Source organism: Lampetra fluviatilis, chromosome 31, assembly GCF_964198595.1.
Source record: "Lampetra fluviatilis chromosome 31, kcLamFluv1.1, whole genome shotgun sequence".
Taxonomy (NCBI): Eukaryota; Metazoa; Chordata; class Hyperoartia; order Petromyzontiformes; family Petromyzontidae; genus Lampetra; species Lampetra fluviatilis.
The window spans coordinates 2,663,819-2,889,674 of record NC_136305.1 but is presented as its reverse complement, the minus strand read 5'-3'; the positions used below and the strand labels follow the sequence as shown (position 1 = coordinate 2,889,674).

Genomic DNA, 225,856 nt, shown 5'->3' with positions numbered 1-225,856 from the left:
GTTAGTCGCCAAGTAGCTAAGAGGATGTTGGTCATCCGAGTAGCTCAGTGGGCGTTAGTCGCCAAGTAGCTAAGTGGGTGTTTGTCACCCGAGTACTAAGTGGATGTTGGTCATCCGAGTAACTCAGTGGGCGTTAGTCGCCAAGTAGCTAAGTGGGTGTTTGTCACCCGAGTACTAAGTGGATGTTGGTCATCCGAGTAACTCAGTGGGCGTTAGTCGCCAAGTAGCGAAGTGGGTGTTTGTCACCCGAGATACAAAGTAGGTGTTAGTCACCTGTAACCAAGTTTGATAAAATAAAGAGTGTGTTACCCGTGAAGTCGTCTCCCGTGGAGTTACTACATTACATATGTATCACATTGTTACGTGTCACTAGTCCAGTCCATACATAACGATGTAATGCACACATTACTGAGTGTATGTATCACTCAGTAATGTGTTCATTACGTGTGTAGTGACTGACCCAGAGACACTAAGAGTAGGAGGCACTCTGTTTACACTGGGTAGCTACGATTCCCAGTCAGGGCAGCTGGCAGACTGCCTGACTGGCGACGCCGAGATGATGAAGACGAAGACTCCAGCAGCACGACGGGACCCCACTTCTGACACCAAATGTCGTGACTGACTTGGAAACGCAAGTTCTTGGAGGCAGTTACCAGAGGTGTGGACTCGAGTCATGTGACTTGGACTCGAGTCAGACTCGAGTCATGAATTTGATGACTTGCGACTCGACTTGGACTTGCATAACAATGACTTTGTCCCACCTATGAGATGTGGACTCGAGTCATGTGACTTGGACTCGAGTCAGACTCGAGTCATGAATTTGATGACTTGCGACTCGACTTGGACTTGCATAACAATGACTTTGTCCCACCTCTGGCAGTTACATTATTAAATCGAGCACCCTTTGCACAATACACACCTCACGCTGGTATACAGTCTTCTCTCTCTCGTTTATACACGACTCTACGTAAGTTGCTAGCCTATTCACAACACTAGCTGTCGGACACTGACGGCGCTGAACCAAGACAGCCAACTACCCCTAGCTGCGCAATATCAGGTGAAGACAACAGCGACGAAGGCGACGAAACGACAGCGACGATGGCGACGATCTTCAACAGCAACAAAGGGGATCCCACTCCAAACGACAGCCCCGAGGTCCCCTCCCAGGGCCCCTCTTATACTGTCACGTGGCCTGGCTCCGCCCCGACCACGCCCCCCTTCTGGAACCTACCAGCGGGTTCTCGATGTGCCCCTTCCATAACCTTACCCCGAGATCCCTCTCTGGTCTATCACGTGACCTGCTGTCAGCCAGGGCTGCTGCAAGCTGCAGATCCCCTTCCCTGCCAGCAGCCAGCGCTATGCTGCTACGTGACCGATTCTATGTCACTACACGTGCATTCACTCATAACGTATTTATAATCTTCTTCTGTCAGCAATAGCCTTCACATGGCTTCGAACACCACAGTGGTTTCACAGTATTCCACAACACAGACAACACGAGGTGTCTACACGTAAGGGGATGCGTTCTTGATTTTTAAATTCGTGGGGGAAGAGCCAGTTCCAACTGTTAAGATTTCGAATTATTGCAATTTTTGGGAAGTATTCATCCGAAAGCGTTACGTCACAGGGAATTACGTGACCACGTGGCATCGGCGACGTCACTTTGATTATGACAAAGACGTGTTACAACAGTGCATCGTGTCAATGAACCAAAGTTCTGAAGAAGAAAAACAACCCATCTGCTATTTTCCTTAAACATCCGAAAATGTCGAATCAAAAACGTTATCCCTACCGCAGTCCACTGCTGGATGAGGGAAACCCCCTACGCCGTTACGGCCGTGGCGGTATTATATTTGACCATACTTCACCACGCTTGGTCAGTGCGGGTTGAAGGCGATTAGCATAGACAGTACAGTACAACCATATGCTGCACTGCCCTCTGCTGCTCACGGCGCGTCACAGCTCGAAGCCTCCAACGCCAACCTCTGTGCATTGTGGCCACCCCATCCAAGCCCTGTCCAGGCCTCCCTCCTGCTTAGCTTCACGAGATCCGGACGAGATAGGAAACGCGCATTCCGGATGAACTGATCACCTGCACAAGATGTTCACATAAACAATGAACACGCAAGAGCTGTCTTCTTGGTTTTTTCGGTAAAGTCACGTAGAAGGGAAATAATAAAACAATTAAAATAAAACATAATAAAATAATTCTCACGACGTTTCGGCCACAACGCAAGCAGCCGTCCTCAGGTGAAGAACAGGTCTGTCGATAAGACAGAGTCTGAATGACACACTGCAGGCTTGGAGCGTCTATTTAAGCTTAAATAGACGCTCCAAACCAAGAAGATGAATGCCTGCAGTCACGAAAGCTTTAAATCGAAACGCAAGAGCTGGTCTATGTATACACAACAGACCGATAGACGGAGTTGTATTGTTATACAATACACAAATATACCATTGTTGTCATGTCTATTCAGGAGAGGAGCGGTGGTGCATTGGTTAGCGCACGGTCCGATGAATCCGGTTACCCAAAGTATTATCCCGTCCGTGGCGAGTGATGTCTGCACTGGTCCTGCACCCGCCACGTCACCCGCCCGCACTGACCAGCGTGGTGAAGTATGGTCCCTTGACCGACACGCACTTGGGGGAGAGGACTTCATTTAGCGGTGGATTGACAATGAGCTGTAAATTATGATAATATTGTACATACCATATGCCATAGCAACAGGACAATATAACAACGGTAATATAATACACAGGTAATTATTTACGTCATATTTTTATAGATGTTACTTTTCGTGATTAAGTTCATATAGTTCCAAAAGCACTCCAACTTTGCATTTTTTGGGCCTTCTTTATTGAATAATTTTTAAATCCTGGTCCGCCTTTAATTATTGTCCTTTTAGTTTGACACGTTTCTCGTCCACGTGTTTTCGAGTTGGGTGATTCCGATGGGGACATCTTTCAATTGTTTACCGAACCTGTCGCGTGCGACTTTCATTCCCCCCCCCACCCTCGAATTGAAAACGGCGGCTCAGAAACGTGGCCATTGACAAAAGTCGAACGATACAAATGCTGAATGTCGCAGATCTAGCAGTGGAGAGAGGTCAGGTGTGAGTGGGTGGGGTGGGCTACGACCACGCTGGCAAATTACAAAGTTCAAAGCACATTGAGAGACAGAAAAAGGAACGCATAGAGATTAGACGTTTGACTGTAAACCCACGTTTATTGCTGCCAGCAGCCAAAGCGCTGGAGCCTACCTCGATACAAAGTCGCATCGAATACAGCAGCAGCACGCCACAAAACAACAACTACCCGCGGGCACACATGGGGGGGGGGGGCTACACGCGCAAACGCAGCGTCGCTCCACGAAATACGCTCGTCCGGAGAGTGCAGAATGCCGTTCGCGCTAATGCAGGGGGCTTGACGCATCCCTCGACTCATCATCATCCCCACACCACCACCACCAGCAGCGCCACGCTCGCCTCCTTGCCGGCATCGGAGTGTTCCACGTGCTCCAGGAGGGGGGGGGGTGGAGCCGTGCCTGGAGCAGGCCCCGGAACGCGCAGAGCGCGGACGGCGTGCGCCAACTGGAGACGTTCTTCGTGTTGACCGTCGGGGGGGGAGGGAAGCGAGGCTTTGCGAGGACGCCTCGCGGTATAAATGACGCACGGAACTGCGGTCGAGCCCAACGAAAGAGCGGGGATCACCGCGGAGATTTGCGTCTGCACGTTGAACTTCTTTCGCACCGCACGTAGCCAACCCGGCTCGCTATTGGGAGGTTCGGAGATGGAGCGGAAGGTGCCATTGTGGGGGTCGTCGTCGTCGTCGCATCGCGAGACCGCGAGGGGTGACGGCGGCTTGAGCGGGGGAACAAAAAGGCATTCATCCAGCAGTGGATTGTTCATGGTTGATGACCATCCTCACTTTACATGCACGTGGATGAATGCACACCATGATGTGCAGCAGAATGTGTGCGCGTGTGTGTGTGTGGTGTATGTTGTGTGTGGTGTGTGTGTGGTGTGTTGTGTGTGTGGTGTGTGTGGTGTGTGTGTGTGGTGTGTGTGTGTGGTGTGTGTGTGTGGTGTGTGTTGTGTGTGGTGTGTGTGTGTGGTGTGTGTGTGTGGTGTGTGTGTGTTGTGTGTGGTGTGTGTGTGTGGTGTGTGTGGTGTGTGGGGTGTGGTGTGTGTGTGGTGTGTGTGTGGTGTGTGGTGTGTGTGTGTGTGGTGGGTGTGTGTGGTGTGTGTGTGGTGTGTGTTGTGTGTGGTGTGTGTTGTGTATGTTGTGTGTGTGTTGTGTGGTGTGTGTTGTGTGTGGTGTGTGTTGTGTGTGTGGTGTGTGTGGTGTGTGTGTGGTGTGTGTTGTGTGTGTGTGTTGTGTGTGGTGTGTGTTGTGTGTGTGGTGTGTGTGTGTTGTGTGTTAGTGTGTGTTGTGTGGTGTGTGTGTGTTGTGTGTGGTGTGTGTTGTGTGTGGTGTGTGTTGTGTGTGTTGTCTGTGTGTTGTGTGTGGTGTGTGTTGTGTGTGTGTGGTGTGTGTTGTGTGTGTGGTGTGTGTGGTGTGTGTTGTGTGTGTGGTGTGTGTGTGTGTGGTGTGTGTGTGGTGTGTGTTGTGTGTTGTGTGTGTTGTGTGTGGTGTGTGTTGTGTGTGGTGTGTGTTGTGTGTGTGGTGTGTGGTGTGTGTTGTGTATGGTGTGTGTGGTGTGTGTGGTGTGTGTGGTGTGTGTGTGTGGTGTGTGTGTTGTGTGTGGTGTGTGTGTTGTGTGTGGTGTGTGTTGTGTGTGTTGTGTGTGTGGTGTGTGTTGTGTGTGTGGTGTGTTGTATGTGAGATGTTCAGGGTGAGAGTTGGTGCGCTGCGCTACGAACCACGCGACCCGAGTTCGATTCCCACTCATGGCCAATACCAGTGACTCTCTCCCCCCCCCCCTAGGTCGACTCAGCCTCAAATAAGTACGTGGTGAGTACGTGGTGTGAACATCACCACTGGGGAGACAAAGGCGGCCGGGCGTGGTGTTGGCCACCCCACCCTCTCGTGTGCCGTGCCGCCTTCATAGGTGCTCGCTAACAGTACTTGCCCCAGCAGTCTGTTCGGGCTATACGGGGATCTTTGTCTTCGATGTTCATGGTGAGATGTGTGACACCACACGCCCTACGCGAATGCACATGCACACACAATCACGACATGTAGGCCTCGGAATATAATGAATAGTTCCACGTCCGCTCCATGCGCCACAGAAGAATAGTGGTGGTGGTGGTGTAGTCCATGGGCCTATTGATCTTCCGTATTCATTGTCACCAAGGAACGTCTGTTTCTGTGCCGGGTTCACCCTTCTGGGTTCATCGGCAGGACCAGGAGGCCGTGATAAGCACATCCTCGTTGGTTGACGGGACGCTGTTGTTGGTCAGAGCACTTCCTCTACACTACACTATTTTTTTTATTTTACCAGGTAAGGCCACACTGAGCTATATAGCTCTTTTTCAGAAGCGACCTGCCCACAAATGAAGAAGTGGCGATCCACGTGGAATTTGATAGGTAGTCGCCGAATACTCTGAAAGCATTTTTCTAAATGTGGAGGGGAAAAACCAGAGGACCCAGAGAAAAATCCACGCGACCACGGGGAGAGAAACGTTCAGACTCCAAATATACAGCAGCAGGAGTCAGAGTCGGGATCCAACCCACAACCTCCTCCATACCAGGAGAGGTAGTTAACATCTCGCCACCGCAACAAAAAAAAACAATGTGCTGTACACCAACCCCTAAAATATAAGGAAGCATCAGTTCATAGCATCACATTTAACATTTCATTCAGATTCAAGAGGCATGGGGGTGTTGCATTTAAAGCAATATATGACTACTATTATGTAATGTGGGAGGGGGAGTTGAGTGGGGTCCTGTTTATGCGGCTCATTGTGTGAGATTTTACATCTTGGAGTAGAGTGGGGGAGGAGGATTGGGGGCTCGTGGTCCACACACGGCCCACGACTTCCATTTCATCCACCCCGTGGTCACCACTGAGAACCCTGCCACTGACAAGGGGCCCACGAACGAGGTTGTATATCCCTCGCTACAATAATATCGGATCTTAGCCGCACTAATCGGCAACGAGCAGAGGGGAATCGTTTCTAGCCCGGCAATAACTACTGTGCAAATCATGTGAGTCCTAATTGTGTATTTTCGTTAGTATTACATAACGATCAGATATTCGCTCGTGTATATCCCACACGCACACACACACAAAAGGGGGTGATCCTAAATAAGGGAAAGGATTTTCTGGAGTTTAAGATTTGGATAGCAACTTTTGTCCAGCTACATAACGGTGGTCATTGTGCGTGCATGTGGCTACAAAGGCGCAGCTCTGCAATGTCTTGTTTCACTGCTAGCGGAAGGGGGTCTCCACTTTACAGAGGCTACAGCTAATGAATGTACACACACACAGGCTAAAAAACATCCCGGCGTCTGTAAATAAACACTGCCCTACATCGCAACGCATATCACGCTGACGTTTCGGACAACGTACCTCCTTCAGAGCAAGGGCATCAATTCCACTCCAACATCAACCGTGATTATTAACACTGCTGTAACTGAACCGCAGACGGATCAATTGTCCTAAATCAACGTGGTTGGTGCAATGGTTGATTTCGGAACGATGGCTCTTCTCGTTTGTTCTGAACAAAGGCCAATTCCCGAAACGTTATTTAAATAGCGCCTACACGTGTACTTCGTAAGGAAGTGTGGGAGTAAGGATCACGGTGGTGCTGTGGTGTCTTCTGGCAGCAACGTGGACCCCCGGTACGAATTAATTCCCGCGGTATGCACGTGTGTACGTATGTTGTTACATGAGTGCGAGTTGATGTGTGCGTATATTCGTGTGTCCATGCGTGTATGCATGCATGCACGTGTTGGGTTTGTGACTATGTTTGCGTATGTCCGTGTGTACGTATGTGTGCAGTATGCGTGTGTGTACACACGTACGTGTGTATGTATGTGTCTTTGTTTGCGTGTTTGCCTTTGGTATGTGTGTGATATGTTGTGTGTATGTGTGTAACATGTATATGTGACTACGAGTGTCCATGTGTGTACGAATGTGTGTGAGCCGTACGTGTGTATGCTTGGGGGTATGCATGCATCAGTGTGCTTTGTATTTACTGGATGTGTATATATATGTATGTTTAATTATCTATCTATCTATAAACTACTAAATACGATAGTGAGTATGCTGTAGGTTTGTGTGTGTGTGTGCTTACGTGTACTGTATGTGTATATAGGTGCTCGCGAACAGCACTTGCCCCAACAGTCTGTTAGAGGCTATAAGGGGGATCTTTGTATTGTGTATATATGTGAGCGGGTGTGTGTTTGTATGTGTATTGATATGCATGTATATGGATGTGCATTAGTATGTGTATGCGTGTACATCTGTGTATACAAATGCTGAAATGTTTGTACATGTGTGTATATGATGTGTAAGTGCGTGTATACACGTGGTACTGTATTAATGATCGTGTGAATACATCCTGTGGTTGAGTACATGTAAGTACTGTATACATGTTTACTTGCACAAATGTGTATGTAAACATGTGCCTATTTTGTGCATATGCATGTATATATGAGCGTGTAAAGTGTGTGTCCGTGTGTTTGTAAAGAACATGCATGTGTACGTTGACACGTGCATATGAATACGATTCTACACGTGTGTTCGTATATGCGTCAGCGTAAATTGCAATATGCATGTGTATAAGTATAACAGTCCACGTATGTTCATTAATCTGTATTCGTGTAAATGTTCGAACACGTGTAGAATACGCAGACGTGTACGCGTACATGTAAGGTGTACACGTGTAAGCACACGCGCATGTAAATGTGTGTACGTACACGTGCGCGCACACACCATGCGTGCAAACGTGTGTGTGAGGTCGTCTATTCGTACATGTGAGGTGTAAACATACAATGCTGCACACGTGTGTGTGTAGATGTGTGTGAGCACACGTGACCGAGTAGAAACGTGCACGTCAATACGTGTCTGCATATGTAAGTCTGAGTATATATACATGCAAGCACATTGTGCATGTACACGTGTACGTGTAATACGTGGACATACACTGGTAGGTAGGTGTACATGCTAGCCACCCAACCCCTCGTGTGCCTTGCCGGCCTTCATAGGTGCTCGCTAACAGCACTTGCCCCCCACAGTCTGTTAAGGCTACACGGGGGGTCGTTGTCTTTGTAACACGTGCACGCACAGGTAGGTACAGGTAGGCGTTCGCATCGTAAACCTTGCAGTGCAGAATTCGCGTTTTCCCCTCTGCTTCGCCGAATTTTCCTGGGAATGATTTCATTTGTAGGCGGCGCTACCTCTGAAAAAGCTTCCACGGCCACCTCCCCAATCTCTCCCCTCTCCTCTCTCTCTCCTCGTGCGAGCATGGACGGCTACACAGACCACCACCACCACCACTACTGAACATCCCTCCCCTGTCCAAGTCTCAACAACCCAGCCAGGGGCAGTGGGGAAGAAGGGCAGCTGCGGGTGATAGAGCAAAAGAGATGGAGAGGAGAGGTGAGGCAGTAGCTCCACTGACAGAGAGTGGGAGAGAAGGGGTCTGTGTGTGTGTGGGGGTACAGCGAGATGAACAACTTGTGGGAAACTGCAGCCTTAGCGTGTATGTGTGTGAGTGTGTGCATGTATGTGTAAGTGTGTGTAAGTGTGTGTATGTGTGTAAGCGTGTATGTGTGTGTGTAAATGTGTACGTATGTGTACGTGTGTGTGTAAGTGTGTAAGTATGTGTGTGTGTAAGTATGTGTGTGTGTACGTGTGTGTAAGTGGGTATGTAAGTGTGTGTATGTGTGTAAGTGTGTATGTGTGTGAATGTGTGTGTGTAAGTGTGTATGTGTGTATGTGTGTAAGTGTGTAAGTGTGTGTGTATGTAAGTGTGTGTGTATGTGGGTGTGTAAGTGTATGTGTGTGTATATGAGTGTGTATGTGTGTAAGTGTGTGTATGTAAGTGTGTAAGTGTGTATGTGTGTAAGTGTGTATGTGTGTGTGTATGTAAGTGTGTGTGTATGTAAGTGTGTATGTGTGTGTGTAAGTGTATGTAAGTGTGTATGTATGTAAGTGTGTATGTGTGTAAGTGTGTATGTGTGTGTGTGTAAGTGTGTGTATGTTAGTGTGTAAGTGTGTATGTGTGTAAGTGTGTATGTGTGTGTGTGATTTGCTCGCAAAAGCGCGCCCACCAACCCCTCCCTCCCACCCCCCCAAACCTCCCCCCCGGTCATTCTGTACATCCCCGCCTCCCGTTCCCACCACGTACAAAGAGACCACCGGGCAAATAATCATAATCAATAATCGTGGTAGAAATCAAAACACGAATATCACAGCGAGAGAGCGAGCGAGAGAGAGAGGGTCGGAGAGGCGACATCAGAGCGCGCAGTGAAACCAGAGAGAGTGGTGGTGGTGGAGAGTGGTGGTGGTGGTGGAGAGTGGTGGTGGTGGAGAGTGGTGGTGGTGGTGGAGAGTGGTGGTGGTGGAGAGTGGTGGTGGTGGTGGAGAGTGGTGGTGGTGGAGAGTGGTGGTGGTGGTGGAGAGTGGTGGTGGTGGAGAGTGGTGGTGGTGGTGGAGAGTGGTGGTGGTGGAGAGTGGTGGTGGTGGAGAGTGGTGGTGGTGGTGGAGAGTGGTGGTGGTGGAGAGTGGTGGTGGTGGTGGAGAGTGGTGGTGGTGGAGAGTGGTGGTGGTGGAGAGTGGTGGTGGTGGAGAGTGGTGGTGGTGGTGGAGAGTGGTGGTGGTGGTGGAGAGTGGTGGTGGTGGAGAGTGGTGGTGGTGGAGAGTGGTGGTGGTGGAGAGTGGTGGTGGTAGAGAGAGAGAGTGGTGGTGGTGGTGGAGAGTGGTGGTGGTGCAGAGTGGTGGTGGTGGTGGTAGTAGAGAGAGAGTGGTGGTGGTGGTGGAGAGTGGTGGTGGTGGAGAGTGGTGGTGGTAGAGAGAGAGAGTGGTGGTGGTGGTGGAGAGTGGTGGTGGTGCAGAGTGGTGGTGGTGGTGGTAGTAGAGAGAGAGTGGTGGTGGTGGTGGAGAGTGGTGGTGGTGGAGAGTGGTGGTGGTAGAGAGAGAGAGTGGTGGTGGTGGTGGAGAGTGGTGGTGGTGGTGGTGGAGAGTGGTGGTGGTGGAGAGTGGTGGTGGTGGTGGAGAGTGGTGGTGGTGGAGAGTGGTGGTGGTGGAGAGTGGTGGTGGTGGAGAGTGGTGGTGGTGGTAGAGAGTGGTGGTGGTGGTGGTGGAGAGTGGTGGTGGAGAGTGGTGGTGGTGGAGAGTGGTGGTGGTGGAGAGTGGTGGTGGTGGAGAGTGGTGGTGGTGGTGGAGAGTGGTGGTGGTGGTGGTGGAGAGTGGTGGTGGTGGAGAGTGGTGGTGGTGGTAGAGAGTGGTGGTGGTGGTGGAGAGTGGTGGTGGTGGAGAGTGGTGGTGGTGGAGAGAGAGAGTGGTGGTGGTGGTGGAGAGAGAGAGTGTGAGGGTGGTGGTAGAGAGAGAGTGGTGGTGGTGGGTGGAGTGAGTGAGAGAGCGAGAGTGGTGGTGGTGGAGAGAGAGTGGTGGTGGTGGTGGGTGGAGAGAGTGAGAGAGAGAGTGGTGGTAGTGGTAGAGAGAGACTGGTGGTGGTGGAGAGTGGTGGTGGTGGAGAGAGAGTGGTGGTGGTGGTGGGTGGAGAGAGTGAGAGAGAGAGTGGTGGTGGTAGAGAGTGGTGGTAGTGGTAGAGGGAGAGTGGTGGTAGTGGTAGAGAGAGAATGGTGGTAGTAGTGGTGGTGGGGGTGCAGTGAGAGAGCGAGAGAGAGGAGAGAGAGAGAGCGGGAAGTGGGGAGAGTGTGAGAAGAGAGGAGAGAGAGAGAGGTGGGGGAGGAGGAGGAGGACAGAGAGAGCACACACACACACTCTCTCTCGACTGCTTGACTCGGACCATCACCAGCACCAGGAGGACAAGCCTGCAAGCCACAATGAACAAGCTTTACATCGGCAACCTCAGCGAGAACGTCTCGCCGGCGGAACTGGAGTCGCTGTTCAGCGAGAAGAAGATTCCGGTGTCGGGGCAGTTTCTGGTGAAGGGTGGCTACGCGTTTGTGGATTGTACGGACGAACAGTGGGCAATGAAAGCTATTGACGCCCTGTCTGGTAGGTGCCGTGTCTTCTTCACGTGTTTGAATGTCATCCCACCCCTTGGCTTGACTTCATCAATTGTTGTAATAGCTGTTTTGTATTTGGAGCCAGTCACTCCGGGGCATATGCACTGAATGTTATAGAAACGCGTAATTTTCCCCCCTCCTCCCCCACAACGTAAACGTGTCTGTGTGTAATACGCACGTTTGTATGTATACCTGGCCTTAACAGATGCTTATTCATGTTCGACGTAAGAATATGTCGCTGTATGTGTATCTAACGAAATAATGGCAACTCGTCACTTACGTAAAACACAGGGTTATTCATAATGCCATCTGGGGGGGTGTGTGGTGTGGTGGTGATGGGGGGCACTAAAGGAACGAGTGGTGGGAAACGCGAAGAGGACTTTGTTTAGTGGCATCACAACGGAGGGGTGAATGATGAATGGGGAGAAACAGCGACCGAGATGACAGTTCGTAGAGAAAATTGATTTAACAAAATTGTATCTTCTTCTGTCGCTATCCGCGCTACCAAACGCACGTGGTGGTCCGTGTAACCCTCCCCAACTTTAACGTGGCAATGTCCACACTCTTAAACACACCGAGGTCACAGAGTATTATAATAAGTACCTAAACAAATAAGAGAGGTTCCCCACGTTTATCCTTTTAAAATATAATGTTGGGGGACAAGTGATGTTTGCGAGCACCTATGAAGGCCGACACCGTTGCACGAAGGGGGGCTGGGCCAACACATCTCCCGGCCGCCTTTATCTCCCTAGAAGCCGACGTTAACACACCGACGATAGTGGACCTTGCCCACAACCAAGTTCGTATATTGAACATTGGTCGCAAGCGGGAATCGAACTCAGGTGGCTGGGTTCGAAGCTCCGTGCGCTAAACAGTACACTCCCGGTCCTAAATGTACGTAGGTCGATGCACACACACACACACGCACGTACGCACACGTGTGTCGGTCCTGTACACACGTGTGCATCGTGGACATATGACAGCTGTAGATTGTTACGCTATATGATGGTGGTATAGCAGCTCGCTCTCGGTAGGTTTTTCGGGGTCGTACCGCGACGCGCGTGTTGTGCGATCTGCGTGTCCGACGTTTCGCACCACGCGCTGGGAGCTTCTCAAGTAGGGGGGGGGGTTGGTGGCGGGGAGAGGGGAACTTTAAGTTGTATTAAAAACGTCGAAACAAGCCGAATAACCACCCGGCATCGGTAGTGCTTCTGTAGAATAACATTGGTGCACTCTCCCGTGCAAATGTCGTGTGCACGTAATAGCGACGTGCACGACGGAGGTCCCCGAATCTTCATCGTTCAAGGTGGTTTCACTTGCCTTGGTGTCCCCGTCACGATGTCGGGAGTCTTTCGTAAAGTTTATTTGGAAGATGGAATGAAAATGCCGTCTCTGGGCCAAAACTTGTCGAGGAGGGGGGGGGGCAGAGCGTGGCGTAACGATCAGCGAAGCGAGAGATCGCGTTCTGTTCAAGGCCCTATATACTAAGCCGATAATGATTCATATCGACGATGACGGCGGTAGAACAGCAACGATAAACTAACACACACACACGTGTGTTTTCATCATTATAACATTCTTATTTACGTCGAAGAGTGTTAGCCAAAGGAGAGGGTTCGTGCTGCTATTACAGTGCACGGTGACGGTCGTCTAAGACGCCTTAGACGACCGTGAGATTCGCTGTTTCACGCCTAAGACAACGCGAACCAAAGCCACACGTCCTACGAATCGAGAAATTTGGCCAAACAAGTCAGGCAAGAAACAACATCTTCAACAACATCAACAACATCAACATTAACAAAATAGGATAGGTCTCGAGGCTTGTGTTGAATTGCCTCCGCCGCAATGGTGAACGACACAATGATAATTCGTGTTAGCGGTATTTAAATGCACAATTTTACAAAACGCTTCTGCAAACTCTTACACACAAGCACACACGATTGGTACACGCATATACGTGTGAACGTGAGCCACCAAACGCTGTATGTACCCAGCAATATTTTTGTTAATTGCTGGAAGGAACTAATAACATTTTATATATATAGGGGCCATTATGTAATTGCGCGCGTTATACATTTTGTCAACAATTTGATTTATCCATCAAAATTATTCACGCGGTAAAAGTCAACAAAACCCACACCATACCCACGCCATAGTATTAAATCCCACACCATAGTTTTACCATGCGTAGACCCCAATAGTGTAGTAGTTTACACGCTAAAGTTACGTCATCCCCCACCCCTTCCAACCTCTATAATGTTTAAAAGCACCTTGCCACAACTGTGTCAAAAACATGCAAACGCAACACTGCGATGTTTAGTTCACGGCCGTATTCGCATTGTTACATATGGTGTATGTAAACATTGTGCCTTGTATATTCATTAAAGTAATATGTTCATGGTAGTCAAACGCCTGCTCATATTCAAAGCCTTTTGTCGATTCACTCCTGAATGAAGAAGGCCTTCCCCACGCCTTGTCGGTCATACGTGTTGTTTGACCATACTTCACCACGCTGGTCAGTGAAGTCGTTGGTGGTGGTGGTGATGATGATTTGAAACAGCACCACGATTCAGACAAATGCACACGTGTACATGTACATCGGCTCTTTTGTTTGTGAACCGCTGGACTTTATGAATGAGGGCCTCGCTGTGGCGTACGGGCAACGTAGTGTGTGTGACCACTCTGGTCAATGTGTTGCGTCGGGGTTACTGAAGTCTTGTTCAGAGGTGCAACGTTTACGGAACTAGTGGACGTGGTCCCTGTCCTGCCAAGCACCCACTCAATGCCAATTCCATTGTGCATAATTCAACGCGTCCATTCAATAACCGCAGTACAATCACTGGTCTTGTTGGTGATCGTTAACGTTCAAGTGCGCTGCACGTGCGTTTCAAACTCGTCCTAACGTTGTCTCTCTCGGTGAATTGTAGGCTCTCGTACCTGTGTTTCTAATTCCCTCCCCTCTCCCCACCCTTTCCCTTCTCGTAGGAAAAGTCGAAATCCACGGGAAATTAATCGAAGTTGAGCACTCGGTTCCTAAAACGCAAAGGTATGGAGCGCGTGATTTGTTTAGTTCACTCGTGTCCCAATGCATATTTGATACATGAAAGCATGGGTTTAATGGCTCAATCGATATTTCCTGGGTCGCTGATTGGGCTGGAAAGTAGGTGGTACGTGACTAGTAGCCGCAGCGAGATGGATACTGGATGCGGTGTGCCGGATGCAGAAATATTTTCACTGACCCGGATGGAAATAAACTCTGCAGAACAAGACAATGTTCTATTGGCTCTCTGTCCCAATGAGCATTACGGGTATGGCCTGTAACCTATTGAAACGTCCACATTCTCACGGCGAGGGTCAGACTATCCATAAGTCCACCGCTGTTGACTTTTCCAAAAAGCGGTTGTTTTATCGACCCCGGAGATATGATTGGCTCAGAACTCGCAATCTTAAGATTGAGTCCAGCGCTCTAGCCACTGCAACAAGATTGATTGATAGTGGACATTGAGAAAAGTATTATGAACAATGCTTTCATAATCTACTGCTGGGTGGAGTTCTAAAAATACAAACTTTAAAAATTGTGTTAGGAAGAAGATAGCTGTCAAATCAAAATACACGCAACTGATGTGCACACTTTACTCGGCCGTGCCAAAATTGTCTAGGTGATGCGTCAGAGGCACCCGACCTAAACTACAGGCCTCGCTATTCGCCACGGGCACTCACTTAATGTTCACCGCACTCACACTTTCAAATAAAAATATAAACGCGCAACACGCTGCACGCACCTGATGATTACGCAACGCACGTGCGCGTGTGACGGACAGGGCGCGGATTCAAATTAAAGTAAGACATTAGGACCAGTATCTTAAAGAGAGGGTCCTTTGCCTGTTATTACATCTAGCAGTTCGATCATTGATTAAAGAAAGTCTGACTGCTGATGCGACCCCGCATGCCGAAACCGGTCCAGTTTTGTTATTGAAGCAATGCTGCTGAGATGAAGCACTCCCAGAAGGCCTTGTTGTTGACGGGAAGTATAAAATAAATGCTTATATTTGTTTTATATGGAGGGACATATATGTTAAGGAGATACATACCCATCTTCTTGTTTGTTAAATTAAGGTGTAAGTTGATTGTACATATGTGTGTTTGTGTTACACGTTGACGGAGAGTTACGGTTCGTATCGGAGGTGTTGTGCATGTGGATATTCCACGTGAGCAAGAGAGGGCTGATTTAAATTAAGTTAGAGGGATTGTGCGCGTATGTAAGGTAGATATTCAGATTGTGAAATAGATCTTGTGTGTACCCCCAAGTGACGTTAGAAATCGCTGATTCAAATTAAATTGCAGCTCTCAAATCTCTGCGTCATTTGGAACGCGTTTACCAATCATCAGGCGCGAGTAGCGACAACTCTTTGTATTCGAATGGAAAAAATTGGAACACGTGGAAGGGCATAAGGGGCTCGGGTGTGTCGTGAGGACCGGAGGTTCAAAAACCTTCTTCTCGCAGTGCAATTATTACAATTAAGCAACATGGCTAATTACAGCGGTTAGGCAGGGTGTAGGTGTTGTTTGGTGATGGTTCGACCTCTTGCGTACCGCGGTCACCGCCACCACGGTTCCAACCCCGGCCACGACCCACATCAAGTCACCGCCGGCTTGACATGAACCCGGCTCGACTCACGCCTATGTCGGCTCGGCCCTAAAACGTGCACCAACCCACGCGGTGGCGTGGGTATTGCATGGGGCTTGAGAGACAAAGGCATCTTCATCACGCGTGCGTGTGGTTGGTGGTGGTGTTGGCTATCCTCTATGCCATTTGTTCCTCGTATGTTACCCTACCGGCCTTAATAGGTGCTCGCTAACAACGCTTGACTCGTATACAAACCTGTTGAGGACAACCGTGGTGTCTTTGGTTTGTTACACGTGTGTGTGTGTGAGTCTAAAGTCCTAAAATTATTTTATTTTCAACAGCTTCTTGGCTTACACCACCGCGGGACAGTTAAATGAGTGATTGTGTGACAGTCACCGGCGTACCGGGTTTAGATGCACACATCTAAATTCTATACTAGTTTACAAACAACTAACGTGCTAAATATACAAAGGGTTTGTAATACGCATATGTATATATATGCATAGCGCCGTGCGTGTGTGTATATATATATCTCAAAACCATAGCCCAAGAGCACACGTGGAGGAGGCCTTGCGAGGCATCTCGTGGTCGAGAATGAGACACTATTTGTGCACGTGTGGTGTTGTGTGTCTATGAACAATGTTCAATGCCTATGAACAATGTTCATAGACACACAACAATGTTCATAGACACACAATAGACATAGACATCACCGTCGTCGTGTTTTTGTTTTTGCGTGCGGCGTGAGATTTGAGAGGAGCGGTGGCGTTTGTGGTTGGCGCACTCGAGCTGACGAACCCCCCCCCCCCCCGGGGTCAGAAAAGCTGAGTTCGATTCCCACGGCAAATCGATCCCGCGGCGATTGCTTTATCACATCCCTCCCCCCTCTAGGTCAGCTCGGCCTTAAATAAATTAATGCCCGGTGTGATGTGTAATATATTTTGTTTATAATCAGCATTTGGGATAGGAAGGCAGTCGTGGGTGCTCCGCTAATATAATTTCTCCACCCCCCCCCCCCTATACGCCGATATAATAGGGGATTCTTTTGTGCCGTGTACTCAATATGGATAGTACACAATGGCACAGACCTTGAGCTTACGTGCATAATATTAAATAGCGTATTATGACGAACGCAGTATGTACACACTATATGGATAGTGTGTGTACATGAGATTCACATCACGTTTGGTATTGTGGGGTCAACAATATGTGAGCGGTACGTGGTGAATGTGTGTACTCTATAGGATTAACAGACTGTTGGGGCAAGTGCTGTTAAGTAGAACCTATTAAGGCCGGCAAGGGCACACGACGAGTTTGGGTGCCGAGCAACCCTCCCGACCGCCTTTATCTCCCCTAGTGGCCTACGTTCACGCACACACACCGTACCCAGGTAGTCATTTGAGGCTGAGTCGACCTACGGGAGGCTCCAACACCGGTTGAGATCTGTCACCGGCGTTGGCCGTGAGCGAGAATCCAACCCGGGTAACCGGCTTCGTAACGCGAGTGCGCTAACCACTATGCCATCGCTCCCCAACCCCAAATGTCATCCTAAAGAGATCCCCCATATAGTCTGAGCAGACTGTTGGGGCAACAGATTTGTACGTAACATGTGGACACACACAAACATCCCCCTCGACGTACGGACACACGCACGCTCAAATGTCAAATGTATACATTCAATATAGTGATGGGAGATCTCGCTGATTTAGCATTTCGTACATTATACGGTAGTCGTATATATTTATGTAGAACATACACACGCACGTGTGTGTATGTGCATACACGTGCGTCTACATACATACAACACAGTGCCTGCATATACAACACAGAGATGCGTACACGCACGCCACACACGCTTTTGATGGACGGAAGAGAAAATGCTAATAACTTGAATGAGAAAGAGGAGCAATAGGGGTGTAGGGGTGCGCATTTGGATGGGTTAATGTATCTCATGTGCGTGTTTGGATGCACGATTCACGTTTTTACGTTTGGTAGGAAAATATTCGCGAATGTTCGACGGTTGGTGGTGGTGACCGCGGCCGTCACGTTTAGTGATGGTGATGCTGATGGTGATGCCGATGGTGATTGTGTTTGGGTTGTTGATCGCGGTGGTGATGGTGGAGGTTACGGTGGTGATGGTGTGGATATAATGGGTGGTGTTGGGTGATGGTGGTTACGGTGATTTTGGTTGTTGGTGGTGTCGTGATTGTGATGGTCGTGGTGGTAGTGATTGTTGTCTTCTCGGTGTTGGTGTGTTGGTTGTGCTGGTTGTAAGTGATGGTGTTGTGTCAGTGTTGTTAGGTGGTGATTGTGTGGATTTAATGTGTGGTGTTAGTCGTGGTGATTGCGATGTAGGATGATGGTGGTTACGGTGATTTTGGTTTTTGGTGTGGTGATTGTGATGGTCGTGGTGGTAGTGATTGTTGTCTTCTCGGTGTTGGTGTGTTGGTTGTGCTGGTTGTGCTGGTTGTGAGTGATGGTGTAGCTGTTGATATGATGCATATCAAGGTGGTTGTTGTTGATCGTACGTATTACTACCAATAATGGTAATCGTTCCAGCGATGGTGTGGTGCGTTTGTTGTAGACGATGACGTTGATAGTAATGATGATGGTCATCTTGGTGATTTTAACTGTGCTGGTAATTGGTGATGATGGTGGTGCTGTGGATGGTAATGATGGCGATGGTGGGTGTTGATGGTAATCATGACGATGGTGATGATGCCAGTAGTAGGGATGATTACGAAGAAGATGATGATTATGGTAATTACCAAGACAGCGATGGTGGTGCTGTTGGAAGTGGTGATGGTGGCAATGACGATAATGGTGGTGGTAATGCAGATGATGGTGGTTATGCTGGTGGTGGTAACGACAACGACTGTGGTGGTGGTGCTGATAGTAGTTGGTTGGTGATTATGGTGGTCGTGGTAATTATGACGATGGTGGTGGTACTCGTGATAATGCCGATGATACACAAGATGATTGTTTAGTTGGTGGTAATGACGGTGGCGGTGGTAATGATGATGGTGTTGTTGGTGGTGGTTGCTGTTTCCTATGCTAGCTATTCAAGCCACTATCTGACCCATCCATCCACCTTATTTTTTACTAAACAACGGGGCTGCGTGATGATGCACATTTGATGATCCACCTTACGTGTCTTTAGTTCCATAGCCCTATGTGAAGGACATGCAACACCACCAATGTGACGTTCACATTTCTATCATACTCGTACCAAACCACAACCACAGATTGAAAACTAATTTCTTTAGAATTGCTTTTTTGTGTCTTAGTCTGTTGTCCACCCTCGCAACCCCGATCAGCAGAGTTGGCTACGTACGGTGCGAAATAAGTTCAACAGGATGTAGTGGTGGGGAGAGTTTTGGTTTTTAAAACATTACACTTTAGCTATCAAACAAAACAAATGAAACAAACAACGTTAGAGCTAGCAGCTGTGAATGCATGCGTGCATGTGTGCATTCGAATTTACAATGCGTAAACACACACACATGCGATGCATTAACAACCCAGCAAAAAATAACCCAGCACTTGAAGTTTGTCGGCTTCTTAAATTGTAATCTCCGGGCTGGGAAGAGCTCATTGTGTGTGCATTTTAATAACTTGTGTTTGGCGTTTGTATACGAAGATGCTTTGATGCAACGTTATTGACAACATGCTATGGCAAAGCTTAGCCTGTCGGAAAAAACATGCACGCAGAAATGGTCACGAAGGCCATGGCCAGATTTAACTTGACACAAACAACAATAATGATTCCCCGTATTATTGCATTGCTTTGAAAGACATTTGGGGAGAGATGCGGTTCGCAATGACAGATGGATGGCTGGCACGGCACACGAAGGCTGGTGGCGGAGTGGCCAACATCACGCGTGGCCACCTTCGTCTCCACAGTGGTGATGTTTTACACACAACGCCACCAGCTTACTCATTTGAGGCTGAGTCGACCTAGGCGAGGCGCAGCATCCTTTTCAGATAGTCGTCAACGGTGTTGGATTGTGCGGGAATCGAACTCGGGTCGCCGGGTGCGTGGGGCATCACTTTAACAGCGGCACTCTCTGGTCCCCCCCATAAAGGCAGGCAACGTTATGTTTATTCCATCATAGACACAGAACTTCACGTTTTTATTAAAATACTCGATTGTAAAGTTAGTGGTAAATAACATGACGCGGCGCTGCGTTTCAGACCGCGTTCTTCAATGTTAATCAATGCTGGTATTCAGTGTTATTATTCAATGTTATTCAGTTCAAACCAAAAAGCAAAACTGCATGTACACACACCACAGGGCGTATTGGTGGTGCCACGTGAAGTGTCTTGGAATAAGCTGTACGCGTCCCATGTGTTGTTTCATGTTGATATTTCTCCTGTAAGTCCGGGCTCACTTGAAAAAAAGACCATTGGTGTCACACGCGTGTGTCACAGTGCAGTCCCCAATACTTGCATCGTGAAGGTATCAGGCATCATGGTTTGGAAAGAAAATGTTTTCCCGCAAGAGAGTTAAAACTTAACGCGCAATCTTCCACCCCTAGCTCCATTGTGCTGGTGTTTACCTTTGTGGCGTATCCACGGCATTACATAACGATTACAGTAATAATGCACGTGCACAGTGCCCTGTCAATCCACTTCTGGGTGAAGACCGTGGCAGTCATGGAGGTTGAGTTGTTTGACCATACTTCGCCACTCCCTTCAATGAGGTTAAAGTCAAAGATGGATTTAGGGGAACTGAGCGTGGATGGCCCGGAGGGTGATGGGGGCCACCCCCTCCAGAAATGGTTCAGATCTCACTTCACCACTGATCTTAGCCGTCGCTGGGAATCGAACTCAGGTTGCCTCGGGTTCGTAGCCCGGTGAAAACAACTATAGCGCCATCTCTTTCTCTCTCTCACCCAATCTAATATTTATTGTGAGCTTACACCGCATTGCTTTATATACAGCATAAGCAATGTCCACAGCAACGGTTGTTCCACGTTGAAATGCACATTCGTCAATATGCAGCAGAACTGTATTATGGAATAAAAACATTGCCCTGTTCAAGCCACTGCTGGATGAATGCTTAGCCAAATGGTTACACGTTTACACCCCGCTGTACGTATGAAGCGATCTGTTGTGTCTCAACGGGCAGAACACAAACTCACTGGAACATAACCAGGATAATAAGGGGGAGGGTGTTTGGCTTATAGAGAACATAGTCGATGTTCCAGGTGATTTGCCTGATTAAGGGATACAAACGTTTGTGTGTGCTGGGATGAGTGCATTGAAGCCACCCCACAGCCTGTGTTTACCGTGTGAATCTCGAGTGTGTGCTCCAGGTACACGATGCTCATGTTGCATGTTGGTGGCGTTTATGTCTCGTAGTTTTTCAAGACATCCGATCATTGTTATTGCTAATTAAAGAGTGTGAGCTAAACACTTTTGCTCATATTTTCCCCGTTGGCAATGAAAATTACATCCACAATGTGAAAACAAAATACGTATCTGTGCGCAGTCTACAGTTATCGAAAGCTTCTGTGTAACTGAATCAAATTGTCACTGAGTAGTAATGTTAACGTTTCAGGGAATGACCCTCGAGAATGGAGGCTCATGGTCGTCACATGTAGTTGGAGAGATAATTTATAGACTGATTTCAGTCACAATCATGCTCCTGTCCTGTCACTTTCTCTGCACTGTAGAAGGCCCATTGCCCGAATCGTCATTTAGTTGTTATTTCAGTGCTGTGCACACAGTATTTCTTACTTAAAGGCAGTACTGCTGCTCATGGCAATGGTGGCAAAATGTTTCAGCCAATGCCTATGGCTCCACTGCCAAACGATATTGCCTGAAGTTTTACTTGCAAGATGAACACCCACAGTTCATAATTAGAATCCTTGTTTGGTTCTTTCGGTTAAGTCACGTCTAAAGATAAAATAATAAATTAAAATAATAGCGACGTTTCGATTGCAACACAAGCAATCATCATCAGGCATAAGAGAAATAGCAACAAAAATCTAACTAGAAAACTATAGACAGACATACAAGCAGACAGACATCACAAGGACACACAGAGAGAGGACACATATCGGCACAGAGAGAGGGGTCGTTTCTGTGACGGTCCCTTAAATATAGGGAGGGGGGGGGACGGAGGGGGCAGAGAAAAATTAAGATTAGAATCCTTGTTTTTTTCCTCAAGGAATGTGATGAGCTATAAAGCTCTTTTTCACAGAGGTGCAGTTGGAGGTGTGTCAGCCAGCTACATCAACAAACAGTGAAATAAATGAAACAAGAATGAAACAGAGAACAGATAAGTGACTAGTAAATATGTAAAGCATGAAAGCACAAATTGCACTGGTACATCAATTCATGCAGATTTTGCAAACACCAAATGCAAGCTTGGGCAAGGCAGCAAAACAACAACACCATTCCAAGACAACTCCAAGAGAATAAAGTCCCTCAGTTACATTGCAATTTAAAATTGAACTAAGGGCACAGAGTGGTAGCTCGGTTGGAATGGGTGCAATACATGAATCGGATCTCTTCCCCAACCAATGTCCACTTCGTAGGCCGGAGCCTGGGCAGCTCCGGCCTGTGTGGGCCCCAGTGCAGTCGCAAGGCCTGCTACGTCACTTGCGGTGGCCGTTCCCAGAATAAAACATGAGGGAGGTTTTTTTTTCGCGTCTGGAGGTGGAGCTGAGTTTGTTGTGAAGCTCTACAATGTGGATGTATGTAGCCTGTAGCCCATAGGTTCTGGTTAGAGCTAGTGCAGTGTGTGATGGATGGTCGCTCAAGAACACAGGGGATTTTGGGGGATGGGCACAGAGCTCGCCGTGCACTTTGACCTGACCAATCCTTGTGTTTGTGCCTTGCCACTGTTTGCCGGTTGGAACTTCTGAAAACGATCTCCCACAATTTGTGATGGGAGAAAGTGTTTCCTCACATCTCTCTGGCAGAAGCAGAATCCGCATCCATCTGCCTATGCAGGTGAAATTGTAATGTTAAAGTGGAAATGAAATTAAAGTAAATTTACGCCGATGCATGTTAAAGTGAAATAGAGTTTGATGGCACAGCAGTTCAATTGTGCCTTTGTTATAAGGTTTTACTTTGGGTATAACAAAGGCGTTTGAGTGTACACAACATTAGTTAATAGTTAAATGCACGTTTGTGTGTACGTCTGTATTATGTTTTAATGTTCTGTAAGTGATGCCTGGGGTGTTGTGATTACTTCTTTTAAGCATAAAAACAGACGTTTAAGCAGATAAGTGACCACGTTGGAGGATTGGTGTGTCACTCCTCTGCCTGTCATTTCCCCGTCTGTTAACATAACTTTCTTAGTATATACCATACTAGTTCATGGATGTGTGTGTGCTCATATTGTGTCCTTATCTTTGGAAGGTCTGAACATTTCATCCACTAGAAGTCACACGTGTAATTCTTCTGGTTTGTGATCTTCAAAAGTTCAGTTTAGAAATTTGTAACGTCCAAAGATGATAAAAATATGCATTTAGCGCTCCGATGTGTTTACAGGTTGTGCTGCGTGTTGTTTGCCATGATGTCTGACGTTTCGCTCCCACGTGCTGGGAGAAACCTGTAAGCACGTGGCACAACCCAGAAACACGTGGGAGAGTTGTACAGCACAACCGTTGGAAACTTTGCAATACTGCAGTAAAATATGCAATTAGAATATAAATATTGCAGTTTGCAACGTTCAGTATATAGCCAACCACTAACCTGAAGAATATAGTACTGACACCCTGCACAAGTATAGGCATGAGATGAGGGGCACCACGGCGACGAGATGATAAATACCTCGCCTGGTATACGGGAGGTCGTGGTTTTCGATTCAGACCCTGATGCCTGTGTATTTTCGAGTGTTCATGTTATCTTTCAGTGGATTTTTTTCTGGGTTTTCCAGGTTTTCCCTCCACATTTAGAATCAACGTGGCTTTAGTGTATTTGTCTGATAAACACTTCTACATGATAAGCCACTTTGTTGAGCTATCATCTGTGGCCAGATCGCTTGGGGGGGAAAATAGCTATATGGCTAAGTGGGCCTTACCTGGTATAAATTAAAAACATGTTTCAGTTTAGTTTGTGTCAGAGGTGTGCTCACACACACACGTGTGTTGTGTACTTGTGTATGTCTGTCTGCTCAGCGATGTACATTACTGTACCGGATCACACCAAACTCTCGCGCCGTTCATTTGGAGCTGTTGGTGTGGAATGGGTCTCTTCGAGTCCAGGATGCTTCAGATATTCATAAAAAAATGCCACTTCAGAGGAGTCTCGGCAACGGAGTGCATTTGTTGTTTGAAAAACGCGTAATTGTAGACTTGTGAAATGAGCAACGAGGGATTCCAGGTGTGGTGAGATGCTCTTGATGTGAGAGGTAGTATGCAGTGTGTGTGGGTCTCAATCAGTGATGGGATCTGTACATTTTGTTGACATGCATACTATGCACAGACACGTGTAATATCACGGCAGCACTGTTGTTTACACCGCATAGAACAGGACACATGAGTAACGTTGTACTGTTTACAGCATTTATACAGTTATACAGTATCATGTGCGTATTCCCTACACATTCCTTAGACGCATACTACTGTATGAAGAACTTCGTAGGTTCACATTTGCAGTCCACATTTACAATATCGTGTTTTCATTCTAATTGAACACATTCTGTATCACGTGCCACAAATCCATGAGCACGTGGATAACTTCAATCAGAAATCTATCTAAATCAGATGAGAGCCGCATTGAGACTAAACGTATATTGTCCTCGAAGATCCCGAGTCGCCAACAACAATTGTAGGAAGACACCGATGTATATGTTGTGTTGTTTTTTTAACACAAACGCAGCGGTACATACAATATATTCGTGACTCGTTCCAACTTATGTCCCATGCAGTACAGCAAAATGGCATTTACAAACATGGGTATTGCACCTTTAAGATACACAACTGCCCGCTACATATGATTGTGTTTCTATGGGAAACGCTATAAAAAAAAAACTATTTCTTAAACTCTGCTATTTCCTAAACTCTGCAACTGTGAACGATGATTCATTCACGTTTAGAATTTTTTTTGGTGGGGTGGGGGGGATTTACTCTTTGCACGAGAACCAAAGTTTAGGTTTCAGTGTAACAAAAAAAGAATGACTCATCAATAAGTATGTGGATTATAAGCCCAGTTGACTCATCGGCATGCCATCATAGCCTGCTGTCACTACAAAGGCACAAAAACACCCATGGCTTGTAATTGAAAACAACGTTCGCAAAAAACCAATAAAAGACACACACACAAGTCCCGGCGAGCCAGTTGCCAACCTCTGTTTATCACGCTTTGGTTACCGAATCGGCTTGTATAAGGAATACGGGGTTGGGACAGAGAAAAAGGGGAAAAGTGAAAAAAAACTCCATTCCAACTGAAAAAAAATTGTAAGGTGAAAACCAGCTTTTTCCCTCCCCTCCTCTCTCTCTCCCTCTCGCACTCTCTGTAATGGCTCGATTCCAAACTCGGACGGGAGGCTGTGTGTGGCTGCGTTGGCGTGGGGTTTGTGAGCTTCTTCAACACCGCCACTTTTGCCGGCCACCATCTCCTCCTCGTGTCTCTGCCGTGTGGCTACGCCGTGGAAGTTTTGGGGGGGTGGGGGGTCACGCACAAAGACAAAGATCCCCCGTATAGCCTTAACATTCCTTTTTGCGTGCAAGCGCTGTGTTAGTAGGCACGTTGAGGTTAGGTACTGGCACACAAGGGGAGGGGGGCAGCGGTTCTCCCGGCCGCCTTTGTCTCCCCGGTGGCGATGTTTACACAACGCACCAGGTGGTAATTTGAGGCCGAGTCGAGCTAGGGGAGGACCAGTTCAGATAATCGCCACAGCTTTTGAGTCGTGAGCGTCAATCGAACTCGTCGGGTTCGTAGCGCAAGCTGCCCCCCACACGGGGTTAGCGGGGGTCACCCACCACACAAAGATGCCCCGTGTAGCCTTTAACAGACTGCTGGGGCAAGTGCTGTTAGCGAGCAGCACCTATGAAGGCCGACGATGTTTATACTCATCGCGCCAAGTACCCATTTTGAGGCTGAGTCGACCTAGGGGAGGATGTCCATAATCGGTGCAGATAATCGTCACTGGTGTTGGGCCGTGAGCGGGAATCGACCCCAAGGTTCGCCGGGATTCGTAATGCAGCGCGCTAACCGCTCCACCACCGCTCCCCACACCCCACGCACGTGGCGACTCGGGGGGGGGGCTCTCTCGTAGAGGAGCCAGGGCGACCAGGCGGGCGAGTACGGAGGGGCGAGTGGGGGGGGGGCGAATGGGGGGGGGGGGCGAGTGGGGGGGGGCGAGTGGGGGGGGGCGAGTAGAGGGGGGGCGAGTAGGGGGGGGCGAATAAGGGGGGGGGCGAGTAGAGGGGGGGCGAGTGGGGGGGGGCGAGTGGGGGGGGGCGAGTAGGGGGGGGGGCGAGTAGGGGGGGGGGCGAGTGGGGGGGGGCGAGTAGGGGGGGGGGGCGAGTAGAGGGGGGGCGAGTAGGGGGGGGCGAATAAGGGGGGGGGCGAGTAGAGGGGGGGCGAGTGGGGGGGGGGCGAGTGGGGGGGGGGAGCGAGTAGGGGGGGGGGGCGAGTAGAGGGGGGGGCGAGTAGAGGGGGGGCGAGTAGGGGGGGGCGAATAAGGGGGGGGGCGAGTAGAGGGGGGGCGAGTGGGGGGGGGCGAGTGGGGTGGGGGAGCGAGTAGGGGGGGGGGGCGAGTAGAGGGGGGGGCGAGTAGAGGGGGGGCGAGTAGGGGGGGGCGAGTAGGGGGGGCGAGTAGGGGGAGGGCGAGTAGGGGGGTGGTAGAGGGGGGGGGACTAGGGTGGGGGGGGGGCGACCAGGGTGGGTGACCAGCGTGGGGGGGGGGGCCTGGGGGGGGGCAAATGTAGCCCCCCCCCAGGTCCACCCCCCCACCCAAATGTAGCCCCCTCCCCATAGAGCACGTGGTGGTGGCATCGCTTGGCAAAGCGAAATGTCTCCACAGCGCACTCCACGCATGTGGTCGCGGTCTCTTTTCTCGACCCTTCGTCGTCGTCGTAATGGTGGTTGGTTTGTTGTCGCGTTTGTTTTAAACTTGCAAGACTGCCGTCCGCTTTGTACGCGACGTTGCAAATGTTGAGAGCATCTGTGTGTATTTGATGTCGATGTTTGTTTTGTTATTGGTGTGTGCGTGTGAATCATACAGTGCGTTCGGTACTTAAGCTTGGAAACTCCACAATTGTTTGTGTAGTCTCGACGGGTTTTTTTCTCTCTCTCGGGTTTGCTTTTTTTCGCCCCATTTTCTTAGACATTGCTGCAAGCAAACATCGTTATCATTTTAAAGCTCCGGTTGTTTAAACGCGGCCCTATTTTTTCACTAAGTCTTGGGTTTTTGTTGTTGTTGGGTGGGCGGGGAATGGAGGAGTATGAATTATCCCGGTGCTGGTAGTTGACCATTCGTCGATTTCTTTCGGTGCTCACAGAAGGACCCAAGAGGCTGTTAACAGGGCCCTCCAAACCAACTCGCGAGCTCCGATTAAGAGACAACTATTTCACTTAACTATTCCCTGGTCATTCGCTGGGGGAAGCCACGACATTTTATATTAACAGCCAGATAAGCACACGGTGGGTGGCGTGAACAGTTCTGAAGGTGGGTTGGAAGTCCCTCTTCAATGTTCCTGTTATGGGGGTGGTGGTGGACACCCTTCCAATGTTCCGTGGTCAGAGAAGAAGCCACAAATGTGGAGTTGCGTCCAAGGTAGTTTCTGCCCAAGGTTTGCTTGTTGGTGGGGTCTTCCAGTCGGCATCTTTTGGTCTGCAAGCCATTGCTACAGTTTTTGAGTCCGTCGTGTTGACTGAATGATTAAGAGTTGTGTGTGTGTGTGGTGAGCCTAGCAATGTGTGCTAGGTGCGAGTTTTGAGGGTTGTTGATTAATAATAATCCGTGCCACGGTTCGTAAGCGGACATCTCGCTTAAATTGTTAAACCCATAACTTGCACTTTAGTATTAATATCCAATTAAATGGACGTGTAATTCTTCTCAAACGTTCCAACCATATTTAGGGAATATTTTCCCGTCCTTCGTTGCGCTACAGCTTGAACGTACACATTTTTTGACATTTTTCTTTAAACAAAACCAATGCCCCCCCATGCAATTATTAGCGGCATCTTTTGACCAATTTTTTGTTATTTTTCTCAACAATATCCGTGGCCCGCCACAACGTTTGCGAATCTCGCCACGGAAGGCGAGCGAAGAAATGTGTCACGGCGACACACGCACAGACTATAAGTCTACAAAATAACATTAGACTGTGTGCAATATTTAACGTTATTAACTATTGTGGCTTTCCCGCACCGCGCCCTCCTATCTCGCCTATGGGACTCCACAAAATGGCGGGCCGGTGGAAGTGGCTCTGTGGTTTTTTTTGTGTTGCTGGGTGTGGGGGTTGGGGGATTTGTACTTTGGTGGTGAGGAGGAGGAGGAGGGAGGACGTTTCAGTTTTGGGTTTGTGAAAGCACAAAGAGGTCACCACCTCTAACCCCACTTCCCTCTGTAAGGCAGCTAAAGAATTCCTAAAGAGGGTTAGCAAGGCGTGTTTGCCGCTTTTCACATCGCCACCGTTATCATCACCATCAACACCGTCATCGTCAACATCATCAACAACACCATCATCATAATCAACACCATCATCAACACCACCATCATCAACACCATCATCAACACCACCATCATCATCAACAACATCATCATCAACAACACCATCATCATAATCAACACCGTCATCATCAACATCATCAACACCATCAACACCATCATCAACACCACCATCATCATCATCAACATCATCATCAACAACATCAACAACACCATCATAATCAACACCGTCATCAACATCATCAACACCACCATCATCAACATCAACACCATCATCAACACCACCATCATCATCAACACCATCATCAACATCATCACCATCAACATCATCAACACCATCATCAACACCATCATCATCACCACCATCATCATCATCAACACCATCAACAATAGGAGCGTAAAGTAAATTGATGAAACGGTGTTTGTGGGAAACATTGAGTTTAGTTTTTGCGACCGTAACTGGTGGCGCATAACAAAAAAAAATGCGCATCTAAAGTTAACGTCGTCGCTGTTTATTGTTTGTGGCGGTGCTTGTAATTGTCCCAGTTGGTTTAAAAACATATACTAATTGAGCTCGTAAATTATCAGAAATTTTCGAGTGCAAACATTTCCCAATTACGCTAAACGTTGAGTGACGTACTGTATGTACAGTTTGCGCCATTCATACCCTGAATGGACAATTGACGCGCGCATTTATTTACTTTCACATTCGAACGTATTCCTAATCTTAATTCTAGATTTGAAGCTTAATCTTACTCGTATACAGCATTGTACCGCGTGCTTTCGTCAATTTCAAAACCGAACGTTAATTCCAAAAAACACGGAATGTGCAGCGTCGTGCACATACACGATCAAAAATAAAATTAACCAATTTGTCTTCTTGGTTCTTTCGGTAAAGTCACGTAAAGGAAACAAAATCAATAAAATTAAAATTAGATAAAAGATTTAATAAAAAATAAAAATTTTATCTTTATTTTGTTTTATTTTTATTATTTCCCTTTTTCGTGACTTTACCGAAAGAACCAAGAAGATGAATCCCTGCAGTTACGAAAGCTTTAAATCAAAATCAAATTGTCTTTGTCAACGCACACACACACACACGTGCCATTTCACACTTGCTTTCGCAAGTACCACCCCGCCAAGCCCGCTACTTTCGCTAGGCAGCACGCGTTTCATTTACCCAAATATAACAACAAAGCTTTAGCCATGCACAAGCGTGTGTTTGTTGTGGTTGTTGTTGGTGGTTGATGGTGATGGGGAGGGGAAAGGATGAGGTTCCAATGACTGAGCCCGCTCCATTTTGTCTCGTTGCCACTTTCACCTCTGACCCCCTCCTCACGGGTTGGCCCTCAAAATGGCCGCCTCCGCCATGTGCCCCACTTCTGCATTCCCCCATCTTGAGTTGGGGAGAGGACTTTTTTGTGGCTGGCTTTGGTGGGGCAGTGGGATTGCCACCACCACCATCTCACCCCCACCGCCCATTCGTTGCTCATTGTTTTTATTTATAATTCCATACATTTCACCGCTCCCCGCCTCTTGTTTTGTCCGTTCAGAATTGCGTTCTCCCGTAGACAACTAGCGAAACGAAGAGGCCACTTTTTCACGGAAAATTCAATTTATTTCGCTCATTTTTTAATCCACGAGTTAATAAACGTTGCTGCGCGCGGGGCGGTTATGTTCGCGCTTATAAATTGGCTTTACACTCGTGTCCAGTGTAGATATTTCTGTATGAAAGGGTGCATCTGTAAAATAGTAAACACGTTAGTCCGTACAGCAAAGACTCAAGGAATTTTAAGACCAAGTCTGCATTTGTGATTTTTGACCAGTTCTTGACGATACAATTGTTCTATATGTACATGTTGGCTGCAATAGCTGAATATAAAAGGCACAATTGTAAAAAAGGTAATCTTTCATAGGCCAGTTCCAACAGCTTTAGGAGAATGAGGCGCGCAGTTGACAAAAGAGGCGGATGATAATTCTGTTTTGAAAATTTGTTGATCAGTCGCTTCAATTTGTGTCCATTTCTTGCATTGAAGGCAGTAATACAGTTGCTACGTGTGATGTATTTGAATCACAGATGGGCATTTGCCATTCCTCTCACAAATAACATCCTAATTTTGTCTTAAAGCTTTCGTGACTCCAGGAATTTATATTCTTTGGGTCTTTCGGTCAAGTCACGTAGATAGATTAAAAGAAAATAACAAAAAACTACGACGTTTCATCAGGTGACGACCACTTGTGTTGATGACCGCTTGTGTTTGCAATCGAAACGTCGTAGTTTTTTGTTATTTTCTTTTAACCTATCTACGTGGCTTTACCGAAAGACCCAAAGAATATGAACATCCTATTTTTTTTATTAAACTACTTGTCACGCCAATTGTGTTTACGTCTAACATTTTGCTTTGTAAGTTACTAAAAGCTAGGTGAAACCTAAAAACATATCCATATTTGTATTAATTTGTTATTTTAAAGTTCATAAAAATACACATTTCAATCGAACGAGCATTTATCATTGTCTATTCAAGATATCGGGACGCTGCTGTAGCATAATTGTGAATGCATTGGACTTGCAATCCAGAGGCGGCACCTGTTCGATCTCTCCGTGCGGCAGTTTAAACAATGGGGCGATTTTATGAAATCCTCCACACCGCCTCTTGTTCATCCAGCAGTAGAGATGGGTGCGCTGCAGTTAGTCGATTGGTGGGTCTCGTGTGTAGGGGGTAAAGTGTGGTTAGCTCTCACCTCTTCCAAGACGTCTGGTCAGCGTGGAAGAGTAGGCCAAATACCATCTAGAGGAGGATCTCTAGAGGGCCCTCTCGTGGAGGCTCTTCTGCCAGCAGTGCTGTAAGCAGGCAATTACAATGCTGCACCTTTATATTTATGCAAGATGCGGTATGTGGTTTTGTCAACTTGTTTACATTGCCATTGGTGGCTGCAGTCTATAGCGGTATAGATTCTGTGCACAGTCGAATTGGGGATTATTACACTGATAGGGCGTATAGGCAAATGTTGTTCCTTAACATCCTGCAAGGTGAGCTCAATGTGTTGACAAGTCCATTGGATTGTTGGTAAATGCAGTGTCAAACAATTAGTGGTGTGTGCGCATTTCTAGAGTCTGCGTTCATATTTGTGTTAATGGCCGGGACTTAATTTCCCACTGATATTTTTCTGGGTCGCTGGTAGACTGAAATATGTGGCTGGTGACGAGTAGCCACAGCCAGAAGTATACTGGATGTGGTGTTCCGGGTACAGACATATGTTCCCAGGTTGTTGACCTGGCTGAAATGAAGCCCAGGGTGTACATGGCCATTAAGGCAGGGGAATGGACACTGGGGCGCTAGGAATAAACACAACACATGAACAATATGTGCATTGCTCTTGACTGTATACTGAAATGTACACAGCTACAATGAATAGCACGTAATGTAAAACAAAACCACGACTCGTGTCCTCAAGGCAGTCTTGGTTTAAATCACATTTGTGTGTGACGACGGCGTGGGTTTTGCGGTTGTGCTGCAAAGCTCTCTCCGATGTGTTTTTGTGGGTTGTTACTGCGTATTGTTCGGAGACGACGGCCGACGTTTCATTCCCAGCGCTGAATTAATTTCCTGGTGAAGCTCTATCAGTGCATCGAATGAAACATTGGACGTTGTGCTGAACAACGCCGCGGTACAACGTCGAAGAGATATTTTTGTGCTCTTGTAAGAAGGCCAGTCGGCCAAATGATCAAGGTAACATTTTCTGATGTACTGTAGTATACCAATGCAAAGAGTAAGACAAATGTCCTCCCCGCGTCGCCATTTAGACTGATGTGGAAAGTGCTGTTGGAGTGTGCACCCATGCACTCACTGTATTGAGTCCAGAATGGTGTAGGCAGGGCAGCACCACGCACGACCACATTCGTCTGCCCAATGCTGCCGTTGACATACCACACCAGGTTATTAAGGCTGAGTCGACCTAGAGGAGGCCCAGGATCTCTTTCTGATATCGCTCGCCGCTGATATTAGCCATAGTCGGGAATCTAATTCAGGTCGTCTGGTTTATAATGCAAAGTGCTAGCCACTGCACATCCATTCCCTGCACACACACACATTGATTTACACAATTGATGCATGTACGGAATGTTACACTGCCTGTTGTGCAGTGACATATTTTGATCATTATAGAATAACAATAATTTTGGGATGACTGCAGTGCTGAATTGAAAGACACGACTACTTTGTATTTAATTAAACACTGAAAACTGAGGCTTCTACATTTATAGAATGCAATAGAATACCAGTGGTCGAGCAGTGGTTGTACAGTGGTTATGTGCTGTGCTTTGCAACCCTGAGTTTGATTTCCTGCCATGGCTAGCATCAGTGGCAAGTGCCATCAAACTGGCTCTGCCCTCCCACTTCACCAATCTGCAGTGACCAGCGTGGCGAAGTACGGTGAAAGAACCAACATGCATGGGGAGGCCTTTCACATGGCTGAGAGAGTATTGTACATGCAATATGGTGGTCACATGACATGCATGGAAAGGCATATGGTTGGGAGTCTGCCATCCTGCTACTGGTGAGCAGCACACATTTGCATGTTATTTCCAGGCCTTAGTTCATTTGTGGATTGAGAATGGCTGGACTTGATTTATAAACCGATTGTGTGTTCCAGTGTACAAGTGATGGCTGTTTAAAAGGGAACAGAGATTTTGCATCGCACCGCCTCACTGGAGGGCCCAGCCTGCACCTGTGACATTAGAGTTGTCACCGCACAATCAAGGGGCCGTGTCAGCCATGCTGTGCCTGCAGAGGTTGCTTTTGAGGTCAGGGGGTCAGCGATGAAAGTCGCAATCTCACGCAGACCTGCCTGCGGTCCTGGTGCTTGTACGTTGCTAAGCAGGCGGCGAGTTGGAATATTTTTGTTACCAATTTGAGCCAAATTCTCAAGGTCTGTCTGGTGAACCCCCCCCTCCTCCTACCAAAAAAAATGACGGTGACGCCGTGGTTTTTTGAGAAAAGGTCAAAAGTTAAGAACGTAATGAAGAACCATCTGAGAGATGGACTGCTGCCGTGGTGTTGTGCGTGCCTGACGGAGCCTCTTAAAATAAACAGCGGGCGTAATAAAACAATGGTGCCAGTTTTCAATAATGACTTAATTGAAATACAATGGAAATGACTAATTTGCATAATTGGCTTAATTGAAAAACAATAGAAATCATGTCTAAGAAAAAACCTCCGTTCGGTTCGAGGAAACGACGAAGTGCCTTGCCCAAGGAAGCAGATTTAACGATTGTGCAAACCGCACATTCATTGTCGGAAGACGGCAGAACGCACGTCCTGATATACAATTTCCAAAATTGTGCTGCATTTTTGCAACAGACATCTGCCACGATTTGAATGCAATCGTTGTCAAATGACGGCACCGTAATTCTATATGACACGATATGAGCTCCAGATACATACACTGAAAATGGTGCCTGCGAAATACGTATATATACTGTATACACAGTGCAAGATATTAATACACTGAATTTATATCTATGCTTGGATATAATTGGAGGCCCTTCATCCAGCAGTGGATTGAAAAAAGGCTGCACATGTGCATGATATTAATCGTGTATATTTGTGAGTGCCAGTTACAAAAATGTGTATGCTGTGCCATTGCAAAGTATGGAGAGAAACCGCGAACGTTTGATGGATTTACACCTCGCGTTAATACACTTGTTTTTAATGCCACATACGATACAGATGGGGCCTCAGAATGGGGGAAACGTTGCAATGCTGGGGCAGCAATTCAGAGTAAGAAAGCTTTAGGCCACCCTCCGCCGTGCACGCGTATACAAAAGCGTCAGCAAACGCGTAAATGCGCATACATTTAAATGTGTTCTACGCAACACGCAAGATTCTGTAATGCTTAAAACGACGTGCGTCAGTGTAGCTGCGTGCATTATGTAAAACTGCGTAATGACTGAACACGTGCGTTGCATTGGCAGTAGGACCACGTGCGTGTAACTGCGATTTTTGCGAAAAGCTCTGGAATTGTGATTTTTAATTTTTTTAAAACCACTGGTACCTTTGAGATGTAGGTATCTAACCAAGATCCTGTGCATGGTGGTGGCAGAGATGGGGGGGGGGGCAGCGGTCATGTGAAATTTTGGTTTTAATCGTCACATCAGAGCCCACTGTCCTTGTGCGCCTGGTGGGACATTAACATGCGCGTGTGCATCGATTAATGTTAATGAACCCCAGCTCAATTCTACGGGGGCATGTGCATACGCCCGTAAATAAAATATAATCTCAAACCCTCTTGTACATTCTGCTGCACGATGGTTTGTCCACAATAGTTTGTCCACCATTGGGATTGTCAGAACTATATTCAATGGCGAAATAATTTGACAGATTAATGAACGCATCATGTGACACGAATGCAGCATCGCATGCGCACGCACGTATGTACGTCCCGATGTTTTTACACCACTGTATATTTTTCTCATGGCCGGGTGGCTCAGCGGCTCTCAGTTGGGAATGTTGCAGGTTCAAATCCTGGTTGGGGGTTGACTCGTCCTATCATCCTTCTGTGGTCGATAAAACAAAGTACCACTTTGGTGGGGAATTCAAAAGGGGTTGACCTATGGATAGACTAACCCCCTAATGGGAATGTGGAATTTCCACCATGAGCTCAGGGCTGTAAACAGGAGATGATCACCACCGCCTCAGTGCTCATTTGTCCAGGCAATGACTTGACTAAGATGTGTGATGTGTGGAGTGATCTCATAGTGTTTCCCACTCTGTGCTGTGATGGTGGTGACGTGCCTTGGATTCCTGGCCACAATGCACTTCAACAATGTGGGCCACTGTTGTCTCGACTTGGCCTGAAAATGATTGCTTGGTGCTGTGTGGGAGCGGAATTGTAGTGGTTGGTGTGCTGCGCTATGAACCTGGTGACCCAGGTTCGATTCCCGCTCACGGCCGACACCAGTGACGAATATCTGAACCGGTCCTTGGCCTCCCCTAGTTCGACTCAGCCTCAAATGAGTATCTGGTACGGTGTGTAAACATTTCCACTAGGCCAGGGGTCGGCAACCAAAATAACAAGAAGAGCCATTTCTTTCCAATTCGGTACAAAATTCAGTATTTCAAGAGCCGCAATGCATCTGAGTACATACTGTACATACGTACATATCGTCAAGAAGCAAACCCGTAAAGAGCCGCATGCGGCTCCGGAGCCGTAGGTTGCCGACCCCTGCACTAGGCAGACAAAGGCCCGTGGTGTTGGCCACCCATCCCCTCGTGCCGTGCCGGCCTTAATAGGTGCTCGCTAGCAGCACTTGCCCCTAGGGTCTGTTAAGTCTATACGGAGGATCTTTGTCTTTTTAATATGTACCATTATTGTCGGGAGACACAAAGGTTGCTGGGTTTTTCTTAACATTTACTGGCCATCGTCATCAGCAGCAGCCGTGGTCTGTACACTACTGGATGAAGTCCTCCCCATTCGATCATCTGCCCTCACGCTTTCACGATGCTGCGATCCATCTCACTGCTGCATGTGAGCTTACCTCATCGCTCCATCTCCACGGTGGCCAGCCCCACCGCCACTTGATTAGAATGGATGATGCTGTACGTGTCTTGCAAGCAACATAGTGCAGCAACACCAGCGACACCACTGCAGTGTGGTACGCCTTGCATTCTGATATTGGGATGGTCTGCATCGCGACTGCCATGGATACAGTTCCGTGAACGTCACTCATTGATTCCTTCGCCCATGTTGAGGACTCTGTCTACCAAACACTGACTGTTTCTTCTCATCCGTACTGTGTTCAAGCACCTTACAACTGCAGGTCACAACACTTGTCTTTCTGCTTCTTCCCACGCACTGCTCTATGTTGGAATGCCCTCCAATCATCTCTTTTCCCATTTTTTTTTTACTCTTGCAACCCAAGTTCTATCCCAGCAACAGCTAACATCAGTGGCAAATTATGTCAGAGCTGGTCCAGCCTTCGCTGCTCTTCCATCTCGCATTGACCAGCGTGGTGAGGTATGGTAAAACAAAAACCCCAAACCTGATAAATATGACATGGGGAGGCCTTCATCCATGAATGGGTTGAGTGACTGGAATCTATTTATGTGCTATGCCCTTCAATGGTGCTGTTAGGCATTTTGGGGCCTGCACTCAGCAGCGATGATTAATAAAAAACACAAGGGGAGGGGTGAATGCCTAGTTTAGTTCTTTTTCAGCGGAGTTTGCGTTATGTCATGCTGATGGGATCACAGCAGTGATGGCGGCGTCGGGCAAGCGGGCTCGGTTGACATTCAAATAAGCTCGGGGACCACACGCCTTTTTAGATGAATGAACGCGCTTGGTTTTTTTTTTACGATGATGCCGAGATGGGAATGCAGAGAAGAGGAAGCGCCGTTATTAAGTGGCGGGTTTATTACTCCAGCGCATCTCGTTTTTTCTTAAATGCTTAGTGGATTTATCGTCTGTCGTTTCCGTACTGCCATCTTCGCTTGGGATCAATCTCGTTTCGTGTTGGTGCTGTTTGTTTACGGTGGCCGTCCAGGCATTTAAACAATGCAAAAATAAAAACCTTGTTAGTAGAGTAATTACTTCAAAATGTGATATTGGTTTTAGAATCACTGTGCCATCATGAATTGTTGGGTATAGAGGATGTGTATAGAGATGGCCCGGTGGCTAACAGGGCTTCAATGGTTGTGTCGGAGCGGCGAGCCAACGCTGCCGAGTTCCTGGGTTTGAATCTGGGCAGCCAACCGTGATGAAACTGGGTTCTCGTACACAGAGAGTTGACGGTGTCAGTCCGGTCATCAGGCTTAGACGAATAAAGTTTCAGACGATTCACATGCGGCTGGACACTCACTATTCGACCTCTGTCCGTGCTGGCTCGGAGAGGCTGAGCAAAAATGCTCGTGATCTCCTGTTGCTGAGTAATCTTCCGGGGCCATTGATTGACATGTGACTGCCGACTAAGGGAATCCCACATGGACTTTTTTTTGTTGTTGGTGTGACTGATAGCACGATTGAAATTCGTGACGAAAATATATTTACTTTGAATATATTGAAGCTTCATGGATGCGTTTGCTTGCAGGTACATGGGGATGCAAGCGTGCATTCTCAATAACGGACAAGGTCAACAATATCCGCAATAACGCCTAAACAATAACGAGGCTACACGTTCAGCTCCCGCTGAGTTGGTGGCTTATACTAAGGCTGAGGATTGTACACGCGATGTTGTTGGTCACGTGATGTGCATGCAAGACATCATGGGAGCTGTGTGCCTTCCTGCTGTTTGTGAGCAGCACACACTTTTTGTGTCTTGTTACTTCCAAGTGACAACACCGTCGGCCAAGACCGCAGTCCTTCCCTTTGCTCGTTTTGTTTCTGACGCAGTAGTTTGACGGCGGTCACGGCGCTGGCACGACGACGACTCGCGGTGTCGAGTGTTGCACTTAAACGATGATCTTGATTTCATTGTCCATGCGCCCGTCTGTGCCTTGCAGCAGTTTTGTCAAGAGCCACCTTTTCTCATTTCGTTATATAACGAGGGTTTTCTTTTCAAAAACACAAGGGAGCAGGAAAGAAAGGGCACTTTGGCAAATGCGGCTACCGTCATGTTTTTGTCAAGACTGTGAAGTGTTTTGCGCACTGTGTTGTGAATCCGAAAACATGGGTTTGAATCCCTGCCACGGCTAACATCAGCGGACGAGTGATATCTCGAATGGTTTTGATTGCCACCCGATCGCCAACCTGTGCTGACTGATGTGGTGAAGTATGGTCAAACGAGCATGACTGACACGGTGGGGGCAAGTCTGTCATCCAGCATGGGATTGACAAAGGGCTGACATTTTCTATACTGTTACTGATAATACTGTAATAACAATAATGCCAATTATTTACCCAGCAAAGCTTCAGAGACTCAAGATTATATATTTTTTTCAGTTTTCAGTTTCATTTATTTGGTATAGCCCTGTGAGCCATTCGGCTCTTGAATCGGGTGCAACCGCAACAAACAAAAACATGAACAAGAAACATCCTAAAATGACTACGTGCAAACATCTCAGGAGGGGTCCTACTATGGTTTTGAATGTTTGGCCAAATCCATTCATGAGTGTTGGTCTTCATGTGGGAGAAAATGGGAGTGTCTAGAGAAAACCCTTGCATATGAGGGGATAGCGCCCAACACTGCCATCTCCTGTTGGTGCTCAAGTTTGCCTCAATTCTACCTGCTGTGGGTGATAGCGTTTAACAAAAACAATGTAGAGTTCGGTGTTAGTCTTTTAAGTCACCTACTTAATCTTTTATTGAGATCATAATGGGAATTGATCAATAATATATGATTTAAAAGCTGCTGTTTAACTTGTGTGTGTTTTTTACTGGAAATGTATTTTGGGGTACAGTTCACCGTCGCATATCCAACCACCGTGACCAGTTAACCGCTCGCACCCAGTGCAGTATCTTGCGCACAGTGTAACCGTGATTTTTATACAGACATTTATAAATCCGACCTTTTCGCACGCAGTAATGCATTCACAATTTCGTTTACATCTGCTTACTTGGAAAGCACAGTCAGTGTTCAAAGCAGTTCAACATGTCTTATTGGCCTGAGAAACAATGCATTTTCAATGCGAAAAAATGCATTTGGTCTTAAGTATGAAAATATAAATTGTATGATTATTTAAGCGAAATAAGTCAACAATATCCTGGCATAACACGTTTGTGACATCATCATCGTTGTCTGTCCCTTCATTCAGGTCATGGCGCCCTATGAATTTCCACTCCGGTTATTTCTCCAGCCAGTATCACCGCTGCACTCAATCTCTTAATCACGAATCGTGTAGGACTTTCACCACTGCGCCTATCCCACCTGGATTTCTGTCTTCCCCTGCTCCCGTGTCCTTTGGACAGCAGTCTTTCCGCATATTTCAATCTCTATTTTTTACTCAGATTATTTTTTTCCGGCTGCATTCTGCATGTGAATGAATACAAGGTTGTTTGAAATATCCCATTCATGCACTCTAACGGTGTGTGTTGTGTTATTTTAAAGGTACGTTCTGATATTGATCTGATGCTCAAAAAGAATCAGAATTTGGCAATTGTACAGCTAAATATTGGTATAAACTGCCTTTCAATTTACACATGAATTTGGCACTCAGATCCATAATATTTTTTTCTTATTTCAGTGTAAAAATAATTGATAATCCTCTGCAGTAATCGTTATGCTTATTGTCAGTCCACAATTGTGTAGGCCCTCCCCACGCTGTTGATTATGGGGTTTGTGTAACCATACTTCACCACGCTGGTCCACGTTGGTTGGTGAAGGAAAAGTGGTGGTGGATGGAGGTGCAAGAACCTCTTCAGCAATCAATCTTGGGTCGTCAGATTAAACGCATTACGCGAACGACTCTGCCAGTTTCAATGTAATTTGATTTCTGAAAGAAAACAATCTCATTTAGGTTTTTGTTTAAAAAAAAGGATAAAAATTACATTGCCCTGCCAAAGAAGCTTGAGGTGCCGAATGTTTAATAGAAGATATTCAACAATAGGAATGACATTTATTTTTTTACCGAGGAAAACCTCACCGGGTCTCAACCCTTCCAGAAGGGTCTTTTCGTGAACTGGAGTGCCAGTTTGGTCATTTACATTATTGTTCGTTTGCCTTGTGGGAGGAATCTGGAGCTGCAGGAGAAACGCATATGAGAGGGGATGTTTTGTGAATTTCACTAAAAAGAAATAAATGCAACGGCAGTAAAAACTATTTTTTTAGTAAAATCAAGCGAAAACCACCACCAGCAGCACCACCACGACTGCAGCGGCCACCATGAAACACCGAAGCCAAGGGGGTCGTGTGTGATGCCATCAGATCGGTGCTCCATCGCGCTGCCGATGGAGTGCTGATCTGGGGAGCATATACGTTTAATGTTGAACTTCTTTCGCACCGTACGTAGCCAACCATGATAATCGGAGGTCCTCGAACCACCTCGCATACCCCCCCCCCCACCACCCACACAATCACTCAACCACCTACCGTACAAAGACAAAGGTCCCCCCCGTATAGCCTGAACACACTTAAGCGAGCACCTATGAAGGCCGGAATGACACACGAGGGGGTGGGTGGCCAATACCATGTCCGGCCTAGTGGTGATGTTTACACCACACCAGGCACTCATTTGAGGCGGAGTCGACCTAGGGCAGGCCCACGACCGAGTCACCGGTGTTGGCCGTGAGCGGGAATCGAACTCGAGTCGCCGGGTTTGTAGCGCAGCGCGAACTGCTACACTACCGCTCCCCACAGTACCCCCCCCCTCTACACACAACATACACATACCCCTCCCCATCTACCCAATCACTCACCCCACCCTCTCCACACAATCACCCACACAAGCACCCCCCCTACACACACAATCAACACACAACCACCTACTACCCTCCCTCTGCACACAATCACCAACGCACCCCTCCACACACACACCCCCAACATCCACCCATCTCCCACCCACCCACACATCCCCCCCACCCACACATCCCCCCCCTCATACATCCCCCCCACACACACATCCCCCCCCACACACATCCCCCCCACACACATCCCCCCCCCACACATCCCCCCCCACACACATCCCCCCCCCCACACATCCCCCCCCCCACACATCCCCCCCACACAATGCCCCCCCCCCCCACACATCCCCCCCACACATCCCCCCCCCCCGCAATCCCCATTCCTTCTCTGATGCAGCTTTCTATCCAGTTCCAGCCGGTTTTGGCAGCTGGAACTGGAGGCTGTCCTGGCCCGGGTGACGCCCCCTTTCTCCCCCTCTACTCAATGGAGGTTGGTGGTGGTGGTGGGGGAGACAGGGAGAGTTGGGAATGGGAAGAGGAAGGCGGGGGAGAGATTTTGGTGGGAGGGTGATGAGAGGTAGTAGCAATTAGGGGGTGGGGGGGGAAGTGGTGGAGATTCTGGGTGGGTTTGGGGAGGTAGGATGTGTGCGTGGGTGGTTAGGGGTGGAGTGGGTGGTTAGGGGTGGCCTGTGAGGATTGTGGTGGTGTGAGCGGTGCTGTTGAATGAGACGGGATGCCTTCTTGCTAGGTGCTCGCAACACTGTACACTGGGATCTCCCTCTTGGTGGGAACACATAACGTTCTCGAGAGAAACGCAGCGTTCTTGGCGTTGGTGCCCCCCCCCCATTTTTTAAATTGAGTCGCAGTAAGAGAAGGGGCCCTAGCGTTGGCCAGTGATCAATGGTGGAGCCGTGTTGGTGTTTGGCAGCGGGGGTTTAATGCGCACCCTCACGAGCGTTCTGGCGGAAATCTGGCATGCATCGTGCTCGCTCCAAGCTGGTGGATTTTTTTGATATTTTGTTCAATGTCCAAAAAGCTCGGCGATAATTATAATGAATTTGGAGTCATTTGTCAAGCCACTACTGGATGAAGGGACTACTCATGCCCTGTCGGTAATTGGGATTGTTTAGAGCAGCGGTCCCCAACCTTTTTGGCACCAGGGACCGGTTTCGTGGAGGACAATTTTTTCACGGACCGGGGTGGGCGGGGGTTCATCACTGGGTCTTTCTCCCTTTTCAAAGAAGCTCTCCAGCGACGTTTGTTTTTTACTCATGGTGGCTAGGGGTTAGCAGCTTGTGGGCTTACCAAAACTGTGACCGAGACAAGTGCTCAGGGCGGGAAAGAAGCACGGACGGAAGTGATAAATAAAACAATGGGGGCGGGCCACGAGCAGACTCGCCACTCACCTGCTGCTGTGCGGCCAGGTTCCGAACAGGCCACGGACCGGTACCGGTCCGTGACCTGTTGGTTGGGGACCCCTGGTTTAGAGCATCCTTCGCCTTGTCAATGCGGGTTTTGGTGAACGGACGGAGAGGACCATCAAACCGGTTCAGATATCATTCACCAATGATATTAGCCGTGGTTGGGAATCAAACTAGGGACGCTGGCTTTATTGATAGAGCTTTCGGCAAAACGACTGCATCACCGTTATAGCCTTTATCTTAACACAGCAAGAGCGTTCCCATGCTCACATGCGTGGAAGGAAATACTCATGTTTTACTTGCAGTAGTGGGAATTCTATGTTCTCTTGGATGGGACAAGTCTTACCACAAGACTATCACTTAATTAAAAAATCAACGGATTACTTGTACCCACCATTGCTATACGATGATGTTATTGGTGAGTATCATTTTGATGAAGTTGATGATCATCATTCAGTTCGGCTGACCATGTCTGAGATTTTAACCCCATAACCTCATGGCATCCCTATCACCTGAGCGATTCACAGTTTATGCGAAAGGAAATTATAAGCTCACATTTATTATGTCCTTTTTTTCCATTCAATTAAAACTTTTGTTGTAGCCAAGGGATTTTTGCCTTAGTTTCCTTATTTAAAATACAGCTACTCTCTCGTTTGCGTCTTTATAATTGCTGCAGTGGTTGCGGTTTGGTTTAGAAATCCTCCGTTTAATGCTTGTTGGCACATATATTTAAAGTCATTATTATGACATGAAGATCTATTAAATATATTTTTTAATTCAATCATTGAAACATGTTATGAAACATGTTAAAATATATAATTTCACTTGATTTAATAATATCGACGATTTATAATTAAGTCAATTATTTACGCGCTGAGTTTCGACACCCATTTTCAGGTGGGATCCACTGGGATGTTTGGCCAGAGTCTTGAAAATACAGAATGAGAATAATGCAAAAAAAAATGTTAGTTACTAAATTTCACGAAGTTTTTTTAAGGAACTTTCTGCTATGTTTTGTGGCATTTGGGCCACACTTGGCCGCCCTCCTTGATGCTGAGAGACGGAGTTACGTGTACATTGACAGATTTTGTTCGCAGACGCAGTCACCCAGCTTATAATTCATGTCGGACCTTTTGTATAAACTTGGCCATGTGTTCGTTGGCGTTGGTACAGTCCCCTAAGTTGGCTGCACTTCCGCTGCATGGGATTTAAATGTTGGTGCTTTGGTCAACGATGATGATGCCCCATTGTCACTGGTGGTAAAGAATAACCCACTTGGACTTGTTGACATAATGGAGCTCTCGGAAATAATGTCCACACTGCTTTTCTGCCACGCGCTGCGATCGCATTCCGTCTCTGATCACTGCGAGGAGTATCGCTCTCGATGCCCGTGAGCGATGGGGACCTGGTGGGTTGTGACGTGAATTTGCGTTGGAGAGAAGAAAACAAAAACGAACAACAGCTAGCTGTATTATGTAAAAAAAAAGGAAATGGAGAGAATTCATCAATCGCAAGCGAGCTTTTGTGATCACGTGGACGTTTTCATTGGTTCTCATGAATCATGTGCTCTTGTAGGCTGATATGTGATTGGTCAAGAATGTATCTGGAGAGGCTTCATTTAGGTGCGTGCAACTATTTTTCAAAGCCCTGTGAATTTGTACCATATTTCATGAAACCACATGTCAAGTGTCAGCTATAGTTCAGTGGGCAAAATCAACAGGGGGCTCCCATTTGTAAGGACATGAGTTCGAATCTCAGCCAGGGTTGACTCGGACCACCATCATCGGTCGCTGATCATCGTCGATCGTCACCAACATCTACATCATGACCATAACCAATGTAATCAACAATAATGTTGATATATTGGGCACCACTTGGTACAGTGGCGCTCTAGTCCCTGGCATAGGAATGTGACATTTCCACCACTGACTCTGGAAGAGTCAAATGACCAAAGCACATAAAAAACATGAGCTTTCGGCTGAAAGGAAGTTGCACAAATACACAACCTCACAGTAAAAAAAATGGAATCCTAATAATACACGTTCACATGTCATTGGTGCCGTTTGAAGGCTATTATATATACCGTATAGGTTTAGAATGTACCGTATTGCTTATTTATGGTATAATTGAACAGTTTTGAAACTACACAAAACTGAATGCAGCGTCACCGTCCTGGTGTGGTCAAAACCCCAGTGCATCCGAGTACGTCTGACACCAGCGCGTTATCTTCTGAGCGTTTTTCCCTTTCCGATAAGCGTGGAAAAAATTATTTCAATTTGATTCGCTGCCACAATTGGTTGTAAAACGCTGTGGAAAACTCTCTTCCCCAGAACATTCGGTCGAGTCTTTTACTTTTCACATACCTTGATTTTAATGTATAATTTTTTAAATCTCTTAATCGGTTAATTCGTGAAGGTTTAAAAAAAAATTCATGGTTTTTTCTTTCAGTTTTTGTCATTAACGATGTGTTATTAAGCTTTTGGTGATTTTATGTGAAGCGATGTGAAGCCTTGTTTGAATGGCTCTGTACGAAATCAAATTTCAGCTAGTTAGTAAAAAGAGGTACTGTGTGATTACTCTAACGATAACTCACATTTTAGTGTATGAAACGTGCGTCCGAAATTACGGAACCGCCCTGAATTTGAATGTGACCCCGTGGAGCCCGTGGAGCTTGATTTATTGTTCCTGTGATCACCGAGGAGAGCCTCGCTGAGTCTCCAGTCACTTTTTCAGGTGGCCCTTGCCAAGTTTTCCCAGTAGGGCGGTGATGTTGCCCCATGCAATCCCAATTGAGGTACAGTAAAACCTTGGATTGCGAGCATAATTTGTTCCGGAAACGTGTTTGTAATTCAAAGCACTCGCATATCTAAGCACTCGTATATCACAGCACTCGCATATCAAAGCACTCGTATATCAGTTGTGATCACGTGACGCTCGGCAGACACAGCGTATACACGTACTACTCGTATTGCAAGACCTCGCTCGTTTATCAAATTAATATTTATTTAAAATGTTTGCTCGTCTTGCAAAACACTCACAGACCAAGTTACTTGCAATCCAAGGTTTTACTGTAATTGTGAACATATTTTTCAGCATGGGGAGGTTTGGCCAATGCCCGTCACGTAACGTTCATCTAATTACGGGAGGAAACCAGAGAACCCGGAGGAAACCCCCGTGCAGAACAGGCAGACAGCATACAAACTCCACGCAGAAATTACGCCCGAATCAGTAATGAAACCCAGCTACCTCTTCCTGCGAGGCACATGTGTTACCGCTGCGCCAACCTGCCGCTCGATTGTGAATTTTCTCGGTGCCATGCATCGGTCTGTGTGATCGTTACTAGTTGATACTCGACCTCAATGTTTTGTGTTTGGCACAGCCTATTTGGCTGGCTTTCCAGGCCGATCAGACGCTGGTGTTTCTGAGCCTTGTTAGGTGAACCGTCGCCGGTCCAGTGCACCGCTCGCTCGTCACGGGAAACCCACGGTCCCTCCGTGTGGATTGCGCTTTAGGGTCTGGGTTGGGAGGGGTAGCGGGGGGGTTAGATGAGGTCACCTTCGCTCCAACATTACCTCCAACGTCAGCGATGCAATTCCCAACGCGAAAGCTCCCGCGCAAATGCCACGAGCAGCGTGTGAGTGCACGTTTGTGCGTGTGTGTGTCTTTGAACTGGGTGAAGCTGTAGCGCAGTGGTTAGCGCACTGCCTTACGACACCGGTGATCCCAGTTACATTCCTGATCATGGCCAACGTCGGTGGCGATTGTCCGAATTGGTGCCGGGCCTCTCCCCTAGGTCGGCTCCAAGGTCAGCCGGCTTTCATAGGTGTTCGCTAACAGCACTCGCCCCAACAGTGCATATGGCTATCTTTGTGTTGTCTTTCACTGGACGGCCGGGCAGAGGCAGCTATCCTCGTGTGAGCAAGCCTCTGCATCCGTGTGCAATGCCCTGCTAGCGCCATTTACTTTTAGGCATTCCCCCCATTGTTACCGCACACAGCCACCAGACGAGACTCAGCGGAGATGTCTGTTGAGCAAATCAGCACTGTTGAGTCATTATGCCTCGGCGGCCGGATTCATAGTAAACATCTCCGATTTTGAAGCAGATGATGATGAGCGTAATGTATTGGAGGGGAGCGCTTGGCCATGAACTCGCATGCACATTTATTTGCTTGCGTGTTGCGTTTCGGATTGGGGGGGGGGAGAGATGCGTTCGCGGGGAGGGGGGCGCAGGGGCTTGCGGATGGTGGAGATGATGTTGGGGGGGGTGGCGGCTGTGGGAGAGCATGAGGGGGGCGGCCCCTTGCTGCGGCTCGTGGGTTGTGGAGGAGGCTGGAGGCTCGGAAGGGGGGGGGCGTGGAGAGAGGTGGTGGGCTGTGCTATAAGAGCTGGCACTCGGCCAAAAAGCCCAGCGTGTGCGACCGTTGCTGAGCCCAAGCGAGAGAGAGGGGGCGGGAGAGAGAGACGCGGAGAGGTGGAGTGAGGACACGGGGGGAGAGAGAGAGACCGAGGTAGAGAGAGAAGAGGGAGAGAGCAAGAGACGGAGAGGGAGATGAGCTGAAGCAAGCGCCCCGGCTTTGGAATAACGTTGGTGCCAAATAAAAGTGACAACGGCTCGAATCTTGAGAAAAGAACGAATAACGGCGTACCGTTGCGTCGAGCCGACCGGACAGAGCGAAACGGACCCCGTACCAACACGACTGCCACCGCTGCGCTTTCGATAAAAACCGCGTGTCGCGCACGCAGCGAGGCAAGTTGAGCGAGCGGCTGGTGGGACGCACCTCCGGCGCGATGGAGCTCAGACCGACGGAGCGCGCGAGCATCGTGCGCCGGGACGGGATAATTGGAACCTGGGCTGCGGCGGTGGTGGCAGCAGCGGCGGCAGCAGCGGCGGCAGCAGCGGCAGCCACAGCCCTGCCGTCCTCGGCGGGCGTCTCCTGCGCTCCGAGGGTCGTGGCGACGCGAGAGCGCCAGCGCACGCAGGGGGAACGTGCGCCCGGATCTGCCGCCTGCACCGGTGCCGCTGCCACCACCATCGTCGGGAGCTTGGCCGAGGACGAGCTGCTTCTCGGAGCGACGCCGATTTCCATGTCGATTTTCAGCATCGCGGCCGCCACCGTCGTCTTCGCCGTCCCGTTTGTCGTTCGCTTGCCGCGCTGCCATGAGGACAGCTCGATTTGCGGCTGCGGCGAGGGCGCTCGCTCGCGGACGGCCACTAGCACCGGGCTGCGCAGCCATCGTGGCTGCGGGGCTGCGTGGCGACAGGCACGCGGACTGCATGGCGATGGTGAGAGACTGCGTAGTTGAACTCGGACTGCAGAGCGACAGCCGCGCGGACTGCAGAGCACGCGATGACGTAGATTTGGACCGCGTGGCGACACCGACCACGACATACGGACTGCGTGGGGACATAGAGCCGGACTGCGTAGCGATGGAGCCACAAGCCTGCAATCAGTGAAATGCGGACTGCGCAACGACTCGTGGACCGCGTAGCGGTGGACAGAATGCGCAGCAACACAGGGACTACGTAGCGATGGAGGCAGAACCGCGTAGCGACGGGGCGCGGAAGCCTCCGCGCTCGCGTAAACGCACCGACGCTCGGCTGGCCGAGGTGCTAACGGACGGTGGCGTTGCGACCGCGGCAACTGCAGGTGAATTAACGAGCGCCGCCGAAGTCGGTGTGAGCGGCGTTAATCGACGGCCTCGTTGACACCGCCCGGTAGGGTCGGCCCACTGCTGCTCCCCGCACGAGCGTCGGCGAAGTGTCGCGATCTCTCGAGTGAGATTGCGCGCGCCGCCGCCTTGGAGGAGATGGCTCGAGGTTGGGAACGACGGCGGCGGAGGCGCTCGTGACCGACCGACCGATATCGCTGACTGAGCGCCACGAAGAAACCTCGGCCGTGAAGTCCACACAAACGATCCGACTGCCGCGATGAAATTGCCAGGGTGGCCCAGGTTGGAGAGGTGAGTCCCGTTTGTTGGTCGACGGACCTGAGAATGATGCCACCTTCGGATGCAACGTGCGGCCGCTGGGAGGGTCGTGCTCGGGGAGCACCTTGAGCGATTTGACGGCGTCGGTGGACCATTCACAGCGTAATTTTTGTTGTTGTTGCAAAAAGCACCTACTCGGCAATTGTAAGAAACACATGCGCGTGTTGTACGTTGTTTGTATATGTCATACGGGGAATGGGGACAGCAGTGGCAGTGCATGCAGTCGCTGTGCTGCGCTTTGAACCCGGTCGTGACCTTGGTTTGATTCATGGCCAGGGCTAACATCTGTGGCGGCAAGTGATGTCTGGACCATCCCTGGCCCCCTCCCCCACCTCCACAAATGGCACCGACCGGGCATCGTGAAGTATGTTCCAACGAACCTCGTGACTGACACACGGCGTACAGAGGCCTCGATTCAGCGATGAACTGACAAAAGGGCTGGAATGTATTCTTGTTTATTCATGGCAAGATGCACCAAGTGAACTTTACGCTGTAATAGTTTTACGACCTACTGGGGGCACCCACGTATGCATGCGCCGGTGTTTTTCACTGGTTTGCCTCTCGGCCTTGGTTGTTGGCTGTTTGAGACACACATCGGCTGGAACTGGAACATTTATTCCATGAATCGGACGTACGTGCTGTTGGCGAGGAAGTGGTTATGGCGCAGACTTCCTAAACGCCGGCAAATGCCGCGTGCGCGTGTGCGGAGTTCACTTCCCGCTCACGGCCAACACCAGAGACGATTATCTAAAGCAGTGCTGGGTCTCTCTTATTTTGTCTCGGACTCAAATGAGAACCTGGTGTGGCGTGTAAACATCAGCACTGGGGAGACAAAGGCGGCCGGGCGTGGTTCAGTCCACGTGTGTTATTGCGAGGGGCCAGCACCGTCCGTGAAGGCTATACGGGGCTCATCAGGGATTTCTTATTTTGTCTGGAGCTCTCTTCTCTCATCTCAGCACCTCTGTTGTCCAAATCTATATTTTCTCAAAACTTCTCTATCTCAAGCTCTACGTCTTCCGTCTTCTCACGAGGAGTTTATACATCGAATGGGGGGGGGGGGGGGCACCATTATAATTTATGATTTGTGACTCTAATGGGGCCAGCACCAACACTGATTCTGCACTTCCAACCCCCGTGACCCCCTGTTCTGTCTCTTCCTCCTTACTCGCATTCTTTGATGTTGCTTGCCCAGCTGATGTCCATTCTGCCACGTCCTCTCGAGCTTTATGCTGGAGTGTCAGCGCTCTTGTCTGATGGTGAAACATCCCCGTTAAATCAAGGGCCACTGTGCTTGTTCAATGCCTTTAGCGAACAACCCCTTGGAAGCCATGTCCAGTGGTACCTGCCTCGGATCCTGTTAGGTCATGTAAACCTCGGCCATATTTCGTTGCACCCATTTATCAAAATAAATGTGGACACCGAAGTTAAACCGGTTGGTGGTGGGGTTAACCGTGGGTGCTTTCTCTCTTCCGAGCCATTGGGGCAGTGTAGAGGAGGAATTTTAAATGTTATTTTAACTTTACCAGGTAATGCCCACTGAGCTATGTCGCTTGCTTTGCAGAAGAGACCTGGTAAAAAATGATAGTTCAATGAAGTGGCTTATCATCGGGAAATTTATACCAGCCAAATTTTTTAAATGCGTGATTCTAAATGTGGAGGTAAAAAAACGGAAGACGCGGAGAAAAATCCACATGACCACGGGGGAAGAGACATGCAAACTCCAAATATACAGGTGTCAGGGTCGGGATCAAACCCACGACCTCCTGTATACCAGGCGAGGTAGTTCACGTCTTGCCACCACAGCACCCTTAAGAGTTAGAGGGGCGGAGGAAAGTGTTCTGCCTGTAGTGACGAACGTTCTCAGCGTAGGAATATCCTTCAACTATAAAGCAGAATGCTTCGTACTCGCGTGTTGGATATAAATGATATACATTGTCGACTGCCAACAGGTGCCAGCTGTCATACATATATCTGTTCTTGACCGAGAGAGTGACTGATGTGAATTGACATTCTACAAGGGATAGAAAGCTGAAACTTGGCACAGATGTAGTCGAGTCTATGCTTATAACCAGAAAACAATAACAACCCAAACAGTGTGTTTGTGCCACCAAAAATAGGTTGATTTGTTTCAATCCGAATATTTGTACTGGAGGAATCCGATGAGCTATAAACCTCTTTTTCACAGATGTCCACTCATAGGGGACAATCAACCTGGAATTGTACATTGCTTTATGTCTCGCACTAAATACAAATATACAACTTCAACAATCATGAACCAAGTAATTCACCTGTCGTGGAGTGTGATGCTAAAGCCAATGCAAAGTTGAGCGAAGCCCGGTTACTAGATTGGTAAATTTCAGCTTTTCGGTTTGAGCCGTTGTTAGGTTGGTCATGGAGCCCATTGGGGGGATGGTCTTTGTTTCTGTGTTTCATGCCCTGGCTTGCAATCGAAAACATAACACCTGGTGCAGGCCCTTGGCCCCGTGACCCCTTGTGTCAGTAAGCCTTCGGCACTCTGCATGGCATCGTAGTACATCAAACCGCAGTGATGTCAGTGATTTTAACACGTAAGCTTTCACGACCAATATCATCCATAGAGGTTTTTGGGTTAGATCGCGTGAAAAAAAATGTGTCGTTAAAACCCGCCGCCACCTGACACAGCCAACTGTTAAGGGTTGTCACGTAAACGGAACATGCCAATTCGTCACTAGCACAGCACGCCGGTGTGTTGGAGAGCCAAGCCACAACATTTCCAATCGGAGTACTATGTCAGATTGTAAATGTTGTGGCTTGGCTCTGAGTACGACGTCAGAATGTAAATGTTGTGGCTTGGCTCTCCAACACACCGGTGTGCTCTACTAGTGACGAATTTGCACGTTCTGTTTACGTGACAACCCTTACTAGTTAGCTGTGTCGGGTGGTGGCGGGTTTTAACGACATATTTATATATTTACGCGATCTAACCCAAAACCTCTATTATTGATGTCAGTTATGTTACTGCCACATAGTGGTAGCGATTGGCTGTTTATTGCTGCTGCTGCTATTTCCGCCACCCGTCACTGTTGCTATTGTTGCTGCTGCTATTGTCGCTGCTGCTATTGTCGCTGCTGCTGTGTACAGATGAATAAACGCCCCTGAGCCGGAGGTGGCCGCATGGCTGAAGAGGCTAATATCGTGTCAGATCAGATCATATATCACTCGCTTGGCACATGGTGAGTGTCTCAGGTTTGAATTTGGGTTTCAGCCACCGTGATTTCAACTGAGTTGTCAAATATTAGCAAGTTGATGGTCTGATACCGGTCACCAATGGCCACACAAAAAAACAACACACCATTTAAAATGTTCTTTTCGCCTCATTTTGCACATTCTCACAATGGGAACTATAAAAAAATATTTCTTTGAGTGCCGTGTGCCGAACACCAGCTCGTAGCGGGGCATGTGAGAAGCTGCACCACCAAGTGTCGGTAAGAGGCACTTGTAAGAAACCTCACAAGTAGTTCTGTGACATCTGCAGACTCCGCCCTTCTGCGCGTACCTCGATCCCGGCTGCGTTCCCGGAGTGAGCGGGCATCTGCTGTGGCTGCACCATGGTTATGTAATTCCCTACCTTTGGAAATTCGTTTATCCGATTATGTGGATACATTTAAGTCTCGTCTTAAAACATCTTCTTAATTCTCCGTGTCATTTGGCCTTTCCTTTTTCTTACAAGGTGCCTTGAAACATTCGTGGAAAGCGCCTTACAATTAAATGTAAGTTATTATTTTTATCAGCTTCCAGAAACTGTTCTCTGACTCTCTTCTGTTTTCCGTGAATGTTGGAAATGCAAGTGATGCTGATGGCACAGTTGTATAATTTTTCAGATGCGCTTCTGCGGTCATCTGGAATGCTCTTCCGATATTAGGAAGCCACTGGAGCTATGCACTTCAAAATCAGCTGGATTGAAAACTAATTTGTTTAGAACCGCTTTTTGTGTTTAGTTTGTTGTCCTTCCCCCGCACCTCCGATTAGCACGGTTGGCTATGTACCGTGCAGAAAAGTACATATATAACGTGACGAAAAAACACTTGGTCTCTCGGACTCGTTGTGTTGGGTTGTAAGTGTCTGTGTGGCCGGGCTTGGCTATACGTTGTACTCATTGTGGGCTACGTGGTCTTGCAGTGTCTGGAAAGATTGGGAATATCGTCTTATTGTAGGCCTGGGCTGCGAGGTTGCCAGGAGATACCTGCGAAAACAGTGGATTCTTTTGAATCTATCTGCGTGGTGCTTTGGGAGTTACCGCCTCGCGATTGCGTGATGGGTTTTTTTCCCGAGTTTCTTCTGGAAAAAACATGGCAATGGAGTGGGACCTTCCAAAAAAATGTCTTGAGATTCGGTGAGGCCTTTCCTGAGGGTTGATATAATTCTTGTCATTATTATTACACCACATGTTAGTAGACTGTCACCCATGCCGTGGCCCTCGGTGGTATTTCTACACTTCCACACTTTTCGCCCTTTTGCTTTTCACTGATTTTTCCATCCGCAACTTCCCCTCTGTATCCCAACCCCAATATCCCGACCACCACCCCCCCCCACCATCGCCACCACTCCACCCGCACCCCACCACCACCCCACCACCACCCCACCACCAACCAAACACCACCCCACCACCAACCAAACACCACCCCACCACTACCCCACCATCACCACCACCCCACCACCAACCAAACACCACCCCACCACCACCCCAACTAACCCCTTGCTTGTACTTGCCTTCACATTCCTGACATGCCATGTGGCATTCACATGCACAGGGGTAGATGTGGCTGGTGGGTGGGGGGGTGGTTGCGAGGTGGCTGTGGTGGGGATGGGGTTTGGTTGCAGTGCTTTTCTGCTGGGGCGGGAGTGGTGGTGGTTGGTGAGGGGGGGGTGCCACTGCGGCTCTGCTGGGTGAATGGCTATGCGGTTAAGCTATCCGCTGTGTGTGCACGCGCATGCATGCGTGCTCGTGTGTACACGCGTGTGTCATTTGGCTTCCTTCCATTTCGCATTTTAGCTTTCCCTCCACCCTGCCCGCCTTCCCCCTCTCCCCTCATGCTGTTCAAGCGCTGCCGCGTTTTTCTCTTTGAAGCAAGCGGTGATCGGAACCCATTGATTGCTGCTTTCAGAGCCGTTCTCCCTACATCAAACATTTGATATTTTTCAGCATAAACCCCACCACTGCCCAGTTTGTGCAGGATTCCTCCACGTTTAACTTCGACGATTGCCTCACCCAGTTCTCTCGACCCCGTTTACAGGACGGGGGTCCTGCGTCGTGCCCTTTGACCAATTTTCCCCTTTAATGTGCGAACTTATTCACAACCATTGCGCTCACCTGAGTCTCTCGACCCCGTTTACAGGAGGGGAGGCAGGGGGGCAGGGGCAGAGGGTCCTGCTTTTTTCACCGTTTGGCAAATTCCTCCTTGCGTCCGTGACTTTAATAATGTCGTCGTTCGTCGGAAAGGATCGGCCACCACGCGGTTGATCCATCTCTGATGCTGCGTCTCAAAGTTCTCCCCGCTCGCGATGCTGCCCTCTGGCCGTGTTTTATTGCCCGACGATCCCCTCTTTGGAATGCTGGCTCCATCCTCCCTTTTATTACTTTCTGAGAGACTCAATCCTCGTGTAAGCTGACTCCTGATTCTTCTAGTGTGTTTTTTCTTCTGGGGGCTGAGGGGGTTGGGGGACAGCAACGTAAGCGATTAAAAATAGGTGTCGGCTGGTCAGTGTGTCCACGTGTGTCCACGCGTGTCCACGCGCATGTTCGCGAGCGTCGGGCTGCGTGACTTGTATCGCTGCTGCTCGTTGGTGACACGCCGGCGTTTGTGTGTAGCCCGCCGCCGCCAGAGTCGTGGTGCACCGCTCGCACAGTTTGCATCCCCTGGATGAAGCCGAGAGCCGCTGTGCACGCAGTGAACACCTTTGTGTTGCGCGTGCGTGTGTGTCTATATGTGTGGGGAGCGGTCGTGTAATGGTTAGCGCGCTGCGCATCGAACCCGGCGACCCGAGTTCGATTACCGCTCACGTCCAACACTCGTGACAGTTATCTGAACCGATCCTGTGCCTTCCCTAGGTCGACTCAGCCTCAATTGAGTACCTGGTCAGGATGCCTAAATATTGCCACTGGGGAGAGAAAAGAGGCCGGGTCGTGGTGCTGGCCACCCACTCCCTCGTGTGCCGTGCCGGCCTTCATAAATGCTCGCTAACAGCACTTGCCCCAACAGTCTGGTGAAGGCTGTACGGTGGATCTTTGTTAAATCTGGCTCTTTCCAGCCTGCACACATTTTTCCCTTGCAACGTGCTTTCTCTTAACTTACAGTATTGAATGATTGTTGTCTTTAGGGAACTGCCAAGGGGGTCTCCCCAAAGTGTAAAGGTCACAGCCCTTTACGTATACGGGGCTCCCAGAGGCATATGGCAGCAGCGAACATTGACGACTCTACTCTACTGATGAGTCCTAATGATCCATAATACAGGTTTTTTTGGGTTAGATCATGTAAATATATAACTGTGTCGTTAAACGCGCCACCACCCAACACAGCCAATTAGTAAGGTTTGTCACGTTAACAGAACATGCCAATTCATTACTAGTACAGCACACCGGTGTGTTGGAGTGCAAAGCCACAACATTTACAATATGAGTACAACGTTTCGCCAGTAATTACAACTAGCTTCATCCAGCAGTAATTACTAAGTGGCTGTGTTGGCTGATGGCGGGTTTCACGACACATATTTACGCGATCTAACCCAAAAAACCTGTTATGGATGATATTGGTCGCGAAAGCCTACGCGTTAAATTGAGTCCTAATGAGTCTGAAACCGGTCTTCAGTTGTGCCTTGTGTTGTTTCACTGCATCCTCTTGGCGATCATAATCACAAAATGGCCACACGCGTTCAGAGCTCTTTTGAGCTGGTGGTCTGCTGTGCCGAGCTCTTCCAATTGGAGCCGTGAATTTTACAATTACATAGTCACTCTTGCACATTGGATATTGGCAATACATTGATTCCCATCGATTGAGGAATTCTATGCATGTTTGGAGCGGCCGCTGGTTTAAATGTGTGCAGCCAAATTGTTTGAAGGTCTGCACGTGTTTGTGTTGTGTGTGTGTGAATGTTCTGTAACTGTAGGAAATAATTAACGTAATACTTTTCAGTCTTGTGTCAGTCCGCTGCTTTTGATGGAGGCCTTGTCATGCCTCGTCAACCGTGGGGGTCGTTTGACCACATGTCACCGTGTGGATCAGTGCAGCACCGGTGTCCAGGAATCGCTCGTCACTGATGTTAGCCTTGGCCTGCAACAAGACTCAGGCCCACGCACGGGTTCTCCGTGCGGTGCGCTCACCATAGCGCCACCGCTTCACCATTATCAGCTGTGTGAACGATCGGCACCAATCTTGGTGAGGCTCAACTTGGCCCCATCAAAACCTTGCCCATGTGGTGGGGTTAAATGAGGCACTGTACTGTCGCCTGAATTCACAAGTAACATTACATTTATGAACAGAGACATTTCAAGTTTTATTTAGCTGAACCAGGTGGGAACTTGAGAGACCAGAGGGATGAGTCTCGTTTGCAAGAGTGATCATCGGTGTCATCACAATTACAAAAGCAAAGCAAATAAAATAAAGTTACAGCAATGAAGTGAATATCAGTGTAACAAAAATGTGTTCCTGGGTAATGTAGTAAGTGTTATTTACAGAAAATGGCTATTATTCCCCACAAATGTTGCCTTTGTGACCAAGACAGGGATATTTTGATATTTGCCTATTTTCAATGAGAAAATAGGCGAATTTGTGTAAATTCGTTCACGTAAAGTCAGAAAAAAACAACATATTAATAAAAATTAACATGTATTTATACTGAAGTAATACAAAAATGACTACATAGTGATATAAATCAGAGCAAAAACAACTGCGTGGCGCATGAGAACTCGAATATATTGCACGTGCGTGAATCGGTGTTAAATTATAAATTCCCTCTCGCGGAAGCTGGCTCGGGCAGATTATAAAAAAGTTAAAGTGGCTTCCGGAGAGAGAGGGGTAGAGAACCATTGCTTACAGCCAGTGTCAGAGTCCAATTGGGGTTACAAGTCTGTTTCTAGGGAGAGCTGATTTACAAAGGCAGATACAAGAGTCGAAAAAGCGAATTTGCAAGAAAACAAAGCGTTAAATGTTTCAATAAAATTCAATTGAAAGAAATAAAAAAAACAATTAACACGGAGGCAAAAATAACACAAATCAGATAAATTGGAAGTGCGCAACTTAACGAGGTAGAACAGCGATAAAGAAGCGATTGCACTCGGCTTCAAAGTAATTAATCCGATTGATCGTAGAAGATCGTGTAAAACATTAATGTGGGGGCAGTGCTCTTCCACTTATGATGTGAAACTGAATTTCTTTCTCTTTGTTGATCCCTCTAGCCGTGTGCACTGCGGTCCCCTACCGCACTGCTCGGTTGTCATTTGTTGAGCCAGGCATCCCTTGCAAAAGAGACTCGGTGGCAAGCGGAGGTGCCAGCGGTCAGCACACGGTGCTGCTATACACACCTAGCGACCCGAGTACGATTCCCGGCCAAGGCTAACGACTGTAAAATTGAGCGATATCTGAACCGATCCTGGTGAAGTGTAGATCAAACAATCCCCACGACCAACACGGTGTGTGTATGTGTCGTGGATTTTATCCAGCAGCGGATTGACAAATGGTGTTAAATCGACTTCGTTGTTATTTTTAAATCTCTCTGTTTAAAGTGCTGAGACAGTGGCTGGATTTTCCACATTTTTCCGACGGTGTTGGGCGGAGGGGGGGGAAATCGTGTTTTGTGCAGATAATTCGCCTGGTGCAATCAGGCACTCGAGGGTGGCACGATGCAGAGCATTCTTGAGAATTAAATTGACAGTGTCTTCCTCCCACCCCAGGCATGATCATCGTGTTGCTTTGCAGTCGTAGCGTTTGTTCTGTATTTTAATAACAATCGATCAGATATATATAGCGGTAGAGGAAAAACGTGGGGCATTATTGTGACCCGACACCTGCGCTGTGTATTATTCTTTCCCTCCTTTCCTCTCTCTTTCTTAACGTCAGCAGCCGTTTCGTGTGAGACCGTTCAGAGGATCTTATAAATGGGCAATTACTTAATGAAATGCTTTAGGAGTCAAATTAGTTTTAATAATGGGCAATAAAAAACACGTACGAGTGACCCGAAGCAGGTGTAGCAGCGAGGTGCTGGGTGTACCGATGCTGGGTGTACCGATGCTGGGTGTACCGATGCTGGGTGTACCGATCGGTGCTTGCGGTCGACCGCTCGCGTACGATCGTGGAAATAGCGCCGACCACTCTGTGACTATTCAATGAAGCAACAACGGTGGTCTTAATTGTGTGATTCCAGTATAATTGGTGTCTTAGCATTTCTTTCTGCATTAACGTTAATTCATAACAATAATGGCAAATATGTATTTATTAAAGCGTCGGTGAGGGCACTTTTTTTATCTGGAATGCTCTGCCACATTGGGGATGTTTGAGTGAGTCATAATTGGATTTTTGGGTTGGAAATTTTTTTTATCTGAATGAGAGTTTGGTTTAATTTGGGAGGACAGCGGAGAGCCCGACGAATGCTCCACCCACCCACACATGAAGGGGGTGACACTCAGACCTGCCACACACCTCTCACAGCCATAGACCCACAATATCTGGCTAACCGTCGTGGTGGTTGGTGGTGGTGGTGGCCACCCATCCACGTACTAAGCAGGGCTCAATACTGCTCGGCTCCCAAGATCTGATTATTGCCAATCACAAATGGACACATTTGGCAATATTTAAGAATCCAGAATGTAGATTTTTTTTTTATTTGGCTGGTTTTGATAGCGATGCCTTTGAGGTGAGGTTGGTGGGTCACACAGAAATGGAACTGTTGGTTGTGCGTGCGACTTCCACTTGCGAGACAACGGGGTGGTGCGTGTGTAGGGGCAGTACAGTAAGGAGGTTGCAGGCAGGCTATGTTTGTGGATTTTGAGTGTTTCTCCTCGTGTGTGTGTGTGGATTTTCTTCACAATAATATTGACCGGATATCCCAGTTCAGCAGCCCGAGACTCGGACTTTGATGTAAACAATAAGATTTTATTTTTTGATTATATGTCCGTGGAAAGATGTGTGGGTTGTGTCATTCCTTGTAAATTAGATTGATCCACTCTTACGAACGTGGCAACGATGATAGTCGTGCATATTTGATCGCCTTGGTTTCATAAAATATATTCACAAGCAAAGTAAATAACCAGCCGAACGTTAAATTCCTTACCGTAGCTTTAGTCACATCCAACATTTTCTCGTTGTCTCTTCTGCAATGTTACTCCGATTGTGCTCTTGACTTTAAGAAAATTTCCATTCATAACTCTCGCAGGGCAGTGCTTCACTCCTTGATAGAGATTGCTCTGCGGAAGGAGATGGCGCACGAACTCCATCGGAGAACCTTTGAACTGACGTCTTATCCACGTTGGCAGAGCAGCACGTTCCACGTGGCCTGCTAAAGAGATGTTCTTTGTGTGGCGATCAATCCAAAAAATGTGGCAAATTTAGCCTACGTGAATTCAGAAACTAGTGCAACATTTTTTTTTTGTCCTGACCATCAACTCCATGGCACCTGAAATCTCGGTTTAACCGCAGTCAGCTGAGACCTGGATGAGAACCCATGCCCTCGGGATTGCTGGCTCAGTGCTCGGACCTCTGAACCACGCGGCCATCTCTAGCTACATCGGGCGTAAACGTTCACAATCTCGTGTTGTGACTGAGTCGAGGGAGGGATTACAAAAAAAGGAAGGAAATGTGCTTTAGGGGAGGCAGCGAGTCAACACGGCTTTCTTTTTATTGATCCCGGCGAAGGCTGTTCCGAGTGTTGCCACGCGTGCGTTTGGTCTGCGGTGGCAACAACTTAGCAGCTCTGGCCGACCGTCAGCTTTCAAGGCGATGCTAATGCTCGTGGCGCAAGCGAAAAAACGCAACTTGGATCTGCGGCGAAACGGAATTCCGCGCGCGCGCTCACGGCCCCTAGCGACGCCGAGGGAGACAGAGGTGGCTTTGACGGTAGCGGCAGAGGTCGCAAACGGGTTTTGATTCCTTACCCGTACCCGTACCCGGCCGCACCAGGGCCGCAAACGGGTACCCGTAACCGGCCGTACCCGTACCCTACCCGTACCCGGCCGGGTACGGGTAGGGTACGGGTATCGGGTACCTGATTGCGACCTCTGGGATGAAGCCATGTTGCAGGCGCGGGTGGGTTGATTCTAGGAACTTGAATTGTGAGAAGAGACAAGACGTTGGGAAATGAGTGACAAACAGTTACTCACCATTGACTCACGGTCTACCCGTACCCGGCCGCACCAGGGTCGCAAACGGGTAGCCGGGTATCGGGTAGGGTACGGGTATCGGGTACCCGGTTGCGACCTCTGGGTAGCGGCGCCGCAGTTCGGCTCCGTCGTTGACGACGCGCCGGCGGTGGGCAAGCAATGGCTCGGGGTACGCGTGGCAGCGGTTGTCGCACGACTCGCGCGATGGACTTGGCGATCTGGCGCTTGCGTGTTGCGGGCGACGAGGGGATCTCTCTGTTGACGGGCGATTATCGACTTAGCGGATGCGTCGGAGGTAAGAGGGTGTCGCCGAGCGCCTCCGCTGCTCATCAGGAGCGTGTCGGTGGAGAGCTGCCGCTTACCCTTTTAAAGAAAGTGAGTCTCGCCTAAGGGAAATGTAATTATTGCAGCGTGTGTTGTTCAATTGGTGACGTCGCTCTAATGGTTTGTGCCTGTGTGTGTGTCTGTGTGTTGTGTGCGTGCACCTTTGTGTTCTTCCCGTGGCCGGTAGGAGTCGCAAGATCCAAGTTCGGAACATCCCTCCCCAAATGCAATGGGAGGTCAGTGAAGTATGCGATAGTTTTTACTCACTGAGCGCTCTACATGTGTGTGTGTTGGTGATAAATAAAATACATGAATCTTCTTGTGTTCCATATCTCCCGATGATGAAAACGCATTGTGTGTTCTGTCGGCCAATCAGATGCCTCCAGCTTTAGCCATTAATAATCACCGGTGAGCACCGAAAGGGAGAAACCAGCCCAGTAGTTTGTGTATTTAAACAAATGCTGATAGTTTATATACTTCTAAAATACAAATACAACGTATTTAATTTTGATGTGCAGATATGGAGCTCAAGTTAATTTGTGGATTTTATTTACGAGAAAAAGTGTAATTTTTTGCAAACCTATTCATGTTAACCATTCTCTTACGTGGTAACATTTTCTGAACATTTACATTTGATATTCTTGAACAAAAATCTTCATATGACCGATAACGAAATACTGTCTTGTTGTTTGTAAATTAACGTGCACACTACAAACAACACGTACATCCGTACATAATGCACACTATTGCACACGCATACATGCGATTGTACATACAGTTATATGTTAAAACACACACAGAAACATACTTGCATATGGACACATATGTCTGTGTCATGCTAGCACATAGTTTTATTATAATTTTCATGATCGTAAATGCATTTACGTCAAACAAAGTCGGTCACCGCATCGCGCGCTTTCAGATGCGCTTCTGCGGCCATCTGGAACGCTCTTCCTTCCGATATTAGGAAGCTACTGGAGCTGTGGCACTTTTACACCGTCTAGATGGACAAAATAATTTCTTTAGAGCTGCTCTTTGTGTTTAGTTTGTTGTCCTTCCCCCGCATCTCTGATGAGCACGGTTGGCTACGTACAGTGCGAAAGAAGTTCAACATACATACATAAAACGTACGCATGTGCATACTATTCAATCGTACACATTCTACTAGCAATATTGCTCTTGATTTGCCTCATGTCTAAGCAGCGAAATGTTTCTTAAACTCTCCCCCACCCACCCCCAACCCCCACCTCTTTCCCACAGCCAGCAGGATTAATTGGTACACCGCAGTTAGTTCGATCGGTTGGCCGCACGCCCGACTGGTGGGGTACAGTGCGGGTACTCGCACCTCTTCCCGAGATGTCTGACCAGCGTGGAAGAGTAGGCCAAACATCGTCCTCTAAAGAGGGGTTCTCTGAGCTCTCTCTCTCTACTGCAGGCCCCGTATGGCCAGCAGTGGCATGCGCGAGCTCTAGCAGGGCGGGGGGGGGTGCATCTTTCAACTTTTGCTCGAGCGGCAGATCGACGCGCGTTGTGGAACGAGGCAGAAATGCGCTCCGTAGCTCCAAGACCAAACGTGTTTTGTTTTTGTCATCTCGGGTTTGTTCAGTTTAATTAATCGGGGGGTTCTTGTTTGTAGGTTTTAGATGGCCTGCTAGCTCAGTACGGGACCGTGGACAACTGTGAACAAGGTGAGACTCTTGCTGAATCCTTCAGATCTGAAGCTCGCTCGGTAAAATCAAATCGCGCGGCAGGTTGATTTTGTCTCTCGGCGACTGCAACAAGAAACCCGTGTCACGCTACATTTGTTTTTGCGCTTAATTTTGGCAAATTTCAGCTCTTGATAATTAAAACTTTGATTGGCATTTGGCACAAAATCCTTGCAGGGCATGAAGAGGTGCGCCTGTAGTTTGGGATGAAGAGGTCACTCGAAGTGACCTCAGAAGTAGTTCTGTGATGTCATCTTCTGGGGCCATTCTCTGATACAGGGCTAAATGGAAACGTCTTCATTTTGTGACTTGATGTTGAAAGCATAATCGGCATCTCCTGCAATAGGTGTAGGGGAAATTCCGTGGCTCTTTAATTCATCACACCGGCATCTTGTTGGAAATTACAGAAATATCCTGCTCGGATAACATTTTGGACAATGGCTCTTCCTCCTGGGAAAGAGTGATTTGTGTTTACAACACATTTGCCTCGATCACAGACTGCAAGCAAATCAGCCTGAATGTGCCGGTCACATCTCGGAAGCTAAGCAGGCTTTGAGCCTGGATGGTGCTTAGATGGGTGGCCACCATGCACCACAGGGGCTACGTGGTGACCGAGCATAATCCATCGTTGCACTCTCCTTGTACGCTGCCACATCTATGCTCCCCAACCTTCGCCAAAACGAATGCACCGACTAACTCCAACGACCCACGTGGCGTGGGGAAGGCCTTCGTCCAGCAGTGGATAGATAAAGGACCGCGTTGTCGACTTTAGAACTGTTTCTCGGTGCATTGCCTGACGTGTGTCCGTGCGCGCGGGCGTGCTTCTTGCAGTGAACACGGAGAGCGACACGGCAGTAGTGAACGTGACCTTTGGCAGCAGGGAGCAGGCCCGGCAGTGAGTGTCACCTCCACCCACTCCCCCTACCCCCCCCCACCACCACTACTACCACGCATGAAATGATTAGTACACAGAACTTGCAATCCGGAGATTACTGGTGTGGCATTTCAAACAGTGGGGCGTGTTTCTTGAATCCCACTTGTACTGTTCACCCAGAGATGTAAATGGGTACACCACAGATATTCGATAGGCAGGTCGTGAGTTGTGCGGTAACGTGTGGGTACTTTTCACATTTTCTCTGATATCTGGCCATCGTGGAAGAGTAGACCAAATACGCTTTCTGCGGCGGTGTGAGTAGGCAATTGAGGGCTGCACCTTTATTTTTACAAATATTCCTCCCAGCTGCGTAGAGCGAGCGGCTCACAGGCTGAAGGTTGCGAGTCCAAATCCTAGCTGGGGGTTGACTCACCCCATCACCCCCCCAGGTTTGAGAAAGGGAGTACCACCTTGTACTAAAGTCAACATTGGTTGCCCCTACGGACAGACTCGCACCCATCATAGGAATGTGCAATTTCCACCACTGGCTGGTGGGCTGAAAACGAGAGATGAGCCACCACCTCAAAATCAATTAAAACACGTGGTCTGTTTGTAAGTCGATTTGTTCGTAAGTCTAACTTTACTCCTGTCGATTCCATACATGTAGTATGGCGTGCACACGAAACACGGGGAATGGCTTTAAAAGTTGTATAATCTCCTGTAAATGTAGATGCCACTGCTTCTTCATGTTCTGCAGATGTAGATGCCACCACCGCCATCTATTACGCGGCGGTTGAACTTACGACTCTCGATCCGAACAGGCAACTGGACATACGGACAGGTTTGTTCGTGTCTCTGAAAGTTCGTCGGTCAAATGTTCGTAGGTAGAGGAGTCCCCGTGCGTACGTGCGTCTACCTCCTCCAGAGCCATCGACAAGCTCAATGGCCACCAGCTGGAGGGCTACTCGCTCAAGGTGGTCTACATCCCCGACGAGAGCGCCGGGCCTCCCCCCGGTCGCCGGGGGTTCCCGGGCGGCCGTTTCGGGGGCCGCCAGCCCGGGGGGGCCGGTGGGCAGGCGGCAGGAGGAGGCGGCGGCGGCGGCCTGGGCGCCGGCGGTGCGTCGGGGGGGCCCGGGGGACCGCACGGCGGGGGCCAGTCCGGCGGCGGGGGCCGGCAGCAGGGCGAGGTGCCGCTGAGGATGCTGGTGCCGAGCCAGTACGTGGGCGCCATCATCGGCAAGGAGGGGGCCACCATCAAGAACATCACGCAGCAGACGCAGTCCAAGTGAGAGGCCAAGCCGCGACGTGCACGCATACGCGCGTCAACAAAGACCCCGCCCCCCCCCAGTGTAGCCTTTAAATAGACTGTAGGGGTATGAGTGCTGTTTGCAAGCACCTATGAAGGTCAGAAAGACAGACGAGGGGATGGGTGGCCAGCGCCACGGCCGGCCGCGTTTGTCTCCCCTGTGGCGATATTTACACACCTTGCAAGGTACTCATTTGAGGCTGAGTCTACCTACGGGAGACCCAGGAACCGGTTCAGATATTCGTCACTGGTGTCGGCCGTGAACGGGAATGGCACTTGGGTTTCTGGGTTCATTGCGCAGCACGCTAACTGCTCCAATACCACTCCCCACTCTCGCAAAAATACAAAGATCCCCCCCACCAGCAAAAATCTGTTGGGACAAGTTCTGTGAGTGAGCATCGACTGAGGCCAGCACAACAAACACATGGACACCATCGCCTCCCCCAGTGCTGGTGTTCACTACACACCGTAACCAGGTACTCATTTAAGGCCGGGTCGACTTACGGGAGTGCCGGGTTTAGGTTCAGATAGCACTTGGCACTGATGTCAGCTGTGACCCACGGAATCAAGCGTTGAAAATACACAAACAAAAGCCACAAGCACCTCCGCGTCTCCGAGCTGCGCGTGAACGTTGAGCGCAATGTCGTCATCGTCATCCTGACTTTTACCATCTCGTCCAGGGTGGACATCCACCGCAAGGAGAACGTGGGCTCGGCAGAGAAGCCGATCACGATCCAGTCGACGGCAGAGGGCAGCTCGGCGGCGTGCCGCCTCATCCTGGAGGTCATGCAGAAGGAAGCGCTGGACACGAAAACGTGAGTGAGAGAGACGCAGAGGTCGCAACCGGGTACCCGATTCCCGTACCCTACCCGATACCCGACTACCCGTACCCGGCCAGGTACGGGTACGGGTAGCCGTTTGCGACCCTGGTACGGCCGGGTACAGGTAAGGAATCAAAACCCGTTTGCGACCTCCGGAGAGACGGCTCGCCCCGTCATCCGCGCGCTGTCACCGCCGCTCCCTGCTTTGCGGTCGCGTATGGGCGGTGCTCGATTTTTTATTTGTTTGGACGCGAGCTCATGTCCACTATTGATTGAGAAAGTGTTAATGTGCCCTGCTTTAACATCACCTGTCTAAACACATGACTCTTGCTGTTTAAATGTTGATGATATGATAAGTATCTTGCCCCGTGTTATTATATACCTCCGAAAGTACCTTATCTACAGCACGTAATTACCTGTCGTATCCACCCACCTACCTACCCACCCACCCTACCGAATAGGACCCATTCAGCAACCTCACCAACAGCCAATCTCATGTATTGTGTTCATGGTGATGGTACTTGTACTGTCGATGCCCATGTGAACCCTGTATTGACGTGATCACTCTTTGTTGATCCCGTGTCATGGTTGTGCAATGATTCGCTTCAGCGTCTCAATACTAGTCTCCTCGGAATATAGCGGCCCCAAGTGGCTGCACAGGTCACATTAACACGTGACATACAACACGTACAAATCCCAACACCTTGATTCTTACTCAGGCGCCTATCCCGAGCTTCGACGAACAGTATGAATCAAAGAGTCCACAAGTGGTTGCAATGCTATTACCCACGCTAACCCCATGTGAACCTCGTGTTTTATTACATATCAGTGCCGTTTACGATTTGTTTAAATATAAGATCATGTTTTACGTTAACTAAGCGAGTGTTTATCTTCACTGTTCAAAGGCCTTTAACTAGATATGGGCGCCACTATGGAAAGATGTTAACTACCTCGCCCAGTATACACGAGGTCGTGGGTTCGATCCCGACCCTGACGCTGGATATTTGGAGTCAGGATGTTCTCCCCGTCACGTGGATTTTTCTCCGGGTCCTCCTGGTTTTCCCCTCCACGTAGTATTTGGCTGCTATAAATGTCCACGTGATAAGCCCCTTCGTTGAGCTATCTTTTGCGGCCAGGTCGCTTCTGAAAAATAGCCTATACAGCTCAGTGGGCCTTACCTGGTAAAATAAAAAATAGTTTTTAAATAGATAATTTCACCCTGGACGTGCGATCGCAGTGCCGAGGAGGTCCCGCTGAAGATCCTCGCTCACAACAACTTTGTGGGTCGTCTCATTGGCAAGGAGGGGCGCAACTTGAAGAAGATCGAGCAGGATACCAACACCAAGATTACCATCTCGCCGTACGGAGTCCGCACACACCACCGCATTCGTCTTGCTTTCAAAACCACATCCGCAAGCTTTATGTATATTAAAATTATATCGCGCCGTATGTAGCCAACCGTGCTAATCGGAGGCGTTGATATTGAGTGTACAGGCACCGGAGCTCACAGGTCGGCGGTGCCCAGGTGCTGGGTATTATGTAAAGGGGAGAGGCACTGTTTCAAATTAATCGCAAGTATCACTCGTATGTTGTAGATAGATGGATAGTTTTTATTTATTTAAGCAGGAAGGAACCCAGTGAGCCGTTCGGCTCTTTCATGGGTATCCTGCGACGGTACAGATGTTATACACCGTGTGTCACGGCCAAGTAAAAATTTTAGTTTCTTGGCTACATTTAAAAAAAGTAATCGTTGAAGTCTCTCAACGACGTAACACGGTGCAATCTTTGCCGGGTGACTTGCGCTCCGTCACCAGGCTGCAGGAGTTGACCCTGTACAACCCGGAGCGGACCATCACCGTGAAGGGCTCCATTGAAGCCTGCTCGCAGGCCGAGGTGGAGATCATGAAGAAGCTTCGCGAGGCCTACGAGAATGACCTGGCAGCCATGACGGTACCACCCCTCCTGTCGCCACCTCTTCTGAGGAAAACCTCATTCTTCTAAACTAAATAATTTGTATTTTACCAGGTAAGGCCCACTGGGCTATATAGCTCTTTTTCAGAGGCGACCTGGCCACAAATGATAGCTCAATGGGATCGAACCCACGACCTCCTGCATACCTGGCACGGGGTAGTTAAATAGCTACATAGCTCAGTGGGCTTTACCTGGTTAAAGTAAAATATCTATTTTTAGTTTAGTTTTAATGATTACCCATGTATTTAAAGTGTCTAAAAATATAAGTTTCGAAATCGTGGAAGGTTCCTCTCGTGAATCGCGGCATCAAAGTGGCATTCAGTGCCACTGGGCGAGAAGAGGTCTTAATGTCTGTATCTCATGAGCGGTGTCGCCTCCCATCTTGTTCTTAAATTTTTGCAGCAACAAGCGAATCTGATCCCAGGCCTGAACCTCGGAGCCGTGGGCCTCTTCCAGCCATCGATGCCGATGGTGCCACCGCCGGTGGGTTCCGGAGGCCCCTCCTCCTCCTACATGGGCCTCATGGTACGCAGCCTCCTGACAAGCGGTAGAAGCTCTGGGCTTCAGAATCAGAGGAAATTGTTTTGTTTACCATTGTAATTGTGTTGTTGTTGTTCCCATCAACATCGCTGTTGGGATTTTTTCAAGAGTCATTGATCAAATTTGGCAAATGTGGACTGTGACTTCGGGACACACATGGCCTACGCTTGTTTTGAATGACGACATGGAAACTTTTAACATCCTCTTTGAGCCAGACGGCACCTCTGATTAGCACGGATGGCTACGTACGGTGCGAAAGAAGGTCAACATACATACGTAGTCATTTCACGATTAATATACATGCAGGATTAACCAGGGCAACCGCTTGGCTCAAACCGCGAACCTCTGCAACGAGCAGTAAACACGCTACCGCTCGACCAGGTCACTTGCCCTAGAAGTATCAGGATCGTCATTGTCATGATCATTGCACAGAATCTCTTAACTATGAGTCTCCATCGCCAGTTTCGCCAGCAACATTTTAACCAGACATGATTATCATCGCTGGCATCGTTATAATCATCAGAAGCAGCAGCAGCAAATTCATCGGTAGAATTATTGAACATCCGGTATTCATCATTATAATTGTCATCTAACCACCGTTACCTATGATTCACCGTTATCTTTGTGGGATATTTTCATTGGTGAGATGAAGGCAGCCGGGTACACCTGCCGCTGACCACGCCACCACGTGGTCACAAGTGTTCTAAAGCTGCAACAACCTCTTAATAGCCACTTGTGGACAGCATTTATCCTGAAGGCCTCCGTCTATTGAGCGGAGGAAGAGTATGCGTGTGTGTGCGTGTACATGTCTGTGTGCGCACATGTGCGTGTGTTTGTAGGAGCGGGTGTGCACGCACGCGTGCGATTGTGTGTGCGTGTCCACACACCCACGTGTGTTTGTGTGAGCGTGTGTTGTGCGCACCGGTGTGGATGGGTTTGTATACGTTTGCACACATCCCTGTGTGTGTCTGCATGCGTGTGCGTGCGTTCGCGCGTGTCCGTTTACACGTGCGTGCTTGCCCGCGCGTGTGCGTACGTGTGTGTGCGTGCGCGTGCCATCCGGTGTAGGCTTGGCACGCCGCCGCGGCCCCGGGTTCCGCCCCGGGTGTTCCGTCGTGCCCCGTAAGTGCGCTGGCACGCACAAGCGCCAAGCCTATTAACGAACACTTGCTTCCTTTTTTTTTCTCTCGCGTTCAATAAGTTCCGCCGCAGGCTTGGCCAGTGACCACCACCGCCACCAACCCTCCTTCGCTGCACTCTCCGCCTCTGTCACGCGCGCACCGAAAAACTAAAGTGGAAATAGCCGTTTCAAAATAACGTGTTTTAACAGTGCTTGGGCAGGATTCCATTTCACCGAACGATGTCATTCTTTTCGTTTTTTGCCTCTCAACAAACATTATGAATATAACCGTCTGTTCTCCACGAGTCCTCATAACATTGCACATCGGGCAATCTCTTCTGCTGTGTAAATCCTTTGTGCATCTCTTCAACACCTCTGAAGCTCGTGGAAGCCACTGCTTGGCCCGGCTTTGCTGCCTGCTCCTGTTCACCTGTGGGCGTGTTTTCTGTACCGTAAAAGTTACACGCAGCAAGCGTTTTAGAGAGGGCGAGGGGGGACAACTAATTTGCCTTTCTTTTTCAAGCACTGGGCATTTTGTCTGCCATGGCATTGCGTGAGACATTGCTTCTTAAAAAGATTAAACAAATTTCACGGACCTTAATCCCTAAGACCTCACGCTTCCCCTGCAGGGGGAACCTAAGGTCTGGATTTCATTAATTATGATACATTTTTAATGGTTTTCAATTCAGGTTGAAATTGTTTACAAATTAGTGCTCTGTCCTGTCCATAGTGAAGGTGGGAGCACTGTCACTCTTGTCAAGAGGATCCCATGTAAATTAATCTGGAGTATTACATTCTGTTGCTGTTAAGCACTTGCCCTAATAAAACCGGCCCCAATGATAAAGGGGGTGAGGCACAAACCAGAGCAAAAAGGATAATTTCGGAATATTCAAACGTGTTTTGCCCTGACAGCTGCCCTTGGTCTTCCGAATGGTTATGAAGACAAACTCACATTGGAAAGCGTTACAGAATCCATGTTGCGTGCATGATTTTTTTCCCAACTTGTAAATAACGATGCCTCCTTCATCGGTCATATGATGCATCGCGATGGGTCACATGACCTTGCACGCACTAAGATATACAGCACATGCAGAGTTTCAGGTTTATTATATTTAAAGAGGTGAGAACTCAGATACCAGGATAAATTCTCATTTGTAACAGTGACGTGTAGCACCAAAACGATGAAAGCAAAACAAAATAAAGTACAGCAATGAAGCGAATAGAAATCAAAACAAATTTGGATGGGTAGACGAACAGGATGATCCACTCTGATTCACGTACAGATTTCACTTTTGCGTGTCAGGGCATGTGTCACGAAATCATGAAGGATTTGTCGATATGGCATGTGCACAAGTGTGATGCACAGTGTGTGCTTACCGTGCACGTGTGTGTGTTCCTGTGTGCACGCGTGCTTCCTCAGCCGTCGGAACAAGAGACGGTCTTCCTCTTCATCCCGGCGCAAGCGGTGGGCGCCCTCATCGGCAAGAAGGGGCAGCACATCAAGCAGCTGTCTCGCTTTGCTGGCGCCTCCATCAAGGTGTCTTTATCGTCGCACTGGCTCCCCGCGGCGCCACCACATCCAGCACCGTCGCCACTGCCGTCACGGTCATCGCATCGCTGCGATCCCCATCTTTGCCGCCAACCTCACCATCGCTATCTTCCTCGACACCGCCACCATCGTCATCACCACCATCTTTTGCACCATATATAGCCAACTGTGCTAATCTGAGGTGCATGGGAAGAACAACAAACTAAAACACAAAAAGCGGTTATCACCATGGCTTTTGTTTTCACCTTTGCAATCATCACCATCATCACCACCATCCTCAACATCACTAATATCCTTGATTGTCGCTGCCACCATCCTCATCATCGGCATTATCATTGACACTAAACTCACTATCATCACTTGCTCTCAAGCACTGCCACAACAAGATTGACACAGTCTTCACTAAATAGGCATTTATGTTGGACACCATCCGTTCTATCTCCATCACCACCGTTGTGATCGTTATCACCATTATTGCCATCCTCGCCATTATCACCACCAGCATGGCAATATGCATCATCAACTATCACCTATGACACTATCCCCATCATCGTCATCGCCACCGATATCATCGGCATCACCGCTGCCACCATCGTCGCCAGCGCCATTACTGTTATCGCCATGCTACTATCCTCACCATCACCCCCACCATCACCATTATCACCACCACCATCCCCGCCATCCCCGTCGCTACTTCCACAACCTATGCGAGCCGCCGTTTGTCGTGTATACCATCTTACAGATTGCACCAGCAGATACGCCGGACTCCAAGGAGAGGATGGTGATCATCACGGGCCCTCCTGAGGCTCAGTTCAAGGTAATCTCCTTCAGCCGTGCTCTCTTGCCCAGGACCTAATACACTCTTGAGTGCCACCGATCTCGTCAGCTCACACGCACCAAGCAGGGTTCTTGAGCCTGTCTCTGGACTTGAATATGAGATTACAAGGATGGGAATACCAGGTGTTGCCATGGTGGCGAGATGTCGACCACCACGCTTGGTATACAGGAGGTCATGGGTTCGATGCCGACCCTGACACCTGTATATTTGGAGTTTGCATCTTCTCCCCGTGGTCGCTAAGACTTTTCTCCGGGGCCTCCGGTTTTTCCCTTCACATTTAGAAACATGCGTTTAAGAGTATTTGGCTGCTATAAATTTCCACATGATAAGCCACTTCATTGACCTGGCCAGGTCGTTTCTGAAAAAGAGCTTTATAGCTCAGTGGGGCTTATCTGGTAAAATAAAAAATGGTTTAGTTTGGAGGCTGGGGCAATTAAGATTGGCCAGAAGGTGGGTCTCAAAAGTGTCTCTCCCCCTTTCCCCGGGGCCGGTGGATGCAGTCTCAGGGCCGCATCTACGGGAAACTCAAGGAGGAGAATTTCTTCAACCCCAAGGAGGAGGTGAAGCTGGAGGCGCACATCAAGGTGCCCTCGTCGGCAGCCGGCCGGGTCATCGGCAAGGGCGGCAAGACGGTGAGCATGGCCCGCAGCGACACCGCACGGCTCCCGTTATGCTATTCATAATGATTGTTTTATATTTATTGATTCATTATTAACTTGTCCTTTGTCAGTTCGCTGCTGGATGAAGGCCTCCCCATGCTGTGCAGGTTATGGAGGCTATTTATCTATACTTCACCATGCTGGTCAGTGTGTGTTTGTGAAGATGGGGAGCGTATATGTGGGAGCATAAAGGTAGATGACAACGGCGGGGTTTGTTAGATTGTCGTTAACTGGCCACTGCGGGGGAGGGGACTTCACAAATAATCGATCAGATGTCGCTTGCTGCTGCTGCTGCTGAAATTAGCCGTGACTGGGAATAGAACTCGGGTCACCGGAATTATTATCCTGCGTTGTAATACAGTACGAGTGGTATGGAGCTCTCCGTTGTTAGTCTGCATGACCCAGAAAGGATTGAGTGGCATTGACATGTTTTGGTGGTCCAGAGACAGCGGTGGACATGTTGTGGTACTTATGCCAGGAACCAGGAACACATGGATCCGAGAGTATATGTAAGTTAGAGACGTAGTTACTGCTCAGGAATTGAAAATGGCTTGGGTAGGATACTTCGTTAGAAAGGTGATGGCTGGTGGTGGATCGCTAACAACAAAGTGGCACCCAGAGGAGGGAACTTGCCCGCGAGGATGTCCGCCATGGAGATGGAGCAATGATTAAATCAGCTAATGTGCAGGCACTCAATGGTGGTGACGACCTGGGGGAGACCTTCGTCCATTTGTGAATAAATCATGGCCGCTGCCGACGATGACGTGATGACGACGATGATGATGATGATTGCGTGTCCCCCTCCCATGTGTCCGTGCCGTGTCAGGTGAACGAGCTGCAGAACCTGACGAGTGCCGAGGTGGTGGTGCCACGGGATCAGACGCCGGACGAGAACGATCAGGTCGTCGTCAAAATCATCGGCCACTTCTTCGCCAGCCAGGTGAGCCTTAGTGTGCTTAATTTAGCGCAAATATAAACGGAACCGCGTTGTGTCTCTCCGGACGTAAATTTAAAAAAAGCCGTTTTATTTCACCAGCCTCTTGGCTTTCCACATCAATATTATCAAGCAGTATTTTTGTTTAAAATAGGCAAATTCGACTGATTTAGACAATCTAAATGTCATCAGCAAGAATAAGACTTGATGTTGTTATTGGCAAGAGCACTCCGTGTAAAATATAGGACACTGTTCGAAATGCAACGTTTTGTAGTGCTTCTTGCACTCTTGCTCTGTAACACATCCTCTAGTGGAGGCGGCAACGTCAGCAGTGGCGTCAGTAAGAAATTGGGGGGTAACTCACCTTACCTTCACCTGTTAATGTCATTAAGTTGAAGCTGAATGTTGCCCACTTTCCCTGCGGTTGTTTGGAATGTGTGTAATTTAGTTATAGTTTTTTTTTCTCTCACTTCGATTAACCTTGTTGACTTTCAAACATTTTTTCTTTTATTAGACGGCGCAGAGAAAGATCCGCGAGATTCTCCACCAGTTTAAGCAGCAGCAGTCCCGACCGGAGCAGTCGCAACCCCGCAGGAAATGATGTCATCGCAGAGGCCCAAGAGGACAACGGGGGGGGGGGGAAACAGCAAAACGCCAGTGATGATGTCTTCCCTATATTGAGAAGCCAGTATTGATTATTGCCAATGTTGTCTTGTGTTCCATGGAATGTAACTATTGGACAAATTAAATTGTTAATGCACAGGGACGTCGATCGCGGGCGTGGAGTTGAAAGAGCGGGGAGCAGTAAACACAGGTAGCTTAGGGTACAGGGGCACGCACATCAGGTGTCCCGTTGTCGATGGAAGGCGACGGGGGACACGGGACTATTAATTATTACTATTTTAATTTTTTTTAACGACAGCTTTTGGGGAAAACCGAAGCGGGCTATTAAACTGTGCTCTTGAGAGTGCCTGCTTTTTTGTCGTGCGGCCGCGGCCGATAGTAATCGTTGCCGAAGCCCCTCGGCGCAAGAGAGCGTTTTAGCGGTAGAGGCGTTTGTCGAAGACACTGCCCGAGCTTTGCGTCGTTCGCGACCGGCGCCCGCGTGGGCTTGCGGAGCGGCGAGCGTCGTTCTCCCTCGAGCGGCGTGGCGCGATGCGGCGCGACGGGTGGAGGCGACGTTTTGCGCGCCGCAGTTTGCCGTGCCTCGTGCACGGAGAACGTCGCGACGTCACGCCGCAACCCAAGCGGCTGAGATCAGAGAAAAAAATCTATAATACTCTAAGGCACATGATGATTGTATAGGATTTTATATATATACACAAAGCTCCGCTAAATGCCTTGCAAGTATTGGCACAAGAGATTTTGTTTTTCTGTTGCTCGTGCTCTTCGCCTCTTCCCTTTCACATTCCATGGAATCGTTTTTATCGCGCAGTTTCCCCCGTCGAATATTTCGAGGGGACGAAATTGCACGCGGCTTGATATTTCTTCGTAAAACATATCATTGGGCGCGTTTCCGAAATTGTGCTTGCGCTGGCTTCTTTGGTAAGCCAGCAAAGTTGTAAAGCTTTTTCTTTTTATTAGATCTGAAAAGGGTCTGAATTGATCCCTTAAATGCGTTATTTTGCATTTTTATGAACACAAATGCAAAACAGGGCTTTCTTGTAACCGTTAGGGTTAAGTTAGTTGTAACGTGGCAAAGAAAACTTATTCAATTTAACAGAACTGAACGCGATGAACCTTTTAAAGAGTTGATCGAAACACTGCGCAATATTCGTGTCATGCTGGTTTTGTATAGTTGTCCTAACCGCAAGGGGTTACATTAAACTGCTCTTTTTGGATACAGCTGCTGCAAAAAAATTCAAGAATTTTAAAACGCCGTATACTTTTAGCTGGCCGCCAATATGTTAAAACAAAACACAAGCTATAATGTAATGATGAGGAAATAATAATGATAATACATTTTTTTAGCATAATCTACCTCAGGCATATTTAGTACCTCAATGTATTTCATTTTTTTAGTTATTTTGTATGCTTTATATGAAAAATAAAAAAAATTAATAGACTTTATAATGTTTTATTTTTTTAATAAAATGAGAAGTTTGCGTTCATTGATGAGGAAGCTGTTGGTGGCATTTTGAAGGCGGTTTGCCTTCAGGACTTCCTGTCAATGGATCCACGTTTGGGACGTTTACTCATTCAACTCAAATTTATCAAGGAAATTGTGTGGCAGAGATCAGTAATGATCAACGGACATTTTGTTTTGCCTTTATTATTTTTCTCATCCACCGTTAAAAAATGTAGGTTTAGCTTTTAACTTTTTTTCAACCTCAATTCTTCTGAGGTGTGTGTGTGCGCTGATGCTAGTTTTGTCGAGATGTGGGGAAGTTTAAAGATGGGGAGGGAAACTAAAAGAGATATGATATATATTAAACTACAAGAAATAACGCGAATCGATTTGGATTTGCGTTGTTGCTGATGGTGCCAGGTTAGGTTTTAAAAATAAATTAGCGCATGAGAGGGAATGAATACGCACACATAATTGTTGGTAAAAATGTCGTGAGATGATGCTACGGATTTTTTTTTTATGTGTAGTCGTATTTGTGATACTTGGATTGCGGTGGGAAACTAAAAAAAAATATTGTTTCCTTGCCCAATCTTAAAAAAAAAGACAAAAATGACAAAAAAATATCCCAGAAAACTTAACAAAAACAACTTGTGTCGTTACATGATGTTCACCTTATTTTTGTCCGGAGATTCCATGTGCATCAAGGGTGCTGTATGTGCTGTGGTAAGAACAGGTGGTTTTAACTTTACGTTTCCACAATACAGGTTTCAGGCTTGCGAACTTAACTGTGACAGTACTGTGCCAGAACCTATCACGGATGATCATCCTCAAAAACTTAGTGAATTCATCCCATCCCATCTCCCTCACCTGCTTCCCACCCCCTGCGGCCTAGTGACCGACCCAGGGAACGTGCACCTTATCTGGGCAGCGTTCTAGGCAAGGTCAGTGGGGATCCTTGTCTGGAAAAAATGTTTGAATACATGTTAATGGTAATTTAGGTCGTGATAGAAGAAAAATATATATTTGGCATTTAGCCCTGCATCACTTAAAAACAAGCTTTAGTGACTGAGGTGGCTGGCCTGTGGTTTCCTCTGGCGATTTAACGGCCGTTGCGAGGGGTGGTCATGGAAGTCTTGGCTCTGTTTTAGAAAAGAGAGCCAGATTGCTCCATGGCTGGAACGTTTGTAACATTATTGGTCCGCTTACAATATCTAGAAAACCCACATAGCCCTTTTCCACTGGCTCATGTTAGCTGATCCACTCCCGGTCTGGGTGAGTTTCCACTGGATATTTTCTGAGCCGAGCTAAAATGAATCTGCGAAACTGGCCACACATCTGAAATCTGGCTCGGGGGGGGGGGGGGGGGGGTGGACCAGGGCCAGGGGTCGGGTTGATAATTTTCATCGCACTCGTCTATTGCACGATGACGTGAATGCCACGACTTGGGTTCTCCCATCAGAAATGCAACAATGACGCCCGCCGCCTAGGCTGTACCGGGCTCGATCGGTGTAGCCCCGAATGCAACTCTGTGGGAAAAAAATGAGAGAGATATTGGAGGAGGCCCTGGTATTGTGGTTCGTGTAGAGTTCAGTTGCAGGCCACTTGCAGCTGGTTCTGAGAACGTAGCATCAGTTTCCGGGAAAGCCTCGTTGGGATCACAAACCTACCGTTGTGGCTTTGAAAATGGCCGTCGTTCCGGAATCACGGGCCTGCACGTAGCTACGTTGAAAACAAAACTGGTGCGGAAATGTGGCCCGGATTTTTAGTTTTTACATTTTTATAGGATCAAAATGAAATACATCACAAAACGAGATGAGATCAGCAAAATCGACGGTAGCTGGAAAGGTGTTTAGTGTTCGATAATTTTCCCCAAGTCCTTTTCCCATCGTCAAACATAATTTTGCATTGAAAGTTCTAATTAGCATCGAGTAAAGCTAGATAATGACCATTTACTTATCATACCTATGTACTGGCAGATTGTTAAATGGACCTCTAACATCCATTTTTAGAGTACATCTTTGCTCCCCCACCTCGTTAATTAGTTTCAGTAACGACTGCTAAAATAATGAACGTAATCTTTCTCGTGTATATTTGATGCTTCTGATGAATCGTAGATCGGTAGCCCGTATCTTATGGGGAAATCGTGTTTGGTTCAAGATGGGGTGGGGGGGTGTTTCCTTTATTTCACTCATAAGTTGTGGATACTCCAGATTTCCTGCAAGTCAAGTAGCCTGCTTTGATCAAATTCAGGAAACAGCAAAAAAAGATGCATAGTTTGGGGGGAGGGGGGGGGGAAACTAAAAAATCACAAAAAATAAAAAAAACCCTACCTCTTCATTCTGCCGAATGATAGCTTTTGAGTTTGATATTATTTTGCTGTTTTTATCTATTTCCTCTGTCTCAAGATTAATCAGGTTTTATAGTACCCATGGCAGTGAATATTTTGTACACTGACAAAACGGTAACATTTTAAAAAGCTTTAATCTCCGCTTGTAGATCACGTAAAATCATGTATACATTATCGCAGTATAACCTTCCTATGCTTTTTGATTGATCAGACAGTGAAGTTTTTTGAGGAGATAATACTAAGAATTTAATGTCGACATTCTCTAGAAATTGCATTGCTCTCGATTACTAACATTTGATAAACAGTGAAGTTTTTCGTTTTTTAAAAATATTCTCTATACCAATCTAGCAGCTCAGCTTAAATGTATGTGTTCATGGTGTTTGCAGACTTGGTCGCAGACCTATTTGAGAATTTAACAAACAAAAAGCCGAAACATTTATTTACCAACAGCTACACATCACAACTTCTACGAGTATCACATGTATCACATGACACAATGATTGAACGTTTGCTCAATAACCCACTCTCTTTATTTGCCAACGTTTGCTTTTATTTTCTTCGTTAATGCCCTTCACATTTGTTGTGTCACGTTAAACGTTTGCCCAGTGCCACTTTCGATTGGCGAATACAACCCTTTCTGCCACTGTTCCACACTACGTGGAACCACGATTGGCTCTGAGAATCAAAGCTTATCGGTTCGACGTCGTGCAAAGAACAGGGGCAGAGAGTGGGGAAGAGTGCTGCTCCCCCACCTACTGTGGTGGAAGGGATCTTGGATGTAGCTCTCATCGGATTCCGTGGTGCTGTTCTGTTATTCGAAGGGTTACACACAACACGGTGCGAGGGATTCAAAGGGGAAACTTCATCGAGTGACATTAACACGAATAGAGTTGCTTTCGGCACTGGACGAAATGTAATTGTAGAAAGTGCCGCTATGAAGCCTATTAATCATGCACCCCATGCTCATCGATGTTTCCCCCCTCTACCGAAACAGCGTTCTGAACACTGCCAGAAAAAAACCATTCGGTGTTCTGAGAAGCGCACCGTTGTTTAAAGTCACATTTCCACCACTGGACAATCGAAATAAAATTGGGCGAATTGACGGCAGCAGTCGTGACAACAACAAAACTTGGCCAGCGTGAACGCAGGGGCTGGAAGGTTTAACGCTTGTGGGGCACTGGGCAAAAAGAGGATAATAGTGGACTGCTATGACACCCCTAAGGGGAAAGAACTCCTCTGCAAATGTCTTGCTGAGTGTGTACAAATTGGCGTTCAATCGCAAGTTAGTGTGTAATCTTAACAGCTCATGTGACACGCACTGGGCAGGAATATTGAGGTTAGTCGGTTTAACGCTTAAGACTTTCGCTACCAATATCCATAATAGAGGTTGTTTTTGGGTTAGATTGCGTGAATATGAATGTCGTTAAACCCGCCACCACCCGACAGCTAATTACGCGACAAACCTTACTAATCGTCTTGTCGGGTGGTGGCGGGTTTAACGACACATTTATATTTACACTATCTAACCCAAAGAAAAAAACTATTATGCAAGAATATTGATCCTACCTCATCAGTGTTACTCTCTTTCAAGTGTTTGAAGGGTGTTGTGTTATTTTTGTTTAATGTCCACACTTTGTTTTTTGGAGTTGTATTTTTTTAGGAGTTAAATGTATTTAACTGAATGTTACTAACTGATCACACTGACTTCAGTAGCTGAGCGAGAAACGTAACATTGACGAAAACTCATTCGGCATTGACTGGTGGATTTATAGCAGGAGTGGTAACGACTTCTACAGGTCTTTCACTTGAATAGTTTCTTAATCGGTAGATACACACAGTTGCGTGTGTACCCATGTATACCTTAGATCGCGCATACATTTCCATTGATTTATGATGCAAAAACTTGTTCAAAGCGCCGATGAAACCTATAACATGTTGATATCCAATTACAAACTAATTTTCTCAAACGGACTGCCTAAAACAAAGTTTCCCAAACTTAATTCCTTACGATCCTCCCTCCCCCCACTCCACCACCAGGCTACGTTATTGCGCGTTCACCAATTTACTGCACATTCCAATGCACAAAATAACGCGCTCCACGCCGCCGATGATTGTTCAACACGTCCGACGTGATGCGCTAAGCAATTCACGCTGTCTGCGTCACGTAGAACACGTGTACACACACGACGAGATCTCAATCTTCATTTGGATCGGCTCGATGAACGCGTAACGTGGGACGCGTTTAACAAACATCGGGCGCGTGCATACGGAGAACGATTTAATGTTGGCTTTGAATGGGAGGAGTAAATTGGCAAACGGGGAAATACGTAACGTGGTGGTGGTGGGGGGGGGGAAGGATCGTGAGGACTGGAGTTGGGAAATAGGCCTAGAACATTACTACCACCCAAGAGCAAACACGCATTTACAGCTGAAAGATTGAGGATTTGGAGCTAGATATGTGGTTATTTTCAAATAGAGCATTACAATAACTGAAGGTTGTGTTTTTTCCTTCTCTTTACCTATTCCGTATAAATAGTAGTAATAACGCTTTACATTGTTAACAGTGATGAAGATCGGGTCTCTAATGACTCTTAAAGTTTATCTGGCGTCTGTAAGGTTTTCGTTCCCTCTCGACGGCGTTGTCTCGTGGTTCACATGCGGGGTGGGAGGGCCGGGGTAGTGGTGGGGGGGCATGATATCGATCATGCGTGTGATTAATCGACACCTTGTTTATTTCCAAACGTGTTCCCGTTACAATTGTGGAGGAAAAAAAATCCTTGGGGGGTGGGTGGGGGGATAGCCGCGCTCGCTCAGCACCCAACGATCGATTGGTTCATCGATGCACCTCCCATTCTTTATATTCACGGTGCATACATTGAATCACGCTCGAGAGAGAGACTTGATAACGATTTGGAGCAAATTATATGCAAGAGATGGTGCTCGTGTTACAGGTGTGGGCTCACGGAGGGAGTGGGGTGCGCTGTATAAGATAACTAAAGATGTGTTGTGCGTTGTTGCCCCGTGTTGATTGACGTGCACTCAAGAAGCACCGGGGTGCGAAACGTCGGAAACTGCCGAACAACGCGTGGTGCACGAAGGCACGACCTGATAACTCGTCGCGGAAGCTGTACAGCACAGCCGCGGAAACCCTACGAGAGAGAACAAAAAAAAAATCAACAATTGATTTTGTGACCCTCAATCTTGACGATGAATCCACTCGTGCACCCTTATTGCATTGTGCCAACGTAATTTAGTTATATACGGAAGGGTTCCGGTTTTTAGCTCACGCGGTAAAGAATCTTGGATTTTATCGAACCACAACTTCCTCCCGCAGAAGGAAAAAAAATACTCCAAATGAAGTTGACCTAATATCCCAAGCGGTGTCGAAAAATGCATCTTAAAAAGAAAAAAATCTACAAGATTCAGTGAGGCTTTGCGGCAGGGATACATATTCTAAAGTACAATTAATTCAAGTCTGTTTTATTCAATACTTGTTACGTCAATGAAATGTGACCGTATACATTGTAAAGAACTGATTTTGTTATTGGCTTAAGTGGCACCGCTTCCCTTACCCCCCCCGTCCCCCCATGATATTAACCAGGGAGCAGCGGAGAGGCTGTGGTAGTCGCTCTTGGTGTTGATTCATTGTTGGTTCTGACTGTTTCGGCTCGGTCTCGATCCATGGTTGAAATAACTTCGGCGGAAAAAAAGAAACCAGGTTCTCTTAATTGAATGCTTATAAAAATGCAGATGAGCACAAACAATAAAAACAACAATCTCCAAGGAGTTGTAAGTCAAAGTGTTGCTCGACGGCATAAAATAATCATACTCGCATACAATGTTCAAAGGCAGCTGAGACGGCTATGGTAGCCGTGTGACTCCTTGATGTGGTTAGATTTTCGCGACTACACTGTTACATTTTTAAAGAGGACAAGCTGGGCTGGCGCATGCCAGTTTCCGAGTCGATCCACCTCTTTCGAGTTTTTCGAAAGTACAAACAACACGATGCGATTGTTATTCTGGTCCTTCATTGACTTGTCAGAGTACATGCAACTCAAGCATCGGGCCGTCGGAATGGAAATGCTTATCATTTATATCGGGTCGCGTTCGCACACCGCCGAATACCTTCTGGGTCGTTGGTGAACTGGACGAGGCAACGTGGCCAAGTAACCGAGGACATGGTGGTGTGTCGGGTACGAATATATATGTTGGGATCGCCGACCCCGGAGAGATACAAATGGAAAAACACCCACCGATTCTGCCCATCACATGACTCGATTCCTTGAGAATAAACCGGGCAACAATGCCAGGTGAATTTTACGACATGTGACAGGGCGTTGCGAATGGCTTTCCAGCTGTGCAATGTTTCCACATCCGGCTCACCATACCCATTATACCTCGCGTTATGTCCGTATGCATGTTTAACTTCTCTAGCGCACCGTACGTGACCAACCGTGATAATGATCGGACTCGCTGCCTCCGAGCCACGTGCCACTTACCGACTGAAGCTGAAGTGATGCACTCTGCATTGTTCCCATTCTCAGTAGAGATTCCAAGATGCGGTCACTTTTTGATTGAATCAGGTCTCTTTTTTTAAGAGAAGTTTCACTCATCTGAACTTTCAAGAGCAGTTCCACTCATGCTGTGAAGCAGTGGAAAACACGAGATCAACTTTGGACGAGTCGTATATATGCGTTGTGCAAACAGCTTCGGACTTTTTTTCCTTCTTAAAATTAACTTTTAAGAATAACGTGAATGCTTTTAAAGTTATAAACAGTGAGTCGTGGACCTGAATATTTGCGTCATAAAACCGAATTATACAATTTTGCATTTATGAAGCGTCAAAATGCAACATCTCAAAATTGTAGCACGCTTAATAAAAAAAGCGTAATTTGAGAGCACATTTAGTAAAAAGTTAAAATAAAACCATCCACCTGCACGAGCTGCAACAACATTAATTAGTGATTTTTTTTTACAATTCCTGGTTGACATATCTTCCCGTTTCCAGTCCAGTTTACCATGTCTACCAGAGGTGTAACGATACGTCTATTAATCGACCTCTATCTATTCTCGTGCTCAGGATACACGCATCGAATCTCGTGCGCAAGAGTCACGATGTGTGTCATGGTGATGGCTCCGTTTACCACAATCGTAAACAAAATTGTGACAATTCATCGAACCGCGCCCGGAGGGAGGGCTATGCAGGTCTTTACGCCTCTCATGTCTGCATTATGTACTGTTATTGTGCCTGATAAACCTATGACTGAATGCCAGTTTGCATGTGGGACGATGCTTGTTTGGCATCATAAGCTCTTGCGCTGACAGCGACTCCAGAGGACCTTTGTTTGAAAAAGCAGGGGGGTGGGATCACCGGCAAGTTTTCCGTTATCGTCAGCAGAAATGCAAAAAAACAACCCACACACATAGGAGGATTTAAAAAAAAATGTAATGGGAGTCATCAGAAACGCGCCGTGGTCTGTTGTATCGCGTCGATTACAAGCAAAGTCCGTTTATGTATTTCCCGTCGGCTCGCACAACGATTCGCCAGCGAGTGAATGCGGCGGTAGTGTTGTGAGGCAGCGAATTACGTTCTCTAACCGAGGCACAACTACACAGACAGTAATAATATAAAGGGGCAATTGCAGGAATGTGATTTGTAAACGGGCGATGTTTTGTCCCAAGTGTTCTTTTTATATAGGCATCACGAACAATTTATAGGTGAGCGTTAACTGAAAACAAATTAATTATCAAAGTTTTTTACTGACACATCACAATGGGAAGATTAATATGCAGTTCACCGTCTTTGCAAATTGTGCTTTTGATATTTGAACGCAGTCTAAAACATTGTTTATTTAAAAAAAAAACTGATCACGTATGGGGAGTAGAAAATATCCATACATTATTTTGAAGCTACCTGGAGAATACATTCAAATAGGTCGCTGTTTGGAATGGCAAACCATTACTGTTACAATTGAGGAAAATTAGTGAAACTATATTCAAAACAAATCCTCAAAGCAACCTTTCTAAATATTGCTGTGAATGAAATAATAAGTTACAGCCCTTTACCAATCCGCTGATGGATGAAGGCATTCCCATCCAGTGTTGGTGATGAGGCTTGTTTGACCATACTTCACCACTTTGGTCAGTGCTGGTTAGTCATAGCACATTGTGTCAGTCACTGTGCCATTGGCTTCCTCATAACTCTATTCCGCTGTCTGAATGCCCCTCGAAACGGCTCGTACTCACCACCGTCAACAAGATGTTGTTATTATTGTTTAGAACTTTTCCTCCGTGGATTTAGATCGCACCGGTGTCCAGCAAAATTGTAACTTTGGTCGTCACTCTTTTAGGAAACATTTTAACGCTTTAGATTAAGGACCGTGAAGAAGTTTTAATTTGAATTTCTGGCTTGTGTATTTTGTTGTTGTTGTCGTCGTTGCTTGGATCCTACGCTGCTCATAAGGAATTAAACGACCGAGGTTGGGTTTTTTTTTCTTTCATGTCTCTGTAAAAAAAACAGACGATGCTGGGAATCCTGATGCAAGATACGGAATTGTTATTTTGTAATTTTCTCTTTCATTAGTTCTTTGATCAACAGACTTTGCTTGAACGGGATCCATCGCCCAGTTGCGGGGTGTGGGGATGCCTTTTTGTGTCTCCCAACATTTCAATAAAAGCAAGATGCTGTCCCAAAAATAACCCACCGTCTTCTGCTTGGTGATTTTGTTGTTGTCTGTTTTAAATTTCGATGTAAAGCTTTCGTGACTGCAGGGATTCATCTTCTTGGTTCTTTCGGTAAAGTCACGGAGAAGGGAAGTAATACAATAATAAAAATAAAACAATAAAATAATTCTCACGACGTTTCGGCTACAGCGCAAGACGGCTGCTTGCATTGTAGCCGAAACGTCGTGAGAATTATTTTTATTATGTTTTATTTTTATTACTTTATTACTTCCCTTCTACGTGACTTTACCGAAAGAACCAAGAAGATATCTGTTTTAACTTCCACAGATTTCTGGAGTAACACCTTTAAACTACAGGATGTTGCCGCCCCTGCGGTGTAAATGTTTCGTCACACACTGGGAATTTGCAGACCTCCGAGGGTCACGGGATTCGACGCTTTATCTTCCGGCGTGGCAGTTAGAATTCATGGTATCAAGTTTCGTAAATTTTCGCCTCTGTTCATGGGTCCACAACATGTCGTGGACCCATGAACAGAGGCTTGGTGACCCCCCCACCCCCACGTTGTTGTTGATGTGCACAATAAACGACGTTTTAGACAACGATCGTACGAGTGAAATGAATGCACGCACACCTTTGCCCACAAGGGAAGCGAGCCAATGATCTAACACACGCGCACGTGTTCACGGCTGCGTTGCACTGCACTCTCTCTGCAGTTCGTGAAGGAGCTCTCAGCACGTGGATGCGTCGTGTTGGCTCGTCGAGCCGAACTAAAGGGCGGTAGAACCCGAAAACGAAACGATTTTTATTTTATTTTACCAGGTAAGGCCCACAGCTATATGCCTCTTTTTTCAGAAGCGACCTGGCCACAAATTGTAGCTCAACGAAGTGGCTTATCGTGTGGAAATTGAGAGCATCCAAACACTCGAAACGCGTGATGTTGATTCGAAATGTGGAGGGGAAAACCGGAGGAGCCGGATAATTTATTTTATCCGCTCCGCGACCGCGGAGACAGAGAAAGAGAGACACGCAAACTCCACATATACAGCAGCAGGCGCCAGGGTCGGGGTCGAACTCACGAACCTCCTGCACACCAGGCGAGGGAGTAAACATCTCGCCGCCGAGGCGCTTGGGAGAGATTCGCAGCCAGCGTGGGACTCGCGCAATCGGCTGCCCATTGTGAGAGGTGGCACCACCACGAAGGGCTGCCCATTGTGAGACAGAGGAATGGCCACCGTTGTGTCCCTGGTGCTCTTCACGCGCCATGCCCCACGACGACGAGAACAGCAACAGCCGCCGACGTTCACCACGAAGTTGCGGCGACGTCATCGCGGCGCTTGTGCCAGGCTAGGTGTACCTTGAGGTCACGTGAAGTGTTAAACCACACACACACGCGCGTGCAGCTGAAAGATCAAGGGACAATAGCCATGCAACACATTGTTCATTTCAAGCATCAATAAAACCTCGGAGCCTTCGGAGGTGGTGCCCAATCAGGCCACATGGCGCGGCACTTTGCGTTGTCTGCGGCGTAAATGCTCCACAAACACGCGAACAATAAACCCTGCAGGGTGAAGAAGTGTGGATTTAAACCAAGAGCACCCCCCTCCTGCCCCACATTCCATGGCATTTGCGCCGTGAAGTTTGAGAAGTGCTTCTGCTAAGTCCCACAGACCTGCAGCCAAATTGATCACGGTCTCTTATTAAATGGAAGTACATGTTAGAATGTAGTAAAGATGAGCTGAGCCCAGGCCTTTAATTTGAAACAAAGCTGAACACATACCTGAGAATATTTTTGTTTAGTTCGATATGCTCTTAAGAATGTCTACATGTCTCAAATTTAAATAGAATTCATGCTGTGGTGTTCCCCCTTTTCGGTTTAAAGACCATTTGCATTCATCCCCTTTTCATGTCCTGCAACTGGGTACTTGCAGTGGGTTTATACTCCGTGCCAGCCCATCCATCAAGCCCTTCCCCGTCCGAGGCAACAACAGATCTTCAAACGGCGTCGGGTCAATAGGGTGAGGCTGCAATGTGCCACTTCACCCACCCACCACACCATCATCGCTACTCCCCCCCACACACACACAACTCCTCCTCCACCAACCTACCCCAACCCCCTCTCGCGAGAACGCCCCTCACCCCCATTATCACCTCTGACCTTTATCCACCAAACCCCACCAAGTGTTCTGTGGATAAAGTACAGTACCAGATTGTTCTGTGTTTCTGGACGGAGCTATAGAGAGAAACGACACCACGTTGTCATTTACCAACTGACTTATAGGGGCGAATGCTTCGTAGGGCAACGAGCCGTCCTTCAGAGACATCTGGTAAATAAATTGGGGATTGCAAAGTGGTCAACTGAATACAACTGTTGGAGGTCTAATTTTCGATTTAAAGCTTTCGTGACTGCAGGGATTCATCTTCTTGGTTCTTTCGGTAAAGTCCCGACAGACCTGTTCTTCACCTGAGGACGGCTGCTTGCGTTGTGGCCGAAACGTCGTGAGAATTGTATTTTATTATGTTTTATTTTTATTATTCTATTATTTCCCTTCTGCGTGACTTTACCGAAAGAACCAAGAAGATGTTGGAGGTCTGTGCAGTTGTGCTCGACCAGGATACGTCTCGGATGGACTTTTGTCGAGAGTTTCGATTTGGTTTCCTGAAGAAAACTCTGAGCACGAGGAGTGAAACGTTGGATATCACTCATGCCAAACAACACGGCGGCACAGTCCGAAGACCGATCCGAGAGCTCGCGACTTGCGTCTGCGTCTGTTTTCAGGAGATTCGCGTGGTATCGATAGATGGGCGAAACAAAACATCATTATTACGATGATTGTTGCAACTGCTGATTGGTTTTTTTAGGCTTCTATCAAATGGCAGGTCATCGGCACGGCCTCCTCCTATCTCCTTTCGATCTTTGAGCTCGATTCTTCATTTCAATGAGAACAAAGAAAATGCTTTACCCCTTTCTGGCAATAATGCATAATGTGTAAAGATGCCATCAAGGCATATTTGTTGTGCAGATTTTACCACAAGTATGCGTGTGTTCAATGCAGACTTGATGCCTTGTACGAGGTGTATATTTGTTCTCTTTGTTTTTTTTCGGTAAAGTCACGTAGTTAAGAAAATGAAAACAACTAAATTAAATCACAACATTTCGGGCGCAACACAAGCGTCCTTCTTCAGGTGGGGACAACGTAGCGAATCCTTGCAGTCACGAAAGCTTCAAATCTAGAATGTATATTTGTTGTTTTAATATCTTTACACCTCCTGTATTATCGCCAGAAAGGATGCAGCCTTTCCATTTTATTATCTTAATAGGGTGCCGGCAAAAACGAGTCCCGCAAATAAAACAGATTTTTCTTTTAACTGCATTTTGCTTTTCCCCTTCCTTCTAATTTCCCATCGTTCATGATCCGCCTCATGGCCTTTTCTCCAACAACTTGTCGAGCTGTCACAAATGCATTCGTTTCTGGATTGCTTTCAAGTGCCACGTGATATAATTGTTTTTTAATAGTATAACATGGTAAAAAAAACTAAAAGAACCTGCTTTTCAACATTCAGTTTTTAAAAAAATAAATAAACAAATCAATTGGCACGTTTGCCCCACGTGATTGGCTCTGTCGGGTGGCGGAGGTTATCGCTGTCGTTATATCTACACGATCTCATCCAAAAACAAATAATTATTAATCATAGCATTTGTCCTGAAAGCCTAGGAACGTAATTAATTTACAGCCGTTTGTCCTTCCACTGATGCATGAAGGCCTCCCCATGCGGTACCGTTCATAGGAATTGCTCGACCATACTTCACCATTCTGGTCAATGTGTGGGGGTATGCGATGAGGATGGCTTCAGATGTAACTCGCCACTGATGTTAGCCGTAACCCGGAAAACGAACTCGGCGTCGTCGAGTTTAAAGTGCAGTGTGCTAATTACTGCACCACCGCTCCTCCGGTTTACAGAACTATAACCATCGGGGAAGTTTGACTTCTATATTCGGGGGGGGGAGGGGTTCGCTTTGGACCTCACATTAGGAATCGCGTGTGCATATAATGTTTAATTTGAATAGTAAACTACTGAAAATAAATTAATAAAGGTGTCCAGTTTGGGCGGGGCGCTGCACTCCCCGTGCCCCCCCCCCCGTGCCCCCCTCCCCCGTGCCCTCCCCCGTGGCCCCCTCCCCCGTGCCCCCCTCCCCCGTGCCCCCCCCCCGTGCCCCCCTCCCCCGTGCCCCCCTCCCCCTGCCCCCCTCCCACACAAACTCTGACTTTAACTTGACAATAATCATATTATTGCTATTTCTGTTTTTTGTATTTTCATCATCATCTTATAATCAGCCGACTTCTCCCAACACCACAATTTGTCGCAACCGTGTTTCTGGCTCTTTCCTCCTCCACCCCCTCCACCTTTGTGGTTTAGTGGGGGAGACGGAGCCCACTCCGTGCATCATTAGCATGAGAATTAAGCAGGGGGATTGATAATCCGGGAGAAACCCATTACACCTCACAGCAGGTGCCATCCACAGTGCCAATTATCCTTTAACTGTGGGTCACTCTTGAGATTCTTTTACCGTTGTACTCATTGATTTGCTTTGTTCCGTTAACAGTGATTTTTTTTCTTTTTGCATTATTTGTTGGTGTTCTCTAAATTGTACAGTTGAATTCATACTAACCGCGACCCGATTACCCGGGGCTCCCATTATCCTCTGGTTTTCACAGCTAATTTGATCGGTTCAGATATCAAGTACCAACTGACGATATATCTTTGGGGACCATTTTTTTGCCAGTATCAAAATGATGATGAAAAAAGAAAGATACCAGCAAAATGGGCCCCACAGATATAACTGCTCAAACTGAGCTACCCATGCTTTTATATTTGCATTGCCTTTGTTATGTTCGCCTTTTGGCATTGTCCTCTGCTCCAACACTGGCAGTGAGACAAGGCCATAAAGAAGACTGTCTCTGGTGTCGGCCAATCAGTATCAAAGACAATGCATACATGAATAATTATCAGAGCATATTGTTTTGCATGTTTAACCACAAGCATGTGTGGTTAATGCAGACTCGATGCCTTGCCATAGGTGTGTGTATTTAGTGTTTGAACATCTTAACATCCGCTTGTTCTTTTTTAAAATGACAAACCGATCTTATCCGTGGACAATAATCGAGCTCAAGGCAACGGGTTCTCGAGCACGGTATGCCAAACACTGCGCCACCGCTCCACCCCACCGCACCTCTCTACGTATGAATTAACAATACAGACCGACACAAAATATTTTAAGTTAAGCAGCTATAACTTGACACATTCAGTAATAAACAGCAGTTTTAACGAGCAGCTCCACTTCCCTGACTCTCCAAAGGATTTATTTCAAATAATAACTTTCGAACATCGTACATCTTTGTATGATTACATGCCGGGATTGCGAGAGGTGTTGGCAGATTGGGGAATCCTTCATCCAGCAGTGGATTGGCCAAAGCAGACGATGACGGTGAAGATGAAGACCTTTGTATGAATAACAGCTGTCTTCTGCTCCTCATTTGTTCTCTAGTTTCTCCCAAGCAGGTGCTGTGTTGGTTGCAAGAAGCATTAGTTATTGATCGTGGATGATTAAATGGGCCATCTTTGCCGGCACCCGTTAAGTGGTCCACTCTTGTTGGGCAATTCATATCTTCGGAGAAGACAAGCTTGCAAAGCACACTGGGGTTCCCGTTATGCTTTGCTTTTCGAGACATTGTGGATAAATGATCAATTTGTCTTTGGGCCCAGTACATATTTTAATGATTTTTTTTTTTACCGCGCTTCCGTCTTCAATGAGAGAAAGCGTTTGAATTTGGTTCTTGATCCTCCCCTTTAAGCTGCTTAGAATTTGTCCCCGCAGTGTATGGGAATTCCACCTCTGGGTTACGTAAAAAAAGACCCCATTACATAATCGGAAGAATATCTCAATTCGGGAAGAGATATTTTCAATTGGTGGCTATGACAACGCATCTACATTACATTTCACTTAACTGTAAGTTACTATACTATTTGCCAATTATTAATTCAAATGACTGGGAGAACAGAAACATGCACACGAACGCGTTGTATTTTTTCCAATTAATATTATTTCACTAAAGTTTAGGGTATCGTTCTCAGCTTCATGAATGTTCATTTTCACCACTGTGTTAGATTAAAATATATTTATCTTTTTGACAATTGAATTTTAGTTCCAGAATGAGCTCACAGCACATGGAGTGAAACGTGCCAAACAAGCACGCGACACAACCGGAATTTTTTTTTTGCAAAACAATGCGACATACATTAAATTGCAAATGATACTCTTGATGTTTAACGTCAATATTTTGTTTTAGTTTATAATAATACATTCTACATTTGGTTTAACACGTAGGCTTCCGCGACTAATATTATCCATAATATAGTTTTTTCTAAGTAAGATCACGTAAATCTAAATGTATCGTTAAACCCGCCACCACCCGACACAGCCAATTAGTAAAGTTTTTCACGTAAACAGAACATGCCAATTCGTCACTCGTACATCACACCGGTGTGTTAGAGAGCAAATCCACAACATTTACAATCAGAGTACGACGTTTCGCCACTAATTACAACTAGCTTCATCAGGCGACAGCCAGATTTGTGGATAAATCCTCCTGTTTAGTTCCTTAAATAGCGGGATAAATGTGATGACGGCGAGTTTAACGACACATTTATATTTACGCGAGAAACCCAAAAAACTCCTATATTATGGGCATTCTACATATGTAAATTTTGACTTCAAAAAATAAATGTCCTAACTCTATAAGCTCTTTCCAGCTTATATATAAAGGTCGTCAAATCTCTCTCTGACCAAATAAACTCAACACATTCGTGAATAACAATGTGGCCTTTAAAGGAAACCTATTTAATAGGCTAAGTTTTGGGAAATTGTCCATCTTTCAAGGAAATCATGCAGAAGGAACGTTTCCTAAAACGTCACCGATTAAATATTTGATATCCCTTTTAAGACCGCAGTATTATTTCCGAATGTGTTAAGTTGTTGTTGATGTTGTTAATTGTGCTTGTGCACTATTGCCAACGCAACAGCAGCAGCAGCAACAGCATCACCAAATAATTTCCATATCTCAAAGTGGTTGGCATCCATCGACATTACTTGTTTTTCACTCTATTTGTCATTTAGATTCCTCGTTACTTCATGGAGAGGGTTACTCCCCTTAGGATGAAACGTCTTCAAACCACGTGCTGGGTCGCCCAGAGTTGGCGGTGGTCAGGGTGGGGGATGGGTTGAGGAGACATTTCTATGAGGCCTCCCAGCAAGGTGTTTTGCCTGCTGGGAGAGAAGGGGGTTTCGGTTGGGGGTGAGGGAAGCATTGATGAGGAATGAGGATGAGGATAGGGATAAAGGGTGAGGTGGGGGTGGGGTGCAGAGTGAGTGGCACACGGGGGTGTGGCTGGGTGGGTGGGGGTGAGAAAGCCACATGGTCCAGTTTGGATTTTCTTTGTTTGGCTAGGCCAGGGTTCGGCAACCAAAATAACAAGAATAATTTTGTAAACCCACCACCCCCAAAATTTCAAGAGTCCGCAATACATGTGACTACGATACGCTGGTCCTTCATAAATAACATCACGAAAACAGTCCTTCACGAGCCACGTGCAGCTACGCAGTCAAAGGTTGCCGACCCCTGCCCATGGCAAACTGGATTCCCATGGTAAACTGGATTCCCATGGTAAACTGGACATATGACAATGACTTGGTGAGGCCTTCATCCAGCATTCGTTGAGTGATTTGATGATGTCTACGTGATAGAATATATAACATAGCTTGAGTGTTTTGACAGTGCTCGAGAAGGGCTAGAACTTTGGCCACATTTTTCACATTTTTTTCTCCGAATAATTATGACCCAATAGGCGGGTTTAGCCTAAAGTTATAAATAGCTTTAAGTTTAATGCTTAACACAATAAAATATACAATGCATCTCCACGAAGTAAGTCACCTCCATACAGTATTGTACCAGCGTGGTCCAGATGACCTCCAATTCATTCTTCAAAAATGAATATGTTTTAAGTAAGGTTTGTTTAAAACAGAAATGAATATGCAAAGGAAAAAACACTACCTCGCATGGTATACAGGAGGTTGTGGGCTCGATCTTAACCCTGACGTCTGTATATTTGTAGTTTGCATGTTCTCCCTGTGGTCGTGTGGATTTTTCTCCGGGTTCTCCGCTTTTTCCCTCCACGTTAAGAAACATGCGTTCCGAGTATTTGGCTGGGATAAATTTCCACATAAGCCATTTCATTGGGCTATCATTTGTGGCCAGGTGGCTTCTGAAAAAGAACGATATAGCTCATGGAGCTAAAAAAAAGAGTGTTTTTTTATCAGTTCCATGGACTCCCACGGTGAAGTGGGTATGCAGCGTGCGTGATGCAGGCTCGGTGCACTATTGGAAGTGGTATTTGTATACAGTACTTTTTATCACAGCCTCTTGGGTACAGTTTGTGAGTTTCAGTGTTACCGAAGTGTTCATGTCTTTGTTGTGGATACGACGAAACAGTCATACGTACAAGCAATACACTTCCTTTGTGTGTTGCTACATCTGGATGCTAAAATCTGAGTGACATCATCTGTCTTAACCGCAGAGTCAGGCAAACACTGCAAATGCGATCGTGGGATTACACGCAATTCAATTGTGAAATTATGAAAAAGGGGCATGGCTATCTCACCGTGGAACACGCGTATCTTGTAAGATAACAGTGTGCTTGTATTTGTGGACATTTGCAAAAAATAAAAAGTGACCACGAACCTTGCGCACAATCAGCAAAACATTTAAAAAATACGTTAATAAGAATTACTATTGGCCGCACTTAAAAGGTACCCAGCATGATGTTTAATTCGGGTTATCACAGGCTAATGGTGCGCTACACCACATTCAGTTACACTACATGCAAACGTTGGCAAAGAAGGCAGTAAACCGCTTTTTTATTGTGTTTTTTTTCTGTTTAATGATCTGAGAATATGACTTCTTAAGTGGCGGTGCCTTAGAGGAAGCAATCCGCAGTGTAAATAAGATGTTAGCGAATAGCTGAGACAAAGGGTCACACATAAGATGGCAGAGGCCAAAGGTCAAAGGACTAAAGATCACCGCGCTGAGAGGGATAAATTGTCCGAGTGTGTGGCCCCACTAATTAATTTCCGAGGTGGACAAACAAGAGTTGAGCAATCCCAAGAATGTTCCATCCAGGCTCATTTGCCCACTATTTTTGCCTCTCTATTCAAATTCCAACTCCCCTACCCACCAACCAAATGCCACAAACCCTGTCCACCCATCTTAGCATCTGTGCTGTCCTGAAACAAACACGCACACAAACAAAACACAAAACCATTCTTAGAAGCTGCGCCCTGCCACCACACACACTGTGCCATCTCGTATCCACCCCCTCCCCCAAGGGGAATCTCTTAAAGTGGTCGTTGTGGATTTGAGGTGGCAGCTGATGAAATGTACACATTTTAACGATTTTTATTTTCAACTTGTAAGACTATGTGCTGGAATGCCCCTTTGTGTGTTTTTATACTGCGATTATAATAGTGAGTGAAGTTTATAGGTTTACATTCAAGGTGGTTCCAGGGGTGGGGGTCGATTGCTCCACCCCCCGTGAAACCCAAACATTTAATTGACATTTACTATATTTTTTTTCAAAACCAAAAAGGGGCCCTATTTCAAAAAAGTTTGCAATGTCCAGAAGCACCCCTCACGTTTGGAAATGTCTAGATCCCCTCTGGTTTACTTGTGGCTTTGATGGGAGATAATTCCTTTGGGCAGAGGAGGCAAGAGAAGGAAGATTAGTTTGTATGTGTCAGTGCTTAAACACGGAGATAAGCTGGAAGAATGCCACACATTCTTGAGAGGTGCAATACTTAATTATTCTAAGGGAGTCGGGAGGGGGGTCCTGAAAAAAGCCTGATAAGGCAACACCACAGCTTTCCTGTTTTGAAGGGGGGTGGGGGGGAAATACCGGGAAGATCCACAAACACCATGGAACTAAAACAAAGAGCCCCCGTATAGCCTTTAATAGACTTGGGGAAAGGGCCGTTTGCGAGCACCTATGAAGGCCAGCGTGGCACACGAGGAAGTGGGTGGCCAACACCAGTGGTTATTTTAACACGTAGGCTTTCGCAACCAATATTATGCATACGTTTTTTTGGGTTAGATCGCCACCACCAGACACAGCCAATTAGTAAGGTTTGTCACGTAAACAGAACATGCCAATTCATTACTAGTGTAGTGTACTAATTCAGAGACACTAGTATGAGGCACTCTCTCTCTCTCTTGTTTATTCCGACCTTCACAGCCATAGGGGATAACTACACACCGGGTCAGGACAGCCAACATGCTTCCAGACCCACAGCTCGAAGAGGCGAAGACCACGACGACAGCAGCACGACGAGTTCCACTCCAGATGGCAGCAGCCCTGACTGCGAGTCGGAGCGCACCTTTTATCCTCCCCAGCGTGGCCAGCTTCCGCCCTCGGCCACGCTCCTTCTGGATCATCCAGAAGGCTCCGGGCTTTGCCCACGTGTCCCACTAGTTAAACCGGGCTGCTCCCCATAATCTACCAGTCCCCAGCGATACGCGCTCTAGTGACTCATGTCATGGCACTACACTAGTACAGCACACCGGTGTGCTGTGGATGTTGTGGATTTGCTCTCCGCATTTATATTCACGCGATGAAACCCACAACAACCTATATTATGGACCAGTGGTTATGTTTTCACACCACAGCAGGTACTTTACTAATCAAGGCTGAGTCGACATAGGGGAGGTCCAGGACCGGGACACCATGAAACACACACAGATGTGCACGCATGTACATACACATGGACACGCTTACACTCGGCTCTGATGATCCTCGCGTGAAGACACCGAGATCCAGAGAATTGACACACAACATTTCACTTACATCGAAAATGTCTGATCTTAAGTGGTTATAAATGCCAATTGCAAACACATTATACTTCAAGTTTTATGAGGCATTTAAAATGATCATCTAATCATATAGATATATACATTTATAAACATGTATACTCAATTATTAATGATATATACCAACCAAAAAAGGACCTGTCATTTTAGTTGTAGGCATTCTGATTTGTGGGGCCCTATACGTTTCTAGTATAAATTGTGGATATTAGTGTGGGAATTGATACTAAAGTACTGTCCTGCTTAACAATCACACACAATCATTGTGTGCCGTGGTGTCCTTAATAGGCGCTCACTAATTGCATTTTCTATGTTTGTATTGCTAATTAGTGATTTTTATTTGAACACACAAGAGTTGTTATAACTGCGGGTCACTGAAAGTTGTACAACGGAGTTTAATTCGCTCGGTTTACCCTCTAGCGCTCCCTGGTGGAAAATGTTGAAATGTGGCAACGTTGGCGTTTATTAGAAGGGAGTTAAATTGTTATGGAAAGGGTTAATTTAGCTGGTTATTTATATTTGCCATAGAGTACTTTACATGGTAATTTTCCCACCAGACAACAGCATTTTCCAATTAAGCTGACTAATATCAGGATTTAAATACACTACTTACACCAAAATGTAATTATCCACGCCTTCAGTAATGATTAACAAACAGAAGGCAGAATACACTTTTTGCCACCACAGTTAGTATTGTGCTTCACTGCTCTAAGATGTTTTCTCACGAACCTCTCTTGTATATTTATCTTTCAAAATATATCACGCGATGGCCCATCTTTCGGAGGCGAATGTACGCACAGCTTGGTGATACATTTTGTCTAATTGTATTTTTCTGCAGTAAATTTTGCACGGTGGTGAAGATCACAGTCTCAGCATTAACGTTGAACTGTAGCGTGCCTTTAGTTTTCTCAAATCTGGTTCTGTTCGTTCTATAGTGATATCAGAAATACATAGACACACATGACGTTACTTACAAAAGGAAAACAATAAGTCAAAACATAAAAAAAAACGTTCGACTACTTTATGATTTGAGTCCTCGTCTGTACAGTACTAGATTTTGATCTGAATTGCATTCATATTTGTGTATGTGCTATGAAGACGGGCCTGTGCCCGAAACGTTGTCTATTATGTTTTAATTTTAAGGCCTTTGAGGTATTGACGATTGTGATTGTGGGCCCACTTGCCAACTCAGCACCACTGACAATTTTGCATGGCTCTGTTTTACGTTGCATGAACCACATACGTCCACTAGATGGAAACCCTGGACTGGGTTTCAGATTCAAGTGCCCCGTGTGTGTATCATCGCTGCAATTTGCTTGCCAGGTGAAGGATTATGCGTTAAGGGACCAAATGGTGTCTTGCCAAGCTTATGATGGTGAACTTTTCATTCGGATATTTCTCTCGGATTTGTCTGTTGTTGTTTTTGTTGTTGTGTATGCATTGGAATGTAGCAACACCACCAAAGTAGCCTGTCCGAAATGAAGATAGGAGGCATCCTCATCAAAATCAGGCCGTGATCAATCCACTGTTGGATGAAGGCCTCCCCAAGCCGTCGACATATCTCACGACCCTGCGATACAATAATCCACCTAGCATCAGCTGCACACGAGCTGATTCCATAATTATTAATGAGTCAACGGGTACAGAATTTATAATGCAGGGTGTTTTGGGTTAAATCGTGTAAATATATGTGTCGTTAAACCCGACACAGCCAATAAGTAATGTTTGTCACGTAAACATAACGTGGCCAATTCGTCACTAGTACAGCATTAGTGTGTAGTGTATAGTGTAGTGTATAGTGTAGTGTACTAGTACAGCACACCGGTGTGTTGGAGAGCCAAGCCACAACATTTTCAAACTGAGTACGACGTTTCGCCAATAATTATAACTAGCTTCATCAGGCGACAGCCAGATTTGTGGATAAATCCCCCTGTTTCTTTCCTTAAATATCGGGATATCACGGATAATATTGGTCGCGAAAGCCAACCACGTGTTAAACTGGGTACAGAATTGATCACCTGTGAGTTTAAGCAAAGGACACCGGGAGTGAACAAAGAACCAGACAATTCGCAACGGACGTGTTGTTCAGCCCTTGTGTGCAAGCCCGCTGCTGGAAGAGGGCATTCCCTCTCCCACGCTGGTCTGTACAGGTTGGTGAAAGCGTGGAGCATAGGAACACGGTACAACAATGGATTTTGACCCCACGGATTTTTCCTACAAACACGTAAGCACGTCCGCCTATTCCTGCATCCTGTCTGGAGGGCGAATGTAAGTCATCTCAGCCATTCAAGCACCGTCCAGGCTCAACTCTGTTTGAACTTTCACGAGACGGGACACATTCCTGCCGAATTGGTCATAGGCATTCGAAATGCGTTTTCATCTTGAATGCGGGTATTGTGTTGTTAACGAATATTTGACAAAACGAGCGATGTAGCAACGCGATTCCATCAACATGAGTCACGATCATGTATACACGTGAATTCAGGTCGGCTCGAGTCATCATTATCTTCATCATCATCTTGTGGTCTTGCGTAACGTGTCTGATCAAGGCTAACACGAAGCAGTCATTGCACGTGATTGATTTACGTGTTCACGTCATTCATTCACGGCTGGTTGTCAGACAGGAAGTTCAGTTTGACACCTTCACTTGAGTCAGACAAAAGAGAAACGTTCCTAAGCATACATTGCGTTTTAAAGAACGTTTTGACCACCCTATAGGTACGCTGGTATGCACAATGCAGCAGTGCTAAAGAGGAAGTAACTTTAAGGCTACGTTCACAGTAGTCTATGAATAGTGTTTACCGAGCTCCATTGATAAAAGTGAACCGGGATACACATTATACAGAAGAATGTGTTGGAGTGCTTTGGGATATTATTTTAACTGATTCATAAATGACATAATTTTTGGTCATATCGTGTAAATGTAATGGCAATGTTGATGACAGAGCCAGTCAAATCAAGATGCCACGTGGCTAAATATGCCAATTAATTTATCAGCAAAACCGGAGGAACATTTTTACTATGTCAACGGTATTACAGTACTGCGTCCATCAGGGATGGAGTTGGGGTTGTCAACCCTCTCGAATTTGCCAGGAGCCTCGACTGGAATTGTCATCGAGCTCCCGGTGATTATTATTGAAAGCTATCCAGGAGATTTCAACACAGCAATACCCCGGTTTACGTCGGAGATGCGTTCCTGAAAGGTGCGACGGCGGATATCGAAACGACGTTGCTGAACGACGTTTCGTAGGGGATTTCATTCGGCATCATCAGGCGTTATCAGAGGCTCGGCTCCTTCCCCCACGTGGAAACTTGAACGTGGGGTTCGATATACGGAATTTCGCTTTACGTACAACTTTCCAGGAGCGTATCTGTTCAGTACAACGAAGGATGCCCGTACTGTATTAACTACTGTGGCAGGACACATAGCTAGAAAGGATGATATGTGTATGTATGTTGCACTTCTTTTGCACCGTACATAGCCAACCGTGCTCGTCGGAGATGCGGGGGAAGGACAACAAACTAAACACAAAAAGCAGTTCTAAATAAATGAGTTACCGATCTAGGCTTCCTAATATCGGATTGAAGAGCGTTCCAGACGGCCGCAGAAACGCCTCTTTGTTCAATGGCCAGCCAGAATCCGCTGCTGTGAGGATGACTGGAGTTTGCGTGATGGTTAATGCATCTTGACGAGATCAGCGAAGGTATTGTGGTCAATTTGTGGCAATCACTTTGTGTGTGTTGAGTCGAGGCTAACGACGGAATGGCAGCAAAGGAGTGAACACACCAGAGCGGGCGAACGGGTGAGATTAGATCATGGACAGGTGTCACTTTTGATTTAAAGCTTTCGTGACTGCAGGGATTCATATTCTTGGTTCTTTCGGTAAAGTCACCTAGGTAGAAAAGTAAACAAATGTTATTTTAATATATTTTTAAATATTTTTTTAATTTATTATTTTTATTTTCTATCTACGTAACTTTACCGAAAGAACCAAGACTGTGATTTCCTGCAGTCACGAAAGTTTTCAGTCAAAATTTGGCTGCTGTAAGTTGCAGATGACGAAGACGTTTCCCAGCAATGTATTAATTGTGTGAACAAGTGCCAAAGTTTCGTCTTTCCTTCTCCACACAAAGCTCCTCTGGATACTCTGTTGGAAACCCCCGCCTTCTCGTAGGGCTGGTGGTGGTGGTTACAACACTTAAGGGAAGGCAAAGGTACTTTCCTGAGCCGGTTAGTTGTGGTTGTGTACTTCCCCACCTCTCTCTCTCTCGTTATATCGCTCTTGCTCCACCACTGGCCATGTTCACATCCCCCACGAGCATTTCCTGTTGATTAATTGCTTCACTTTTTCTCTCAACAATGTTGGCTGCGTAACGGTGCGAAAGTCGTCCAAATCACTGGGATTTTTCACCATTAATTCTAGATTTGAAGCTTTCGTGACTGCAAGGATTCATATTCTTAGGTTTTTTCGGTAAAGTCACGTAAGTAATTTTTTTTTACTTTTATTAATTTTAATTTTTTACCTACGTGACTTTATCGAAAAAAACCTAAGAATATGAATATTTTTCACCATGTTGGGTGGACCCAACCGCTCACTCAACCTCGTGGCCACAACCTCTGGGCCCTGTGGCACCGTCGTTCAAAAATAAAACACCTGGCGTGGTCACTTTCATTTGATGAGACCCAAAGACTTATGGGGAAAACTTTCTTCAATTTTTCTTGTTCTTCTACTTCTGGTTGTTTTTGGGTCAGCTTTGAATTTTCACTGTTTAAACGCTTGCATAATTTTTATTATTCCCTTTACTGTAAGTTAATATTATGGTTTGCTAATTAACTGGGCAGACCATCGTGCGTGCCAGGTTGTTCGAGGCGTGTGAGGCGATGTGGAAAGGAGCAAAGAGAAGTTGACCATTCGAGTTTCAAGTGAATTTGTTTGGCCAGGTGCCAACTCAAGGGACCGGGATGAGCCTCATCTGTAAGATCGACCTGGGGTCGGCAAAATAATAATAAGAAACTAATAAAACACTTAGCGAAGTACGGTCAAATAGCTCCCAGAACCAACACATTGGACATTATCCAGCAGTGGATCGACAAACCACTAACCCTGAACGCATAGCGCGTTTCACTTTGTTTACTGGTAACGTGGTGATAATCTTCAATTGATCAATTCGCGTCATTACTATTCACTACTACTTAATATTCACGATCAACGAGACACGCCCCTCATTAATATTCATGAGCAACGAGACACGCCCCTCATTAATATTCGTACGAATACGTGCGGGATGTTTAGGGCGTGGCCTGACCATATATGGTATACAGGGCGGCCATGTTAGGTAGAGGAAAAACACTTTTAATAGTCGAGTCTTGATGACATCACTAAATTATTTATACGTTTTACTAAATTAAAATAAACACCCAATTGTTTACATTAGCAACGGGCGCGCAGTAAATAACAAAAACAAATATTAACACATCAGTGGCTTCATTACAAAAATAAAACAGATATACGATTAATACCTTTTGTTGTTGTTGTTAACCCTCACTCAAGATGGCCGAATGGGCGTCCGGGGAGGGGGCGTGGAAAGACGCCCACGTGGTAAAGTCCCCGCCCCCTCCACCCCCGCCCCGCCCCCCTCCACCCCGCCCCGCCCCCCTCCACCCCCACCCCCCACCCCCCACCTCATCCGCGTTTCCCGCCCACGGCTCCCGCAGAACAGCAGCGGCAGTAGTAGCAGCAGCAGCAGCGGCAGTAATAATATTAATAAATTACATTTAAAATAGGCGAAGAATCAGAGGGAGGAAAGTCCCCTCCTCCTCCTGCTTACTCGTCCTCAAGCCCGGTGGCGTTTTTATTTATTACAGACGAGCGCGGTGGCACGGAATGGATTTGCTGCGACTGCTGTGTTGAGTTTCGAGTGAGTTACACGTGGGTCGCGAATACGTTTATTCAACTCCCAACACATTTATTCAACAACTCCACCACATTTAACTCTACCACATTGATTCAACTCCACCACATTGATTCAACTCTACCACATTGATTCAACTCTACCACATTCAAATCTACCACATTTATTCAACAACTCCACCACATTTAACTCTACCACATTCATTTAACTCTACCACAATCAACTCCACTACATTTAACTCCGCTGTCGAAAACTTCTCGCTTAATAAACCCTCTTCTTTAATAGCACTGCGTGCTTCATTTTAACAAGTGTGAGATTTACTTTGATTTAATCTAACAGTGTCCTCTAAACGTTACACACGCTGCTAACTTGTCTATTGACTTACAACTAACTTGGGCCTCTGTGAATTTTATTAACGTGATGGTATAAAATTACGCGTGGGTTATATTTTTGTTACAGACTTTATCTCTCCATTGAATGTGATGTGCAAGTTGTGTGTTAGGATGCTGCTGGAGAACAAACCCGCGTGTGTTAATATACATAACGTATTCTATATTGTGTTTGATTAATGCCTATTACTTATGACAAGTTTATATTTAAGCTCTTTTACAACGCTGTCTTATTATATTCGAATTGATTCTGCAATGTACAAGCCCTTGGTCTATCCACCGCTAGATGAAGACATCAATGCACGCCGTCTCGGCCACGGGGCTTGTTTGACCATACTTCACCACGCTGGTCAATGCGTATTTGTGAAGTTGATGCTCCTGGCACCGCTTCACAGACATCTCTCGCCACTGATTCATCGCCGAGTGCGCTAACCGTTGCGCCACCGCTCCTCTCGCACGTGTTATCTTAAATAACGTTAATCGCTGAACATAATCGTTCAGGAGTACAGTACTGTACTTTAAATGTAATCGATAACACATCGAACAATGTCCGTTATCTGTGGGTGTGGGGGGGGGTGTCGCAGCTGTTGGCGTTCTGCATCCAAAGTTCGATTCCCTGCCACGGCTGACATCAGCGACGAATCCTCTATGAACCGGTCCTTGTGTGTGTGACCTCCTACCTCGCAAAACTCCCCACCACTCGACCAGCGAAGTATGGTGAAATATAACCGACCTGGTTAAGCCAGCAGTGGATCGGTGAAGCATTGTGAACTACTTAGATGCTGTACTTACTAATTGCCACGTGCTGTGTGCGGTTTTTGTGTGTGTGTCGCAGCTTTCCACATCGCGTTCGCCATGGGGCTGAGTAACAGCTCGCAGGGCCGGGTGGGCCACGACCTCCGGTCCCATGCCATGCCCATCGCCCTGCCCATGCCCGAGCCCGGCGAGTTAGAAGACAAATTCTCGCAAGTCCTGGTGAGAAGCTGTATGTGGTGTGTGTGTGTGAGACAGCATCGTGGTTTCTTTGCGACTCAACATGCATTATATTTACACGTTCTAACCTGAAAAAAACCCTCTATTATGGATAATATTGGTCACGAAAGCCTACGTGCTAAACCTTTCTTGTGGTGAATGTCAGGATTTCGTGGTGACAGCTCATAAGGTGTGTGTGTGACATCCTCTTTGGCTTGTGTGTTGTGAAGGCCTTAAACATTGTGAAATCCTCAAGATAGTGTGTGTGTGACACCTTTAAGAGATGTGTGAGAGACCATTACGGTGTGTATGAAAGCATCTTGTATATGTGAGAGTCTCATGGTGTTATACCTTTTTAAGGTTTACGTGTAAAATCCTTATGGTGCATGCTAGGACCCTGTGGTGTTCGTGATAACTTTTTAAGGTGTGTATTCAAAGGTGTATTTCAGGGTGTTCTGGTGTGCGAGCTACTTGTGTTTTGTGTGAGTCCCGTATGGGCTGTGTGAGTGTTAGACCCTCTACGTTCGTGAGACCCTAAGTGTGTTTGTGACTGCCATGGTGTGCGAGGTCCATGTAGTTTATGGAGGACCTTTACGGTGTGTATTGCACTTCCATTGTGGTGTTCTCTTAAGGTGTTGTGTGTATCTGTAGTGTCTGGAAGGCCAATGTTATTAGAGTTCTTCTGGTCAGTGCTTTTGAGATTGAGATGCAAATTCTTAAAGGCTCATCCACGTGCAGACTTCTATCAGAACTCAACAACTAGGTGAAAAAACCTACTTCATTTCTCATGGAGACCTAGGGCCCAATAGCAAGGTTACTCCCTCAAGCAGTGACTAAATCCATTGTCCAGCTAAGTGGAACCTTTAAAATCCGCTTGCAGGGATGTGCAATTTGCATGTGTATGAAAGCTTAGGTGTGCACGTCCTGGTTTTGTGTGCCCGTTCATGCCATTATACATTGTCATACGTGTAAATAACGTTACACGTCCTGCGTGCATATCAAGTACAAGGTACTTTTTGGATCCACGTGTGTGCTGTGTGAGCTTGCATCTGATAACACACTAACGGAACTGACCCCCAACAGTCTATATGGTGGTGTCTTTGTCTATGCACGCATATGTAGGGAGTGGTGACATTGATCACTTGGCACACTGCGCTTTGAGCCTAGCGACCTGCGTTCAATTCCTGGCCCATGGCTAACTGCAGTGGCGTTTCTGGGCCCTCTCCTCGGTTGACTCAGCCTTAAATGTGTAGATGACCATCTGGGAGTGGTGCTGCCCACAGCATATTCTCATTCACTGAGCAGTCCTTCACAGGTGTTCCAGTGAACAGTACCAGAACTTGCCCTAACAGTCTGATAATGTGTACACAGCGGATCGTTGTCTTGGACCACGATGTATTCTCGAGTGTCACATGCAATAGCAGTGCTTGTGATGCTAACGCTTGCCGAATCCTCACCTCGCGCGAACCCCAAGCATTGTAGAAGGAGCTGGGCGGGGGATCTCCGCTTTTCGCAAGGCTGCCAAGCGCAGCCTCTGGAGATTCTTAAGCTTCCCCTGAAATTACAAAGTCAGAAAATTTGCCACAGGATAAATAAATGCGATGCATTGTTATGACTGATAAAAATTCACCTTGTGGCGGTAAGAGTTGGCCCTGATAATACCACTGCGCGTAACGACTGGCATTTTGAAGCCGGTTGAATTTGCCGTTAGAAAGTGCAGTGCGGGTTTTTAAAAAATATAAATGTGTGGTTGTGTGTGTAAGCGCTGAGCAGTTGGGTGGCCTGGCAAGTGAGGTTGTGCTTGTCACAGGGTCGTTTTGTTTGGAGTTGGCAGTTCAATTCCCGCAGCTACCCGGTAATGTCTGCAGGGGGAATTAACAAAGTAAGCCGTGTCCCGCAAAGTGGATGTTGAGAATCACATGATATCACTCGCTAGAGTTAGCTCCCTGTGTGCGAGAGCCATGACCTGAATTATCGTGATCGTTTTGCCAGACTTGTTCAAATCCCCCTCTGGAGAATGGAGCACGGCTGAGCCTTTGTTGAGACGGAAGAATATTCTTGCCTTCGTGTCGATGTGTATTGCATCTTTACAGCAGCACAATTTTTTTTAATATAATGCCTTAAGTCTTGAGTGAGTCAGAACATTTACATCATTAACATCTCATTGTCCCTTGGAACCAAATGTGACTAAGGATTTCCTGTATTGCTCAATTGTCGTCGTTTGTCTGTGATGGAAACACAACTCCTCCCACACTGCGGTTTGGGAATTATTGGACTCTCCCGTGATTGTCTGAGGATGTGTGGAGGGGGGGGGGAACAATGCAATGGCTGTCTTACAATGCGATTCCCATTATTAGATGGGTGGCGGCTCTCTTGGTGTGGAATGTGAGCTGGTTGATGGGACCCTAAAGGTTTTGGGGTAACTGTATGCTGATGGATGCACATGATGGCTATTCAAGGCATCTGAGTGAAGCCAAGCGGTGTCTTCACTTAATTGAAAGACCCGATACATTTTGTCTGAAAAAGGACCCCATCTTGTTTGACTTATAGGAATCGGTCTGTCTGTCTGTCTCGGTCCTCATTCTCTGGATGCTTTGTGTGCGAGTTGTGTATTCAGACCAGTCTGTTTTGTCTTGCAGATTTCATGCAAAATGGTTGTGCTGGTCTGCGGATTTAGATTAGTTAATTACAGAGGTGTACTGAAAGACCCATAATTATACATTTATATTTCCAGACAGCCTTAGAGTTCACCCTAAGGCCTGACCACAGGCGGTTTGATGGAAGCAAATCCATTTACGCATCCATTCCTAACCGAACTGGACAAATTAATAGTTGTGAATTAGTTTCAGGTTTTTATTTTATGGCAGGTGAGGCAACATGCCTTGTAACCAAGTACTTTATAATAATAATGATGCCAATTATTGAACCAGGAAATCGTCAGTGGGTCTTAAGACTCTTTCCATGTTTTTTATTTACATGTCTCATGTAACGGGGTCACGTGATCCTTGAAGCCAATAGTGGCCTGCCTCTGCATTCACTACAGCATTAAAACACAGATTTTTCTTGATTTGATTCACAATCACGAATCGCGACAATTTCATGAATTGCCGGTGGCAGTGGAGAACAAATACTTTCACCTTTTGACATTCAGTATGGAGTTGGTCAGTTGCCTAGAGCAGGAACCTCCTGAAAAGCATTGTCTTATCATCGTCACGCGATTTATCTTCGGCAACTGTTGGTGTGACTTACGTACGATTACTTGTGTGGCATCACAGGAAAATAACAATAACCACTGTGCAATAAACGTGACAGTATGTCAGAGTGGGCAAGTGAAAACGGCTTGCCAAGGTCTGGTATCTCTGTTTGAAGAAAAGCCATAAGTTCACCAGATTCTAAAGGGCTTTGGGTTTAATACTCTGTAAATTTACAGTGCACTGCATGTGTGGAAGTTGTGGCTTTAATTTCTCTGAAGCGGTTCCATTTCGCTGTGCATCAGAGTTTGCATTTCCCTGATGCAATCACATTTTCTCTGTGTATCATCACTCGATTTTGTTTGTGTATATTTTTCTGATTATTCGGACTAAGTGTGCACTTGGCAAACTGTTCAGGCATGAAAACACATAAAGGCTGCTGCTGTGAAGAGGGCTTTGCTGTTTTGGGGAATATAAAAATAATACATTTCTATCATCAGCCATGTTCAGTCTACTGCTGAATGAAGGCTGGCCCAAGCTGTTGCCATCTCTCACGGCCCCGCAGTGTAACTAATTGAACAATAGCGGGGGTAAATTTGTATGCCTGTACAATCCATCGCTCTTTTGCTCCAAACTTGTAAGCCATTTGTGTTCGTAGCCGGTGGATGGGGAACTCCGCTGCTTGATGTTCGCAGAGCTTGGGCGCTATTGTTGGTGGGTTGTGGGAGGATGGCAGTGGCCTACTGAACCCACTTGCCCACTTTGTGAGCATAGTGAGAGGTGATACTGGCTGTTGAGGCTTCCAGATGTGTGTGATGATTAACTCGCAGCCCCGCTGTTGATGGGAACCGTTATTCGTTCACTCCACTCATGTTACTGTCATGTAACGAATATTCTTATTGGCAGTGCAGGTGGTAAAGTGCTTCCCCTACCTTTCGGAATATAGGTCACTTGAAAGGATCTCAGAAGTAGCTCTGTAATATCCACTTATATTTAGATTGGTGGGATACATGTAGAAGCTTTGAGTATATAAGTGGATCACCTTCTGCTTTGCCATCCTCCCAATTCTCTCATTGAAAACAAGGGCCATCGTCCAAGATCTTAGCATGGTATGATGTTCACTTACAAGGCAGTGCTTGTTAGTGACGCTAGTTAGACGAGGTTTGATTTTTACGAACCGTAATAATACATCACTTTGTGCTGCGAGCGTTATGCATTCTTCAATTAGCAAACGGCACAAGCGGACTTTGAGTTCCTTTAATGCCAAGCTCACAAAAAAAATAAATGTGCGTCAAAATAGCCTTTGGTCCTACGATCACTTACAAAATAATGGCCTTGCTTGTTATGGTTTTGCATGGGAGGAAAGTGGATTTTCGAGTGGGTGTTCCATACATAGGAGACTATTGAAGTCGGCTTGTGTGTGTGCGTGCGTGTCAGTGCGTGTGACTATGGGTTGTGTCTGCCTGCATGTTACAGCGCAGATGAAGATTCTTAAGACGTCAGAAAGTCAGCCACTGATCCATTTTGCGCAGAGTTCGATACCTATCGCAGCCGCTCACCAACATATATAAGCATTCACCGATGCTTCGGCTCACATCTCCTCTTAAGCTTATGATACATGCATTTAATTGTGCACGTAAGAATGAATTTGTTTTCAATTTGTGTGTTAGGAATGGCAACAAAAGGGGAAAAAGCACCTGAGATAAGACCATCGTGTAGATGGAGCCATGAGATAGGTTAATATGCAGGAGTGGGATGGATAGTGGTGTCGCAGAACCATGAGACATGGTGATGGCTTGGGGGAGGCCTTTATGCACATCTTGACGACTATAATTTGAATCATTGGGAATGGTAGGGGGATTAATGAGAAATCTTTACATCTGCAGGCCTTTTTCAATCAACTGCCGGATGCTGTATTGGCATTGGGGTTTGTTTGACTATACTTCACTGCACTGGACAGGACTGGTCAGTACGGATTGGTGGAGGGAATGAGCCAGAATCAATTGGCGCGTCACTCCCCGCTTATGTTAGCCATGGGAGGGAATCGAACTTCCCTCATCGGATTAATGGCACAGTGCTCTAACCGCTGTGCCACTGCTCCCTCCCCAAATATTTACATGCCTAGTAGCAAATGTAACGTGACATCACTGACACCTCGATTAACCTTCGTCTCACACAGTTTAAGATTATTATATATAGAACTGTGTATTTCTCACTGAAACGGTATGTAGAGTATTTATGATTGGGTTTGGATACTATATCAGGTAGTGAGGATTGTAAACGTTATCCTGTTTTGCCAGTCCCGCACCAAACTTATTTTGAAATAAAAGGGCCATGTACATGTGTTAAGCAATTGTTGTTTGCAATTACCTATGAAGGCCTAGCACGGTTGAGGATTGGGTGATGTGTTAAGTCGTCTCATTCATGGCACTTTTATTTGGTCTTTTTTTGAAGTTTTGAAGGTCGAGGCTTTGGTCATACAGTATTCCAATTAGACTCCAGTGTCGTGTATGTTCCAGAGTTGAACCCAAGGTCATTGAGGTTGTAGGGCATTGCTCCAACGACCACTACAGTAAATCTCTCCGTATAGACAAAGATATTCCATGTAGCCTCCATAAATGGTTGAGGCAACTGCTGTTAGCAGTCACCAATTAAGGCTGGCATGGCACACGAGGATGTGGCAGGCCAGCAGCACTCCCGGCTGCCTTTGTCTTCCTTGTGCTGACGCTTAGATACTGCACCGGGTATTCATTTAAGGCTGAGTCGACTTAGAGGATGGACAGGACGAGTTCAGATACCGCTCGCCACTGATAGCCATTGTCGAGTTTCAAATTTAGTTCGCCGGCTTCATAGCACAGAGTGGTATACACTGCGCCACCGTTCCCTTCATGAACATACTTGCTCAAACTGACTACGTGAATACATTCAGGTGTGCATACCTTCACAAAGGCACATGCATTAGCATGCACTCACACACACACACTGATGTGTTTGCAGGTGCACGCAGACCGCAGAGCCGTCAGAAAAGGAATTACTCTCGAGAAGGTCTTTCTTTTAGCAAACTTGTGCAGTACCCTTAAACAAATTATGCCCATGGCTAACCTAATAAAAACACACCGATTCATAATGAAATACAAACGATTATTTTTAGCCTTTCTTAACCTGCTTTTGGATAAAGTCACGGGAGTTGGTGAAGGTTGGAACCTGGACCGCTTCAGATATCACTTGCCACTGATATTAGCCATCGTCAGGAATAAAACTCGGGTTGCTGGGTTCATAGCGCACTGCGCTATACACACTGCCACACTCCTCAGGCTTATCATCATAATAATGTCATTTATTCATGCAGGATAGCTTGTGTTACTGAGTCCCCAAGATTCTTTCACGAGAGTCCTGTATTGCAAAAGTTTTGACCAGTTCAGTTTAGGAGGCTATTGAGTGAGGGGGAGTATTAATCAAAAAAATAATACCTGCATAAAATCCGTAACGTACAAGGTGATAACACTCAAATAACCACTCAGATGGGGTCACAATCCCTCCGTTGTACTGCCACGGTGCTCGGCCAACGCGCAGCCCAGTTCGTCTGGCAGTTCCGCAAACTTATGCCATCAATCATCCACTGTCTCAAATGTCCCTAATTGCAGGCGTGTGCCGCACGCCCAGCTCCTGGCAGGCATGCCGAGCTTCACTTACGCGAAGCAAAAGTTGTTTTGTTTTCACCCGCTAAGTTGCACATCTGCCTCTTTATTATCCAGGTGACTTATTTATTTAAAACTCGGGTCTTGGCAGAATGTGTATTGGGTGACTGTATTGGGCGGTGGCCCTGACTACGGAAGTGGTTCTCGGTGCCCTGAACCCAGCCTCGCTGGCCCACGTTTCCTCACCTGCAGGTGTTTTGCGCAGATTACATCTCGTGGCCCGATCCTGCAAGGCCTGGCATGCCATGTCGACGCACAGCCTTTGAAATCATGCCCATGCACCCACCACGTGGAATGTTTTGCCTCCAAGCTTGCGCAAAGCAAAAGTATATATACGTGTTCTGGTACCTTTGCAAAAACAAAAAGACTGCGAGTAGTTTTTTTTCCTTTATTCATTTGTCGTGTTTTGGTTCCACCGGCTGGTGAAGATGAGAGAGCCCTTTGAGACTGCGGCGGTGGCACTGTGTGTCTGTTGTTGTAAGCGAGCGCCGGGGACGGATTGGAATGTAAATTCGGGACTTCTCTTCAAAAGGAAAAACACTCGCCCACCAAAGCACATTCTTTTTGACTGATATATTAGGCAAGGTCATATAAGAGGGTTGGTTTCACAGGACCCCCACTATCTATCCATCCATTTATTAATTAATTCGTTCTTTCCTAGTCATCAGCCATGGTTAATTAATCCACAGTTGGATTAGTGCCTCCCAAAATGTCGCAATCTTTATAATCCTCTAATGTAATAATCTGCCGAGCACATGCACAAAAGCTGATTTGATCACTCCGCCTCCTTGCTTGACGTCCTGTCAGATGTGTTCCATTTCTTTGGCTGCCATTCCGTGTTCTTGACCATCATTCATCACTTAATTTTTTCTTCTTTCAAGCAGGTAAGAACCCATTGAGACTACACAACCCTTTTTTAATGGTGGCCTGGGGTACAAAGGCAAATACGAGCATAAGAATGCTATTGCACAACTTTAAATTAAACACAAAGCATCGTAAGCAAAACTCAAGAAAAACTAAACAAAGCGAAATACAATATACCGAAATTAATGATAAGCCGCTTTGTTGAGCTGTCATTTGTGGCGAAGTTGCTTTGGAAAAGTAAGTTAATACCTCATTGGACTTTGTCTGGTAGGATATGGATGGTTGAGTTTTATTTGTATGCGTTTGGGTGCTTTGTTTACCTTTCTTCGACTGGGCACTCCTATCGTGTTTTTGTGTTGTTTGTTGTTGTAACGTTCTTACCCGCCCCTACTGGATATCTGTGAAAAAGAGCTTCATAGCTCATCGGATTCCTCCAATAAAAATAATTATTCTATTTCTGATCATGAAAACAAAGATCAAAAGTTCTTACACTCGGAAAATTCCAAGCTCTGTGGGGTGGGGTGGGGGGGGTGGCGGCGCCAGGTTTTATTGCATGGCTATTAGCCTGTAATCTGGGTGAATTGCAGTGGCAGGTGGTAATGAAAAGTCCAGAGAAGAGGATGGGGAAAGCCGCTGCCATTGTGAGGGGGCGAGGGGGGGTAAGTGAAGAGGGGTGGTCTGCCAGGGTGTGGCCGCGTGGAGGAGGATGGGGAATCAAAAACAAACACGCTCCAAACACCACGGGTCGGCCTTCTCAATAAAATTCGCATTCCCAAGGGAAAGAATTCTTTGTTTTCACAAGGCACTTTTGCACCTCCAAACCAGTCTCTTGACCCCTCTTTTTCCGTTTCATTGGCACATCTACCTTTGGTGGGGATTTGTATCAGCTGAGATCATACAGGCTCTGGTTTTGCATTTGAATTCATCAAAGGAAATCTGCATACCATTCTAATTACATTATATTCGTCAGTTTTCTTTTGGCCAATGAAGTTACTCGGCTCCCTTGCCGAGCAGTTCACTCATTCGCTTGATGAGTTGCCCAAAGGGATCCTTCCGGGCAGCAAACTTACCTGAGATCGGTGGCATTGAGCCACACGGATGCCGTCCCTGATGTTTTGTTGTTTGTGTTCATTACAGAGCTCGATGAACTTGCCGCCTGACAAAGCGCGACTCCTGCGTCAGTACGATGACGAGAAGAAGTGGGAGCTGATCCGCGACAAGGTGAGTGGGAAGGCTTTCGGTAAAGTCACATAGGTAGAAAAATAATAGATCACGACGTTTTCGATGGCAACACAAGCAATCGTGATCAGGTGGGACAACCTTTTTTCTACCTACGTGACTTGACCGAAAGAAAATTTCGATTTAAAGCTTTCGTGACTGCAGGGATTCATCTTCTTGGTTCTTTCGGTAAAGTCACGTAGAAGGGAAATAATAAAATAATAAAAATGAAACATTATAAAATACAATTCTCATGACGTTTCGGCCACAACGCAAGCAGCCGTCCTCAGGTGAAGAACCTTTACTTAAAGAACCAAAGAGTATGGATTCCTGCAGTCACGAAAGCTTCAAATCAAGATTGATCCACGTAGCGTCTGTTGCATAAGCCATTCGATCGCTCCATCTATTGTGGGTAGACTTTTTGCCATTCCGTCGTTTGTCTCGTCCACCGGCTGTCATCCCTTTTATCAAGGTGTTCTCATACCTGTCAACCCCTTATCAGTGCCTACCTTATTACAGACCAGTTCAGACCTTATCGGTCACCCCGTGCCCTTATAAATCTCATCGTTCATTCTGCAAAGTTCCATCGCAAGGGAGAAATGCAAACAAATAGACAAAAAAATAATGTTGCCCATATTAAAACGGCTGTATGCCGTATAGACCTGAAAATGTAAATTTACCTGTACAAGGTTATGGGTAAACCCATATGGGTTGACGGTATATGTTCTGCCCAAGCACACTTACTATTCTTCACACTTGACATGCGCTTTTGTTATGGCACCTCTAGCTTGAATGTTTTCTAATCCCATGTGTTCCTGTCCACGTTTTTTGCAATTTTTTTGTAAAAAGATTGGCAATGTTTCTGATGTGTATGTCTATGCAGACATATGCACCATCTCAGAATTGCTGATGCCCAGTGGTGTTAGAATACAACAAACATTCGGTCTCGTGGCATCTCAGCATTCATCACTCATTTATCTCCGGATGTTGAATATTTTGCGCTTTGAAACCAGCGGTGCTGGGAGAAAAACCTTACTCGCAATGTGAGGGGCAACCACCCCAAATTACATACATGGGGGTCAGACACCAACTTGCTGTACTGCCCCCCACAAGGGACCTCCTGCACCTGGACGTGTGTGTCTCACACTGTGGTTCCACCTATGCGTTGTGCACCAATTCTAGCCTCCCAAGTCCTCGAGTTGCCGGCATGTACCACCACAACCCGTGTGCACAAACCAAGGTCTGCCTTGTCTCTGGTTAGGTTGTGTCATTGCCAAGCACCGCCTTGGAGCATTTGTAGGGCAGTGTAAAGAAAAACGTTTCCTTTTGTTGATGATTACGCAACCTTGAAGACAATTCCATTTACTGTATATTCGAGACAAATGGGGCTTCTGGAATGTGCGTGGGAGTTTTCATGCCCCACGCACCATAGTTGATGCTTATGAGTTATTTATTTTTTCAAAGCTGGAATGGAGCCGTGTATAGAGCCATCTTCCCAGTCTGTACTGGCTCGTTTAATTTGGGGTAAAAGTTGGAATGCAGCCAGTGGTTCTGTTGGCCGAGTAGGGTGCTGACCAAAGTGTAGCCCGCAGCATAGCTCAACAAAGTGTTTGTTGGCATCCTGACTTCGACTCGGCGTTGGAGGTCGCGCTGGCAATTTAGCCACATGTAATCCTACGGCACTCAAGAACCCATGGCTTGTATTGTAAGTGGGTCATGCATGACACAGATCGGTGCTCGTGAGAACAAACTGTAATTCAGACAACAAGCGGATGCCAACTGGTACACACGTGTAAACGCTGCCCAAGAAATCAAGTGTAACATCACCCGCGGCAGCACTGTATTGCATCACGGGTTGTGCTGTGCTGTGTATTCAGCCATTCTAAATATCCATGGCCGGCACAATTGTCGCTTGAGCGCGGCGAACATTTAACTTTTTTGCTGCGGCGTAAAATGATCCAATTTAAGTGGGATTGAAAACAATGCATTCTGCACAAAAACGTGTTGGCTAACCTGAGGGCTCTTACTCTGAATGGTCGAAGGCGTGCCACAATTGAAGGACGCCCCCCCCCCCCCCGGGCTGGGCTTAGTTGTGAGATTGTGTGTCGAGGACTGAAATGTGCAGAGTGAAATGTGCGGGCACTTTGGCCAGCTCACGGTGGCTGCTCAAACAAGTGACTGCAGTGCGTCGTTTTTTTTGGGAGGGTGGGGGGGAAAGGGCGCGAGGTGCTTCAAAGGGGACTCGTGCAGCAAAAAACCCCACCCCCTTGGGCAAAGTCCCAACGAGAAACACGCTCGGCCAGTTTTATTCAACGCTACAAAAAAGTGCGCATTTCCTTTGGCATATATTGCGGTTTAAAATCTGGTAAAGGTACAGCCCTGACATTGCTTTATTATGCCATTGCTGGTGGAAGTGCCTTGATTAGAGGGAGCTCTAGAGACTTCATCTCGAGGGTAATTGTTCTACTCTTCTTGATATAATGTAAGTGGTGGGCAGTACCCACAGTTAATACCGCACCAGATACAACTTGTGTATTGATTAACTGTGGTGTAGCCATTTATGCTGCTGGGTTGGACATAGGCAGCGAGGGCATTTAAGAAACCTGGACATTGTTTCAACTGCCATGCCAAGTGATTAAATCGAGCCAGCCACAACCAATTAACCACGGCAACATCCCATATTGCGGTTTACGGAGTTAACAGTTATAATTATGACAAAAATATTTTTTACAGAAATTGCAAAACAAATTCCGTTGCTTCACAAAAACATTTGGGTATTGACAAACTGCGAACAAAGGTTGCTCCTATCATTCGGCATACCCGCTGCTTTTTTACGGTTCCTAAATCGGAACGGGTTATCGCCGGTGCGTGTGTAGGAGGGGCAGTATGCATCGATGCAGCCCCCCTTATGGGTTAATTTTCCAGGTCACTGACCGCCAAGCATCTTCAAATGCTCGCTCATGATGGGGGCCACCTCCTTCTGGACGCTAAAAGCCTTTCTCTCCGGCTTGAATGGGCGCTTGACTTGAAAGGCAACTCGCTGCGTTCCAAACCCTTACCTGCCGCCGGATGTCCGGTCAAGTGGCCCCAATCATTCCTCCCGGGCCTAATGCGCTGCTTTGCACCACCTTTTTTTGACCCACGTCACGGGTACCTGCGGCTAGCCACTTGACTGATTCCAATGATAAGGTAGGAAAAATGATGCCTACGCATGGATTATGGTGAAGGTTTCGAACATGCAGTACGGAAGCCGATGGTTAGCTGTTAGGGAAAACGTGTGTTAACATGTTTACAAATAGTCCTGTTTGCCATAGTTTTGGCCGATTTTCGAAAGGGTAAGTCCTTAGTAGCAACGGAGCAAGATAATAAAATTAGATTCATTTGGGATAATCTTATAATGTCCTTCCCCCCCATACAGACAGCCGGATAGAGCTAATGCATAATTTATTTCAACCTTGTTGGAAAGTGTTAAAAATGACTAATCATCACAACAGTGTCTTGTTTATTTATAGCCCATTGGGGTTCGTGACATTTATATGGGCATAGAACAAAGTAAATGTGACTCATGCTTGGAAAAGAAAAGGAAACATTTGTACTTGGCTTTACTGATAACACGGAAAGTACAATAGTGAGTCACCCCTTTCCCCTCTCGTGTATGTGGGAATGTCACACGTACGATGTCACCCATTGATGAAAGCGCAAAATGCTTTGATGCGGACATCCCCTTAAGCATGTGGTTAACGAGTTGTGTACTGTCCCAGTGCCCAATGAAGGATTTTGAAATTAGAGTCATCATGGTCATTAAAGGTTCCACTTTGTAACTGTCTGATAATGTCTCCCAAGTCAGACAGGGCAATAAGCCAATAGACTGAATGAGGTCCATATTTTATGAGAATAATGTCCTCTATTTAATCAGGAAATCCTCAATAAGATGCGAGACTTTTTTTCTGAATGGTCCTGCAATGAGGTGGTTGGCCAATTCCATTGACAAGAGCATTGTGGGAAGAAACCAGAGTGCCTTCCAATTATCCGCACAGATGTATTCAAGAGCCCACTTGCTGTACAGCCGTCTCCTGCCCACTTCTTCAGGTTTGATAGTTTCCAAAGTTCACATGATCCACCAACCCTTACCTCCAAGGTGCACCTCCGATGAGCACGGTTTTCTACGTGCAGTGCGAAAGAAGTTCAATGTACACACATATGCTGCCACCACACGCAGCTCACAACATGCACTGGCCCGTGTGTGTATCGATGGCACTCGCTGCCAGAATTTCAGCTCGGGCTTTTTAACAGCCAATTAGCAGAACAGTTTACGAGCTGTAAAAGTCGCAGGTCAAATTTCAGCCGCAGCTCGCGGGGGGGGCCAGGGACGACGACGTGAGACGGCGCGAATGGTTTAATTGCTCGGCGGCGCGCTTGCGAAACGCAGATTGTGCGACGCCCGCAGCATCTCGGCTTGTCACGCGAGTCTTCAGCGAATCACGCTCCGGCCGCCACTGGCCGCACGGTGCTCGTAGCGGCTGCCCATGCGCCCCGCGACGGCTTATCGACGGAAACATTCGACGTGTCTGAGCAACCGAGATAGCAGCTCTCTCCCTTTGGCTGCAAACGCCGAGCGAGTTATAAAATAATTACCACGGTTATTTCTTTATTTGTTGTTTCCCCTGGCCCGCGCTCTCTCTCTCTCGCTCTCTCTGCCGGTTTTTCCCGTCGCACATCAGTGGGGGTCATTGTTTCCGTGCATGAGGGGGACTTTCTGTTCAGGATGTGGCCGATTGCTGTGGGGGGTCATGGCTATGCGCAGCAGTAAGAGGGGTGTGGTGGCCCATGCAGCATATCGCTTTTCTCCACTCACTGGCCCTGCAGAGACTTCCACAATGAAGGGCTGTTGCCACATCGGAGCTCTAATCGCTATGGGCCACTTCCTTCTGCTGCCAATCTCGCCCGGCTCTATAACCTTGCTTGATTAGACTCGGGGACAGTACTTCACGCAGTTTCCTCATACAGTCGGTTTAACGCAGTCACATTGAGATTTGTTGTCACCTCAATGAGATCCTTTGGAGGGCCTTAAATAGTCAACTGATTGTATTATTAATTGATTACTAACATAGTGTGAGGATACGTGTATCCATTGGTAATTGGGAATCAGTGAGATCCTTTGGAGGGCCTTAAATAGCCAACCGATTGTATTATTAATTGATTACTAACATAGTGTGAGGATACGTGTATCCATTGGTAATTGGGAATCGATGTATTTGACTTTGTTTTAATTACTGTGTGGCGCTGCTGTGACATCTTGAAAACATTTTCGTGTTGTCATCTCTGAATTCTATTCTCAGTTTGTTTCTAATTGCGTTACACAGTTGTGTTTGTTCAGTCTTTTGGTTCTCGCCTGGATTGTTGCCTCTTGGGACCGTGGCAGATTGCAACGGCTTCGGGAAGACTTTATCCAGCAGTGGATGGATCATGGTTGATGATTATGTGTGGTACTGATTTTTGGCATTTCACACCCTCAACTATTGTTTCAATTATCATAGTTTGGGATCACAATTCTACTCCATGATATATTCTTTCTCCATTGAGGAGGGTGTGGAATCGATCATACTTTCAGCAGTCATTTGAACTGATTAGATTAATAATAATCTATTCACACACAACATTTTTAGCATTTATTGTGAATAAATGAACGAACGAATGTATGTGTGTTGAACTTCTTTTGCACCGTACGTAGCAAACTGTGCTAATCGGAGGTGCGAATGAATATTAATATGATTCTCTACACGGCGATTGTAAGTTGAATCGCGGTGATATATTGTCCCTCTGCCTTATATCCCCCTGGGATCAATTAAATGAGTACCACTTTTCCAGGCAGTCTCCCATCCCATCTACGACACAGGTTCAACACCACTTAGCTTTCAATGTCTGACAATATGTGGCACATTCGTTTATGCTCTGCATGTGTATATTTATATATATAATTTATTTAAACGTGACCTATATTACAATTTTAGACAACTTAACGGACAGAAAAGGAAACCATTTCATCTGTTGAAACAATTAAATCCAAAATGCTCTTTCCAGTTTCCTTCAGTCCGCTGGGAGATGGCCAGCACTGTCCACCTCCTGAACATCTTAACGCTCTGCGGCTTAAAAGATAAAAGGTCTGTGTTGAATTCCTTGCCCTGATAATTGGGCAGCTAGATTTCACGCCACGGGTGGCAAGCCCATACGAGTAAAGGAATCGCGGTCTGTGATCCTGACAAAACTGAATCGCAGTGAGCAGTCATGTTGGACGGTTGAATGGTTTGGAAATCATTGCGCTTACCCCACTGAGCCTTTTTGCATGGAGCCTGAGATTAAATTCCCACAGCTGCCTGGATTTTTAAAGTCCCTGTGGGATAATAACGCTGGCTAAGAAGAAGGCCAGCTTTTTCTGGTATTATAAAATATCAATCTGCTGCTGGATGAAGTATTCCCTTAGCCGTTGCCATTTATCTTAGTCCTGCTTTGTAAAGGTCCAACCATGCAAATGCACAGTGGATTTCATTGCTCCATCCTTGTGGTTGACGTCCTCTCGGGCAGGTTTCCTCCCTTGTCTCGACCACCGACAATCATGTTGGTATAATATAATCTATTGCTTGTGTAAATGTCCATAAATCACACATTTGAAAAGTTATACGAGCATCACGTAACAAATTTAATACGTAGGCTTTTGCGACCATTATTACTCATTCAAGGTTTTTGGGTTAGATTGCGTAAATATTAATGTGTCGTTAATGACACATTTATATTTACACAATACTTTATTATGAGTCATATTTAAATATAAATTATGATCTCCACATATGAGCTAATGTTTGACACGTGCAAAAAGAGTGATGAATCTTATTGAGCTTTTATTAATGTATGAATGCGGTAACAAGAATGGTCATGAAAAACATCCTTAAAGGATATTGCACTCGAACCAAACTTGAGCTCGTCGGTTACAAATCTTTTCTCAGGGGGTGGTGGAAAAAGATTGGTTCGATCCCAAGTTACTGCGCAGCATTGCCGTGTCCTCCGCGTGCCTTGGCTTGTGATGTGACGAGCGTTTTTGCTGCGTTGTTTATTTGCAGGAGAAAGTCCAAGTGAAAAACCCTCCGCACATCTACATCGAGAAATTGCGCAGCTACTACAGCGACCCGGAGATCGACAACAAAGTGCGTGTGGCCGGTGCAGGCGGGGGAGGGGGCTTGGGGTTACACGCGCGAGCAGTTCCACGATGATTTTGGACGTGCGTTTTCATACGCCCGTTAGGATGTGGGTAATCATTCATGAAATTGCGAAGTGACTTTTTTACTTGCGGATAGTATGTAAAGCGCGCCACTGATTAGCACGGTTAGCTACGTGCGGTGCGACGGAAGTTCTACATACATGCATACAACCAATTAGGGCTGTGATTCGGTAAAATTATACTTTTTGACAAGGGAGAAATTATAAAATATTGCAGTGGTGTCAGGCCGAACATGGACATTCTGAGTTGGAATGGTGATGGAGCATTCAGTTGTGTTTATTGTCAAGCTATTAATATATTCCATTAATAAGCCATAGTGTTAGATTATTTCATAAATTAGTCCGAAAGCTATTGGTGATTTCTTTAATCACAATGCCCGATATGCATTATTATTATTGTTCAGATGATTTTGACCAAGGTTGCCTCATTAGTTGTGCTGCCCCTTTTGTGTCCACCGGGAGTGGAATGATTCACCTCCACCCCCTTCACCTCTGCATTCAACCTAAAATCTGCGTCAATGCCGCCATCCAAAGGACTCTGTTGTATTCATTACAAAGAGCCCATAATGCCACAGGGCCACGTAATGTGCGCAGGGGAGGCTTTTGAGGTGGGCACTAAGTACCTGCCCAACGCAACCTAACTTACCCTGCCCTCCACAAAGAATTCCTCACTTGCTTCTTACAAAAGATACATGACTGAATTGCATGAACTCATACACATCACGATCAGACACGTGCATTGCGAGCTCAAGAGACAAATGAATCGTTCCGCCTCGAGCGTCAGTCGTCGGATTTTAGCGCTCATATTTTACGTGTAGATGTTTTGCGTCGTGGCAACGATTGACGTAAATCTGTGCGCGGTGAGTATGTTGTACAAGTTTTTGCGACGAGAGCTGTTCCCACGTTATTCATCCGCGACGTGTGGATGTGTGTCAAACTCTTCGTATTCCGTGCACGGCCGACAACTCAAGCCGACACTTGTAGAACTCGCAGGAATTCGGCGGCAGAAACCCACAAGCAGATTAAACAACCAAAGTGTGTGACCCCCGCTTGCCGTGTCGCCGACAGACGGGAGTTTATTTATCCCACCCAACAGTTAAAGAAAATGTTTAGAATATCCGCAGACAGTACGCCAAGCCATGTCTATTTAGCACATTGGTGTCATTAATGTGTTAGCCCTGGGGTTTGTTTAGACTGAGAGGGGCGGTAGTGGTTGCTCGATGATTTTGAAACGGTGCAAGTGGTGCTTGTTTGTGCATTCCTATTGGCTCAAACTGATGCGAAATTACTTGACATGGTTTACGAATTTACCCAATCAGTGTTCGCTGTGGGCACAAAAAAAATACAAAGGCTTGCTGTGTAATTTCAACAAGCTCGTAACGTCAAAAGCTTCATTTGTTTTGTTTACCATGTATTAAATATACGCAACCATGAATTCTCAGCCTTGGACATGTCTTTTTAACTTATTAATTTAATTTCTGCGGTCAGTTGTTTGATGGTGTGACCCCGGCGTTCTGTGGGTGAATGCGTTTTTCCCCCCTGTATCAGAAATTCAGGCGGAGGGTGAACGAGTCCACGCAGGTTTTACGCGAGCTCGAGATATCGCTCAGAACCAACTACATTGGGTGAGCACAAGTCGTACTGCACTTCCAATAAACTTCCCAGCTTATTGCTTGAATTTTTTTTATAACTCGACATGGATTTCACAGACGCCTCACATTGTCAGTGGCACAGCTATGGAGTGTACAGGCGGTGCGACTGCACGGGGGTTGACGGGCCGGGTGGGCCTAGGCTCAGGGCTACGGAGAAGAGTGAAATTGGTCAAGTCGTCCTGTTTTATTTTTTGCATCAGTGGCCTGTGCTGTTCCAGCCTCGCTACGGCACCGCCTGTCTTGCCCCCCCCCAACACACATGGTGTTGACCTCTTTGCGGGCGATACGCGTGCGCTGCCTTCAGATGGGTGCGAGAGTTCCTGAACGAAGAGAACAATGGGCTGGAGGTGCTGATGGAGTACCTGGCGTTTGCGCAGTACGCCGTCACGTGAGTACGCGCGGCTCGAGTCGGACACATTCTGTTCACCTTGCAAGACGTCAACGTGATCGTCGCCTGTGTGCTATGAGAATCGCACGAGTGATGCGTAATGTACACTTGTGTGTGGACTCCCGCATCACATATGCACATTTATGGGGAGCCCACTTCCTTACTGAGGGCTAAATAGGACTTAAAAAACATTTGTCCATCAAGCACACGTTAGTTGACACTAAACCCTTGATAGTGCTTGGACTGTTTGGATTGTGCTCACAACTACATGAAAGACGAGTGCCTTGTTGCCAGGTTGAAGGTATTCCCTTCTCGTACCCGACTTGAGATGTGTGATTTAATACATCTTATTTGTGCGTCGTTTCGAAGCGATAGGCCTCAGGTGGCTGCGGGCTGTGGGTAGTGAAGCCATGGGCTGTTACCTGGTCTGTACACCTACAGGTTATTCTTCTTCGATCGTAGCTCCTGCCAAGCGCAACAAACTCCATGCGCCTTCAACCAAACTAAGTGCAACTCTGCCCATACCCGAACATTGACCATGCTTGTGTCCTCCTCGCAGGTGCGACGTCGAGGGGGATGAGAATGTGGCTCCGCTCTCGAGGAACGGGCAGGCGTCGCCAAAGGAGCTCCGCCGGTCGCTTAAGCAGAGGGGCTCCCTGCCCGGCAGGCAGCGATCTTCCTCCGGCGCGTCCAGCACATTGGCGGCAGCGCGGTCATCACGAGCCGCGAGCCTTAGGTCGGTTGTGCACCTCCGCGAAACTCATACGCTCTCTGGTCGGTCAAGTTCAAATACCTCGTCACAGTGAGTGCTGTTGATGCTACCCGCGGTGTGTTGGTTGGTGAAGTAATGAGCAGTGGCTGCTGTTGGTTATGGCCGCCAACTCTGTCCATGACAGCGTTCTTAAGCTGTATTTTCATAATCAAATTGGCAGATCGCATGAATATTATAAACTATGATATCACACGGCTGCGTCATGACGTCTGTTCTTACGGCCAATAATCTGTATATATGTCTCCAGGTTTCCCATCTTTTGTTTATCTTACCTTTAGCTCACTAATCCTCATCTCTTGTCTGCAGCTTTCCTATTTGTCTTGTTTTTTTATTTTCTCTTTCATCTGACTAGTCTGCGTCTCTCTGTATCTCTTAGTGGGCCACAGCTCGGTAAGCCACTCCGAGGGCCCGTTGCACTGGTCTATGGTAATGTTGTGATTACCCAGAATGTAGTCATTTAACACCTTTACCTTTACATCTATCAGGGGAGAGCTTATTTTGGCAGAGGTCTATTTCACAAGACACAAAATATCAACTTGTGTCCACGTTCAACCAGTAATTGGCTTTACTCACTCACTTTGTAGATCCTTCGCCAGCGGTGGAAATTCCACGTTCCTATAACAGGGACCAGTTACTATATGGCAACTACTGTTTAATTCTTCAAAGTGGTACAGTCTTTGAGCCCAGCAAGACGATGGGCTGAGTTTCCTGGGGAATGTGGTACTGACACGGATAATTTATATACTGTTAGTGACAAGTAGGGTTTTTGGGTAACTCTTCCATAATTATTTTGTTATTTCAATAATGTATTACATATGTCTTGTTTGTAGACATGATTAAGAGGTTTTGTTCTCTGTGTGGCTGATGTTGATGTACAGCAACAGCTTATGTACGTTGAGGCGGTTGACCCAGATAATTGCGTCAGGAGTTGTGGACTACGTAATGTCGCACCACCACTAATCGGTTGAACAATAAAATGAGACCTTTGTAACCCAGCTTCGGTTGCCTTATCCATGGAAACGTTTTCCAATGGGCCATTTGTGTATGACGCAATCTACATTTAACTTTTGTCATCAAGTGTATTGAGTTGATGATGTCAGCCCTATCACCAATGGCTACACAATAAGCCAGCGCATTTAATCTGGTTCTCCAGTTAATTGTGGCACGGAGCACTGAGAATTAATAGTATAATTTTGACCATCATGGGACGAACGGTACTCTTTGTGGTACTACAAGTGCTGCCCTACTGTGGGCCGGAGGCCAAAGGTCACCTTTCGTTTGTAAGGTAGCTCTGTGACATCCACTTTGTGGGCCATTCTCTGATTCTAATAGATAACTTTGTCTTATGGCTTGACACCAGGAGTCCGATTGAACAAAAATTGGGGAAACTGACGAAATTATAGATAGATATTTTCTAAACGTGCTTGTCTTTGCCGCACAACAGCAACATTCGCTACAAGACTCTGCGAAACTCGTGGCTCGTGAGCCAAAAGGACGACGTCCACCTGTGCATCATGTGTCTCCGCGCCATCATGAACTATCAGGTGTGTCCTCTCACCTGTCAACCGCTAGCGAGCACTCGCGATGAACTTGGCTCCTGCTCCAGGTGCGACCGACACGGGGAGTTTCACCCCTAACAGACACAACCCAAGAAACAAGTGATGCTGTCCCACGCGAGATTGAAGTTCTCTTAATGAGAAACAAGGCTTTGGTTTCCCTGTCACATGCATCTTGTGCCATGAATACCCCCCCACCACCTTCCCACAGCCTCCCCCCCTTCCTATTCACGATTAATTCACTTATCACGATTCAAGATCATGATTCATGGTGATGAATGTTGCAGCCTCTAGTGGCCTTGAGGATTCAAGCATGTGAACTCATTGCTGCATACATCATCATCACCATGATTCGCCATGATCAGTCCACGGCTGGATGAAGGCCTCCGTATGCCATCGCCATCTCTCATGGTTACGGTCTTACGATGTAAAAATCTGTATGTAACATCTATGGTTCCGAAAAAACGTGTATTTTTGCTCAGCAATTCGATGCATATATTGGTGAGCGTCATCATCGTTGTCAAATGATGCATCGTGAAACTTGTTTCCCTCTAGCAATGTCACCATGATGCCACTTCCATACATTTACATTAATGGTGGATACAGTGATGTGACCTGAGCCTGCTATGTAGGCCACACCTGAAAGAAGATGTTTCTTTGGAGCTTCATTAACGAATCTACAAGCTCTTGTCGGACAGTCTCGGTACTTCTCTGCAAGATATGATATTTTTTTTTAGGTTGACGAAATTGTCTTCGCGAACCAAAAACAGACTGTCAAAATGTCAGATGTACCGTAGGCACGATGGTTTATTGTTGACCACACATGTGAGGTGACCCATGTGACCTCCGTCTTGTGTGTTTGCCACTGCAGTACGGTTTCGAGAAGGTGCTGTCACACCCGCAGTGTGTCAACGAGATTGCACTCAGCTTAAACAACAAAAATCAAAGGTGAGCACTTTCATCATAATATCTCGCCTCATTGCGTATTTTATGCCGTTATGGTTATGGTGCCTATGAACAAATCACTTGGAATGTGCCACATCCTGTCAGACCTTTCAAGCTCAGTAGGTTTCAGCTTGCACGGTGCTGGGATGGGTACGCACCATGCGCATAACACAGGTGTAGTAGGCATTGTAAATAGTAGAAGACAGTGCAGAAAAATTAATTGCCCTGTATACACTGCCCCCCCCCACCCCCCATCTTCACCAATTCACACTGACCAGTGTAGTGAAGTGTGGGCAGATAACCCTGAATGCCTGCATGGCCTGGCGGGACCCTCATTCAGCAGTGGATGAGAAAACGGCTGTACATTGACATGTTGACGTTATTATTGTGTTTTTGGGTGAGCGGCGGCGCAGCCTTTAACACAGTCCAACAAATCTAGCGGATTTGGATTCTCAGCCACGGCAACAGAACCAGTCCTGGGCTCCTCCCCTAGGTCGACTCTGTGATAAATGAGCACCAACTGTGTTGTACCGTGAGCGTTAGCCGTGGGGCGAGACATCGTCATCCGGACGTGGTGCAGCTGTCCACCCGCCTTCCGCGTGCGCCGCGCCGGCCTTCCAATAGGTGCTGACTAACAACAGCACCTTTCCCCCCCCCCACAGTGTGTTAATGCTCCGCGTGTGTGCGGGTTGTGGCTGCAGGACGAGGACGCTGGTGCTGGAGCTGCTTGCCGCCGTGTGCCTGGTGAGGGGCGAGGGCCACGAGACCACTCTTGCCGCCTTCGACAACTTCAAGGAGGTGCGGCGGTTTGTGCGAGACGGTGGAGGGGGCCCCGTAAAGCCGCAGAGCGCCCTCGAAGTTGCGCGAGCGGATCAGAATCAGAATCTATATTTATACTGGAGGAGGAATCCAAAGGGCCTATGAAGCTCTTTTTTACAGATGTCCAGTAGGGCCATGGGGTCAGAATAAACCCTGGCGGGAAAAAATAAAGATAGTTCCCCATGTTTACTTTCGGATTTGCGCCATGTATCTCTGCGATCCGTTGTCAGGTCGTACTGCATTGATTGGCATGGTGTACACAGTGTAAAGCTAAATTCTGCCTTGCTATTAGCTGCCTCTCCACTTTGTGATTTCGTGTGCACTCTCCAGCAAGCACTGGAGCATTGCATCCTGCGTTCCAGACTTGCTGGTGATTTTGAGTGGTCTCAGTGGCATTTTAACCCTCATTTTAAATAACTTTTTTATTTTATGATAATACAAAATCGATGTAGATAACATTTCAAGCTCCAAATGGGCTTAATGTGGTCTTATTGTCAATTTCTGGCTTTTTCTTGAAAAATATGATATACCGAGGTGTGCCCGTCTCCTGAATTACACCAGTATTTTGAGGACACTCTGTACATTACATATTCCTACTTTGTGCTCTGTTCCCACTTCTCGAGTGATGCGAATTCACCCCTGTTGTGCTATCGTGTGGTGCTGTGAAGCATCGCCGTGAATTGGCAGAAAATCGAACCGGACAAGTTTCACAGCCGTAGCTTAACAAAGTGGGCATTTGTCCAAAGCAGTAAAGTAGGCAAGTACAATACGCCATGTATATAAACCATGACCCTGCAGTATGTAAACTAGCGTTTGGAGTTGTGTCAAATCTCATTGCATTATTGCCCAGCTTCATGGATGCTTTGATGTAGTTTCTTTTGCCGCTACGGCAGCATGCGGAGGTTTTTTTTATGCTTAGTCACTGAAGACGTATTCCCGAGTCTCGCTCATGCTCATTATGTTTTAACCCTCGGAGGGTTCTCGGTGGCTTTGTCCAATCACTGAGAAATGCTTTTCCAGGCATTTTTCACCTCTCACGTGGGGCCTGCATGTCTAGTCCTGTTACTATACCTGTTCCTGTGCTATGCCATCTCCACATCCACTCAATTGGTACTTCACTTCCCGGTTCATTCGATTCATCTCTCGCTTGGCCTGCCTTTTAGTCTCCTCCACCCCCAATGTCTTAGTTCGTCATCACATTTCTTCTTCCGCTGTGGTTTTTCCTTTCTTTATATTACGTTTCCTCGGCATCCGAGTAGACTTTTCTCAGCTTGTCCGAGTATGGCTACCATTCTAGAATTCTTAATTGTCTCTTCATTTCTGGCCCAATCTAGTCTTGTGATCGCTGAGGTTCTGCCTCGCCGTCGTAATTTTTGGGGTGCACGACATCCGTTCCTCCCCGGATATTAGAATTTAACATTCACACCTGTATGGCAGCCCCTGTGCTATTGCTGTCTTATAAACGTTTCCTTTCAAATAAGTCAGAATATCTCTGAGCTAGCACTTGTTGAGATCCTGTTGAGATACTGGTTTCAGATACGGGCAGCTACCTGTGATTAAACCACATGCACTCTCGTTTAGCAGGTTCGATGGTATCAGCTTGGTTTACAGGGAATTCACAAAAACAACTGTTAAGTGTTTGGTTTCCTACTTGATTTAATCTAGTTCTACTCTAAGGGTTCAAATTAATGAAATTGACGATTGACAAGCTGCAAACGACTCGTTTAAAGTATCAACGAGCAGTGTCGTTTTTAACGTCATGGAAATTATTTACTACTTTTGGACATCAGCGTCAACTCATCATCAGCCATGATCTATCCAGTGTTGGATGAGAAGGCTTCTCCAAACCGTCACCATCTCTTATGGTCTTGTGGTACAACGATTTATCTGGCTTTTTGCACATAAGCCGATTACATCGCTCCATCTCCTGTGGCGGTCGTGGCCTCCGCTGCGATCTCTCCTTTGCCTGCCACTGTCGTTCTACTCGACCACCAGCCCCCATCTCTGCAAACGACGCGTTTGCTGCCCCAGCAGTCAACACGATGCTCTTAATTTGCATACGTTCTCCAATTGATGTGTGCCTCTTTCTGTCACGTGGTCTATTTTAACGACAGAATGCCAGGTTGGGATCCCAGATTGCGTGACTTAAAATATATATATGTTACAGAACTCTTGCGTAGTGGTATTTCCTCAAGTCTGGAAAATAAACTCCACTCTTGAGTTGTAAAAAAAAAATATTTATACAGTAGCTCCTTTCAGCTGGGAAGCTTGTTTTTGTGAAAGCAGGTTATTGTTTCCATTGGAAAAAGGAAAAAAAGGAAACTGAAAATCGCAGCAGCCTTTGTGACGGCTACGGTGTGATCGTCATATTCCGTGCAGTTGTGCTGCAGTTGAATTGAAAAAATGCCATAACCTGTTCGTTTGCCAAGACCCTCCCGGGGTCTTCTCTGTGTCCTGGTTATCCGTTCACATGGGAAATTACAAAAAAAACAATCAAAACAATACTAAAAATGACCTTTCCCTGCTGAAATCTGGCTTTAAAATGCAATAACGTATTTGACGGCATGGTAAGTTTGGGTTTAAGTGACATTGTGGATTATTGTTTTGGCTAAGTGTCTTCCGAAAGAGAGCTTTTAACTCTGCGTGTGGCTTGTTTTGTTTTGTCCGAGACTTAAATAGCTGATGCCATTTTCAGTTGCATAAGTATGTCGTAGATTCGGTGACTGTCACTTAAATCGGTAGCATTACACATTTCCTACAGAAGGGGCATTCAAAGTTCGTTTTGTTGCTGTTATGGCTGTTGTGTTTGTTTTGCACGCAGGTCTGCAAGGAACGGCATCGGTTTGAGCGACTGTTGACTTATTTCAAAGATGACGAATCCAGCATGGACTTTATGGTAGGGGCACACAGCAAAAGTACATTTACTATAGACAGCACCTATTCAACAACAGCAACACCAACAGTGCTTTGAATAGCGTCAAATTGCCACCACATCTCAAAGTGCTTTTCATAAATATAATATAAACTACATTGGGGTAGAGGGATGGTGGGGGTGGAACGATGGTGCTGCAGTTAGCGCACTGTTTTGTGGAATCAGAATTTGTTTTTGGCTGTCAGCCTTCAAGTCTTGACATTAAACAAGCAGCTAATGTCAAAATCAGAATATTTATTTGGACTGGAAGAATCTGATGAGCTTTGAAGCTCTTTTTCACAGATGCCCAGTTTGGGCGGGTCAGCAAGTTACAACAGAAAACATTACGAAAACACGATAGGATTATAAAATAGAGAAAAAGGTAAGAAAGTCACTCAATATAAATAAATAACATGCGTCCGATTTATCAAGCTTGGACAAGGTAGCAGAAACAATAACAAAACAGTCCCAGATCACACCAAGATAATACACAGTTCACTATGAGATCTCTTTTACCAATGGCAAAATATAGTAGTAGGTTTTTACCCTTTTAAACTGGTACAAAACTGACACCTTTATATATAATAAAGGTGTCATATAATAAAGGTGTCAGTTTTGTACCAGTTTAAAAGGGTAAAAACCTACTACAATACACAGTTCCTTAATAAAAAGGCACATTAACATTGAACTATCGATACACAGCAAAGGATCAAAGTTATAAATCACATTGACAAATGTGTTGTCTAAACATCAGCACTGGGGAAACAAAAGCCTATTGGCATGGTTTCCGGGCACGCGACTCTTTCCTCCTATGCCATAGTGGCCTTATTTTAGGTACTTACTCGCATTACTTGCTCGCTCTGCACCATAAAACACGAAGGGGGAGCTCGTTTTCCTTGTGTTAGCTCCACAGTGTTCCATTGAGTATCTCTGTCTCTCACAGGTGGCCTGTATGCAGTTCATCAACATTGTGGTGCACTCGGTAGAACACATGAACTACAGGGTTCACCTGCAGTACGAGTTCACGAAACTGGGCATGGACGAATACCTGGAGGTACCGGCACAAGTTGTACAAACTCGCTCTGATCGCCCCTCCACTTCTCACCGGGGCATTTTCTGTTTTACTATTCTACTCAGTCTCATCATTATTAACAAGCAACCATGACCTAACCACTGCTGGATGAAAGTAAGCTAAAAGAAAGGATTGAATAACAACACAAAAGGCTCAAGATAAGAATGAGAAAAACAAGTTGCGTGATACCTCGAATGAGTACATTGGTGTGGTGTGCTAACATCGCCAGTACGGTGACAAAGTTGGCCCGGAGTGATGCATGCCACTCATCCCCTCGTTTGCCAAAACCGGCCGTCAAAGGTGCTCGCTAACAGCACTTACCCCAAACGTCTGTTGAGGCTACACGGGGGATCTTTGTATTGTCTTTCGTATGTCATTGTGGTGGTGATTGTGGTGGTGTTTGTGGCGGTCGTCGCTATAGAAATTGAAGAAGACCGAGAGCGAGAAGCTGCAGGTGCAGATCCAGGCGTACCTGGACAATGTGTTCGACGTGGCCGTGCTCGTGGACGACGCCGAGACGAAGAATGCGGCGGTGGAGCGTGTGCAGCAGCTCAACGAGCAAGTGTCGCACGTGAGTGCTCGGGCAAACAAGGCAAAGATCCCCCGTGTAGCCCTAACAGACCCGGTGGTGTAAGTGCTATTGTTAGCGAGTAGTGCCAATGGAGGCCGGCACGGCACACGACGGGGTGAGTGGCCAGCACCACGCTTGGCCGGCATTGTCTCCGCAGTGGCGATGTTTACACATCACACCAGGTACTCCTTTGAGGCTGAGTCGACCTTGGGGAGGCCCGGGACTGGTTCAGAAAATTGGCACTGGTGGTGGCCGTGAGCGGGAATCGAACCCCGATCGCTGGGTTTTTGTAGCGCAGTGTGTTGACCACCACTACCACTCCTGCAAACACACTTCCGCACGCACTACACATGCACTGCGCACACACGCGTTGCCTATAACAGAGTTGGGTGATCCTCGTCATCACGATATCCGAGGGACTCTAGCGATCGGAAACCCAATTGTAAGACCGCGGGACCGATCTTCTTTTAGATCGTGACCGCGAGGTCTCCCACGGTCTTTTTGGAGAGCCCCCCCCGTGACAGACGTCGCAGTCACGGCCAGCGAACTAGCCGACGAGAGCTCTGGCTTGGAGTACAGCGCCGTCTACCCCACAGGTCCCAGGCCACGGTCCCACCAGCTTGAAGGGTTTTCTCTCCCATGAGCCTGGGGCTACCGTGCGGTGCCGTGAGCTGTTGTCCCATGCTGATGAACTAACTTGCCATTCGGAACTTGACCATGTGCGGTTGTTATTTCCGTATCGTATTGTTCATGTTTTTCTTATTCTTCCTGTAACCAGGTTATTATGGTCTAACCAGGTCCCTGTAGAAAATGAGCATTTATTGCCCGATGGGTCTTAACCTGGGTCAAAATAAAATCTAAACCTAATAAATGATTGGTGGGACCATGGAGATTATTAACCGTGGAGAGTGAGCTCGCGGTCCCACGATCCACGTGGGGCTCGGAATCACGTGGCTCTTAATGCACGAGCACCACGCGCACACTCGCGCGCTGTACACATGCGCCACAGAATGCACCCCATACTTTGACGCACTCGCAGGCATTACACATATGCACACACTCGCTGCTGCAAGGACACATGCGCGCACTGCACACATGCTTCCGAACGCAGTGTTATATTGATCGCACATCACATATCGCACGTTGTGACCTGTAACAGATGCCTGTAAACATTGTGAAAGTCGACCGATATAAATCAGAGACAAAATTGTCTCACTGTTCAAACAAGCGTGGGATGGCATTCATCCGCCGTGGTGGCCTTGATTCAAGGGTGGACATTGCACATTCATATGATTTTTTTTTAACAGAAATCACTTTGAATTCATCGCAAAGTGGTACTCATATTGTCATACCGTACGCACACTATTCTATTATTTGTAAACTATTTTAAGGCCACTCCCCATGTACAGTGCACTGTTGCATATTCCATCCTTTTGGAACTAAGGTATGTGAAAAGGTCAGATGTGAACGTTTATGGAAAATGGCAATTACATTGCCAATAAATAGATTATTATGAAAACATAACACACAATATGCTTTAAACATAGGGATGTTCGTTATTGTACTTCAGAAGTAAGTGTATGTAGACGGGAATACGTTGCTGCGTGTGAAACGACGGGATGAGTGAACGTCTGTAGAAACTGGCAAGTTACACCATCATGCACCGCGGCTGCACTGGGTGTGGGTGGTTAATTGGTATGTGATGGTCGGATATGCGGCGTTGTGCTTTATTTTGTTTATCCAGAATTAGATAAACGACGGTCTTGTTATTTGACTTGCCTCACTGCAGAAGGAGGCAAGCATGCATGCATGTGAAGGCCATTTGCCGTTTTCTTGCAGCTTCAAGAGAACTTGCAGGAACAGGAGGATGCGGCAGTCTCTCGGATTGTCGAGCTGGAGAAGAAACTGCTGAATTACTGCAAGGAAGTTGAAAAGCTCCAGGTGCGGTCATTTGCTCACTTTCGCATTCACATTTGTTTTGTATGTGTGTATGCATGCATGTGTGTGTTTTAATAGGATTTAAAGGATCAATCCTTTAGAGGGACTCTCTTAAGCTCCCCCTAGCGGAGGCCCTTCTGCCACCAGTGGCGTGCACGAGCAATTGCAGCGCTGCACCCTTTACTGTATTATAGGACAAATATGAATCGTTATCAGATTTCATAAAGCTAAGCAGGTATTAGCCTGGATAGTGCTTGAATGGGCCACTACCATGCACAAACAGGTTGTTATAGGCGGCTGCAGGGATACGTGTTTGGCAGCAGATGGAAGTGTGGACTGGCCGTCATCCAGCAGTGGATTTACAAAAAGGGCTGTGCATGTCAAATGTAAAAATCGTAAGCCTTACCAAAATGGTCAGCCTTAGACGTGTCATCCTGCTGCCCCTTGTCCCCGATTGTCCCAGGTTTCCTTGAAGGAGGAGCGGGGTCAGGTGTCCACCTTGCGCCACTCTGTCAAAGAGAAGGACCTGGCCCTGCGCCGGCAGTCGGAGCTGGAGAAGAGGCTGGAGGAGATGGAGGCTCATCGCTCCAGCATGGTGCTGTCCCAGGATGGGCTGCCATCCTCCCTGCTCGCTCCCCCCAGCGCTGACACTGCCTCAACCCCTGCCTCCGATCGAGCATCGGGTGAGTTCATCTGACCAAACAACACCAGAAGGAAAGGGCTCGCTGGGAAAGCATGTGGTTTTTGTCTGTAATTTTCCACCGATCTCATCCATTGGCATCACATTGCAAGATGAAAAATCTATTCAGAACTCTTGCAGAGCAATGCAACCCTTCGTGTTAGATCAGGGGTCGGCAAACTGCGGCTCTGGAGCTGCATGCGGCTCTTTAAGGACTGCTGCTTCGTGACATTATTTATTAAGGAAACACCGTCTCGTATTGACATGCATTTATACTCTTAGGTTTTTTCGGTAAAGTCACGTAGGTAAAACATAAAATTAATAGAAAGAAAATAAAATTATTTTATTTTATTTTGTTTCTATTAATCTTAATTTTTTTTTATTTTGTTTCTATTAATTAAATTTTTTACCTACGTGACTTTACCGAAAAAACCTAAGAGTATGAATCCTTGCAGTCACGAAAGCTTCAAATCTAGAATTGACATGCATTGCTGCTCTTTAAATATTCAGGGTTTTTACCGAATTCGAAAAAAATGGCTCTTCATGTTATTTTGGTTGCCAACTCCTGTGTTAGATGAAGGCCCACAGAAGCGGATGTCACAGAGATAATTTTTAGATCCCTTCAAGTTACTTCTGCACACAATTGACAGCAGCACTTTCCCACCAGCTCTGCATATGACAGTAACGTTCATCGCGTGCCAGGCAAATGGATATTTGAATTCTGATAGCTGAAATGTCGTCAAGGACTGGGGACGAGAGAAGAAGCTGCAGGAGATAGAGCATGTGTCCTAGCGTTCGAGAAGCATTTGGTAGTGACGTTGTAGGGAACTGTGGGCGAAGAGAGAGGGCTGGCATGCGTGACGCATCTCACATCGCGTAACAGAGAACCTCTTTGATTCCGCATAGGGGCTTGTAAATCAGGGCACGTGAGACACTGTCCACGGAAGGATGGGTCTCTTCAAAAGACTGTTGTTGTCGTTTCTGGTAATGCAGTAAAGTCATTCATTGTTGGGATTTTTTTGACATCCGTAAGTCATGTATTTCGTTTCTGCATTTTCATAAACATGCTGTGTATATTTTCATCGTTGTTTTTTCTTTGTAGGGAGCACAGAAAGTAAAGAATTAGACTTTACTTGAATCGGTCATTAATTGTTGACATTGGGGTTTATGCATTCGTTTATTTTGGTGTTTCATTAAACAGGGCGCTCCGCTCTGATTAAGAAGTTGGTTGACTTGATGAATGCTGTTACGCAAGAGATAAAAACTATTTAAATCCGTACTTCACAGGGGTTTACATATATTAAGAGATGTTGCATGGATATTTATTCAGTTTAATGCTTTTTTACCGGAACAATTCAATGGGTGAGAGAAAGCTCTGTTGGGAAATGAAGGAGACAGGAAGTCGCAAGATACGTTAAAACAACGACAATGGTTTTCACAGTAAGACTTGTTACTTCCTGTAGTGGGGTCATTCCAAGTAATGCATAAAATCAATCAGCTTTCAGTACTTCCACTTAAAATGTACTTCTATATTTAATCGTCTTATTGGCCATATGGGCTTGTATTATTCATAATCAACGTTTTTGGGTTTAGATCGCGTTATTTATAAATGTGTCGTAACCCTCCACCACCCGACACGGCCAATCAGTAAAAAAGTGTCACGTTGACAAAAGACAAATTAGTTCACTGCTTTAGCCCACCGGTGTGTTGAAGCGAAAGCCTACGTGTTAAAATGGGCTTGTATTAACTAGCACCATTTGTGTAAGAAAACTCTGGACCAGTTTAGACCTCGTCTCATCATCACCGTCACGTTCTGCTGAGACGCTTAGTATCGTACCGCCTGACATAGGTCGAGAAAGCCAATAGGCCGATAGTCTAAACATTATACTCTCTATGAGAAGTTGCATAAATGCGACTACAGCGTGCTTAACAGCAGTGGAGTGCCATCCCAGATCTTTGTCATACACAAAACGTTGGTTATTAACAGCACAGCTGGCACTGCTGTTAGCACCCTGTCGTTTTGAAATGAGGAATTTAAACATATTTGATTTATGGCATCACGTGAGCGAAATACTTCCCCTGATGTTGAGCTGCAAGATGGGCAAGTCATATCAAGAGAGGTGTGGGGCTGAGAAGTGATGGTATGAACCGATTGACTATGCAAAGCAGGGTGTTACTAACGTGCGTAGTAACACAGTGAGCACAATAACATTGTTAGTTATGGATAGGTGAGCCTCCATTAAATAAATAATATTACTTACTTAATTGCGAGGCATGTAACGATTTTCTGCCTCATCCCACCTTGTGGTTTGTTGAATTATCATTCTTCAGGATTGTGATAATATTCAAGCATCAATTATGTTCTGCCGATGTGGGTGCGTGTAGAGTCTCCACTTGCTGCAGGGTTGACTCGAACCAATCATATACAGCAATATACAAATTAAAAAAAGTATTCAATTTGACACATGATTCGATACCATGTGTCATGAACATCAGAATAAATTTCAATCGATGCATCCTTACGTGCCTGCCATTTTACCCATGAGAGTTTCGATCGAGTCTGACTGAAGCGTGTCCCGTGCCATCTTTCCCACCTCCTCACCTGCTGTAGAAGCGCCTACACCACTGCTGGTCTCAGGCCCACCTGCTCCCCCACCACCGCCGCCGCCACCGCCACCACCACCTCCCCCGGGGGTCTCCCAGGATCTCCCGCCGCCCCCTCCTCCTCCGCCACCCGGCATGGGAAAGGCTTTTCAACTGTCCAAGGGGGCGCCTCGCCACGGAGCGTTCAACAGTCCGACTGTGCCAGGAGGTAGGCAGTTGCTTGTCCATCTGTCTGAAAGTCTGTGTTTTTGTCTGTGCCTGCTGTTGGAAATATCCGTTATTTACTTCTCTGGAAATTGTCGCCGAATCTCAAGACTCTTATTTTCAGAAGGGTCCTGCTACATTGAGATGTTTGGACAATTCTGTTCATGAGTGCTTGGCATATGGAGGTCGGTGTTGTTACAGGCCTTTGCTGGATGTGAGGGTATTTGACCGTACTTCACGCCGGTTACTACGGATTGGTCAAAGCAGGGAGCATAGACACAGGGACGTAGAAGCACAGCACAACAATGGATTTAATTCACTGCCGCTGTGCTGTCCACAGCGTAGCTCCAACAGGAACTTCACTTGTTCCCGTCATCCAAAGCAGTTTACTAAAAATAAGTGAATAAGCACTCTCATAACTGGTAACCCACAGCTGGGGTTAACCCTAAAACTCGAGAGTAATTTTAACATTCACCTGACATACACAGGAGGCTGTGGGGTGCAAGATCACACGGACGTGCTGAGAATTAGCGTGGCTCTCAGATATTTTGTTGTTTGCTGGCACTCACCTCAACGAATTCTGCCTCATGACTGTTGCTGGCTTAAATTATGGACTGGCTTCTGTGTGCATGTGTGTGAGCGTGCTTTGTTGCCTTTAAACCTCACAAATTATCCTTGTTTTGTTTACCCATTGCAAAAAACAAGAACAAGCCAGCACTTGTGAAATCATGAAATCGGAGACAATGCTGGGTCACTAAAGCAAAGCTTTAGCCTCAGAAAATGCCTGCTGTGTGTATACACACACAGGATTCAACCAGTTCAGATACAATCTTTAGTTTTCAGAGGATCTAATCCAACATTTATCTTCTCGATGATTAATGTGAACTGCTGTAAATCAGTGGTGCCGACTCCCAAGAGCAAATCCTGTCTAGATGTCTGCCAGCAAGACGGAGCCTGTATTGTGCGTTATCACATCACGTAACACAAATCGATTAATTTTACAATGATTGATAGGCCCTGGAAAAGCCATGCCGGAGAGCCAAGCTTCTTGTATTTAATCGATAAAGGCCTGGAGGTACTTGATCATTTGTTTCTGCAAAGAGTACTTTGGGTGGTGATTGGTTTATTTACCATGCGGGTGGCGTTTTGCAGGCTTAAATATAAAGCAGTGCACAATCGTGAGCAGTTTGGTGTGGGTATGGCTTTACCCTGCATTGGAGGAAGTAGATGACCAAAGTCCACGCTAGCATTCATTATTACCAATGCTGGCCAAGTGAGCCAAATATTTAAACAGCTGTCAGGCTGGCCCAGTGGCTTTGGTTTATTGTATTTCAGAGTGGTTAACTTTTAGGTGAACAGACTTATTATACGTGATGGTGTTTGCTTATTGAATTAAGAACGCCAAGCACCTAATCCTGATTGCTCACGGTCCATCGAGCAGATAGAAAGTAAACAACCTATTGAAACTAAATATATATGGGATTTTAATACTTTCCGACGCAGGTTGAAAGCGTTTATACATTGGCAACGCCTCTTTGTCAGTTTGCAATGGGGTGGGGGGGCACGATAACGCTCGTGAAGACGTCCAATTTCAACCAAACCGACACATTAATATTAGAGACTTGTCCAATTGAAAACTGGCCTAATTGCTCTTAAGGGTAGCTCAAAATATGGAATCACAAACCAGAGCAAAAACAGGATTATTTGCAAATATGCAAACATGTTTCACCTTGACAAGCTCGGCTTCCGTGCAGCAAATAAATACCCTCCTTCCCCCGCCCCCCCGCGAGGGCATGCGCGTTAGAAAAAGTCACGAAATTAGTGTGCTCGTGTGCACGATAGTTCCCAACTTTGTTTAATTAAAATGATTATCGCTCCGAAGCCTAGTGAAGTGTGTGCACAGGACGCAACCATTTCGCACCGCCTCTCTAACTGCCCACGGTTTGTTGTTAGGAATACTTCAAGCTCGTTTGGCGTGTCAACGTAGGGCGCGGGGCCGTAATGCGAGCGCGGTGTGTCGAGATTCCGCGGGGAGATGCGAGATGCCGAGATCAGCCTCTAATGCTGTGTTTTATTTTATTATTTGGGAAAAAAGAAAAATGCTGCCCCGCCAGTACCGAGAGGAAAAAGGACACAAAAAATATATTTAGTGAATAATTCGTGTTGCATTGGTTCGCACGGCAATTGCCACTATTCATCATGTCGTACTCTTAGTTCTTTCGGTAAGGTCACGTAGGTAAAAAATGAAATAAAAAATAATAAAATAAAACAATGAAAATCACGACGGTTCGGAGGCAACACAAGTCTCCGTCATCAGGTGGGACCGTCACAGCCAGATTAGCTGCATCAAGTGAGTTTTATTTTATTAATTTTTATTTCATTTTTTACCTACGTGACCTTACCGAAAGAACTAAGAGTATGAATCCTTGCAGTCACGAAAGCTTCAAATCTAGAATCATCATGTCGTCTTCGCCGCGTTGCGCGATCACGCGCGGTGAGCTGGAACACTTTGTGTGTGCATTACTCGTCGTTGTAAACATTATTTAGTAAATCTTGACTTAAAGCTTTCGTGACTGCAGGAATTCATATTCTTTGGGTCTTTTGGTAAAGTCGCGTAGATAGAAAAAATAATAACTTTATTTGTGTTGCGATCGAAATGTCGTGATTTGTTTTATTTTATTTACATCTATGTGACTTTACCGAAAGACCCAAAGAATATTATTTAGTAAGCTTCCTATTTGCCTAAGGACATATTTTCCACGTTCTAGTAAGGTGCAACTACAATGACCAGCCTGTGTTCAATGCCTCATTTTTGTTGGACCCCATGTGTATGTGTGCATATTCATTCGGGTGTGTAGTTATGCTTCAGTTAATGCTGTATACTGAAGTAAATTGCATTTGCAAATGCATATACATGGCAAATACTCAAAAACAGCTGTTGTGCCAAGCTCGGTGCACTTTCAGGCTCTGTGCAGTATCTGCTGGAAGGAGGTCACAGAGCAGACCCTGGTGCTATGATATATTTAATACAGTTTTAACCTCAAAGATCTCATGTTTATCCTCCTGGACTGGTTTGTTCCTATATACAGCACATACTCAACTGAATTGATTCAGTTCCTGAAGAAGCTCCTAGCACATAGATTGAAACGCCACAAAGCAAAACGTCGAACATCACGCCAAACAACACGCGGTACATTCCACTGCGAAGCCCAACACAGTCGTAAAACACTCATTTATGGAATTGCCCCCAATATCCTGATGCAGGATCCTCCTTAAAAGGAGTCTTTAAGACTCGGTGAGGCTTTCCTCTGAATGGCATCATCATTATCACGATTGTTACCGAGGTACGTTATTGAAGCCGTGCGTCCCCCCGCGCTGTGTTCCCTGCGCTTGCGCCATCGGCCACTCTAGGCATGCGCATCAAGAAAGCCATCCCCACCAAGTACCGTCTGCCTGTGTTCAACTGGACGGCGCTAAAGCCCTCCCAGGTTAACGGCACCGTCTTCACAGACATGGATGACGAGGAGCTGCTGCAGGTGAGTCTGCTGCACCTGCGTTCCCAGCTCCGGTGGAGCCTTTGTAATTGTTCCGTGTGTGCATGTGGGTGTGTCTTTGTGTTTGTTCATCAAGCGGGTTTGCACGCTGCGCTGTGACCCCGGCGACCCGAGTTTGATTCCCGCTCACGCCCAACACCAATGACGATAATCGGAATTAGTCCTGGGTCTCCCCGATGTCGACTCGGCCTCAAATGAGTACTTGGTGTGATCTGTAAACGTTGCCACTGGGGAGACAAAGGTGGCCCGGCGTGGTGCTGGCCACCCACCCCCTTGTGTGCCGTGATGGCCTTCATTGGGGTTCGCTAATAGCACTTGCTCCAACGGTCTGTTAAGAGGGTCTTTGTCCATCAAGATGCACCTGGGTACAAGCGCCGTGATAACATCACCACGACTTAGCGGCGAACGGCGGTTGTTGTAAGACAAAGATACCTATGGAGCCTACACAGCACTGCACTACGAACCCGGCGACCAGACTTCGATTGCTGTGATGAATATCTTAAACTGGTCTTGGGCCTGACTCTAGGTTTTCTCAGCCTTAAATTAGTACCTGGTGCGGTGTGTAATTGTCAGCGCTGTGTAGACAAAGGCTGCCGGGCGTAGTCCTCACCACACCATTGGTATGTGTGCCGTGCTGGTCTGAATTATCCTTCTGCTCCTTCGGTACTTGATAAAGAATAAATAGCCAATGATGATAATGATATACCATAGGTATGTGTTAAGAAGTGAATTGGCACTGTAGTGATAGCACTCGGCTCACAATCAGAACTACGCGAGTGACGCCACTAAGCACGCGTTCAGCGTCCGTGTTCACGCCGTGACGTCATTGCTACTTCCGAGCTCAGCCTGGCTGAAAACGTCAAGCGCAGTAAAAAAAGCGAGCGTCCCTACCCGCTTAGCGTCGAAACCCAAGCCTCCTCACTTGCCTATGGGGGGGGAGGGTCGGCCCAAGTGGGGCTGGTGTGGGAACGTGGACCGTGCCCGGTTATTAAACCGAGCCGGCACCCTTCCCCCCCCACGGCCGTTGAAACGCGGCGTGAGCATTGACGACGGCTCCGTGCCTGCCCGCACGCGCGTGTGGTGCAGGTTCTGGACATGGACTCGTTCGAGGAGCTCTTCAAGACGAAGGCGCAGGGCCCGGTGGCGACAATCCAGGTGGACGGGCCACGGTGCGACGCCGCCCAGCCGAAGGTGGCGCCCAAGGTGTCGCTCCTGGACGCGAACCGCGCCCGCAACCTGGCCATTACGCTGCGCAAGACGTCACGCTCGCACGGGGAGATCTGCAAAGCCGTGCAGACGTACGTGAAAACACACGCACGTACATATCTGATTGGCTACAACCACTCAAAATGACAATTTATGGTATACAGACAGTCCCCGGGTTGCGGAAGGACCCATCTTACGGAAATCCGACCTTCCGGAAATGCTCCATTAAATCATGTTAAAAGAATGCAATATGCGGATTGTTTTGCGTGAGTAATGCAATCGCAAGTAGTGCAGCGTGGTGAGGTTGAGGATGAATACCACGAAGCGGGGGTGTAAGGCAGGCCGAGCCTAATGCGTAAGGCGGCCTAGCCTAAAGTCTAGGCCTAGCCTAATGCACGGTAAATTAACATTCGTGGTATTCATAAACAATTGGATACAGTAAATGTTCCATTAGTTTAATTATGGGTTGTGTTAGGGTAGATATTAGATGAAATTAAAGAATCCTAGGAAGTGCAGAGCGTATGTACAGGGATATGATAAGGTAACGATAGAAAACGGACGACAGCGCGATGCAGCATTGAGAGAAAACGAACCTCGTAATAGGGTAGGGGAGGTGCAACTATTTCCAGCTATGGGATTAATTTGTTCAGTTTCCATTCGGGTTACGGATCATTCTCGGGAACCCTAACCCTTCCGTTACCTGGGGACTGCCTGTATAGTTATTTTTACACATTTAACGTACAAGATGTGAAATGTAAACCAGCAACAGTAACAATTTCCAGCTTGCACGGAAGCTAAGGTTACATTTGACACCTTCCCATTCTCCACCTATCACCTACAGCACCTGCCTGTCCATCACCTTCACCTATGCGACTTTCCCTTTGCAGCAACAACTTCTCCAGTACGTGTCCTCATATCAGGCTAAACAGTGCCTTCACCTTATGCGTGTGTGTTTGTGTGTGCGTGCGCATGGGGAGCGGTAGTGTAGCGGTTAGCGCGCTGCGCTATGAACCTGGCGACCCGGGTTCGATTCCCGCTCACGGCCAACACCAGTGACGATTATCTGAATCGGTCCTGGGCCTCCCCTAGGTCGACTCAGCCTGAAATGAGTGCTTGGTGCGGTGTGTAAACATCGCCACTAGGGAGACAAAGGCGGTCGGGCGTGGTGCTGGCCACCCACCCCCTCGTGTACCGTTCCGGCCTTCATAGGTGCTCGCTAACAGAACTTGCCCCTACAGTCTGTTAAGGCTATACGGGGGATCTTTATCTTTGTGCGCGTGCGTGCCCGTGTGTGCGCGCCCGTGTGTGCGCGTGCATACGTGCCTGTAGGTACGACCTGCAGAAGCTGCCGGTGGAGCGGCTCGAGTGCCTGCAGCGCTTCGTGCCCACCGAGTCGGAGGCGTTGCTCCTGCGCCAGTACGAGCGTGACCTGCGGTCCCCCGAGGACCTGGCGGAGGAGGAGCGCTTCATGCTGCAGTTTGGGCGCGTCGAGCGTCTGTCCCAGCGCATCACCGTCATGCTCTTCATGGGCAACTTCATGGACACGGTGTCACGCCTCACTCCGGTTAGTCGACCTCACGTAGCTTCGAGGCAGACCGGGTCCCAATTCTGATGGATTTACACTCTGAATGAAGATTTTTTTTTGCACGTTCTGATGAATTCACAATGTAAAATATGTTGTTCTACAGAATCTGATGCATTTAGACTTGGCAATGATCACCCTCAGATTTCAGTGAGTTCATACTGCTAACGATGTTCTCCAGATTTTCATGGATTCAGATTGTTGGCAGTGACCTGTCTCTTCTGTTTCAGACTGTGATGATGATTTAGATTGCCTCATTGTAGGTTCCTGATGTGTTGAGACTGCTAATGATAATCATCTGTACCTTGTGATGAGATGCCACTGTTAACAGTGACCTCACAGTTTCTAGTGGACTCGGTGTTAACGATGACCTCGTACAGATTCTGGTAGAATTCGGACGGAATGATGATCTACTATGATAGTGCCCCTGTCCTGTACCCTCTCATGCCTGCAAAGAATCAGAATCAAAATATTTTATAATTCTGGAGGAATTCGATGAGCTATAAAGCTCTTTCACAGACGTTCAGTAGGGGCGGCTAAGAACGTTACAACAACAAACAATACAAAAATACGATAGGAGTGGTGACCGTCTCCAGCCTCCGATGGGTTTCGACTGCCACTGGCTGCCTCGAGTGGGGCCTGGTGTTGATGGAACGTGATGTCCTCGGGGCAGGATCACGTCTTCATCTCCATCCGTCCCTTTCCCCCGTTGCATTGCGCAATACTTGGCTGCCCCTCCCTTTGTAAACCCTCCCCCCCCAGTGGCGTTGGCCAATGGAGCAATTCATTGCGGCGAACGTTTGTTTATTTTTCTTGAGTTTTGTGTTTACGATTGTACCCTACGTCCACACAAAGTAGTGCATGTCAGCTGTGTGTACGAAGCATTTCTCAAGCGTGTTTCAGCGATTGCCTTTCCTGTGCTCATTCACCGCAACAAAAAGATTTCCTTAATATTTCCCCACCCTTTTTGTCTTGCAGTTTGTGAATGCGATAATAGCAGCGTCGCTGTCTATAAAGTCCTCTCAGAAGTTCAAAAAGATCCTGGAGGTGAGGCCTGCTGTTGTAGACTCTGCGAAACAAAGTGCGGACAATAACTAACCAGCCACATGAGTACTCGCGCCGCCCACAGATGCTCACCCATAAACAGCGTTCGCAACTAACAGAAAGTATTATCTCTAACACTGACATCCAAGGCAACAAAATGCCAGCCAATACCCTTGACTCAAAGCTTCTCTAGCCAACTGAGTGATAGTACTAACCCTAACCAGTAGCCAACCATCAACTAGCATGAGTCCATACTCTATGGTTCTTTCGGTAAAGTCATGTAGGTAGAAAAAAAAAGTACATTTTTATTTTGTCTTTTTTTATTTTTTACCTACATGACTTTACCCAAAGAACCAAAGAGTATGGATCCTTGCAGTCACGGAAACTTCAAATCTAGAATAGCATTAGTCCCCCACTGACCCTAACCAACGGGCCTACCAGCCACCAACACTAGCCCTCATGTTGATCCTAGCGCTATCTCTACAATCGCCTTCAACACATCCCAGAGCCCCTTGAAATTTTGTTTGTCTCAGTGTCGATGTTCACAGCACCATAACCCAAGTTGGCCACGCCACCCCTTCCGAGCATCGTGCCGTCCTTAATAGGTGCTCGCGAACAGCTTTTGCCTCAACCGTCTACTAAAGGGGGAGGGGTAATCTTTGTTTGTCTCTGCTGCACGCAGCTCGTCCTGGCGTTTGGAAACTACATGAACAGCAGCAAGAGGGGGGTGGCGTACGGGTTCAAGCTGCAGAGTCTGGACCTCGTGAGTGAATCCTCTTCTCTCACTGGAGGAAGACGTAACCCACACCACAGTGCTACACGTATCTTTCATAAAGCGCTTTTGTGAGAGCGCTTTACAAACATTATAAATTGTACATTAGTATTGGCTGATGGGGTTTGAGTGTTGGGGAGGGATGGCAAGGAAGGGTGATAGGGAAAGGGAGGGGCGAGGTTAGAAAGGGGGAAGATGGTTAAGGTTTTAAGGACGAGGAAAGGAAGTATTGGAGGGATACGCTTTTGAAAAAAGTTGATTCTTAAGGGAGGAACGAAAAAATTGTGTTGCCTGTTTGTGAAGTTTGATGTGGAGTGGGAGTTTATTTTAATGGAGGTGAGAACTCAATAGACCCAGGATCGTCTCATTTGCAAAAGATAGTAATCTGTTGGAAATCCCCAGCTGTTTCCCCCACTCGTTAGAATCTAAGGCAACGTGGAAATATGATCGAAAAAAATAAATTTGCCATTATTTGAACAGGGGAAAGCAGAAGTGGTTGTTGGGTTGGGTGTTCTATGAAGCTGGTTGTGGAGATTTTGGCAAGGGTGTGGTTGGTGTTCATATCACAATGAACTAATATGCAGCATCCGAAGGGTGTGAATGATGTTCAGTGCACAGGGAGGTATTACGATAGTGTGATTTTTATCAAGTGACTTTCAGCTATGGTATAGTGATGTCGTGGTTCATGTTTTATAACATCGTTAACATGACATCACATCAGTGCTGTCGTGGTACACTTGAGTCACACCACATTAATAAACCTCAAGCCGGATATCTCGGAACACAAACTGAAGTGCATGTATTCAAGACGATAGCTGTTTTTATTTGCATGTGGGAAAACACAAAAACGAATTGCATAGAGATCAAATCGCGTGTGAGAGAGCAGAAATGCTCAAATCTTTACAGATAGGTCAGCGACCTGCTACCTCCTTCACGCTACAGACACCGCCTTGTTGCGCTACAAGCGGAGCGTCTCGCGGTCTCTTGTGCACAGCGTCACCCCCCTCCCACCCCGCGTGACCCACGTGCTCTGTCCCTGTCGGCAGCTCGGGGACACCAAGTCGACGGACAGGAAGTTGACGCTGCTGCACTACCTGGCCGACGTGGTGCACACCAAGTTCCCCGAGGTGGCCTCCTTCTACTGCGACCTCTGCTTCCTTGACAAGGCCGCAGCAGGTGCCACCCCCATCTCTCCCCCCATTTGTGCTACTTTTAGCGTTTTTATCATATCTCTGAGACCGTGTAAACGGATTTAAATTGTAATGCACAGAGAGGTTTCCCCCGCTTCATGCGGCAGATGCGTTCGGGGGAAAAAAACAGGCGCACGAAGCGAAACCTCACAAAACAGCTGCCTGCTGAGTCGCGCACACAATACCTACACACAACGTTGTGCCACGTCTGACTGCATAGCCTTATTTAGTAAATTCAAACTACATGCAGTAGATTTTGGGTAGAAATAGGTTTGCCAGATATATACGCAAAATTGGACAAACCGAACCCACATAGAGCGGAGGGAACCTATAACTACGCGTTTTAAGGCCATTTGTCAATTGACTGCGGGATGAAGGACTCCCCCATGCCTTGTCGGCCATGGGGTGGGTGGGTGGGGGGTGAGGGGTTTGTTTGGCCATAAATCACCACCCTAGTCGGTGCGAGTTGGTGAAGAAGGGACCTAGCACAGGTTCGAATATCACTTGCTACCAATGTTAGCTGTGGTTGGGAATCTTAAGTCAGGTGGCCGGGTTCATAGCGCAGCGTGGTAACCACGCTGGTGACCTGTTTCACACTTCATCACGCTGGTCAGTGCGAGACCAGCAAATGTATTGTGAACCGATAATCGATTTGTTTAATCGGTACACTAGATTGTCATTGACGTAGAAACTGGAATTAACAGTCATAATCGTTGTCTGTGCTGTTGGCGCTGCTGCTGCTGGTGCTGCTGCTGCGATGATGGTGGTGTCGGCGCCGCAGTGTCGATGGACAGCGTGATGCAGGACGTGCGTGAGCTGCAGCGCGGCATGGAGACCACCAAGCGCGAGGCGGCCCTGCACGAGTCCAACGTTGGCCTGCGCCGCTTCATTGAGGCCAACGATGACACGCTGAACCGCCTCGTCGGCGACGCCAACACTGCAAAGGTACGACACCGCCTCCGCTGCGCTAATCCAACCGCTCGGGTGGCACAGAGTTTTCTTTGGTCATCCTTGCCAGCGTCCACAGCCGCTCGGGCCTTATTTTGTACGTCAGCGTTATACCGCAGGCGGCGTAGGGTCATGAATGTCATGCAAGAGAAGGCCACCTGACTCCACGCCCACTACCCATCATCCCTCACTTTGATATCTGTACTCAGATGGCTCAGCGGTAGAGTGAGTGGCTCGCGATTCCGGTTGGGTGCTTACTCAGCCCAGCATCCGTCCAGGGTTGGTAAATCAGTACCACTTTGCGGGGAAATCAACAGCGATTTTCCTATGATTAGACTCGCCCTTGCTATAGGACAATGCGATTTTCACCACTGGCTGTGCAGGGTTGTTGACAGGAGATGAGCATCGCCTCAATGCTCCTTTGAGCAGGAAATCGCTTTGACCTTGAAGCACAGTCGACTGCGTCAGTCTGACATGCAATTATGTGGTTTCTCATAATGTTGTATACTGTATGAGTCAATTTCTTACCATCCGAACAGTATAGAGGAGACCAGGCGTTTGTGAAAAGTATTTGGTCTCGGTGCAGTAGTATATATATTTTCCATGTATATAATACTTATAATATGCAGCCCTTTGACAATCCACTGCTGGATGAAGGCCTCACCACTGGGTTTACAGCACAGTATGTTAACCACTGTGCTATCGCTCCACCCTATTTTAAAATATAGTATACATTTAACAAGCATATTCTTCTTATTAATGTGAATACAACATAAAATGTACATTAATATGCAGCTGTGCTTGGTAATGATATACCGTGATAATGTAGCATCTATTACAATTACATTTGAATTTATAGAGCTTATAAATGTATCTGCAGCCAGCCAGTCTTACCCAGAAATCACTCCTCCTTTCCCAGGATGCCTTTCAGGTGGCCGTGGAATACTTTGGCGAAACTCCCAAGACGATGCCTCCTTCCAACTTCTTCCCAGTGTTCTCCCGATTTGTGAATGCGTTCAAGGTAACGGCTGTAAATACACTTTGTGTTTGACCATGTGTGTGTAGTCAGATGAGACCCAATTGAGGCTGAGTATCTCGTTTACAACAGAGACCTCAGGTATTTTACTCTTCATCTGGATAGTTTTAATTTGGGCCTTGATAACAACACCCAATGGTCTATTATTGCGGTTCATGTCACATGGGTGAGATGGGAGGAAGCGATGGAACGAGATACGAAGATGGGGATGTGATTCGAGAAGTTGCACAGTACAGAAGCACACGGTGAAAGAAATCTGAGTAGCTGACTCCACGATATACTTTGGCTTAGAAGAAGATATCACATGGTCTTCGAATGTCCACTTTAGTTAGGTAATTCCCCTGTAATTGATATCTGGAATTGCAACGATAGTGCACAATACTTTTAGTTGATATCTACTTGAAGTTACTACATGGCTGATCAGTTATCTACTCGGGTACAAAACAATAAAAGTCTTTATGTGGTGAGACAGATATACGAAGGAGACAGTCTGCTTATCTGCTTTGCATTTGTATTCTCTAAAACGACACGAGTGACTATTTTGTGTTGTACTTCTGTACAGGTACACGTAAACACGTGCATGCACAAGGTGCTCGTTTAAATAAGCGTGACTGCTTTCATGGTGGGTAATACAAAAATGGGCTCTGAGTAAATATTCCAGGCCAGGCACGTGTTACGGCTCACATTCAAGCCAAACAAGCAGGTGCGTGGAGGATATCTATTTTGTTCGCCAAGGATCCAAATGGATTCGGGTTCGTTACCACCGAATCGTGCTCTGGTGCAGTCGCCACAATCAGCTGTAAGCAGACTCGGACCATCGTTGGTATTTCTTATGCACGCTCTGAAAAAAAAATCATTCCACCAGACTGTAAAGGGCTAACTAATTTGCATTCAGGCAAAAATGTATTGTTGCGTATAAACAAGGAAACGGCAGCGTGGGCGCACCTTTTGTGAAAACGAGTGCCCTGTTTTTGGCAGACCCCACGAGGCCAAATTTGCCCACCACTGGTTTCCATATTCTCAGCCGCTTTGAATTGCGGATGATTTGTGCCTCCTCCATGCGTCGTCTTGGCACAGGGCCCCGCGACTCCCGCGTGAAGCTGTCCCACCTTTGTTATTTCTGTCCTCCGCAACCCTAAGTGAAACTCTATCTGTGCGCGCGCGCACTGCTGCCACGGAGTTTACTGTGCCAAGGGGCGAAACGAGGGGAGGGGAAAGCGGAAAGTCTTAGTTGTCGCTGCAAATGCCAAGGACTCGTGGAGCCAAATTAGTGCGTTGGTACTGTGCCAATTTAGCATAACTGTGAAACCGTTAACGAGTCAGAGTTTTACTGTAAACTTGACACAACGCAATATTGTTCTGATAATTTTAAGCGAATTTTGTCAAATAAAAACGTCTGATTAATACTATTTACATTGGCACACATTGTCTATTTGATTTTTTTTTATATATAATTCAATTGGTAATGATAATGTATTTTAGAAAAAGAGGTGTTCATATTGCATAACTTTTTTTCTTTATGAATAGCAAGTCCTTAATTTTCTTAAAAAACTCCACATGTTCGTCGGTGACATAACCTAGGCTATAAGTCTACTATACAGGTATTGTTTGACTCGGCCTAGTCTCCACACTCGTTTACATGGACACGCTCCTTTTAATATTCGTCTAATTCCTTTCTGAGTCCCGTTGCTCTGTGTGGGAGTAAACCAGGAGTGTGCATTCTTTAATAAAATATCCAAAAACATCTCAGCCCCTGTCTCCTGGTCCGCGTAGACAAAGCATGCGCTCAGACCATGGCATGTGCTCGGATGTAATCGTTCGCAACCTTGGAGTGGCTGGGTAGTGTGGGAGTTCTCACTGAACAAGGTTTCCTGATAGAGCTCCTCTGTTTACCCGTACCCCCCCACTCCCCCGCATGTGCCCTCTTCTCTGGCAGAAAGCGGAAAAGGAGAATGAGTCGAGACGCTTGCAGGAGGAGAAAAAACAGATGCTGGAGGAGGCAGCCAAGGAGGAGAAAAATGTAGGTGCATGTGTGCATAAGCATTGTCAGTGTTTGTGTGAGTGGGGAGTGGTAGTGTAGCAGTTAGTGTGCTGCACTACGAACCCGGCGACCCGAGTTAAATTCCCGCTCACGGCCAATACCGGTGACTAATATCTGGGCCTTCCCTAGGTCGACTCGGCCTCAAATGAGTGCCATCGCCACCAGGGAGACAAAGGTGGCTTGGCATGGTGCTGGCCACCTACCCCCTCGTGTACTATGCTGGCCTTGATAGGTGCTCGCTAACAGCACTTGTTCCAACAGTCTGATGAGGCTATACTGGGGGATCTTTGTTGTTGCTTAGTGCGCGTGTGTACGTACTGTATTTGCACATTATTGTCCATGTACATGGTATATATGCACGTTGCAATGTATGCATGAACGTGTATATAATGTGTGTTGAATACATTTGTAAGTGTGTGAACACCTTCATACGATGCCCTATGTCTGTAATTAATAATACATACAATGTAAATCCCTGACATGTTGTGGTACAGATGTCGGCAAACGACAAGGGTAAGCGTCAGCAGATGAATCTCATCGCCGAGCTGACCAAGAAGCAGGGCAACAAGCGCACGATGTACGAGGGCAAGGATGGCGCCATCGACTCCATCATCACAGGTCAGAGGCCACAGCTGCCCACTCGCACACACTTGCGCTCAATCCTACGCACGAACATACACATATGCAATTCCCACTTAGCTCTACTCTTGAACGCCCGCTCAGCCCCACTCACGCACGCATGGTCACACGTACCTGCTCGTCCACCACTCGCAAACACTCGTACACACCCGCTCACCCGATTGTAGACGTGCACACACCCCCGCTCGCTCCCACTCGGCAATACTTATTTGCACGCTGGTTCACTAAAACTCACCCGTGCAGACATACAGCCGCTCACTCGCACACACACATTGGTTCACCCAGATTTACCCTTACACACACATCCATTCACTCCAACGCTCACACACACTCACCAACGCTCACACACACTCACCCCCTCTCACACACTCGCCCCCTCTCACCCATGCACTCATACATACACACAAGTATTCACAGATACATACCCTAACCAATCACCACATATGCACCCGTGTCACGATACTCCTTTCTTTGCGAAAAATATTCTGTTATGAAGACCATTGTGCATGTGTGAGTGTGCTTGTGGTACGTGGCACTTGGGTTTGTGTATTTACGTGTGTAGTGTATTTTATTTGTGTTATATACATTTAATTAACTTTACGTGCTGCATGTACTTGTATTGTGAATGTGTGAATGAGCACCTGTTGAAGTACTCCCAACGTCATCAGCACTGGGGAGACGAAGGCAGCCGGGCATGTCTGGTGCTGGCCACACCTCTTCCTGATATGCATTGCTGGGCAAAAGTCTACGGCAGGTTTTATAACAGACCAAAAAAGAAACACCCATCGTAAACATTTTACAGAAATACATTCCTGACCTCTGATTAATTTGTACGCTCCGAGTAGGAAAGTGCAAATTCATTGATGGCAACCCCGAGCATGAACTGCTCTCTTTGTTAAGGCCCTGTTCGGTGACAGACACAGTATGCAATAGGATGCACCCGTGCTTGTGTGAACAATGGCTCAAGTTAAAGTGGGGTTTCCTCATGCTGAAGTCATCGAAAACACCAGCGATGTAATCGAAATGCAAATTTCCATGTTAAAGTGGGTTATTGCTCCGAACCCAGCGACCTCATTTGGGTTCCAGGCCACGATTGATATCTGAACCGGTCCTGCTCCCCATCACCACACTGCCCAGCATGGTGAAATATGGTCAAGGCATCTCTTTCACCACGCTATACGGCATGAGGAGACCTTTATATATTAAAAGCCTTCCATCCTCCTCCTCTTTCCTTCCAATTCTTGGTCTTGTTTCATCCTTCCCATGATTCCTTGATTGTCATCTCTGTTGTAACGCTTAGAATGTCAAGAGTGTTTAAAAAGGTTTTCCGCAGGGGGCATATCGACCATAGCATGGGCACATGTACACCTTGTCAGACTTAATATCATCAGACTGATATAACTCATCATCAAGCAATGAATAGCATTATCATTGTCATAATTATTTGTAAAGTGCTGCTCAAGATCATCAGCCTGAATCAACTACATGGACCATCCAAGCAGCCAGCAGTAGTTCTATAACAACGGCAACGGGAGCACCAAGGTCGCTTAATATTCACATCATCTAGTCATCTGCGATGCAGGTACCATCTCATATAGGAAGCGAAGTGTGGGAGGGAGCCTCAATATCGACGTCCTCATTGTAAACTTACAACTCTGAGCGGTAGATTAGGGACCGACTTTGGAGGTCACGTGTTGACCGTGCAATAGCTACCGGATCTGGCAGCAAGAAGGCAGTGATAGTGAGGTGAGGGGGAATCGACGGCATTTACAATTATAACCACATTGCATTGAGTGTGTCCCCAGCTGCCCTGGGGAGCTCCCTCTGAATGTATTGATCTATCGTAATATATTTATACATATATTAATTTCCGGCAGCATTACTGACCAATGTGGGTTTTTAGAAATCCGTGCCTCCGAATGGGCGTGGGTAAATTCACAAACGCCCCTCCCCCCCCGCACGTTTGTTTGGCCGTGTCTTTGATGCTGTCCCCTCTCTTGTGTTGGTGCTGAACGATTCTCCTGTCCCTCTTGCGCGCAGCTGCCGTGGTTCCGCTCCACGGCTGCCTGGCTCCTGTCCGTGCGCGCGGGGCCTGATGTTGGGGCGAAGCGTTCTCAAAAACCCCTTCCGGCGCAGCTCGCTTCTTCTTCTGATTCTTCTACTTCCCTATCACCACTTTCCTGACCAGGTCCTCTGCTTCTTCCTTTTCCGTGGAGGTCGTGGGTTCGATCCCCGACCCTGACTGCCTGTATGTATGGAGTTTGCATGTTCTCTTCATGGTCACGTGAATTTTTCTCCGGGTCCTCCGGTTTTTCCCTCCTCATTTAGAAACGCGCATTCAGAGTGTTTGGCTGCTATACATTTCCACATGATAAGCCACTTCGTTGAGCTATCATTTGTGGCCAGGTCGCTTATGATAAAATAGCTCTGGGCCTTACCTGGTAAAATAAAAATAATTTAGTTACGTTTTTCCACCTTGTAATAGTCTTGACTTGTGTACGTGTGAGCCCCCTGTTAAAGTAGTGAAGATACAACAACAATAATACTAGAGTGGTTTGAGGCTTATGCTGCTCAAGAACATACATAATGCATATAATTATGTTTTTAGACATAAATGCACACATGTTATGTGTGACGATGTTAATTAGGGATGGAAAAATTCAATCCCCTTCTAATTCAATTAAAGGTTGGTTTTCAGGGTTGCGACCTGATCTGGTTTGTCTTACATTGTGATGAAATTAGCGACCTCAAGTGAATACAGGGGTCACGTGAACTCATTAACATACCACATGCAAGAAAACGAACAACATCATTTATACGGACGTGAATCGATGCCGCATTAACGATTGACATTGTCACAACCTCAACACACAAATGCTTATTCTCTACACAAGCTGATGTAAGTGTACATCTGGGGTGAAAAACATTTGCTTGGAATACAATTGCATGTCGTTTTTAATTGTCACATTTTGCTCCCTTGTTTGGTACCTCCAATTGAAATGATGATTCATGTTCATTGTCTTCTCATTTGGTTGTTTATTGTTCCATTATCACTGATAACTCATTCCCATCCCATGTTGTCACACTAACTTCACAGCTGACCGCTGTTTGCCTGCCTCTACCGGTGATGGTTTTTCCTTCAACTCATCATGCTGCTTGAACCGTAGCCTAAAAGAGTTCCAGCGAAGAAGACCCAGTCTCCTTAATTAACCTCGCATTTAGGATGAAAGAACCTCGTATTCATATCGATCCTATGTGTTTGGCCTTATCGATACACCGGGTCAGACACTTTCCCTCTGCTGGAGGATATTTAAACTATATATATATGAGATATTAAAATATTTTAATATTACAGAATTTATTACACGCAAAGAGCGAATAAATTACGATTCCTAGCAACCCTGCCTTGGTTCTTGGAAACGGATAGCAAAAACAAATTTGACACAACAGCAAGAGGTACTGGATATAATTTGCAGGGCAACACTTTACAAAACTGTTAATGTGACTTAATAATTTAATTTACCTTTCCCCCTCTTCCTCTCTTACCCGCTAGACTTGAAAAAAATTGCCTTCAAAGCAAACGGGGTTTCAAGGGTAAGAGGAGCGGCCGAGGACAGGGCAGCGTAGCGGAGCACCCCCCCCTGAGAACGGTGCCGTGGGGAAGAGCGCAACGCTGCGCTTCCCCTCTCGCCCACCCGCCCACCACCACCACCACCCCACGCGCTTGCACCCGTCTCGGCCATCTTACCCCTCCACCGCTGCGGCGGCAGTCATGGGGTGGTGGGTCCTTGGTGGGGGGGGTTGTGGTGGGCGGGGGTGGTGAGCGTGCGAGGGAGCGAGCGGACAGCCGAGCAAGCGCTTTTCCCCCAGGTGGTGTCCTCGGGGCGAGTCCTCCGCCCTCGCCGCGCCTGAAATGCGTCTGCAGCTTCCACGCGCGCGATGCGACGCCGATGCTTTGCATGCCGCGTGTTTTTTTTTGTTTGCTGCCGCGGAACGCGATGAGTGTTGACTCGGAATCAGGAGTTGATGAGTTGGTCGTTTAAGCAAGTCGGCCAGTCGTTCGATAATTATTCAACTTGAGCCGTCGACGTTAACGGCCATGTGTATGCTCCCCGACTCGGGAGGGCGTAGCTTGACCACGCAGATCATCGACTGAAGCTTTTCGTTTGAGGGCTCATCAGCTGACGTACGGAGCAGTATTTGTCAGAGAGTAACCCTTACAATGTTTAAGCAGTGTTAAAATAACCGTCAATGAACTGTCCATGGCAGTCAGGTTCGTTCTCTGGTGTATGGTAATGTCCTGCAGGTCAAGCAACTTTTGCACAAGACTACTTTCTTTTTGGTTTCTTATTTCGACAAATGCAATCATATTCCTGATTCCTGTATATCAGTCCGCTTGCTGTGCGTGCGACTTTAACCGAAAAACCATCATTCTAACCAAAGAGTGGCACTTATTGCTTTCAGCCTTCAGTGTGGCTTGCATACAACTGCATGCAACTTAACGGCACAGGTCAGCATCAACAAGGCTACATCATCCTTTGATTCCTTGAAAGTAAATGATGTACAATTACCAAAATACATAGCGTCATATTCATTTGGATTAACCTTCAAAAGAAGCGTTAAAGCATTTGTTACATAAGCTAAGAGGTCTACAAGACTGTGAATGCCGCATTATGTATATTAAGCAGAGTGAGGTGATGTTGGCCAGTTGATTTGGTTGTTATCTTGCCTTTCACCGTTTCAATTTTGTAAGAATGCGTGTTTATTTGTAAACAGTGATTAGCACTCTGGGTGGGTGAAACTGGATGTCAATCCCTGCCGTAGAGGCCGAGTGATATCTAAACCGGTCCTGGGTCTGTTCCTCCTTGACCAATCCACACTGACCAGCGTGGTGAAGTACGGTCAAACAAACCCCCATGACTGATGCGACATTTGAACCGTCGACGTTAAGCCAGCAGTGGATTGCAAAGGTCCTTAAACTATTATTTGTGATAATGTTAAACTGTACTTGAAGCTGATTTTGTACGTCTCACGATGCTTTTTAAAGTCCCAGTTCTCATCGCCTTGCTTGTTGCGTAATTACTTGCAGGCAACCACTGCCTTTGGAGTATCCTTTAGTTTACAATAAGACACTAAAAATAAACAACTAAACTTTTTTAATTTAATCACATTAAACTTGCGTGAAAAATATTTAATTGAGTGGAAATAAATTCATAAACAACATTTCTGGGGGCGTAGAATGCAGGGCATTTTATTTGCTTCAATAACTGTAGCGAAAATGTTTGTTAATTGTCCAGGCTGTCTGATACGAAGGCGGCGCTGGTTTGCAACGCCTCTCTTGCCGTCATGCTACCGAGTGCAACACCATACTCTGCCATATTCATTTGAGGACAGGGGAACAATTGGAGCTCGCGCCTGAACAAATGTTAAAAAAGCAAATCTTTAGAAAGCTTAAAAAACACACGCAACAACCGCAAAACAATTTGTGCAAGCACGTGCCGAAATTCTGTCATGGTCACAGCTGCTCAGAGCGAGACTGTGTTCCTTGTCCACGACTGTGGGAGAGACGCACTTCGCTATTTTAAGGAGCGCTTCGTCGGTTGCGTTCTTGGCTTGAAAACTCGACTCGTCAGACGTTGCTGCTGTGGAGAAGGGGAAAAAAATGTAATGTCAGTGAAGGGATACATTTGTAAATGATGGGAAGTAACTGCTGTGGTGCTCATGACACATGGGGTGGGTGGTTTTTTGGGGAACTGGGTGTGACCGAGACAGGCACACGACACGTGGCTCGCCTGCCACTGACGGAGTGGGAATGTAGATACAATATAAGCTAATGGGGTTCCGACATACAAATAACAGTATTGTGATTGTAAAACTACAGGCTAATTGGGCTACTGTGTACTAGGCTCATATGCTGTAATGTAATTGTGTTAGTGATAGTCATATTAATGATCGGAAAGAAAAATACATCGGCAGTGACGATAGGAAATGGAGTCCTTACTGTCTGTATCGCGATTAAATCATGACAATAGTACAATATGCAAACGTGCCTGAGAGTACGTCCGCTACGGAGAAGGCGCGATGAAATCTGGAAGTATGCAGTGTACTAGGTGGATTGTTACACCGCAGGACGGTGTGAGATAGCGCCTTCATCCAGCTGTGGATTGACCATGGCTGATTATGATGAGAAACGTAGTACGAGTTGTGTTGCCGACGACGATAATGGGGTGGATTCAATGCCCCCCACACACCCTTTTGGAAAAAGGAAGTCCAAGTTTATATTGCATGAGCGGTTGTGACCCCCTTTAAATGTATGGTGGTGTTGGTGCCCACATTGGTCAGGGTTTATTTGTGCTAGCATTACGTTTTTAGAATACAGTGTTCCTCTCTGGTACCCCCAAAGCAGCAACATCTCTTACTGGAAGAGGTGGCCGTGTTGGACGACCATGTGACCAAATCAGAATCGTATTGACACATCTCCCCAGAATCTCTGGTGTGCACACCATGTGTTCACTGGGGTCATGAATTATATAAAAAAAAGAAGCCGCCTCTGTGCCAGTGAAAACCCAGATCTGCATGTTTAGTTGCACGCGGGGTGCTCTGGACGATGAAAAAGACCCCCGTGGGATTTTTATGAACTCCAACTTACAGGAATGGCGCAACACTTGTTTACCGGTGAAAATCCCCGACGCGGCACTTTGCCTGCTCCGCTGGGCATCCTGAGCTGGCATCTGTCGCTGAAAAAACGTGATGGACGGTGGGAAAGAAATAACAAACATTCAGCTCTTTGGCAATTGGCATAATACAGCCAAAGAGCACCATAAACACACAGCAAGAAGAGCATTGGCAGTAGGTAGTTGCACCAATGGTAATGCGAATTTAAATCGTTACCCAGAAGAGATCCCGAGTTTCAAAACTGCGTTTTTCATGAGGTTCCTGCTCGGGATGGTTGTCCAGTTAAACTTTTTTTTATTTTTTAATGTAGGTGTAAATAGTTTTGGGTGGTCTCCGAAAGTTTACGCGCTAAAGTTGAAGAACACTGCACCAACTCGGACACCGCACGTATAAAATCTTCGACACCGATTTGCTGTATTGCCTCCCACAGGCACGGAATTGCCCATTTAAGTGGGTGCCTAATGCACGTAATGACTTGCATCCCTGTGCCATCCAACAACCCGACTGCACAAGCACCTAAAAAGAGTATAAAATAACTTGACCAAACTCAAAAGAGTAGAAGCAGTAGTGTTCGACGCAGTAATGGCTGAAGTGTTAGTGGGGAAGGTGGAGTATACTATAGTATTGGCTAAAGTTTGTTTTTAAGTAGATGAGAACCACGTAGTATTTTGAGTTCAATAAGCTTTGCTTTGCTTGGTGTCATCCAGGAAGAGGATGCTCAAATAAGAACCGAGCTGTGAATTGTCAAGCAGGTTTCAGTGGTTGCCCGTTGCGGCTCCTACGCCGTGGGCTTGTATTGGGATGGAGTATTTTGTCATTAGTTGTACGTATTACTTAGCATATGATCGTTACATTTAACAAATAACGGCCTCCTGTTGTACATTTAAGCAATGTATCGTATTCATGCTTCACGCTTGCAACTTGTCCACAGCTTTGCTTGCAGCTGTTGATGCCCTGCCTCTCATTCATTCACATGTTTTCACTCATTCTTTACTGTTCATATGTATTATGCATAACACCCGTGAGCCTTTAACCCCCTTGCCTGTGCTTACCACTCTTGCTAATATACGTGTGTGTAAAAAAAAAAAGTGTGTGTGTGTTCACGAGAATTTCGTTCCGGTGTCATGAAAACTTTTTTCATTAAAATATATTGGAAACTGTGGCATTGCTTCATAATCAAGGTTTTTTTTGGGTTAGATCGCGTAAGTATAAATGTGTCGTAGCCCTACACCACCCGAAACAGCCAGTAAGGTTTGTCACGTAAACAACGCTCCAATTAGTTACTCCTTGAGCCCACCGGTGTGTTGGAGAGTAAATCCACAACATTTACAATTTGAGTAGCACGACGTTTCGCTGGTAATTACATCCAGCATCATCGGGCGATTTGCCAGAATATTTATACTTACGCGATCTAACCCCACAAACCTTTATTATGAATAATATTGGTCGCGAAAGCCTACGTGTTAAACTGTGGCATTGCTTGCTGCTTATTATACATTCCACACGTTTGAGTATGCAGCAGGGTGAAGCCATTCAAATGCAAGCCGCACGTGCGCCTTTAGGAAATTAACAAATCACGAGTGAAAAATGTATAAATCTTAGCTTATGTAATGCCTATTTGGATTTTCTCTCGGAAAATTGGTATGTAGTCGTTTCTCCAATTGACAAAGGAATCCATGTCATGAGGCTAAAAAAATCTATTAAGTTAATGCTACAGTTTGTTTAGTATCCTGGCACCAGCATGGAGTTCCTCCCGTGTGTGTGTGAGCGAGTGATCGTATGGGGAAGACTTGGCACCCGCCCCCCACACCAATGAGCCTCGTTTCTCCCCAGCTGTCGATTCGACTTGCGTTGTTGACACTCGTGCTTTCGACTGTCACTTCCCGGCAGACCTGAGGAAGCAGCCGTTCCGCCGCACGGTGCGTAAGAAGAGCGAGGAAGCCACCAGCCCCACGGCCTACTCCACTGATGTGTGAAGCCCGCGCGCTGCTGCCACTGCCGCCACCACCGCCACCACCGCTGCGCTTCCTGACCACGACCAGACTCGTTGTTGTACGTCGTCTGTGCCCTCTACAATTTACGGGCCTCCCCACTTGAAGCCCTTCTGCGACAAGCAAACGTGAACTATTCAAACGAATCCGTAATTTGACCACTGTGCTCCTGAGCCATCGACTGGGCCCCCGCAGAGTTGTGCAGTAAGCGCGGTTGGCTGCCATCAGCCAGAGTCGTCTGGATGGTGTCCCGTGGTCCAACTATTGCACTCCAGGTTGGATAAAGCGTGTCCGTGGGGGGCACTTCCAGTAATTCGGGAAGCACAATACAAATTCATCGTTTAAAGTTGTGGGCAGAAATCCGCTTGGCTCATCATCCCTCCAGGTTCTGTAAATGTATGGCCACTTTTGGATGTGATTGTGGAATTGTATCCACCGGCTCAGGATGGACAATGGAGATTAGTACCAACGCAATGCTCGTTTGAGAGCATTTTGGAGAAATTGGCCAAAGATAAACGTGGGCGCTTGTTTCTGTAAGGCTCGGCTTGTTTGAGATCGGCCACAGTAGGACGTCAACTTTTTCATGACAAATTTTATAGCGCGAGTCCGTATAAATTGTCATGTCGAGGTATTTAAAGGGGCTTTTATGAACATGCAACTAGAGTGCAAAAAGGCTTACCTGGTAAAATACCCAAGCAATATTCCTGCTGTCACTCAGTAGAGTATTTTTTTTTAGATTAAAACAGTGCACCTGAATTTTTCCCATTGAATGAATGAACATTTGGTTTCATATTGCACCTTGAACAGTTAATATATTTGGCAGCTCTTTTTCAATACAGGATGGTCTTCACACTAAATTGACTTTCGCCTTTGCAATGCCTGTGCATTCATTCGTTGACCCATAATAGGTGACATTGCAATCGTCTGTTCTCAGTGCTAAAATTAGAATGCATCTTAACAAATTAATCTTTTAGTTTCATAGCAGCAAATTAAAAGTTCGGCATGAAGGCAATGTGAATTCCTAATAGTCCAATATGCTGTATTTATGTGCTTGATGTGCAAGCTTTGGTCCATGTAAATTGCATAAAACGCAACGGCCCATTTAGTTAAAAAGGTTATTGTCTAATGCTGCACTTTTCATGGTTAACTGTATTTTGTATATTTTTGGTGATGCGTATTTTGTTATATATAATGCTGCCATTTTAAAGTGTTTATATTATGACCTAAAAAATATTGGATTTTATTTTTGTCAATTGTTTTAGTTTTGGCTTTACAGTGTATATTTTTTTTACAGAACAATTGTCCATACCACACGGAGTGCCTTATGTTTTGCGTTTTCAATAGCTTTATGAAAGATGAAAATTGCACTATATATTAATTGACGTTTAACAAACTCTTGTCCTCGAAGACCTCACAGGGCAGCGTTGACTCGCATATTAATGATAAGGGTCCCTCATTAGTTTCCACTACCAACCATCGTACTATCGACGTGTCCTGCGCAAGCCCCCACTTGTCTTGACAGTCAATATGGTTTGCCCACCATGCACAATTCACTAACAATAACGGAGTTGCAACCGACGAGGAGTGTACCAGAGATGGAGCGATGTAATCAGCTCGTGCTAGATGTGGTACAACAGTTTCACATTTCATGTTTAGCTGTGGGGAGTGAGCGTGCCAACTACGAACGCGGCGACCCGAGTTCGATTCCCGCTCACGGCCACCAACACCAGCCACGATTATCTGAACCGGTCCTGGCCCTCGTCTAAGTCGACTCGGCCTCAAATTATTATCTGCTGTGGCGTGTAAAGATCACCACTAGGGAGACAAAGGTGGCCGGGCGTTGTGCTGGCCACCCCCTCGTGTGCTGTGCCGGCCTTCATTGGTGGTCACGAACAGCACTTGTCTCTAAAATAGGTTTTGGCTATATGGGGGATCTTGTCTTTGTCACAGCAATTGCCTGGGTGAGGCCTTTATCCAGCAGTGAATTGATTATGGATGATGATGGTGATGATGATGGAGAAGATCAGGAGTTGGGAAGGCTGCATCGTGTTGGGCCCGCGAGGACTGGAGTTTGAGAAACTCGGCTATCGACCATAGAAAGCTTAAACGCCTCGTAGAAACGAACTCAAATGGCCAAATCAGAAATATTCAGATACGTAATAAACATTCATTTTTCATTTGTTGTCTCCTGTGACGTTACAACTGCACTGTTGCACTATCAGTACCGCATTCACATGACTATTGAGAACATCAATCATTGGGACATGCATCGGCTTTCATTTGTCTGTTAACTTTTATTGCCCACCTGTATCGAAGCATTCGCAGTGATGCGATTCACCCCCCCCCCCTCCTGACGATTTGTTGAAATCTAGAAATTCAGGATAACTATTTGATCCATTGCTTTAACAAAGTGATGGACATGCAGTCGTGGCTGACAGGGTCATGTAAAGCCATTGTAAATTAGGAAATCATTGGTTGTCTTGCTTTTTAATGAACTTTTAAGTGTCACGAGCTTTTGAATCATTGATCCGTCCATGAATATTCCCTCATTAAACTGGATAGTTACTGACGGTTATGCAGTTTTGCCATTGGTCAGCTCTTGGTTAAGTTCCAATGCCGATTCAAACATTTGATTACCTTTCCGAACGTTAATGTTTAGATGGATTAGATTTTCATTCCACATTTTCACAGCGTCCAAGAATCACATTTTTTAAGTAAAATCATCTGACAAAAAATAAATCCTAAAGTTAATTTATCTTAAACTATTTTAGTTTTTTTCGGTAAAGTTACGTAGAAGGGAAATAAAATAATATAAATATAAAACAATTGGATTTCACACCTGATGATAATTGCTTGTGTTGCAGTCGAAACGTGAGAATTTGTATTGTTTTATATTTATATAATGTTATTATTTCCCTTCTACGTGACTTTACCGAAAGAACCAAGAATATGAATCCCTGCAGTCACGAAAGCTTTAAATCAAAATTGATCTTAAACTGTTTAGATACTAATTATCAAACTAGCTGCATTGCAGCCTTAAAATTTTTAACACATCAGAAGCGAGATGATGGTATTGACCATTACCCCAAATCACAGCATCTGCTTTGCGTAAACTTTTCTTCAAGTTCTGACAACTGAAGAATACAACCTTTAATTCCTGTTCTTCAAAACCGCTTGTTGTTTGTTTAACGCGTCATTTGTTTCGGTCTCTGTGCAGTGCTGTGGCACATTTGTTGACGCATATATGTCCGCACCTCCGATTAGCACGGTCGGTTACGTACGGTGCGATAGAAGTTCCGACTGGAGTGACGCGGCGCTGCTTGCCGCCGGGCCGTTTTGCCACGAGTGCGCAAGTGCAGCAGCACATTGTGCAGTCCACTACATCAGAGAGTTGGGCCAAAGCGATAGCACTACTCAAACCCAAGGGTGGCACAGTCGGGTTTTTTACAGTGGAGTTTAATTGTCTTTTTTATATTAAACCCGATCGTCTGAGATTGGGAGAAATCCGGTTTAATTGGTTCTAATTGCAGAACCGCAGTTCGCCAACTTCTCAACGATGGGCCTCGTCCATTCCAAGCTAAGGAACTCACTGGCGCCCACGATTGTGGAGAAGCTCGTGTTCATCAAGACCAGCCTGCCCGCCGCATTCTACGACTACCCCGTGCCCGACGGCCCCCCGAGTACGATAGCAGCACCGACCAGGAAGCAGCCTAAGCCCTGGATCAGAGTTTCGTATTAATTAAACAAGGTGTTAATTCCCCGAAATCGGGTTTAATTGTATTAAAGAAAAAAACCCAATGCCTGCCGCTGGAAAAATCGGGTTTCTTCCACCCATGCTCAAACCACACAGAGACCCGGACTCTGTCAATCATTACAACCCATTGTCCTCACTGCTCATGCTGCACGCTGTACGAGCGGATGGTAATTGGTAGGAGAGTGGCAATAATGAAAGGGCAACTTACTGCTGATTATGCCGGTTTACACTCGGACCGTTCATGCTGTGGCCAAGTCGCACCAAATTACAGGGGCATTGTTTGCTGATTTGTTAGCCGTTTCTGATGGTTGTGTAATCGATTACGGTAATTGGGCTGCCCCAACGTTTAATGTTAGCACCCTTGTGATAGGAATATCCTCCTGACATGACGTTGCATTGCGCTGTATGCCAAGTGTTCTATAAATCTGGTCAAACTTCTTATGCTGCAGTGTCCACAATATATATTGTCAAGGCCCTTATCACGAAGTGCTTAGTCCACAATATGTCCACTGCCGCCGCATGGTCAATTTGCCAAAGTAACCCCCCCCCCCCTGTTAATTTTCTGCCCAGTGGCAGGTCCGCGGCTTAAACTCCATCCATCCCATCAGATATCCCCGCTGCCCACTTCACCTCGCAACCCCATAATCCGCACGAGGGTCCTTAATTCGCAGCCAGAAAAGGAGAGTTCAAAATTATTTTACACCGTCAATTCACGTTGAAGGTGAACGTCCCACGCAGTGCAACTGTTCGAGTCGAGTGAATGTTAAGAGACCCCAGTGAAATGATGTGCACGAGTTCCGCGTTGTACGCTGGTTATCATCCCAAACCCGAAATGTTTTGAAATGGTGGAATTATTGTCTGGATATTCATGCGTTTTAATTGAATGTATAATAATAATAACAATTCATTGGGCAACTAAAGCATTATGCAATTTTATTTGCCTTTATAAACACTGCCATTAGTGCTGAACCATTTTATTGCGAGCTAAAGATTTGGTTAAAAAACAAATGCTGCATTCTTTGGCCAGCGTGCATGCCAATGTGGAAATAACATCTTAAAGGTGAGTCTGGCTGCCCACGTTAGGATTTAGCCAGAAATAGCAACCCGTCTGAATGAACTAAAAGCCTCCCATTGTGTTCGACCCAGCCTAAATATATACATATTGTACATGATGGACTTAAGACCGCATGGCCTGCACGGCGTGCCTATGATTCCGGTATGACGTCGACTGGAAGGAATGGACGCGTGATTTAGATGTTGGTTGCCTCCACTCGTGCCTCCATGCACTTTCACTTTGGTCACATGTGGTCCCAATGGGGGCAGGGTGCTGATTTCGGTCTTTACTGGGGCACATACGGTATGGCTATACACATCCATACGATATAGACACATTCCAGTGGAGTTGATGAATACAAGCCTTAGAAAGGCACACCGTGTGAATTTATCCTGCTGGGACAGCATGCATTGCTTGAGTCTATTTATGGCATCTGTGCAGATTGTAAGTATCCTGTGCATGACTTTTTTTGTTTGTTGTGAACAGGTACAGCCCTTTGTCAATACAGACTCAACCCTGCTCAGCTTCCAGTGTCTGATGAGATTGGGCGCATTCCGAGTGAATTTGACGTAGGCCCTCCAACAATAATTACCAGAACTTAGCTGAGCAAACATTCCAGGAAGTGCCCTACGCAAAAGTCTTGTTGAGGTTGCCCGGGTCAATATTTTAGGTTACTATTATACGTACATACAGGAATATTTAAACTGGGACGTTTTAATACTTTTCATATTGCAAGCATGCATGTGTTACTGAAAAAGAAACTTAATAACAGTACTCTATCAATCCACTGTTGTATGAGGGCCCACAAAGGTGTTTCAGTCATGGAGTTTTTAAAATCCATACTTCATCTCGTTGGTTATTGCAGGTTCGTGAAGGGGGGTGGTGCTCAGGACCGGTTGCGATATCACCACCAGCTGGGAATTTTTACCAACCCGCACTGATCACAGTTGTGCTATATTATCAAACAACCCCATGACGGAAGGTTGTGGAGTCGATTGACAAAGATATATATGAATTATTTTTCATTTTTATTCACCGTTACGCATGTTTTAAGTCTTGCACTCATCTGTTTTACTTGTCCCTATCTATTGCTCAAGATACGATTTATTTGACTTTATGTTTCCAAAACAATTCGCTGCGGAAAGTCCCAGCAATACCCTTATCCGCAGGTCTTCTCGGAACGACAGAATACTTGGAACGACAAACACTGGCGAACGACTGAGCCAGCACTAAATGCAGGGGCCATTTGGCCTGCACTTTTGCATTTATTCGGATTTCTTGTGAAAACAGAGGTTTTTTAAAATCAAGGTTAGCATTTTGCACACGTAGTTTAATTACATTTTACTACATTTGGTATACGTGCCATTCGTATCGCACAGGGCTATCACGAACACGGAACACCGTATTTTTGACAGACAGACAAACATAGTCTGCCAGTGAGGTGTGATGTTGCTATGTGTAAGTACTTTGCCATGTCATTTTTTTTAATTTGGTGAATTTGAAAGGTCACGTCAGTACACAATAGCCTACTTGTTTACTTTAGCCCACCGGTGTGTTGAAGAGTGAATCCACAACATTTACAATTTTACTGGTAGGAACCTCCTGGTTACACCAGCCCACAGGGGATTATTGTGTCCGTCCGTCTGTCCGTCGTGCATCAAAAAATTGGAGGGGTGGGGCTGGGTGGAAAGGGGAGGGTGGGGAGGGTGGGGAGGGGCTGGGTGGGGAGGGGAGGGTGGGGAGGGGAGGGTGGGGAGGGGCTGGGTGGGGAGGGTGGGGCTGGGTGGGGGGAGGGGTGGGACTGGGTGGGGAGGGGCTGGTCACCCCGTGGTTCCCTTATAAAACTCAACGTTTAGCCCTCACAGTCGGCCATATTTGCGGAATACACCACGCCGCCGTTGACCCTGGCCATTGATCGAGCAACCCAACGTTCCTACCAGCTCCCTCCGCAGGAATGTGTTTGAGTAGTACGGCGTTTCGCTGGTAATTACATCCAGCATCATCGGGCAATTGCAATTGCCCGCAATGCACGTGAATACGAGATCGGTGGTCCTTCATAGATGACGTCACGAAGCGGCATTCATGAAAGAGCCGCATGTGGTTCCTGAGCCGCAGGTTGCTGCCCCTGCCCGAACAACGAGGGATGACTCTAGTAAGGTGATACCTGATAATTGGTTTGTTTTACCCTTCTATCTGGCAACAAAACTGACACCTTTTTTGTTGGCAGATAGAAGGGTAAAAAAACCCAATTATCATATTTTTTTACTGGCAAATGAGGTTCCATTGGTGTAAAGGTGATACCTGTAACTGCCTTGGTAGCGGTGCCGGATTAAGCTAGTGCGGGGCCTGTAGCATATGTTATAAAGAGGCCCTAAATAAAAAAAACACAAATACATTAAAACACAAATGTTTAACTTGCATAGTAAAGTAATTGTTTTTTTTCCATTTGTTGTACAGCTAGATAATACAACAAATCCCTAACCTTAAACACCCAGTCGTTCATAAAAGTTGAAGGCAGTGTAGTACTATAGTAATAGAGCAAGTGCAGAATCACCGAACCGGAATTGATAGCTTGAAAGCATTTAGCGCGGGGCCCTTGAAAGTGCGGGCCCCATAACATATGTAACTACTTTTGCTACTAGGATTATAACTAATCCGACACTGAGCGGTGCACAAACCAACAAGGTTCCGAGTTCGTGGAGTTGCGAGGTCACAATGCCCCCTAGGGTCTGCGTGGTGGCGTGCAGTCGCATTAGGCAGACACTCAGCCTTGGCTAAATGATATCACGCGTCCGCCGGTTATCGAGCTGCTGACATATATTCAAATCAATGCTTACATCTAGGTCTGTGGCATGAAAGGAATAATGTGTCTTAAGAGGTCTCTCTCCCAGGTTCGATTTACAGAGCGAGACGTGTGTTCATTTGCAGGGGCGGGTGGAGCATTGGATGCAGTGGTTAGCACAACTGCGCTGTGAACCTGGCGACCCGAGTTAGATTATAATTTCATAATCAGAATCTTTATTTAGACTGGAGGAATCTGCGTCAGTGGCGAGCGATATCTGAACCGATGATGGGCCCCCTCCAGCAAAACCGCACTTAGACATGTAGCAAAGTATATGGTCCAACAATCCCCACGGCCAGCAGTCAATTGATACAGGGCCACATGCATGTCAATTGGACTGCAAGGCATCCAAATGGGTGAGATACTTGAGAGCCACGTGAGAGCCCAATACGACTAAATGTCACCTTAAAAAGGCAGACCTGTGGAAAACAATACAATAACAATGCCATATTGGATACATATATAATGCAGAGACATCGCCAAGGTTTTTAAAATTTAATCAGCAACAGCAGATCTTATACTCATTACTCTCTGTGACACTGAGTGTCCTCATGTTACGGTAAAGAGCGCCCACCGACAATGAATATTCGGCCAAACACGTGTATTGCTGCATTTATAGCACATACATGTTCGGCAGATGCTGTGGTGCACTGGATAGCACACTGCCTATGAATCTGGTGACCCGAGTTTGATTCCCGGCCATGGACAAACTCAGTAGCGACTGAGATCTGAACCGGTCCTCAGCTTTTCACACAACACTGACCCGCACTCACTAGCACAGTGAAGAATGGTTAAACAACTCACGTGACCTACATGGCATGGGGATACCTTCATCCAGCAGTGGATTGTGAGACCTTTCCGTGTCACTGACATATCAGGAAAGCCAATGCCTTCACTTGCGACGGTATTGTGCCAATTCACAAATGGCCGTACAATTATGACTCGTACGTCCGCTCACATGGTTATGAACGAAGGTCAAACTCTTCATGAATTCACTCGCTCATTCATTTCCCGACGTCACTCAGCACCCCCCACCCCCCAGTGCTGCCACCCCTTCCCTGCCACCTCTTCTCAGCACCTCCACCCTTGATGTTCGACCTGATGATGAGTTCCAATACGACGAAGACAGGGCCGACAAGGCAGCCAGCTGCGTACCATGCTGTCTAACTGCTCCTGCTGCTGCTGTTGCGAGAGCCTCTCCAAATTCCTGGTAGCCAGAAAGAGTCCATCCTCCTACGGCTCCAGAGGAGGTTGAATTATCGCCGTGGGTTCTCTTGGAGCCGGCGAATTCTCAAACGCGTGTAGGTGTATGGATTGGCGTGCACTCGGCTTCGTTAAGGTTTATTTTTTTGCAAGTGTGCACACAGCTACGTGTAAAGAGAGGGTAAATCAGAGTGCGGCCAGACGAGATTGTGGGTTTAGAAGAGCTGAAACACCTGCAAAATGCAGAAGTCTTTCAGCGATTTATATGTTAATGTGGAACAACGAATCAACCTGGTAGCGCTGTGGTGAATCCATGCCACAAGGGTTTTTTTATTGTACCTCACCTGGTCAGTGTGGGCTGGTGAAAGTGGGGAGCATAGTACAGTACAACGCAATGGATTTTTCGGCACTCTCCTCTGGTGCCTACAGCATAAATCCACAGTAGCCTATAACACGGTTTGTTCATGTTGATCGCCCATCAAAACACCGATTAGCTACTGACATCGGACGAGATTGGGTGCATTCCGAGTGATTTGGTCAGAGGCGTCTGAGCTCATACAATACGGTGTTCAATTATGCGCCTTCTCTCGTACAATTCCATGCGATTATTTCATGTTTTTAATAGATGTGTTTTGCAAGAACGACGTTAAACGCTAAAAGAATATAAATTGCCTAAGCTATTTGTGGCACTAAAATGACATGGAACAAACAGTTTGAACACAATTACAGATGTTTTGTTCCAACTTTTAAGACTGACTTAGTTTTGTGACTCATCTCCAGTCTCAGCAGGGCAGACGAGTGCATACATGACTTTCCGCACTGCACTGTGAACCCAAACCATTAATTTATTATCAGCCACTGCTAACATCAGATGCGAGTGAGATCAAAACCAGTCCTGCCCCTCCCCCTCAACCCGCATTGACCAGCGTGGTAAAGTGTGATCGCACAACCCCCATAACCAATCTCCTACAGTGGATTATAAATAGTTCTGCAACTCTCCCCACCTTTTACTCCCTCCCCTATATAGGGCTCAGTTGCGTCGGGGCGTTTATCGGATTCGTGAGCTGCTTGATGAGCTGGAACTTGCTCTCGTTTTGCTAAGATGAAAATAAAATATACGATTCTCACTATTTATGTATCATTTGCGAATTCACCACTTTGGTGCGATGCCTTCTGGTTTACCTTCGTGTTGTCCTGTTGTGGGCCTCTTTTGCTACTTGGCCCCGACCGAAAGGTCACAACTCGCTCCTTGTGGTTCAGTGTATGGGGTGGGTGCCATGGCATAGGTCGGTGTTCTTCACGAATTTCCAGACGCAGTGGTGGGGTGGGGGGGCACTTTCGCTGATAAGACATCATCAGTGTGAGTGCCGCCGCACATTTGAAACCATTGGGGGTTGACAGCACGATAGTGTGGGTGTTTTCACGTGTTTTAATTGTCGGGGGCCGCACATTAAGGGCCGCACTAAAGGCCACCAGGGGCCTCCAATTGCCCGCGGCCTTGCAATGAAGAACACGTGCCATAGGTGCTCGCTAACAGGACTTTTGGTGTGCGCACGTGTTGATCTCCTGGCCTCGCCACCCACCCCACAGTTCAGTCGACCCATTCCTGAAGCTCCATCGAAGGATCGGGGGGGGGGAGGTTAAGCTGGTTATGCGGGGAGGAAGAACCATCCAGCGTTTTTAAAGCACGCAGGCTACCGGGCGTCGTGCAAAGATTAGCTCACTTTTCCGTGGAAGTGTGCCAAGCCTCCTGCTCACCCCCCCCCACCACCATGTGTGACTTATTATGATTGGAACGAAGCTCTGGGATAAGACGAGCCAGATTAGCGGGTCCCCGTAAAGCACGCCGCACAGGCAAACACGTGTAGTGTTGTTCAACACGGAGGCACACACTCTGGACTGGGAGGCAATACCTTTATTTAACAACTTCCCTAGCGGGTAACACTGAGTAGCGAGTTAACTCGAGACGAAGACCCAGAGACGACGAGACGCGGGACCCAGGCTTGATTCCACAGACGAGCCAAGAACTAGATTTGAAGCTTTCATGACTGCATGGATTCATACTCTTAGGTTTTTTTCGGTAAAGTCACGTAAGTAAAAATCTGTAATAAAAAATAAATAATAGAAATAATAAAAAAATATAATAAAAAAATAATAGAAATAAAATAATAAATCACGACGTTTCGGAGGCAACACAAGTCCCCGTCATCAGGTAACCTAAGAGTATGGGCCAATAACTCTCTCACGACTGCCCCTTGATGCCCCTGGGCGTGGCCTCGCTCCGCCTTCGGCCACGCCCCCCTTCGAGACCTTTCCCGAAGGATCTCGACCGAGCATCACGTGCCCCACTCAGGCTACCATGTCCTCACTTGCCCTGTGAGGACATGGTAGCCTGGGTGGGGAGGAAGGGGCTGGGTGGGGAGGGGCTGGGTGGGGGTGGGAGGGGTGGGGCTGGGTGGGGAAGGGCTGGTCACCCCGTGGTGCCCTTATAAAACTCAACGTTTAACCTACTCACGCCGGCTTGTGCCCGCCCTCACAAGTCGGGCATATTTGCGGAATACACCACGCCGCCGTTGACCCTGGCCATTGACCGAGCAACCCAACGTTCCTACCAGCTCCCTCCGCAGCAGGAATGTGTTTTAGTTACCGAATGCGATAAGCGTCGAATAAAGATCAGTGGGGTGGTCGCATACTCCACCTGACGTGGAAAATGTCCCTTTTATGTTGATTTGAAGCTTTCGTGACTGCAGGAATCCATACTCTTTGGTTCGTTCGATAAAGCCACGTAGGTAGAAAATAATCGATCACGACGTTTCGATCGCAACGCTGTAATTGGCCAACGTTGCCCTCCCACCGTGTTGATGTGCAGTGGGATTTGCTGCGCCACTGTGTGTCCCACCTGATGACGATTGCTCGTGTTGCGATCGAAACGTCGTGATGGATTATTTCCCTTTTAAGTGGCACCGATTTCAATAAGCAGCCAGCGGGTTCTACCCACTGCTGGATGCCCGATACATCACTGCGTGCCCATTCCGCGTGGAAACGTTACGCGGCATTCACAGATTGCTTATGGAGAGCAAGAGAGAGATAGGGGGGGGGGGGGAAACACTACTGCGTAATTTGTTTTCCTCGTCAAACAAAAGACGTGAAAAAAATAAAGAAAAATTATTTCGGTCTTTCAGTAAAGTCACGTAGATAGGTGCAAAGAAAATAACAAAAACATCCACGACGTTTCGATCGAAACGTCGTTTCGATCGAAACGTCGTAGATTATGCATCGAAACGTCGTAGATTATGCATTCCTGCAGTCACGAAAGCTTAAGTCAAGATAAAATAAACACTTAAAACCACCCTCCCTGCCTTACAATAACAACCATTTAGACAACAATAGTGACACACAGCGGCACAGCAATTCCCACTACACATCCGCACGGGGGGCAACGTTCGCCAATTCCAATTGGTTGAACCCTCGGAACCCTTGGGACGAGCACGCCTTCCATTGGCTCTCGGGTAAAGCGGCAGCCAATCAGACGTCGGGGTGGGCGTGGCCTGGCGTATCCGCGCTAAGGAATTAAATTCGTCTTAGCCCCTCAGCTGACGCCGCTGATCGCAGGGGGCGAGAGAAGCCGCAGAGGCTGCGAGGCAGCCCCCGGGATCAGTCGTCTACGGCCATGGCTCGCCTCACGACGCTGCTCGTCTTCATCGCCATCCTCTTCTACCCCGCGGCGCTTGGTGAGCAAATTGTCGCGGGGATTTAAACAAATCGTCGTCATAAAGTTTGACGCTGTTCTCGAGCCCCGGACCGGCGGCGGGGAGCCGCAGGCCGCATTTTGTAACTCGTAGCGCGGACAGGCGGAGGAATGTCCGCGCGGCCAATCGACGAGCCGGTCGCGCGTCACGTTGTACGGGCGTTGGCCAATGGCGCGCGGCTCCCGTGGGCGCGATCGCCTATGCGGACTGGGATTTCGAAAGGCGGCGCCTGGACACGTAACGGGGGGGGGGGAGGCCCCTAAAATGGCGGTCGTTGTTATTTTTTTTGTTTTTTTGCTTTTTTTTGTTATTCACAAGTGGTGAGGAGAACGTAGGCTGATGCTTTTGTGGAACACCGCACTCGTGTTTTTGCTGTGGCCTTGCGAACCGACTGAGCAAGCGTCGCTGATGGGGGGTGTTGGTGCGTTGGCGTGCGTGAGTTTATTTGCCGTCTTAATGGATGCCCCCGTGTGTTTCGAAGAGTCGCGTCCCCCCCCCAGAAGGCCTTGATTATCCCACGCCTGTGATTGTTTTTTGACTGTGCCCACCGTAGGTTTGTACGTGTTTGTTGTCAGGCCAGAGTCGAGCGTTGTTAACTCTCATTAAAAAGTTATTTCGTTGCTTGGCTGAGCGTAGTTTTGTCGGCGTGCGCGGTCGTGGTTGCGTGCTCTCGGTGCTTGTGAGGCCAACCCCCACGGGTTGATTGTGAACGATAATGAACAATCGTAAAAGCAAAATAGTATTCGTAGTTTGCTTAAATTAGAATGACATTTATCTTCGCGCGATGTGATTGTGCAGATTCAGAAAAGTACGTCGATGAGTATGCAGTAGAGCAAGTAGGTTGCTGACCTTTTACTCCGTGGTCGAAAGCCTTTGGATAATTGGCGTTACTTGGCATTTGAAGGATGTTACTGTTATATCATTATTACATCATTGTAGGATACATTTTATGATTGTGGCGATGGTTTTTAAGGAACGCCTCGTTGAGTTTCAAAACTCATGCCGGGGGTGGTTCTGCTACACCTACATTTGGACAATTTATATTTAAAGTTATTTAAGTGTGGGGTTTAGTGTGGGAGGAAACCCACGAAAACGAGGAAAACAATACTGTGTATCACACTACTGTTCCGTATTTGAGGCGATTGAGATTTGTGTAGGAACAGTATTTAAATTGCATAACAACAGGATCAGAGCCCATTAAACAAGACTGCGTAAACCAATTTAAGTGCAACATATTGCCTGGAATTCCGATGTAAACTAGTTGCCAGGTAAGGGACACGTTTCCTTAATGTGTTTTATGCAATTGGACACCGAGGTGTTTAAAGACAGTCCAATAATCGATTTCTTAAAAATGCGCTTTAGCAATTTTAACAGAGTAAGTAGGCAATTTCGAACCATGCAAGACATTTCGTAAGCTTGTCTTGTGCAGTCTCAAACAATTACATGTGTAAACCATTTTAGACGAGATATTCATTAAGTATGCCTTCTATCATTACACCATATATAATGAGATAATGCAGCCAAATCACAAATGCAATATTGAATTTAAAACCTCAAGGTTTTAATTGATCAAATGTAAGTTTTTTTCCCATCCATGTAACACTTATGGGAATCTGCTAATTGAAAAAACCCGCAGTGTTTTGACTATACAGTGTGTGATAGGGTCTGTATTATGAATGCTACAGGCTCCATTCCCTAGAGGTATGTGTGCGCTATATGCCTTAATTGCTTAATGTTTTAACTGGCATTTTAAAGGGATTAAGCTTGCAGAATTTATTCTACCCAATATTGTCTTGCAAGAGTGTTGGTGCCAGCGTCAACGTTGTGTTTGTTCCTAGCAAACTAAAGTGAGGTACAGTATTTACTTTTTTATTTTGTTCATTTGACTAATATTTGGTTTTGGCAACGTTAACTGCACAAAACGACTGTCGCAAGCTGTAAATAGCCCCTGTGGTCACGTATTAGCAGGTGACGGGGGGGGGGGTCACGTTAACATTAAACAATCCTGGTGACTGAATCTCTGACGTCTTCGGTTTCGTCCAAGCACAATGGTTGTGCAAATATTTGTCACCATTTACATTATCACCTGTGAAGTGTGAGAAATAGAGTTTTTGCATTGGACGGAAACAACATTGAGTTTATAATTTCTTTGAAGAACCCGTATAAGCTCACATTTGACCATTATAGTTATTAAATTAAGGTATTCATTGCAAACCACCCCCTGCTATTTAATGAAGCTCATTAAGAAAGTCACTCAGAAGGGTTATTAGATTGAAATGATAGTTTCGGTTGAGGATTGGAGATGACGGGTTTGACTCGATGGTTAATAATACTTTGTGTTTGTCTGGGCTCAGGCTCACCACGTGAAGCACAGAATTAGCCCTCTCCAAATTTACCCGTGTGCTTTTGTTGCGTGTACATGAGCATATTTTAATTATTTCTTCTACTATTTAACATTAACCTTTAGAGAAACTCTTGATGCATTGTGTGTGCAAAATTTAGCCAGTTTCATTGCTGCACGTGTGGACTGCAAATGCATTTTGTGTGCTGAAATCGACTGATTAAATCATTGATTCGCAAACAGCACGCCGGAGGGATCAACAGAGTTAAATCTTTAAATGGCTACCAGTCTACACACAAATAGCCCAGTGCACAGTGTCCAATTTACGTGTGAATTCTGTAGATTGGTTGAAATGGAAACCTGTGGTGTGGTGAGCCAGGTCAAGCCACATGTCTGGGAATTTCCAGCCCATTTTGGTTGGTTAATGTTTATGTGCTTGGACGTATAGTGTGATGGCTTGTTATTGTTGTTGTGTAACTCTACAGTGAGATGCGGTAATGGCCTAAGTCAACACAGCACAGCCACTCAACGTAATGTTATTGCCCAGATATTCAACAATGGCAGTAAAGACGCACTGAAAAGCATATTTCACTGGCTTGCGATCAATTGAAATTGTCAGTTTAGTTATGCGAGCCTCTTGAGTCGGTTAGGGATTTTTGGTGTTACAGTACCCAGCATGATGGCATCACGTTTTTTAGCCACCCGATCCTGTTTTTGAATTGATCAATTACAGGTCAATTTTTGACCACAACAGACCATTCTGAAGATGCCTAAATTATTACTACCTGCTTATTTAAACTAAATGAGCTAATGGATTTCAATTATTTGAGGCACTTGATAATTCGTTATATCCTGCCGAGTTAATTGGCAAAGCCTTCATTAGATGATTCATCCTAACCATTACCCTCATTTTTTTACCATTTTAACTACATAAGCCATTTTGACCTGGAGAATAATACAGGGTGAAATACTATTTAATACACGTTACAAACTAATACATAACGGTGACAAAATAATACACAAAAGAGAAAAGAAAATGTTGTGAATAATTTTTAGTACTCCATTGTTTATAATTACTGTGCAATGACTTGCTTTCACTGGCACTCACTCTCAATGTTTTCATGAATTTTTTAAACTTCACTTTTCATAACACTTGTTGAGCTACATGACCCACGTTTGACCATGAGCAGTCGGTTGTTTTTATGGTTTTTTCTATTTATGAATTAATCTGTTCTCATGCCACAGGGTCTAAACAATTCACTGTCGTAATTTTTGAAAACAAATTACAGTCGGGACGAAGAAGTGAGAGGCTGAATCGTTTCTTTTCAGTACAGTAATAATGCAGAAACGAGCTCGGTCCATATTGTGAAATCCATTTCAATATCGTTTCGAAAACTACAGCTTAATTCCTGTTAAATACACAGTCTGCCGTGGAATGTAGTGTGTTCAGGTTTTTAGACATTTGCGTTTATTAGAATTATTAAATCGCAATGGCAAAATTGTATGAACCATTCCTGACTGTGACATTAGTTAATAACGTTGCATTTGCTTTTCCTTAACAATGGACACGGGCAGTACAGTACAAAGTTTTCTGTTTTAATATTTGACGTTGGAAACTCAAAATTGCTTAAGTGTGTGGTTTCTTTCCTGTTGGCATAACGTATTACGGGTCCAAAGCTGATCACTGCTTATTAACACACACCACTGAGCGTTGTTAACAGTCCATTTTTAATCGATTCACTTAGCCATTGGACTCTGGGTTCATTCCTCCGTCGCGTTTTGGTGGAGCCAATGCTTTGGCGGATGAAATACAGGCCGTCTGGTTAGTTGGCACTTAGCAAACATGCCCACAGGTCTGCAATTGCAGTGCTACCCCTCACGCCCCCACTTCTTAACCGAGTGCTGTGGCAGCTGCAGTTAATTTTGGCAGGCGCTCTTGGAGGGTGTGTGTTATGGATGACACACAGCTTTTAAAGTGGATACTAAAGGACACCTCTTATTAAAGTCTTCTACCCTGTCAGGACTTAAATATTTAGGGGGGGATAGTTGTTTCTGGGCATGAGTTGTGAGCACCTGCTGGGGAGACCACTTTCCAACACCAGGAAGTGTTTGTCTCGATGTTGTTTTTGTGTTAACAGAGGCTTTTTAGCGTTTAGTGTGTGCTAGCTTGACTCGCACAAACACATCGAGTCATTTGCACTTACTCGAAAAATCCTTTTGAAAATATAGTAATTGTCAGTTTGTTTCACACTTTCACAATGTGTGGCTTATTTGTAAACCCATCTCTACGCTACCTTTAATATTTAAGTAACGTTTTAATATTACAACCGTTTTGTATATACAATTTCATGGTGCTAATGCAAATAGAGGTGTTGCATATTTTCGAAAAATGGTGAAAGTTCCATGAGATGTCTGCTGCAGGTGATGGTGTGTACACACTGCGAGATTCACTATCAAACCGTGCCCGCCTCTCTCCCACATAACCCCCTCACAGCCCTGCGCTGCGCCTGCAAGACCTGCGCCAGCAGCAACTACATCTGCGAGACGAATGGCATGTGCCAGGTGATCGCCGTGCGTAATAAGGACGGTCATGTCACCAACGACCGCAAGTGCTTGACGACCGAGAGCCTGCAGCCGCCAGAGCGGCCTTTCCTGTGCGTTGACTCCGTGGGCTCCCAGTCGCGGTTCAAGGTGCAGTGCTGTTCACAGGACCTGTGCAACAACAAAACGCTCTCGCTGGATCCGGTGCATGATAACGACGGAGGGAAACAGCCAGGTGGGTGGCTCCATGATTTTTCGCGTTTGTGTGTAGGTATTGTTTCAGCCAGTCATCTGTCAGTCTACCGATGGTACCTGGGTCTTTCCCGTGACCTGCCAGCAGGCGTTCGATACTTTACACGGCCTTAAAGTGCACATAGCCTGGCACATGCGCTGTGGTGACATCCCCGCCGCTTTGTGGAGAATGGCGGTTGTTGTAGATAGTTTCATTCTAGTTGCTAAGTAGAGGCAATGAGCCTTTGATAGGAAGTGGTGAACAATCGAGAGAAGTACAGAATATTGTACTGTAGGTGAGCATCATCAAGCAGGAAGAGTTTTGGATAGGTAATGCATAAGTCTCCGTGTGACTGCACCAAGTCACCATTAAAATCCTTTGTTGGAGTCTGGACAAATTCTCAAATGTTTTTTATTCTATTGTCTTCAAAATATAGGTCTGGGAAGCCCGTAAGCTGATTTAAAGATAATACATATTTTTAAGGGGAGAGGTGAAGTGACTTTATTTTATTACACATTGTAATGTGTAATATTTTTTGAGGTTTAAATTAGTTTCACGTGTATAGTGACTTGATGGAATTAAACCGGTCACCAAATGAAACATTGTATTGATTTCAGCCATCTTCAGCCTTGGATATTGCAGCCATTGTATAGCAAAACAGTTTAAGAGCTGGTGTTATGGGTTGAGAAACGAAGTGCATGTTTTACCCAGGTCAGCGGCTATTGGAATGAAATACTTTTTTCCCCTACATTTTTTTTCTTCCTCCATTTAATTAAGTCGCTGATAATGCACACCCATAAATGAATATCTATATCACATGTTCAATTAACTGTATTGCCCGGAGCCAACATCCAAATTCATGTCAAAGCCCAGCTGCCTAGTTTTAATAATGAAAGTTCACTGAATGTGTCCCATGTGTCACAGCCTGAAGAGTAATTATCTTCCTTTGCTTCCATCGTTGTGTAACACTTGCTCACTACATCTTCCACCCCCCCACCCCCCTCAAAATCTGTGCCTCCTTCATTAGCAAAAGTGCTTGGCCTGTGTTTCTAATTGAAGTTAATAACATAAAGCAACTGTGATTAGCCTGTTACTCAATAGCATGTGAAAGCCAATTGAGATGCGTAATCAGTTTTGGAATCTTACCAATAAATTGTTAAATGTGAAAAGTAATGTTGTGGAAAACTTAGAGCGTTTATTAATTTTGGATTCATTATTTGAATCTGCTGATGGGTTTCACTGCCCTAAACGGATGTTAAAGATTATCATTGAATGACATCAGCCAATGCACAACCATCAAAGGGAATGTAAATCAAAGGAAAACGATTCTTGAAAGATATTAATGTCAAGGAATCTTGGTCAATGTCATGATACCATCACACACCGCTATTGCTTTCTTGCTTTTGGTATAACCGCTCAGCTTTTGCACCTTATTGTCAAGCTATTTGCTTACAACATGTCTTCAGGTTTTGGTTAACTAAAAAGCGTTTGGCAAAACTCCTTAAGAAGGAATAGCCCAGACATTTTAAGTTAGAGCTTTCCCGAAAGAACTGTGCAGTTCAATGAGGTTTTTCTGGATAAACAACGGCCTATTAGGTATCACAAAGCAGAGGACAAATGCCTTGGCACGGTGTTATTTGAGCAGATGTCAAATTTCCAAAGATTAGTGTTGGTTGTGCCTTGAGTGCCTTCTACCTCGGCCATGCCTACAGTTGTCATCCATTGACCGCAATAAATTATTGACGAGCGAGTGCAGTCTCCAATCTCTTTTCCTTGTCCAAACAAGCATGTTTGTTTACTTTGTCTCCTGTTCAATATCTCATCCTTTGCGACTCGCAGATGACAAGAGGTTGTTGCTGAGTTTTGAGCGCTCCCCATTAAACATTTTGATCCACTCTCCCAGGCCTTGTTCTCTAAAAAACAATATTGCTTTTTTTTAAGTGGAATAGTTTGGAGGTTGTTTGTGTGTGTATTGCTCATCGTAGTACTGCTTTTGGTTCTTGAATTATAAGCAGAATGATAACAAATGTCTATGATTAAAATCAATAGTAGTAGTATGATGTGTTGGTGTTTAAAAATAATCTATCGTAGAGTGGTAGTAATTAGTTGTGCCCATCCTACTGCTACTCTCTGCCCCCCAGCTACAGCCAGGCCTACCCCAGCCCCTCCTTAAGCACTCCCACCTGTCTTAACAGTCACCGTAACTACACCCACACTCTTTATTTTAACCACTATCACATGTACAATTTTATAATTATTGTAAAGGGTCTTGGACTAAGTCACTCTATAAATAAACTACTGTTTTATAAACTATTTTTTATTTTACCAGGTAATGCTCACTGGCTTATGTAGAAATGTATAGCAGCAAAATACTCGATGCATGTTCTAAATGTGGAGGGAAAAACCGGAGGACCCGGAGAAAAATGCACGTGACCATGGGGAGAATATGCAAATGGGAAATATACAGGCATCGTCAGGGACGGGATCGGACCGACGACCTCCTGCATACCAGGCGAGGGAGTTAACATCTCTCCACCACGGTGCCCCATCTATACAAGATAAAATGTGTGATCCCGTTAAATTGACCCTCCCTGCAGATGAGCGCCCAATGAGTTCCCTGGAGCTGGCAGTGGTCGTTCTGGTGCCGACCGTGCTGTTGGTCGTGGCACTCATTGCCTTCCTGTGCCATCGCCGCTCGCTGCACCGTCACCGCCACCATCCCGTGCCCGAGTTCGATGCCGAGCCCTACCGCGAGGACTCCTTCATCCCTGATGGGGCCTCCATCAAAGATCTGCTCTACGAGATGACCACCTCTGGCTCGGGCTCAGGTTGGTGGAGTTTGTTTACGTGTTTGATTGACTGTGGCATTCAGAAGCTGTTTTGTTTCACCCTGATCGCAGTGGCATTTGGCATGTAAGGATTCAGCCTCAATTCTGATCCCCTGGCGATTTTATTTAGGGTCTCAATGTAGCTCCATGTTTAATTTGTCTCATTTTACGATCTCATTTTATTGCTACTTACTCCATTAGCTTATTTAAAATTGGCCAAAAACCACGATTGATTTTCACATGGTGTATGCATTAATTACCATTATGAGAAGCAGGTAAATGGATGAGTTTATGGATCATGACATGTCCACTTGGTAACTAATGATTTACCCCATCCCCACTCTTTGTGATTCGGTGCATTGCCATGATTGGGAGGTCACAGTTCTGTTGAAGAATAGTTGTTTTCTTGTTTGTACTGTCTTTTTACCTTGTTTAATTTTAAATGTGTTTTTGCAATAAGTTGTGTTGTCCCTCGTTTCTATTGTGTGCTCTCTCCCATTTGTTGTTGTCTCATCCTGTCAGTTTTTTTTCTTGTACTGTTTTGTCTCCACACCCGTATTTCTTCTGCCTCATTTGTCCACTGTTCTAAGAAAAAAATGCATAATGTTTGTATGACTCAAATGCATTTTACATGCATGATCTGATGCAAGTAATATGATTATAAGAATACATTTTATTCTATGAATCGTTATATAACGAACGAATCATGTCCTTGATGTTTATGCGCAGCACTATGCAGTATTGGGCGATTCTGATACTGCATCACAGTTACATATCGTACCGATCAGTAGAATGGCTGTTGTTAAAGAAAACATTAAGAATCTAACGTCTACGTTATTACCTCTATCACTAAGTGTAATGAATAGTCACTTGTAATTATATCAAAACAATCCCTTATCTTCATTATTGCTATTAATATCCTTGGGTTATTAGATCTTTTGAACAACTTTTTTCCTTATAGGCAATATTCAGCATGAGGCATTTCCAAGACAATGCTTTTATTGTGCAAGACTCTTTAACGTAGGACATTCCTAGGCGGTCTTAACTGTATTGGGACCCTCCTTTATAAACACTGAAATGAATAGCACTGTTTTGTTTTCACGCCTTTGTTTACCTTGTATTAAGCCACTCGTGATCTTTGCCGTTCTGTACTTAGGGCCTGTAAGTCTATTAACTCTGAACCCCATTAGGCTCGGCAGATGGGGGAAGCTTATGTCTGTTAAATTCGTCGTGTTGCATTATTACCTGACCCACACTGTTGTACTGCTCGTCTTGTTGTCTGGGTTTGTTATTTACCTCATCGTACCTTGCATGACTCTTGCCCGTTTTCTTTTGTATTATGAATGTGTCGTTTATATATTTTGTTAACATAGTTTTTTTTTATTGTTGCTGTTTTTGCGTTGTTATTGTTTGGTTTTTGCATTTATTATCGTGACGAATCCCGGAATTTGAAAGCAAGGTTTTTGGATCATGCATTGACCCTCTGTAGGGAAAATGCGTAAGCAGTACAGCAAGTACATTTCCAGCCAGTTATCGGTGTATAATTCAAGTATCCTTTAATTGTATGCATTCATGGTTCCCCCCCCCCCCCGCAGAAAATACACTTTCCTTCAATACAAAGCAATACCAAAATACTCAATTGGAATTGACCAACACTCTGTTTACCCCCGTGTGCAGGCCTGCCACTGCTGGTGCAGCGCACCATCGCACGCACGGTGGCGCTGCAGGAGAGCATAGGTAAAGGCCGCTTTGGCGAGGTTTGGCGCGGAAAGTGGCGCGGGGAGGATGTTGCCGTCAAAATCTTCTCGTCACGTGAGGAGCGCTCGTGGTTCCGTGAGGCCGAGATCTACCAGACCGTCATGCTGCGCCACGAGAACATCCTGGGCTTCATTGCCGCCGACAACAAGGGTGCGCCATGCCCTCGTCCACCCAGAAACCTTAGATATTTATACACCTCGTAAACCTTTAATCCTCATGCATCCCAATTACAATTGCTGTGATTACCGTGAGATGGAGGCGCTTGTGTCCTGTAATGCTCACAAACGAATAAAATGTCACGTGATGTCAGGGAACAGCCCATGAAGTTACGCCTTAGAAATAGTCGAGTGTAAATCTAGATCTTAAATGGCATAGTCAAGCTTTCGTACACCTTTTTATAGTACAGAGCTGCCAGTTGCTACAGCATAATATTTTAACCCGATTTAAATCAATAATGTTTTAAGTAATATGGATAGGGTAGCTGGCAACAGGAATAGTTCTCACAAATGTGTGGCTCACTCACCTTAAATGTAAGGTGTGCAATTTTTCACCTATGACTTAGATCATAGTCGTCAGTAGACTGTCATTTATATCGATAGGCTTGGGCACACAGAACTATCAGTGATGGTTGCGGAATTGGTTGGACACTGTATATAACTCCCATTTTCAGTCTAGCTGAATGTTTAGTGTTTTGCAGATACCTCTGCAGATATTCCAGTGAATTAGATTGGTGACAAATATCTGAACCGGTCGTAGACCTCCCATAGGTCGACTCGGCATCAAATGAGTTCCTGTTGCAGTGTGTAAACATCAACACTGGGGAGAGAAAGGTTTCTGGGCATGGTGCTGGCCACTCACCCTCTCCTGTGCCGTGTTGGCGTTCATAGGTGCTCGCGAACCGGACCTCCCCCAACAATCTTGTTAAGGCGAAAGGGGGGATATTTGTCTTTGCTAAACATGTGTGGCCATGTCTCCCATATAATGTACTCATGTACAGCCCTGCCACCGCACCTTCATCACACCACATCCTGCACTGCTGTTCGACATCACACCACCACTGGCCATTTACAGGAACACTAATGGAGATTTCCAAACATTTCACGATTTTGACACTTGTTCTACTGGGAGTCTTAAATAGGTCTCTCCATATACAAAATAAAACCATGTACACAATGCCCTGCATATAGTTTTTGTCTCATGAGATTCCAACCAATCTGTTGAGTTCTCAAAGCTGGGATATTCCAAATGAAGTAAAACTATTCTAGCAATGGCTTTTTTTTCTCGTCTTCAGTAACCAGGCTGAGACCATCAACTCTCTACACTTGAGAACCTGGTATAACCATGAGTATTTAAAACACGGATTTGAACCTGGGACCTCAGCTGTGTCGGCTGACTTTCTACACTGCACAGCCACCTTAGCTTGCCCCCACCCTTAGTTAATCTTGCTGCGACGGACGGGACCTGCATTATTTTTCAGACAATGGCACGTGGACCCAGCTGTGGCTGGTTTCGGACTACCATGAGCACGGCTCTCTCTTCGACTATCTCAACCGCTACACGGTGACGGAGGAGGGCATGGCTCGCATGGCCCTGTCCATCGCCAGTGGGCTCGCTCACCTGCACATGGAGATTGTGGGGACTCAAGGTAAAATGTCTCCTGAAGGAACGCATTCATGGTCTGTTCTTGTGGGAGTGCAACATAAGGTTAAAGGTGTGTTTATTTGGGTGGGTGAAATGTTGCACAACTTATAATCCTACAAAGTGGAGGTCGGGTTTGTGTGTCATGCATAGATTTCCACCATTAAATGTCTGAGGCACCTACCTTTGTGACTTCTGATGTGCATACATTATTTAGTACGAGTACATTTTTGCACAATTTGAGTGAAAGTTATAGTGTCATCTCTTCACATCCTTGGGTTTTCTCCAAGTATTCTGAAACAAATAATAATTTCAACTTGTAATACGCACATTATTTTCCCTCGTGAGATAATGACTAGAGAGATGCAAGGAACCACACACAAGCAGAAAGGCAGCCACGCGATGAGCCGGCGCCAACAATTGCCTAATCTCTGTGGTCCTTTATATATGAAGATGTTATTGGTCAATTAACGAGTGTTTACATATGGGAGAAAACCGGAGAACACCAACGCTTATAAGGGGGCAACACTCTATCCCATACAGACAGAACAGGTGGAGTCTGCATATTTGCTGTACTATCTTCTGGCAAGCCATGGTATGGCACCAAGATGCCCATGGGAAGGGAGTTTCAGCATTTGTTAAAGCCATCAACCATTGCCTCCATCCACATTGAATTACATGAGTGCACCACCACTGCCCAGCTAAATACTCAACTGGTCAAATGACCCATGCAGGATTCTATTGGCAAAGTATGTCAACAATTCTCCTGGGGCTTGGCTAAATAAAGTTTCGTTGATATGTTGGGTTAATGTGTAGATTGTTAAGAGTGTCTCAGGATGCAGTTACATTTACACACGTGCATAAATTAAACTTGTGTTTGTAACTGCGTTGTGTTGTGCCTTGACAGGCAAACCGGCCATCGCGCACCGAGACCTAAAGTCGAAGAACATCTTGGTAAAAAAGAATGGCACGTGCGCCATCGCCGACCTGGGTCTCGCCGTGCGCCACGACTCAGCCACTGACACCATCGACATCGCTCCCAACAACCGCGTTGGCACAAAACGGTGAGACAAGCAACAAAACCAGGGAGGGCCACAGTCCCATCTCAACAAAACCGCCAAAATAATGTGACCTGTCCTATTATTGATATTTGAGAAATTGGCAGTCTGTGAAGTAAACATTATTTGAAATAGGTATAGGCCAATACTTAAGTTGTATATTGGAACAAATAAATATCGTAATAGCACTCTGGGCAGCTGGGCCTTTTGACAATGAGTGAGTGAAGCAGACTTGGTCAACTAGAATTATAATTGTCATTCTAAATTAATTACAATCGCATGCCATTGTAATTTCAGCAAAAACATGCTGGTGTAATTGTAATTATAATGGGGCCCAAGTCTGGGGCGAATTGTTATTTTTACGTTTTTATTGTTTGTTATTTTCATGTCGTGTGCACTCTCAGGTACATGGCTCCGGAGGTGCTGGATGACACCATAAACCTGAAGCATTTTGACTCGTTCAAGCGTGCCGACATGTACGCGCTGGGGCTCGTGTACTGGGAGATCGCACGTCGCTGCACGCAAGGAGGTACGATGGGTGGGGCAGCTTGTTGCCCTTAGTTGGAGGGTAACAGGAAATGCTCTGAGCCTTTGTGTCGCTATCAAGTGTGCAGGAAGTGTGTGAATGCATGGGCCCGCGGGCTTGCTGGGGCCCACTGGGCACTGGGCAATGAAAATGAGGAGGAAATTGGACCAGTTGTCCCCAGTTCATTCTTTGTACCATTGCCCATACCAAACACACGCTACACCAATGACAGTCTGCATTTATTGGGAGTAACGACCCACTTGTCAAAATTTGATTCACGAACTATTTTTTTGCCACTGCGGTCCAAGTAAAATTCATATTGGTATGAATCTAGAATATTTAGTAGTAAACATGAAGTGGAAATAATTGATTCCTACACGGACAATTAATTGTCTCTAGCGTGTGCGTATGAATTATGTTTTCACAATTAATCATTGCATACCTCATGTTTACAGTTAGGCATTAAACAGCAAGGCTGTTATTAGCTGCGCTTACCTTAAGGCTTTTGTAGGTATAGATTCCAAGTTATTGTTGAGCTGGTTGTGGTGACGTATGCCTGTAATCCAGTGCTTTGGTAGCAAGGGTTGGTTAGTGGGTCACATAGATTTGTGAAACTTACAAATTCACTGTTGCAAGGGGACTAGTAGATAGCAGCAGAGCCAATGGATTCATCAACCCATCTGTGCAAACTTGCCAGTGTTATCTTAGTGTTGAGTTTTTCTCTCGGTACTCCAGTTCCCGCCTACACTTGAAACTCCCACTTAGAGCAAATTGGCCAAACATCATTATGCAGGACACTTCTATATAGTCATGAGACTTATGAGCTTTGGTGTTAATTGTATATGAAGCTGCAAAGTGATGTAATGTGCATTATAATAATTGTAACCCCCTACCATTTCAGGAGTATTGGATGAGTACCAGCTGCCCTACTATGATGTGGTGCCATCAGACCCATCCGTGGAAGAGATGCGCAGGGTGGTGTGTGACCAGAAGCTACGTCCCAGCATCCCCACACGTTGGCACAGCTGCAAGGTGAGTGGTGGGGCCCATTTCTCTGCCCTCTGTTCACTTCTGCTTCAGCCTGCCACTGTTGATAAGCGAGTCATGTACTACTTGATACCAAAATTGGTGAAACTTTAATAGCTACGGTTTGTGAATTTGTCATGACATCTTGAAACATTTGTCTTTTTCAATTTGATCCAAAATGTACTTTTGAAGTCTATACAAATTGTACCCCTTGCTTTCTGCACTGTCAAATTATTTGACCGTTTACAATTAAGCAATGCTTTTGGGAAGGATTTTTCACCTGGGCCGTTAAAAGTGTGTGTTACACTTCAACATGACTTTTTAAACTTTGGTGGATGTTCAGAATTGGAAACTCATCAGGAGTCAGCAGTGTCCCACTTTGGCAAGGATTTGCACACGTATTGAGTTACTGTGCTTAGAGCAATTTATTGTTCTAATATTTTACATGTTATAGTTATTGACAATATTGTCTGGCAATCAATGCTCATTTTTTGCATTTTTAAATTGCAATTTACGCACTGTCTCCTTATCAACGCCCTCCCTCCCCTCATGCAGATGCTGCACATTGTGGCCAAGATCATGCAGGAGTGTTGGTACCACAACGCAGCGGCCCGACTCACGGCGCTGCGTGTCAAGAAGTCCCTTTCACAGATGCAGACGGCCCTGGCGTAGTAACACCACTGTGCCACCAACATGGAACCCCACAACACCTCAGTACCGGCAGCCGACAGCGCAGGGATATTGAAGAAATGTTTGTCTTTTTTTACAGATGTTATGAAATTAGTTTTGCTTTAATTCCTTCCTGGTTTTATAGTTTTGTTTCTACTATATTTTTTTTAAACTCAGGCCTGAATGCCGTAATGCACGACATGCCCAGTCTTTGGCGAGGTCTCAATCTCCAGTAGGGTGTGGATACACTGTGCTTTGTCGTGCTGTTCTGTAGACCACCCTTCCCTTTTAATGATCAGGATGTGCAAGTGAATGGGCAGAGAATTTCACCTTTTGTTGGAAGTCAAAGGTGTCAACCAATGGCCAAATTGGTGATGAGTTCAGGGGCACCGTTCAATTTTGCTAAATCGTGCTTTGACGATTGCTTGGATGGGGATAACACGTTCCTTCGGAGTGGGCAGGTAGGAACTTGGTTGGACAGCGCATTCGTGCGATCCGCATCACGCGGCGCAAGCTGCGTGGGGCGGCGTGTCACGCGGTGCTGAGCCCGCCCGAAGCGCTCTATGAAATACAACTCGAGGGCGTGGCTATGCACGACAGACAGACAAATAATCCCTGGTGGGCAGTGTGGAACCTGTTGTTCCTACCTGTATATTCTCCAACCACTTAGAGCCTCCAGACTACCTCACTCCTTCCAATGTATATCCATGGCTCTTCAGGACTTCATGCCTCCAGTGCAGAGGCCAGGGGGCAGTGTGTGTGTTGAGTCAGCTTAAAGAATGAAAAACCAGTGTTAACAAAAACTTTCCGATTGTCACCATGATTTTTTTAATTACGTTCTTTCAATGCATTGCCACCTTCATTACAAATAGTGATATTTGGTGACTAGTTTCATTCGTAATTTTGTCTTTATAGTCAACAACCTGACATCATGAAAGTTCAGGTTTTCTCTGCGTAAGATAATATTAACGTATTTACTATGTTAACAACACCAGACGTTTTCTAAGCCATAGCTCAAGCCATAAACAGGACCTTGTAAGTCACTGAAATGGTAAACGAACCTTACACTTTTTTAGGAACTACTCCAGACAGACGTATGTGCATCGGATGAGTAAAAAACACCCCACAATAACCACATGTAGGGTTTGCACAATGTGCCAGCCTGAATTTTTCCCCAGTGTCCACATGGTGCAGGAGTATTGCGCATTAAGGGAATCTATTGAGCAAGTTGACGGGCAACATCTGCGGCTCATTGGGCAAATCATTGTGGCATTTTGTAACTGGTAAGGCCTTTACCTGGACAGAAAAATGGTGTACTTAAATTTTATGCAACATACAAACATTTGAATGTAATCTGCGTAAGCTCAGTGATTTTTTTTATTTCGTATGCACGGTAATTTTTCCTCGGAGCCTCAAATTTACGTCGTAATCTTAACGAATGAAAGTAAGCACGGTTCACCTCACTGCGATTAAAGGATTGTTTTTTTCATTGAATTTTTAAAAACAAGCATTCACAAATAGGATTTGGATATAGGATGTAATGACAAGCATAGTGATTAGGGAATTATCACATTTGATAAAGGTACTTTTTGACTGCTCATTGGATGTACGCAGTCGTGTTTAAAGTTTTATACAAAGATTTTGTCTAATTAATTAAGTGTGAAACCTTACTATAGCAACAGGAGTTTTTTTTAAGTTAAATTTTCATAGTTTTTTATTTTAGTACTCATTGCCTTTGTCTTACAATTAACAGTCGAGCACTTATCCATTGTAAATATTATTTTTTACCGTTGACAAAATTTTCTTTTTAATTATGTGCCAGGTGATGTACATAGATTTTGAAAATATGAATATCGGTGTGCTGTTTAAATTATCTAGGTCTACTGCATCCCAAAAGAGTGGAGTTATGTGTTTATCGATGTACTGAATTATAAATCTGAAAGACAAATTGATGGCTAATAACTGACCTGTTATGTGTGTAACGTTCAATTGATATGTTAGGGATATATACATTACTAGCGGAAGTACCCGGCTTTGCCCGGGTGAAAAATATATTTCTTAAAAATCTTACATATATATACACAGATACTAAGGTATTGTCAAAGCCCGGTAGGCTGTTTGTACATTTCTCCACCAACAAATATATAAGAGGCTTTCATAAGTCCAAAAAGTTGTAGAAAGTGTGGGGTAAATAGTTGATGTCAAAAGGTTTCCGAAAATTGCGGTCTCCCCCCCCCCCTCAAAAAATATCTTTACCCCTCGTAGGTATATATACTAACAACACATTACATACAACAGAGGAAGTGGTATCTATTGACTCTGTAGTAGTATCTACTGACTGTACCGTAGTATCTACTGAGCCACTAGTAGCTACGGACTGTGTAGTAGTATTTAGTGACTGTAATAACTACTGACCATAGTAGTATTTACTGGGCCTACAGTAGTATCTACCGACTATATACTCGTAACGACTAACTGCATAGTATCTGCTGACTCTATAGTTGTATCCACTGACTATAGTAGTAACTACAAAATCTATAGCAGTATTTACTCACTCTATAATAGTATCTACTGACTCTAGTAGCTACTCACCGTAGCAGTATGTTCTGACTGTATAGTAGTATATACTGACTGTAGCAGTATTGACTGACTGTAGTGGTATATACTGACTGTTTTAGTATTTACTATAGCGGTATCTACCAACTCGATAGCAGTATCTACTATCACTACAACAGTGTATACCGACTGAGGTTGTACCTGCTATGATTACAGCAGTGCATACTGCTGTGTTGGTACCTGCTATGATTACAGCAGTGCATACTGCTGTGTTGGTACCTGCTATGATTACAGCAGTGCATACTGCTGTGGTGGTATCTGCTATGATGAGAGGAGTACATATTGTGGTGGTGGTACCTGCTATGATAACAGCAGTGCATATTGACTGTACTCATCATTCACCCTCACCATTCACCACTCACAACTCACCCTTACCACTCATCCTCACCATTCCCACTCACTATTCACCATTCACCTCACAACTCACCACTCACCAATCTCCCTCACCACTCACCCTCACCCTCACCAATCACCACTCACCCTCACCACTCACTCTCACCACTAACCTTCACCACTAACCCTCACCACTCTCACTCACCACTCTCCCTCACCACTCACTCTCACCACTCACTCTCACCATTCACCCTCACCATTCAGCCTCACCACTCACCCTCACCACTCACCCTCACCACTCACCCTCACCACTCACCGTCACAACCACCACTCACCCTCACCACTCACGCTCACCCTCACCACTCACCCCTCACAAATCACCACTCATAACCGCCCCTCACCACTCACCCTCAACACTCACCCTCACCACTCACCGTCACCACTCACCCTCACTACTCACCACTCATCCTCACCAATCACACCCTCAACAATCACCACTCACCCTCACAACAACCACTCACCCTCACAACAACCACTCACCCTCACTACTCACCCTCACCACTCACCACTAATCCTCACCAATCACACCCTCACCAATCACCACTCACCCTCCCCACTTGCCACTCACCCTCACCACTCACCCTCACCATTCACCCTCACCACTCTCCCTCACCACTCTCCCTCACCACTCACCAGTCACGCTCACCACTCACCCTCACTACTCACCACTCACCCTCAACACTCACCTCTCACCACTCACCCTCACCACTCACCCTGACCACTCACCACTCATCCTCACCAATCACACCCTCAACAATCACCACTCACCCTCACCACTCACGCTCACCACTCATGCTCACCACTCATGCTCACCACTAACCCTCACCACTCACCCTCACCACTCACTAATCACCTCTCACAACTGTCACTCACCCTCACCACTCACTCTTACCACTCACCCTCATCACTCGCCCTCACCACTCACCCTCACAACAACCACTCACCCTCACTACTCATCCTCACCAATCGCACCCTCACCAATCACCACTCACCCTCACTGCTCACCACTCAACCTCACCCTCACCACTCACGCTCACCCTCACCACTCACCTCTCACTAATCACCACTCACGCTCACCACTCACCCTCACCACTCACCCTCATCAATCACCAATCACCACTCACCCTCACCACTCACCCTCACCATTCACCCTCACCACTCACCCTCACCATTCACCCTCACCACTCTCCCTCACCACTCACCATCACCACTCACCAGTCACGCTCACCACTCACCCTCACTACTCACCACTCACCCTCAACACTCACCCTCACAGCTCACCACTCACCCTCAACACTCACCCTCACCGCTCACCACTCACCCTGACCACTCACCACTCATCCTCACCAATCACATCCTCACCAATCACCACTCACCCTCACCACTCACGCTCACCCTCACCACTCACCCCTCACTAATCACCACTCACAACCGCCACTCACCCTCACCACTAACCCTCACCACTCACCCTCACCACTCACTAATCACCTCTCACAACCGTCACTCACCCTCACCACTCACTCTTACCACTCACCCTCACCACACACCCTCACAACAACCACTCACCCTCACAACAACCACTCACCCTCACTACTCACCCTCACCACTCATCCTCACCAATCACCACTCACCCTCACTGCTCACCACTCAACCTCACCACTCACGCTCACCCTCACCACTCACCCCTCACTAATCACCACTAACAACCGCCACTCACCCTCCCACTCACCCTCCCCACTCACCCTCACCACTCACCCTCACCAATCACCACTAACCCTCACCACTTACCACTCACCCTCACCACTCACCACTCTCCCTCACCACTCTCCCTCACCACTCTCCCTCACCACTCTCCCTCACCACTCTCCCTCACCACTCTCCCTCACCACTCTCCCTCACCACTCTCCCTCACCACTCTCCCTCACCACTCTCCCTCACCACTCACCACTCACCCTCAACACTCACCCTCACCACTCACCCTCACCACTCACCCTGACCACTCACCCTGACCACTCACCCTGACCACTCACCCTGACCACTCACCCTGACCACTCACCAATCACACCCTCACCAATCACCACTCACCCTCACCGCTCACCCTCACCGCTCACCCTCACCACTCACCCTCACCACTCACCCTAACCACTCACGCTCACCCTCACCACTCACCCCTCACTAATCACCACTCACCACTCACCCTCACCACTCACCCTCACTACTCACCACTCATCCTCACCAATCACACCCTCAACAATCACCACTCACCCTCACCACTCACGCTCAACACTCACCCTCACCACTCATGCTCACCACTAACCCTCACCACTCATGCTCACCACTAACCCTCACCACTCACCCTCACCACTCACTAATCACCTCTCACAACCGTCACTCACCCTCACCACTCTTACCACTCACCCTCACCACTCACCCTCACAACAACCACTCACCCTCACTACTCACCCTCACCACTCATCCTCACCAATTACACCCTCACCAATCACCACTCACCCTCACTGCTCACCACTCAACCTCACCCTCACCACTCACACTCACCCTCACCCCTCACTAATCACCACTAACAACCGCCACTCACCCTCCCCACTCAACCTCACCCTCACCACTCACCCTCACCACTCACCACTCACCCTCACCACTCACCCTCACCACTCACCACTCACTCTCCCTCACTCACCACTCTCCCTCACTGACCACTCTCCTTCACTCACCACTCTCCCTCACTCACCACTCTCCCTCACTCACCACTCTCCCTCCCTCACCACTCTCCCTCACTCACCACTCTCCCTCACTCACCACTCTCCCTCACTCACCACTCTCCCTCACTCACCACTCTCCCTCACTCACCACTCTCCCTCACTCACCACTCTCCCACTCTCCCTCACTCACCACTCTCCCTCACTCACCACTCTCCCTCACTCACCACTCTCCCTCACTCACCACTCTCCCTCACTCACCACTCTCCCTCACCACATGTTAAGGGCGAACCTAAAGGAATCTACAACCTTCGATGATTCCTTTGCGCCATTCAAAGAATCGATTCCTGGCGCATAGGAGGTTTCTATTTTTAATTACAGAGTTTTATTTTCATTCGTATGTTATGTTTTAAAGTTTTCAGGAGTTTTTAATTATATTTTAGCCCCGGTCAACGCCGGATATTTCCCATTCGTAGCAGTTTATATCAACTCTATAACCAACTAATATTAAACGGAAATAAGGCGATTCTAAATGAATCTACAACCTTCGATTCCTTTTCGCGATTCAGAGAATCGATTCTTGGCGCGGTCGGGTTTAGAGTTTTAATTACACAGTTGTATTTTCATTGGGATGTTATGTTTTAAAGTTTTCAGAAGATTTTAAATGTATTTTTCCCCCGGGCAACGCTGGGTATATCGAGTTTATACCACAAAGTCGTCGCCTGACAGAGTTGCGTGTCGAGGCCTAGTGTACCGTGCAGAGCCTCCGGCCTCGCCTAGATTGCCCAACCGGCTGAGGCTGGGTACTGGGGCCGTTAACCCCCCCCCCCCGCGCTACAATAATACTGTCTAATCGCTATAATTTTATTATCTACCGACCCTATAATAGTAATTGCACACATTGGGGTGGGGGGGGGGTGAAGAGGACGTGAAACTTTGATGAATTTACCTCAGAGTCGCGTGTTAATGTGTGCGCATATTTATAACGGGAATTAAAAATGGCGTCCACCCCGCAGCGAAGTTGTTGCTACCCGTTGCCAGGGGCAACCGCCGTGGTCCGCGCCGGTCGGCGATATTAAATAAATAAATAAAGCGAAATCGCACTAAATCGATAATCGGTCCGATTTAAAGTTTAGAGACGAAAAATCGGAAATGCCTAAGTTTACCGCGGGGCCGGGGGCGTGCCCACCTGCAAAATTTAATCTCGGCGAACCCCACGGTCCGAGAGCTACATCCCCCGCAAGGGAGCGTACGCAGACGGACGGATAGACAGACAGACAAAAAATGAATTATATAGGTTAGATAGACGATGAAATGTTTTAAATTATGTGCAAAATTAGTTTCAAAAAGTCATGTTCTTACACTGCTGTAACCTATAATTCTAAACAGCCTTGTAACAGATTTGTTACAGAGCTGTGACTAAGATTGTTTGTGATTTGTATATAAATTGTTTAAATATGTATATAATGGTAACAGGTTTTTTTTGCAGTTTAAACATAACTCTACGCTTCAAATTTATCAAAAATAACATGTTCTGCTCTGAGAATATTCTCTTGTAAAAATGTAAAGCAGTACACAAACTTCGTCGGCTCATGTACTTGAGTCAGTTCTGCTTTCATTTTTCAAAAGATCGCTCCTATCCAGCAGTGATTGTCACATCAGATGATAGTTGTGGATATCCTCGACGGAATAGTTTTTTTGTGTTGACAGCATTATTTTGCCCTTGTGGTAAGCTTATCAACAGAGATTTGGAAACAGTACAAAACCAGAGTTTAGTTCATTTCAAAAGATGTACAAAATGATATGTCGTGCTGTGTGGGCTTTGACCATGTATTGTGCAACATTGCGTGGACCATGTAAAGTTAAATCGGATTACATGTACTTTCTAAAATTATGAGTTGGTGTTATTCTTCTCTGATTCATACTTTGTGTTTATTATTTCATTCTCCAAACTACGAATTTTTATTTTTGAAGTTGAAAACCTACAAGGGCACTTTATTATTGGGGTTTAAAAACATTAAGGATCACCAGCCTTTCGTATTTAGGATCCACTTGGTTTAGAAAAACACTTAATTCATAGCCAATTTAATTAAATAGTTAATTTGCATTTAATCTGTTTCAAACAATGACTTAAAAACATTTAAAGCGCCGATTCCATTGCATCTGAAAAAATAAAGGCAACATAGTAAATGTATGATTTGAATGGTCCCCCTGTCCTTGTTAGAGGACAAATGACTTGTGTAACTCAGCGTTCTCCCTGCTGGTTGACTCAAAAACATTAAAGGAAATATCTGAGGTTCTTATCTGGTTAAATGACGAAATAATTCAGACATCTTGGGGAGCTGCCGTCAGCTCGTATGACAAATAGGTATTACGGCTCCGTCGGTTCTCGTCATCAGCCATTGTCCGTTCACTGCTGGATGAAGAAGGCCTCTCCAAGCCGTCTTTAGTTTGCGATGCAACAATCCAAGGCCGTGCGGTCTTCACATCCCGACCACCGGCTCCAGGCCAAACCCACCACTTTGCGCTCACAATGTCTCTTACCCTGATCGTGTTCCCACGTGGTTAATGGAATGACTCCGTGGCCTCTTGCACAGTTAATTTAATGACGTAATCAAAGAGATCTGAAGTTTTCGCCTGGTTAAAAGATAAGATAATAAAAACAGCGGCCCTTTAAACCTGGTTGATTAAAAGACATCAAAGACATGTTTTATCTTTGTGGGCTGTCATCTTTGTCTAATAAAGGACAATCGAATGGGAACAACGCAGTGGGTTCCTACATTGGTTAACCAAATGACTCGGTGGCCTGTCACATTGTTAATTGACAATTTCAGATAACGACAATAATTAGAGAGATGACCTCGTGTGCTCACCTGCTTAATTAAAACCCCGCCGTATTAAATACACGGACACCACGAGCTGCTCTCCCATTGGCCCAGAACTCGTTGTGGGCGACGCCACTGGTCGCTGCAGCTGAGTTGAGTTTCCAAGTTCGCGTCCCCGTCCTCTCGCCCCGTGTAAACAGACAAACAACTTACAGGATGGACGATCCGGACGGCGCGGAGGCGCATCTAAACAACAACAACAACAACGACGACGTCGTAGAGGTCATAGAATTGGACGGTGACGCCAACCCGGGTAAGGTGATGAAACCACGTTGTGTCCACGTGTGTATAATAGGCCCCAGCCTCGGCCTCGCCTAGAGGCCCTACGGGCGGAGGCACCCCCTGCCCGGCTGAGTACCAGGCCTATGACGGGTGGAAATGGTGCTGCTTTCGGTCGTGTTTACATGACTTGTGTTTACATGACTTGTGGTTATTCTTAATTGCTACTCTTTTTGTAATATTAGCGATGAGGTGGTATGTTTTATAACTGAAATTTGTTTGTGTTTAAGCTACTGCCTGTGGTCTGCGATTTTAATATTAACCCCCCCTGGCCTGTCGAGGCTTCTGATGTGAGTAAGCGTTACGTTGACTTTGTGATCATCGTCCTTACCTGTCAACCCCTTATCAGCGCCCTACCTTACTACAGACAAATCCAGACCTTATTGGTGACCCTTATAAATCTCAACGTTCATCCTACAAAGCCCCATCACAAGGGAGAAACACAAGCAGATAATTTTGTTGTTGCCCCTATTGAAACGTCTGTACGCCGTACGGACCTAAAAACTCAATTTCCCTGTACAAGAACACGGGCTAAACCGTTTGGGTTGACGGCTATGATCGGCCATGGTCGATCCATCGCCCCTACCTCTCATCGCTCCGTCTCCTCGACTGCGCATCCTTCTGACGGACGCGTTCCACTCCTTGGCTGCTACTATGTTGTTAGCCTCGCCGTCGTGATTAACCATCGCACATCAAGTTCATTTATTAGGTATAGCTTCAAATCTAGAATTAAGCTTCAAATCTAGAATTATTAGGTATAGCCCTGTGAGCCATTCGGCTCTTGAATCGGGTGCAACCGCAACAAACATGAACAAGAAAACATCTTAAAGTGACTATGTGACTAAGTGCAAACAGAAAATCCAAGAAAAGACAGCAAAATATTGCAGAAAAATCACCGTACACCAACGCTGTGTGCAAAAATCCCAGTGGGATGCAAGTCAAACAACAACAACAACCACAATACAACTTAGATTAAGGCCATCAGTCTTACTCCGTACTACAACAAACATGGCTAAACCAAAAAACTTTTCGAAATCGCCAAAATAAAACCATGAAATTAGCGACGTGTCCTGCCCCCCCCACCGCCCCTTTATTGACAGTGTGATGCCTTCCTGCACTTTAAATAGTAACATTCTTATACAGATATTTTTTGATAATGTAAGCTTGCTTTTAACACAACCAGCGTTATCATTAGAGAACGTGCATAAAGCAGTCATTTGGTACTGGGATCTGCATTACAATTGCTGTTGGAACACTGGTGTGCATCAATGATTTTAAATGCTGTGTGTTTTAATCACCGTCGTCATCGGCCATGGCTCATCCACTTCTGGATGAAGGTCTCCCCAAGTCGTTGACATCTCTCACGATGTTACAAACCATCCAGCTGCATCCCCTATTACACTTTTATGTAGTGTATAAAATTACAATAAACATTTACACTGAACTAACTACATTTTAGCATGGTACAAGCGGAAGGGACATTGTTTTTGTATTTGAGCAAATCATTGAATGTGGCTGTGGCCATATAAAGTTACTAAAAGGCTTTTAGGCAAAACTCAAAGTCAAAGGTGCAGTCCCGATATTTATCAGGTCAGAAGTGCCTCCACTAGAGAGAGAGCTCTAAAGGGTATTTGACCTACTCTTCCAAACTGCTCGGACAACCTTTCAATATGTGGGAGTACCCATACTTATCCATACTTTACCCTTATACACACGACATGCAAATCGACTCGGCATTACTACGCCAGCTAAAAACGTGTTTTGGGCACATTTAGATTGTCCTTCAACGTGCTTACAAACTGGCATCGGTCTACTTTGTGTGTGTTTTTTTAAAATTAACAGATGATCTGGCGGACGAAATGGAAGATGTTGATTTTGCTGATGAGTGCGGTGATGATGAGGAGGACGACGATGATGACGACTACAATGAGTGGGCGAGTGAGGCAGATGATGGTGGAGAAAGTGTTCCTGATGACAGCGAGTTCACGGTCAAGAAGCACAAAGGTATGAGATTTGGGATGAATCCCATTGCCGTATATCACCAGCAGTTTTGAAATATCTTTGCCTAGAGAGTAATAATAATGCCATTTGCCTATGATCAAACTGGAACGAGCCTTCATAGTGCTTGGATGGATGACGATCACGCATTAAACAGGTGTCGTATTCTGCTGTGGGGCTATATTGTCAGAAGAGGGTAGTGCAGCAAAAATCCATTGTTTCGATTTAAAGCTTTCGTGACTGCAGGGATTCATCTTCTTGGTTCTTTCGGTAAAGTCACGTGGAATGGAAATAATAAAATAATAAAAATAAAACATAATAAAATAATTCTCACGACGTTTCAGACGCTGTCTCCTCGACAAACCTGTCCACCTGAGGACGGCTGCTTGCGTTGTGGCCGAAACGTCGTGAGAATTATTTTATTAAGTTTTATTTTTATTATTTTATTATTTCCATTCTACGCGACTTTACCGAAAGAACCAAGAAGATAAATCCATTGTTGTATTGTACTTCTATGCCACAATGATACATTCCTTGCCTTTATCACCATACACTTACCATCAGAGTGAAGTGTGGTCAAACAACACCCATGACCTGGAATTCCATCAGTGAATTGTACATGTATAATCAAGTCTCACTGATTCTCTTGACGTTTTAAGGAGGGTGCTGCAATGAGATGTTTGGCCACTTCCACCTATTCATTGTAGGACATGTGGAAGAAAACCAAAATATCTGGATGAAACCAATATATTATGGGATAACCTACATCTTTATATAGTACTTTTGAGCATCGAGAATAGGTGGTACCTGTCATCAACATGACAGCCAGATAGTTATATTTTGAAACTCGTGATTACGTGAGTCATAACATGGGAGAAGTACTTACCACTACAATGTGGATTCATACAGCAGACACATGCACCCACATCTCAAGACAATCTACATTAACTCTGGACATATTTGCCTTGTATTGAGTGAGGCTGACAGCCATAAGCACAGTTAAACAAGCTTTGAACAGAGGCTGGAGGTTGACAGCACAGATGGTTTGTGGGGAAAGCAGTTATAGACAATGAGTGCAGAGCAGAGTAGATTGAGCCACCTGTAGAGAATGACAACTCTGGTGCTGGTGGTGATCCCGGTGGTGGTGTTTGTGCTTTGTGAAGGTGCCGTTTTCTGCGTCGCCCTGGACCCCAAGTCGAACGCGCTGGCTGTGACAGGCGGCGAGGACGATCTGGCGTACGTGTGGAGAGTGGGCGACGGAGAGATCCTCTTCCCCTGCACCGGTAACTCTTTCACCCCTGCTCTCACACCCACGGGTGTTAAGTGTAAGATCCCCAAGTGACACTTGTGTAGGGGTAATATATATATGTAAGTAACCTTGTATAAATAAGACAATCTCCAGTAAAGTATATTTCATATGGTTAAGCAATTGCAAGATCATGAATAGGCAATTATTTCAAATGTGTGCCGAAAATATTACGTAACAAAAAATTAAGCAATTTTAGCAATTAAGTTACAGCATGTGAAATTCGTAAACGATTAATTCTTGTTTTTGTGGGTGAGTTCGTGTAAAAGTGTGTCGTAAACCGTCCACCCGACACAGCCAGTTAACACAAATGTCATGTGAATTGATTTGTGCCAAATGTCTTCTTGCTTCAGCACACCAATGTGTTGGAGAGTACTCTTACAGCATTTAAGTGGGTACCCAATTATGAATCGTAATATTCTTTGTGAAAGCCTACGTATTAAATTAAAATAGTTAAATGGTAAACGTTGCATGGACATGTAATGATCAGTAAAACGTGCAAAACTAATTTTATTTAAAAAAGTATTTGCAAATCATGCAACATTGACCACTAGCGTTGCCATCTCATGGGTGCAAAATCCAGGACATATCAGCATGGTAAGAAGAATATTTATCAGTACTGGAGGAGAGAACCACATGCAATTGCATTGTCTTGAGTGGCGTATTATTCCACAACTGACAAAAACCAGGACATTAAACAGTTCCCACGACTTCCACTTGAAAAATGGACGGTCCTGGGAAAACCAGGACTGGTAACAACCTGAACAACGACGTCCACCCTCCCCCCCCCCCGCCTTGATGTAGGCCACAAGGACTCGGTGACGTGCGCAGGATTTAGCCACGACTCCTCCATGGTGGCCACGGGCGACATGAGCGGCCTCATCAAGGTGTGGAGCTCAGCCACGGCGCAGGAGCTCTGGTCTTTCGAGGTGTCCGACCTGGAGGTACGACGCACTCGAGCTGAAGGGAGCCCCGTGTACCCCTGTCCCCTTTGTGCACGTGTGGTGTCGGGACTGGTTGCCCTGCATGTGCTGGAGGAGGAGGGCTGTCACACTGCTCTGTGGCTACGTGGGCTAACGTTCACTCGCGTAACATTGACATACATATGTATTAAATCAATTATTTTGTGTATCTGGTGCTCTAACTGTGTGAAAGTCACGTGTAAAAAAGCATTCGCCTAAATATATGTCCACGTGTCTTGGCCTGTCTGTGTAAACATGTTGTGCCAACAGCAGAGGCAGCTGGTGCTGCAGCCTTTTTAAATACGCTCTTCTGTAGTTTCATGTGCAGCTGATAGATGGATGGTTTGTTGCATGGCAAGACCCTGGGAGATGGAGTAAAAGAGACACCATTTTGCATTGCAATGATGATTGATGGTGATTATTATGACCCGTTCTTAGGATGTGTCTTATTATTATTATTATGCACTTCTTACTTGAAACCAGAGATTCCTGCTCTCTACTTACCTGGTCCGATAAAGGAATTTTATATTTGAAGCGGTTGTTCTTGTCCTCCCAGTGGATTGAGTGGCATCACAAGGCACCTGTGCTGCTGGCTGGTACCAACTCGGGAGAAGTGTGGATGTGGAAGATTCCTGCCGGTGACTGCAGGACCTTCCAAGGCCCTGGCTGTCAGAGCATGTGTGGGAAAATCTTCCCAGATGGTGAGTTCCACCAGAGAAAATAATAGACCATTATTTTATGTAATTTTCCATCAATTGTATGCTTGTTGTGCTTTCAGTGTCATGTCATGAGACAAAGTATCCATTTGGATCTCTCTCAGAGCAGTACACAACCCTTTGTGTCCGAGAAAGGGCACAGAAGCAGATATGACAGTGATACCTCTGAGATATTTTCAAGCGACCTCTTGTGCACACGATAGGGGCAACAATTTGCCATCAGTCTTGTCACGGAAGAGTAACGTTCGTCGCTTGAACAAACAATACTTTTTAAATGATCAAAACTGAGTGTAGCCAAATTTAAGTGCAAAGCACAATTTAATGCGATGGTATTTTTTACAGTCTTTGGCGACCGGATTGAAACCATCAACTCAATACACTTGAGAACCCAGTTTAATCACGGGCGCCCGAAGTTCAAATTCGAGTCCAGCATCTCGGCGACGCCAACTCGGCGCTCTGATTTGTATTTATAAAGCGCCTTTCACCAAAGCGTGTGTGGGAAAATCTTCCCAGATGGTGAGTTCCACCAGAGAAAATAATAGACCATTATTTTATGTAATTTTCCATCAATTGTATGCTTGTTGTGCTTTCAGTGTCATGTCATGAGACAAAGTATCCATTTGGATCTCTCTCAGAGCAGTACACAACCCTTTGTGTCCGAGAAAGGGCACAGAAGCAGATATGACAGTGATACCTCTGAGATATTTTCAAGCGACCTCTTGTGCACACGATAGGGGCAACAATTTGCCATCAGTCTTGTCACGGAAGAGTAACGTTCGTCGCTTGAACAAACAATACTTTTTAAATGATCAAAACTGAGTGTAGCCAAATTTAAGTGCAAAGCACAATTTAATGCGATGGTATTTTTTACAGTCTTTGGCGACCGGATTGAAACCATCAACTCAATACACTTGAGAACCCAGTTTAATCACGGGCGCCCGAAGTTCAAATTCGAGTCCAGCATCTCGGCGACGCCAACTCGGCGCTCTGATTTGTATTTATAAAGCGCCTTTCACCAAAGCTGTCTAACCGCCTCGTGGCTTGCTTTTCTGTAATGCTCGCTCACGACAAATAATAGCCCCTTGCTGTCGCAATTGGCCCCAGCTAAACGGAGGGACGTGTTTTGTTGGCACGCAGGTAAAGGAGCCGTTGTGGGCTACGAAGATGGGACGGTGAGGATATGGGACTTGAAGCAGTCGACGCCTGTGTTCACTTTCAAAGGTGGGTACTGTCGATGCATTTGCGCTCTGTGGGTGGTTGTGCTGGGCTGGCCATGACGGCAGGCTGTGGGAGTTTGTGGATCGTGCTGCAGGCATCGTGAGATACCCCAATGCAGTTCTAAGAGGTGACCAGTAGATGGAAGTGCTTATTTGCAGAATGCAGATGAATCGATGGGTACCTTGGGCTGGTTTTTTTCCCACCACTTTTACAGTACATATATTGTATTTACAAAACGATTCTCATGCTCGCAAGTCAAGTATTGCATCATCTGTCTAAAAATGTATTCACAGTTTACGTAAATAATTTGCAAAGTTATGCTAATGATAAATTTAGGCTACAAGTAAAAAAAAAACTGGACTAACCACACCAAAAAAAAGACCATCGTAGAAGAAATTGATAAATTAGGTGGCAGTTCATCACGTTTCTCCGGGTGGCTCATTATTAGATGCAATATTTTTTACATAATTGTGTTTTACTCCAGGTGCTCCAGTTTTCTTCCACACGTGCATATAAATACTTCACAATGAATTGCGCAAAACATCCCTGAGTCTAGATACCCATCGACGCCGCGGAGTGCCGGGGAGACACTCACCACTGACCCCTGCGCGTGCAGATTTTTGCCGATCTCTCCGTAAATCCTCCTTGTCCCGCCGCAGGCAAGGATGGGCACCAGGGCTCGGTGACGTGTTTGGCGGTGCACGACGACGGAACGTTGGTGCTGACCGGATCCGTGGACCGCACGGCAAGTCTGCTCAATGTCGCCACCGGCAAGGCAAGTCATCCGTCGCCTCCGTTTTATGCCCGCGCTCTGCTCATAAAGCCAGCCCCCCCCCACCCCTGGAATATCGGGACGCAAGCGGGCGGCAGACAGCGACGCATGTCTTTTGCTAGCTGCGCCAGCCAGAAGGTGTTCTTCCAGAGCCGTCAGGATCAGCGTTGGTGGTGCCACAGCACCTCTTCAAGATGAATCGGCGCGATTCTGCTCGGCTTCTAAGATCTTAAGATATCAGGCGTATGCCGGGTGATTTGTTCCTAGTATGTGCATATGTATCTTGAACTTCTTCCACACCGTACGTAGCCAACCGTGTTAATCAGAGGTGCGGTGGTCCCAGTAGCAGTGGTCCTCGTTTATGCACCGTCATGTTTATTCAGCGCTTATCACACCGCTGGTTAGCATGGTTGGCTACATGCGGTGCGAAATACGTTCGACCTGCACACATTGGATGGCTCTGGGTGATTGATTGTCACCGCTCTGTGCCCAGGTCCTGCACGTGTTCACGTTGGATGCCAAGGTGGGCATGGGCAGCGGTGCTGGCGCTGCCGTCGAAGACGAGGAGGAGGCGGGGAGCTCCAACTCTGTGGAGTCGGTGGGCTTCTGCAAAGTGTACGTCAATCTCATGCTTGTCATCCGCTCATCGTTCGTCAGATTACATGTAAAAAAAAAAAGCCGGGAAGCCATTTCGCTACCAGGAAGCTCAGTCTGCTTGGGGCATTCGACTTGCGCGAAGAGATTTGCCCGTATAAACTCGCAAACGTGCAAACGGATACGGTCGGTGTGTTTGGCGTGCGAGTTCACACCCACTTATGCCCACGTGACCGTGATATTTTATGCACGCAAGTTGCTCTGGCGTGCAGCTTAACATTTTTTGTTGAAATGTGTTTTTTTAAAGTATTGAATTTCCAATATCAGGGGGTGGGGGGGGGGGACTCATGCAAATCTGTGCCATGAGGTTGGGAAGGTGTGCCTTGTAAAGTTTGGAATTACTTGGTTTCGGAGTTTGTATTTGTTGTTTAAATGGAATATATATATGGATATAAAATTGCTCAGGCAATGCATTCAGTAAGCCTTTTGCCTCCTTTCAAAAATGTAATCGATGGAATTAATTTATCTTGAAAATCTGGCGGACAGGCACCCTCTCATTGCTGTGGGGTACTTGGATGGAACTCTGGTCATCTGGGACGTCCCGTCACAGACACTGCGCCACAGGTTGCAGGAAGGGGTGAGTCCTGGGTTTCAAAACAATAACCCACTCGCGGGGTCTTAAACAATCGACTTGCAACGCAGAGTGAATGTGTTGAGTGCGGTCTTTTTAAATATAGACTGGCAAACGTGATGCCAATAACTATGTTGAGTTGTGTTTTATATAAGTTTGCAACGAACGAGGACCCCATAGCGTAAATAGAAGGTCCTTGCCTTTAACATTGGTAGTTCACCAGCATTAAACCTTCATGTCCCCGCACGTGGTCCCCAACTGGGTGGGGCAGTCAGCCCAGTTCCCCCCCCCCCCCCCCACTGGGCCCTGTCGCGTTGAACTCGGGCTGCTGTTTGCGGAATTTCTGTTCACTCCCCCCCCCCACTCCTTCGGTGACCGGTGCCTTGTATCATGCTTGTATTGGGGTGTAATAAGAAAAAACAAACGGCACTTGTCCCAACAGTCTGTTAAGGATATCGGGGGCGGGGGGGGATCACTGTTGTTGTTTGCGTGCGCGAGCAGGTGGGCGTGGTGAAGCTGCAGTGGGACCTGTCTTCGGCAACGCTCTTCGTCTGCAGCCTGGACGGCCGCGTGCGTCTCTACGACGGGCGCAGCGGTGCCTCGGCCGGGCTCCTGCAGGGACACCGCGGGGAGGTGCTCGACTTTGCGCTCAGCAGGTGAGGGTGGCGGTGGTGGCGGTGGCGGCGGGTAGTGGTGGTGTGTGGAGAACTGGGCTGCAGTGAGTGGGACTCGAACGGTCCGTTCAAAGCACTGAGCCAGCCGAGTGCCGCACTGTAACAGACTCGCGGTTTATCGGTTGATTTATTTACATGGATAACTTTTGGCAAATAGAATTTGGTAATCCAGTAGCATTTTTTTAACAAGCCCATCTCTGCTGACGACACCCAGAAGGTCCGAACTGATGCAGAGTTTGCTCGCTTAAACAGATGCTGCTTGATATTTATCGGTCTTGACAGCAATTAGGCTGGTGGACTAAAACCCCTGCAGAACAGGGGGAGAACATACATACTCCACACAGAAAGGGCACCCGAGTCAAGATTGGAACCTCGAGCTTCTTGTTGTGTGGCGCAAGTGTTACCACCGTGTGCCACCCATTAATCCATCCCTTGGTTCGTCTTTTGCGGCAGGGACTCGTCAATGCTCGTGACGGCGTCTGGGGACCACACCGCCAAAGTCTTCCACCTGCAGAAGCCGGACCGCTAACGGGACCGTCGGGGAACGCCCAATCTTGCCGCGGTGAAAAATCTCTCGTCCGTGACCGTGGCAGCATGAGTGGACTTTTGGGGGGACAAGAGCCACCACCCCTCTTGAGCGCTTCGTTGGCGTGATCCAAGCATCGCGGCAGCTTCCCGGGGGTTTACGCACAGCCAGGCTGCCCGCATGCCGCACCCCGCTGCGTCTTTCACGATGAACGGACCCTGGCGTGGAGTTTGAGTGCCGGTGGTAAATATTTTCTGCACCCGTTGGCATCGAGAAGATTAAATTGCGTGACCTCTCGTCTCGTACGAAGAGACGAGGGGATCCCATCTTCATCTACCTTTCTCATCCTTAAAAGTCCCTCCCATTCATCAGGAATGCCTTAAAGTACTTTTTCTATCAATTATTTGATTTGTGTAATGATAATAAAGTCCTTCAAATCTGCAGTCACAAATGAAAGAGCATGATTGAACAATATCGGTAATGAGGTACAAAACTCGAGCTGTCCAATCTCTGGCCCGTGGGTCAAATAGGTCCAGCTAACTTGCTTAGCCTCGCCTGTCAAATCACTGGAATTGCAATAAAAAATGGCCCTCAGCTGCTGTGAGTTCAAGTTAACCATCTTGCTCGTCGTGTTGTCTTTGGAGCCACATGATGTGCGGGAGTGGGGGTCGGTTGGGGTTGGGGTTGGGGCCTTGTGAGTTAATATTGGGCACAGCCTGGGTACCGTATACACCCTTCCATGGTTCCCTCTCTCTCCAAGCTCGCTCTCGTATAGCCTCTTCGCAATACATCCCCTCAAACTCGGTTGCATCTTTATAAATGCATCTCAACCTTCGTCTTTTCTGAATCGTATGTCTTCTATCGAAATGTTCTCTTCGCAGTATCTCCCAACGTCTTGTATGAATGCATCTTGTGTCTTGTCGTACCACCGATTTAGCATGGTTGGCTACGTACGGAAAGAGGTTCAACATGCATATCTCATCTGACTGTCTCTCCTCTCGGTGTTACTCTCCTATCACTTCAATTACTATCTCTTGTACCTCTTAGAAATGCCCACGACCCAACGCTTTCTAGCATGTTCACCAATCTGGTCCTTAAAGCAAGAGATCCGGACGAACCTGTCCCCACACCGGTCGCAAAGGAACCCCGCTGAACCTGTAACTTTCGTTTTCAGTATTTTAGGTTTCTGACGCGAGCCCGACTTAAGTTCCTATGAATAGCGGGTCCAAGTGGATTCATGACATGAACCGCTGTGGTCAGTGGAATGCTTCACCTGTGCCACAAATAGGATATGTTGAACCATCCACGCTGCAGTGGTAATCTTCGACGCCCAAGTTCCAGGAATTGAATTCCACTTTTTACAGGTAAAATGCCGACTGCTGATGAGAATGCGATCCCAGATCCTTTTACAGGGGTAATATATATATAAAATATATGTTAAAATTTATAGATTCAATTCATGTTTTAGCAGATCGTGTGCACTGATATTTTGTTGGTAAAAATGTACAAGTAGCTTTTGCTTCCATTGATTTTTGCCATGTTCCTTCACCAGTTATCGCTAGAAAATCGGCTTCCGTCCACTACACGCATCACACGCCCCAAGTATCCGCATAGGGCATCTATGACCACATCGAATGGAATGCACCCGATCTCGACAGACCCCGGAAACGAAGTTGTTATGAGCCAGGATAGTGCTTGGATGTGCGACCATCATGCACACTGCGTTAGGCAGCAGAGGGCAGTAAAGCAAAGTCCATGGTGTACCACGGCTATCGTCTATGCTGCCCCGCCCGCCTTCACCAATCCGCACTGACTAGCGTGAAGTATGGTCACATGACCCCCCACCCACCATGACCTGCACAGCGTGGGGAGGCCCTCATCCAGTCGTGGATTGAAAAACGGCTCGGCGAAGGTGCCAGCCACCACAGCTCTGCAGGTGCGGTGTGGTGGTATCGCCTTACCTGCAGTGTCCTTTAGCTGCTTCTGTTCCTATTAAGGTCATTGTTAAGTCGCTTTGTGAGTGTAAATTAATTTGACCATGCCTTAAATTATGATTTTTAAAAGACCACAAAAATGCGTTTATTAAATTCAGACTTGCATAAAATACGTCATCAGAAAAATGAAGACCGTTGATAAGTTTGAGATAGCAATAATAGCCAGATGTAATAAATAATAAGCAAGCTGTCTCTTGCACCTCTGTCTCGCATAAAACATCAAAGTAATACATAATCTGTCAGCCGCTTGGCATTCTGGGAGTGTGTAAATTCAGCATTGATTCGATTCAAGCAGTTTCAAAGTTGCTGAGATTATCCACTTCCAGAAGGCCGTGTGGCTGAAGGGTTTTGTAAGGAATACTTCAGATTTTTTTTTTTATGTAGAAAGACCGATACACGAAGTAGACATTGTCTGCTTATTTGTTTGTTATTTATATTCTCCACAACGGGAGCTAACAATTATTTTGAGACGCAATTACTTTATTTGGTCAAATCATTTTTACTAGGACGCGTAAAAACACGCTGTAAATCTCGAATGTGTTACGGCAAACAAAAGAATATAACGAAATGTTCCGAAATAAAAATGAAATTTTACGATGATGGATCGTCATTTATTTATTTATTTTGTTTTTCACATTGTATCTTTTCACATTGCATCTGTTAACTCATAAACACACCACACTTAATTATATGCCTCTCATGAAACACCAGCATTTAGCTTTCATCAGTTTGCAGTCGAAGTCACAGTCGGATGTTAACACTATAATGAAGTAACATTCATTTTTCTGATGTGATTACAAACAGTGATTACAAAGCATTATTTTCCGAAGCAAATATATATGTTTCGGTCAATTAGCTATTAGGCTTTGAAGACCAATATCAAGCAGCATTTGTTTAAGCAACCAAGCTGTATCATTGATCTGGAATGCCAATAGGCTGATGGACTAAAATATAAATATGTGCCAGCACCGACTTATGCTTTTACCCTTAATTCTCCACAGCAATGCATATATGCTACTGACTTTGAGGTTGGTTGAAGTGTATATATTTGCCAACATATACCGATTGTGCCATGAATAGCAGTGCATGGTAGGATACTGGGATGTTCTATGTTGAGTAAAAATATTTTAACACCTTAAGTTGTAACAACTCGTTAATATTCCAGAAGTAACCCTCATTGCAAAACAATATCAATGACCTCCAGCCTCATACTAGCTGCCTACAATTGCCTAAAAAACGTTTACTAGATAAAACAACCACCACCAATTAAATTGGCCAGATGCAGTGATCATTAACAGGATATTGGCCCTTATTCCCAGTGGCCCACAGCAGAGGTCGCAAACGGGTTTTGATTCCTTACCCGTACCTGGTCGCACCACGGTCGCAAACGGGTACCCGTACCCTACCCGATACCCGGCTACCCGTACCCGGCCGGGTACGGGTAGGGTACGGGTATCGGGTACCCGATTGCGACCTCTGCCCCACAGTGGGCCACTTTCACCAGTTTGATTCGAAAACGTAAAATGAAGTGCCCATTGGGAACTTTTGCAGAGCAGTGCATCCCTCCCCCCCCGCCCCCCGTGTAGGAGAATTGGCCCTCGGAAGCAGATGTCGCAGAAATTATTCTGAGATCCCTTCCCGTTGCATCTTTAAGCCACGCACTAAGGGGGCCTGTGCATTCCCACATGGCCCTGTGCTAAAAATGTTCATCACGTCTCAGTCAAACCAACAAAAAAACAATCGTCGAAATTGGAACTTTTGCCACATTAATTGAAAACCAAACTCGACGGGATGGTGTTGTAACATACATTTCTCTTAGCAGTTATTGGTGACTGTACCAAAACCGTCAATTTGCTAGACCTTAAAACCCGGTTTAATCACAAGTGACCGAAACCCAGACGCAGACCCCGGATCTCGGAGGTGATGGCCCAATTTCTCTGCAGACCGTTGAGCCGCCCGGCCTCCCCTTGCTGATCTTGAGCGGTCACCGCTACTGGCTGTCGCTGCTGGTCAGCACCACGTCCTGTGTCTCCGAGCTCTCTGACACCACGCGGCCGTCTATGATCTCCTGCGTCACCACCTTCACCATCTTCTTGGTTATCTTGCTCGGTTTCTCTGCCAAGTACACACACAGAGTTTGTTGAACGTTTCCCTGTTCGTAGCGTGATTTGCAGTTCGGCTTCGTGAAGACACGGGAAGACTAAGTCAAGACTAGAATGCGCGTGGGGTAGGTTTGTGCTTTGAAGTTGCGAATACCTGTGCTATCGGTATTAAGCGGTAGGATTGCAGCTCAGCCGATTTTTGAAAGAAAATGTATTCTTATTTAAGCGTTTAACTACATATCGATTCGCCAATTTAAAACTGGGTTTGAAGCTCATGATGCACGCATTGAAAGTGTGAATCTACTTCTGACCTCGTGTCTTGACGATTCACCAAATCGTGGGCAGGGGGCGAACCGTTGATTCACTTCTCGAAATGGGTAGGGGAGCGCAGGTGATGGATTTACCAGGCAATTAATAACACTGGAGTCTGTATGTGTGTACGGATGATGAACTTCTTTCGCACCGTACGAAGCCAACTGCGCTAAGCGGAGGGTCCGTGGTGACCTCGTCGCTTTTGAACTAAGCCTGGCACAGATGTGGTAGAGGTGTTATATCAGCCGGCGCTTGAGTGTTGAATCATGCGCGGGTGTTGTGTGTGCGTTGTGAGTGCGTTGTGCGTGCGTTGTGTGTGCGTTGTGTGTGCGTTGTGTGTGCGTTGTGTGTGCGTTGTGTGTGCGTTGTGCGTGCGTGCGTCTTACGCTTTTCATCCTTTGTCACCCTGTAACGACACAACGGGCAGTGTTAGTGGCACTCGCGATTTGCCGTTTGTTGCAGCTTGGAAATTTTTTAAGAAAAAAAAGTTTGTGGTGCATCGCCCAATTTACGTTAAGAGTCTCATTAAAATTGGCATCTGCGTTGTTTTTATTGACTGAAATAATACAACGGGTTGATTAACAAACACCAGGATTTGTTTTGTTACTCTTATTTACTGAGCGCAGAGGGAGAGGGCAAGGATTTGTCTGACATCTCCAGGATTCTCTTCCTGGTGTTGTGAAGTGCGTGAGAGGTGGTGGCAGCTTGGAGGCAGGCCTTCATCCAGCAGTGGATTGACCACGGCTGCTGGCGATGATGATGAAGATGATGTGAGATATTCTAATTCCTGAGGTACGTGCCGGTGTTGGTGCACCTCCGGAGGTGGCAACCCTAGAGCGTTCGTCTTCTTGGTTTTTTTGGTAAAGTCACGTAGAAGGGAAATAATAAAAATAAAACATAATAAAATACAATTCTCACGACGTTTCGGCCACAACACAAGCAGTCGTCCTCAGGTGAAGAACAGGTCTGTCGGAAAGACAGCATCTGAATGAACACCACCAAGCTTGGCAGCGTATATTTAAGCTGGGTTAGGGGAGGAAGGGCGCCTTGAGGACGGCTGCTTGCGTTGTAGTATTTTATAATGTTTTATTTTTATTATTTCATTATTTCCTTTCTACGTGACTTTACCGAAAGAACCAAGAAGATGAATCCCTGCAGTCACGAAAGCTGTAAATCGAAATTTAACCGCCACTACGGGGTGGGATTCCACAAAACTTTAAGATCCTTCAACAAACTCCGGGATAAGAAGGCTCAGCTAATCGAGTCTCTCACATTTCTGAAGAGATGCCGCGACTCTAAGGTAATACCAATCGCATTTACACTAACCTCTGCTGATGCAATTTTTTTTGTCAAGGCGCTCTTCCCCCCTCCAACCCAGCTTAAATATACGCTGCCAAGCGTGGTGGTGTTTCATTCAGACGCTGTCTTCCCGACAGACCTGTTCTTCACCTGAGGACGGCTGCTTGCGTTGCGGCCGAAACGTCGTGAGAATTATTTTCTTATGTTTTATTTTTATTATTTTATTATTTCCCTTCTACGTGACTTTACCGAAAGAACCAAGAAGATGAATCCCTGCAGTCACGAAAGCTTTAAATCGAAACCCAGTCGTTCATAAAAGTTGAAGGCAGTATAGTACTATAGTAATAGATCAAGTGCAGAATGACCGAACCGGAATTGATAGCTTGAAAGCATTTAGAGTGGGGCTCTTGAAAGTGACTTTACCGAAAGAACCAAGAAGATGAATCCCTGCAGTCACGAAAGCTTTAAATCGAACCCTAGAGCGTTCGTCGTGCCCCCGTCACCGAACGCACCGGACGGTCGTCTGCTCCTCGCAGTGGCTGTGCTGGCCCTCCAGCAGGCGCCTGTAGGTCTCGATCTCCTCCTCGAGGCGCATCTTCGTGTTGAGCAGAGCCTCGTGCTCGCGCAGCTGCCGGTCGATGTCGCCGCGCGCCGAACCCAGCTCGGAGAGCAGGCGGGAGATCGACCCCGCCAGGCCTGCCAGACCCTCTGCGCTGTGCGCCTCCACGTCCTGGGCTGCCTCGTTCAGCGATGACACCTGGTGCGAGTCGGGTGGCGGGGGGAAGGAAATGGGCAGGAGAGAGGTGTGAGCGCCAGGACTGGTGAAATGCACGAGTGAAAAAAAATAGTTTTGGGAAATTGATTTTGATGAGGATTTTTATTTGAATGGGAGATGGACTCATTACTTGGTCGACACGAATGTTCTGATAATTGGCATCACCATCAGCCGTGATCTGTCCACTGCTGGATGAAGGCCTCCCCAGTACCATATTTGACACTGGATTTGTATGTAGAGGGAACGAGAAAATGAAGAAGGCACAGAACGACACGGACAGACTTAGTCAGAGAGATGTAGAAGCAAAAGACTGGAATGATCCGAAGCGACGAGACCAAATCAAGACGGGAGATAGTGGAAGACGTGGAAGGAGTTGCTGTTTATTGGATGGAATGTAAAATGATGAGACGAAACAAAAATTACTGTTATTGACTGTCAACAACATGTTTATTGTATGAAGTGTACTTTAGCATAGTCTCATTGTTTACGGCGGTGGGTGGCAATGGATACAGCATGAATCGCATGCTTTCAGATGCAGTGCGCTTCTGCGGACGTCTGGAACGCTCTTCCTTCCGGTATAAGGAAGCCACTGGAGCTATGGTTGTTGTGTTTAGTTTGTTGTCCTTCCCCACACCTCCGATTAGCACGGTTGGCTACGTACGGTGCAAAATAAGTTCTACATACCTACGTGCAGCATTCACGCTGCTCCCCTCCTCAATACGCGTCTACCCCCAACATGGGAAAGCTCACGATCAGCGCAGCGAAGTCTGTGAGCCCTCCGAAATGCCGGTCTCAACCGCACATGCTGAATACACGTTTTTACTGAACGGAGAGGAGGAAGAGGATGTTTGTGGATGCTCACCGTGCTGCGCAGGGTTTCCGCCTCGGCGTACAGGGCCTGCATCGCGCGCCGCTGCTCCGACAACTGCTGCCTGAGGGTGCCCAGCTCCTCCGAGTTCTGCGAGATGCGCGGGTGAATCTCGTCGACCTGCGCGGGTGAGCGGGGAGGCAGAGGAAGAACAGGGTCACCGCCTCTCATCCCCCTGCTCCTCCCGCCGCCGTCTCCCCCGCTGTCACCGGTGACGTTGTTTGAGAGTCGGGGGTTAAAGACGGAGGTGGCCCCGTGGCTCAGAAGTCGGGGGTAACAGTGCCGAGCTGGTACCGATGAGAATCTGGGTTTAGAATCGGGGTCTCGGTCTGCCTGACCACGTTTAAACCTTCCCTCGCACCTCTAATTAGCACGGTTGGCTACGTATGGTGCGAAAGAAGTTAAACGTACATACAAACCGGGTTCTCAAGTGTCGTGAGTTGAGTGTATCTGTGGGTCTCCAATGTGAGTCTATGACTTGACTAGTTGAGACTTCTGTGAAGTGTGATCTGTGTTGTCTACTGTAGGTCTCTGAGTCTGTGGATTTCTGTATGAGTCTATCCGTCTCTTTGTTAATTTGTGGCTTTCTACACGAGTCTATGGGTCTCAATGTGAGGATATAGGTCTCTATGAGTATTTTGGCCTCTATGCGAGTTTGTGGGTCTCAACACGAGTCTGCAAGTCTATGCGGTGGAGGGCAACCCATCACTGACATCACTGATGATTGCCCAACACCGTACATGCTTTCATAGAATGGTACAAACGGAATCCATCTGGCGAACCAGATACTATCAAACGGCTGAGGCATGCCCCAGCGGTAGCACGCTCGGCACTTGTTGCAGAGGATCACGGTTCAAATCCAGCGGCCACCCTGATTAATATTGCCGCTGTACAAATATAAAGATACGCGCTGTCCGCTTCAAAGTGGACATTAAAGATTCCCCTGACATTATTCGCAAAAGATGGCTTTTTGAGTGCCGGTGTCATGGTGTAAATTTTTGCCAAAACTGAAATAATATAGTGATCTATTATTCATAGCCACCATCACCCATAACTGAAACCTCGGCAGGATCCTCCTGCAAACGAGTCATGAGACTCGGTGAGGCTTTACTGGGTAAAAATGTGCTATGTAGAAGGGCCGCTAACCGAAACGTCGCCGTTTATAAATTCTTCCTTTTAAGGCACAACTTTAATGTATGCATGCTGAACTTCTTTCACACCGTATATAGCCAACCATGCAAATTCGAGGTGCGGGGGATGGACAACAAAACATGACGAATGTGTTGAGTTTGTTGTTGTTTGTGCTCGTGCACCACTGCCGATGCAGTGTCACCAAAACAGTTGTTACGACGCAAAAAACAAAAAATGGCTCCACAACGTCAACGCACACGGAGACTCGAACGCGTCCGTTCCTTGTCAAGCGCCAGAGGAAAGAAGGATGCCCCTGCGAGTACCTTGCTCTTGTGCCAGACCTCCATCTCCTGCAGGTTACTCTTGATGAGCGCCTCGTACTGAGCCCTGATCTCGGCGATGATGTCGTTGATGTTGTGGCCCTTGACACTGTCCACCTCCACCGAGATGCTCGACTCTTCGATCTCCTTGAGCAGGGAACTCTTCTCCTGTGGACGTCACCGTCACAGCCAGTGCCGGATTATCCTCCGTAGCAAAAGTTGCAAATGCTACGGGCCCCGTACTTTCAAGGGCCCCGCTCTAAATGCTTTCAAGCTATCAATTCCGGTTCGGTCATTCTGCACTTGCTCTATTACTGTAGTACTATACCGCCTTCAACTTTTATGAACGACTGGGTGTTTAAGGTTAGCGATTTGTCGTATTATCTGGCTGTATAGAAAATGAAAAAATACAATTACTTTACTGTGCAAGTAAAAAAATTCGTGTTTTAATATTTATATGTGTGTTAGGGACATGTTATAACATATGCTACAGGCCACGCACTAGCTTAATCCGGCACTGGTCACAGCATGAGCCCCTCCACCCCCCGCCACGAGGGGATGTAGTCACACTTTGGAAGTGGGCGTGAGTGGGGAGGGGATCATATTCGCAAAATGATATTTTTAATTGGTGAGATTACAGATGCACATTGAACCCTGCACAGTGCGAGAGAGTCGTGTGACATGCACGCCTATAACGCATCGGCACATCGTCGTCGTAATAATAATAATAATATGTATTTGTCCTGCGCCATATTTCAGAGACGGCGTCACGATGCTGAGTCCTGTGGCGGTGCTCGATCGTCGAGGCGCTGGTTGTGATCAGGTCACCCACCACCCTGAGCGTGGCTGTTTCTGTAGAATGCTCTGAACGATGTGCGGAATGGAACGGTGCAAACATTTGCCCCGGAGCTCGATGTGGTGGCCGAGTGGAGAGAGAGAGAGTGCCAGGCGTTCCAAGATTTTGCTGAGATTAGATATTGCTCGGTAACTGGAGGGATCGTTACGATTAAGGTTCGGTTTAATAACAAAAAAAGCGTAACCAGACACGTGTTTTAAGGTTGGATCATTTGCATGCAATGCACGCACGTGCCCCCAGGCTTGGGAAGCGTTCCTGCACGCAGGCCGCACGCGTTCCACAGGTAACGCGTGAAATTATTGCCGCGTGACCGGATTACTTCACGCACGAATGGTCGAATGCATGAAATAATTAATACATGCACCAATGGATCCATAGATTAGAGGAAGAATGTGTCAATGATTTAATACGTACCCGAATGGACAGATTAATAAATGAATGCAAACATGGACGCATGGATCGATGTATGAGTGAATACAAAACTGCATGAATTAATGGATTGATAAAACTACCCATGTCTGAATTAGTGCATTCAAATTGTGTGTGGGTGCCTCTTGGCGATATTCAACAATGTCGAGGGTTTTTTTCCTTTCGGGCCGTGCCACACATTGGCTGCTTCCAATGCCCTCCCCTTTCCACCACGCTGCCAAACGCTCGGCAAACAACGACGGCGGTTTTAAAATAAAAAAATAAAAACAAATGGCTCGCGTAAACAACGCACGGATAAATGGCTTTCGCTGCAAAAAATTAAATATTAAAATTATAATTTGCGCTCGTGTGTACAGACACGTGTACGCGCGTACGTCTCATCGGCAAAGCGAGGAGAGCCCCAAAAAAAACTCTTCAAAAAAAAACTGAAGGGAGAAAGAAAAAGTCTCATAAAAATGGAAATTGGAAAAGTTTCGCTCATCCGTGCAAGTGAGGAGAAGTCAACCAGACTTTTGGCTGTGGCCTCTCAAAGAGGATTAACGCCTTCCAGGGTTTACGTCTGGTTTGGTTTTTTTTATTTGTACGTGAGCTCCTGTGACAGATGGGAGCCACGGACGTGTGAAATTTTGCAGCGGTGTCCATGATGGGGTGCCCGAATGTCGTGCTGGGGAAAAAAAGACCAATCTTTTCTTTCAGCCAATTTTACTTTTGACCCAAAAATACCCCCCAAAAAAAACCCGGTGCCGATGCCTCCATCGCCAGCGGTGCGGTACAATTCTACGAGGCGATGGACACAAATTGCGGGCGTGCTCGATTGCTAAGCATTGCATTGCGTGCTCGCGTTTTTTTTTTTAAATAAATGAACTTCTTTCGCACCGGTACGTAGCCAACTGTGCTAATCGGAGGTGCTGAAAGGTTTAAATATGGGCAGGAAGTCCAGCCCCAGATTCGAACCCAGATGCTCATGATGGGAAGTAACATGCATACGCGCAGCAGCGATGCACACGAGTCTCTGTGCGTGTGGGATAACGAGTTGGCTGTTGGAGGCAGTTCAAAAAGCAGGTTTACAACAAAAAACATTGCATATCAAAACTGCCGGGGTTAAAATAAAAACAAAGCCTTAAGAGACTGTCAGGCTTTCCTTTGTTGGGTCTGTTGTTGCACCTTATAAAAAACGTAAATAATAATACAATTAATTCGAAAACGTGTCGTGCTATTGCGGTATATGCCACCGTTATGTGTACAGGGTGGTCCATATGTCTTGTGAACTCCCCCCCCCCCCGTTGTTATCTCTAAAACGTAATAATTTCCGTTAAATTTTGATTTAAAGCTTTCGTGACTGCAGGGATTCATATTATTGGTTCTTTCGGTAAAGTCACGTAGAAGGGAAATAATACAATTCTTGCTGTGGATTTCACACCTGATGATTGCTTGTGTTGCAGTCGAAACGTCGTGAGAATTTTATTGTTTTATATTTTTAATATTTTATTGTTTCCCTTCTACGTGATTTTACTGAAAGAACCAATAACACTGGTCAACACACTTTTTCTGGCATAAGGTATTCCAACGGGTTTAATGTAATATTGGGGTGCTGATTCCAAATCTGGCATCAGTTTTTGTCTATCACATCAGGTTTATGAGATATCAAATATTGCATTTTCAATAAAAACTGCAGAAGAAAATATTAAATAAATGTGGATATCACATAAAATTATATTATAAACACACTATCCTAAAAATACAGCACCATATTTTAACACTAAAACAGTCACTGACTCGCAACAACTTGCAATCATAACTGACAGAGTTAATTTCGGGTAAAATCAATGAAAATGGGGTATGCCGATAGCATAAAAATGAGATGTGATAGAGCAAATCTGAGATCAGATTTGGAATCAGCACCCTGAAATTAGTCTAAAACAGCTGAAAAAGTCCAGGCCAGAATTTTTGTTGTTGTTGACCAGTGTAATATAATTTCCGTTATATTAGGAGTCAATTAATTTAGGGTCACAAGACATCTGGGACCACCCTGTTACAACAACGACATTGTATGTAGACCCGAGCTGGATTCTCCACTACGGCTAACATCAGCGCTGAGTTTGCATCTGAAGCTGTCCTCTACCTCCCTGTCGCTTCCTTATTTAACAACCGGCGCTCGCCGATCGGTGAAGTATGGTCGAACAGTCCCCGTGAAGAACCTGGCCGGTGGGGGAGTTTCATGCAGCGGTGGATAGACCATGTCTGATGATGCTGGCGACGTTTGTTCTTCAAACGTCTGCATGGCGCCTACTTTACGCGTGATCGTAGCTGTGTGACTGTGTTGTTATTATTATTCCTCGCCTTCTAGCCCGTCCAAGGACGGGTGTATTACAGTAAATCTGAAATATTCAATCGAACTTAATGCTCCGCTCGCGATTATTAATGGCAGCGTTACGGAGGTAGGGTCACATCAGGGTTCTCGCTCGTTATATGTTAAGAATATTCCGCATAGCCAGGAAAGCCTCACTCAGTGACTCGACTTCATTATCATGAGGGTCCTGCCAAGTTTGTTTTCCCAGTAGGGGGCGATTATTGCTCTAGGTACGTGTATGTTCCAAAAGAGAAAACTGTACGCATGTTTCATGTCCGTAAATTATATGTACGTCTCATGTCTGCATGCACTTGTATATCTGCACGTACCGTGTCTGTATGTATAATACACGTGTGTATACTGTCTGTGTAGGCATCGTGTGTGTGGCTGGCTAACAGCACTTGCTCTGTCAGTCTATTCAAGGCTATACGGGGATCTTTGCATTTGTAACTGCTCACGTCCTCATGGCTCTTCTGCATGTGCAGCAGCTGCTCCTCGAGCAGCTCCACCTGTCCCTCCAGGCTCATGCGCGTCACGTTGGTCTCGTCGATGGCGCGTCGCAGGTTCGTGATGTCCGACGCCACCGAGTTGTGGATGCAAACCTCCGACTCCAACCTGTGGAGGACGGGCGACAGCACATCCACTCAGCGCCAGCGACACTCGAAGCACCAACCGCCTCTAGCAGCGGCACCACCACCACCACTATCAGCGCCGTCACGAACTAATAGCAAAGACAAAGATCGCCTGTATAGCCTGAACAAACTTTTGGGGAAAGTGCTGTTAGCGAGCACCTATGAAGCACGGTACGGTAGACGAGGGGGTGGCTGGCCAACACCACGGCCGACCACCTTTGTCTCCCCAGTGGCGATGTTTACACACCGCAGCAGGTACTCATTTGAGACTGAGTCGACCTCGGGGAGGCATGGGTTCGTAGGGCAGCGCGCTAACCACTGCGCCACCGCTCCCCATCACAAATACCATCACTATCACCAGCACAATCGCCACTCAACTTATTTCGACTACCAACACCGCGGTCACTCGCTCTCTCAGTCACCACCTCTAAACTGTCAATCATCACCACTTCAATCGCCAACTCCAGATGGGTCTGGATGTGAAACGTTGAAGCCACTGACACCGATCTGCGGTACTGTTACACGTGGGGGTTCTAGCCAGCAGAGGGCGCTCTTCTATCAGCTATCAGAAATAGCCGCTCCCTACCAGAGTAGAACAACGTTCTGGATCTTTCTTGGCAAGCGGTGGGCAATAAATAACTACAGGATATGAGGGTATAATTAAATTTAGACCCAGTGATTAAAGGTTTGCTGCTGCAAATAAAGATCTGCCGGGTTAACTTTCACAGACTCGGCACGGTTGGGACGCAAGGGAGAATCGCATGGCGGTGAATTTTGCGCCTACGTGAAATACATCCCGACATGAAACCTCAAGACACGGAGAAAGCCATTGCGATAAACGTCTCCGTTGTCGAGGAGACCCGCGCAGAAGGCAAAAACAAAGCGCCTCAAGACCTCGGAGAGATAAAACTCTTGTACGCACAGAAGAACACAAGTTCCAAAATTAGAGAAACGTTCACAGAACGTATTGTGCTTGTTTTTTCGACAATGTTTGACAACACGCGGGGGCCTGTTGTTGAACACGTGGAGGTGTTCTAACGACAGCGAGGAGGTTTCGAGTCACCATCCGTCTCCCTCACCTGCCACCGCAGGATGAGCCAAAACACCGCTCCCTGGGCCCCTTCTCACCCGCACGCATCACTGGGACCAACACTCCCCAGTACTTCAATCAGAGTCTCCACTGGCTCCCACTACAGACGGGCCTTCTGTTGTTAACCAGACAACAGACGACTTTCTGCTGCCTAGAAAAAACCTTTTACTTGCATTGTTACTCTTTCTGAGAATGTGTTGAGGGCTAATTTACTCATTTGGAATTACACAGAGCCTCCTGAAAAAGTAGAGAGACCCAGTAGGTAATGTCTACCTGGGTAAACTCGCGTAATGTTGAGAACAATGTATGTGTGTATGTATGTTGAACTTCATTTGCACTGTGCATAGACAACCATGCTCAATCAGAGGTGCGGGGGAAGGACAACAAACTAAACACAAAATGCAGTTCTCAAGAAATTAGTTTTCAATCTAGATGATGATTTAAAAGTGCGTAGTTCCAGTGGCTTCATACAATCGGAAGGAAGAGCGTTCCAGACGACTGCAGAAACGCATCTGAAAGCGCACGATACAGTGACCGTCTTAGTTCGATGGTTAGTCAAAAGTCACTGCGAGGATGACTGGAGTTTGCGTGATGATTCATGCTCCTTGAGATCAGAAATGTATTGTGGTTCATTTACGGCAAGCACTTTGTGTGTTGTAATGAGTGCCTATTACACATTGCATAATGCAATGATGCAATGTGCCCTCCCTAAAATGCCTAGCGAAGGCCCCACCACTCATCTGCTCGCTGCGCCATGGAGAGTGGAAAGCGGTGTTTTACTGACTTTGCTCGGAAATCCTCGGCAGCCAGGCGCCCGTTGTCCAGCTCCACGTGCAGACGTGCGTTGGTCATCGTGGCTTTCAAAATCTGCGGCGACACGAGGGCAGATGTTGGCCCTGAATTTAACCCGTGCCTGGTAGGTGGAAATGTGCCCCCGAGACTTATACGCCGGCCGTGTAGATGGAGCGTTGGAATCGGCTCGCATTGCAGGAGATAGGTAATAATTTTCTATAGCGTCATTCATTCAATTGTATCCCACAACACTGCACATCAATAAGCCAGTCCCTTACACAGATGATACAAAAACAACAGTTGGCTTGGAGAGGGCTTCATAAAGCAGTGGATAAATCATGGCTGGTGATTATGATGGTAGCGGCCATTTATCAACATCAGGGATGCAATAGGGGTTAGCGCTAAACTACGTTGGTGGTCCGGAGCCAATTGTGGAAATTTCACATTTCCAAGGTGGATGGTGGGCCGATATCGAAACACGATGAATTTGGTGGCATTGTGTTAACGTGGTACTCATTTAATCGACCCCCTTGGGAGAGATGATAAGCCGAGCCAACCAACCGACAGTAGCATTTCAGTTCACAGTCCCTCCCATTGTGAGTTGAGCTCTCGGGAGACAACCCCAGTATAATGGCAAGAGGCGTCATTATGCAATGTGTATGAGCTGCAAGTCAGAAACACAATTTGAAAAAGAAAAAAAACAACGGCCCGCAAGGGAAAACATACAATTTCGGGAAAAGCCCTCCTTCGTGGCACAGATATGACACGATGAAGTGCCATTTCGCTACATGTCACCTGTTGTCTCTATTGTATATATATGTAGTGACAGAGAAAGGTCACTACTGTGTCGGCCCGTACGAAGGCTGGGGGCCCCAAGGGGGTGCCTGGGGGGTCACGTGGTGGAGGGATCCGGACCCTCCCAGAGGTGGGGGAAGTGAGGCGTGTCCTGGGAAGGGAGGCGTGGCCTGAAGAGAGCCAGCCACGCCGGGGCGGAGCCAGCCACGCCAAACCAAATATAAGCGTGGTGTGAACGCAGAGCGAGGCTGCTGTTGGACTGTACTCCAAGGTGAAGACATCTTCGGTCGTCAAGTCCCGAGTCGTCGTCCTGGGCCAGGCAGGCCGTTGCCTGCCTGGTCCAGTCTGTGTCGTGTTCCAGAGTGTTAGTGAGTTGAGGAAGGTGGTCACCACCTCATGTAGAGTGTTATATTATTTACCGTTTAATAAATAGTGTTGCCTCCAAGTTGCGTGTGTGTGCACCTAATTTGAACCTACTACATTTGGCGTCAGAAGTTGGAAAAATAAATATTGCTAGGTGTTATCCTAGGGAAGTAAAATGGGCACACGAAAAACAAATATACAACTCACCTGGACGCCTTCGTACAACGGGGACGGTGTGACGACCATCCTTCGGACAGCCCCGGGGATGGCAGCCCCGGTGACAGAGAGAGAGAGAGATGGCGCTGCGCGCGGAGCGGCGGGACTGGCACCACACTGCTGCTTCGCCGCCATCGGGAATGGAGCGACGGAGCCGCGGGGAGAGGACACCATCGTCGCTGCGGGGGCTGGCAGGGGAGGCCCGGCCATGCGGGCCACGCGGTTCCCGCCATTTCGGCGGCTGGTCGGGGCGCGGTTCCCGCCAAAGCGCCGCTCCCGCCATTTCGGCGGCGGGAACGTCGCTCCTGCTGCTGAAATGCCGCTCCCGCCGACATCAACGCCTGCAGAGGGGGAGTTCCAGTCTTCAGCTCGAGCGCGAGAGGTGGATGGGTTCGCAAGAGCAGGCCGTGTTTACCATGAAAGATTCTTCGGGCCGTCCCAGTTGCTCCACCTTGCCGCCCTCCACTATTCACAGTTTGCCAGGCGAGTCGTGACATGACAAGCACCCGGCCCCAAGAAAAAAAAATAATCTTCACCCATCTTACGTGCGCCGGGTTGCGATCGCGTGTGTTTTTTTTTTAACTCGCTGGGTTGCGGAGCGTGTTCGTCCGGTTGTGTGCGTGATAAATTGACGCGGCGACCATGGGGGTTTCTGCTTGTAACAAGTGTTGCTGTTAATTACGGCGTCGAGATCGGTATCTTCTGGGTGTAGTTAATGATTAATTCGTGTTGGTGTCCCGAGCTCCGTTGATATCCTGTAGGTTGCCGCGTTAATGACTCGTGTTACATCGTTTTGTTGCGAAATCGCCATTGTTATTGTGTATACTGTATGGAGGTTCGCTCGTGATTGTCACGTGTAACTGTAAGAAACTTTGATCGTCATTGTTGCCAAGGTACAGACCGTATGGAGTTTTGCTTGGAATTGTTAACAGTGTATGGAATGTTGGGTACTTGCTTGTGATTGTTTACTATGTACGGATTGTCTGGAGTATTGATTGTGTGTTGCCATGTGGGGACTGGATGGAGCATTGCGCCAAACGATTTACTGTACGAACTTCGTATACTGCATATACTGTATTAATCAATTCGGCGATTCTTGGGGTTTGTGTATAGTTTTTTTGCTCTCAAAATTCGAATGCCCTGAGTCCCATGGTTAATGTTGAAGGGCATTTTGAAATGACAGGTTCGGTTTGTTTCAAACTCACTGGTTGGTTCCTGTCCGTTGTTGCACAGATGATGTCTTTTGTGCGGGAATGCTCCTTGTGTTCTACATGGATCGGGGGTGCGTTTCCGTTAATTGCCGTCAAATTGCGTTGCTCTCTCCACTCGGTTGGTACAGCTGCAGGCTGCAATGCGAGTCTCGGAGATGTGTACGGATACGGGATGTGAGGTGTATTGTTGTGACCATTGAATATTCGGGATCGTCACAAATTGGGCGTACCTGTTCGGCATTGGATCAGTTCTGTGGGGGATCATAATTCAAATCGTATGTGTTGTGATGGTGTTAAATTGCGATGGTGACATGCTGCCAGGGATTTGGAATTGTGGTGCTGGCTGTCACTTATCTTGGGGCGCAGATCCTGGTCAGGATGGCCCAGTGAGAGTTGTGTGTCTAACACGAACATTGTGGTCCCGTCATGCTATGGCTGACGGCTTGACCTGACAGCCCGGAGATTGAAACACTCCGTGGCATGTCTAGCCTAGTGGGCTGTGCGCTCACATGGCTCAGAGTGTGGTCCCGTCATGCTGTGTCTGACGGCTTGACCTGACAGCCCGGAGATCGAGACACTCCGTGGCTTGTCTAGCCTAGTGGGCTTTGCGCTCACATGGCTCAGAGAGTGTGGTCCCGTCATGCTGTCTGACAGCTTGACCTGACAGCCCGGAGATCGAGACACTCCGTGGCTTGTCTAGCCTAGTGGGCTGTGCGCTCACATGGCTCAGAGAGTGTGGTCCCGTCATGCTGTCTGACAGCTTGACCTGACAGCCCGGAGATCGAGACACTCCGTGGCTTGTCTAGCCAAGTGGGCTGTGCGCTCACATGGCTCAGAGAGTGTGGTCCCATCATGCTGTGTCTGATGGCTTGACCTGACGGCCCGGAGAGTGAGACACTCGGAGGTGCGTTGAAACAGTGGGCTGGAGATTCGTAAGGTTCAGGTGGAGTTGTCCTGTTACGTTGGGACTGTATCCCTCAGTTGTTAGGGTGCATATTGTGCAATGAGTGAACGATGGGTCGTCTCAGCTCGGTCGGTACAGTTATATGCTGCGATGCGAGTCTTCGAGAGAGACTGGCTCGTCTCAGCTCGGTCGGTACAGCTATATGCTGCGATGCGAGTCTTGGAGAGAGACTGGGTCGTCTCAGCTCGGTCGGTACAGCTATATGTTGCGATGCGAGTCTTGGAGAGAGACTGGGTCGTCTCAGCTCGGTCGGTACAGCTATATGCTGCGATGCGAGTCTTGGAGAGAGACTGGGTCTCAGCTCGGTCGGTACAGCTATATGCTGCGATGCGAGTCTTGGAGAGAGACTGGGTTAAAATCCCACCGATATGGCCGACGCGTGCTGCTGGTTGTGACGCCGCGTCGGAAAGGCGGTGGGGTGGTAACATGGAAATTCCCCCCCCGATATGGCCGACGCGTGCTGCTGGTTGTGACGCCGCGTCGGAAAGGCGGTGGGGTGGTAACATGGAAATTCCCCCCCCGATATGGCCGACGCGTGCTACTGGTTGTGACGCCGCGTCGGAAAGGCGGTGGGGTGGTAACATGGAAATTCCCCCCCCCCCGATATGGCCGACGCGTGCTACTGGTTGTGACGCCGCGTCGGAGAGGCGGGGGGGTGCTAATGGGTGACTGTCATTGCATGCGTGATTCTAACGGGTGGGGGGGCTGTGCTGGAGCGTAAGTGGGTTAGCCAGTTTTCATGTATAATTGTTGTTAATTCCCCCGTTTTCTATGCGGTTCCCTTTTACCCTCGTCGATTCTGTATATATTACGTGATTGTATTTCTTATCGGTCGCCGGTCATTTATTGATGTTGTTGGTTCGGAGGCACACCTTTTCGATGTTTCACAGTTGTGTTACAGCCGGGGACGGCTGTGTGTTTATACAGGGGGGGGTGATGTAGTGACAGAGAAAGGTCACTACTGTGTCGGCCCGTACGAAGGCTGGGGGCCCCAAGGGGGTGCCTGGGGGGTCACGTGGTGGAGGGATCCGGACCCTCCCAGAGGTGGGGGAAGTGAGGCGTGTCCTGGGAAGGGAGGCGTGGCCTGAAGAGAGCCAGCCACGCCGGGGCGGAGCCAGCCACGCCAAACCAAATATAAGCGTGGTGTGAACGCAGAGCGAGGCTGCTGTTGGACTGTACTCCAAGGTGAAGACATCTTCGGTCGTCAAGTCCCGAGTCGTCGTCCTGGGCCAGGCAGGCCGTTGCCTGCCTGGTCCAGTCTGTGTCGTGTTCCAGAGTGTTAGTGAGTTGAGGAAGGTGGTCACCACCTCATGTAGAGTGTTATATTATTTACCGTTTAATAAATAGTGTTGCCTCCAAGTTGCGTGTGTGTGCACCTAATTTGAACCTACTACATATACATAATTCCCTTTCAGAGCAGTGCTATTGACACGTGTGACGAGTTATTTGTGCTCGTGCACCACCGCCAATGCAGCATCGCTAAACAAACGTTTGTCGCACTCCCGGCCAAAAGGCGCCCCAATCTTCATTCAAGGGAGGACGTTCGCGTGGCCGATGCCCCCACAACGGCGGCTCGGCGACAACTCCACGCAAGAGCCCGGCCATCACGAGACAGTGAGCCGGTCGAATAACCTACCCTGAGCAGCCAGCTAGGCAGCGTCAGATTACACCGCGCACACACACGCGCGCGTGCACACGTGTCTTAGTCTAATGCATGCAAATAGAGGCTTACCGGCTACTGCAATATTCAAAGGCTGCCAGTTATAATGGTACCTTGTGAAAATTAGATATTGCCGAAAGAGTCACGTTACAAAAGCTGCCCGGATCTTGGCCCACGGTGAATTTGCACAACATTTAATTAGCATGTGTGTGATGGCTTTGTGCTTAAGGTGATTTTCCCCGAACGTGGCTCTTGCGTTTAGGCTGTGGTGGCATCAGCTGATTATATTTTTCATATTTGGAAATTATGTTGGGCTTGTCTTTGCCCTCTTACGTAAGGGAATGAGACTCCCAAAACACCGTAGATAATCCGTGAAAATTAATAATGCAAATGTTCAAGAATCGAAAACAAAGCAGGCATGCATTTCCTCCTCCCCACCGCACCCCAATTGTACATTATATTCATCAATGTTTAATATTTCATCGTTTTTTTAATGCATTATTTAATATTTATGTTTAATTACAGCTGTGTTTAGTTGATTTTTCTTTCAGTGCGGCATTGTTTTTGTTTGCATTTCAGAATTTGCTGTTTTGTTGAAGTTGTGCTTAAAATCTTTAGATTTTAATCAGGTATCTAAAAACAAATCATGCTTTCTATCATTCACAACGGGCCCTTGCCTGGTTACAAGTGAAGAATATAAACCACATGTTTAACAATCTTACTGCCCTTTGTCCATCCACTTCCGGATCAAAGCCCCCCTCCCAGCATGTGGGGGAGGGGGGGGGCATGCTGTCCTAGTCACGGAGCTTTCTTGACCATACCTCTCTGTACCGGTCAGTACTTGTTGGTGAAGGCGGTGGTCAGTATCACACGACACTGACGACATGTAAATACATATTGTTTCATTTTTAACGTTAAGCGGCCCGCAAGAAAACAGCACTCTGGAAGTTGTGATATATAAGAGTGTGCAACTCGGTTCTTATTTTACTATGTTTTATTTTTATTATTTTATTATTTCCCTTCTACGTGACTTTACCGAAAGAACCAGGAATATAAATCCCTGCAGTCACGAAAGCTTTAAACACGGTTCTTGAATTTAACAAGGCCGATCGGTACGAGGGGAATGTTCGCCAGGTAATATTGGCCGTGGAATTGAGCTCAGGTAGCCAGGACCGGCACGAGGTTGTTTTTGTTGCAATATGTTCATCCTTCACGTTTGTTTAATTTCCACCAAATACTTTACATAGCCGCTCAACATGTATGTTAAATGGGGCACGATATTTGTTTGCTCTGCTAAGCGTGGCAGCAAATGTCATGCGATAGCCGGGCTCACAAAACAATCTGCAAGTCACTGTGCCCACCGTTCCGCCCATCATTTTGCCTCTCAGCTGGCCACGAGGTTCACATATCGTCTGCCCGTTGTAAATATAAATAATGAAAATACTAATTTGCATTCGGAATTTCTGCGCGAAACCCGAGCGAGTAAAATTAATAGCGGTTTGGGGGTGTCACCCTCCTTTACCACTCGCCTCCCCGCGAACGCTGAAAACCCCTGCACACTTCTGCCGTGAATGTCGACGGCCAATTATGCTCGCTCGAGACTCAATCGTACGGGTCCGTACAATTGTATTCTAACATTGCGAACAACTTGTGCGCCGTATCCAGATCGCACGCGCCGGCTCTACTCCCGTGCAGAGAGCAAACGAAAGCGCAGCGCCACAAGTAGCTCAAGGGGCAATGATGAGTTCACTCAAATGTCACGCTCGCACTTAGATCATTGTAATGTATGTGTACATAAAACAGAAGGCTGGTTCTAATATCACAACTAGACGTTAATTTGGGCTTGTAACGAGTCTATTGCAGTTGTTGTTTCGCGCCCCCATGACATACAATGAAGCTGCGTAGCTCGTCGCATGTAAGTTGTCCGACTCGCTCAGAATACGAATCCTGTTTCGGGCCCTCAATGAACGGGCTGGCACCACCACCACCACTGCTGCCCACTGGATAACCGAAACCCGCGGCAAGACATCCCCAAAAACCAGTATACCGCGCCGTCATACCGCACCATCATACCGCACCGTCACGCCACACCATCACAACGCACGTTCACACAACCCCGTCCGCACCTGCTCCCGCAGCTCGCGCGCGGCCTCGTGGTACTGCCGCAGCTCTACGGCGCCCGAGGGTCGCTTCTCCACCAATTCCTTGATCTGCAGCTCCGTCCTGCGGTTCGCCTCGTCCAGGGATCGAACGCGCTCGATGTAGGTGGCGAGCCGCCCGTTGAGGCCCTGCATCTCCGCCTTCTCGTCCCCGTGGAGCCCCTTGAGGGTGGGCAGGGAGGACATGGAGGACGCGGAGGCGATGGTGGCCATCCTCCTGCCGGAGGCCATCCTGCTGGAGGAGGAGAAGGAGCGAGTGGTGGCTGTGCGTGGCGAGGAGCTGCCACTCGCGCTGTGAGAGGAGAACGACATTGGTGCCCGGTGAGATGCCCCTGCTGCTGCTGCTACTGAGTACAGGTGTGACGATGCTGCTGCTGCTGCTGCTACAGGGGTGATGCTGCGGCCGCTGAAGCACAGGTGTGACGATGCTGCTGCTGCTGCTGCTGAGTACAGGTGTGACGATGCTGCTGCTGCTACTGAGTACAGGTGTGACGATGCTGCTGCTGCTGCTGCTACAGGGGTGATGCTGCTGCCGCTGAAGCACAGGTGTGGTGACGGCGCGAATGTTGTACAGGTGTGTACAGGTGTGATGATGCGATACAGATGTGATGCTGCTGTTGTACAGATGCTCTTGCTGCCGTTCTAGAGGTGTTTGTGTGTGTGTGTAGGTGTGATGATGATGATGCTGCTACACAGATGTGATCCTGTTCCTTCTGCCCCAGTTGTGTGCCGATGGACTGAGGAACAAGTCTCGGCTTGTTTGACCCGTGCGAGGGGGTGGACTTCCAAACGGTGAACAGTGCAGAGGTCCGACCGTAAAGATTATGATACAAGTCCACTATGCAAGTGTCTTTATATGCGAGCGTGTGTGTGCGAAGTGTGTTTGTACAACCAGAGTGTTCAGAGTAGGTGCTGATTGGCCAAAGCTCACAATTGGCAGGCGTGGATTGGGCAAAGTCAAATGAATGCACAGAACTCAAAGGGTTAAACTCCACCGTGAACCCGCACACACACACACACGGGCATACCACACCTGCCGATCCTGATAGGTAAAATATTAACGTGTGTAAACAAACTGGGGAATTGCCTTTTGCTAATGTCAACCCTGGACGTGGCTAACAACGTTTACAAGGAGAAACAGGCAGTTGACACTGAATATACCCACACACACAAAACAAATATCCAAAGTATAGCCTTCACAGACTTTTGGGGCAAGTGCTGTTAGCCAGTAGCACCTATGATGAAGGCCGACACGACATACGAGGGGGTGGGTGGCCAGCACCACTCCCGGCCGCATTAGTTTCCATAGTAGCGATGCTTACACACCACAACAGGTGCTAATTTATGGCTGAGTCGACCTAGGGGGCCCAGGACCGGTTCAGATAATCGTTACTGGTGTGGGTGGCCGTGAGCGAGAATCGAACTCGGGTCGCTGGGTTCGTAGCGCAGCGCGCTAACCGCTACACCACCGCTCCCCATATACTGTACACATAGACATCACATACACATAGCCATAACAT

At 46.6% G+C, this 225,856-nt stretch overlaps 5 protein-coding genes and 1 long non-coding RNA gene across 13 annotated transcripts; 4 read left to right on the top strand and 2 right to left on the bottom strand.

Annotated features, from left to right (window-relative positions):
- The first annotated feature begins 10,801 nt into the window (after positions 1-10,801).
- On the top strand, positions 10,802-72,777 carry LOC144943445 (insulin-like growth factor 2 mRNA-binding protein 1). 3 transcript variants are annotated; one of them, XM_078870867.1, is made up of 15 exons: positions 10,802-11,134; positions 14,131-14,191; positions 60,010-60,067; positions 61,459-61,510; positions 62,360-62,423; positions 63,328-63,687; positions 64,389-64,523; positions 65,767-65,889; positions 66,344-66,479; positions 66,903-67,025; positions 69,581-69,697; positions 70,452-70,526; positions 71,048-71,179; positions 72,033-72,146; positions 72,655-72,777. In XM_078870867.1, the coding sequence occupies exons 1-15, from the start codon at positions 10,960-10,962 to the stop codon at positions 72,739-72,741; spliced, it is 1,812 nt and encodes a 603-aa protein (XP_078726993.1). In that variant the 5' UTR covers positions 10,802-10,959; the 3' UTR covers positions 72,742-72,777. The 3 variants fall into 3 exon arrangements, with proteins under 3 accessions (XP_078726993.1, XP_078726991.1, XP_078726992.1); XM_078870865.1 differs by having other exon boundaries at positions 10,876-11,134; positions 60,010-60,058; XM_078870866.1 differs by lacking the exons at positions 10,802-11,134; positions 14,131-14,191 and adding an exon at positions 47,390-48,124.
- A 27,162-nt stretch (positions 72,778-99,939) lies between these two features.
- On the top strand, positions 99,940-158,812 carry LOC144943441 (formin-like protein 2). 6 transcript variants are annotated; one of them, XR_013639498.1, is made up of 28 exons: positions 99,940-100,128; positions 101,347-101,486; positions 110,374-110,457; positions 117,570-117,653; positions 119,275-119,351; positions 119,683-119,766; positions 120,326-120,502; positions 121,983-122,082; positions 122,966-123,042; positions 123,741-123,837; positions 126,680-126,754; positions 127,713-127,823; positions 128,263-128,412; positions 130,252-130,353; positions 130,814-131,033; positions 133,641-133,841; positions 137,249-137,373; positions 138,478-138,689; positions 139,927-140,161; positions 141,158-141,226; positions 141,906-141,986; positions 143,042-143,171; positions 143,967-144,130; positions 145,053-145,154; positions 147,106-147,189; positions 147,705-147,828; positions 149,890-150,037; positions 156,415-156,470. XR_013639498.1 is itself a non-coding variant. In XM_078870862.1 (28 exons), the coding sequence occupies exons 2-28, from the start codon at positions 101,367-101,369 to the stop codon at positions 156,498-156,500; spliced, it is 3,093 nt and encodes a 1,030-aa protein (XP_078726988.1). In that variant the 5' UTR covers positions 99,940-100,128; positions 101,347-101,366; the 3' UTR covers positions 156,501-158,812. The 6 variants fall into 6 exon arrangements, 4 of the variants coding, with proteins under 4 accessions (XP_078726988.1, XP_078726987.1, XP_078726985.1 ...); XR_013639497.1 differs by lacking the exon at positions 156,415-156,470 and adding an exon at positions 151,403-151,463; XM_078870862.1 differs by lacking the exon at positions 149,890-150,037 and having other exon boundaries at positions 147,705-147,723; positions 147,802-147,828; positions 156,415-158,812.
- LOC144943444 (uncharacterized) lies at positions 154,574-192,358 on the bottom strand. The gene is made up of 3 exons (XR_013639499.1): positions 192,331-192,358; positions 179,676-179,734; positions 154,574-154,586 (listed from the first exon to the last, which is right to left on the bottom strand). It is a non-coding gene; the product is annotated as an uncharacterized LOC144943444 (long non-coding RNA).
- On the top strand, positions 168,955-191,757 carry LOC144943442 (TGF-beta receptor type-1-like). Its single transcript, XM_078870863.1, has 9 exons — positions 168,955-169,099; positions 173,953-174,234; positions 176,829-177,059; positions 178,737-178,967; positions 180,295-180,462; positions 181,363-181,519; positions 181,918-182,042; positions 182,941-183,071; positions 183,621-191,757. Exons 1-9 carry the CDS (start codon positions 169,039-169,041, stop codon positions 183,735-183,737), a joined length of 1,503 nt encoding a protein of 500 aa, XP_078726989.1. The 5' UTR covers positions 168,955-169,038; the 3' UTR covers positions 183,738-191,757.
- AAMP (angio associated migratory cell protein) lies at positions 192,323-204,606 on the top strand. Its single transcript, XM_078870864.1, has 11 exons — positions 192,323-192,595; positions 194,464-194,625; positions 195,783-195,902; positions 196,730-196,869; positions 197,444-197,588; positions 198,741-198,824; positions 199,481-199,596; positions 200,087-200,208; positions 200,734-200,824; positions 201,320-201,474; positions 201,946-204,606. The coding sequence occupies exons 1-11, from the start codon at positions 192,499-192,501 to the stop codon at positions 202,019-202,021; spliced, it is 1,308 nt and encodes a 435-aa protein (XP_078726990.1). The 5' UTR covers positions 192,323-192,498; the 3' UTR covers positions 202,022-204,606.
- A 1,117-nt stretch (positions 204,607-205,723) lies between these two features.
- On the bottom strand, positions 205,724-224,652 carry LOC144943439 (keratin, type I cytoskeletal 18-like). The gene is made up of 8 exons (XM_078870856.1): positions 224,304-224,652; positions 216,961-217,043; positions 214,913-215,069; positions 210,823-210,987; positions 209,363-209,488; positions 208,238-208,482; positions 206,813-206,832; positions 205,724-206,127 (listed from the first exon to the last, which is right to left on the bottom strand). Exons 1-8 carry the CDS (start codon positions 224,646-224,648, stop codon positions 206,003-206,005), a joined length of 1,266 nt encoding a protein of 421 aa, XP_078726982.1. The 5' UTR covers positions 224,649-224,652; the 3' UTR covers positions 205,724-206,002.
- Positions 224,653-225,856: the final 1,204 nt, after the last annotated feature.

Excerpts from the sequence above, each read along its gene's own strand:
- LOC144943445 (XM_078870867.1), top strand. The coding sequence starts at position 10,960 with ATGAACAAGCTTTACATCGGCAACCTCAGCGAGAACGTCTCGCCGGCG. Across the intron at positions 60,068-61,458 it reads TGCAATGGGAGGTCAGTGAA|GTTTTAGATGGCCTGCTAGC; the intron begins GTATGCGATAGT and ends TCTTGTTTGTAG. Across the intron at positions 65,890-66,343 it reads ACCAAGATTACCATCTCGCC|GCTGCAGGAGTTGACCCTGT; the intron begins GTACGGAGTCCG and ends CTCCGTCACCAG.
- LOC144943441 (XM_078870859.1), top strand. The coding sequence starts at position 101,367 with ATGGGGCTGAGTAACAGCTCGCAGGGCCGGGTGGGCCACGACCTCCGG. Across the intron at positions 119,352-119,682 it reads CTCAGAACCAACTACATTGG|ATGGGTGCGAGAGTTCCTGA; the intron begins GTGAGCACAAGT and ends CGCTGCCTTCAG. Across the intron at positions 147,829-156,414 it reads CATCGACTCCATCATCACAG|ACCTGAGGAAGCAGCCGTTC; the intron begins GTCAGAGGCCAC and ends ACTTCCCGGCAG.
- LOC144943442 (XM_078870863.1), top strand. The coding sequence starts at position 169,039 with ATGGCTCGCCTCACGACGCTGCTCGTCTTCATCGCCATCCTCTTCTAC. Across the intron at positions 178,968-180,294 it reads CATTGCCGCCGACAACAAGG|ACAATGGCACGTGGACCCAG; the intron begins GTGCGCCATGCC and ends ATTATTTTTCAG. Across the intron at positions 180,463-181,362 it reads GGAGATTGTGGGGACTCAAG|GCAAACCGGCCATCGCGCAC; the intron begins GTAAAATGTCTC and ends GTGCCTTGACAG.
- AAMP (XM_078870864.1), top strand. The coding sequence starts at position 192,499 with ATGGACGATCCGGACGGCGCGGAGGCGCATCTAAACAACAACAACAAC. Across the intron at positions 192,596-194,463 it reads GGACGGTGACGCCAACCCGG|ATGATCTGGCGGACGAAATG; the intron begins GTAAGGTGATGA and ends TAAAATTAACAG. Across the intron at positions 200,209-200,733 it reads TCGGTGGGCTTCTGCAAAGT|GCACCCTCTCATTGCTGTGG; the intron begins GTACGTCAATCT and ends TCTGGCGGACAG.
- LOC144943439 (XM_078870856.1), bottom strand. The coding sequence starts at position 224,648 with ATGTCGTTCTCCTCTCACAGCGCGAGTGGCAGCTCCTCGCCACGCACA. Across the intron at positions 217,044-224,303 it reads CGCGCGAGCTGCGGGAGCAG|ATTTTGAAAGCCACGATGAC; the intron begins GTGCGGACGGGG and ends GTGTCGCCGCAG. Across the intron at positions 210,988-214,912 it reads TGCAGAAGAGCCATGAGGAC|GAGAAGAGTTCCCTGCTCAA; the intron begins GTGAGCAGTTAC and ends TGACGTCCACAG.